General features: G+C 39.1%; 1 protein-coding gene across 6 annotated transcripts; it reads left to right on the top strand.

Annotated features, from left to right (window-relative positions):
* Positions 1 to 74,516: 74,516 nt before the first annotated feature.
* LOC102217803 (leucine-rich repeat and immunoglobulin-like domain-containing nogo receptor-interacting protein 2) lies at positions 74,517 to 266,442 on the top strand. 6 transcript variants are annotated; one of them, XM_023328108.1, is made up of 6 exons: positions 74,517 to 75,009; positions 75,089 to 75,144; positions 113,587 to 113,663; positions 140,766 to 140,870; positions 188,412 to 188,498; positions 263,571 to 266,442. In XM_023328108.1, exon 6 carries the CDS (start codon positions 263,607 to 263,609, stop codon positions 265,422 to 265,424), a length of 1,818 nt encoding a protein of 605 aa, XP_023183876.1. In that variant the 5' UTR covers positions 74,517 to 75,009; positions 75,089 to 75,144; positions 113,587 to 113,663; positions 140,766 to 140,870; positions 188,412 to 188,498; positions 263,571 to 263,606; the 3' UTR covers positions 265,425 to 266,442. The 6 variants fall into 6 exon arrangements, 5 of the variants coding, with proteins under 5 accessions (XP_023183876.1, XP_023183877.1, XP_023183875.1 ...); XM_023328109.1 differs by lacking the exon at positions 75,089 to 75,144; XM_023328107.1 differs by having other exon boundaries at positions 74,517 to 75,144.
* The last annotated feature ends 21,916 nt before the right edge of the window (positions 266,443 to 288,358 follow it).

Here is a 288,358-nt window from a genome sequence, read left to right as displayed (position 1 = left end):
AAACACATAGCCGGAATAACAGATGGCGTAACAGATGGAGTGGGGGAGGGGTGGATATTATTAGCAATTAATGATTAGGGTCATAAATCAAACTCAGTTCTTTAATTGTACTATTTTTAAAACACATAGCCGGAATAACAGATGGCGTAACAGATGGAGTGGGGGATGGGTGGGGTGGGGGGGGGGGGGGGGGGGGGGGGGGGGGGGGTGGGGGGGGGGGGGGGGATTAATAGCAATCAATTAATTAGGGTCTTTAATTACTCATCCATCAAACTCCGATTAAATTTTGACAGAAGGGTGCCTATAGAGTCTCTCTGTTGTGAATGTTGTGGATGTTGTGGATGTGGTGGATGTTGTGGATCTTGTGGATCTTGTGGATGTGGTGGATGTTGTGGATGTGGTGGATGTTGTGGATGTGGTGGATGTTGTGGATGTTGTGGATGTGGTGGATGTTGTGGATGTGGTGGATGTTGTGGATGTTGTAGATGTTGTGGATGTTGTGGATGTGGTGGATGTTGTGGATGTTGTGGATGTGGTGGATGTGGTGGATGTTGTGGATGTGGTGGATGTTGTGGATGTGGTGGATGTTGTGGATGTTGTGGATGTGGTGGATGTGGTGGATGTGGTGGATGTGGTGGATGTGGTGGATGTTGTGGATGTGGTGGATGTTGTGGATCTTGTGGATGTTGTGGATGTGGTGGATGTGGTGGATGTTGTGGATGTGGTGGATGTTGTGGATGTTGTGGATGTGGTGGATGTGGTGGATGTTGTGGATGTGGTGGATGTTGTGGATGTTGTGGATGTGGTGGATGTTGTGGATGTGGTGGATGTTGTGGATGTTGTAGATGTTGTGGATGTTGTGGATGTTGTGGATGTTGTGGATGTTGTGGATGTTGTGGATGTTGTGGATGTTGTGGATGTTGTGAATGTTGTAGATGTTGTGGATGTTGTGGATGTGGTGGATGTTGTGAATGTTGTGGATGTTGTGGATGTTGTGGATGTGGTGGATGTTGTGGATGTGGTGGATGTGGTGGATGTGGTGGATGTTGTGGATGTGGTGGATGTGGTGGATGTTGTGGATGTGGTGGATGTTGTGGATGTTGTGGATGTTGTGGATGTGGTGGATGTGGTGGATGTTGTGAATGTGGTGGATGTTGTGGATGTGGTGTTTACGCAACTGTTTTACCAGGAATTATGAATAATTAAATTTATGCTTAATCCTGTCTGCAATAGAAGCAACTAAACTATAGCAGAGGAAGTTAATCCAACCTCCTGAAACATCATTTAGAGTGTTCTTAAACCATTCCTTCTATGAAGCAGAACTTTTTCTCAATTAATGTCAGTTTAAGCACCATAACCGTTGAGCCTGTGCATCAGTGTGTCGGTTTCCACACAGTGAGGTCCAAACTTCCTCTCATTAGGTCTGTTAGATCTACATTACTGCACACAAGAAGGCTTTTAAGGAAGTAATAGCAAAAATGAGACCTTTCACCTTGGACTGATGGAATAAATGAATCTTAACTTGAAGGAAACTGTGTTTGACTGACAGGTTAATTGAACGCCACTTAGTACTGTGTGTGTGTGTGTGTGTGTGTGTGTGTGCGTGCGTGCGTGCGTGCGTGCGTGCGTGCGCGTGTGTGTGTGTGTGTGTGTGTGTGTGTGTGTGTGCGTGCGTGTGTGGACGTGTGTGTGTGTGTGGGCGTGCGTGGGGGTGTGCAGGTGTGTATGCACTGACAGGAGGGAGTAGGTTTTTGTATTTCTGCACTTTATACTCAAAGAAAGAGAGTACCTCACAAATATAACAATGAAAATATTAATGTTAATCATAAGTTCATTTTAATAATCATAAGGATTAACCCATTAAGCGACTTGAGTTTTTTCTGCTGAAGCGGTTCAGGTGTTTCTATGTGTGAGGATCTGTTATTGAAGATCTATGTCTCTTCCATTGCTCTAAACGTCACTGTAACTTCCTCTGTGCTCTGACCAGCAGAGAAACAGAAATGAACTCACAGTTTAAGACATTTTGTCACTTCTAACTTTGTTCTCTGTCATCCAGGGAGTTGAGTTAAGCCCCCAGCCTTTGTCTTTAAATTACATAAGTGAAGATTTTTAACAGTCAGGATTTCAGTGAAGACTCATGTTTCTTCATTCTATTAACATTTTCCAATTGCTTTTCTTTCTGAAAATATAAATAAAGAATAAAACTGAAAACAGACTAAATAAAAGCTGAGCAACACAAAATACAGTTTTTGTGAGTGAGAATAAGAGCTTGAAAAGTTGTCGTTAAGTTAGCAATAATGAAGGTTTAAATGCTAAGTTATGGCATATCAGTTATGGCGTGCTGTGGTGGCGCAGGGGGTTAACACGCCCCACATTTGGAGGCCTTAGACCCGCGGACGTTGCGGGTTTGACTCCCGGTCCCGACGACCTTTGCCGCATGTCCTCCTTCAAAAAAAAATGGTGCTGGCTGCCTGCAGAAGCAGCTCCTGTCATGTGTGTTAATCTGTGCATAAAAAATTCTTGCTGTAACTGCGAAATAATTTCCCTTCTGGGATGAATAAAGTAATTCTTCTTCTTCTATCCAATTTGTTTATTAGTCTCATGATTTATATATTTTTAAATATTACATGTCATAAAAGCTACTTCAGTCTGGGACTGTGAACTAAGTTTATAATACTGAGAGGTTGAAAATGATCTGAAATGAACTTAAAATCAGATTCATTTCATCAATCCTATAAGAAATGTTGTTTTTGTTGATCATAGATTAGCTGATCTGGACTGCAGATGTATTTACTAATGCAAAGACTTTAAAACAACACAAATGTAGTCAGCTGGAGATATTCACATATCTGTTTGCATTGATAATTCATGACATTATGTGAGTAAGGTAAACAAACCTTCCTCCTTTCAACAAAAAGTTTAAAGTTTGCATTCTTAATAACGGGACACCTTGGTGAATACTGAGCCGATAAAAAAACAAACCAGTAGTATTTAATTTTGTAGAACAAATTAGACAGTAGCTCTGGTGATCATCATGAAGCTTTAAGAAATGCATACACCGACTAATAAGATTACTTCATTCTACGTGATTTTCCCATCAACATGACGGGTTTCCTAACGGGAAGCAACCCAAAGTGAAAGCCTCCTTCTGGACCTGAATTTGCTCTGACTGATGCATGCAGTGAATGACTGATGGGGCCCGACCCTGAGCGATACGATCATTACCCTGCAGGGAACAAGTCAGGAAAGAAAGTCACTAAATCACAAGCTCATTCACAGAAAATGTTACAGAATTAGAAACATAAGTATGAGAACTGCCTTGAGTCTGCTGAGACAGAAATAAAGACACATTCTGTTTTCCACAAAATGAAAGACTAAAGTTTAATAGTATTCCTCATTTTAGCAACATCTTAGCAAAACATGGTTTGACATTCAAGCTGCCTTAATTTCAAAGAAATGAAGATAAAGTGAGTTTAAGTTGCCTTTCTGCACCAGATAAAAGAATATATACTTTCTAAGACTAGTAAAGAGAAGGAATAAAACTTCCAGGGCAGAAATGTGTACCTGCTGTGGAAGAAAAGCTCAGTGATGCTCACGGAGGAAAACAATGTTTGCCTCAACAGCTGGAGAGAATAATGGGAAAGACCATTGTTAGGTTAGGTAACTGACAGCTGAATTGGAGCGCTTGTCCTCTCTGCAGAGTCCAGTCTGGCCAAGGAGTCTTCAGTTGCTCTCCTTCCTTTGTGTGAAGAGTGAGGTCAAGATTTTAAAGCTTTTTGGACCCTCCCATCATCACCCTCTCACTGAAAAGTGAAAACACCCAGAGGTAAAACTGAAAAGGATCTCTGGGAACAGAAAAAAACATATAAAGGAAACAGACACTTCATTTTCCTCTTTTCTCTGAAGAGCAGTCAGAGGAGAGACATGAGCCAGTGACCTTCACAGAGGATCATCCTTCTAGCTCTCACTGCCAGTTAGCTCTTTGCATCTGATCTCAAATGACGCAGACAAGACTGGGTGCAGAGGAGCTCTGCGTTCCTGCCTGCTGCACAGACACACAAAAGGAAAACCTTGAGAGTCCTGTGGGCATTCACCAGGTACTACAGCAACGAGGCTGCTGGGAAATGTCTGTTTGTGAGGTAGAGACTGCTGTTTACGAACAACAAGCATCCACTCTTCAACAGAACTTAATTAATTTCAGTGAACTTCAGAATACAATAACACTCATCGTCAGGCGGGTATTCCTCCTTCAACCAGGGAACCAAAAGCTCCACGTGAGCCAGGAGTCATTTCCATAGAAACTCACTGAATGTGGTCAGTTTTCCACCTGGATGTCATTTTATTTTATCACTTTACTCAACCACTGCACTTCTGCCTCACACTAAATAATGCTCCACCATTATCTTTCTAACCAAACTTTATTTGATCATAAAGCCGATGTGAGCATTTCCTTGATGTTCACACCTGCTGTATATCATGAAGTTATGGAAAATTATACACATCTACAGTTTTTTGAGTAATGCAAAATGTTCTGAGAATGTGGTTCATAACAGTTTTTAGCAACAATATTGCAGTTAAACTGTCTTGATGCTGTCAGAGAAATAAAAGAGGAAAGAAAGACAGGAAGAAACTTAGAGAATATAATTTTTTAGTAGCTTGTTGTCAGCACATAAATAAAGAACAGAGTGATTAAAATTTTCTCAGCTATTCCTTATTCAAGTTTTAGTCAAAGGACTAAAAGCTTTTTTAGCTTTTTGGCTCCAAACAGTTGATTCAGGACTTCAGGTTGTCTTGGCACAATACACTCCTAGTTTCAATACTTTTGGATGGCTGTGCAATAAAACAGCTTATTTTCTGTCATTTTAAAAGTGAATAATTGTTTTGTGCTTATTACTTAAAGTGTTTCTTTCTAAAAAGGAGATTTTTCTGGCAGACATGAAGCGAGAAACACAAGCAAAGAGCTACAATCTATTATTTAACTTAAAAGAGAGCTGCAGCAAGCTTCTACATAGTTTTTTACTTTATGAATTTTGATGTTTTGTTTTCTTGTTTCTTTTCTACTGTTTGCATTTTTGTTAAGCATCAACTTTAATCTCAGTTTTCCTTGCAAGAGTCAAACTTGTTAAGCAACAGTGTGTGTTTTTCCCCTGTTATCTTCCTTCTGTTGTTCATCCAGATCATTGTCCTGTGTGTCTTGTTCCCATTTCTTCTGCTTATGTTACACCAGGTTTAAAGTTGAGAATCTATTTCTCGCTGTTGCCTTACAGCTCTTTCACCTGAAAGTTTAATTGAACTCTTTTGTTTGTTTCATCTTTGGCCTCCTGGTGTCCTGATTTCTCCACCTCCCATTCGTTATGACACAGATATAATTCAGCTTTCTGGGGGTGCGCTGAGGTTACAGTTGGAGAAGCCTCTTTATAGAGGGAGTAAACATGAGCTGCGTTCATTTCTCTGTGGACTGACTGCTACTTCCTCAGTATCCATGCAGGACCTAAAACTCATTTATAATGGGAACAAAAGGACATGGACATTTCCCACTGAACAAAGCAGGACGTTTCCATAAAAGGTAACACCTGCTTTCAGGCCTTGCATTGACATTTTCAGTGATATGAAGCTCTAATAAATCTTGTTGCACTTGTTTTTTTGTGTGATTATTTTCAGCCACCAGTAAATAAGCTATGAAATAAATCTGATAGAGGGGAACAAAAACAAGATTTTTTAGATGTGAAAGCACAGCTGTTGTCTTAGTTGGGGTCCAATTCCACAACAATCAATATCCTATTTAATAAAATTACAGTTATTTATCTAAACTGAAGATCGTTATAAACTCAGCAGTGGGGACTAAATGGAGATGAAGGAAAATAAAATACTTCAGCTCAGAATTTTGTGGTTTTGGTTCCTTTTAATCTCTATTAAAGACGTCTGATAAAGGTCACCTCAAAACCCAATGTGTAACATCACACAAACAGGTTGAAATAAGAAAAGTTTTACAAATTATTGAAAGAAAATTGAGGTAAAATTCCATGGCATTACTTCATGTTTCTGGCTGTTAGCTGGTAATTAAAGCAACACCAATACTTACAATCTCAGTAGCTAAAACCTTCTCCTTCACTCTTCTTCTCCCTCAGCAGACCCGTCTGAGAAACTCCTGAAGTTTTCCTCTAATCATCCGTTATTCAGTCTGTCGCTTGTTCATCCATCACTGTTTGCTTTGACTCATCCACCGAACAGGACCGGTCCAAACGGCAGGAACCATCAGGTCTGCAGAGAGGATCATCAGGGGTAACTTCCCCTCTATTCATCACGTAAACAGGTCAGGAAAAAGGCTGCTACTACATCTGCAGACCCCACACATCTTGGACACAAAGTGTTTAGAATTTTACCTTCAGAGTGGTGCTTTCTGATAAAAAAAAAAGAAACCCTAAAGTTTCTTCCCACAGGCTCATGAACACAATGAAAACTTCATTGCCTATATAGTCAGTTACTTTGCTGGGAAACAAATAAGCATATTTGCACTGTCACAACAAGTCTTCTCTTTTCTTTCTTTATTAAAATGGCTCCAAATACATGTACATATTGATCCTTCATCTTTATTTTATTTCCCCTAAGGTTTAATGTTTAGACTTTATGTCTGTATGCTGTGAGCGCTTGAAAGCCAAAGTCAACTTCCAAGTTTGTTCCCACAATCATAACTAAAGGTGGCTCTGATGCATCATTTCTTAGCTGATGGGCCTACATCCATGTTATATTTTATCCCTTTACACTTTTCTCATATATGAACATCTATAAATATATTAGAAACATGTTTGTGTCCAGAGCTCACATGGTTTCAGACAAACACTGTAATAATGTCCAGCAGAGTCTCAGCTCTATAAAAGCCAGCGGTTCCTCCAGATGGCTCTCCATGTGCATCTCTCAGCACGGCTGCAGGAGTTATTTAAAAAGCCACAGCTCCATATTTTGTTGTAAAGGTCAAGTCTGAAAACTACAAACACATCACTTTACCCAAAATCGGAAAAGGACAAAGTTGCTTCATTTCAGTTAAAGGCAATAAACGACTCAATGTTAAATGGGAAGTTCATGATTATAATTGGCTGTGTTTAGCTGAGAAAATGAAAGAGATCAGTCTTACATCTCTCTCCTGCTGCATAATGCCAAAACAATCAGCAGTGTCATTGGCCGTCCTTCAGGTAATTGTACTTTCCTGTTTATTAGGTTAAGATGTGCAGAAATAATATTGTTGGTGTTCCACTAGAGAAAGTGCTTACATTTCTAAACAGACAGATAAAGAAATAGCAGATAAGTACAAAAATAGTTAAATAAGTATTTATGCCATAATTAATGGAGATGTATGTCTAGAGGAGTGAAAACAACCCTACCCCAAAAACACTAAGTAAAAAAATAACATTATTTTTCTTTTTCTGTCTTTAATTTCTCTTTGTAATAAGCAATCAGTGTTATTTCAGTTATTTAGTGCGATTCCACATACAACCGCTGGGGGCGCCTGGCACATTGGTGGAACAGAAAAGGTTGGGCACACAGAAGAAGAATAAACCTTCCTGTTAGATGCTAAAGGAAGCTCGACGTGTGTCTCATCTTTTATATATCACAGGTCAGTACAAACGTATTTTGATGCATATATATTAGTTTCCTTTTATAGTTGAAGAAGTTGTAGAAGCGAGTCACATTGTGCAGTTTGTGATCAATATTGTGTAGAAAACGACATATTTCTGGAGGCTCATTTATGCTAATGCTAGCGGACTTTGTGTTTGTATCCAGCTAGCTGAAGGACTGCTGAGTTCACTTTCAACTTATAATTGTGTTTTGCACGTTTTGAAACGGTTCTCACACAAACGACTTTGTTTTGTGTCTTTATTTGTAAAATAAACATTTCTTTATGGGTTATTGCAAAAACCACCATATTGTTATGACATTCGCTGATCTTAGAGACACAGCATTAAAAGTACTATACCTTTTTCAGTTTTGTAGTTATAGTTTTTGTGTAAGAGATAAAATATTGTTTTTCTGTGAAAACAATGGATGCAGTTGAAAGCTAAAATACTTAAATATTAAAGTATATTTTATTTGTGCAGAATAAAAATAGTTAAAGCTATTAGAACAGTTAATAGCTCCCCAGTCTTTGCTCAGCAGACTGAGCTCACTAAGTGTCTAAATAGTTCTGACTTCATGTGTCCTTCTGGTCTTCAGCTCACATCAAGCTTTTACAGATTAGGTTTTTGTGGTGGGCAAAGTGTTGATTAATAAATGGCATGTTTGTTTTCAAGCTCAATATCCAATCAGTACACACTTGCATCAGACACAAATATAAAGTGCCATCCATCCACTGAGCCAGTTAAGTGTGTCTTGCTGAAACCCTTGGACTGGAAAGTCCAACTCCTCCCCCATCCAAGTAGGCCAGCAATCCACCAACCTCATCTAGGCTGGATATGTAAAGTTCAGGGTGAGACGGCTGACTTAGATGTAGGCGGAGTTGGAGGGGACGACTGTTGAAGTGGCAAAGTGTTCAAACTAAGCCTGCCATCTGCTGTGTCTGACTGAGAGCTTCATCTGCAACTTCCACACTTGGACTTGCAAAGCCTATGGATTTTAGCAGTATATGCATCTTTCACACTTTATTTTATTTTTAGCTAAAGTGTTAAGAGTTTGCATTAAAGAGATGATGAGATATGGTATGCTAAAATGAATAACACTTTCCTTTATGTACTTTCTTAGCAAATAAAAACTGCATCAGTATGAATGCAACATGGGAGAATCTAAACCTCCATGTCTTAAGTTGTCAACGACTCAGAGAACATGAGATTTAGCACAGCCTCATGTCTCTCACACTAATTTATGGATTCTTAAATAAGTTTTAAAAACATCAACAGTGAGGCCTGTCTGATGTGTAGGAGCAGTTTATTCCACAGTTTAGGGGCTGCAACCTTAAACACTCAATCACCTCCATGAGTCTGTCTAGACCTTGGAACTGCTGAAAGCAAGTGATCATTAGATCTAAGGGATCTGGGGGGCGCAAAAGGCTGCAGGAGGTCAGGCAGATACCCAGGAGCCTGTCCGTTCTCTGCCTTCTAAGTTACCAATAAAGCTTTGAAATCAATTCTGAAATGAACAGGGAGGAGAAGTACTGCAGTCAGGAGAGGCTCCACTGATAAACACCAGCATGGGCTGTCCGTTCAAAGTTTTCAAAAGATAAAAATGATTTTAATTTATTTAAATAAAAACCTCAGTTTAATAAACAGTAGTTGAACAAATCTGTTTTTCACAGGGAAACTTAGAGTCAAATATAACCCATACATTTTTAAGGGGCAAATTAAAGCTGCAGATGGTAAATTTTTTAAGAGTGTATTTTTTTATACATATTTGTTAAAACTACATCCTGACAGTAGAATAACAGAGACAATCTGTGACAAAAATCAGTCCCACTACCATTTGCAGAAATACATGGCTCCTGGTCAGAAACAACCAATCAGAGATAGTGTTAGTGTCTTAGCGCTGCCAGTCATGCTTGTGTATGTGCTGCTCAAGTTTAAGATTGTTGAGCTGCAGCTGAACTAATGGCAAAGAAACATCGTAATGTCTGTGGAAAACCGCAGGTTTCGTGAGTTCTCTGGAGGCGGCGCTGTGGGGGGGGCAGAGGTCAAGGGAATGAGTCGGTAAGGTGTCTTCAGGCCAAGTCGACGGTTTTCTCAAAACTCCCTTCTGCAGCTTTAATAAAAGGCTCCAGACTATGCAGATCCACATGAGAAGTACTGTGGTTACCATTTTACCCAAACATAATTGCCTCCATCTTTTCTCATTGAAATTTAGGAATGTTGTGTAATATTTACCTAGTTCCATTTTTGTAGATTAATTTTGAGGCTATCCAGGATTGTGACTTCATTGAGACACTGAATCAAGATGAAGGTAAAGCTGAGTGATTTCAGCATTTCAGTGAAAAGAAATATATTTTCTGGACATTAAATATAAAACTAAAATATAAATAGAAAATAATATTGGCCTCAGAATAGATTCTTGAGGAGCTTTACAAGTAAATGCAGCTGAAGAAGAAACCAATCCAGAGCCTCTGATGCTTCAGGTTGAGAGCAGAGTCTCCTCAATCAGTGGCCATTAAAAGATCATTAAATGTGATTTTAATAGAATAAATTTGCAGTTTCAGTACTATGAAGAATATTACAACCAGACGGAAACCTTTCAAGGATGTTTGCTTTTTAAAAAAACTGCAGGACATTTTGTAAGAAAGGCGATTTTAAAAAGGGTCAAGAATTTTTAAGGACAGATGAATCAAGGTTAGCTTTTTTATGTAGGCATCACAACTGAACTGAGACTGCTGTAAAAAAACATTAAAATATCAGATCAAACAACATACACTGAAGACACAAAAGATATCACATAAATATCATTAAAACTATTTTTATCTATGCCACTGAACTACTGCTGACATGACCTGCTGCTGGCTCAGTGCTTTTCTCTGGACGTTTCTTCTTGTTAAGAGAGTTTTTCCTCTCCACTGCTGCCACATGCTTAATGAGGATGAAGAATTGCAATAAAGTTAATAACCAGATGCAGTCAGTTGGGCTGCATTAGATAGAATCCTTCAGCTGTTTGGCATTATACCATCAGTTGACTTTATATTAGCTGTACAGTGTGTTGTTGTATTAAATTAAACAGGATTCATCTGAATTGATTTAGACCTGACTAGATACTGGATAACTGTACATGTAGCTGGTGGTTGGATATTTTTAGAATGTGTATGTTATTGCTGATAGAACATGAATACACTATAAATAAGAACCTTGTTGTATTAAAAATGTAAAGGATTACCTTCAGCTGTGGAGTTCCCCCTTGTTTGTTTTCTCTCTCCTAGTTTCTGAGAAACCGGATTATGTAAAAATCAACTGCTAAATTTGGCTCAGCTGCCAGCTAATTTCAAATTATTTCGAAGGAGACGCATTTCAGTCTCTGGAGGTTTTCCTGACACCAAAATATCAGGATCAGTTTATTGCCCTGATTTCTGACAGTTGCCAGAACATTTCAGTTTTTAGTATCAACACTCTTATTTCCTTAAATCACAGGAATCCCACCTGCTCAGCAGAATGTAACAGTATGCCCAATTATGCACACAATGTGCGACCTAAGAAGATAAGGGTTAAAAGCTTCACTGACTGTTTTTCAGCTGCCTCTCTGTCAATGAGCTCCATGAGCCTGTTAATAATTTATATGAAGTTCTTTTACTTCTGATGTTGTGGCGCTTACGTAACTAAACATTTTGAACTATAAGTAAATAATTCTGCAATAAGTGCAGCTCTAGCACATCAGGCACATGTTTGTCTCTGAATAACGTTTCAGTTGACATCCCTGAATATATCTGGTGCTGAAACTTATTTGGATTTGACCTGGACCAGAGGCTTCATTTGTGTGCTGAGAGTACAACTTGGAACATGATCGTATAGTCATTAAAGATTTTCTGGTTTTAATGATGTGCTTGAACAATGTTTCTGCCAGAGAGGAGTAAATACTTGGTCACATTAATAAACAATACCCCAAATAATATTTGGATGAATGTCTTGGAGAAAACACTTTTTGTAGCTATTAACAAGGCTCCAGCATAATACTAGCAAAATGTTTGACCAGCTTTCTCATCAGTCTTTGTAGTCTATTTAAATGGGACTACAAAGACTGTTGTCCACTTTAAAGTTGCAAACCCAAATCTGTCCAGATTTCAGCCATCTCAACCAAGCTGCCACCTTTAGATCCAGTTAAATTGTTTCAGAGGTTTGAGACAAACCCAGGAACCAACAGAGAATGAGCCTTTCATCGGTGTAAGCGAACCAGACTTTGCCTTTTTGGTCCGCATCACAGTTTGATTCTGCATTCACACCTCCTAAATGAAACAGAGTTTCTAGGCAAATTAATTAGAGTTTGATAAAGTGGATTAAAGAGAGCTGGTGTGACTGTGCCGTAAGCCACGCTGCGTTGGTTCTGCCTTTGACAAAGAACATTTTGTCTACTTCTGAACTGAGCAGGAAGCTGAGGAATTTGAACTCTGTGGTCTTGACCAGCTCCTGTCCATCCATCTTGATTGCCCTGTCAGTCTGGGGACCGCACTTGAGTTATTCAGTTTCGTTGATGTTCAATGTTTTTTTCTTTCAATCAGTTGCTCTATGTTTGCATTTAATTTTGACATCCTGTTTGCTCTGGGTTGGCAGCACATCATCATCAGCGTAGAGGAGGTTCCTCTGCCGTCGCTGTGTTCATGCATCAGATGAAGAGCAAAGGTGAGGTGGGTGGATTCCTGGTGGACGTCAACCATGATGTCAAGAAACGCTGACAGTCCTGCTGGGGATCGGATTATGCTTCTGCTCAACAATACATTTATACAAGCACCAAGGTATTGTTTTTGAAACACAGTGCTTTTATACCATCATCAGTCCACCTTGAAAAGTTAAAATGTTCAAACATTTTAACTTTACACATAAATGTATTTTATTTATCTGTAAATTACATAAATAAAAAGCCAAGACTTGTATCATATGACCTGTGTGTGTAAGCTGTCGTCCTATGATCAGATCAGCCCAGAAGGATTTCCATTCCAATATGATCACTGTTAGCTGGTGTAGTTCAACACAGCACATGTTTTTTAACTGAAAAATGGCCCCTGTGCCAGAACACAAAACAAGCTGCTTACCCAGACTCCCACACACTCATCATCCTGCTAGAAACAGCAATTATCATTGCTGAAATAAACTCTGAAACATTTTTTTTCTTTGTGGAGATTTAAACCAACAAGCAGCAGGATGCAGCACCAGCAATTAGTCTCAACTTTTAACACTTATATTTTCAAAGCATGAGTTTTATGACTGTTACTGACTTTGTAATTGAAGATTCTTATACTTATTAATTATTCATTTTTTTAGCATCTTCTCCTCAACATCAGACCTGATTTGAATTTTACATTTTTGTAAGTTTGCAAGCAGAAGATTGTAATATCTACTAATAATCTTAAGTGAGACAATCAAGTTTTTCAAGATGCTGTTTATGTTTATTTGTTATGTAAAATAAATTACTAAATCGTCTCTACAAATGATCTTGATGGTAAATAAATATAGGGATCATTTAATAGCTGGTCATAATTGCTGGAATGGTTTTTGCCCTTTTTACACATATTCACAATTCATCACATTGAAACCAATCATTTTGATATCAGTAATAATGATGATGCCCAGAAGATCATGATGGATATAATTATGATCCTGGTTGTACTGAAAGCCATGATAATGCTGGCAGTGGCAGTGGAGATGAAGACAAAGACAACGTGTGATACTTAGGATGAAAGAAGTGCTGCAGGAGACGCTGGAGAGTTTGAATGTTTCTAGAGAAACAGGATGCTGCCACTCTGGAGATGTTGCTTTCTTTGTCTTTGAAGGATGAGTTGCATGCTGAGAAATGTAATTCTGAAGCTCTTGAGTTGGCAGCATTGGGACTCATGATGCTTTGGTATAGAGGTCGTGACCTTTATACCAGGCCTGCTGCTGATAACACCCATGTCCGTGATGACACTAGCTGTATTGTTTACTGTATCTCTAGATGAAGCTGCTGGTTTGGTGAAAAGTTGCTACTGAATGCTGCTGGGAGGAAGAGGTTGATGAGGCGTCAACCAGACCCATGGAGCCAGAACGCGCCTGGAGAGGCGACGCTGGCTGGAGTTAGGGCGCTAATTAAATGATCTGCTAGGGCAGCCTGGTGTGTGATCTCATACCTGTTGCAGAAGAATCAATTAACTGCTTCTAAAGGCTCAAGGATCACCTAAATACTGTGATTAAGGGCGGATCGTGGGGTAATGGAGGAGAAATGGTGGCTGGTTCTGACCTTTGAACCTTTACCACATTATTCTCTTCTTTTCTCCCTATTTCCTATGAGATTACTGTGAAGAACAAACGGCACAAAAAATCTTTAAAATGTTAATATTTTATCTGAAACTATCAGGTCACACTGAACAAAGTTTATGTGCTTTTAAATAAATCAGGGTTTTTTTTATTAGAAATATAAACTAAATCTAAGAAATACTCTTGCCCACCAGTTTAATTTTCTCATTGCCGCAGTGTCCCAAACAAGAACTATTTTCTTTAAAAGCCCCTGAGTCTCATCAACAAGATTTATAAGTGAAAATGAACACCAGTAGTTAATCTAAGCAAACACCTTGTTCACACATGAGTCTGGGCTACACCTAGCGCTCACCCCACGGGCGCTTTGTAATTGCTTTTATGCTTATACGTCTGCCAATAAAAATACCCAGCAGTGAGTTTGGAGAGGCTGCAAATGAAAGTCCTCTCAGAAGCTTTTGTTTCACATTAGTGTCCTGGAAATGTGCCACGCCTTCCTCTGTGCATCTAGTGTTGATGCTCACGCTGAGGAGGGACATGGACTCTAATTTGAAAACCTGCCACCATTACTCAGACCTTCAACAGTGCCTTGTCTATTTTATGGCAGTTAAAGCTATAAAAATACATTGCAGGGGGGATTAATCATTGAGATGTTGAAAGAAAATTAGCTGTCCATCATTGGGAATGAATCAGACGTTTATTACTCTGCCTGTCAACCCTCCAGATTAGATCTTGTTGTCCAGAATGTCTGCCACTTTCTCCCTGTTTCAGGCTCTTTGCCATGTTTCCAAATGTGGTACCCAGTGCGGACCTGCTCTGCTATATAATTTCTGTTTATTTATTGCTTATTTCGCAACATTCAGGGTACAAATAAGATTCTGTGCTACACTGCTCATGAATTATTAAATAAAATCTACAATTTGAATGTGTCATCATTCAACAAGTGTGCCTTGAAATCCTGGAGAAACCCAACTCTGAATGAATAATTGGGCTAAAAACAGAGTCAAATGAGCTAATTTACAATAAACTATAATGCAGTTATTTTTTTCCATGATGATCTTTAGTTTTGAAACACAAATGCTTGAGATAATCACCAACCAGGTGCTAGAAATTGTTGTCATTAAGCCCAGATTCCTGTGATGAAATGTTTTTTTAGTGATTTAATATTTTATGTATTTTCATCAGCTGTGAGCAGAAAATAATCATAATTAAAGAAAGCTTCAGGTTTAATTGAGACAGCTTTAATGTGCTGTAGTTGTCATGCCAGGCACACATGCACTTTTAACCTTTAGCTTCCACCTTATTTAGAAAACCGGAAACTGTCTATGGTAATGTATGCATTCTTAAAATAAGTTGTATTATATATGCAAAACATGCAATAGTAAACTAATAAAGTTATTAGAAAAAAAAAGTTTCGGTATTTATCCTAATTTACTGAATATGAGTGAAAACAAACATTTATCATTCTGTTTATGGACCCAGTTTGTCTGAACCTCAACAGAGAAGCAGAAATGTAATAGTTTTTGGGCTCTTGCTGTTTATCCCCAGCTGAGAGATGAGTCACGAAGAGTAATTGTGTGAGCAGAGTCCCCACAGCGTGATTACACAAACACCAAGAACACATGGAAAAAGTTTTGCTCTACTTGTTCTTACTGTAGGCTTTTAGCACAGTGAGGAATGATTTAGACTGTTTCATAAACACAGAGAATAAAACAGACCCCAGAGACCCCGCTCCCCTAAAGGGTCATGTCTCACACTCAGGGTCAAAGGTCACACAGTCCTGGGCTGCAGGACACAACCAGAGGGAGTTTTCACGTTTTGGGCTCCAGTAACAGTTTCACAGGTTACTGATGTCGACCCTAACTGACCTTAAACCGCCATCAGCTGGTTACGGTCTAACGCTGCCTCACCTGGGATGGAGAAGAGATGAAATCATTTTCAGTGCAAAAAGATTCACCCCCCTGTTTATTAATAAGATTTCATGTTAGACCATCATAAAACTGTTTTATACATTAGGAAAACTAGAAGCTTTTCACGATTTATTAAAACGTTGATGTTGTCAGATGTTCTGCTTGAACAGAAAGAAAATGGATAAACATTTTCATCTGTAGTCGCATCAGCAAACTGACTCAGAGAGGCTAGCTACAAATGCACAATGCACTTTTCTGATTTTCATCTGTAAAAATGGCAAATCTGTTATTTTACTTCCAATTATTCATCATATTATGTTTATTAGAATAAAAACTATAAAAATACTGAAGGTTGTAGTTCTAATGTGATGTGATAAAATCCAAAAAAGTGACAAGGGATAATTTTCCCATGCAGGATGTGATTCATTTGATATATGTTCTCTGAGAAATATAAAGGTTTTCTAAACTATTGACACAAAAATTAAAAATATGAAAATATGGGAATAATTTTAAAATGTAACAGAACTGAATAAAGAGAAATACACTTTTAGATACACTGAATATTTGAATTTCAATAAAAATATGGGTTGTCAAATGTTTCAGAAGAGTAATAAATCATTTGAACTAATAGTTGCTTTATTGCTGCTTTGGTCAATACACTACATCTGAATAAGGGGAGGTTACTCTGGCAAAGACTGAAAGGAACCTCTGCTCCTGAATGAAAATGACATTATGCGCTGGCCTTGATTTATGGCGAAAATCCAAACATTTACAACTGCTTCCCAAACCAGCAATGCACCAAACTCTGATTCTCAGAATGAGAAAGGAAGGAGAAAGAAGGTCTCCATGTTAGCAGGGATTCAAAATGAAATCCAGTCTGATGTGCAAAAACTCTGAAAAGAATGCAGTTTCCTCAGTTTTGACATTTGCAATAAGCAGCATGACAGATCACCTTGAGGGGACACAGCGCTGCTTAGAACGCTTTGCATTTTAATGCATCAGGTTTTGTGTTCATTCATAGGAATATTTTCCTTTGCATTAGAAAAAAAATCAGAGATGAAAACTGGTTTTTATTTTCTGTGATATATTGGAACATAATTCAAACAGATGCTGCTAAAACACGTTTCACTGATGATTTTTAAAGGCAGAAAATAGTCAGCAAAACTAAAAATCACTTTTGTTGTTTTCTTTTATTGGAAAGCTTGAAGAAATATTCTGTTCTCTGGCACAAAATTTGCCACATAAATTCCTTGATTCCACTCTTGTTCCTGTTTTATAATGTTCTCACTGTTCCAGATTCTCCAGTCCAAGTGATGCTTGATATGTTAAGCAGTGATCCTAAATTAACTGTTGTTATGGGTGTGCTTTAGCATCATGCTTTGTGTCAGTTTTGCATTCTTTGTCTTTCAGCTGTCACTTCCTGTATACATATTCCCTGTTTAAGTCACCAACCTGCCTGGATTGCTGAACAAACAGGAAGCTCGTCTGTCAGGCGTCTGTCTCAGTAGAGTCAGTCAGTTTGTAGGAGCTGCAATCCAAACTAAAATCTTTGTTTCATGCTCTGCAGCTGCAGACTGCTTCCTCTCTGGGATGTTTTCTGCCTCCATGGTGCTTAATTGCTCATCTCCTTTAGCATTTAGGCTTACAGATGGGATAAAACTAGGAAGTATGTTTTGTGAATGTAACCTTGTTGAGGATTTTCTATGGCTGCAGTTCTGCCTGCTTCGTAAGTGAAGCCTGATGCTGTTAAAATTTTAATGGAACAGTGTTTGTGGAGCTTCATTTTTCTTGCATGAAATTTGGTAGTTCTTCTACATCAGTCCAGGTTGCATGGCTTTCAAAGCAGTTCACGATTTAGCCTAAAAGCAAACACGAACAATACACAGACACACAAGCTCAATGTTATGATAATACTGCCATAAATGTAAACAAGAAAAACTGCAAACTCATCATTCAGCTACCAGAAAAAACACAAATATGTGATTGAAGGAAGAGGATACGGCCGCCTGAATGAGAGCTGTTCTCAGCAGTTTACCAGTTCAAAAAATTCCCCCAAAAACTGATTTTACTTTTTTCTGTCTGTTTGAACTGAAGTTCACAGCAAACCAGCAGATTTGTTAAAGCTGGAAAAGCAAAGGCGGAAACTAATGATGGCTCGGTGCCATTTGCAGCCCACTGAGTGACCTTGCTCGATAACAAAGGCCATGAAACCAGTGCAGTTCAAACTACTGAAGCTATTTATTGGTTAACACCTGCACTCCTCTTCTACAATATTCCTGAAAAAAGCATGGCAAATGGAGAATATGAATTCTGTAAAAATGGAAAAAATTATGATTGTTTGGTAAAATGTACCACCAGATCTCATAAGGACAATACTTTGTTTTGTTTTTAACCGAGTTTCTGTGTCTTATTATATAGTCGATCACTTACTGGTAGAGGACAAGTCTCTTACAGCCATTAGTTTGTAGGAAAGTGAAGAAATCCTCATTGGGATGGAATCCTCTGATTATAAATACCGCATTTTCCGCATTATAAGGCGCACCTTCAATGAATGGCCTATTTTAAAACTTTTTTCATATATAAGGCGCACCGCATTATAAGGCGCATAGAATAGGCGCTACAGTAGAGGCTGGGGTTACGTTATGCATCCATTAGATGGAGCTGCGCTAAAGGGAATGTCAACAAAACAGTCAGATAGGTCAGTCAAACTTTATTAATAGATTACAAACCAGCGTTCTGACAACTCCGTTCATTCCCAAAATGAATAAACGGCTGTTTTATTATTTTCCTGAGGTAAAGTCAGTGACATGGTATTAGTTCGTGTGCGGATGGAGAGATTACATCTTTTCATAAACCGAAAGCACCAAGAAGGACCGCCTCTAAATTCATTGATAAGTTCGCGTGCTAGCTCTGTTGCCTTCATTCGAATAGTGATTGTACTGACACTTCTACTTGCTGCTCTCTGTTCAACAACCCACTGTTCGAGTTTGTCCTCCAACTGTAGCCATCTCGCTTTGGTTCCCTCGGAAACTGTTTAGTCTTCTTTACTTGGCGCAGGTCATCTTGTTGCTTCCTCCACTTCTGCACCTTTGATTCGTTCATGTTAAATTCTCTCGCTGCTGCTCTGTTCCCGTGTTCTACTGCATGACTGATTGCCTTGAGTTTAAACTCTGCGTAGTAAGCGTGTCTCTTAATAGGAGCCATTTTGGCTCTTTACACAAACACAAATGGAAATGAAGCGGCACGCTTCATGCAGCCATATATCTCAGCATGCACCGCACGCTTCTTCTTCTACGGGGGAAAATGAAGTCGGCGGCTGCTTACCGTAGTTGCGAGATCTGCTGTGGCTCAATATTGGACCATATCTAAGGCGCACTGTCGGCTTTTGAGAAAATTGAAGCGTTTTAGGTGCGCCTTATAGTCCGGAAAATACGGTAGTCTGCATTAAAAACTCATTTAAACATCGATGTCTCCAGAGCAGACTGTAAGATGCTCTGGAGGTTGTCAAGAAGTCAGAAAGCACTAAAATACCTTCACTGCTCCTACAGTTTGCTCTCGCTATCTTTATATATCAGGACATTCCTCCACAGACAGACCGATTACAAGTTCTAACTTCCATGGAAGTAGTCCAAGGTGGAAACATCTGCTCTCGAACATCAACGTGAAGACCAGACTTCATGTTTACAAGTTTGCTTTTGAGAATTTAGACGAGAAAAAATCCTGAAGCAATGTTCTTTGGACAGATAAGTTTGAACCTGAATTATTTCAACATTAAACTCCTAAAAGAAACTCACAGCTGAAAGAGAAACTTTTCTGAGACTGGGGTCAGGGACTGCTAGCAGCTTCTCACTGAAGTTATTTCAATCCTAGTAGAGTAGTTATTGGTGTCCTAACTTTTTTATTATTTTTCTTTATCATTTCTTGATTTAGTAAATTAAGGTAAGAAAAATTTTATTACATTTTCCAGGAATTAAACAATTAAAGTAGACATAGAAATGTCACAGTTTTCTGGTAGAAAATTGAATTGTTAATGGTGTTTCTTAAATTTTTTATTTACCATAAATTACTAAAAATATGAATGTCTAAAACTGTATCTAGAAACAAGAAAATGTATATCCCAGTTGAATTTATTAGTAGTAATAAACAAAACCCTTATATCATTTGAATGAATCTGCTCTTCATATTAAATCTCCTGCTCTGCACAATTGTGACAGTGCAGAAAACTGTCACCTAGTGCACAGCGCTACAAGCAGGTGTTTTCTATATCCACATGCACAAATCCAGGTGCACTGCCTCACACCAAATCTTATGATGACACATTATCAGCCGAGGGCAAACTGCCAACCTTCTCACACTCGACTTGTCTTGGAGAAAAGCTGTGGATTTGTTGAGGTGCGCTGGGGTGGATGTCACTATCAAACAGCCACAACAGCAGAGCAGATTCATTCTGGCATCTCCAGCTCCACCAGCCTCCCGCCTCAGCTCCACAGTCCAAAACATCATCTATCATTAGTCATTCTATGGAGATAAATGTTACTTTATTCTATGTAGTTGCTCTCTTATTTTGTTTTTGTTTTCAACCTTACAAGAATTTTGAAGAAAATGCATAACATTTGCATTCTATGATAAATTATTAAAGGTAACAGGATATTCTGACGCATTGACTCTTCTTTAAAACCAAAAATAGCAAAAAAATCTTTGAAAGAAAAAAAGTGACTTATTTAAGAAACTCTGCTGAAATGTGCCTGAGCGGTGTAAACACCAGCCCCTTTGTTAAATATGACAATCTGCTCCTGTTGAAACAGCAATTCTATTTGTGTCTGACAGATGAACGCTGGCTTCGATCTGCTTAGTCTGGTTTTGGTGTCAGTCAATAAAAGTAAAAATTATTCAGGAGAAAAGTCAATATAATTTGTGTTGATAACTTGTAACTTTTTAGTTGTATTGCATTTAGTTTTGTTAAAAGATCTTCAAAAAGGGGATCCACAAGGCTCTAATCTTGAATTCATTGAGTTTGATTCTCATTAGTTTTTTTAAACCACCATGTTGCATTCTGAGGTCTTTCTGGAGGGTAGGGAGTTAATTTCAGTATCCATGTCTTTCTTTCAAAAATCATTTTAAAAAGTAAATACAATTGTGTCTTTATTTTTTTTTTAAAGAAAAAAAATTTACTCAAATGTGTTTAAACTGCATGGAGATGGATGCAAGAGAAACCAAAAACAGCCCCATGCCTTTAAAAGTAAATATTTTCTCATTTTCTACTCTGACACGTTACATGAGCCTAAGAGAGAGATGAGAACGTACATATTGTAAAGCATCAAGTTCTGCATGTAGTAAGTGTGCATGTCACCTCTGCTGCATCCTGGTTTTTAAAGTGCATGTTTATTAGGATCCAAGTTGTCAGTGTGCTGCTGCATTATTTGAATGAGGTACACTACTTTTACATTTTGCATATTTAGGGACCAACTTACCATCTAGAAATTTCATTTCAAACCAAATAATTATTAGTCAAATTATTTGCACAGTAGGTCAATTTCACAGTTTCACTTTCAGTTTCAAGCGTCTGGCATCCTGAGGTGAGGGAATCTTTCACAGACAATAGTATAGGGTAGCATGAAATTAGGTCATGGTATTGGTGGGTCTTAAGATTCAACCAGAATTTTGTACACTGTAATCTCAAATCTTAAGTTAGAAGACACATTGTATCTTTCTATCAGACTGAAATAAAAGGCTTTTCTGCAGCAGATATAAATGAGGTCTAGATAAAAACGTAAGACATGAAGAAATCATCTTAGTTTTTTAAAACCTAAGATGAAAAGCCTGTCAGATTTAAGTGTTTTTGAAATAAACTGATGTTTTGTAGGAAGCAGATCTGATCCGACAGGTGATAACCTCGGAGCAGGAAGACTCCACCAACAGACATAAAGATTTAAATCAACAAGAATACTTTGGAGATGGTATAAAAACACTTATGTTGGAATAATCTGATAAAGAAATATTCTAAGTTCACAACAGGATGTTTTACATACTAGCTAGTTGATAAGAGGAAGACCTAAAGGTGAGCAAATTACTAAGCTGACCCCAGAAATACATAGGAGAAGGAGAGATAAAAGCTGAGATCATAAAACAATATTCACAGAAAAACAACGGTATCATGATGAGTCATGTTACTGATGTGGAACATGTAGAGGCAACACTGATTGTTTTTCCAGATAATACTGTGGACCAGTTCATAAAAAAGTGATTCATCCATTTGCTCCCAAGAGTTACAGCATCATGAAATCAGAGAGCGCTATGCATCTTAATAAACCAGCTCCGGAATGGCAAACAGTCACTGTAATCAACACAATAAGAGCTGATGCTGGCTTGATGCTCGTGTCTCCATCCCATATTTAAACCCTTTCTTCTCCCCTCATTAGAAGCTGACATTTGGATTTGATATGTTACTGAATGCGTTAAACCGAGCAAGTGAAATAAGAGACTTAATGAGATCGGCTGCCTGGAGCTGACACTTGAAGCTTCGCAACTCATCGCCAGAATCTGCACATTAAAACGTTGCAACAGTCAGAGCTCTTCCCTTGCAACCAAACCACTGGGATTGTGTGTGACAGACCAACACAGACTAGTGCATAAATATAAAGTGGGATATGAAACATGATTTGCAACATGTTTTACCTATGAACAGCCATGCATTTGGAATAAGCCCCCTGAGTGAATATGTTGTATTTTTAGTTACAGTTACATCTGCGTGTGTTTTGGGTTATATCTCTACTAGCTTTGCATCTAATCAGTGACGTTTTTGCTCATTCCTACTTGCAGAATAAATGAAGTTCAGTCAGAGGGGAGGGTTAGCGTACCGTCCGGCTGCGTTCTGGTTGGTTGTCTTGTTGGACGTGAACTTTCACCCCAGTCTCAAGTCTTCTGCAGCCTCCACCAGGTTTTCTTCCAACACTGCCATCATTTATCTCCACCACTCTTCCCAACAGCTCTGTCCCTCCTGAAAAACGAGCATTTCCACATCATGACGGTGCCACCGCTGTGCTCACCATGAAAAGGTTAGGAATATTTTGGGGAATTGTAGTTGATTTATTTGAATGAGAATGTGTTTTGCTTGGTGTCTGTTTTTAAAAGTGCCAAAACCAATTTAAGATCTGTGTAGGGAATGAACACTTAAAAGCTGTAGGCCAGTCACAAAGTGAGCAAGTGGCTTTCAAAATATAAAGAAATTCTTCAAACTAAACATGTCTCCAGGAAGAATCTTGTTGAAACTGCATCCCAGTGATCTTTTTAACCCGTTTTAGCAGGGTAGACATTTCAAGAGAGTCCTTTTTACTCCAGCCTTAATTACAGTGCTGCTGAATACTCTGCCAACACGTTTAAAGTGTGTAATTGAGAGTCTCTGTCATTTCCTATGCCAGTAAATGACAATCACAGAGAAGGAAACCATGTTGCAGTTTTCAGTTTAAGACAGGAATGTTTTAATTTCTAGTGAAACTTGCATTTCTCAAGAGGCTTCATACCAGGATCCAATGTGTGACTCCATCATTGAATTAATGTATATACATAATAATACTGCTCTAGTTGTCTAACATTCGAAAGTTTAAAGCTTCGCCTGTTGACATCCACTTCCTTCCTGTCTTTGTGTTTCTGATGGAAAGTTACAAGGAAGCTAGGATGTATTTTTTTATAACAGCTTTTGAAAGTTTTCTTTACATTTATGTTCTTGTGTCTAACAATGTCAAGACCTATAGATTAAGTTGGCATCATTTTTAACTTCGTTTTATCTCGTTTCAAAAAAATTCTCCTTTTCTGCTAGTTTACTCATCCACATGGTTCTTTTTATCTCAGCTGCTGTTTTGGTGTGCAGCTAGAAACCTGTTGGTTTTTGGTCATTGGCTGAACATGGACGCCTGAAGATGCTAGAAGTGGTGCAATGAGCAGAAAGCGTCAGCAGAGTGCAGCTGCATAGATGGGCGATTCTTTAAAGATTTGCCAGTAGGAGTCACTCTTTCTGTACGAATAGCCTTTTTTCATTCTAGCAACCGAGACCCTGCCAGGAATAAAAATCAATCAATACCATCATGTCCAGTTGTTTCATAACTCAGGCCAAAGCTTTGGATCACCTTTTAACTCTGAGCACGAAGAACCTTTTCAAGAAATGTATCAAAAACAGACACAGAGAGGTAGCTAACTATCCTGACTCACTGCATTTAAACAAATCCCCTAAAAATAACTCATGTCAAATTTAGCTCTGAGTTTAATTGCATTGATTAGTATTTATAGACCTACACAAGATAAATCCAGTGACAACAGCAGCTAAATTACGGAGCAGGCTCAGCAGGAAAGAAGGCGCCATATGAGTCTCGACTGGAGATCCCAGCTGGGAATTTCCAAATTTTCTCCATGTCAGTGTTTTCTTTTACTTCCAGGAGCTGATTTTCCCCAACAGTCCAAAACGTTTAGTTTAACTGGGAATTCAGAAATGAGCAGAGGATTGTGTTTCTCTGAGTGCATGGCTGTTTACCTGGTGTCTCCTTGTGTTGGCCCGGTAATGGACTGCTGGCCTGTCTTTGGCTGGTGACAGCTGGGATCGGCTGCAGCCCCCCACTGACCCTCTGATTGAACTTCTCACATCTAGCAAAACAACAAAATCAAGTACATTTCAAAATAGACTAAATTTGAACTTAAACAGAAAATACCTCTGAAACAAAGAAGGTTGAAATCTGCCAGAATATCACCACCAAGTTAAATAATTTTAGTAATATGAAACCAATGCAGTAAATAGATGAGCTGCGCCTCTGTCCAGTCCTCCAGAGCTACTATCATGCGATTTCTCCAACACATCTGATTCTAACGAGCCTTCCCTCATCAGCATTCAGTCACCCAGCTCTGCACAGACCTGGAAACGACACATTCATGGGATGCATCTGAAAGTTGCAGGACATAGGCTCCCCTCATGTAGACGCATTAAAAAGCAGTGGGTTACATTTAGATTTTAAAGTTGATGCTTAAAGTGAATAAAATTATTTACTGAAATAAATATGACTTTAGGTGTTTTTATAGAGCCTTTTTCCACATTTCTTACCCGCGGCAGCAGCTGAGCAGCACCAGGCTGCATCATTTAAAGAGCCTAAAAAAGAGCGGACAGCCTGGAGCCTGCAGCCAAATATGACTCTGCTTTCCTGCTCACTCAATGTCTTCTTCTTTTATTATTCTTACTCACCTTTTACTCATTATGGAGACTTTAAATGTCACTGATTTCTATCACCTGAAATTCCCTCAGCTCTCATAGGAACACTACAAATCTAAAAATCGTCTCACACGTTAAGAGACACAGAACTTCACAAAACACACCCCTGGGCAAACTGCATGCCATTTATGATCTGTATCACAATTAGAAATCAAATGTCTCCCTCCTTCTGTGAAAAATGTCAGCTGAGTTTAAAGGAGTTCAAGTCTTGGTTGGGGAATAGCTGGAGAAAGGGCAGATGGTAACGATTCTCTCAAACACTTCTTGATGTCTTTCTAGACCTCTGGAGAGCCGGTGGTGAGTTAGCCCTGATGCATGTGATGTTTCATTTGTGTTATGGACAACTGAGCTAGAAAATACAGGCTACCAAATACTAATGATGTCTTGTTTTTATTAGGATATTATATAGTATCTGGATATCAAACATTCTCTATAAAAAGTGTTTTGAATTAAACAACATACCATTAACTCTTTCATGCATGGTGATTAATACAGTGTAATGGTATTTTATAAGTTACTTCTTCTGCTTGTATGAGGACATTTCTATGTAAGTTGCTCCACTGCACACAGTGCCACCTACAGGTCAACCAACGAAACATCACAAAATCTATAACATTCACGACTGGCAGTAAGACTCAAAGAGCAAAGCTTTCAAAAACCCAACTTCAGAGACTAAAGCACTTAAAACATAACAATATTCAAAAAGATCCCAGAAAAGTAAGTTTCAAAAAGCAACATGTTAAAAAGATCTGGATCCACCAAAACCAACAAAACCTCGAGGTCCCTGGCGTTTTGGGCTAAAAGCTGACTGGATGAAATCAAGGAACTGCCATCACACAAATACCTAAAGGGTCAGAAAAACTAGGAGGTGCCAACAGTAAATGTTTAAAATCAATTCTTAAATGAACAGAGTAAAGACCTGAGTTAGGTGGACATGTTGGGAGGTGTTAGTTAAAGGACAGATGGCTGAATTTTAGATGAGCTGAAGGCAATTTAGCAACAAATAAATAAATAGATGAAACAAAATGAGGATGAATGGCCTTTATTTTTTAAAAAGGCTTAATTTTGGCCAAAAGTTCCTGAAGGAAGGTTTTCCTGCACAACAGAATCAATCTGACTTTCAAATGTAAAACTCTTATCTGTCATGTTCTGAGTTTTTCTGTGTATTTATTTATTGTTTTCTGTGTCCTTGAGTCTCTTCGTTGTCCTGTCCTCCCCTTGACTGTGCCCTGGTGTCTCTCGTTTCCTTGATTACCCTCTGTGTATTTAACTCCACCTGTGTTCCTTGTTCCTCGTCGGGTCCTTGTCTATGTGTCTTGTCCATGCATGTAGCCTGTTGCTACCAGTGCTGAGCCCTAGCATTCTGCTCAACTGTGCTGCCAGGTTTTGTGGACTTTGGATATTGTTTGAGCCTATTTTCACCATTAAATCACCATAATCACCTCATGCTGCGTCTGCCTCACTGCCCTTCACCACACCAGTTCATGACATTATCAAATTTCAACCCCAAACGTTTTGACCCATTTTGTCAGAATAAAAGCTAAAGCAGTGATATCTGTAGTATTAAGGAAGATTAATTAACATTAACTTTGGACAAAAAGTTTGGCTCCTTCTTCCTTAAAGTCCACGGATCTCTGGCAGGCGGACTGCGGCTGGAGGAAGTGAAACCACGACACTGCGCGTTGACGGCACAGATCACAGAGTTTAATTCCACACAAAATAACGCATGAATCAATTAACAAAGCTGCAGAGATATAGAGATATATTCATTACCTGTAACAGGAAAAAATAGAAAAAGAAACACAAAGAAACAAGGGGGGGGCAAAGACGCGTCTTTGGAGAAAGCTTTATGCTCAAAAGCAAAACAGTGGTAGCATTCTGAATTTCTGAGGCTTGCATGAAATTTTATACTCAGTGGGTGTTTCTCCAATTTAATATATTCAATTAAGGCGTTCCGCTCTTTAACCAATTCGAAACTCCCGTAAGGACTCAGGAAACTTGAGAAGTCTCCTAATTTTACAACGAAGTTCCAAAGGCGTCTGGTTTCCGTCAAGAGACAAGGGCGGACCAGTTAATCTTAGAGGATACCAGGTACGAATGTCCCCGGCGCCGAGAGTCTTAAGATAAGATTTCGCAGACACCCTCGGAATCTGACGTCTCTTCCATTATCTCTCCTAACGTTCTCGAAGAGACTTCAAGAAATGTTATCTTTGCAAACCCTTTTTTTTTTGCTTTTGCACAATCAGCCCCCCAAAAGATTGAGTTCTGCCAAAATAATACATAAAATCCACAGGACAAAATAAAGTATAATTCCTGAGCCATTTTCTAATAGTAAAGAAAACATTTTCATTCAAACAATTTCCATTTGCTTCTAAAATCGTCACAGATAATACAGTTTTCAGATACCTTCATCATTTAGTAGTTTTAAAATGAGATAATACAATCTTCAGTAAAAACATAGTATTAATACTTAGAAATTAAATGTTAAGGGGTTTCAATCTTCTATTTTGCATTAGTTTCACACCATCGCAGATGCTGGCCTCCAGCAGGTCTCCCCCGACTGCCTGCAAGAATGCGAATTTATGACTCTGTGTTCTAGCCAGGCAGCAAAAGGCCCCATTTAGTGATCTGCATTCTAACCCCTGTCTGTCCGATTCAAAACAAGAGTATCCAACCTAACCTTTTTACACATGCGTAAAATTAACTGCATTAAGCACCAAAATAATCATTTTCCTTAACAGTAGTAATAAATTAATCAAATTAATTCTGTCTTTGTCTAAAAACAACTAATTCTGGTTTTTAACCAGAGACGGGTAGATCTGTAGATCGTCTGCATAGCGGTGGATGGATAACTGGATAACTGTTGAGTTTTAATAACTCCAAGTGGCAACATATAAACTGAAAATAAATGAGGGCCAAGAATGGAGCCCTGCTGTACGCCATGTCTTAGTTTAAAGTCAAAAGCCAAATTATTAATAATAACAGAGGAAATTCTTTCTGACAGATGAAATATTTCAGTTCTGATGAGACGTTGTGGTTCAATCAGGACAGAAAAACTAAACTAAAACTGTCAGAGGATGTGAGGTCCAACAAAACCAGTGTTGTTTTGTTCTCTTTAGTTATTTATTTCTTTTCCTCTTCTGGTTAATTCATCCTTTACTGCTTTGGTTCAGATCATACAGCCTCCTTTCTGTGTTAAATTGGTTTAGTTTCCCCTGATCTGCTTCTTCCCCAGCTGCACCATATTGCCCTGATTAATTACACCTGGTTCTCATGCCCCTCATTTATTCTCTGAACAGTTAAAGCCTTCACAGTTTCCTTACCGGTTCATGTGCTTCACTTCACCTTGCCTGTTTCTCCTGAGTGAACTCTCCTCCATCTCCGTTTGTCTAACTTGGTTTTTGTTGGTCGTTTTTAATATTACATTTTCTGCAGCCTCCACTCAGCCTGTCAACTCTTCATTTGGCTTCAACGTGACGCATCCATCCGTTAGAGTGGATGTCATGTATCACTGGCTACATTTTAAGATTTTAACCAACAGTTGCAACAGCAGTTTTTTAGTATTATGTTGGTAACAGATTAGTTCAGTTGGTTGATGTTTATTTTGTAAGACTGTGCTACAGGACATGACTTAAGGAAAACCTGCAGGTCGTGGAGCTGATGTCTAAATCAGATTTGGATGATGGTGGAGGGAGGGCTGATAGATGTCTCTCAGAAAAGGACAAAGCTGGAGCCAAAAATAACTAAACATCAGATTTCTGGAAGCTCAAATAAACCCTGTGTGTGCATGGGCCTCTAACAGACACAATATTGCAGTGAGGTTTGCGAATCAATCACTTTACTGATGATTGACATTTCTTTTTTTTAGTGCTGTGAATAATATTTCTGTTGTTTTGTGTAAATTGTTGATGTAATAAAAGAGGAAGTATCAAAGGTCTGAAGAGGATGAGGCAGGAGCAAGAAAGCCCTGAAATCAGAGGAAAGGTTTCATTTATTTAGCTAAAATGTTGCCACATTATTTAGTACATTTATGTGTTCATGTTATAATTTCCACTCAACTTAAAAATTAGTTTTAAACTATAAACTTTCCTTGTGATTTTAAATGTGTTGGTACTAAGATATTTGAAACAAATGTTGATCTTTAATTAGTAAAACTGTTTTATTATTATTAAATATTTTTATGCATAAGGATGACTGGAAAAAGAGGATTAAACGCTGGGTGAGGTTAACACAATTCATGCATGAACGGGTTAATAAATTCCACACCCGAAGCTTGAGTCACATTTCCTTCTGGTCAGAAAGGGTTGATTACAACCAGGCTGCAGCCGGGGAACTCCTGATTAGCTGTGATGCTTCTGGAGCAGAACAGCAGCGTCTTCCTCTTATCGCTGCTGAGGGGAGTAAAGACGTGTTGGGATGACAATAAGAGTGATGAGGACTCATGTAAGTCTAATGAAAAGCACACAATGATGAACGTGATCATCTCTATCAGGACTGGGATCTTGGTTCTGCTCCTGACATGGCTCCGAGGGACTTTTCATTTTTCTAATCTCTTCTCATTTTCATCTCTGCTGTTTCCACTATAGAACGGCAAACATGACGAAGGATAAACGCTGCTCTTGCAGAATCCCCCTTCGCTCGTTTTGAGATCCATATGTGAACCTGAAACAACTTTCATGATGCAGAGGTTGTAAAGTTGATCCAGTTCCTTTTACTGAATGTGTTTAAGTCTATATCTAAACAGACTTTTTCCCTCCATATTTGGATCGATGTTAGGAACAAGTTATTGACAGTTTAATGAAACAGCAATTGAAGCAGGCAAATTGACATATTACAAAATAGAACAATTTAAAACTAGTACATAATATCTATAAAATAATGTGGTCTTTCCGTATTTTTAAAAATCTATTTAATCGTGGAATAGAAAACCAAGTGATATTTTGTTTTAACGCCTTACAGACTGAGCAAAGTTGAATAAAGTTTTTAAAATTAAACCTCTAAAATGATGGAAATATTTAAAATTAGAGAAACATTTAAACACTAACAGCAAAAAGTAAAAATATATATTAAAAAGCCTCTGACCAGTGGAAGCTGTTTAAGTTGTCTGGTTTAAGCTGCAGCAGGTAACTTTTCAAAAAATGTGTTTTGCATATTTGCTGCAACTGTCACTACGTCCTGGCAGAGCAGCATGTACCTGAGCATGTTTGACAGCGCTAAGCTCCTCCTGGCTCTGATTGGATGTTTCTCACCGGGAGCGATGCGTTTCTGCAGATGGCAGTTGGACCACAGAGGAGCTTGGTTTATCTGCTTCATGTTCTATTGTTGGGACAGAGTTTCAGTTTTAACAAATATGTAGAAACATATTTTTTTATAAAAGTTACAAACTGCAGCTTTAAGATGATCTTCATCCCAGATGTAAGAAGAGTGAAACATTTTCAGATCTTTTATTCCTGCTGGCAAATTCTTCCAAATTTGTTGACCTTTAATTGAAAAGGAGAATTTTCCAGACGTATTTAGCACATCTTACTGGATTACAGTTTCTGTTAATATCTACAGTGGTTTGAGTTTATTGGGTTTTGATCCAAAACTTCCAGTACTTGTTTGGACATGAACATCACTGGGTTAACTAGTTGACTTGGACCCAAACAATTAAAAAACAGGAGCATCCAGCAAACAAACCAAATCCTATCAGACCAACGCAATGAGAAAACATTTAAGTTTCAACGTTTTCTCCATTTGATCACAATCTAAAACACTTGTATATTTGAACTCATGTCCTTTTGGATCAACAGTAAAATGATCACCTTTATTTCACTCATCTTTATCTAATTCCCAAATATTGCAGTAAACATAATGCCTGCATGTCACATGATGACTTTAAGCTAATGACAATATAATTGTTGCATCTGCAAAATGAAAGACAACGTAGGTTTTCAGAAATGTCCAACACAACAGAACTGAGAAAGCATAAAGCAAAAAACAAGAAAAATGGAAACACTTGAGTCTGAACTGACAACTAAACACAATTGATTTAATGAATTTAATATTAAATTTTATTAGTTTATTTTAGCTCGCAGTGATAAGTATGAAATGTTAATGCTATTTTGTTCTTTAAACAATACTGCAATTCTCTGAAGTTGAAGGATTCAGTTTAATTAAAATGTATTCTAAAGGGAGGCTTTCAAAAATTAGACAGCTTTCAGGAGCTTATTGTATGTTTGATTTCTGCCTGAGAGAAAATAATAAGCTCCCGGAATGATTCATATTATTTCTTTGGTTAGTTATTTTATGTTCCACTAATTATTTTTGGAAATTTTCAATGATGATTAGGATCAAGTATATTCCTTAAAAGTTTTCATTTTGTCTACATAACAATCATGGATTTGATCTGAAGTACAGAGGCTTATCTGTCCCGTCTGAGTCGATCAGACAGCAGAACATTTTCAGCTTTCATTTCAGTGAGATAGACACAAAATGACTTTTGAATTAACATTTCTGTTTGTCAAATCTAGACGTTAACGGCTACAAATTAGGCTGAAAATCAGTAAAATACGTATTGAACGCATCAATAAGTTCAATTTAATTATTCTCTTTTGGGCCCTCTCTTACTGTTGTTCTGGTTTATCACTGCAGTTTATCACATGTGGAATAAACCATGAATAAATTACTGGTTCCTCCCAAAAAAGCATCAGACAACAGACCATACATTCTCACTCTACCTCAGGATAAATAAACTGTCATCAGTCAACCTAACATTTATATCAACGCTTCTTGAATCAGCATCGTAAAAGGTAAACACTGGTTTTATTTGAATGCCACGTTGTGAAAAACATGTCCTAGAAAGCAATAGTTTTGTTTAATACCCAACATCTCCATCCGTCTATAGCTTTAAAGCTAAGAGGGGGCATTTATAAACTGATTTCAGCCTAAGGGGCATCTACCGAGAGCATATATTTAAATGTAGTCATTATCTTTATGCAGAACTTAACAAGAAGGCTAGTAAAAAGACATGGCTAACGGGGAAACGCCAGCACATAAAAAGCATTAAGTAATAGCAGAGCTGTGTCTTGACAGACGATTTGAAAGATCCTATTATTTGAGCCAGTGCAGCACAGCCAGCAACAGACGCAGACAGCTTGAGGCCCTGGGGCTGAACAATGGCTCACAGACGGTTAAAGGTCCAAAATATGGCTGAGAGCAAAGCCTTTGACAAGCACTAAAAGTTATCAATCACATTCAAAAATCAATCATTAAGCTGACAGGCAACCAATGTAAAGATGCCAGAGTGAGAATAATGCGGCGCCGTCTCTGAGCTGATTAACAGTCCGGCTCAGTGCTGCTTGTTGGTACATAAAGTGTCACAGTATTGTTAGAAAATGCAAAAGCAGGCTTGGCTCTTGTGTCCTGTTTTTGACAGATATTACCCATGTGGTTTAAACATTAAGATAAAGTGACCCAAGCCTCAGCTGCTTTAATATGGGTCAGCGATTGATCGAGCGCCTGGCTGTTTAGTTGAAGCCTTTAGGATAAATGTCATATGGTTAGGAGATGGCAGAGTTTGTCAAGTTGCTCTATCCTTGACGCTCAGCGAGAGTCGGCCTCTTCATGGCTGCCAGAATTACAATATGTCCTCTGAAAGCTGTGCATCATCTGGATGTTTTACTGGGAATTAAGACGGAGTCTTCAGGGTTGGAGACGTTGCTGTTTTCAGTGTCAGCAGTGATTTTTATTGGCTGACTGCCTGGCTCAAGGGTGTTCTTGGGTCACTGTCACTAAATGTTGAAGAAAAATTACGATCTAGGCCTTTTTTATTTTATTAGAAAAACCTCTGGAGCGTTTCTGGATCCATGGCAGTGTTACTGCTCCTCCCTGTCTGCTTTCTGCTGCAGTGCATGACTTGGTGTTGGATACTGACTTTGCCAAGGTTCTCCATTAATCAACTCTACTTGGGAAGATGCCTTATAAAACTGACAGAGTTAACATTTTCTCATATAATAGGAGCAAAAGTTACAATCTTTAGTCAGAAGGTGATTCATCTGTTGTCTGTGCTGACTCATTTATTACTGTCTCAATAACTTGTGTCAAAGTTGGCAGTGGAGAATAACACTGAGCCACAGTTCAATGTTTCAGTCACTGCCCTGATTATTAAATCACAGAATGAGGGCTAAACTGAGAATGTGAAGGTTCATTTTTTAAAGAATGATTAGAGAATAAATTAATAATGCAGAATTCTGCTGTGGTTGATACATTTATGGCACATATGTTGCTACACCTTGTTCAGCAACATATTCCTCATATCAGCGAGGCTAGCTCCATCCTAGCATGTTCCCCAGACCCAGTGCAGCTGGGAACTCTGACACTGTTGAACAATGTCTCCCACACAATTCATGAAGCTGCTGCATCCTGTCTGCACAAAGGAGCGTCATCACAGGTCCTTCCTCCCAGCAGCTGTAAGACTCAGAAAACATTTATCCTTGCAGGGATTTGCGCATATTTTTCTAGCTTTTGCAGTTTCTGCTTTTTATGCTCAGTTACATTCAATAAATTAGAATATGCAATCTGATGAGGCGTGTTTGTCAGATTAAAAGTGCCATCAACCTTTAAAAACATTTTCATTTCACACATTTCTCTATTAACATGTTTTTATTGGTCTGATGTAATATTCTAATCTTAAAAGTTGTATTTTGTGGGCTAGTGGTTACAAAATTACATCTGCTGGTTATGAAAACTGAGTTATCAGCCTTGACTTCAAACAAAGCACAGTGAAGTTCTCAGCTTTTTACGTTTCCTCTTGTATAAAGAGCTCAGGATCAAATCTCTTAATTTGCTCAAGAAAGACTTAAAGAAGCCATCTGTTACAGCACTGTGCACATTAAACCCTGGAGGCACACATAAGTTATACGCTCTGACTCAGTAGTTTCACTGCTCCGCTGAGGCTGTTTCTATTAAAAGCAGAGATTTGTATTCAAAATAAGCTTGTTTTTTACATCACACACTACAGGGCAGCGCAGTGGCTGTGCTCCTCCAGATTCTCCTTTTAATCACCAATAACTTATCAGACAAAGATAATCTGAGTAAATAGAAATACCTGATTTCAAATGTTGATGTCATTTATTAAAGTTTTGAAAAGGTAATGAAAATCTTGTTGAATGAAGTGTGATTAGCCACCGTTTGGATCACTGCTGCTAGCCACACCCAGTGGAGATTACTGTCAGACCTGGACCTTTTCATAAATCACACCAGCTTTTGACAACGGTGCTTTTTTATTCAGTCAGGATTTCTCTGGATGATAGAAAGATTTGTTTAATGATCGGAAACGTTTAATGTGACTATATCCAGCTCAGCACCTCAGACTGCATCAGTATTGACAAACCAATGTATTATTTTTAGAGCAGCATGAGTATGAGGACGCAGCACCAACGAGTAAGTTATCACATCTGCAGCACATTTGAACTTAATGAAGTCTTCAGCATCTTTAGAAACGCTCAGTGGTATTTTCCATTACAACAAGCAGTTTGAAAACTTGTTTTGAATCTTTAAAAAACTGAATTGATGCTGTGAATTTAGGACACGCCACACAAGGCTAAAGATAGAATCAAGTCTGCACTTCTTTGAAAGTGCTGTATCTTTTTCACAAGGTAACAATTAAACTGCAGCTGTCAGCAGAGGAAATGTTAAACTCTCTCGTGGTTCTCTCTCCCTCGCCGCTGACGGTGACCTTGATGGAAGATGGAGGCCTCACGCTGAAGCCTCACGCTGGTGTGTGTGCTGCGTCTCATGGAGAGCCAGCCATCTGGGGTAGGGATATTCATCAGGCAGCTCCTGCACACACAGCCACCATCAAACCTATCATCATCACCATCAACACTTGCAAGCAACATCACATGTTCTCTGGCCTTGTGAAAATCCTGATTTGCTCCTCTTACCGTCTCTCCAAATGATGTCATGCAAAATGATCTCATCATGCAAGGTGACTGTCTGAGCTAACTGCAGGAATTATCGTCTCCAAGTGTCATTACTTTGCCTCAAGTATGCAGAGAATAATTGCTTATGTCAAACAACAAACCATGGATCCATTTCCACTCTACACATATGCACTATTTTATCTTTTAAAAACATGAAAGTTTCTAGTTGTGACAAAATGAGCCAAAGCCCAAATACAACCTTATACTAATAAAGGTACTGTGTACAAGTAAACGGCAAACATCTAAACTTTTGCATCATAGTTTTTCTTTTTGTGGGTTCATCATGTTTTTTCTTTTTAATATGGAAAATAAAATATTGTCTTGTCGAGCAGGTTGGCTAAAAATGACAGCGATGACCATTGGCCCATGTGTCTAATCTCTTGCGTTTGATTGGTGGATCAGACGACATGAAGCGGTTTGCTGCTAACGGTGGCAGGGCTTCCTGCATCGTGTCTCCTGACGTTGAAACATCAGCAGCCCTGATGTTCTCAGTTATTTAAAAGTTCTGCTGCTGTTTGGGCTGTTCTGGTCTCAGTTCTGTTTATCTTGAGGTGAATGTAATCTTTTAAACAAGACTAGATTCTCAGAAAGGAAAATAAGTAGCTCCTGCAATTTTCATCTGTCAGAATTGAACATCTTTTCCATGTTTTTACCTTTGCGAGTATCACTATGAGTAATTTTGTTTTAGTTTGACATATTGAGCTCAAAAGCTTTTGCATTCTGTGATTCACACAAGGCATCAGCAGCTGCAGTGGTAAACATATTTTTATACATATGACCAAAGGTTCTCTATTATTCTTTGGTGATATTTTTCTATTTCATAACAATCCGCTGATGCCTCTGACTTTTATAATCTCTTCAGTTCAGACATCTCAAAGTGTTTTAAGGTGGATCCTAACTCTCTTCTGTTGTAATTCTCTGGGTTTTATGTAATGAGTAATGATTCCTGTATAACTGCTGATAATTAAAATTTTCACATTAAAAGCAAATGTCAGTAAAATCTCCGTTTAGCCTTTGTGACTGGTTGGTGTGAAGAGTTTACTGATGGGAAACAGTGACTCCATCATATTACCAACTGAATTTGCATGTATTATTAAAAAGTAGCCCCCCGTCTGGGTGTTTCCGTCGCCATTTTTTTTTTATGATCATGAACTGGTTATGAAATTACCAGATGAAAGAGCTAAGAAATAAAAAAATGTTATCAAGAGCCTGGAGAAATCTGAAGCAGATGCAGAGAGAATATATTCTCTGTCATTGCTCTTCTCTTTCCCAGTATAAACAGATAATGCAGCTCTCCACATCACTTCATGTATTACCCAGTCATCTCAAGTTCTAGTTTTTCTGTTTTCTGATTTGAACCACATGAATATGTTTTGCTGTTTCTAAGCCATAGAAACTTACATAACATTGTGTTTTTTGCTGTACAACGTGAGGGGAGCGGCAGTAAGAGAAGCATGACTGTATTTACACATGCAGATACCTGGGATGTGCTGAGGTCACATCTCTCTTTTTGTGCTTCATTATGGAATCTTTAACAGCATGCTTTGTCCCAGAGGACCGCATTGACATCGTTCAAGGATGAAATCAGTGGGAGGAAGGCTCATGAACATGATTGCTGTTGGGTTTCTTCTAATTAGGGGTTCTTGCAAGTTCGTTGCATCATTGTTACCAGTGTAGATTATGGAGAAATCCTGTAATTAGTGAAAATGTGAAGTTTTCATGCAGAAAGTCTTCTCTCAGGGTTTGGAAATCTTTGATGCAAGTAACTAAACTGGGATTGTTTCTTTTTATTTAAATTGCTGTATTCACATAATGTGATAAATTTTACAGTGTTGAACTTAATTTGATCATTTTAATGCTGCTGCGTCTTGAAGGCATATATTTCTTTGGTTTTTTACTGAAATAAAAATGAAATAAGCAAAGACTTGTGCACCAAATCACTTTCAGAAGCTTTCCACCTGTTTGTGCTGTGAGAACAAGTAAAGAAAAGATGAAAATATAGAAACTAGAGCAGACACTTTGAAATCCATCAGCTACATATCAGATTTAGTTTCTTTCAGACTGCCATCAAAAAATCTAATATGTCACACAATTGGGTTTGGATCATGTTGTCCTGCTGTGTGAACATCTTAGAGAATTACCTCCAAATTCTTCTGCTTCTTCAGCCAGTAAATGGTTGTTAAAGCAGCTGTGAACAACCAGTTGTTCTCACTGGGATATTATCCCAAACATAAATCAGAACCAGTTCTGGAATGGGTAAGATCAGCAAACTGATCAGAGGCGCTGGAAGCAGAACGACTCCAGAAGATTCTTTCTGGCTCTGAAAAGCTTAACATCTCATATGGTTTATGTTTATCTTTGTTGATTCCAGGAAATTTACAATAAATTCAGATCTTTATTATTTATTGTGAACATTTCTGAATAATAACATTTACAATATAATTTCATCTGTTTTCTCTCATGATTAAGAAACCAAAACAATCTTAAATTTAAAACATAATTTTATCATGGCAACTGAGATATTCTTCCTCAGTGATATTTTGTCTTTGATATTGATAAAGGATGTATGTTCATCGTTCCTCCATATGTTATTTATTTCCTTTAGAAATGGAGTATTAGCAACACAAACACACCTAACAACAGGCTCCTCACAGGCTCTTCAGTAAAAATGTTCTCGTTGAGAGCCCACACTCAGGCTGCTCTCACATCTGGAGGAGCGACTCCGTCCTCACCCTCCGCCCTCCACCCATCTCTATTCCTGCCTCCATCACCAGCACTTTCTGGCCCATTCTCTTTCCATTTCCTGTGTCACTGTGCTTTTCCCTCTCACACTCCTTCCTCTCTCCTCTGTCCTTTTCTCCCAGTCTGTGTCCGGACTTTGTCCTTGGCTCACTGCAATAAGGACACTTTGAACCCGCATTGTGTGTGGGTGAGCAACCCCTAAAAGGAAAGAGCTCCTCTCGCCACAGGTGAATCACTTTGCTTTGCTTTTATCCGGAGTCCCTCAAAGCCAGACATTTGTGCATGAGCAGGAGCGCAGCGTTTCAGATGTCCGTGTTGTAAAGCCAAACAGCCATGAATAATGAAACAGAGGTGAGACGTAGCAGGAGACAGTCACAGAACATTTTACACGACTTCTTATCAGAAAACTCTTGAATTGAGTTTCTGTTCCACAAAGTTGTTTGAAATCATGATCAATAATTTTATCACTGAATATTCCTAATTAACTGTCTTTTCTGTTGAATTCTCAAAGGTGGCCTAGTTAAAAATCATATCTGAAGTTTATTCACTTCTCATAATTCTGATTCATCTCATTGACTTTTTCTGAGAAACTCTGAGTAGATCAGAAAAATCCAGAGTTCTCGCTGGCTTCCCAAAGTGTAATACTTGCTTTTGACATGATGGGAGACATCTCAAGGTCTTCCAGAGCAGCTCTCCAGGGTTGCCTAGCTACCAGGCAATTGCTTGTCTCACAGCTCCCACTCTTTTCTTGTGAGCCTTGTTCAACATGAACTGAATGTTTGCATCTCCACAGAGAGAGAAGCTGGCTGCCAAACACTACAATGGGAGCCACATCAACACATGTTAATCATCCTGAGTAAAAATCTCTATTTCTTATGGCACAAAGGAGCTTTTTCATTTAATAATTAAAGGCTGACTGGGATGATGGACTCAGTACATTGTCAGGGAAGCCTTTAATAAACTCTCTTTTTCATATTATGCACTGAGTGGTACAGCAGCACATGTCAGCCAGTCATGGCTGATACTGGATAGGAACGCTGACTTTAATATCTTGCTGTCAGTGGGAGTGTTATGTTTTATCGTTTTATTTTGTCTATCTAACAAGAAATATTCTGGTGGCAGTTTGAGGATTAAATGAAAGTCATTTAGGCCCAATTTTAAGAAAGAGTTATTGGTTTTTTGTCAAATTTATACAAATATCCTGAAGTGTACGATTTTTTCTTCAATCTTCATAATTTACAAGAAGCTGATGTAAAACCTGTAAGCAGGTTGTTGACAGAAGGGATTTGTAGGTTTTTACTGCTGATTCACAGCCGTTACAAACACAAAGTTTCACTCTTAAAGTGGACATGTCATACTTTTAATTCATTCTTTTCCACATTTAATTTATTCAGTTGTGGTCTGTATAAAGTGGAACTGCAATTTTTTAATTTCTGAATTTCTGGTTATTTCAGCTCCAATCAAAAACATTTTGTGAAAGGCATCATTGGAGCGGCTCTGCCTGGCATTCCCAGCCTCTTCAAGCTTTTTACTCTGAACCATTTTGGAAGGAAAATGATGTCTCTTTGTTAAGCAGTGTGCATTATCAACTCAATAAGTGATAGGATTGCAAATTAAAACATGTAAATCAGCCACTCAGAGTACGGGTCTGAAGTTTTAAAGCGTTAAAAACAGACACTTCTGGCAGTGAGAGCAGTTATATATATGTGCTTATAATATATATATATAGTCATCTGTATTTGTTCTATATTTCTGTTTCTTTCAGAGTGTGTTCTGCCATCCAAACACAGATTTTTTTTCTTTTGAAGCATTAAAAACACATTTTTTCTGGTGTTTCATGTTTTCCACTGAAGGCTTTGCTGCACTCCTAATTAGTGCAGCCTTCTCAGTTTTCTTCATGTTTGCTGCTTCAGCTCTGAAGAAGCATCACTGCTGGTGGTTGACAATAAGAAGAGGTTCTGACTGCAGGAATATCACCACAGACACTCCTTAAAAACAAACTGTGCTGTATAATAAAGGAAACATTTCCTGGAGCTAAACATGGAGAAATATTTAAATATTTTTATTCGAGCTTATGGACTCCTTTACCTTTTATGCCACATTAAAATGTGTCTAATTTATGGGGCTTCAGCATAAGTTTACATCCCAAAGGACTGACATGAACATATTTAAAGGCTAATTGGTTTATACCAAACAACAAATATGTTAAAAGAAAACTAAACCATTACTGTTGGGAATTCTCCAGTTTGACCAGTGGGAGATTTCTCCCTCCTGGGGAAGAGAGCTTAGGGCTTTAATTTCTTCTGCATGATTTATTTTATCTTTAGATCTAAGGTTTCTCTTAACAGCTTAAAACAAAACCCAAAGTAATGAAATTACTTTTCCTGAAGTTTTGTCCTTTCGATGCAAACATCAAACCGCCGAACTCTCAGATTTCATCTTGATGTTTTTTCTCAGCTCCGTCTGAAATGTTTTGGGCTTTTTCAGTGTTTTCTTAAAATTGGCCCTCTCTTTGGGAGCTCTTGTGTCTGGTCAGGTTGTTTGCTCTTCTGAAAACTGTACACTCTTCTGAAAGAGCCGAGAGGATCGACGGTTCTGTGGAGGAACTGGGATCAGATGCAGAACGTTTGTTCACCACTGAGACGTTCACTTTGTGTGACCCAGAGGAAATCCATTTGTCCTGTTTCTGTCCTACTGTTATCCACATGTAATCACAGTTGTATTAATTAAATCCCAGCCTTAGCACTTAATAACAAGTAGTTGTTTTGTAACAGACAATCAAGGCAACGATAATTGGTAATAATTAATTAATCAGTCAAATGAAATACTTTGTCTCAGATCTATCAAAGGTCAAATTATTTTCAATGCTAACTGATTACATCTTTTAAATCAGCAGTGGTAAAATTCATACACACATAAGAATCCCAGTATTCACACTTCAACTCTAACAAAATGTTTAATTGAGATAATCACTGACAGATTCAACAACCAGCATAATAATGATCACAATAAGACGTTTTAATGATCTGATCACCAAACAGCAAAACAAACCTAAAACCTCCAACTAAAAATGTCTAAAGTCACACTTTAAAACATTATTTAAATTGAATAAATTTCAGGTTTTTGTGCCAAATTTAGAGTTTTTTTCGTGGCTTCAGAGGGCCATCCTTCTGAGTGACAGTTTAAAACAAGAAGTCATTATTTAAAGTATAATTACTCGTAAATAAGCTTTAGACGCTGTTAGTAGATTACTGAGTCCTCAGCCAGCAGAATAAGTTGATTTGGGGTTGCCATACTTCTAGTGTTTAATGAAACCTGAAGGAGAATGACCAACTATCAGGTTTTGACTTTCAGTTTCACATAATTCAGCAAATCCACCACAAAACAGTTTTAGAGAAAACCTTTTTCAGAGACAGAAGTCTGGATTTCACTCCAAATGACGCTGCTGGTATTATCTGAACTCTGCCATTCATGCTTGGCAGAAGCAGCTATTAGGTGGAGTCAACATGGCTTGGATAACTTTTATCCCTTTTTTTAATTAACTCCATTTGAAAACTGCATTTTGTATTCGCTCAGGTTACCGTTGTCTAACGGCTGAATTACAGGTCTGACGGTTTTTGGCTCAGTAATGTGAATAATGAGTAATTATTCCTTCAAAACATTTCAGAAGAAATTAGTTTTGGGGTTTATGTGGCTCACAGTGTTGCTTTCCATAAAGAGACATAGAAATGTTGTATTAATGGTACTAAAGAAATGGCAGGTTTGTTTTCCATGGCTGAAAAATGAGCTGCAGTGTTGAATTTTGATGAACTTGGATTAGATTTTAAAGGCTCAAATAAGTTTGGACCTGAAAACACCTCAGGTGTCTTTAGCTTGGACAGACTGTTTGTTCTGACTTGTGCATTAAATTAGATCCATTTTACGCCTTATGCAAGCATTTGGAGAACACACACAGATGACTCACATTGTGGCTTTGAGTGGTTTTGAAAGCTACATCAAAAGAGTGAATCCAAATTCCTAAAACATGACAAACGAGGAGCTGATTTAAAGGTGGCTTTGATGTGAGATTTCTTGATGTTCTTTTCTCAGACGATATAAAATGTCTGCAAGCCGTGAGAGACATCCAAATGTGTTGCACTGTGACTTTTAAACACGCCGTTCTGTTCAAACCTTTGTTCTCTTCTAATAATCCAGATTGAAAGTAGAAAAAATATTAATTTAATAAAACAACACAGAAGGTTTCTAAAAGATTGTTTTAGAATAAAAAAAAATCGTCAGTAACTTAATACTGTAACTACTTATTACCAATTAATAAATAAATACATAAGAATTAAAGTACAATTGGGCCTTTATGTAAAAAGAAAAAGCTGAGGTGGTGAAGATATCATAATCCAATAATTATAGGCTCATGAACTGCTAATAGAGCAGGCTAGTTTTCCTCTGAAGATTTTCTCGTTTTCAGTAAAGCAGGGAAATGACCTTCATCACACACTCAACAATTATCTCCTGAAATCAATGCTGGGCTCTTTGACAAATGAGATCGTCAAGACAACTCTGCATGCTTCTGCTCCATTTCCTCTTTCAGTCACATCTTTTTCAACCTCGTTTTAATACAAAGCCAATTGTGATGTACTAACTTATTTATTAAAGACATAATAAGGAAAAGATTAAAGTCCCTTTTTAAACCTTGGTGCAGATAATTAGTGTCTTAACTCACAGAACACCGAGGAAGAACATCATTTCTGACTGGGGCTTTTTTTCTTTCTTTGAAAATATTTCAACTTTGATTATTAGTAAACATTTACACTGTTATTGGTGGCTATATATAAAGATTCATGTTGTAAATTTATGTATGTAATTGGTCTACAGTTGTTCTGTTACATTAGTTCTGATTTGCTCTGTCTGCAGACTTTGGTCCAGACATGTTTAGGTTGGGACCATCATTTATTCTGGTTTTGGATTTTAGCTGGAAGGAGTTTTGGTCATGCTTTTTTAATTTTGGACAATTGTTTTAATGCATAACTATGACAGAAAGATTTTGTTTTTACAACGGTGAGCTGCTGATTAGCATCTCGAAAGCTCAAATCACACCTGAACTTTGACCCCAAACCACAGGCAGGTCAGCCCACAACATCATAAACAGACCTGTGAAATGTGTCAGCTGTTCTCTGAACAGCCAATCAGATACAAGATTAGATTTATCCAGATGATTCAAGAGAGAGAACAAGTGGATAAACGCTGGCTGTAAAGCAGGTGAAAACGTTCCGATCAAGGAAGTTGGTCCTTTAGCAGAGTTCAGGCCCAGTTGTCTCGACTCAAACTATAGATGACTGAAATATTTCAGCCTGAGATTACTGGTTGAGAGATCACATTTATGTTTGCTGGTGCGAGGCTCTCAGACTCTCTCAGATTGTAATAAAGTGCTTGAAGGGTTGTCGAGTGCCAGCAATGTTTCAAGCAGCTGACCCTGCAGATCAGATGGGCTGATTGGAGTTGAGTTGCTTAGTCCACATCCTCAAACTGCATTTTTATCAAACATAAGGCTGACTCGCTGAAAACTCTGCCTCAGACCTCTGGGAAAAAAAGGTGATTATATTATCTATGTAAAGGACGTTTTAATGATGAACTGCAGTCATTAGAATAGAAAGTTAATATATATTTTGTTTTCCTGTCACCTGTTTTCAACACGTTCTGTAAATGAAAGTGTTTTGTCTTGGTGGAGCTGAGACGTAGCTGTAGCATTTAGCAGCACCATGAAGTGACCACAGCAAGAACAACCAACGACGACGACAAATCAGAAACCACAGGATGTTATTTAGGAAATAATCTAGTTTTAATCAGTTTATATTAAAACAAGGAGCAGTAAATAAAACGATGAGATCATGTCAGACGCCAGAGCAGATAAAAGAGAATCAGCTGGTCTGAACCTCATCTAAAGATTTATAATTCAGTTTTAGACAACAGTCTGAGGGGACGAAAACCGAAGCAAAGATTAGATGTTTTATAATTAATATTATTGATGAAGGATGCAGGAAGAAATGATTAAAGTGCATGGAGTAATGTGATGAGGTGATGCAGCCCCAACATGAATATTTGTCATAAACTCACCTCCTCATCAATATGACCAGTTCTAATGCAGCTGTAGAAATGAACCAGAATGATATTTTTCTTTTTTACAGAAAGCAGAAGAGTGAATTACAGAAAGAGGATGGATTAGAAAGTATTTGGTAGAAACCCAACAGTAATGAGATGTAATATGAGCCCTTGGCTTGACAACATAATCAGCTTGTAACATGATGTCGGCTGAATTTCTTTATCAAGTTTCAGAAATGTTATTGCTCACATTTTCAACAGCCTTCAGATAATAATACATCTTAACGCTCCTGTTATGTTCCAGGTCAAATTGACCCGTTTTAAAGTTGAAAGCATTTTTTAAAATAGTTGGAAGTATTTTTTGCATGAAACTTTTTCTATTTGTCTTAATATTTCTAGCTGTTTACTTTCCCCCTTTGGCAGGCTTATTGTTGTAAATTTTATCTGCCATTATTTATCTTGTACTATATTATATACAGTACATATACGTATAATCCATTCCCTAACATTCTTGTATATTCTGTATAATCTGTGCATATAGCTCCCATATTTATATTTATACACAATATCTATATCTCTTGCTATAACCCCTTATAGTCCATACATACATAGTCTTGTACATCTGTAAATAAATATCTATATCTCGTAGAGCACTTCTGGATAGATGCAAACTACGTCTCGTTGCTTGTACTTGTGACAGTGCAATGACAATAAAGTTGAATTCTATTCTATTCTATTCTAATAGGTGCACTCTGCATATAAATGGAAAATTTCTTCATTTTACACATTTGCAAATGTTCGGGTCATTTTGACCCGAACATTATCTATGTAAAATATATATGTTTCCTTGCAGCTATGAACCATATTTTACCACACACACACACACAACACACCCCGATATACACAAGTCCACTTTCTCACTACTCTCTTTACTTCACTAGGAAACTGCGAGAAAGCAGAAAGTGTTCACACAACTTTTGACGGGAATCTTTTCTGTTCCTGTGGACAAACTCCACCCACTCTGAGTGACACTCAGCAGAAGTGGAGGAAAACATAAAAACTCTCTGCATCACTCATTTATCTTGATTTTAATCAGCGGGTCAATTTGACCCTGAACAGTGTGTTCAGGGTCAACAGTTACAGGTAACTGTGTTACAGTTACAGTTAGTGTTACAGTTAGTGTAACTTTACAGTTAGTGTTACAGTTAGTGTAACAGTTACAGTTAGTGTTACAGTTACAGGTCACAAGTTCAATTATAAAAATCACCCATTGAAAAAAAAAAGTGTAATATAGAGAAATTGACCAAAGATCAATTTCAAGGAAATTATAGTTTTTTTGTGTCTAAGTTTTTTTCAGTGGACATAAAAAATGTAATGAAATATGTGTAACTTACATTTTTTATGTCCAAATGAGTAAATGAGTAAGTTGTCGCTATTGATCCTTTATTTACGAGAAATTAAAAAAAAAAACATAATTGCACAGATATTGATTGAAATTGTTAGTATTGGAGTTAATAATCAGATTAAAAAAATGTTTTGGTTTCTGATATTATTGCATGATTAAACACTCCCCGGGTCAAATTGACCCACAAACATTATTGCTGTACCTCAGAAACGAACATAACAGGAGGGTTAACTCTCCGGATTTTAACCTTTTTCAGCTGGACTTGGTCAGAGGTTATGAGGCGGATAATGTGACTCACTGAGTGTGCAGAGCAGGAGGACGGCTGCCAAAAATATATAGAAAACAATTCTGCTGGTTTTAATTCTGTATCTTTAAAACATAAAGATGTAAAAACTGAAGATTTTTTAATCTTCAGGGATCTATACTACGAAGCTTTTTCTTTTGACTTGATTTAACATGGAAAATGTATAAATTATAATTTAACTCATGTAGAAACTTATTTTGCCTTGATTTGATCATTTTTAGTTTTTATATTTTATGTCTGTTTTTACTTTTCATGGCCCTGAATTTAATATGTTTTTCACTTAATTTTATTTATTTTAATCAGAAGGCAAATATATTTTCCAAAAATATTGTCCAAAAGTGTCTTGTATGAAATTCCTCTTTAGGTTTCGGATTAGTAACAGAGTATAAATATTCATGTGACAGCACATTTAAAAAAGTTTAATATCTATTTATAATAAAAAGTATGATCACTCTGAGGGCAGTCTCTCATTGAGAATAATCTGTATGACATGTTACTGTTTAGAAGCTAAAACATGTTTGGATTATAAATACAGTCACAATGAAATATGTGTTGAATCTATCAGAATCCTGCTGTGTTTCTGCACCGGAGGCTGAAATCAGTAACTGGACTCAATCTGTGTCTTTAGGCTTTTTCTGGATGTCAGCATGAGCATCAGTCCAGAAATGTTACTGTGACTGCAGAAGACACACTGCATGAGCACAACATGCCAGGGCTGCACTCACATACAGTTATTACAGAAAGCCACCAATAAATAATAATATTTTTAAAACATATTAACAGAAGGAGAACAAGATGTTTCTGGTCCTGGACGTTAAAAGCTTTCTTCATTAAGCAGAACTGAGCCTGCTCACAGTAACAACGATACAATTACTTCAACCCAAATAACGACTCGGGTTCTGTAAGTTCTGCACCTTTAACAGTCCATCTGCCATGCAACAGGTCACAGTTTGAGTCCTGACACTGGGATTTATCCCACAGCAGCAGAACGAGTCCTGAGCTCCAACCATCTCAGCCTCACAGCTGGTGTCTGCATGTCTTTACACATTATGAAGAATCTAATGCATTAATGACAGTTTATCATCAAAATATGCAGGAATTATCCCAAGATAGAATAATCTTCAAAAAATCCACCAGTAACAGTAAAATAACACCCTGCAGTGTCTTCCATATTTAAGACCCTTGAAGTTTTTAATATTTATTTATTGTATAACAAACGTCAGTTCAGTTCATTCAGGTAGTTTTCATTTAACGGCGACTTTCTTCTTGTTGCTCTTCCGTAAATTAAATTCATAAATACTTTATTAATCCCAACACTAAAGTAAAAGTCGTATCTAAGATCCTGCAGGAAGTTGTAGGAGCTGATGGCTGTGGCAGGAGGAATCTCCTGTAGAGGCCAGTGTTACAGTGCACTGAGGAAGCTTCTGACTGAAGGCACTCTGTAACAGTCTGAAGAAGAGGATGCTCTGGGTCGTCCTTTATGTTTTCAGCTTTATGAAGAAACCATTTCTCTATGTTGTTCATCACCTGGTCAGACTCCCAACCCTTCATGGTTCTGGGCCTGACGCCTTCTGGACCTGCAGCCTTGGTCCGGTTCAGCCTCTCCAGCTGCAGTAAGAGCATCTTACTCCCCTCCTTTCTGTCGTTGTTTTGTGATCACTTCCCTCATCTCTCCAGAGGCTCTGGGTCTCTCAGCTCTTTCAGGTCTCTGGTGATCCATGGTTTGTTTTGAGGAGGATCTCTCTGTTCTGGTGGAGACGAAGTTCTGAACACAAAGTTATAGTCAGTCACACACTCAGTTATGGCCTAGTCCTCTTCACGTGGCTGTGTGTCCACAGACCCAGAGATCATCATCATCATCTCAGTTTGATTCATCAAAGGTTTCCTCTGAATAACCAGTTTATACAATAAGATCTGAAGATTAAAACAGTGGTCTCTGTTTACACACTTCTTTAACTTTGTGTATTCTTTCAGCTTGAGTAAATGCAATCAGCAGACTGATCATTATTTTGATGAATTAAAGGCAGTCCTGTGCTACGTGTCGTATTCCAGCTGAGTCAGGGGTCATTTGCTGCTTAATTGACTTGACAGAAAACAGAAATGCACATGGCCGAAGGGTTTTCTAGCTGTTTACTTTCCCCCTGTGACAGGCTTATTGTTGATCCTTGCAGCAGGTGCACATTGCAAGATTAGCCTTCTCATGTTAGCCACTGAATCGGAAAGACTTGGTGGGAAAAAAGGAGAGGAGATGGAAGGTCTAAGAGTGGGCACTCATGAACCTTGTGCACTTTAGAGTTCAGAAGAAATGCTGAAATGCCTTGACAGAATTATAATTTAGTTTTAGCTGCAAATATGGAGTATTTTACGGGAAATGTTGGGCTGCAGGAAATGATAAAGGACGGTAAAATAAATCCACAATTTAAATGAACCGTGACTCGACCTCAGAGTAATGACTTCGGTCAAGTCACAGTCTGACCAGCAGCAAAGAGGCTTTAAGGCTGAAAAAGCTGCAGAAAAGATGCTTTTTCTGAGAATATTAGAAAAGCTCCATTTTATCCAAACAGAAAAAGTCAAACTTACCTTGTGAAACATTTGAAAAGCAAATAAATCCACTCAGTTCACGACTGCAACATAACACAGAATGTTGATCAAATTAATAATTTCTCCCCACACAGTGTAATTCTCACCATAATCGTTGCATAATGTGTCTTAGGGTATCTGCACACAATCTGATATGGTGTGTCATGAGAGAGAAATTAATTATAAAGAGGATGAGTTATCAACCAGTGGGATTCTTCATATGAACTCTGAAGCCTAATCACATCGTTTAAAACATCTTCAGATAAGATTTTTATGAACTTGTGAGAACCACTTCACAAAGCCCAGTTGGCTCCACATTATGATGTTCTGTCAAGTATCACTTATGGCTGCGTGACGTGGAGGAAATGAAAGCAGAGCTTCCTGGACCTGAGCGTCAAGCCGAATACTGATGTCCTTCCTGATGGCTATACTGTATGAAATAAAAAATTTACTCAGCTGCAAGATGTTTACATCATAAAAGCTTAAAACAAGTGCAGCACTAAACTACCTCATGTACAGCAGTGATCCAGCTGGCTTTCTGTTGCTATTACATCCTAATATCTTCTCAACATGCAGATCTGCTGTGAGTGAATGAACTGTGAACTGAATGTGTTGTTCGACGCCACAGAAGAACACATTGACTTCTTCTGTGGTGTAGACCAGACGGGCAGAAGAGTCAAACACCTTGATTATCATTTTTTTTTTTAGAAGTGCTTTGAAAACATAACTACTAATCTTCATGCAAAGCAAGAAGCTGAAATCAAAAGCAACGTGTGAATAATAAATGCCCACAGCTGGAGAAGAAAAGTCGGGGAGAAGACTGCATCAGCAGATCTGGGACAAACAAGTAGGACAAGCAGCTTGGCACAAGCTAAACGTTTTGACTAGTCTCTCTGTTTTCCTACTGGCGATGTGAGCAACTGGAAAATAAAGCATCAGCAGCTGACTTGTATCATATGACCCCCCAACGCCTCCCCAAAGTAATTTTCCCATTGCTTACTGCAAGGCGTTCATGAGCGTTTCCTCCTCGCTCCTCCCGTGTCTTTACCTCTCTCCCTCTCTCCGGCGTTAAGCCCCTCGGAGCGGCTCACTGTCCACCGTTCTGTCCTACTTGTCACAGATAAACATGACTGGAGCTCATAAATCTTCGCCTGCTTGTCGACGGATGTTGTTTACGGCTGCCTCCATGTTGCGTTTTGGAAAGGTGCATGAGAAACGACAGCGCATCGTTATGTAAAGTAGAAAAACATTCATCACTAAATAATGCTTAATTGCATTTTTTTTTTACTTCCTTGGACATTCAGATTGATGACATTGTACAATTTAAAGGGTCTTTAATGGTACAAAGCAGTTAGACGGAGATGCAGAGTGACAATTATTTTACACTGTCTATAAAATAATTCCCCCCACTGGATGTTTTACCATTTTTATTGCTTTTAGAAATTCTCTTCCTGCTAAGCTAACCAGTCAGGCTGGAGGGGATCAGCTGTAACCTGCCCTTTTCAAATCCTGCCACAGATTCTCTTCTGGGTTGAGGTCTGGACTTTGACTGGGCCACTCCAGAGCTTCTAGCCTGTTGTCGCCAAACCTTTGCTGTGGAGCTTCATGTAAATGATTTGGAAGCTGGAACGTCCCATGATGCACCTGTGGTCCTGCTGCAGCTGCTGTCTGTTCTTTGGATCATTACAGGAAGTTTAAATCATTCCTGTTTATGGCGGTTCGGGGTTTTTGTTACCTGTAAAGGTTATTAAGCATCCAACTAAATATGCATCTTGCTAACTACATTTTTAGAATGGAGTTCAATTTTTAGTTGGTAAATTAATTAGTTTGCTAAGTTTGAAACTGTGACATATATAAATGAATGAATCATATTGTGAACATTTGACTTTGAAAAGCATTTTTTTCTCTAATTTCAGGCAAAATTACCCAAATTATTTGTAGGTTTTTGGCTGTGTGGCCTACAAACGACATCCCATAAGTGGCAGTATCATGCTGTTGGAAATTTTCTTCAGCACAAAATTAAGAATCATTTATGGTGAAAACAGATTTTCACAGATGTTCATTTTACTTTGAAGGTCCGCAGCCTGACGCTGCTTCTCCTGTAAAAACCACCACCAGTTTTACCAACACAACACAACACTCCATAATCTGCTTCTTTTTCTTTTGTTGTTACTTTTTTAACTAATTCTTTGGTGTTAGGTCTCTGTCTGATCACTGAGTGTTTTAATTACTCAGTAATCAAGCAACAAAGACTGCATAACTTTGTCCTATAAAATAATGAATGCTATCAAATGCAAAAACTCTTCACATTTTTTTCTGCCCTGCAAGAGAGATGAAGATTAGCAGCATAATTCATAGCAATCTATCAGATTCCAGTTTTAAAATTTTACTCCAAAATGTTTTGAATTAAGAAGTTTAGAGATTTTTACCAATAATTGTAGAAATATAATCAATGCAGTAGCAGGCAGTCGGTCCAATCAGAAGCCATTTTGTTTGAAAGCCTTAAAAACAAATCGGACTGCTCTGATGTATAATCATGTGTTGTTTAAGTAATTTAAAAATCAGCTCTTCTCCAATAACTGACAATCATAAAGGCCACTTGCTTATTATCATTACCTAAATTACAAGGCAGAATCCTGCGAACGCACCTGCAGCAACTCTTTCTGTGAAAATATTTGTGTAAAATTCACATTTTCATGGATATTTTTTATCAAGCATACAAAAGAAAATGCAGGTTAAGAAGTTGAAATACATATGATCAATAATCAATGATCAATAATACCTGAGACGCTATTGGCTGGCTTTTGCAAAGTAGCCAATCCAGGAGCAGCATTAATTTTCCCTGGCACTGATTGGCTGTGTCTGCAGGTGGGATATAAAGACTGTAGATTCTGTTGAAGAGTTTCTACATTTTGTCTTTGAACTTTTAAAATAGTCAATCATAAACATTTGTAGAGGCTGCCGAATGTATTTGCAGGTTTTTCTCTCACTCCCATGAATAATTGGAATAATTGTTTTAGTGAAGCGTTTCTTTAAACACCTCATAATGTAAGAAATGCTCAGGATCAACCATTTTCATCTTAAACTCTTAAAATATAGAGATTTATTTTCTCAGAATCTCCTGCTCCTTTACATTGTAGATATATTCATTTCATTTAAACAGTTTGTCTGAAAACTAAGATAGTTTTATTTAGAGGGTTGTCGTTTTCTCTCTTTATATTTATTATGGTCATTATACAAGCAGCAGCATGCTAAGATAAGGCCTGATTGAGAGACCGAGAAATGCTGATAACAGGAGAATTAGGAGCTTCGTTCTCTCTCTCACCAGGAGAATCGATGGCACCAAGCTGGGAGACACAACAGACCCATAACAAAGAGAAGCTGCTAAATGAAACATCTTTCTCATGCAGTTTTTCACTGAAAACTAGCACCAGGGAACGCATTGAGATTTTACACTGCAGATCAAAAAAACCTTCTCCCACTAAAAATACTAAATAAACCCAGAAACAGTGAAACGGGAGATGGATCTCAGGCTGCTGTATTTGCACTTTAGAAAAATCTGCCGTACAATGTGTAGTCTATTAGCCATCTGGCTGTAATTTCAATCCTAATAGTTTACAGGCCTTGGTGAGAGTTGAAGACCAAAAAGGAAAATAAATATTTCCTGGCTTCTCCAACAGCAAGCTGGCTGCTGTTTGCTGTGACTCATTAAACTCAAGATTTTATGGTCACCATATTCATATCTGAATTTTCTCAACATTATTGAATGCATTTATTATAATTATGTTCAATATTTAAACTTCTGTTTTGGTTGTGAATGTGTTCTCTGTCCAGTTACTTGGTTTTCTAAACAGTAGTGAAGAAATTAAGACACTTCATCAAATATTTTGTTCTTCATCAAAAAAAATTCACATTTTTGAAAATGTATTTTGTATATACATCTATTAAAATGGTATTTGAATACATTTAAACAGTAAAGCAACTTTGTTTTACTTGCTAAACTAATGTTTTCAACAGAGATAGATTTTAAAACTGAGGAAACGTTGGCACATCCAACCTTGTAGCTAATCTAATCTTTGCTTTGGGTGGAAGCTTCTTGTGGCTGTTTAGTCTCAGACAATAATCTGAGGAAACTTTTCCTCACTGCTCAGCTGTGGAAGCTGTTCTTGGTGTATGAGAGTCTAGTAAATTGTGAAGAAGTCAGTAGGTAGACAGCATCTGCAGACATTTTCAGTTTCTTCTTGGTGGATTTTATTTACAGACGGGTTCATTTCTTCCAGTTGTCAAAATCTCCCTGGATTTTTTTCTGGACTGAAACACCTGAAACTCCATCAACATGCACCATAACAAAAGTTCAAACAATATGCAACCTAAGTAAGAATAGGAATGAGATTGTTAATCCAATAATTCCTCTGCAAAACTGAAAATACAAAACAAATGTTACAGATTAATAACTACAGAAAGAAAACCCTTCATTTGGTTTGACCCAGTGATGTAATCAGTGATGTCATGAGCCTATACAAACAGGAAGTGCTTGGCTGGTTCCTCCCACACACACACACACACACACACACACACACACACACACACACACACACACACACACCTCGTGGATGTTGGATCTGAACAAAGGAACAAGCAGTGGTGAGTTTAACAGAAATAATTTACCAGAAATTTTAACAGAATGATTCGATGGTGTTTACTCTAAAAACACAAACTGTGACTTAATGCTAACAGAGACTAGCCTAGCATGTTAAACTGAAGCAATAACTATAAATTAAGATGCAATATGTAGTTATGTATCTGTTTTTTAAACAGAACTACACACAATAACTGATCCAGAGGAACTTTTTGCTCCATCATTTATCCCTCCTGTTTCAGGCTCAGTTTGTTTATTGACTGATTGATTAATTGCTCTGTTACAGAAAAAAACAAACATAATTATTGATAATGTTGAAATGAAAACTGAGATGAAATTTTGGGTAAAACAGAAATGTAAAAAAAACAGAATAATTAGAGGAAAAGTTGCTTGCATTAATGTTTCATTCAGAATCAGACATAATTTCATTGAACCAATGAGGTTGTTTCCAGAAAGGCAGTTAAAAACAGATACCTGACAGTAATCTCTTCATTTATAATAAAACCTTGTAATAGGATTATTAATTTGGGGAAAAATAGCTTATTGAAAAAAATATTTTTACCCTTTTTAGTATTCTGTGGGAAAATCTTTAATAATTTTAAAGCTGAGCAGCTTTTTGCATGTTTCCTTTGGACAATTTATTAATGATCATATCTGACATATTTGTCAGATTATGCTCTTTATGTGAAATTCCATTTGTATTTTAATTCAAAAAAACAAATTTCAGTCACAGTAACTGTATATTTGTTGTTTGAACCACTGTTTGTAAAAAAGCTTAAAACAGTTGAAGTGTGCGTGGGAACTTGTGACTCATTTCCATATCTGTCACTCGACGCTCGGATCAGTCAAAGCACATTTTGGTGCTTAGAGGCAGTGGGTGTTTGGTTCCTGAATGGAAAATAATGCAGGGCTTTTATTAACCACTCTATATAGTAAAGTAGTGTAGTTTTGTTCTGGATGTCAGAGCCATCAGTCGTACAGAAAAACAGCTTTAAACTTTTAAATTAAACCAATTTCTGTCTGTAATATTGAAATGTGAATGAAACGACACTCTGCAATAATTTGGTCATATTAAGTTTTGCAAATCCCTGAGAAAGCTCCTGTTTCCCTCACGCTTACTGACCACCATTACCATCATTATGTTTTATGTGCAGGACTTTACGTTAACACAACTGTAAACATACAATTATAAACCTGTAAAGTAGTTTGAATTCATATTTTTAATGTTTGCTGACCAGTGCTGATGAAAAGTGGGCCGAGGAAGTTCCAGATTTAAAATTCAACTGTGATGCTTTTCTCCATCCTGTCAAAGAGAAGGTGACCTTTCAGCTGGCAGATACTGAAAGACAGCCAACAAATGAAGATGCCCCACACAAAGGTCAAGCTCTGCTTTAGAAAGGACATCAGAGAAACACATCTGACTCCAGTCATGAAGTCAGTGGTTTGGGACAGTTTTTCTTTAGGAAACAGGTTGCACAAGGGTTCTACATTTATTTAGGGCTAAATGCCAGACAGACGCTGACCATAAATCTGGTGACGCCTGAATCTTTCCACAGAGGAACATCAAGATAAATCCTCATGCAGCTTGTCAATGGAAAATGACAGAGCCTGAATAATACACTTTGTATATTCATGGAGGGAATTTTTGGAAGAATAACATGTTTTGCATTTTTCTCTTGAAAATATGATTCTGCACATTAGAACAAAAACCATGAAATTCATTTTTACATCTCACAGGTCTCCTACTCTGGTCCTCAGGAGCCTCAGCTCATGTTTCTGCTGCACACCTGAAGTAAATGAATTATTTAATAACAGAGTTATGCAGCTGATGCAACCGCTTGAGTCAGTGGTTCTGCATGAAGCTCATCTAAAATGGCCGCTGAGGTCCCGGGTTTGGACCTTGGTCCTGTTTGTATTCCATGATCTGAATCTGGGAGAATAGAAAACTCATCTGAATCATCTTGGAGTGAGTTCACAATAACAATTATTTAAAATTATAACATACGGAGCATTGTTACATTTAGTTCCTCTGCGTTGGTTTTAAGTATTTTTGGGGTTAGTGAGCTTTGTTGAGCAGTAAGAAATGGATTGAGATGAGGAATCAGACAGCAGCCTCCTGCTCCTGCTGCACCAGCAGAAGTTCAGGTTAACCAACAAAAGTTGATTCACAGAAATTGAATTCAGTATTGTGGAGAAGACCTCCGTACTGAAATACTGAGATCAAGACCAGACTAAAACTCTGAGGGAGTAAAAATGAACCCAGAGCAGGAACATTTTTAATCATAATAATGTCGTTTTTGCCTCAAATGTTTAAAGAAAATCTCCTGTGGTAGTAAATCAGGAAGCTAACCAGCAAGACTTCTGAATATCTGGTTAAGCTGCTTCTCCTCACTAATCAGTTTGTTTCACAACCAGAGCTGTTAGGTGATCCAAACCAGATCCTCAACTACAGACCAATAAGTCTGGCGTTAAACAGATTAATCAGACAGCTTTAAAACATCCAGCTGAACAAGAAGAACCTGCAGACTGGGTGAGTGGAGGTAGAGGAATAAACTCTGTTCTTCCTTTCTGAGGGTTTCACAGTCAGAAAACATTGTTTGAGAAACAGTCCTGAGTCCAGCACATCCTGGAGCGAGACGAGATTTAGAAAGAGGAGAAAGTAAAGTTTCCTAAATGCTTAGAGCCAATTTTAAACAAGGAAACATCTTGAGTTGCTTAGTTGATCAATTTCAGTTCAGTTATATTTTTTGCTGAAAAATTTAATCTAGTTTAGTATGGTAGCAAATTAATTTTCCTTATTTGCATCCAATGTCTCAGGCATTCTTGAGGTTAAAATGTAGCTTTGATTGGTCTCAAAATGTAAAAAAACAAAGTGATTCAGATGGAAAAACAGCTTCTCACATGTTGACTTTGAAAGTTGTTAATTTGCTACATTTAGGGTAAAACCAACACAGCATTACAGAAAAAGAAGGTCAAACTGAATCATGAAACAAGGCGGTGGTCATGTAACGGTCTGGTCTGATCCACGACCCGAGAAATGCTGCTCCTGCCTCACATTCCTGCTCACACAGCATTTTGTGACCTTAAGCTACAGCCAGACAAGCAACTCAACCTCTGAATTATGTTTCATTATGGGGTGGCCTAGTCAAAGTCTGGACTTCAGTCTGATTAAGATTCTGCGTCGTGACCTTACTCAGGTCATTCATGCTCGAAAAGCCTCTGATTAAGAACGTATCCAACCAAAACTAAAATGTTTTTGGTATTTATTGCTTCACCTGAAATGTTTTAATGGGACATAAAAAGCTGAAGCAGCAGAAATCATTGCATGTAAACATTCAAATATCATTAACAGAAACAGAATCCATCAATCCAAAATGAAACCCATGTTGAATAAGAAACTGTGGTTGGAAACCAATACTTATGGTGATGATGAAAAGTTTGTTTCTCAGTTGTTAAATAAATAACCAGCCTTTTGTACTCGGAGATTAGTTTTTATAATCTGCCTTGCAGCACACTTGTAAATGTGTGCTTAGCTTACGCTGTTAGTGCCGAGTTTCTGGGTGACTTTGGCCTAGTTTTTCATGTAATCTGTGTCTCTCCTTGCACCCTACACAACATTCCTGACCTCTTTCAGACTGCCAGTCCAATGATGAGGCCTCATTAAAACCGGTTCTGTGGAAAGGTTACATACAACCTCCCCATGTTTGACTATCAGAGCATCTCATCAAACACGGCCCAGTCCAGACGCCTTCCCTTCACCAGGAACTTCATCACCTCTGTCTAATTTGAGTATTTTAATTTACTGCGTTGCTTTTTCTAAAGCTGTAATATCGCTCAGAAAGTGCTAATCTATCATAACTTATGTATTATTCCGTTTTTTGGTTACTTCCAAAAAATAGACAAGAATTAATAATCCTTATGTTTAATAAATTTATCTAGTTTCACACAACAGTATTTGATAACCATCCAGGAAACATTTTGTACTAGAGAGTTAATGCAGATATTTTCTGTAAACATTTTTTGAATAAACTTAAAATAAATCCTGTTTTGGAGACCATACATTATTTTCCACTCTGTTCAGACATTCACCTTAAATTCAATTTCATAAAACGAAGAAGAAACTAAGAAATAATGAAAAACTCATACAAGACAGAAAAATGTTTTCTGTAGAGATGGGATTTGGAGTCGGATCTCTTTCTCTCAGGAGAAAAAGGTTTTCTGACACTAACCTCAACTTTCATCTCTCTATTTTAATATAACTGATCATCCAGCTGATAAAATACTTTTATTGTGTTTCCAATTAATCATCTGTGGACAAACATTCGAAAACTAAACACTTTAATTTGAAAATTTACTGAGCAATGTTAATGTCGAAAATAATATTTTGAACTTTCAGAGAAATGTAGAGCATAAATATTTCCATCTCAATTAGGTATCAAAGACAAATCAGTTATTAATACAGTATTTTAAGTCAGAAATAAATATTTATTACATATACAGAACAAACAAAATTTATTTCTAATCTATAAAAATCTACAATTCTTATTGACCAACCCTGATCACATCAAGATTGCTGCATTTTGTAAAAACTGCCTCCATGATTGGAGCTAAACCTTCATCTGAATCTTTTAAATTTCCCACTTCTAGCACATTTATCAGAAAGAGAATTATATAAACACACACACACACACACGCCATCTGAAGTTGGTTTCGGAGTAAAAACTTTGTTCAGTGTAATCCCTGCTTTATGTGCCACTTCCAAAGTCTGTTCCAGTAGAAATCCCAAGTTTAGCAATAATCTCCCTCCTTGGAGACGTGGCGCCTCTGTGGCGGCTGCATCATGTCTGCTTGTTGTTTGTTTTAAATACCTTTGATGCAAAGACAGCCTGCAATTTGAAAAGGAGCCACAGACAGGAGCGAGCGTACCCTGCTGACTCGTGGCAGCGTCTGCGTTAATGGATGCTCGTCCTATCAAACATTTGGAAACAAAACAGTAATCAAGGACATTTGTAGTGGGGATTCAACTTTCATTATAGCACAAACCAGCATAAAGCCCCCAAAGCTTTGTGCATGTTCAGCCAACAAACTCATAAAGCAATATGGCTGCCGTATGCTCCGCAGTGACAAGACCAAATGACTCTCTTGCTAGAGATAATCAGCTTTGTATGTCATGTTGACATGAAGTGAGTGCTAAGGCATATTGCACTTTGATGCTGGCAGCACTGGAACAAAGCTGATTTTGAAAAATGCAATTGGAGAACACAAAGAGAGACAGCAGCACAGAGCCTAAGTGGCATGTGAATTAGACAACAAACAGGGAGCAGGAACTGGCTGGGAGTGGCTTGGCAAATTAGAGCTGAAAAAGTGAAGCACTTTGTGTCCCACTCACACAGTGCAGGGGTGAAGGATAATCTCTTCATGGGGTCTTTCTTGGGCTCAAAGCTGTGGGAAAGTTAAAACAAGAGTTACCCAAATGAAAAGCAGCAGTATGATGAACGCAGACTAAAATCAATCGTTTTAACATAAACTGCATGTAAAAAGACATATTTGAGGCCTTTCTGCATCATGACAAACAAGTACTCAGTAGAAACATCTGAGCCATGGCACAGAGAGAGAAAAATCACATGCAGGAAAGGTTTCAGAGTTTTTTTCTGCTCTTCATAAGCACATTACATCTCAGTATTCTCCGCCTGCTGTGCCACAACAATCTCAGCAGGACCTGAAAATTGCTTTGGTGGCAATGATAATGAGATACAAACCTTAACATCATCTACAGTCTCAAGAAAAATTACAAAGCCACCTTCTGTAGCAGCATTGGCTAATCTATTCCGCCCCCAGAGTAGTGAGGAATGCATTATAAGTCTTTTAGCCGACTACTTTCTCTGCAAGGGTTTTAAAAAATTGCCCGAACCACCCTTCACTACTTCTTTTATTTAGAGGCTGTCAGTGAAAGCAACACTTTAAATATTCTGTATGTACAGTAATAAATCCTTATTGTCATGCATAAAGAACTGCAATAGGATCAGTTATTACAGTCCAGTTTAATAATCTGACATCACAATGGCAAACAGGATTTCTAAAATCCAGTTCTGTCATGTCAGTCGCCCAGAGAACTGCAGTGCTTTGCAGAAATATCTCAGTGCATGATGTGGAAGTTTTTGTGATGGATCTGAACAAGGAGTTGGTCAGGAAGAAAGGAGGCTGCTTGGATTTCAAGCTATTTTCTGAAAACCAACCTGAAACTCATTGTTGCATTTCTGTCCATCCTCTTTAATCTGATAGCTTTAGATAAAGAACATTAATCAGAGGAACAGTTCAGAGATGACCCATGGTAACTCTAGTTTCACTGAGCCGCTGCTGAGGTGGAAGAATCTGATGTCAGGCCAGCCTTTAGTCACGTTCTTCACAGAAAATCAGAAAAAGGACCAGAGGAACTGGACAGAGCTGATTGGAGGATTCATGTGAATGGAGATAAACAGAATAAAATCTGATTCTTATCTATTCCTGCTTCTGATTCACGGATAAATCCAGGAAGAAAACCTGAGACTGGGGTCCAGGGTCAACTTCCAGCAGATAAATGGTGGCTTAGGTCAAAGCTTCACAATGGCCTACTCAAAGTCCAGAACTAACTGTTAAATCTGTAACAACATGTTTGTGTTGCTCTTCTATGTTCAACCTTCAAATGTAAATATGTAATGTAAAAAAATCTCCAAACAGAATAAATAGTTTTGTGGAGTTGTTTAAAATGTAACACTGAATCATAAAACCATCAGAGAATGTGATGTATTAAATTTATTCCACCATGTTTTTTTATTGATGTCTTCACTGCCTGCTGCAGTCTAAGTCTTATTTATTTAGTTCATCATTTAAATCTCATGCATTTGTTTTTCCTCCATAAACCAATATCAAAAACAAGAAGATCATCCACATTATGACTCTACATGTTAAAACCAACCCTTAACAGGATTTCACAAATAACTGAAAACCTTCCCATGATCCACAAACAGAAGGGATTTACAAATGTCTGATAGGCGACATTTAATTTCCGAGCATTATTAAGGGCAGGGAGGCCTCAGTGTACGAGTCTGAAGCACAGCAGCCCACACTTTGTATTCAAAAACATTTTCTGGCCCCTTGCAGTTGTATTACTTCCAGTTACAGCTCATGAATAACATCAAACAGACCATGAAGTGCATAGAAATAGAAAATGTGATAACTATGAGGGTGGAACCAGCCTCTGTTTGAAGTACCTTTGAGCCTCTGGATCTTGAAATGTGGGTAAAAGGAAATACTTATCTGTAGTGCTGTGTAATAAAAATCACTAGATAAATTTGTCGATTAGCAGATTATGGACATAGTATGAAAAAGAAAATTGCCAAAGGCATCACAGTAATATACTCAGAGACTGCAGCTTGTTAATGTTGGCTTTGAACCTATATTTATTCAAAACTCACATCAGCTTGCTTTAAATATTAGAGACATCCTAAAGTAGACATTAAATATTTCTTTTATTTGAAGTTCAAAACGCTAATGAGTCTGATTGCTATTTCCAATATTTGGAGGGAATTTTCTTCTGCTGGCTGATGACTGAGGAAGATGAAATAGTTGTGCACATCTTATTCAAAACCAACGTCAGAAAATTAACAAGTCCTTTAATGCATCTGTGAACGCCTGTCTGTCTGTCTGTCTGTCTGTGTGCCTGCCTGTCTGTCTGCCTGCCTGCCTGCCTGCCTGCCTGCCTGTCTGCCTGCCTGCCTGTCTGCCTGCCTGCCTGCCTGTCTGTCTGTGGTCGGCTCTGCTAATCTTAAAGCGCTTATAAACACAGTTATTAGCGGAAGCTAATGCTAAAGCGCTAACTTGAATTCAAATTATAACCGTCCTTGAAGACAATACCATCAAGCCCCAATTTAATGTTTACATTACAATTTGCATAATATTTTATAATGCCCTTGTAAATTGTGTTTGTTTATATCTTGTCCTCTATTGTCCATGTTTTTTGTTTCTGTTTCTTGTTTGTAATAAAGTTATTGGAGAGAACATGAGGGAAGGAACCTGAACTTATCCCACTTCAAAATAAGAGCATGAATATAAACATCGAACTACTTGAAACATTTTTAACAGTCGATAAATAAAACTTCAACATAAAGTCACATTTTATTCAACAAGGAAATTGGAGATTTAGAATTTGTCCAGAAAAATGTATTTAGGGAAAGAAGAGTACTTTAAAGGCTAAAAACTATTAGCACATTAAAATACTGATGGTGACATCTTTTCCTCAGATGTGATCTTACATCATGATGATTTATTTGTTAATTTGTTCTATGAAGAGGAGAAAATCAGGAGTATCTCAGATTAATGGATGAGATTAACGATTCAGGGACTTTAAGATCAGGGAGCTTGTATAGAAATTGTAGAGTCATCATTATCTTTTAAAGTGATGAGCTGTCCTAACCTGATTTTTGACCAGCAGCTATAGTGGTACGAGTCTGGGTGACCTTTGACCAGAATGGGCATCAGAACTGGTTTTTGTTCGTCTGAAGGTTCCTGCAGTCTGACCTGATTCTTGGCTGTTTGTTTTCTGTCGCAGCAGGAGGCGACGCCACATTGATTCAGCAGAAATGGCTTTACTGCTGACAATATGATCAGATTTCTATTATTAACACTTTATGACACTTTGCAGTTCCAGACTGTTTCTACTAACAACAGAGTGGAGCAGATTGTGTTTAAGGTCTTCCTGAAACGGCTGTCATGGTGTCAGAAATGTGTCTCCAACTTAATTATCTGCTTGAAAACCTAAAAATGCCAGCAATGATTTATGCATACTTGTTATCAAGGATATGCCCTTTAAAGAAGCAACTTCCTCTTTTGCATAATTTCCATGTTCTTAAAACGCAGCTCCAGTTAATGCAGTTAATGCAGACGCTGCCTTTTGTGTTTCACAACAATAACAATATTAAAGGTGCATTATAATCTCATTAAATCTATAGATGATACATCATGGGTTGATCAGATCATCAGGCAGCAAAAGAAACCTAGAAACACATAAACATAAATATAAGATAAGATCATTTATTATTATTATATTTAGATTATGTTTATTATTGATTTAATTAAATGATCATACAGTTTCCTATAAGAGGCAAAATGTTGTGATTACAAAACTTTATAAATGTTTTGTTGCAGGACAATGATGGCGCATCACATTTTATAATTTATTGTGGGAACAAACTTATTCAGATGTGATTTTAATTGCGTTTCTTATTCAATAGAAACACCAAATGTTTTGACCTGAGTGAAATATGAACAAAGTTTTGTTTGTTTGTAATGGAGATGCAGCTACTGCGGTTCTCTGGTTTTGGTTAAATTGACACTAATAACTGCAGCATGCACACAGAGAAGAAGAGACTAAAGTTCTTTATTCCTAATCTACTCAGAGAAATTCAAAAACACACCTTGACTTTTTTATTCATACTCTTTGTAAACATGGAGGTTATAAGATACATAGAGGCCAAAACGTGCATAATGTTCGTCTTACAACTTAATTTATTTTCTTCTGCATCTTTGTTATTTCATTCCTCTTGTGTCAAGCCCAGACTTGTATTGCCTGTAGGCCCCTTCACTTTGCAGAAATCCGTTCTCACTTTGTTGGTTCCGATCCAAGCAAAATAAGTTTCTGACTAAACACTACAACTGAACTCTAATGCATGTCAAATAAGGCTTGAGTGTGAACCTTATACAAATGCAGTTTTTCTTCACTTCCCAGAGCGGCGAGGCACACTCTATTTTCAACAACCACTGACACATTTAATACGAAGCGCTTTCACAGCCACTTCTTCTTATTGACCACTTTCCAACTTGGCAGGCATGCAGTTATTAAGACATAATAAATAACAGCAGGCATCTCCTGTAGGCTGACCGTAGTGCCAGTGGTGATGTGAAAGCACCAGAATGAAGAATGCATGTGGGAAATAATGGGAAATCACATTAAAGAACCCCTCATGTTGCTGTTCTTTTGTTTTCCAGCATACATGTTGTTTGTCCCCATCAGACAGAGACTCAAAGAAAAGTCACAAAGGTGAAGTGAGAACACACGGTGCCCCTGAGCGCCACAGATACATTGCCTTACAGATATAATTTTTCATTATATAAGCTTACTTTGACAAATGAGGCCAGATGATATCTGGGAATATGTACATGGCAATAGATCATCCCGCAGAGCTGTGCTGAAGCTGCAAACTGTGCTCTGCTGGCTCAAGTGATGTGAGGAGAGGAGTTTGTTAAAGGTCCTAATTGGTTATCTAAATCTTCATTATTCACTTGTTTAGCAGACAGCAGTTTAAGGCACCACTTGATACTGTTTGTAAAATGAAAGGCATGAACACAAACAGCAAGATGGCTTCTCATTCATTTAGCCACTCAGAGTAAATAAAAGAAATGAGCAATAGAGACACCTTTGTGTGCCACACCACTTTAGCCTCCATAATTGTGGCCATAACTTATTTCAGGCATTTCATCCCACGCAGCCACCTACTACCTGATGTTCCCTGAGAGCGCTGCTTCTTCCTCACAAGTATAACGCTTTCTGAGTGGCCATAGTGGAAAAATGTTTGTATTCCAGACTTATGTACAGAGTCAGCAGTGGAGTACATGCAGCAGTGTCACCTTGTCCTCTATACAATGTGTGGCTTCCTTCCCTGGTGCTATATTTTCCTTCCTTCTCTGGGGGCAACTGGATGTGTTTTCTTGCTTTTGCACAGAAAAAAGCCACAATAAAAATGCTGATGCAAATTCTGACTCAGAATGTATCAATTTATGAGGACGACTAGATAGACAGATAGATAGATGGGTTTATTTTATTCATTAAATTATGAAATGTGTCCTATGGGTCTCATTTGTCAGATTAGGTTCCTTTTGAAAATAACAACCTTAAGCAGGTATTAGCCTCCTTTGCTTTTGTTTCCTTAGCTGTTAGCAAAAGATTAACCATGATTAGGAGAAATAAAGGTGTTAAAACATCAGTCTTTGTCTAATTAATCAATGTAACTCATGTGGTGATGGAGCAGCTGAAATAAATCCACTTTTCATTAATATTCTGCTTCATCGAATAGGTCTGTATGTACAAACAACACTAGAAACAGCTGGTAGCCGTGTTGCCTTACAGCAAGGTAACGTTTGATTAATGTAGGTTAAATGCCCAGATTTTGTGTGTGTGTGTGTGTGTGTGTGCGTGTGTGTGTGTGTGTGTGTGTGTGTGTGTGTGTGTGTGTGTGTGTGTGTGTGTGTGTGTGTGTAGGCGTGTGGGGGGGTGCACTCGCGCGTGTGTGCGTGTTTGTGCGTGGGGGTGTGTGTGTGCGTGCGGGGGTGGGGGTGGGGGTGGGGGTATGTGTCCCTTTACCCTTTGTGCTTCCTGTGATCTCGATTCAATTCAAAAACACTTTATTTGTCCCAAACTGATGTGAAATGTTGTAACTCTAACCAGTGAAGAGATGAAACTGCTACCAGCAGACTACAGTAGCAGTCAGTGTGGCTGTAATTCTGAAGAGGCCTCTGACTGAAGACTCTTACTGTCATGACATGCTAGCAGCTCAGTTTCCGGGCAGCAGACATGATGCTCCACACTAACATGTCCCCGATGACGCCATCCGTTTTGGGCAAGCCCTGCTAATCCTCCTCATTTGCTTTTGCTGCTCCTTTAAATCTATCTGGCCGTTGGAGTTGGATATGATCATTTCCCGTTATGACCAACAGAGATGGTTTGACCTTCCTCCTCCTCTCTCTGCTCTCTCGTCCTGCTCTGCATCCAGGAAGTCTTCTTATCAGCTCCTCTGGGATTTGAGGTCACAGATCAGGTGTTATTTCAGCTTTTTAAATGCTAAGCAGCGGCTCGCAGTTGGAATAACAACACACTGTTGCCATGGTGGCACATCAAAACTATTCAAATGCGAAAAAGAAAGAATAAAATAGTCCTTTCAGCTGCACAGCGTCCAGAGCAGAGAAAATAATTGTCCAAACCTGCAAATCCTCAACCAACAAAACGACAAACAAAAGTCCAGAAAAAGTCAAATGTACAACCGAAGCTCTGCCACTTTCTGCAAAGATAAGCAGGTGTAGAAAACGGATGTACAGTCCCAAATTATTCATAACCCATGTACGTTTACCGAAACATGTTTGACCAGCCTGACTCTTCTGACTGAAAATAATTTTAATGTTTCAGCTGCTCAGAGTCCAGACTTTAATCTGACAGGGAGCTAAAGATTGGGGTGATGGCAAAGAGTGCTTCCAGCCATTGCTCAGTAACTATAAAAGAAGTCTGACTTTAACGTAGAAAAAAGATTTATCCACTAATGTTTCAAAAAGGCATAAATCATTTTTAAAATACCATCTTTTCATAAAATGTCAATGAAAATTGATTTTATTCCTTTGTTTTGTTTTTCTTCATAGATAACTCATAACTTAGTTAAATGAAAATATATATTATGTTGAATTAATGTATTGTTCTATTTAGTTGTTGTTTTTGAAATATCTTACATTTTCTGAATTGTTCTCCATAACTCTGACATGCCGTCATTATCATAATCATTTGCATACAATGTTAATACATTGTTTGTCCCACAGTGCAGCAGGTGCAACAGTAACAGAGAACAAGCATCATTTTACAATGAAACATTTCCTCCAGAGGTAAAATGGATATTAAATGGACCAACATTAATGATGCACACACACAACGACACAATCAGAGCCACAAGTAGAGCTGAGACAGAAATAGACCTGGGATGTGTAAATTTGTTCAAGAGCCAATTAGATTCTGGGCCAAACATATCTGAGCAGTAATGAAGTATCTGTAAGTCCTGAGTTAATTATAAAAGAACCAGATTCAACTTGTTTTAATGGAGGTACAATAAAATATAAATGAATAAATAAATAAATTCATGGAGTTTTTAGGGTTAAGGTCAGTGGACTTTATAAACTAAAACAGATTAAATGTAAAGATCAAAGCCTTGGGTGAACAAGTGAAATCATGAATTAATTGAGGAAAGAAAATGAAAAACTATTAATGATAGAGGGAAAACAATCTCACATTTCTTCTCTGGTTTGTGAGTTTATGAATAACAATCCTCTGAATGTAAATGAGGTGGATAAAGACGGGGGTCAGAAGCCTTTCTGTGTTCTGTAAGATTTTTCATAATTAACAGTGATGCAAGGCTTTGAGCAATTAAATGCATAAAATATGATGTTAGCTAAAGGATGAAGTATTTCTTCTACACAAAAACACAATATTATCTCACAGCAGCTTCAGAGGTCAGGCAGGTAATAGTTTTAATTCGATGAGTAAAAGGACTTTTACCGTTTGGGAGAAAACTGATCCTGACTCCAACACAGTGAATCTATGAAACTGCAGAAAGTCAAATGGATTATTACATTGTTAATATGTAGCCATTAGCACACAGCAGGCAGCGGCGAAGGACAGCACAGTCTGCAGGGCTTACTTGTAATTTTAAATGTTTCATTCTTAATGGTGAACATATTATATTTGCTTTACTGTCTATGGAGCTGCGGGTGGATCTTGGCTAGAGAAGCAGAGCTCTGTCATGGAGGAACCGGAGTTTTCTGGTTGACAGCTGAACATGAGGAGACTGGATCTGAAGAACAGAACAACCTCTGTCAAGGTTTAAGTGATAATTATAGATTATTATACATACATCAGTGTTCAGGTGGCATCCAGGCTGTGCCAGGTGGTTATTATGGGGTCGATGCCGGGTCATGTTGACTGGCAGCCAGAACAATGGGATTAGATCACTTTAAATTTCACCCTTGGAATATTTATTCCACAGCCAGACTGACGGCTAAAGTCATCAACACAGTGAGTCAGAATGACCTAACCTGCTGAGTAACTGTATGGACTATGGGTCAGTGTAAATCACTTCCATACCAGAAAATATTGCTATAAATCATTTCATTGAATCTTGTTGCTATTGTTGTGAGTCGAAGCCAAACTCCAGCTTATGAACTTTGGCTTTTTGTTTTTGGTCAGCTCGGCTCAAAGGACCCAGCCAGAGTTAAAGTTTTCTCAAAAGACCTAAAAATGCGAATTGCAAGAAGCAAAATGAGGTTTTGACCTCAGTAGTTAGGCCTGGAATTTAGAAAAATGTCCATTTCTGAAATAAATGAACAAAATGTTTATAGATATCATTTTAGTTTTTGTTTGGATGTCATAATTTTTTAAAAATTTGTCTGTTTTGTTTTTTGTAGCTAGCTACACTTAACCTTTTGTGTCCCTGTACATGAAGCATCCTTCCTGTGCTGTATTTGAAATATTTACATTACTTTTCCACTATCATAGTTTGTATTTGAACTTGGACTCAGTCAGTGAAGTATTCCATGCATTCTGATTACTACGTGTGTGTACAGTATTTGTACTTTATAAACATGCCTTTGTCCCACTAAAATGTGGTATGGATGTTCTATGATGCTCTTAGATTTTGTGTTTATGTTTCTTTCTTCTTCTCTACTTTGTGGGTTTTATTTTTTCCTGTATGTTTCTTATTTAAAATAAAATTGTTGGCAAAAAGAGGAAGAGGGAGGAAATATCAGGACAGGAAACGGAACTGCTGCATAGCATCTTAAGCCACTTCAAAATAAGAGCATGAATATAAACAACTACTTGAATAATTCTTACCATAACCAGAAATGTATTCAACTGAAAGCTTATAAAGCAGCCAAGTCAATTCACTCTTCAGAATTTCTCCAGAAAAATTAAATTATCTAAGTGCGCTAAATGTTTTAAAAGTTAGCAAAAATGAGCTCCACTGTTGATGCATTAGTGCATTAGCACATTAACGGATAACCAGATGTGTTCCCACTACTGGCTGTACTGTATCCATTTTCATAAATATGTGTACCAGATGCTTCTGCATCGTTTTATTTATGAAAATTACATTATCCCCCAAAACTGCTGATTTTAGAGCGCTGGCATGAGTGGAAATAATCAGAATTGAGCAAAGCATTGAATGTCTGCATGGTTTCTGTGTTGTGATTTGCAGCATACAGTAACTCTGAAATGTTTAGTGCAAAAACTTGAGAGTGTGATTGTGACTGCACTGTTTATGATCTATAAACAGATTTTCACTGACTTTGAAAATCAGCATTTCTTAAGAAATAACTTTTACATCTTAAATATGGAACCATTTTATGCTGTATATGGAGAATTATAGTTGAACTCTGAGTCATTTCTAATTGCAGCAGCGGCGTATAATGTTTCAAGCTCTGCTCCTAAGATCGCCTCCTTTGCTGCATTAAGCACAATATTCTGTTCTCAGAGTGGTCTGTCATTTTGCAGTTTAAAGGTTAGGAACCCTTAAATTATAGCAACATGATTCATAATTTTGTTGGGAGACCTGTACAAAAGAATCTAATAGGCAGGTTATAGGAGGAAAATAAACTATGAGATCTGTAAAAGTCAAAGGAAAAAAGAACAACACACTCGAAGCAATTTCTAAGGAACAGCAACTACTGACTTAATGGTTCGTTTCTGTTTTCCATTGATCAGTGTCATGTTTGAGTCCAAGTAATTTATATATTAACAAGCTTCTGGTATAATTCTACCTGTAGATTGGAAATTTTTATCACTATTGTTATCAGAAATGGGTCAAATGGGAGAGCTGGTCTAAACTGGTTGGTTTCCTGGAACATGTTCAGGTTTTAAAGCTCAATCATTTTCAACATGACGGTACCAGCACCATCTTTTTCAGTTTTTATGATGGTTTTAGGATTGAAAGCCTCTATTAGCCACTATGTTTGTTTAATTGTGGCCAAATAACATAATTGTGTTGATGAAGAATTTGCTTTTCTCTTTTTGTTGAGGCTGGAGATCCAGCGTCTTCAGGTTTACCAAAGGATTGAACCTTTGTGCGTCCTGAATGGTTCTTAAAGTTTGGATCCAATTTACTTTCTTCTGAAGACACAGTTTGGGTCAGTTGTTTCAAGCCCACTCTGTACTGGTTTCCCACCAGTACAATGATCCCAAACTATCATCAAAACTGGATTTGTGATGAAATAACACAACATGAAGTTTTTAGAACGGCCAGACCTCAACCCTGTGAGTGAACAAAAACCAAACCAGAATGATGCAGGAAGCTTGTTAGTGTGAACTGACTGGACATGTAACCAAATATTACTGAGGCTGTTTTTCATTATCTATGTGTAATTTAGAATCTTTGGAACATCAGGATTCAGTGAAGTTATTTATTTTAACACTGCAACTTCCAGGAAAAATAACAAGTTAAATAAATTATAAAAAGCCCAAATTAGCATGATATTCATGTCGATGACGAGTGGCTACAAATGTCTGATTCCACTGTTATTGTGGTGTGATTCCACTTATATTGTCAGGCATCAGTAGCCTTTAAAACCAAGGAAAACATGTCACCTATATCATAATTGCATTATGCAAATGATATGCTTTAGAGAATCATTTAAATATTAAAGTAAAAATAGATCAAATCGTTGTTTCTGTTGCAGATGAATAGTTGACTCTTTATATTCCTAACAGATTTTATTGAATCCATTCTAGTGTGAGGATGCAGAGTATCATCATATGACTCACTGCTACATACCTTGTAGTCATCTTCAGCTGCCTACACATGCATTTCTGACCTTTTGAGATGCAAAGATGTAGCAGAAAAGAGAAATGCTGTTCCTGGTTTTATGCTTTACTTAAAGCAACATTTAACAAATCTGCCATTATGTTATTCTTATTTAATTAGCCTTTCACATTATGTCTAATGGTGTTTGTATTAGACATCTGATTCAACATGTTTTCACATGGAGTTTATTAAAATCACCATGTTTAGGTTTGGATGGCAGGTTTCAGGGTCAAAATGAAAGTTTGATAGTGTGACATGTTTAATTTTAGACCTTTTCCACATATTTTATGGATATCAACTAGAGTTGAGGGTGTGTGTTTTACCTGCTCGATCAAAAGCAAAGCAGACTGCTGAGCCCTATAAAGAACTGCTTGCCAACACACGTGCAGACACAATGGAGAGCAAGGTCACGTATCTTAGTGGGTTTTCGTCAGAGCTGTCACAGCTGGTTGAAAGCAAGCCAATCCAAACACCTGCTAGAAGTTTTGTATTAATTACAAAAAGAGTTTTTGACACTTTTTTACTTTGATTTTTTAGCAATTTCCAGGAAATGTTGTTTTTTTTCTCACATTTGATTTACATTTTATTCTAACTGTGCAAAGTGGATCATAAGAAATTCAAGTCATATTTTGATTGTACCGTTCGACATGTATGTGTTTTTATATCTGATGCATTTGATTTATCACAATCTTTACAACAGCAAATGAAACTATGATGGGATACCAGCCTGTAAATCAAGATATAACCTTGAAGTAATGAACACTAGACCTTAAATATCTAGAATGGTTGAGAACTCAATAAGAAGATGTTAACACAGTCGATGTTATGGCAGCCATAGAATTAATAAGAAAATCCTTGAAAATAAAACTCAAGGCTAGCGTAATTGTTTTCTCTGAAGACCTGAAACATAATGTGCATCTTTTCACACAGTTCAGAGAGACAATAGCAGGTATGTGTACAGTTTGATCAGCGATGTGAATCTGTGTAGGAGGATATGTGGGACAGGCGCAACAGTGTTTCTGAAGTGGTTAGTCACTCCCTTTCTCTACCACATGAAAGACAAACACAGCTAATTGTGCAATCTCAGCTGCTTTTGAAAAACAGCTCTGTAGTTTATTTTGTAAAGAAACTAGTGAGAACCAGCTTTATGTTGGCTTACATCTTACTTTTTGTCAACCATCATTGAATAAATGCCTTTGTCACACTTAGAATAGAAAACTTTACTGATATTTATTGGGATGGTATTTGAAAGAGCAACACAAAGTATGAGGAGAAATAACAATGATGGATGGTTTTCAGCATTGTTTCCAGGAAAAATAAAAGTATGACACACATTTATATCCAGCCTCTAATAACTCACACAATTCCCTGTGATTCTCATCTACCTTTAGTGCTTTGTTTGGCATTTCTCTTATTGAGCTTGATTTCTCAGGATGAGTTTCATCTGGCTCATTGTCTGCTTAAGGTTGTAGTTTTGAAATGACAGCAGAGGAAATGAACGAAGCCTTCAGTTCATGCTGATTACGCTTTCAAACACTGAGCATTTAAAGTCGGGTCAAGAGGAAAGTTTGTCACGTTGTTTCTGGTGAAGACGTTGTGGCCCAATGGGTTAACATCCCCATGGGGTTGGTTAGAGAGCAGCATGTCTTCCTTTACATTCCTGGTGCTTTTCATACGTCACAGTCAAAAGTTAGTGATTGGGGAAAATCACATTCAATCATTTCAAACTTCAACACACTCCAGCAAGCAATAGGAAATGGCCCAGAGTTTAAAACAAAGGCTTGTTTTTACAAGGCTCTGGTGAAATTATTGTTGACATTTTTCAATTCAACTTTCACACATTTGCTTTAAAAAGAAACATTTACAGGAATCCATTCATTATGTTTTCTCTTGTATTCTTTAACTGCTCCAATAACCTCAGGTTTGTTTTCTCTGGACATCACAATCGGAATTTTACTTAAGGTTGAATTATATTAAATTACAGTTATTACAAGCATGCTATGTACATAAATGCATTTTTGCTTTTACAACTAAATATTTGAGTTTCTTTTTGTAGGAACTCTTCTACCCATAGCAAATATTTTCCTTCCACTTTGATAAAGTTACCAGAGGAAGCAGACGTAAATATGCGTTCAGGCTGCATATTTATTATCATGAATCGAGGGAATGTTCTGGAGTTTTTTCTGATCTTTATCCTCTTTATCCTAATGAGGTTTAATGAGGCTTAATGAGATATGCTCCCCGCCCCCAATTAGTTCTCCCTTAACATGTCTGCCTTTAGATTTGCTGTTGATCAATGGGGTGGAGATGAGCCGTTTCATTTTCCTCAAGGCTAAAGGTATTGGACAACATTTGGTTCTGAAATGAGTCCAGATCCTGAAAACGCCCCGTTCAGTAAAAGCAGCAAGACATGCGAGGTCAACAAAGCAAAGAGTTGAACTGAACACAACACTTCCACAACCGACATAAATGAGTCATAATCAAGTTCACACAGACGTCTTCCTGCTGCCAATAAAGATGTAAGAGAGTTTCCCTCCTCATTGGGATGGAAATAATGTCACCTTCACTTACATTCAACTACTAAAGGAGATAAATTTGGTCTTCATCTCCTATATAAACAGTTAGTTGATTAAATATTTAGACGGGGTTATAAAATGTCTCACGAAGATTGGAAAATTTAGACTGTATGCACCAAGATCATAAGCAGGTAAAGGTGGTTAATATTCAGAACTCTTAATAAAGTTTGACAGGACAGAGTAAATATGTCTGAGCTGAGTCACAGTAAACGTCTGGTCTGATGATGAGCTTTGTTGCAGGAAGCGCTTCAACATGCTAAGCTAAACGGCTTTTAAATTCCCACTGAGCTGCATTAGAACCGTCAGATTCAGACAATCATCAGCCATCATGTACCACATAAACTGCATTGTAAGTTGAAAAGTGTTTTAAAAATGTATTATTTATGAACATGTAGTTGAAAGTGCCTTATTTAATTTAATAAAGCGCGACTATCATGATATAAAAATAAAATAAATCATTTATTGTTAGTGAAACATAATACAAAATGCTCCATTCTTCATTTTCCTCTGACTGCTAGGGAGCATTAGGAACGCCCTTGCATTGGTTGGTGGCGTTGCCTCAGCCAGGGGATTATCTCCACCGCGTTTCAGAGTCTGGTCAAAAGAAACAGCAATGTTTCTGTAAAGACACATGCATTTGCTGAATGCTGTCTCCAGTTTTAGAACATTTGTCACATTTTTAAGTTGACTCACAGATATTGTGAACCACACTGCGCCATCTGGCAGCACTGGTGAAAAACCACCAATAAGAAGGTCTGTTAGTTACTAGCAGAACATGGAAAACAGAACATAATCTCTCCATAATTTCAGCATCCATATCTGCTTAATACTCGCCTCACAATATTTCATTTTCACAACACAGGAAGACATGATGATATTGGAAAATAAGATTTCTGTCAATTTATTATACATTTGATGAACAAATTGATTAACCCATAAGAGCAACAAGTCACCCAGATGAACACTCTTCTGTTGGCTGAAGTACTGAAAGGACACTGTGCAGGCAGAGCTCCATGATTCTTTAAATATACTAAATATATTTAAATATATATCAAAGTATGTTGAATACCTTAAAGCAGGTATTCAACATACTTTTCATTAATACATTTTGTATTGGTTTGATGTAATATTTTAATATTAAATGTTGTCATCTTGGTTATAGTAATGATGTAAAAAAAACAGAAGTTTTCAATACTCTGTTTGCATCTATATCATGAGTTTTTTCTCTACTAAATATATTTGCTCAAATTGAAGGATTGATGTGAGAATGATCTGCAAACTACTGCCTTTTCCACATCACTATCTGAATTAGAGTATGAAACCATTTTTTATTTATTTATTAACTAAAGCTTGCAGTAGCCAAAAAATCAGTAGGCAAAATATTGGGGGAACAAAGTTAACCATTTTGAAGGAGTCAGCAGTTCAACATTTAGTCCTGATACGTTTCCTCGGCTTTAGGGCGTCAGGGCTGCAGTGCTCTCATCAAGACAATGCGAAAACTGGAAAAATATACATCCTAACATGTACTTCCTATACCTCCTGCTTTATGCATAGCTGAGAGGTGAAATTGTTATTCTGCATTTCATATAAACAGATGAAGGTGTCAGGGGTTACACAAAACAAACACCCAGACTTACTGGGAAGCACAAGTTTAGCAAAATAATTGCCTTCCTTTAGTATCATTACTTATTCGCAGTAGGTGTGTAGTGAGAGCAGAATCTTTCACTGTCATGCACCTTTAAGGACAAAACAAATGGTTTATGCCAGTAACGGCCTTGCGGGTTTCTGCAGGACCATATGTGAGATTCAGGTTCAGTGGGAGACGTTCACGTTACAGATTCTTTTTGTTTACATTATTTATGGCGGCGTGCTGCAGGTTGTCAGCTGATTACTGAGTATGCACATGCAGCGGCTACAGCTTACTCTTCTGAAGCAGCTAATTATATAACTTTGCACCTGCTACTGCACATGCATTGTCCTTGTTTCCATGCAGTGTGTTGCTCTTGCTTGCTATTTTCGTCCTCCTCTTCAGTCACTCTTGACAGTTGGCCAGCATCAAGCCGACTCCTCTGAACAGAGAAGTTATGACAAAGAGATGAGATGCAAAGCAGCATCAGCCCCAGGGATATTTAGCAATCAGGTTAGGAGGATGAGGAAGGGAGATTCGATTGCCTCTCTGCTCGATGCTGTTGCTCCTTCTCTTCATATCTGTTTGATTTTACATATTTATCAAACCTTATTTGTTTCTCTAAGGAGCATGGGCGGTGAACCTTTCTGTCTGACACGGCTGGAAATGGCACAGCAGTAATTGTCAAGAGCCAGAGCAAGAGAAGTGCATAACTGTGTGTGTGTGTGTGTGTGTGTGTGTGCGTGTGTGTGTGTGTGTGTGTGTGTGTGCAGGGGGAAGGAGAGGTGGGGAGGTGCAGTGTGAAGCAGGGAGGGAGCATGTAGGAGGGAGGGAGGGAGGGTGAAGGAAAGAGAGGGAGAGAGAAAGAGCCCCACAGCGGGAGAACGAGCAGCTCATCTCATTCCGCCGCTTCCTCAGCATCGCAGAGGAGCGAGCCGCAGAAAACACAAACTGGAGAGAAAGAAAGGATCAAATCCACTGATGAAGGAGGATACTATGGAAAAGAAGATATAATCCAGGCTCACTGACATCCACTGTCACATGTCACAGCTTTGGTGGAGGTGCGTGAAAGTTTCCATCCTTAAAAGAGAGGAGGGGGGACACCCTCCTCTTGATGTGGGGATGAAGAGCAGATGCTGAATTTCCCTCTGAAGGCAGGAGAAGAGCTGCTGAACAGAGGATTCGCTGCACTGGAGCTGCTAGTTTCTCCTGTTTTCCTCCTGCTCAGTTTTTCCCTTCACCATTCTTTCAGAAGAATACATGACATTACTTCACCGTGTCAGGCTGGAATATCACAGTGGAAATCGTCTCCAACCAGGAAAGTATAAGGGAGTGGATTATACACAGGTTGAGTGAAGGACATGTTTCCCAGTAAAAGTAAGTTGTGATCAGAAGAAGTTCTAAATGTGGTTCTGATTCTGAGACTCTGAGGATTTTCACCTTTTCTGTGGAGCAGCACTGAGCTCTCCGACGGCTTATCTTGGACTATTGGAGTTTGGATAATATTGGAAGGTAAATAAATATCTCATCATCATTCATGACTTAAATTACAGAAATCATAAGCTGTGGATGACCAAATCAGCCCCATGAGAAGGAAAGAATCTTTCCTATTTTCTGATCAGTTATGCTGAAGCGTCAAACTTAGGATGTCCATCTCCTCCATGCAGCCTCCCTGCATGGCTCACAGAGAACATGATTGCTTTTTCTGATGGCTGCTGGCAGGCTACTCCCCTCTGCAGAGAAGAATGTATCTGTGTCTATCTGCATACTTGTGCCTGTTTGCTGAGAAAGGAGATGCCTGTCTATGAAGCGATTCATTCCCACCTCCGGTGCCACATCGTATCACCAGGGGAGGCTGCTGCTGCTGGAGGGGAGGGGAAGAGCGGAGGGGGGCATAATTGCGGCAGTTGTGTTCTCCCGGCTTTTTGCGATGTCTTGAATTTGCGTGAGGAGAATTAGTTTTGGGCAGCAGCTACTTTTCAGTGAGTGGCGGCATTTTAAAGGATGCCTTGTTCTTTTTATCGCGGTGGACAGAGAGCTGATTGTGTCCAGCGCTGCACTATCTTCGACGCCCTACATTATACCTTCACCCTCCTGCTTCAGCAGTCTATTTCTCTTACAAAATAATTCCTTAGCTTCTTTTTAAATGTTCATTTGAGTCTTTAATGATTTTTAAAAAACATTCCTCAGTTTCTAGATGAAATGAAGCCTTTCTGGAGGCTGTCTCCATGCCTACATGTTCTTTTCATGAGGAGCAAATCCACTGCCCTCTTAATCAATATGAGACAAGTGTAAGGCTACCTCCTTTTGTAACGCAGTGTTTGAAATATTTATTTCATGAGCTTCCTGTCGCTCCCCTGAAATATTTAAAATCCCTGAATAATGAATGAGCTGTCTGTCACAGCTTGCTTTTTGGCATTGGCACATGCTCATAATGCCACCTCCTCATGTAACACGCAAACAGTGACCATTAAATGCCTTTGCCTCTGGATATAAAATTTCAAAAGGAGTCTTTCTCCTCTTTCAAATCATCCACTGGGGGGAAGTGGAGCCTGATGGGAAGTTGATGACAGCTCCTGTGTACCTGTCATTGACTCGTCCATCCTGGCTTCCAGATTGTCAATTGTTCCAGTGGATATAAGACTTGATTGCAAGAAGCTTCGGCACACAAACGCTCCATTGAAATTGAAATTTAGCATTCAGTTGACATAGTCTCTTTGCTTTCCCTTGAAAGGGATGCAAACCAGTTATCTGTTCTGGCTGTTCATTTCACCCACACCACGCAGCTGTTAAATATGCACACAGGGGTGTATGTACGTGTGTGAGAAGGGAAAGACTTTCTGGATCTGGTGTGTGTGTGGGTGTGTATTTGTCCAGACCTCTGAGCTTCATCCCTTTTGATGTTTTATTGAGTGTTAACCATGGTAGAGCTGACGCATTCCCTCTGATATGGAGCAGCATGGTTGAAGGAAAGCACTAATACGGACTTTGCTCTTCTTGTATGTGCTTTAACTCTGAATTAGCGATGCTGCGTCTGCCTATTTCAGCCCTTTGGATTTGGTAAATGATGAGGATTAGGCCCGTATGTGTAAGTGCGAGTCCTCGTACACATCTGCGTTGTGACGTCTAACATTTGTATACATAAGCGGCGTGTGTGTGAGTGTGTGTGTGCCCAGGTGAGAGTGCCTGCGTGCGAATCCATAATCCTGCTCTCTCTGTGTTGCAGCACGCGGCCCGTTTTCTCTCCACATTTTTGACATTAATAAAGGAGGCAAAGACAAGGCCCTCCATTTTCAGAGCGGCTGTGCTGCTCTGAATCACAGAACGGCAGGGAAGAGAGAAGCAGCTTTTTTCTGTTTGGTGGTTATCCGGCCTGCCTGACAGGATGTTTACATTGCTCTGAAATCAACAGAAACAACAATAGGAGAATAAACACCAGGGTTTTAATTGAATACTTTCAGAAAGAATGAGCAAGAATATGAGCTAATGACTGGCCAAAATACTGACATCTTTAAAATAAGATAAATCAAGTAATTAGATACACCATTTAGGTTTGCTACTAACATGGTGCATGTGTTATGTCATAAATCAGACTTATGATCTTAATATTAGGTGCAGACATGTACAATAAGCCTCATTAATATGAATTAAGAGATGTGTAAAGATCATCTTCTTTGCATTTTCATCTTCATTTGTAAAGACAGATTATTATTTCATCCTATTTAAAATAGGAAAACATGAGTTTGAATAGTAAATGTTTCCATGTTAATTCCTGATTCACATATTAACTGTAGTATATCTGGATAACAGAAATCTGGCTAAAATATTTATCAGCGCAAACATTTGTATACATTTATAATCCTGTAGATTATTATGGCATCCCATTCGCTCAATAATTCATACTGTTATGTTACAACTAGAAACCTGTGTGCATTTTATTGGAACACATAATGGAAATGAAAGTCAAATAATTTATGGTTTTTGAAATGATTTAAATATCAGAATAGCGTGGCATGCATGTGTGCTACAATACCTGCAGATAAAATCTAATTGACTCAAAATGTGAACCCATCCTGTGTAATTTAATCTCAGTATAAATCCAGCTGCTCTGTGGAGTCCTTTGGAGGAGCTGCAGAGATCTGCAGCTCAGATAGGAGAAATATTATCTAGGTACTCCACAAACCCGGCCCGTATGGAAGAAAAGACTCAAGACGTTCTCTTTTCAGTTTGCTACAGACCAGAGAAACACAGCAAACATGAGGAGCAAGTTGTTATGTTTGAAAGTGAGAACAATTACATTTTCACTCCATCCTCACAGGGAAACAAGGTGGTGACAGCATCATGCATGGGGTGCTCCACTACAGCATGGAGCTAAATACATTCTTAGAAGAAAACCTGCAAGACTTTAAACTGGGATCAGATTTTACTTTCCAGAACAGCCAGAGCTAACATGGCATAGTTCAGATCAAAGCATATTCTAGTGTTTGAATGACCTAGTCAAAGTCCACACCTAAATTCCATATACAATCTGTGATGAAACCGGTCCTATTCAGAAAAATGGGTCAAACTTGCAGTCTAGATGCCCAAAGCTGTTGAGTCTGGAAGATGTGCAGCTCTGAATGTCCATCACATAAAACTCCAATAAAATGAAAAGTTTGTCGTTGTAAAGAGACAAATGTGGAAAAGCTTTTATGATGTTTGCATAGTTTTGTAATTCTGCAGTGTGATATTCATGAAGCAGTGACTACCATGTGTAGGTGAGCTAGCAATAAATGCAATGTTTGATTTTATTTTAATCTGAGCAGTTCTTCCTTAAGTCTGAAAACAGTTTTTACTTCAACTTTATAGAATCCAGTGTTTTCTCCTGAAATTGGTTAATATAGTCATGTGTGGGTTATTTTCAGACAACATTATCCAGCTATATGAAAGGAAAAGCACATTTACATCTTGACAGGAAAACTACTCTGCTCAGACTGGAAGATAATTATGGTTTGAACTAAAATACATTATCTTTAAAATGAGTCCATGGTGTTAATGGAGAATAAAGTCCATTATTCTGCAGGACTTGTCAGAGGTTCATACTGGGCTTGTCAAAGCAGGCATAAATAAATGAGGCTCTGTATTTTTCTGCTTGGGTCAATAAAAACTGAACAGATCATATTTATTAAAACATCACATATTAATGTTTTATAACGATAACATTAATGTGCAAAGATGTGGTAGTTATTTCTGTATTTTGTTTCGTTGTCCATTCCTGTTTCATTTCAGAGAAAAAGCTGACATGTCTGCACACAGAGCAGCAAACTGCTGAACATGTGCGATATTTGATACGAGCATTTACAGCAGCAGCTAAGCTTCTGCTTGTTTTAAGGATCACCTGGATTGCACTTATCTCTTTATACAGACATTTAAACACATATCAGGTTCTTGAAAATATCACTAAACATGAATTCAGCAAAGCTTGTTTTTAAAATGCTTCTTGGATTCTGGATTTGTTCTTAGAGAGGAGATGTACAGGAACCTCTGTCAAAATAAAACCTGCACCCAGAAGCTGCATATTTTTATCCTGTCCATTAAGGACCTGGGAGAAAAATCAATGATCGCAGAATGAAACTCAGGGTTTCAGATTTAACTTCTGTTTTTCTCTTTCTGACCTTTGCATACAGTTAGCATTAAGTTTGCATTTAATCTTGTTCAGCTACAAAAGTGTGTTTGAAGTCAGGCTTCTGTCAAGTTATTCCAATCTATTCAAATAGATCAGGAGATGAAGCTACACAAAGATTCAAGTTTTAATCATCAGTGTGTCAGAAATTCCTAACTATGTGCAGTTAAGTATTTCTCTCATTTAATATCACATTCCAGACTAATGTTTTCATTTACTAAGACAAATGCTGTCTAACTCCTGCTGTAATGAGGCGTACATCTGGGCAGCGTCCCCAGCAGCACCTGGCTGCAGCAGACAGGAGGCCGTTTGAGGCGCAGGCCGTTCGGCCGGTGGCTCGGCTGGAGACGGAGCCCTGAGCGACTGCAGCTGATCTGCCATCAGTCCCTCTGAATCCCTGATGAGGCGAAACACAATATGCTCCAACAGCTGGGTCATTTATGGAATATGCTTACTCATCATCACAGAGAGCCCCATGAGGAGGATAGGATTCAGGTTTAATTGTGTATGCCAAACAGGAAGTGGAATTCTCACTCAAAATCTTATTAGAGCTGACATGAATAAAAGCACGGGCCAAGTCTGTTTAGCACATTACCGGAGTCATCTTTGTGAGCTCTGCTGCGGGGTTTTAGCGTCTTAGAGAGGTTAACGTCCCTTTTTCAGCGTCACAGGAAGTAAGGACGACTGGACCAGGAAGCTGGGAATCAGTGCCACGGTTCTGCAGAGGAGAAGGAACATCAGCTGGTATTTTTCTGGAGACATGACGTGCTAAGTGACTGCTGGTGGCACTGGAGCCCTACAGGGATACAGTAACAGGGGAGAGACGGACCTGGACGAGACAACTGATCTGCCGACAGCATTCGCTGACGGTGACCTTGCTGTCTGTGTCACTTTGAAGGATGACCTTCCTGGGCAAGCAGCCGAGGGCAGTGTGTGTCGAACAAGAAGCATTAACAGAGGTCAGGGGGCAGCCGGCTGGCTAAGAATACGGGGCAGAGGTTGCTGCACCATGGCAACCAACATGGAACTGGGAAAATGAAAAGTATCTTAGACAGCCTCCCCAAAAGGTGGCAAACATCTTCCAACAGCGTCCACAGCTTAAATGTAAAGATTTTGTTTTCTCCACCTCATCTGCACCTTTTTGCTCTGCAGAAAATGTAACTGTATTCAGTCTTTGACTCGCTGTGTATCATCAGAGTCCCTCCATATTTATTTTAAAAAACACCTATATTTCCAGACCTGGATGTCTAGATTTTTTCCCCAAAATTTTTATTCTGAAAATTTAAAGAAAGAGTACAAAACACAGACCTTGAGAGTGCTTCAGCAGTAGTCAGGTTTTTGTACATTTTAGGTGTTTTGTCTTCTGTAAGGCTGTCTTACAAACTTTTAGGCATCTGGACTAAGTTTGATCAGCTCAGTTTCAAAATCTACGTTTCCTGGACATGTAAAACCTGGTATGTAATGACTGGAGTTTTCTGCACTGCAAAAAAGACTTCAGGCTTTTAGATCTTGTTTTCTGTGTTCCAAGACTACCATGCTTTTAGCTTCAATCCATCTTTCCAATAACTGTCAAGCTTCCTTTACTCTACATATATATATCATTTTCTCTAATACAGCATAGTTTTTTCATGGGTAGTAAAAACTACAAACAGTGCATATTATTGCTATATGTCAACAACAGCTTTCTATCTGCCATTCTTCCACCAAGACAAGAAACATAAAATTGTAATTGTTACTCAGTTACCAGATTCTCCTGCCCAAACTGCAGATCGCTGCAGATTCTTGTCTGTTTACTTAATTAATGCTCCTCATCCAGCCTGTCAGTCTGAATTTTGTGTTTGTAGTTTTAGGAAAATGCCCACTGTGTGTCAACTTTGACAAGCAACAGCAAAGAAGAAAAAATAATTTTATTTTTGATGGTATCATACAGACAGCAGTTTAAATTTTATTCGCCATGAGCAACCAGGTTTTTGCCCGGAAAGGTTAGGTCACTGCCTCCTTCACAATATCCCCACTAATGCCTCTCAAGTAGATCTGGATGCGTCGTCTTTTCACTGTAACAATAGTGGAAATGTCAGGACATGGACTCGTCCTCAGCCTCTGTGGGGACTGTTGCAGTGTTCTCTCCACCAGCCTGTAAAACGCTCTCAGCAGGACAGCCGACCCACATGTTGCTGATCTTCTTCTCTTTTGGACTGAACCCTGATGTGTACTAAGGTCAGAGATGACAACTTGGGTTTGAGACTCTGATGTGAGTCACCTTTAAATTGAACAACTAAAACATTTTAGGCTCGACTCAGACTTGACTCTAACAACCAGTTTTTATGTACATGATGTAATGAAGAGTGAAAGGAAGCCGGTATGTGGCCTACTTAGTTAATATTAAATATTTAGTTAGCTAACTAAATATTTACCTTCAAACTAAATAATTAGTCAACAAATAAATGGGATCTAAATATTTAATTGGTAAACAAAATATTTAGCTTGATAAATATATGTTTGAAACTTTGCCATTTAGATATGAGTGAATGAATGTTTTTGACAACTGAACTCCCCATTGTCTTTTCTTATGATAAGGTAAATAACCCAAATTATTGCTGTTAATTTTTGACTGTTATTTTACAAACTGCACCTCATTGTAACTTCATAATATTGGCCACATAAAGGTATTTGGCCAATACATAAATGTCTGTCTAGGTTAAATAACTTTGGTTCATTTCAGGACAAAATAAATGAAACTTACTTCCAACGTTCTCTTGCTGCTAAGCTAGCTGCAATGTTACAGCTGGAAACATCCAGATAGAAAAACTTCCTGTTCTATTCCTTCAGAGGTTTAGCACTTATTTATCTAAACCTTGTCCTATTCGTTATATGCATATTTATGATACAGAATGGAGAACGAAGGTTTTAAATGTGAATTTCTAAAATAATTTTCTGTTAAAATCGTCTGCTCAGTGAGGAGAAATCTCCCTCCAAACCAGATTTAGTGTAAAATATAATAAAGAAAAGGACAATATGGGATAAACAGCTGGTAACTCAGTCATTACAAACACTAAAAAGCAGAAATTCAACATCAGCAGCTTTTAATCTCTTTACATTATTTTTCTTAGAGAATTAATGTCCATTTACATCCCAAATGGGGTAAATATTACATTAGATACATTGTCAACACAGCTAGCAATAACTACTAGATTTAAATGAATATTATCTGATATGAAGCTATTAATCAATGTGTATTATTAATAGTGTCTTGTCCATGTGGCCTAAGGAGACGATCTGGATGTTGTGAAGATGTTTATGTCAGACTCTGGAGACTTGACTTTGATTTGTGAACATCTCTGACTGAAACGTGTCGTGGACTCTTGATTGTTTTTTTGTATTTGAAGGAGTTTGTGGGAACAAGTTAAAACTTAAAATCCCTGATGGTTTGGAAAGTGGTTTGCCTGCAGGTGGTGCAGCTTAAAATAATGTTTCACTTTGTTTTCTGTTTGTGTTTTCACCTCCTGCTAATAAAACAGCTTCCTTGATGAAAGTAACATTTTAAAGAAACATGAGTTGAAAAGTGTAGAAATGGATAATAGTGGTTATTTTTACTGCTCTGTATTTCATTTTGCGCCTAGTTCAGTGTTCTTTGGAGCTCACAGTGTTTTCCTCTCAGGGAGCTGAAATTTACGAGTGAAGGAAAAATACTTGGGATTAATTCCTGTGCAGGCACTACGCTGTGCTTTAAACCTCTGTCCTCTGTTTCTTTTCTATTAAGATAGCGACAGTTGGCCTCCATCCAGCCGGTGCTACCAGGCAACCAACCCAATTTCATAACAATGTTCTCCCGTTCTCCTATAGACTGCAGTCACCCTTCGCTCTATTTCAGGCTGTTACATAAACTCAGTAAAGGATTTAGTATGATTCAGTGTTTCTATTTTAATGTAAAGCTTCCTTCTTGGATTTGTAAAATGTCAGACAAAAGATTTATTAGGAGCCTTGTGAGTGAATGGATCTGTCTTCTGGTCGGCTGTCTTTATCTCTCCTGCTGCATCCTTTCCTCCTCCCTTCCTGCTCAGCGTGTTACAAGAGGCTTTATTGTGAAGCCGAAACCCTAAACCTTCCCGAGTCTTTCAGGGGGGTGATCGAGATTCTGATGCTGTCACGTAATCTTCTGCCTGCTGTGGTCGCACTCTTGTTCGCCTTTCGGTTACACAGTGATGCTTTGAAGATTCGGTTACTTGTCTGAAGAAAAGCTATTGTGTGTGTTGTTCCCTGGTTTACTTACAGTAGATGGAAAATAAGAAAGACGTTTTAAGGCTGACTGCCAAAACTGTCCAAACAGTTCAAATTAAATACAGTGCAGTTCAAATATATTTGTTAATAAATATTTTTCACTGGTTTAAATAATAATTGAACAATAACATAGTTATTTTGTGATCAGGTCAGTAAAAAATGTTAGCTTTCTCATTGATTAATATTCTAATTAACTCATCCATTTAAATAGTTTAATGAATGCCGAAGCCTTTTGTAAATAGCATTATGTGGATAATTATTTAGTTATGAAGGTTAGCAAGAAACTGACGAAATAATTTCCTATTTAGATTGTCAGTTTATTAGATATGAATGTACTATTTCATATTGTGTCAAGTTGCTCATAGTTGCAGCAAGTCTTATTGGAATATGTTTTGTTTTCTATAATTTTTTGTTGCACTGAATACTTCTGTCTCAGAACACTATGGAGTCCCTCAAGGCTCAATTTTAGGTCCTGTCCTTTAGAACTCCATATGCCCCATAAAACAACATCAGCTTTTCCAGGAAGAACAATCAAACTCCGTGCAGAAAGACCCAGGCTGGGATTCAAACCCAGGACCTTCCTGCTGCAAGGCAGCAGTTCCAACTGTGCATATGTACAGCCATACTTTGTGAACAATTATTTTAACATATTTTATTTTTGCCTTTGATTCTATTTATTCATAGACACATTTTAATGTTCATGTTTTTAATATTTCTATTATATTTGTTTTAAATGAGTTCTCATTATGATTTTGCTGGAAGCTAATTTTAATTGCCTTTATTATTATTATTATTAGACTAATGATAATACTCTTTTAAAAAAGGGATAATTTTCAGAACTTATGCAATTCTGTCTTATACACCAAGTCCTGTGAATGACACACTCATGCTCATTAACCGGAGCCTAAATAAATAAACCTAAAATGCCCTTAAGAATAAAATTGTAGATGACAGCAGCATGACACCAAGCTCTATCCCGCCAGGCTCATAATGTGTGCAACTCATGGCAGAGATTAAATGCACATGTCTTGAGAAATCCTCGTCACCCACAGAGTGCATTCAGTCAGGCTGCCACATTAGATATCACACAGAGTGCAGTTTGAAGAGCTGGGAATTAAACCTCCAAATTCAAGCGCTGACCTTTACTTCCAAGTCTACAAGAGCAACTGTTATTGTCAACATGTGTAATTCCTCGCTTTGGGTGCCAGCGTTCTGGCTGTGATTTCCAAATCAATGAGCATATATTAGTGTAAAATCCCCCAGCACTCGGGGCTTTGCTCATGATGGAAGAATGAATAGGGAGGAAACAAGGACACCTCATGGGGCCCCACACTGCCCAACTGGTCTCACTGGTTGCAACCTGGAGCACAGCCATACATGTACACAGAGGATTATGTTGCAGTGGCTCTAATAAAAGAAAAACAAATTATGTTTTACTGGCTGCTATTGTTTTATTTACATTTCTCTAAATAAAAATATACATTTCAGATCGTGCGTTTAATATCCTCTGTTGGCTGTGGCTTTAAATGATGTTGAAACTGAATAATCTTAATGATATTAATTTGTTTGACCCAACGATCGTGTTACCAGAACCAATAATGCAGATGATCTCAGGCTATTGTACAACAGGTCCTGAAGCTCGATTCCCAGTTTTTCCTGAAACAGAATTTTATTTTCCACGACTAATTAAATGCGACTGCATTCAGATTTCAGTGTGAACGGTTTACGACCCCAGAGTGACCCCGATGTGCAGAAGAAGAGCTTCACACAGCAGAGCTCCGTTTACACAGGCAACTATGGATGGACTTTAAAGGGAAAATATTAAGCAAATTCCTCTTTTTTAGCCCTTAAATACGTGGTTTGTTTACTGTACAGGTCTAGGAATGGAAAAATAGATTTATTCTCTCCCGCTGCTGCGTATATCTGTATATTGTTTTGGGTTATATTTTTCAGTCTGTTCATTTTTCTCTATTCGACATAACGTTTTTTCTTGTCTATGACGTCACCGCATTTGCTAATCAAGGTCCTAATTTCCGGCTCATCGGTTTTGTGTGTCCGCCATTTTTGTTTTCCTTTCAGCGATTTTGTAGTAGAAGTTCAGTTATGCAGAAGTTGTTCGGTTGTAGCGTGTTGACGCCCAGGACTCCTTACATCGCCCCTCTTCGAAGTTTCTGGTTAAACTTAATTTTTTCTCAGGACGGTTCCCACATCAGCGGGGAAAGTCCGTTTTTTGGACCACTGCTTCTGATATGTCCGCCAGTATCAAGAGGGATTTTCCGAAAGACTTCGCCTGATTGAGGCGTCAGTTTCTTCTCTCTGTGGAAAGGAAGAAGACAGCAAATCGGTGAGCTGCTAATAGCTAAAATGACCACAAAGCTAAGTTCAGACATGAATGTTGTGTTGTTAATAATGACACCTGGCCATTGGTTTGATAGCATCGAGCCATCTGCTTCTGTTAGCTAGCTGTTAGCTTCCTCATTGATGATACAACTACTGCAGGTTTTGAATATAATCATGTGGTTTTTCTTTTTGCCATTCTTTTGTCTTGGGGAACACGACGAAGCTGAAGTTGGTTTCTGATTGCAGCTTCCGATTCGGGAAATGGCTAAAGGGCGATTCCACCCAATTTTTGCTACCATTAGTACCTTTAAGCTACTCTAGTTTAAAAGAAACTACAAGACCAAGTCCTAGACTCTTCAAACCTGGACTAGATTATTGCCAACTAATAACAGAATATTTCAGACCCAGTTTGTGATTTGTGAAACATATATTTGACTTGTGAAACTTTAATAAAGGGCAATTTCACCTAATTTTTCAACTACCTTCAGTATATTTTATGAGAGAAAACAAAAAACTAAAACTGGATATAACAGCAAAATAATGGAAATTTCAGAGGAGTTCAGTTCTTATGTGGTCCAGATCAAAAGGAGAACTGAAATCGTCCTTATTGAGGTTTCACCATTCAAATAAAGGTTTCACAAATCACAAATTTGGTTTAAAATATTCTGCTATTATTTAACAATAATCTGGTCCAGGTTTGAAGGTGTTGTAGTTTTTTAAACTAGAGTAGATTAAAGATGCTGAAGGTAGCAAAGATTTTAATGGAATCGCCCTTTAGCCATTTCAGAAGCTGCAATCGGAAACCAACTTCAGTTTCGTGGAAACGCATGACCCAAATGCATTCTGTGATGTTGTTGAAGCTCCTGCTAACTCCTTAATTATGTTGAGGCTTTGTTTACTTCATTCATATTGTGGTAGCATTAATATTTCATTGGGTATCTCACATGCATGTGCTCTGGGTCAGACTCTGGCTCCTACATGGAAGGTTAATGGACTAGTCTTCTGTTGTTGACATCTTTAATAAACTTGGGAATAAAAAGTTTTTCTGCCGGTAGACAATCGAATCGCTGTTATCAAACTAGAAAAATGGCTGGTGGGAGTGGAGTAGAACCCTGGGTCACCTGGAGGGGGCGCAGCGGGAAATGTCTGTTCACATTTAAGAAGATCGCAGCAAAACAAACTAGAACAGATGGATCTGTGGAGCTACAATAACCAGGAAACCAGACCAAAGCACTGCTGTTCTACTTCATATCAACCATAAGTGAATGCTTTGCATGTGAAAATGAAAGATTTAAAAGCATGATATATCAGCTTTAAGGTTTTGGATTGAAAATATTGGAATTGGGCTGTTGAGACTGCTGTGGAAAATTAGGATGTAGGTTGCTTGTGTGCAGAAAACTGAATCTGGGTTGTGTTTACCCACTGAGTAAACATACAGAAAATATAAAACATTTGTCTTATTTTGGGTTTTCACTAGCCAAAAGCCATAATCATCTCAAGTAAAAGAAAAAACTTACCCTAAGATATAATTCATTTTATAAGTTTTACCTCTTTTTATGTTATGGAAATCAAAAACTTTCCTATATTTGATATATTTTAGAAAAAACCCCATTTTCTTAGGACAAATGACTGCAGTAATGGAGGTTGTTAGTATGTTCTGTTACACAAGTATTTGAAATTAATCACAATATAATGCAGTGGTCATATTTTCATATAATGCATATTTGTACCCCATGGACTTTACAGAAACAGAGAAATGTAACAAACAGGAACATGAATGAATAAAACTTAGGACTGACAGACATTTGAATAATTCAGATGCTGAACATGGCAGGATGCTTTTTCTAAAAGCACTCAGCAGAGCACAGTGGAGTCCCAGTATATGACCGCATCAGGAAGTCGGCTCAACGTGTTTATGTAAAGAGAAAAACACAGTTAATTGGCAACGTAATGACCCCTGAGACGACAAATGCAAAAGCAGAGTTGCCAAAGTTATCTTTTCTACTGTTTCCCATTAAAGACGTACATATTTAAAGCACCAACACAAGAACGTTCCGCATGAGGCAAACTAAGCAGATTGCACAGCTGATAATAACACAGTTACTTGTCTGCCCTGCGGGAGAGAAAATTTGATGGTTTTAGTAGTTTACTGCAGGGACATGTGATTAAGTCATCAAAGTTTGAGAAGTTGGTACAATAACTTTGTGTTCCCATAGATATGTTAGCACAGAACCTCATGAACAGTAGTTAGGAGCACATTATCCTACCAATTTCCCTTCTGTTGGGAGATGAAAGCCCTCTATCACTATTTTGTGGCCACTGCCTTTGGTCCTCAGGGCTGGTCGTGTACTCGGCAGCCTCGGTTTCCCCTTGTCCAGTGTGACACCCATCTTATCCCATTACTGTTTGTGACTCCCTACAGTCGGGAGGGAAAAAAGTGTGCATAAATAATGTATTCCTCGGGTGTATCCACCCCCAGATCAATGGCAATACAAAGACCATCTACAAAGACGGTTGGCTCAAGGCCATATTTGATCACTTCCACTGTGCACCATCACTGCTCCCTTTTTTGTCAGTCCGCTGAGACTCAATTATTTCCAAGTGTTTGTAAGCTATTGTTGAAAGAACATGAAGTGAATATTTAAAGTTGGTGAGGGGGAGAAAATCTTTGATGAGACAAGCAGATGGAGGGTAATGTGAACACAGAGAGAGGAGAAAAATGAGGAACATTTATTATCTTCTGCTGCATTCCGTTCCTTTGGAGTTTAATGCAACATTGTAAAATATTCCACTGGAAAGAAGAATTTGAAGTGAACTGGATCAGTTCACAATGTAGAAGTTTGGCAAATAATTTATTTACCAGAAACCGTTTGTCATTCTGCAGCGTAGCAACAACAACAGAAGTCACCTCATTAATAAACAGATTCCTCCTGAGTGTAATTTAACCTGAGTATTCTGCAACTGGTCTGTGAAGCAACAGAGGTTTGTTAGACAAAATTAGAGAAGAAACGACATTAAGAAGACCAAGGAACACAACAATACATAACTATTGTCTCATCCACCATTATTACTGGAGAAAAACACGACTTTAGCACGATTTGTGACTTATTACAATTATAGTATTAAGCAGTAAGTTCATTATAAAGCGCTGTTCACAGAAATGTCAGAAAGCTCTGTATTGCATAAAGGACCGTTAAGCAGTACAATATTATGACTATATACAAAGTATAAAGTCAAGCATAAGAAGCACAGTTAAATCCTGACACAAAAGTTTGAGAAATCAAGAGTTTTCAGTTGGTTTCTAAAAACCTCCACAGTCAGCAAAACGAAGCTGCAGTTAGAGCCTAAAGCTGCACTTCCATTAAAGATATCTGCAAAAATATGTCCATATTCTGCTGATGTAAAACACAATTTCATAATTTTGCTGTTTCCATTAAATAAGGTATGAAATGAAAAAAATATATATACAAATAATAATAGGAAAACAGCTGGATATCATCAGCATAGATATGATGTGGTAAATGTTAAACTCTGGTGATTGGCCTGTTTTAAATGCATAAAAGCACCAATAAATTAATTTATTTAAATATGACTGAATGCAGGTGAATGCACTGCCAGTTGTGCTTTCAGGTATAAAGTTCCCTTTTATGAGAAGGTTAACCAGATCAATGCAGTTGTTTATATGGTGAAATAGAAGTGAGTGCAGCTCACCATGACATCAATTAAAACTGCTTTATTCTTGACCTTGACATTAATGACTTTCCTCTGAATGTAAGCACATTGGATAAAGGCTCATGTCCATTAAAATGATTAGGTGCTTTTATTTTATTTTTCACAAGGCTGGAAAATTATAGCACATTTTAAAGCATAACTTTAGCATCTCAGATAATCTGGAATATTCAGAGTATCTGATAAGTTGGAGACCACCCAGTTGCAAAAATATAGCAGATTTACAGATGCCTGAGACTTTTCACACTGCATCTTGCCAAATATTACATCCAAAAATTCCCTTGAAACTGTGATATTGTGACTTAGACTGGGATTTGGGATTTTATGCAACTTCAGGTGAAAATGAGCAGAGAAGCTTCAACTGCAATCTGTTGCACACCTTACTTTTCTCGCAGATGATAAGAAATGTAACTAGCTGAAAGAACAGCACAGATTTTAATTGAAATGGTTTTTTTTAGATTTGTGTTTGAAAAAACGCTCTGAAACCATAAAATCCTTTTCATAAAACGTTAAAAATAATTCCATCCTCATAAAGTTTAAGAGCATTCCAACAGTATGTTAGTTGTGAAGGAGGTTCCTTGAAGGGTGTGAACTGGTTCTGTCCTACATCCAGAGGAAATCACCAGAATGGTCTTTTTAATCACAGAAGAACATTTTCTTCACATATTCCTAACCCGGATGGATGGGCTCACAATCCAATATGTCTGCTGTGGAATTCCATTCAATTAATCCCTTCATTTATTTATTGCTCTATTTCCAACAGACTAATAATTGATGATGCATCCAACGGGCAAGGCACCTTCTCTGAGTCTGCCACAGGTAATGAGTATTTGTGTGAAGGGCAAAGCACTAAAATTAGATCAAAGGTCTGCACTCCATAGGCATCAAACGATGGGCAGAAGTCATGCTCGAGCGAGGGTATAGCAATGCCTGCACAGTTACTCAGATGTCAAAGCACTGGTAATGACTGGATCTGCTTAAGGAGAAGTCTTTGATGTGCAGATCCCAGCTGAGAAAATCTTGGTTTTATCAGTCTAATTTGTATTCCTGTCAATATTGGAGGGATTAAAGCTGTGTAGCTGATTAGCAAACAGTCGTGTGTTTTCAGAATCATTGTTAAATCCTTACCCAGTAGCTCTACACAGAGATGCCGTCTTCAACAGGTATTCTGTAGGCTTAGGTCTTGGGTTTTACCTGGAGAAGCTAAACATCACAGTCTTACTGGGTTAATAGGATACAAGCAGGGTAGTAGAAATAGTAATTGTGCTTCTTGAACTTTCAGCTGAAATGAAAAGCACTTTAATCCTTGTGGAAAGAACACAGAGTGATAAATGCTTGATAGGAAGGAAAGTGAGCAATTTTTATTTTGCCAAGTAGGAACTTAGGAAACATGTTACTGTGATACTGCTGCTGAATGTTGTGATGATAGTGTTACTTTTAACTGCTGTGCAATGTTAGGTTTCTCTACCACTGTCAGTAATAGTGCCTCTGTGAGCGTGCACAGGAGTGTGTGTAAATAGTGTGTACACAGCGGCAGTGTGTGTGTGACCAAACAGTATAGTTGAGTTCTGCTTCATGTCATTTTCCACAGCCAACACTCTGCTGCTGGTGGACATGCAGGGAACAACAATCAACCCGTCTGGTTCACTAAGGTTTTTCTATGGAACATAACTCCAAATTATTCACATAAAATTTGCCTAATTAGTGATTTTTCCATAGAGAACATCTAAAAAACATTTCAGCTTGGGAAGCTGAAATGTTCCCAAGCTGCGTGTTGGGAACATTTGAAAGCCAAGACTCCTTCTTGGCTTTCATTGCGTCTTGAAATGCCAAGACACAATGCTATTGGCTGAGAGTCGTCCATTCTTTCCTTCTTGCAAGACAGTCGATAAGGCAGTCTGCAGAGGTTAGCTTCTGCAGTGGTGCTAAGATGGTTTCCACTCTGCATATTAAGGTATTTTTGATGTTTGAGCTATTAAATCATGTAGTTCTAAGCATTTTAGAGGGGGTGTCATGTCTTCATGTATTGTAGATATTTCCGGGTGACTGTAGTTGCTGTAAACACAGGGATCCACTGTACACACGGTGCAGCTCACATCATGTGTTTTTATTATGGATAACATGTGGCTCCATGTCAGCTCGGCTGTATTTACGCAGCGGGACAGAGCAATAGTTAAACGTGAACACTCTTCTTCTTTACCCGCCGTTAAAACGTGGTTCTTTAAGTCAGCCATGGTTCGGTTTTTAATGTTTTAGTTCTGGAACCAGAGGCCAGATGGAAGCCTGAGATAATGCTTACTATATATTTAACAAAATAAATCACTAGTAATTAAGATGTTTGTTTTTTCCAGAAATTAACATTATATATTCTAAGATATTCAGTGCTATACCCACGGAAACAAATGACATAAAGAAATGAAACAATTCACAGTTTCTGGTTCATTGAAGTGAAGACTAATTATTCTTAACCTTGAATGATATCTGACATCCAGATGTTGTTTGCAATACTGTAACATGATAATAGGGAGCAAATGAATAATTTTGTCCTCTAACAGTATGCATTTGCTGAATATATATTACAGACAGCTAGATTTGAAAATGTGATGATTACACATTGACAAACAATCCAGACAATTATTGAAAATTTGTCAGGTGATGAGGATGATTCTGTCTCCTATAAATAGGAAACTTAATTAGAAAAGTCTTTGAGGCAGTAGGAAGTGTTTACTCCTGTCACTGCCGTCTCATGAGGTGGAGTAAATGTCTCAGTAATGAACCGAACCTCTCAACACTGAGATCTAGAAATGTGTCATATGATCCACAAACTCCCTGAACACAACACTCATTCACCATCTTTAACGCTCCGAAAAAGGAAACTCCAGATTGATTATAAATAAAATGTGAATCTATCAGCAAGTCTTCAAAACATTTATGAATATAAAGCATGAAAGTTATTGTGAAAGTAATTTTGAAAGCTTATGATTCCTTATTGATGCTGAGCTCAGATAACCTTGTGTGTTCTACTTTGAAGAGGAAGGGGCTTTACTTCATTAGACGTAAAGTAGGTCAGAGTCACTGCAGGAACAAGATGCAGTAGATGCTGTGTACTCATGCCTCAATATTCTACCATATCTGAGCCTAATACAGCCGGCATCGTTAATGATTTTGATCAGACATTGATCCTGACATTTTAAATGTTTTAATTTTTATGTCGACAGTCTATATTGCAATAAAATGTTTACGACGTCAGTTTCTCATCATGTTTACCACTGCAGTTTTCGTTGTTTGTTCCCTTATAGTAGAAATCAGATTTTTACTGACCAATACTAATTTCCATTTTTACTTTGAGGTCTTACTTTCAGTTGGGAATATTCAGTTTTCCTTCTATGAAAAAACGTAAAAGCATTTGTGTACATTTTTAACAGTTAAAGTAACAAACATTGACAGCTGAATAAAAAAGATGTTTCAGGTTCTTAAATAGAAACAGCAGTTTTGAATATTTTATGCATCAAAGCATTTGTCCCAAGCATTGACCTGATTTTCACTAATCTTAAAATAAAAACATGCTGTTTGGTTTTGTGATTAAAACCAAACAAAAACTAAAACATGGTAGTTTTAGTTTTTGATGCACTTAATGTCAGGTAAAGAAGTCAGATATTTTATTATTTAGATCGCAGGTCAGGTCTCATCAAGCTCTTCGTCATCTTATATTCTTGTTCATATGTGCTTTTTTTCTTGAATTTCATTGAGTTTAGTATGTAGACAGAGTGGATGTGTTAATATTTCTTTGCTTTGTTTTATGCTTTTGGTGTTTTTCAGTCAACAGCAGTAATTAGAAATGCAAAGCAAACAAATATCACCTGCTGTTTTTACTGGCAAAGCATTCAGTTGAAAGGTAATTACAGTATCTGCATTTATTTAGATGTTTAAGGTCATTTTTATTTCAGGACATGATATTCATTTTTAGAGCTCCAGTTTAGGTCTTTAGGCTTCCTGAAGATTTTCTGTTTTAGTTTTTCAGCCTTTTAATGAGACCTGAAAACCCATGCTGATATGTTTGGAGCTGAATGTTCTTGTTTCGTTGTGTGGTGGTGGGAGTTATACCAGCTGTGGAACTAACAACACAGGGAGCTCACGTAATGCAGCAGGATGGGAGTGAAAGCGCAGGATGCTCCTGCAGACAGGTCCAATATGTATGCTCTACAGCGGAGCTCTGAGTGGATACCCTTGGGTTTCAAGGGCTTATTCCAAAGATCCTCTGTGGGTTGTATTAGACTGTCTGTCTGACCCTCTAAAGGAGGAACTTTGATCTCACTGCCACCCTGGGAGGTGGCGACATTTTGCTCACTGCAATCTTTTGAAGCGTTTTTTCCCCTTCTTTCCAGCCTTCTGAAATTAGTTTGGAGAACAGTAACAAATATGATGAAAAAGTTCATGGCATAAGTTCAGTTTGAGGAAAAGGTGTTTTCATATCATTGGTAGTTTCCCTTTGAGTCTGAGTTCTACATAAAATCTGCATCCCTGGAACAGTGTTGCTGAAGGAAAGGACCTGCAGAACACAACTGACCCATGAAACAGTGAAACCAGTTGGGGTGAGGACAGGGTAATGATTTTTCAATAAGATAGCTCTTAGCACCAGTCTGCCCTGCTGAATTGGAATATAATGTAGTGCAATTACGATCAGATAAACAACTATAAATCCAACTGACAAAGTTATAATCAGGACAATATTCTGTGCTGGCTGTAAGATTATCCATATTTAATTAAAGAAAGTATTTTCTCAGTTGATTATGAATTAAACAATAAGACGATAATGCGACGTTCTGATAATCAAGACAACATCTGAAATGGAGATGGCGCAGACCCCCTTGTGATTGGTCATCTGAGCTGCATTCTTGCGGTTATTTACAGGAAATTAAATAGCTAATGCAGCCAATATCCATTTCTGCAGAAGCAACCTCACATTAAGAAGCTACTGAGTGCTCATTGAGGCTGTTATGATGGGAGAGATATAATACAGGAAGTCCGTTCTAACAGGACCAGTTTAAATGCGGTATAAATGTTTCAGAGGGTGTGTAAAGCAGCTTGGCATGAGAATAAATGTTTAAGCATCGACATAAGAACAACAGCCTTCTCCAGCAGGAAGCAGATCATTTCCATTATGTTTCCTAATTTGTATTGAAAGTGGCGCAGACAGAGGTAGGTGGCCGTAGGAAGGCAATGCATTGTGACCAAGCAAACTGAGCAGAAGGAGCAGCTTACTGGAGAACAGAAAAACATATTTAGACAGTGCTAATTGAGATGCCACTTACATTCTAGTGGACATATTGTTTCTAATGGGCAATGAAGGCTTGTTAGCTAAACCAAGCATATTAGCTCATGTAAGCATAAAACCCAAATGGAGAATAATAATTTGTGTTTTCTATCAATACTAAAATGGCATTGTGAGCACAGAGCTTGTTTCCTTGTTGGATTCTGCAGAGATATTGGAAAAGACTTTGTGTGAAAGGACTGAGCCTTGAAAAAGACCAATAAGTTGTCAGCTTTAGTTAAAAGTACTAAAAGTAATTATTTTTAATTGACACATTTCTGTATTTTAAGGAATTCCCAGCAGTAACAAAAGTTCTTCATAATTCAGAGCAATAAATGTTCTTTGATAATGATTGGATTTGATCTGATTAGTTTGAGCAGACTTTCACAAACATCTCAAATAACAGAAAAATTGAGGGAATTTCCAATGCAAATATGGCTGTTACATTATTCCCAATTCTTTTATTAATATCCTAATTTACTTTGTGGACTAATTTGCATAGAAGGATAGATAAATGGATAATATGTTAGCGGATGCTTTCACACACCAGAACACTTTAATGATCATGGATTTGGATGATGAAGAGAACGAATTCCTAATTCTTCACATCTTTGTTTTTGATCTGATTTTATGTTTGACTCACAATTTTATTTATTCATAAATAAATAATACTTTAAACTTTTGAAAACTAGCTTTGTGGTGCTGTGCATGCCTTTCCCAGGTGCTCACATGAATTGTCCTGTGAAGTGAGCAATTAAAAATCAGTGCGTGGGCATGAGTTTCTATGCCAGGCCAGATTGACTGAACCATGCTTATAATTACATGCATTTTTTAAATTATTTTTATGCCTCGGCTCATTTCATGATTTATTACCTAAACACAGCTGTCAGAATTTAGGCTTCAGTGATTTGGTCCTAAATGGTATTGCTATTAAAATGCAAGTGCAATGCCACAGAACAGCCTAGTTGTTGAACTGGAGCTCGTGTTTTTAGCAGAAACCAGCGTTACAATGAACAGCTGTTTGTTTGTCGGGTCATAACGCTGCGATCGGTTTCTTAGCCTGAGATCACCATGCATTATCTTTAAAAAGTGACTGCTCAATCCAAACATGAATAAGTTATTAATATATTACAATCTGATGTTTACACAGGCATGTCCGCTCTTGTTGGATCAGCATATGTTCATGGCTCAGTATTGCTCAGAAGTGCACTTATGTAACCTTGTGTTTGACTTACATAAATCAGGATATTTCTAAAGCTGAAACAAATTCTGATCGTATAGTAAAGAGATCCAAAACGATGCAGACTAATGGTTACTGTTAAGACTCTTTATCAAACTCGAGAGGCTTTTCCTGTAGATGTTTGTGTCTGAATCAATGTAGAAAGTGTTCAGTAAGCCTGTTAGGAAAACGCATCACAGGACCTTTAAAGCTACAGTGCACCATGTTTTCATTTCAGATGTTAGTCTGAAAGATATCTCTCCTGGGCTCATAAAAACAAGGAAAGATTTTAGCCGATTTTTGGGGGGAAATCTAAGAATCCTTATTTCTTGTTTTCATAAACGGTTCCCTGAATCAGAAACTGTTTTTAAGGAAATTGTTACCAATGCAAAGTATTCCACTCCAAGACTGACTTATCCACATTGCAATGCTTTGCTTCTATTATACACTGCTCAAAAAAATAAAGGGAACACTCAAATAACACATCCTAGATCTGAATGAAAGAAATATTCTCATTGAATACTTTGTTCTGTACAAAGTTCCATTTGCACAACAGCAGGTGAAATTGATAGTCAATCAGTGTTGCTTCCTAAGTGGACAGTTGGATTTCACAGAAGTTTGATTTACTTGGAGTTATATTGTGTTGTTTAAGTGTTCCCTTTATTTTTTTGAGCAGTGTATTTGTCATTACTTAGTTTAATTGCATGGAAAAATGTACTTATGACATTGCAAGTGCTGGTAATTCAGTTAAAAATTTGTTGCTGAATGTTGATTTGTGTTGCTAATGAAGTTTATGTAGAGGTATACAGTAATGAAAAGAGTAATGAGAAACATTAATGCAGCTGGGTGTAACTTATAGAAGATGGTTAGGGTTAGCAGCATAAAGTATCTCATAAAGCAGCACTTTATGAGACAAACTTCACCTGCACAAGACCTTTTGCATCAGTCAATCAATCTTAACATCTGGTTGAAAACAGAGCTTAAGTTTTAGGCATATTCATCCACAGTTGGCATGATATCCTGCAAAGTTTAGCTTTGTTATGGCTTGCTACCCAGGGAGGCATCTTGTCAAGGGTTGCATGAGCATTTGGGAAACAGGTAATCGGTCATTCATTCCCTGCATGAGCATTCTGTTTAGGGCTGAAACGATTCCTCGAGTGTTTTGAGTACCTTGATTATTAAAATTCCTCGAGGAAAATGTATCTACCTTGAATCTTCGTTAAATTATATTTTATTATTTAGCGCACCGTGTTCCGGCTGGGTTATTACTTAGTAATTAGCTCTCACTTCCTCCTGAGTTGTTGATGGAAGCTAAGTGTTAGCATCTTAACGTTTTCAAGTTTGGCCTGGGAGGATTTTATTGATTCATGATCATGTCTGGGTCTTTGTCGTTTTTCAGGGACCAATAAGCATCCTTAAACTAACTGGCGCGATGTCTGGAGTACGGCAGCTTTTCTCCTCACAGAGCTGCTGCCTGGTGGCGGTTCAGAGCCAACAGCGGGGAAGAGCGCTGCAGGTGTATTTATACAGGTGAGCGGATAGACTGTACACTGCGGGCGACTGCGGATTAGAAGATTAACATAAGTGTAGCTTTACGGACGAACCGGAAAATGTATTTCATATCATCCTGGTCTCAACAAATGGGTGGCGGAGAACGTCGTGGCGGCACGTAGATGGTAGATGAGTTTCTGTGTGTGACGAACGAAGGAGTCAAATCCCGTCAATAACATAAACACAGAAGCTATAAATGTCTGGTCAAGGTGAGAGTTAATCTATTAAATTGACTGAAGATGAATACAGAAACCAAAAGCTGGAGTATAGACATTTTTTATAAGCGTATTTCTGAGCCTGCCTCTTTATTATTGAATTGAATAATAATTCAATTCAATAAGTTATACAAAAATACTTTCAGATTTTTGTGTAACTTTTCTTCAGATTAACTTGGAAAGTGAGCTATTATTGTTACGAGTTAATTTTCTTAACTACAGAAAAGTTATTGTTGGGGAAGCTCAACTATGAAAAATTGGACTAATGTTGATATGCGACAGAAATACTGCTGTTATGTTAGATTTACCAATGTTATATTTTATCTTTTTTTTTATCTGATTACTCGATTAATCGTAAGAATAATCAATAGATTACTCGATTACTAAAATATTAGTTTACAACAGCCCTAATTCTGTTGTCTCTTAGCATGTTTGAGCATTAAGGCGTAATCCCCTTTATGTGTTGTGCAAACTGTAAGAGAACAGAACTATGTGCAATGGCTGGCTAACGATGCTAAGGCTAGCATCCAACTCAACAGTTGTCATTCTTTTGCTAAATTAGAGATTGATCTACTGTATTTTAAGAAAGGCAACATTTACCATCTCTAGTCAAAATCTAAAGTCGAACTAGTTATATGGTTCAAAATGTAAGCGTGCATTCACACCAGCTGCTTTAATTGAACTTTAGTTTGTTTGCCTAAAAAGAACAGTTCGTTTGGGGAGGTGTGAAGTCAGATGCAAACCAGAAAGACAACTCTGGTCCACCTGAATACTTAGCTTCTCGGATTGTTGAAGTGAACTCTGCTGCAGTTCAAATGCATGTTTGATGCAAGTGGAGTGGAAAACACTCGAAAAGGAAGACTAGATAAATATTGTCCTTTCCCCAAATCTAACCCATTCTGGGTAAACGCAGCCTAAACAAACATGAGTCCCAAGTGGGAGAAACGGCTTGTGGGTTTTTTTTTACCAAAGACAAAAGAGAAATCATCCAACCACTAAGTCTGACGCCACTCCATTTTTATTTACATGCCATGAGTTGTGATCAGTGTCTTCTTCAGAGGTTTTTGTGTTGTTTCCTTCAGTGGTTCGTGGTGCAGCGCCCCCACAGGTGAGCAGGGAACAGGTTAGTCAAAGAGTTTTTTCATTTAAAACAAATCCTTTAACATGTTTGTACTGAACTCTACAGAAATGTATTTATTTTTAGAATGCACATACGTCTGTTTGAAGAAGTTTGTGTCTTTGCAGCAGTTATGCTGCGTTATGAAACTGCAGTATGGCACAGAAATGTTGGAGCAGCTGATCAACACCTTGGGCATCTTGTCTCTTGTGTCCTGTTTTGCTGGTATACATGCAAGTAGTGACCATGTGAAAAGGTGGCTGGTGTGCACTCGGTCGGATAAACAAGCTAATACATGTTAGGAGTACAGAAACAACAAGGTCTGCCTAATTAGCTGTACAACAAAGCAGCGGCTCAATAAATGTCTTCTGTGAGACCAGACTGCCGTTACGGCCAAAAACCTAATGGTTCAGAGAGAGTGAGTGATTATTGGTGCCTGAGCCTTTGACAATGGAAACTTCAGAGCGGAGGCATCTAAAAGCCCTCTGCTTAGAGCACAGCTCCCAACAGTATGCATTAACTCCAGCAGCCTGTGGTTTAATATTTCTGTGTGACCTGCTCACCCAGGACCATGCATGCCATGGGTGAAAATGGAAAAGACATGCCATGTGGTTTCTAAATTGGTTCATGCGTTGCTAGAGCTGCTCTATTAGCTGATACAGGGAGCAGAAGTCATCCTGTAGACGTTTTAAACCTGCAGGAAAAGAGATTTATGTTGAATGTAAGCAGATTTGTCCCAGACTTTATTGTGGTTGCCTTTGATTTTCATTCACAAGCCTTTTATCCCACGTTGGTTTATCTTTGAGACGCTGAAAACACAAGGACTGTTATTTCCAAAGCTCTTCAGTCATTAAGCCCAGACCTTTTCTGCTGCTGAACGCTGCACCATGTTCTAATCTTCTAAATGAAACCCCTGAGTTGATTTTCATGTTAATTAGTTTTAACATCAGAAAAGCGTGGAGTTTAAGAGGGTTCCTGTGATTTTCACCACACGTGGAGAACAGGCCCTACCTTCAGCTCCGCCCATCTCGCCGGCTCATCAGCAGCGCTCTTGTTGTTCCAGCTGAGATTCCTTTTGTGACTAAAACATGCTGACTGCGTTTAACTTTCTTTTTTTTTCTCAGTTTTTTGGTGGATTTAGTTGCTTTCTGTTAACGTTTTGGCTGCAGATGCATTAGTGGTGTTTTGTTTGTGTAAATGAACAGTTTGGATCACGTTCAAATCTTGAAAAAAAAACTTTAAAACCAAAATAGTTTTACATGCACAGTGAAAATTAGGGGAAAAGAAACAATGTGATTCAACAGAAACATTTTTCCACATGGCTTGTTTTGATTTGACGTAGGTTTTTTCTTTATCGTTATTAATTATTTAATCATCTTAATTCATATCCATCCGTTATCCAACACTTCTGCTGGTTCCTGTCTCCAGCAGCCATCAGGTCAGAGGCGGGGTCACCTGGACAGGTCACCAGTCCATCACAGGACAGCACACCGACTGACAGGACAAACCACCATACACACACACGCCACACACACACTCGTATGAAATGAGAATTTAGAGACCAATCAACCTAACAGTCATGCTTTTGGAGCAGCCTCTGCTTTCCATGTTTCATCCTGAATTTTCCTCATTTGAAATAAAGTTATTTTGGAAAAAGAAAGGGAACATGAGGGGAGGAAGCTAAAATAAGAGCCTGAATATAAACATTTCACCCCGGGTTCTTCTGGAGGCCCGGTGTCCTGCAGCTTTTAGACGTGTCCCTGGTCCAACACCTGAATCAAATGACTGGGGTTGAAGCAGAAAACACAGCTAAAGGTTTCAGCTGGAGGCCTAATTTCTGTGTTAAAATAATGTTATTGTTCTGATATGTTTTATTTAAGAAAGTGAATTTATTTTATTTATTATTTCCTTTGCTGTGAGCCAGAATAATGTAAACTATGAATGAATGGTTGAAATAAACTACTTTGTATGGATTGAATCTGTGTACTGTTCCAATGTTTGAATTATTTTAAATACGTTATTTCGTATTATTTAGGAAGCCCTGTACTCATCCAGAGGTCAGTTTGCTCTTTCGTTCCCTAAAATGTTTCAGATGGAGACAGGAGGTCAGAGGACCACAATAAGCTACAGATAATTCCCCAAAAACATTAATTTAAAATATTATTTAAACCTCAAATATATCCTTTGATCCTCACATGAAAATGTTGAACACGTTGGATTTCCGTACAGGACGCTGTGGTGAGGCAGGAGGCCAGAAGCTCCTGGGAGGTTCTGCTGTGGCGTAGCGTCGATCCAGGCCCGCTCGGCCCAACCACAGTTTGGGTCTCCATAAATAACAAGAGGCAGACGGTGACAAACACAATGAGAAACTGAGGACAATATGGCAAGGAGGTTGAGAGCCTGAATAAGAAAGCGACAGTTGGTTAGGCCTGCAGACAAAAAGAGCCAAACACTGATTTGTTGTTGGGAACAGAGGCAGATTGGGTTTGAATAGTTGCACAACAATGAGAGCACAAAAAACCAAAGCACTGCAGTTGAGAGATAAGCCTCTGTGTATAAAAGGTAAAGAAGAAAAAAAGCCAAGACGCTCCAAGGACCCAAAACTAAAACACATGCATCAGGATTTCCTATTTTTGTGCTTGCTCTGCAGGAATTGACTCAGTAATCTTATAAGTTGCACACATAAAGAAGTAAAAGATCGAAAATGTATAACTTTAGAACACATTAGTTATAAAATACTGTTTCAATGTGATAAGTAGACTCTATTACAGTATATTCAGTATTATATTCTCATTAATTTGCCCTATTAAATGTTCGAGCTTTGACTATATTCCATCGACTTCAATAGAAACAGAATGCTTTCCCACCAGGGCAATGTGTATTTAACTAAACTGCACTGTGCATTTCTGCAGGCTACAGAAGTGTGGTAATATTTAGCATATTTTATATTCTGTTGACATTTAAATTATAAATGAGTATGTGGGTAAAGCTGATTCTAAAACAGACTAGAATTCAGCTGTCAGATGAGAGGAATATAGATTTACATCTGTAGGTTTCCAGTGGTGTAAAAATGTCATAAACACAGAGCAGGTAATAAATCTGTTCCTCAGTTTTGGTGGCTGCAGTTTGTCTTTGGAAGTTTGCATTTAGTGTTAAGTGTTTTTAGTTTTATCTTCATTAATATTTCAGCTCTGAATACTGCTCCAGGTCTTTTCTGCCCTGGTCAGCCATGTTAGCTGTCTGTTGCTTTCAGTTTTCCACAGAATGAACCAAACATCCAACTCAGCCAATAGAGACTTTGTTGTTTTTATTTATTTACGTTCTGTGAAAACCCCAATGACTCTGAGCCAGTGTCGGAGGAAAGACAAATAATTTTCATGGGAGCAAAAGAGATGCACATTTAGTTTCCAGAGCTTTCTCATGACATGTTTTATTTATTCTGCTATACGTACCAGGAAACGCTAAGAGCACGCATGCAGAGAACTGCTGCTTCAGCGCAGACAACACTTGGACGGTGTGAGCTTTGTTTGGGTCAGTGAACAAACTGTGCGTTAGTTTGCAGTCCCAGTGATATTTTAAAAAGTCACCAGATCAACAGCAGCATTTTACTTTTTTAAAAAGGTACAATCCTAATGTTATGAATTTATTTGACTCAACACGCAATTAACCTATAAGAGCAAGTAATTTTCAAGATACTTTCTATCTTGAAAATAGATAGCAAGTATGATGTGATAAAAAATAATAATTCAGAAGATTGACATTCATAAATGGGTGATATTAAAATAAATCTTTAAACCTTGTTCTTCTTGCTGCAGAAAATCAGATTTATGGCTCCGGTTTGTCATTTTCAAATAAGTGCTGCACAGTAATTGGTAGACAGAGGGAGTCTGGAGTGACATTTAAATGCCTTTTGCAAGGTTTTATAAGGTTGTGCACACAGGTGTCAGAGTGATGAGAAGAAAGCTGGAAGGTGAAACATGCTAACATCACTGGGCAGAAAGTCAATGACACAATTTAACATCCGTTATAATATCCAAAGGGAAATTAGACATTATTGTACTATTATTATCCAAGTTTCTTCAAAGAGTATCTGTAGATGCTTATTACTGTGCAGAAAGGATCTCCTGTAGCAGTCTGTGTTATAACGACTCTGAAAAAGCCTCTGACTGAAGACATTTTGTTATTGTATAACAGTCTCGTATATTTAGTTAAATAGTTAACTTTAGCGAAAAATGTAACATTTATTGGTCCAGGTGTGATGTCATTTACAGTATTTAAGTTATTTTTGACCAAGACAATTGGAATAGAAGTTTATGTAGAGATTCAGAATTGTGGATCTTTCCATCAGGTTTGTAGTTACATCACACTGAGTCTGTATCTGATTTTAAATGATCATTCTTTTTAATATTACTAGAAAAACTTTTATCTTTATATTTTTGGATGTCAGTTCTGGGTTGAAATAGCTGAATTTAACACACTGACAGACCGACTGGAAATGTGAGTGAGATTTGGTTCTGTGGGTTGGTCCAGTTCTTGGCTGGTCGGGACTCCGTCTGTCATTTGGAAGTCATAAAATTAATAAATCCCATATGGAGGTTCCTCCAGGCTCCATTCTTGTACCGTTTGTTGGATTCAACATGAATTTTTCATTTTTAGATTGTGATTTTTACTACCTATACATTTTGTTCAATATGACTGTAAATTATCGAGTTAGTGGAAATAAGAGAACATTTTTAAGTTTTGAGTGAGACATTTATATAAACCAACTTCTATAGCATTATTAAGACTGAGCTGTTTAAGTTTGAAAGCATTCCTGTAATCTGCAGTCGATCATTTAGCTTCCACTTCTCTTCCTTTGAATGAACTGAACCAGATAAGGCCAGAGTCTCATGCTGAATGACTGTTATTTAGTCTTTTGGTGTTTTTCCTGTGACTGTCTGTGCTGACCTGTGATGGACTGGTTTCCTGTCCAGGGTTTCCTGTCCAGGGTGTTTTCTGCCTCACTCCCAATAATCACTGGAGACAGGAATCTGCCCCCCTCTACCCTAACGGGTTGTGCCGGTGTTTAGAGATGATGGATTTAATTTTTATTGTTTGTATTCTTAGTCCATAAAAGCTGATAATAACGTACTGAACATAATTGTTTTGAGTAGGTATTTTACACGGTTAAATTCACATGGTCCTGCTGAAACGGTTTCTCTTCCAGCCGATGGTTTTCTGTGGGTTTGCTTGTTACAGTTGCTGCTTTGAGATTCGCTCTGCTCCTGCAGCCCACAAGATGCTTCATTTTCTACCGAGAAAACAGCAGAACAGTACCAAATGTTTCCTTTGTGTGTTGTGTGTAATTAAGGATTCTCATATTGGAGATGGCACATACAGAAGAAAAATCGTCCTATTTTTTAACATTCTCTGTTCCACTGCGGTGCTACAGAAACCCAGTCAGTGGCACAAAGATCTGGCATTGTCTGTCTTAATTTATCCTCTCCCTGCTTCACATTGTCTTTTCATCCTGTAGGAACAGAGTGATGACACGCAGAGTGTTTTATTGATTGATGAGGGACTTGGCAGTGGAAGAAGTTTTTGAAACATTATACTGTAAATCCAAGGAGTTTATCTGTGTTTTCTCTTTTGGCATTTAATTTCCAGATGATTTAACTGGTTAGTATTTTTCCAATCCAACTGCATATAAATTTGTAGATGTACATTTCTTTAAAATGTAGATTTTAGTGGATGAATGTGAAATTAAATTTCAATGTGTGCAAAAGGTATTGCTTTGCTGAAGGAACAGAGGTTTAGGAGCGTAATAAAGACTCACTTTGTCTGGGCACATTTTATTCAGATTGGATAAACACAGACAGTTATTCAAAAATAAAACACAGCAATCAGATAAAACATGTTCAGGGACCCAGATGGGTTTAACCTGTAAGTTCAACAAGAGCTTCCAGCTGAATAAACGTGATCGTGCAGTTATTATACAATTCACATTCCCTTCAGCTGCACTGAACACAGGATACGTCTAAAATGTTGAAACCTGATTATTTCATATCAAACCCTTGTCTAAATGTGAATTAAAAATTATAAATGCATTTCTTTTTGTGTTTTTAAAGCTAAAATTAGATTGAACAGAAAAAAAATCTTTCACTGTGAGAAAAACAGCATTTCTCCTAGTACTCCTAGTGTTAATGAAATATTGTCAGCGCAATGTACATATACACATACCTTTTCTCAGAGTAACTTGTACACATTTAAAACCTGTTTAAAATGGTTAAAGTAGTAAGGTAGAGATAGATTGGCTGCTTTTCGAAACTAATCTATTTTTTCTCAATAGATTAATTAAATGTGTCAGAAGTGAGAACTCCTATTTTGCTGTGACTGTAAACACATCACAGCAACACATTTCAGTTTCATAAAAATCAGATAAAAGTTATGGATATAAGCTGTGATACATCATCTTGTTATTCCTTCATTTTCTGTTAAATTAAAAACTTTTTCATAAGCCTATAAACATCCAGTGCATTTCTTTGCTGCTTGTTGTAAGTTTTTGTTACATTTAGTTGCTGAATTAAGACAAAACTTACCCTAATTATTTTGAGCCTTGATTATTCTGTTAAAAAATCAACCGAATCAGGAGCCTCTAATAGAAACAGAGGCCTTTTCCAATAGAAGTCCTAAATGGTGAATTTCTGATGTCAACAGGACAGAATGTTGGTGCTTCATGCAGATGGAGTTACCAGTACATCTGACCAACTGTACAAGTAAAAATACTGATTGAACTTGCTGAACATGTGATATATGCATAGAGCATGTAGTAAAGGTAGATGTGAATATATGAATGTTTGTGTTGCTCTTTCAACAAGGTTCTCTGTTGCTAAGTTTCATTTATTTTGTTCTTTATGCAACTGAACTCCAATGAGAGGGAAGGAAGAATTCTTCTGAGATGATTAATACTGATATTATGTTTTAAATTTGGATAACTTTACAAATATTCTCGCTGCTGACACAATAATTTCCTGGGGGGCCATAAATAACATCCAAGAAAATGTATTACCTTGTCAAAGAGGAAAGGGGAACAGAATCGTTTATTTCGCGTTCGACTGCCACAGCACAAGACAATTCTGATTAGACTTTCTGCTCTGATGGCCGTGCAGTCGTCTTTCTGTTCATAATGCAAAGGATGCATTTTCTAATAACTTGGCTCATATAAAGGTTGAACAATCTTCTTCTGTCATGCAGCTGATTCATAGACAATAAAAACTGATTGAAAAGGCAAATATCCATATTTTAGACTAATTTCGTCAGTTTGTTGCACACAGAGAACATCAATATTACAGTAAAATGGACGGACTGCACCAGTTTTGTTTCTGCCAAATTAACACAAGGAAAAATTAAAATATTAAATACAATAAAAACACATTTCATTTTTTTAGCCTACTCTTTTTCAATCTGTTATCTGAAATTTTAATATAAAAAATATTTATTTCACTAAACTTTCTTTTAGCAGACTTGTTTAGTTGCTCTTTTGTAACCCTGCACAGACTTCCCTAAAGACAAAGCATTTGAACAGAGGATGACAAATCTGTATGAGTTATATAAAGTATATTTTACTTTGAGGTGCACATTGTATTATGTGATTAATTCAGCCCCTTGTTCCATGCTCATGTTCTCTTTGAAACTGCTCTTATCTGCATCTCTCTCTTGGTAAACCTAAAGCCGAGTCAAATTGGTTCTTTGATGTTTCTGCCTGCGAGGCCTTGACATTGTAATGAAAACTGTATTCCATTGTTTCAGCTCCGAATGCTTGGCATGACGGAACACAGCTGTAATTTTAGGCAAAGCTTGCTGACTTTCACTTGTTTCAAAGCTTTTGGAGTTTCTTTTCTTTTTCCTACAGGAGTTGCAGGGACCAAACAGCTTTCAGGCCCCATCAATTATTTAGCCCCAATTGCCTTCAGAAAACTCCTAAGAAATTATGATGATAAATGCAAACACAAGACAGGAAATGCAGAAGTATGAAAATATATTTCCATCACAACTTTAATATTGCTTCAAATGGAATTAGGTGGAAAAAGGAATGTTTGAAATGGAGGGAGAGGAATCTAAAAAAAAAGAAAAAATTGCAAAAAGCACTCTGGTGGTTAAGACTTGCCCTGGAAGGATCGGAAAATGCTCTCTGTTTATAAGGGACTTAAATATCCTTGTTATGCAGGAATACTTCTCTTGTTCTCCCTGTCACAACTGACTCTTTTATAATGAATAAGCATGAATGTTTTAAGACTGATAACTGCTTTAACATGCATCCAAGAACATTGTTTTGGTTTTTTCTTTCCTAAATTTTGAAAGAGAACTAAAGCATGATTATTTAATGTGCTAAAAGGGCTATGATAAAACATTAAACAACCTTTTATAGCACTGTTAGGCCACTTGTTCTCTGTGTTAACAACAATGATAGATATTAAATTAATTGTGGTAAGTCAGATATTCATATTGTTGAAATGGTTTAAAACAACCACACTGAGAAAGTATCAGTCAGATCAGAGTGGCTCTTTCCTAAGTACTGTACGACTCCCAGAGCCTTGACTATGATTCAAGTGATAAGCTGGGAAACTCAATGTACACCAACAAACCCTGATTATTAATATTTCTGACATATAAGAATGCAGAACCTTGAATCAGTCCAAGCTAATTATGCTGTTGAAATGTGAAAAATCATCTAAAGTGACTGCTTTGGACATTTGTTGACCATGGAGGACATAGCAACAGTAGACTGTACAGCAATCCCTCATATACAGCCTGCATGTAGCGACAGTGGAGAGGAAAAAATCTCCTTTAACAGGAAGAAACCTCCAGCAGAACCAGAGACTCGCTCAGTAGCAGAAAGAGAAGATCCATAAAAATGAACCAATATAGGTCTAGTTTCTATGTTAGTGGTTGGTAAAGCATTAATAGCAGGAGAACGTTTAGTTCTTGGCAGCATTGTTACACCCAACCAGAACGCCACACCAGGTGTAGTTTCTACAGAGAGAAAAAACTATAAAATTAACAGTTAAAATAACAGCAAGCAATCAAAATAGGAGAGTAGTAAAAGAACAGAGTTCCAGACTAAGGGAAAGTGGTCAGTTTGTCCTCCTGCAGCCTGAACCAACAGCAGGAACTACAGAGATGAATCAGAATGATGTAACCCCTTAGAATGAGCAGCAGAGCCTGGAGGCCTGGAGTCCTGAAGTCCTGGAGTCCTGGAGGCCTGGAGTCCTGGAGGCCTGGAGTCCTGGAGGCCTGGCGTTCTGAATGCCTGGAGGCCTGGAGTCTTCCCAAATGCTGCTAGAATGTAGCAGGAGATGGATACACACACCAGGGTCTGGTCTGTAGCAAACCAAGTGCTGCTGTTGTCTGCAGCTGTGAGGGAATAACCAAAGCTGTTGGTACACCGGCGCATTATCATCCCAAATTTACAAGGAGCAAAAAACCACATGCAAGAGGATAACATGAACTTCCTTCATTTGATGACTAGACTAGAATCACAAACTGTTCTCATCCCCCAGTTGATCACATGACTTATATGATGTGAAAAGTGTTTCCATTGCAGTTTTGCAAAATACAACAATTTCTATACAGCCAAAAAAAACCACATCATCCAAGCTCAAAAATGTTTTATCAAAAAACGTGATTCTTTTTTTCTTTCAAAATTGATCCATTTGGCAAATTTATTTTTGTAACTCCAATTTGAGCCATTTTATGGTTCAAGGAAAATAACCTGCAGACGGAGTGAGCTGCTCCAAAATCACTGGAAGCTCAGAGCACAACCACAGTTCCTGATGCCTCACATTACCTTCAATCCCAGTAAACCGTTTTCAGAAGATGACGGCAAACAATCATGAAGTTATGAGTAAATGGAGGATTTAGTTTACCAACAAGGTCAGAAGTCATGAGGAGCACCTTGGCAAACAGTAGACAAACGCCAGCTGTCAGGACTCAGGACAGCTGGCCCTCACCTTAGTGCAGAAAAGACAAAGGTCAAAGGTGGGGAACTCAAAATGAGCAGAGACTAATTTATTGACACAACGGAGAAAGCAAGCAGTCTGTGTGTTTGTGTGTGGGGGTGTACAGACCTATATAGCCAAGTGTGAGCTCAGTGGTAATTTAGCAATTCTCAGCAGGTTGTGTTCAGGGCAGAGCTAATATGGGCAGCAAGATGCTGCATGTATGTGTGTGTTTGCCTGCTGGTCTGTGTGTGTTTGGCAGACTTTCATTTCATAGAGAGTGTTATGCTGACCTTGGCAAACTCAAAATTTCATCCCTATGGTACTTTGGTCCTCCCTTCTCCTTCTGTCTCTCCGTGTCCTCTCACTCTTACTCCACACAAATCCCCTCCCAGGACAGGCAATCCACCCCTTTGGTGAAAAAGAGGCTGAATGAGCTAATGGATCCAGAAAGTGCTGCCAAAATCCTTTTCACCTGGATGCTTTGAAACGATGTGATTAAAACAGACAAAACTGGGCTTGGATTTTTAGATCAGGAAGAAAACGGTCAGTAATTTGGTGTGAACCAGGAGGCTATTTGACTTTTCTAGTTCTATACTGTTTGGAATAAACTATAGCTACTGTAGTAAAAACATAAAAGTTAGTGAATGACCATTTGGTGGTTTTATGCTGTCTGGTATGTTTCTGGTAAAAGCATAATTTGCACAAATTATTCACAAATTAAAGCACCTTAAATGCTTGGTAATCCAGAAATCAACTGAAAATGTTCAAGATTACTCAGTGAGAACTTTGAACTTTCATTATGTTGAGAAATGCTGACAGGAAGTCAACTAAAAGGACTGAAAGCATCAAGGAAATGTGGGATTGAGTTAAAGATCAGGATTAAAGGTCTCATGGCTTTGGTTGACATACTGTGGTTATCCCTCTGCTCCAAGGTTCATTTCATTAAAATCTGTAGATTGGTCACCAGGCAGGTCATTTACTGAAGCAGTATTAAGGCCCTTAACCCAGGATTAAGACGCTGCCTGACCTGTGCTGCCTGTCAGACGCTGCTCTGCATCTTCTGTTTATTAGCAGAATGTTTTCACCGTAGCTCTGGAAGACCTCAGTCTGTACACTGAAGGTTTCTTGGCTCCCATTATGAGCTTATCAGCAGCAGGAGGAGGAATGCGCTGCTGCGTGCGCCATCTCTCATGATGCTACAGCTTGAATGAAGACCCACATGACAACACCTGTGGGAGCAATCAGGCTATCATCAACATTAAATCCAACTTATCTTTGCATTTGTGCACAGATTGCTGTCAGATGATCCACGGTGACCTCTGAAGTGCTACAATATTATCATTTTTACATATTGATGAAGTTGTGCTGTCATATTATAATTTACACATCAGAACACAGTCATGTGGATTAGCTGGAATCTTGATGAATATATCCCCAGTGAGCTGCAGCTTGCACTTCCTCCGTCTTTTTTTCCTCCTCTTCCTTCTTCTTTAGAAAAAACAATCCCAGGATTTTCATTGACAGCCTGTCAGGTACACACTGCCTTCAACCTGCATCCAGTAACACACTCAACCTGCTTCAGTCGACCCTGGGCCACAGCAGCAGCTTCTGCAGCTCATTCCTCCAGCTACATGGAGCATGGCTTGGGAACTTTTCTGAGTGCTTGGATTGGTAGTTGCAGCCACATGTTGAGAATAATTTTTTAAGCGCTAATAAGCATGAGCCGAGCTCCACCACTTTAAGTTATTAATGACCTGAAGCTTTTTCTGGTCTCTACTGGCGCATTTACCTTTTGTATTTGTCCTCAGATGACTGATATTATTTATACTGATATTTTTGCTGACAAATATTCTCTAATTAAGAAGTAAGTTAGAAGCCATCTCCTCTAATCCCAAACCAGATCAGTTCTAAAAAGTTTTTGCAATAATTATCTTTATCAGGGGATCAGAAAAAACAGTGGAGTCTCACACTCTTTCCAATTAAACTCAGTTTATGCAACAATGCCATATTATTTTAGTGATCTTTAACTGCAGTTTGCCACTGTAGGAAAATGAAGACATTCATCACTAGTCAGCAGTTTTATATAAGATTCAGTGCTTCCCACTCATGCTCCTGAAATACAGTTAACTATATGTGGCTGGTGTCTCTAATGCCACATTTCTGACTGTGGGGCTGCCAATTACTGAGCTCTGTTTCTAAGTGTGTGTGTTGCTGAAATGTAAAAACCACCTGGAAGCTGTGAGTGGTTGGTGCTAACACTAGCTCTTCTTGCGCTCAGTTCCTCCCGGCTGGCCCTGTCCTTATGCGATCTGTAGGGAGGCTGTTAATAGGACGAGTCGAGCTGCTTCGCTATGCCAGAGCTAACCGCCTGACTACCAACCGGGTTAGTTTTATTAGTGCGGCACTCTGCTTCCAATGCAGACAAGCTTTGCTTTAGAGCTATAAAAAGACGCCATTTTAAAGTCCCATTATCAGTAACAGATACTGAGGAGAAACTGAACGTCTGACACGCCGAACAAGTGCAAACTGGCGAAGGGAGCTGACCCAGAAGTCCCAAAATGCTGCAGTACATCCAACAGGCCTTAAATAAACCTAAAGATAGTAAAGGCCTGAATGAGAGAAAATATGATGCATTTGTTAAAGTTGGAAATAAGCCTCTATTAAAAGGGTTCTAATAGCATTTAGACAAGCAGAAAAGTGGTGAACAGTGTAAGTCCAGTTTATACTGAGACGTTTACAAGGTGCCATTTTTCCTACATTATGAAGCTGAAAACAGGTCTGAGCCACAAATTATATTATCATCATTACAATTAACAGTTTTCCTCCATTCCTGGTAGATCTAAATATTTTAGAGCACTTCTAGAAAAAATTAATGTTTAATGTTTTTTTCTGTGAAACTATCAAACTAACTTCATTTTTATATTATTCCCTGAAAGAACATTTGTAAAAGCATAAAATAAGTTGGAAAAGTTTCCATTTTGTATCTTAACTTTTTTTTACAGTTTAAAATAAAGTATTTATTTATAATACACCACGGTGCAAGAAAACAGTAAATGAGTGAAAAGGGAAAAAAAGTAAAATAAATGAATTATTAATGACTATGACTCTTAATCACTATAATGTGTGTTGGTCTGCTGTAAGATTTTATATTGTCAGGATCTATTATTGTGGTCTTAAATATTTAACCCCACAAAGACTTTAGGAAATAATCAGTTGGTTTTCTATCATGCTTTCAGTGACTTCTTTTAAAATTTAAGTGATGCAAAAAGGCAACAGAAGAATCATAAAGTTCTGTGTAATCCCATATTTCATTCAAATCGCCATATCGTTGTTATTCAACATTATTATTAAACACTGTTTCTAAAGCTGAGTGGCTTAAAGCTGGAACATAATTAGTCTGTCAGAAAGACGATAACGAGACTTCATTTAGCTCAGCTGTGATGCAGGAACGACCTCCACCTCATCCAGGTCCACAGAGGCATCAACAAACCTTTCAGGTGTTAAAAGATTTACAAAAAGTAAACAAAAAAAGACACAGTTGGAAAGGTTAGAAGGAAACCTGAATATATGGATCAACAGCAAACCTGCCTGGCAGTAAAAAAAAGAACCAAATGTCACCAAGGGCTCTGAGAATCCTGGTTATGTGAAACTTCTGCAGGAGACTGATGAAGGCTGGTACAACGATCCAGTGGTAATTAGAAGACCCACACTGAAGAAACAAGGACCTGATGGATGAACTTCATTCACAACTGACACCAAAAACCACCTGGACCATGCCAGGAGAAATCTGGAAAACACTTCAGAGGCAGCCTTATGGACCGGTGAAAGCAAATTGGAAGTATCAGGACTGGTTGACCAGAAATCTGGTGAAACATGGAAATAGGTCATTACTGATGTGGAGCCTTTTTTCCACCAGACTTGGTGTTTTTGGAGTCGTTGATTCTCTGTAATTCCAGGTCTGTTTAAAAGGGATGTGATGCCTTCTGTTGACGGGTTAAACCTGTGGATTAGCGGACTGTGATCTCGGTCCCATTCCAAAGTCAGCCAAGGCTTGATTGAGAAAAAGATCCCGACTGGACCCCCGAGAGGCTTTTATAGTCGCCACGTTTAAATGTTTGATGGGATTTAAGGAAGGCTGTTGCAGCACAAACCCCAGCAAACATCACTGAGACGGCGGCTTCTGTGTGTCAAGAATGGCCAAACGTTCAGACTCACAGGAGCAGGAGGCTCGTCTGCAAGTAAATAACGCTAAAAGATGCTCAGAGTCCTGAAACTGGGTAAAGAGCCAAACTTTTATGTGAACTTGCAGTTAAATCTACCTCAAAATAGTTTTCTATAATAATTTTACTGGATCATTAGCTTTAGAAATCAATGTTTAGAGGGAGTATTGAAGTGAGCGTGTTGGGATTATTTTTGGATTGCAGCTGTAAAACAAAATTTAACATTTTTTGGTTGTGATGTAGAGATCTACAAAAAGGACAGTAATATTCCTGTAATGTTTTATCATGCTTATCTTATGTACTTAATGATTTTTATGCTCCTTGTCTTTCAGAGTAACTCTGCACGTGGAGCTGTCGACTCTTTCTCCTGGAAAGAAGCAGAAATGTTCTTCACCTTCATACGTGAGATGTAAGTTAATCATTTTTATTAACAGAATTAAAATAAAAAATGAGCCTTGTTGGAAATAAAGCTGGATTTCATGCATGACTGTAGCAGATGTTAGTCATGAATATTGGTGATACCTCGGCTGCAGTAAAGGCAAAGTGTGCTAGATGCTACATGTAAGGGAAAAAAAGGTGCTGTAGAGAAAATAAACTTCCAACATCAAACTTTCCTCTTTTCAAATCCCCGTCCTGCTTATCTTTACGTGTTTTGGAAGCAGAAGTAATTTGGCCTCTAAGGAAGCTGTGACACAATGGGAAAAGAATCTTGTACCTTTCCAGTGTTCGGTTCGCTGTAGAGGTATAAATATACACTCCAGCACACCTGCAGGTGCACTGATAGCAGCTGAATACGTGGGTGGCTTTTTAAACTAGGCCACCAGAACGTGCTGTTCTCTGTGACTACTACTTTTTAATGTGATGATGATGATGAGAGAGGAAGATTGAATAAATATCCCTGATTCTGAACGTTTTCGTCAACTCGGCCCATAAAGGGCCTGATGAGGCTCCGATATGTTGCTGTTCTATTTTAAAGCCTCCAGTCGACTTTACATGAGCGAGACTTTTTCTACTCTGTACTAAACTATTCTGAGGCTTTGAAAACAGAGAACTCTGTGCAAAAGTTTTCCCATCTCTTCAACATTTGGAACATTATTGGCCTTTTATTGACAGACAGACAGACAGACAGACAGACAGACACAAAATTAGCTTACAACTGCAAAGTGGAAAAAATATGATGTATTGTTCAAAAAGTGTTTGTTCCACATGGCTGTAGCGTGAGTTAGAGTTTAACTTTAGAGACTGACTTTGGATTTGGAGTTTTGGAGTGGATGGAGACGGTAAATAATAAGCAAATCTCAATTCTAACAACAGATTTTCAGCTGGATTTTAGTCTGAACTTTAACTAGGCCATCCAAACAGATGAATACACTTTGATGTAAGCTGTTCATTGTATCTCTGGCTGGATGTTCACCTGTCCTGCTGAAAGGTGAACTCCAGTCTCAGGTCTGCAGTCCTGATTTAGATGCACACTGTTTAGTCGGCAGGAACACAATCCCTACATATTTGCTGCTCCTGCTAACAGTTAGTTACAAACTTCTCAATAAAACATTCAAGTTTGTGGCTATAATGTGACAAAATGTGGAAGAAAATCAAGAGGCATTAATGCTTTTTCAGAACAATGTAATGTTCTGTGATGATTTAGAGAATGTTCTGCTCGACTTTCAATTCCCTAGTGACACAATTTTTAAATATTAGTCATCTCTGTATTTATCTATAAGCAATCTGACAAATAAAATAGAAACATTATAGATGCCAAGTCCTGAACCACAACTTTAAACTGCTGAGGTTGTCCACTCGCTGCTCACCACTGGAGCCGCTCAGGAGTCCCAGATCGCAGCGCCTGGTTGGAGGAGCAGACATCCTGCTGTGGAACTGAAAGCAACCAAACGCTGCAGAATCTCATGTTAACTGTTTACATTTCCCTGTAACAGTATAACTGCATTTTACTGTTAATGGAACAGTAAATGCATGTTGCTTTAATTGCCATTGCAGATGTTCTCTGAGGTTTAGTGGGATCCAGTAAAACCCTTTCATGCTTTTACTTTGCTGGACTTACTGGTTCTGTGATGGCAGAAACTCTGACCTTCACTGACTGGTTCGTCAGACATCTTTATGATTCCACTGAGGGACAATAAATGCCGTGTAAAACGCACAGAATGAGGATGCAGGCAACAATTTGTCCCTGTCTGGGCAACACAAAGGGGTGTCATTGAGTCAAAACAAGGTAATGAATTTATTTATCTATCAACAAATCCGTGACTCGGAAAACTTAGACTTTAAAAAAAAATAAAATTCTGTAACTAATGATCTTTCCATGTTTTGATGTGGTTATTGTAAACACAGAGGGGATAGAAAACACAGACATGTTCAAACACAGTATGACAGGTAGAAAGTGACAAAAACTGATTAGTAGACATCTTGCCCTGGCTCTGTGATAAATAGTTTGGATCCATGTTTTTTCTCAAGGCGGCTGCTGGGAGTTATGGAACAGAAAGGAACGTTTATTGCTTTTGTTCAAATTCAGCCAAATTGTTTCATTCCCTTTCAGTGGACAGAAATAACATTTATCATTTACACAATAAAACATTTTCTGTATGATTTCATAATCCTTTGTTGGCTCTGCAAAGAAATAAAATGCTTTTTGTTGTTTGTTTTTTCTTGTCCTGTAAATGCTACTTTTCAATTTTCCTGTTACTTTTAATTTCTTTTTTGGAGATTAAAACAAAATATTATCAGCATTTTGGGCACTCCACATCCTGACAGCCAGCCTGGTTAGCTGAGGATCAGACCACCATGACCCCACTCTGGGGGTCATGGTGCTTTCTTCATCAGGGTCTTTAGGCAGAACTTTGTCCTGGCAAAGTGGAGCTGGAGAGCGATGGGCTGGTTGTTGTGGCGTCTGCAGTGATGGAAGCGCCGTACCATCTGTTGTGATGAAGATGAGCTGAGCTGAAAGATGAAGCTCTAGATTTACTGGTAGATCTCCGCCCCTGCCCTCATCTCTGGTCATTAGCTTTGGATTGTGACCAAAACAACGAGATCGCAGGTTTAGGTTTCCTCATTAAGACGTGGAGTGAGAAGGTCGGTCATCCAAGTCTGGTCATTTATTTTCTGTTCAATTCTGCTTGATTCTCATCTCCCTTCAGTGCTCCTTCTGGGATTTCTCCCATTCACCTATTTATCTCAATCAGTGAACAGGATGTGTTGTAAATGATGATATAGATTCAGTTCAGTTTATTTTTATTTAATCAAGAGCAGCACAGTAAACAATGTCACGATAAAAACAAGCAACTTCTGTTTTTATGAAGGTTTTCTAGCCACTAGCTAATTTGCAAATCCAGTTCATGGCTGGAACTTTTAAAAAAGAAACTGCAAAATTAGAAATGAAGGCTTGCTATCGCACACACACCCACACACGCTTGCTGAAATACTGTATTAATAAAAAATACATGAAAATGCACATTAGACACATTCTCCACAATGCATCAGTGTTCACATATTTGTTTTTGTTTCAGGCATTAGAATGAAAAATTCTACAATCTGTTAAGATTTTTTATTGCTGATGGTTTCATATATGAGAACCTCTGAAAGAGAAGGAAGCCTGACCAAATTATGTTTTATATTTTTCTGGCAACGGAGGAAGTAAATGAAACAATTCAGTTCATTTTGGCAACATTTCCAAATATCTTGTGATTAAAGTCGGTGGAAAATAAATGCTTAAGGTATTTTATTGCTGGCGAAGATGTGGTGGCCGTATTCACCATGAGGTTGTTTACAGCGCACACGGCTGTAAACCAGCTTCATCGGTCTGGTGCATTACATACATGATGGCCAAACGTTAACGATCAGGTACAATCAGACCCAATCATTTCAAACTTCAACAGAGTCCACACCTCCAGGAAGCAACGCATGCAGAGATTAAAAGAAATGTGAAAGTGTGTGGTGAAGCGTTTAGAATGGCTTTTTGTGTCCTTTCCCTGTTTGTTTGGCCTGAGTCAGTAAAACCACTTAGGGATGCATAGAAGGAGAATGTGTTGGTTATGCAGTGCATTACACAGAGAGGACAGAATAAAATTTTAATAGTGGAGGTGGTGAAGTACTTGAGAAGCCACAACGAAAGAAGATTCCTCTATAAATGTAGGTAAAAGCTGATTGTCTCTCTATTATTCGGAGTGAAAAAAGCTGCTTCCTGCTTGTTTTACCTCCTTAACCCTTTGGAGTCTTGGGTCTAAATGGCCGTTTTGGTCTAATTTTGAATTTACCCTTATATTTTCACCATAAAAACTATTTACCTTACCTTGTTTGGTATCATTCTTTTCAGAACATCCTAAACTTTGTGATTTTACAGTGTTTGTTTCATTTTGACAAAATTTATTATCACATTGGAGCAAAAAACACACACAGAAACAAAATCCGAGTAGAAAAAATATTGATATTTTTACTATAATATTCACAAAAATGTTGAACAAACCATTTTTACAGCCTAACATGAAAAGTTTTTGGGTAAATTTTAAGAACTTTTGTACAAACTTAGTAAAAAACAAATTACTAGTCATATTTTCACCATATTGTGGGTAATTTCCCAGGCGTTTTTTTTACAACTATTTACAATATTTGCAAAATGGGTGCCACAAGACAAAACAAATTACTTGTGCCATTGTGCAAAGCAGTTTCTGTCAATCAGAAGGCACAATGGCACATCACAGCCCTCACATTTCCATTGCATGTCCTTCCTGACTTTGTTCACCCGGAGGCAGTGTCTGCACTGCAGTCTGCCGTTTCTGGCATTTTGCTGAGCACTAATGGGCACAGGAATGTGTTCAGCTGCCTTTCTCCTTGGAACACCTGCCATGTCCACACTACAAAGCTGACTGGCCATCTCCACATTGAAGTCTTTGTGTGTCATGGGCTTCACTCCTTTGGCTTTGCACAACTCTTGGTGTAGGATGTAGGCATTTGCTGTGGCAATGTCAACCAAATGCATAAGCACAGTCTTGTACCAACGATAAGTTTTCCGTTGTGCAGAATAATACTGGATGAGTTGATCAGACAGGTCAACCCCACCCATGTATTTATTGTACGCCAATAAATGTTCCTCCTCCTCCTCCTCCTCCCTGAATAGAATGGAGGGATCACCAAGCTGGAGATGGAAATTAGCATATAATGTGTTTCAGTGTGCATCTACTCCGATTATAATAATTTACTGTACATATCCCATGCCAAACAAAGAAATGAAACAAGAAAAAAAAACTCATCGTCAAGCTCAAACTCCGAGTCCGAACCTTCTGGCAGCGCGCCTTCGTCCTCTTCACATTCGTACATGTACTTCAGGGCTTGCTGCGCAGTCATGTAGCGACTCATTTTGACACACACTAAACACTAAAAACCGTCTACAAACACTAATGCACACTAACTAACACACGTATGATCTAAAAATCTAATACAAAACACTACTTCCAAAAAATCTAATACAAAACACTACTAGTAAAATCCGAAATCTCAACAGCGCACCGTTCTCTTCCGCCACAAAACTCTCTCCCCGCGCTGCTGTTCCGATCTCAAGTCAAAATGCCCGAAAATGCTTTCTGATTGGTTGCTTCGGAAATGTGGTGCACTTGGAGGAACTCGGAAAAATGGCTTTCATGTTGCATTCGTTCACTTTTTGGTCATAAAACAACTACTGATTGCACTCAACATGCGTAAAATGCGCACTACGCTATGGCTAAAATGATCGATCATATTCCTGGTTTTATTTGGAAGTAAATATAAAACAAAATCAATATAAAAACACTACTTTTACAAAGTTTGAAGTCTCTACTGTCCAACAGAAATGAAGTGCACACTTCTCATGGCGTCTTGTTTTTATACAGAAGTCTTTTAAATGCATGACGTCATGCCCGCCACAGGGCGGGCGTCGACCTCTGAAACCTTTAGTTTCTTTTAGCTTCTGATCAGGGTCTGTATTTCACTCAGTGACCAAGACCAAGATCTGACACGTCTCTTTGAAGTTAGTTTAATAAGCTCTTGGCACATGCAAAGACGTCGGAGCAAGACACCAACAGGCTGCCTGGTGTTGTAATCCTCATGAACACAACATGTTATTGAAGGAGCTTATAGGACACACTATGGTGAGACAATACAAAACTTTACAAGCATCATCAGAGTTTCATTAGAAGATCAAAGCGACTGTTATTTTTTGCTCTGGTTTGTACGCTTTAGCCGCCGTATGAGACGGAGAAGAAAAAGGCGCCGCCGATGAGATGTTTTGATAGCTCTCAAAGCCGCCATCCAAATCCGTTTGATGCCACCTGTTTGAAACCCTTCCATGTGAGCTGCAATGTGTGTTAGAATGTCGTTCCCTCTATAAACACATCATCACTTCCCAACCTCAGTCCTGCCAGGGGCCCAGCAGTAGCTGGAGAGCAAAGGCTGCCACATCAGAGGCTCCTCCAGAGAAATCGCAGGCAGCAGCATCATCCTAAGAGGTGAGGAGGTGGCAGAGCATGAAAGGATCCATCAGGAATTATGTAGATCAACACAAAACCAGGCTTCAGACTTTATATTGCCACCTAGCTGTGAAGCAGATAAAGACACTGGAGGAATGAACATGTGAAGCATTGTGAGGATGAAGACGTCAGAAAGGAACCCAGCAAACGAGGATGTCTAAAGGTTTAGCTTCAGAAATATTCCAATTATGATCAACTTCATGAGGGAATTAAAAAACATGTTGCACTGTATCTTTTAAAATTTATACCCCTTTAAGTTTTGCAACAAAATATCTCCTAAACTCTAATTATCCAGCTTAAGAAAAGACATACACAGTTTTTAAATAATCTTTCACCAATAAAACTCCTAAGAAGTGTGGATTTGTAATCAGGCATTCTACTCTGACACCCCTGAATAAAATCCAGTGCAACCAGCTGCATTTAGGAGTCACACAGTCAGTCAATGTGTGACTATTTTAATCCCAGTATAAATTCAGTGGTTCTCTAGAGCAGTGGTTCTCAAATGGGGGTACGCGTACCCCTGGGGGTACGTGGAGGTACTGCAGGGGGTACGTGAAGCTTTTCAAAATATCTTTAAAAAATCAGTAGGCTCCTCATAATAAGTCTTGGAAAAAATTATTTTGTAAAAAGTTCGATAAAATATAAATGTGTGTTCATGCACTGAATTTTATATTCAGTATTTAGTTTCAATATCCTTTAAAATAAAAAGGTTTGACTGGTTTTATACCTTCCTGTTGGTCACCGTCTTCTGTTTTTCTTTTTTGTTTAACCATGCAATGTTTGCAATATGGATGTATTTGTCAGGTTCACTGATATAAGTTGTTTGGCTTTAATAAATCAGACAGTGATTTTACAGCACTGTACCTCTTTTTAATTCCAAAAATGTTTTGCTCGTGTCAGGGGGTACTTGACTAAAAATATATTTTTAAGGGGGTACATCACTGAAAAAAGTTTGAGAACCACTGCTCTAGAGAACAACCAGCATCATAAGGCTGAGGAAGCTACAGTCTTATTGATATTTCAGCAGCTGAACTTCTTCATGTAAAACGTTGAAGCCAGTGATCCTCTGTGTTCACCTTCATTGCCATAACAGAATCACTGCGCAGATCAAGGAATTCCCCTCAGTAAAGTAGATCTGATCTTAGTTTGCTTCTCTAGACATGAATAAATAGGAAGTGGTGAGTGGAAGTGATGAGGAGTCGCATGAAGACAGAACTGGGAGGTGTTGATCACACATCCAGTCATTCATGGGAGGAGCAGCAGATTTAGAGATGCTGCAGTTTGACTGCTCTGAAATTTGGCATTGAGACACATTTCTGTTGTTTTTGTGTCATCCATCTGAAAAAGAGACATCCATTCATTAGACTGTAGCTGAACATTTACTTCCCAATGCTTTCACATTGCATCACTTGCTAAAAGAGGAAGCTGATGGATTGCAGGCTATTTGTCATTAGTAATATTTCATATTTTTATCACTGACTTGTTGAGCTATTGTCAAATCCCTCCTCTGTCATTCTTGAGTCAGCTGATTTGTATTCCCGCAACATTTGTCTTTCTTAGTTGCAGGCGCAGTAAGGAGGTATGACAGCGACTGCTAAGAAGCTGCTGTGTGACTGACAGGGTAACCTTCCAGAGGAGCGGCAGCAAACTTATCTGAATATTTGCAACAGGAGTTAATCCTCTTTATGTGCTCCTAAATATCTGCAGCTGTGAACAGAGTTATGAAGAGGTGCTGGAACATAACAGAAATTTGAGTTAATTGAAGCTCTTTGTTGTGAACAAGGCTGACAGTTTGTTGATGGTAAATCCAGTATTGTTTGAAAACTGAAGACAATTAAAAGGATTTGTGACTTACAATTGGTTAGACTCAAATTAAACTCATGTTTCTTTGCAAAGGCTGGCCAACGTATTGCAGCTTTCATCCACGTTAAAACTGATCATCGCTTACAATGTGCAACTTTTATGGAAGAGAATTGTCTCCTGTTTGCAGAAACAAACCAAGATGATGGGATAAATCACTGAATGTTTGGATCTGGGCATCAAAAAAGGAAGATTAGGCTGTTGTGTTCATGTGTTCATACCTCAAGTAAAAAGTCAAGCAGGGAGTGAGCAGGCAGACCATCAATGTCACTCCAAGTGCTGCATTAATATTCTAATAGTTTAATATTACCTGTCCTTTGTAAGTATTCAGGTTGTTTTAATGGATTAGATCAGTTATTGCTCTCTCTGTCATTGTTCTTATCAAAGATATTTAACTCAGGCTGCAACTTATTGTCTGAAGCAACTAAAACACAGATTGTATAATCATCTGTTGACTCTTTCCATCAACCAAATGTGTAGTTAGTTTGAGGTGACTTTTATGACCAAATATGTGGTGAAGAAACTAATTGCAGATGTGAAGAATTATAGTATTACAGATAATCCTCAGAATAATTAGACCACTACATTACAGTAACACATGCAAACCCTAACAAGTGAGAGAAACTGTTTGTGTGTAAATGTGAGACCTGCAGCTGCTTCTGATCACAACTGCAATGTTTTATAGTGTATGGTCGCTGCACAGTTCACTGACGTTAAGAAGGCATTTCTAGTGTGGTCACATAAAAGAAACATCACAGTAACAATGCTAGTCAGAACTGGAGCATAAATTATAATTTGTACCTGAAAGCTGACAGAATTTTAGGAGTTTTTTTACTACCCACAAGCCACCTCTGCCCATTGTGGGGAATTACAGGGAGACTGGGGTTGGCACTGAGTTCATTTAATTCCAGGGAAGAATGTCCGTCTGTTCAGTCGACAAGCTTTTGCTTTCAGACAGCCTTTCTCCTGACTTTATTGGATAAATCACTGTATAAATTGTTACCTTATGAGCTCATTTTTCAGATATGGGCCTTTGGTATAACTACTTTCCTCTTGAATTCCCATGGTGTTGCAGATTAATGCACAAGTTGACTGTACTGGACTTAAAGTCATCACTCTCAGGCTCGTTTCGGCTGAGCTGCTTTGTGCTTGATTTGTTGTCGTGTTTTATTTCTTTTTCTTTTTATTGCAACTTTTTGAGAGTAAATGGATCAGACTAGGGCGAGCTTGGTTTAGGAAACTGTTTTTTTCTGTTACCCATTCACTGAATTATAGAACTGAAATGTTCCTACATTAAAAAAATAACTTTTATGCAACATTTTTGTTTATTGGAGATTTTTAAACTTATAGCACTAAGAATATTTCAGAAGCCGACCACATCTGCTGATACAGATAAGATTTTTACTCAGCAGCTTTTAGTCTGATGTTCTGTTTTAAATGCGCACAGAAACATATTTATGCAGAACATAGGCTTGTCATTAATATTCTGTTTGTGTTTATGCTTTTGGTGGAAATATAGTGTCACTTTAAGAATAATACTAAACTACTGAACATCTTTTTGGTGGTAGTTATTTGAGATGTTAAATATGAAGATAAACTATTTTAGACAAAATAAAATGATTGAAATCTAAATCTGCCACTGGTATGAACAATTTCAGTCTTAGCTCAGGCTTTTCTTATCAGATACAGTTTTTATAAGATGGGAAGTCTGTGCAAGTTGATATCTTAACAAGAGAATCAACAGTTTTCTCAGTGAACTTTCCTGCATTGAGCAGCGACACCTTAAACAAGATGTAAGGATATCCCAGTCAGCCGTCTGACTTCTAAGTCTTTGAAGCCATTGCTCTGTGTCTCATTTCCTGGAGTATTGATGTCTTTAAGTGAGCTTCCCAAGTGTCTGGAGGGAGTGAATGCTGTATAGATTGCTTTTAGGTGGCTGGGGCGCAGCTGGCTGCTGCAGCTTAACAGCAGACCATAGATAATCTTTTAGAGACCACATCTATGAATTTGTAACAAGGCAGCATTCATGCAAGTGTTATCTAATAATAGGAATATTAGAAGTAGATATGCTACAATATGCATATGTCACAATAGAGGTTAGGTTTATTTTTCAAAGCTAAAAAAGATTTGCTAAAGCAGCTTATGAGAAATAAAGGAATGATGTTCAGATTACAATGTTCTACAAAAGTAAAAAGTTTATTTTTCTTAAAAAGAGAAGAAATGGAGCAGGATAAATTGGCTTCTATGAGCAAAGTTAAAAAAGTGGAAACAAAAGAAAAAAAATCAATACAATAGTTCTGCAATATGGCCATGCAGGGATATGAATTGGATGGCAAGCCGGGATGGATTGGAGCAAAGAGCGTCTGCAGCAAGAAACGATTGGATGAAAGCAGGGCAGCTTTCAGCAGCCAAAGCGGACTTCTTCTCATCACTGTTTCTTTTCATGAAAACAAAAACCAGTATTTTTGACTTATGTTTCTTTTGATTATCACTGAAAATGAAGATGGAATACATGTTTTATTGGACCTGCTGTGATGAAAGAAAACTTTATAGATGTAATGTGTAAACTGAAGTCAACTAAACCGTCTTACAAGTGAACAAAAAATATTACTCAGTTATCTTCTGTATGAAAGGGTGTACAGCATGCATTCCATCAAACAACTGAATTACTTTTCATGCCTCAAATAATAAAATGTCTTTTTTTATACACAAGAATGAACACAATAAAGTACAACGAGGCACTCGGACATCCAAACAAATATTTTAATCTAAAACAAATCAACTCACAATGTAAATCAATGCATGACATTTAAAAAGTTCAGCAGAAAAATTAAAAAAATTTGAGATCAGCTTCATATTTTTTATAGTTTTTGAAAGTTTAACTGCCAGTTATCTGGTGGCAGCTGGTGGAAAGAGAACATGACCTGTAATTACATTACATCTCTAGTCTGGAATATGCAGTCAACAATAAGATTTTCAAAATGAAATCCAATAAACTTTTTTTCCTTAATTTGAATTTTTTGTGGTTGATTCCTTAGCATTAACTTAACTCAGATATGTTTTTGATCTAACAATAAATATGCAAGGGACAAGAGTTCCAGATGAAGTGTTAGACTTACCCAGCTGCATAAGGACTGATGGTAATTACAGAAGAGACTGGAGGAAAAGCTGCCTGAGTGCTTGTAGAGTGTAGGCAGCTGGACTGCAGTAATTAGTCGGTGAAGCTTTTTGTGGTTAAGGGGCAGCTGACCACTGGCACTGCTGGATCAGAAGACTGCGTCTGACGAACAGCAGAGATATCCAACATGTTACTTTTTTTTACGGAAAGAGAATTAAAACCCCTGGAAATTCATTACAGTGAGCATTTTAAAATATATCCTCATTATTCATATTCACATTTTGTTGCTTCAATTGGTTGGTTTTTCACAGCTACTCCATTCATGTTTGAATGTCACGTTTTTGACTATTGATGATTAATTTGGTGAGATTTTAGTCCTGCTGGATGGATAAAACAACATAAAATAATATTTTATAAGCACAAGTCAGAAGTTACTGTGGATGTTCTATGATTCAAAAAAGGTAAAAATTACAAATACAGACTGTAATATTTATACTCTTCCTCCAGAATTTGGAAGTAATATGTTTTCATTAATCCATCGATTATGTATTATCCTGAAGGTTGGCACAATGTTAGAATGGATCAACCAGGTTAACAGGCGCTGTCATTAACTCATTTCAACTGCATTGAAATGTTATGGACTATACAGTCTGTGCATTCAAACCAACCAATTTAAATTAATAATAAGACCATTAGTTGAATATTTACCCATAATTATTCCAGAAGGCTTTGGAGAGCTACAAAATAATGTATTTTCAACTTCCTATAGGCTATTTAACAAAATACTACTGTAAGTGTATGTATAAATTTGAGCCTTACAGAAAATCCACATACAGTCAGAACCTCTGCAAACAATTCTTGCTTTCACAAAGTTACTGAATTGTTTTTATTTTGTGCTTTCTCACTTTGAGAAAAGGTTACTTGCATCATTAAAATCCAAACATTAATATGAAATTCACGCCTGGGATGTATGTAAACTTCTGACCAGAACTGCACATCCAGCAACGTCTTAATGATTTCAGGGTAATGAATTCTGTCTGATAAAACGTTAGCTCTCTGATCTAACATTCGTCTTTGCAGTCATTTGTGGTCGAGCTAATGAGCTTCACCTTGTGACACCTCCTGAGTTTGTTGATGTTTACCTCCTCGCTACTGGAAAAGACGTGGGACAAGCCTGTAAAATGCAATTTAATGAGTATGTCACCCATGCGGCGCCTAATGACAAAGATGCATTTGGAGCCTCATTTGGTGAGTGGGTCAGCATTAACAGCCTCTTGTGCCTTTGTTTTTCTCACTTACCAAGAAAGCTCCCCACATTTCCACCTCCTGTTTCTGTCAGAGAATGGAAGAATAAAAGGCTTCATTTTGCTGTCTTTAACTTTGTTTTGGAAAAAGTTCAAAAAGCCTTTTGATGCGAAGACTGTTATCAGCTCCTGTTGGTTGCGACCTTGGATTTCTGAGATCCAGTCTGTGTGTTAAGATGAAATCGACAGCCATTGTTCCCTGGGTTTGATTGTTCAGTGACGGTTCCAGCCGCCAACAGTCTTGGTGATTACAGGGACATCATGTAGTTTCATTGACTGGGAAAGAGAGATTGGATTAAAGCTACACATTCACCAGTAGTCATGCTTATTTAGCTACAACCATATGCATCTCACTGCAAGGTCACTATAGTTACCTACTATTGTGTTTTTACACACACACTGCACAACTGAGTAAAACGTTACTGAGGAGCACCACAGACAAATAAGCTAGGAGTAACAATTCATCCACCAGCATATGGGTCATTTGAAGAAAACACATGCTAACATCTAAAAGGCTTCTTTGTCCTGCATTGAGCTGTTTTCTAAAGGGATGAGAGAGCGTTGCATATCCACAAAAATAGATTTTACACAACAGCACTGGATACTCTGCAGTGCACATGCCAGGCCTGTAGGTGGCACCTTGTGAACTTTGATCCAGAAGCCGCTTGTCCTAATATTTTGCTTGTACTGAGGTGTAAATAATGGCGCACGCGCTGTGTGTGTTTGCTGACATGATAAATGTTCAACATTGGAGCAGATTTGGCCTTAACATGAGATGCAGCAGAACAAACAGAACACAGAGGTCCGCCGTTGTTGTTGTGCTTTGCAAGAGTAAAACTGGACCTGAACATGCATGGAAATCATTTCCAGTTGTTGTTGGTTTGTGTTTACATGGACGTGATTCACACTGCATTTCTAAAAAGTTTCTCTCCGGAGCTTGCCGTCAAGTCTGTTGCATTCTTGTGCAACTAAGACCTTGTTACCGTGTAAATGACAGGCCAGAACATAACGAGACGTTTGTGATTTACAGTCTGGGAGCTGTTGGGTGAGCAGGGCTGTAGTTAATGAGCTTTTTGTGGACACATTTCCCCTCCAGGGGGTTGAAGGTGGAGCTTCCTGAAAAGGAGGTGGCTCAATAAACGGTGCAGAAGTGTATTTTTATAAATTAAACTCAGAGTTTGTCCATCTGAATGCCTCTCTAGTGGCCAGTGGAAACTTTTCAAAGATAAATTTAGTTAAATATAGTCTACAAACTATCGCCATTGTTTCTTACCAGTCGGCCATGTTGGATTACCCTGAACTCACCATTAAACTGCAGAGTTTTTGTTGTGGTGTTTCGTTTATTTGTTCTTCTGTGTTTTGCTGTATGACTGAAGAACCATTAAAGCCGAAAGAATCAATAATGTCAGCAGCTAAAATCAAACTTCTTAAAAAGGAAAAATCCATAACTTTCCCAAAAAGCCAATGAAGAAAAGCCTCATTGGCTTACTTATCATTATCGATTCTGAGAGCTATAATTTACTTTTGTCCTAAAGCAAGCTCCTCACCCCATTACACACGGCTTGTGGCTCTTTGGTCAGAGCCAGGTCTAGTCTCCATCATCACTAATACCTTCACAGTCATTACACTGAGCAGCCAGATAAAGGAACAAAGTTGCAGTTTCCATCATTTTCTGCACATCAGCCATGCCATTGAGGTGTGTGAAGGTCTGCGGTCGCCATGGCGAACAGCCAAACAGATCCTGAGTGGGAAAACCTCACCGTGAAAAACACTGGGAAAGGAGTGATGGATTGCAGTGCACCTCCACTCTCTGTGACTTTACAGAGTGGATGGCATCCTTCTCAATGAAGCCTGAAGTTCATTTATAGAAAGAGTCAATGTGAAGAGATACAATATGTGTTTCCCAGGCAGCGTGGCTTTAAATGCTCCATGTGAAACATCAGGCTTTCATTTACAGGCTGAGTTCTGTTGGAGTGTACTTCTGTCTAAATTCACCAAATTCCTGAATATATATAAAATATATATATTATTATACTGTCCCTGATCTTTAAATGCTCTGGCATTTCTCTGAACCAGGAGGGATACTCTGGCTGTTTTGCTTTTTTGAGTAAAACGGTGGAATTACAGTTTAAATTGATGATTTGTACTACAGTAGCTGTTTAGTATTTTAGGATGCAGAGGTGTTTGTTGAATGTAGGTCGTCCTTATGTATACTAGCAGGTTGAGTTGTTTTTCTTTTTGTCACATGATGAACTCAGACTTTGGTGTACTTTAGTGGGATTTAATGTGATCAACGCAGAGGAGTGAAAAATAAAATGATTTTTCACTCTGGGCCCTGAACCCTGGACAGATCGCCAACCCATCCCAGCAAAAATGATAAATGATCGATATTTATGTACAAGTGAAAATCTGAAAAGTGTGGTGTGCATTTCAGTTGGGCCTCCCAGAGCCAGTACTTTACTGAACCACATGTCTTTTGACAGCTTCACAGGTTTAGACACTGGATAGTTTTCCAGATTATTTTTCACTAAACAGCTCAAGCTTTGTCCGAATGGATGGTGAGCATCTGTGAACATCACTTTTCCTGTCTCGCTGTAGATTTTCAGTTGGATCTTTGACTGGACTTTGACTAGGCCTGCAGTTGACTCTGCTTTGATGGAAGCCATCAGTTGTATCTCTGGCTGTACGTTCAGCGTCGTCCTGCTGGAAGGTTGCCGTTCACCACCGCCTCAGGTTTTCTTCCAGGACGGCATGTTCTTTAGCTCCACCCATCAACTCAGCCTTCCTGACCCTGCATCCCCACAGCATGATTCAACCACCACCGTGTTTGATCCAGAGAATGGATATGAAGTTAGTTTTCCCTCCCATGTTGTATTTACATGTAGACATAAAATTCAGTTTGATCTTTCTTTTTCAATAACGTATTTACATATTTACTGCTGAAATGAAAACTTCTTATGGTTTTATTTATTAATGATGCAACATCTGAAGACAACAGATTTCACTAGATTTAATTTAGCCGTATCAGATCAAATGATGCACCAAATGTTTCAGATTTTTTTCATGACAGATTTAGAAAAGCATGCATCACTTTAAAATGTGTTGAAGCTTTTTATTTATGTTGAGAAAATGTCAAAAGTTGAGAATACATTAAAAACCTACAGAGTTCATAAAACAGATTCAAAACATTTTGCTAGACTGTGTAAAATCCTGCGAGTGTAATCTTTAGGCTTGTAGGATGTCAGAACCAAAAAGTGAAGCAAACATACAAAACATACACAGTCAACATTTTTAAACTGTCAGATATTAATGATAGAAAACAAACTCATCACAGAAACAGAAAGCATCAGGACTTCACTTCTTGGAGGTTGAGAGTAAATCTTGTACAAAAGTGTTTCTCCTTGACTAAAGAATTCATATGTAAAGAGTGTGAAATACAAAAACTAAAACATTCTTCCATTAAGTTAGTGAAAGCTGCTCATTGATTTAAGTTGTAGCCTTACGTTTGTTGCAACAAAAAGTCAATCTGGTATTGATTGAAACGTTTCAATCTGTTGTCATGGGGACCTGCAGTTCTGCAGAGCTATGAAAAGATATAAACGTCTTAAAGAAATCCGAAACAGAAAGGGAAGAATGAGTTTAGTGGATGTGTGAGGTTGGAGTTTTATCAGTAACAGAACAAACGAACAATCAGAGCAGCAGAGCTGATTTTCTGCCTTATTCTGCTCAGGTTAACGTGTCTGCTGCTGCAAAACCTGAAGTCTACGCCGGGAAAAGAGAAGGAGAAAATGTTGCTTTTAACGCCTTCGGTTATTGTAGTTAAACTGTCAAATATCTGGAAACAGATCACCAGGATGCCTCACCATGCAGCTGGTGTGCAGCATGGCTAAAATGTTGATGCCAGGAACCCAAAAATAAAAAAAATATTAAATAAAAGAAAAAAAAAGAAAACACAAACACACATTTGAAAACAAATATTTAACTATAATAGATGCATTTTCCAAACTAGTTCCACCAGACAAGAGCCGTGAAGTTAAGTGATCTGCAGTGAGCGTGAATAGGAAAGTAAATATTTCCTGGTTTTTGGGATTTTTAAAAATCTTTTTAAATTTGTTAGCAGAAAAAAGTTTGTAAAGTATTAAAAAAAACAGGCAGTTTGGTCACAGTCCATGTTCCTAACCATAATCTATGCAGTGATTTTACCCAAGGAAAGTGACAACTGAGAAATATATAAAAAATCATGCTAGACAATAGACATGAACTAATGGATTTATTTTGCATCTTGTTAACCTGCCGGGCGCCTCTGTGAGTCACTGCTGCAGCTGATTGATGGCAAGAAGTACGGTGAGCGGGAACTGAAACCAGGAAGTACCTGTCAATGGAAGACATTGAGAAATTAATTGTCCCGGATGCTGATAATGTCTGACATTTCTGCTAACGCCACATTGATCTTTATCTTTGAGATGAATGTTTGAGCTGGGATTGTTTCTGTGCTCCTCATGCAGAGGCTTGAGGCAGGAAAGGTTGTAATGTCGCATCGCATCACATACCAAATACCACTTATGTTCACCAAAAAGCTACTTTTATATAAAAGAATCAAACTGTTCAATTTTGCTTTAATCTCTTAAATTAATTTGATCTGTGGTCATATTTACACGTAATACTACTTTAGAGTCATTTCACCTAAATGTCACATCTTAACTCCTAAGATAACAGAAAAAAATAAATAAATATACTGTATATATATATATATATACAGTATATTTGTATATATATATACAAATATATATATATATATATAGAGAGAGAGAGAGACAGAGATTTATATACTGTATATCATATAATTGTCAGCTAATTTATTAAGTCATTAATCATTAACTGGAGTATACAGACTCAACACTCAGAAATAGTTAAGCTTAAAATGTACAAAAATATAAACATTTTATATTTAAATTGAAAAAAATAGTCTGTGAATCTGTTCAAAATTCCTCAAGTGGCAGTTTTAGCTTCAGCTGGATCAGATTCTGTAAAAAAACATACGAAAAAAAGAAAAACAGTCTCCTCAGCACTTTTCTCCATCCATTTCTTAATTCGTACATCAAAACAGTCAACAAGATTCGCCCTGCATTGTATTGATATTGAACCAAACAGGAAGTGCTGAGATTTTCACATGTTGACGTTAGAAGTTGCTTTTCCTTGGCAGGACCAGGGAAACTGTTAAAATTGAGATTAAAGCAGATTCATTCATTAGAATGGTCTAGTCAAAGTCCAGACCTAAATCTAGAGCTAGAGTATCTAGTTGTACAAAGATGGTAGAATTATAACCCAAAAGATTATAGCTGTAAATGCAATGCAGATGTTATTGGGAACTACTATAAGCAAAAGGCATGCCACACTTTTCAGATATTTAAAAACGTACCTAATTTAGGTCCATCCCATCATCGACATGTTGTGTTCGGTGTTGGAGTGCGTCTTTGTGGATCCACAGATTATGACAGGAAGCCCCCATTAATGTTGGCATCCAGGTCAGAATATTAACACAAAATGACTCATAACTGTGGAAAATGAGGAAAGAGAACGGTTCTCAGAGGAAAGAGGTGAATCTGGGTGTCACTTCCAGACTGATTAGGCAGCGTAATTCTGATTGTCCAGAAACCAATCATCTACTTCATCTTCACCCATGAAATTACATTTTCACAAGGCTGGCTCTGAGCTGATGGAAAACGGAGCAGGTAGAAAAGAGAGAGGAAGAAAAGAAGCGAGTTGTTTTCACAGCGGTCACTCAGCCGGTAGCTGGACCTACTGACGGTTTAATATCCATTCTGGACCTGTTGGTGTTTGTGGTGTGTGTGGTGTGTGTCATATTAATCTGTACTTTAGCAAAGACATTGCAGATGTTATGATTGACTAGGCTCATGATGTTCATGGGAACTTTCAGAGAAATACCAAAGTAACAAGAATTTGTCCATGGATGCAGGATTTTTTTCTATAAGCACATTTCTAATGTAATCATTTTAAAACCACAGATATTTTACACGGTGTTTGTGATACTGGAATTTCAAATGCACAATGTTCCATGAACGAGGTAAGAAGATATGAGCTCATTATGAGTTCATCATGTTCAGTAATATTTCAAACTAAAGCTCTTCAGTAAAATCTTTGCATTTATCCACTTATGCAAACTTAAAAAGGAAACAAAATAAAGGAAGAAAATATTATCCAGTAGTGCTGCAAGATGGGTTAAGGTGGTTGATTTGTCTCACTTTTATTCAGAAGTTGTTGTTTTTTTTAATAAAATGAACAGAGTGGTGTCCATAGAGCTCCAATTCTAAGTGGGAATGTAAACGAATTCATTGAATCTGAAATTCAAATCCAATATGGCTGCCCTCCATCTAAACTTAGCGACAGCTGCAGTAAAAATCGTTTTTCAGTGTTTGAAAGTAGAAAATGCAGTGAATGGATATCAGTTAGCTAGTAGTGAGTAAAGTAGAGATGTTGGGTTTGGATCAGATTTGTAACCTGAACCTGGAACGAGGTTCAGGTTCCTGCAGGTCCCTGCAGGGTCACAGGCCTCCTCTCTCTCTCTCTCTCTCTCTCTCTCTCTCTCTCTCTCTCTCTCTCTCTCTCTCTCTCTCTGTCTCTCTCTCTCTCTCTCTCTCAGCACGCCCTCGATTAACCACCATGTACTTAAATCATGGAGATTTCTCTTTAAAGACACAACCATAAAATAAACATTAAGAAAGAAAGAAATTTGTGTTGCTGGGTTTTCATCTCCAAACCATTGATCGTTGATTTCTAAACCTGTCAGAGCAGAATTAACCCGTCGTTTGGTTGTTGCACTTTGTCTCTGACTTTAAAAGTCGACATTTGGACATGATGTTGATGATGATATCAATCTGTCATGATATAAAGAGGAACACACTCCTCCCCAGCGGTGCTGTGAGAGATGACAGTGTTGGGTCAAAGGTGAGGCGGTGCAGATGAAGCAGATGGAGGAACCCTCGGGGGTCAGGGACGTGAACCGGTTGGTTTGCATTCAGAACCCGTCAGTCGGACCAGCAGAGGAGAGCAGCGACCTCAGCTTGTGACACTTCCAGTTTATCAGAGCCGAAGGCGTCGAGGGATTGGACCGGCTCCTCCTGCAACATGTGGGGCCTCATAGAGCCACAGATACGAACAGTCAGTGCTCAGCTTCCAGATTTTATCAGCAGATTTTATCAGAACAAATGAGATTTTTTTCCTTTTGCATAAAGTTGAGCCTCCAGAAACGGGTTGTTTAAACCTAAAAAGCCTGAAGCAAAAAAATTTGTTTGTTAAAAAACTTTTTATTAAAATATTAGTTGGATGCTTTTAGCAAAATGAAACATTATTTTCTTAATTATTTGGACAAATTAAAAAATGTGGTCATATTGGTAGATTATGAAATATTTAGTAACATATTAATCAAATGCAGCAGCTTTTACAGTCTAAACGTTATTGAAGAGGAGAAGGTGGAGGTGTTGCTGGTATAAAAAATAATACGTTTAGTTTTACAGGGTTGATGCACCGTGGACTAACAGTCTGAGTCATATATGGATCATGCAATTAGCAGCATGATGAATGTTAAATAGGAAAATCTGTCATTCTTAAGCCAGACTTTGCTTTGGGCCTCTAATAATCCGACTAGAAGCGACTTCAGGTGAAACTAATGTTGGAATGTGGGAACAATGTGGAGGCTTTCTGTTGGGTCTGCAGAGGATTTGACTGTATACATTATATATTAACTTGTGTTGGAGCTACGTTTATTGACAGTTTCTGCTCGGCGTCGTTCTAAATCCTCTCATCTGCTTGCAATCAAACAGCCTCTTGTGGACCGGATTATGAAAACTGAGACATCCAGCACAATCACACTTCTGTTTCTCATGTCGCTTTCTTCAATCTGCAGCCACAAAATCCTTTCTGATCATGTGCAATCCTCCCATAGTACCTGGCTGCTCAACATTTTCTGCATAAAATGTCCACTTGGCATAAAGATCGCAGTAGTCGTGGACCTGCTTAACATTTCAAAGACGGAAATGGGCAGAGAAAGCAGCTGTTGAGCACAGGAAGGCTAATCAGCAGAGCAGGACTCTCAGGCTTAAGCTTAAAAAAAGAATTTGTTCTGTGCAGGAATACATCGCAGAAGAGCGTGCATCTGCAGTAGGTTTATTATCGGAGCTCTTTCCTTTTGTTGGTTGTCGTGAGCTTGTTATTTGCTTGCTGCTGTTTACCACAGGCCTGCTGTGAAAGAAGTGTCCAATTAGCTGTGGATTTGGTGGCGTGTACGATCACATCAGGGCTCCTGGAGTCACATCAGCAGCATGTGTGTTGCAGGGCAGCAGGGCTTTAGGCTAGCACTTCTGAATCAACATTAAATTCACACATGCATAGAAACAAAGAGACAGAGAGGAAGCATGGAGGAGTCCAGCAGGACTAAGGTTTGTCTTCAGTTAAAATAAGACACCAAAGCAAAACTAAAACTCTAAACTAAAACCTTTTTGTTGAAGATACAGTTGGTAAATGAATAATTGCAGAATTACTGAGCTAGAAGTTGGTATTAAGTGACATTTGTACTATAAAGTTATAGGGATGATGTGGAAGGAGAGGGAGACTTGTTTTGTGTTGAAATTCAACCTGATTTGCTGTCAGGTTTTAAACTCTTAGGAATGAGCTCCTCCCTCCACGGTGTTCACCGCTGACCCTTACAAAAGGTCTGAAGGTTGAAGCACAACAGGAGTCTCACTCAGCCACAATGTTTTACAGCTAATGAAGCATTAAACACTTGTTTTGGACCTCACTGCTGCAGCAACCACTGCGCTCAGCATGGGGAAGCAGATGATCCTGACCCAGGCTTTGTGTAAAGGGGGAGGATCTTTTAGTGCGTTTTGACCTATTGGGGATTCTTCAGAATAAATGCAGAGCACTTCATTCTGATCCTGACTGTGCTTCTGTTTTATACAAGCCGTTTCTGAACAGAAAAGCTTCCAGAGGTGGAATTCTTCTCAGCAAGTTTCTGCAATTTATTTGTGACATTTAAATGACCTTCTGAACCAATATTTTCCTGTTTCCATGTCTGTTTTAATTGTATTTCCTTTGTGTTTAAGAAAGTAAGACAGCTGAATTAGCTTTTCTTGTGTTCAGTTTATTTATTCTCTTTGAAGAAATGCAGATAAAAGGAAGGAGCGGGAGACTGTAGAGGCGTTTAAAAACCACTTTAGGCATTATGCATGGCAGGGTAGCTGTATTTTTACATAAGCATTCAGTTCGTTTATAATGTCTTATTAACTCAAAGTATGTTGACGTTTCCACCGTCTAGCATTCAAGTTTCTTTCAAATAGTGCCATGATGTTATAAAAACCTTTTTATTTAACTCAACACAGAAGGTGAATCTCAATGAATTACTACATAATTTATTTTTTTATTTAAATAAAGTGAAGAAAAATAAAACTTTTATTAAGTTGAAGGATTATGGCTTACAGCTAATAAAAACTTCTAAATTAAATTAGGTCTTTTAAACTTCCAGTAATACATAAACAATAAAAAACCCAATAAAAGTCATTTTTAAAGTGACTCTTCACAATACATCTAGAGCACTCGTCTTGTTCAGCATCACTCACTGGATGAATGCAGCCTGACAGATGAATGTTTCTGTTGGATGAGCATGCCTCCACAGAAATATAGAAAATTATTATGCTAAATTCTGACATGAAAACTATTGGTAACCGGCTACAAAGCAGGAGCAGAAATTAATGCCGTTCGTGTTGCTTATGCAACTGAATTGATCTGTGGATCAATGCAGAGATCTTAAAGCTTCCTTTGGCAAGTTTGTGTCATTGCTGGATTTTAAGGCACAAACAGCTCTGTTGGGTTTCCTTCATAGGAAATGTTCTTCTCAGGCTGAATAATCATGACCTGCATCCAAACATTATCAACTGTTAAAATAAATAAGATCTGTGGGATTAATCCAAAATAAATAAGCAGCCGAGATCTACTGAGTCGACTAAAAAATAACAACCTGATTGATTTTATTTCTTACAGCACAGAGAAATGAAGTAATGTGTGATTAGTTTTAAACATGAGGACATTCCCAGTTTGCCATGTTTGGACAGAAAGACGTGGAATGAGCAGCGAAGTGAGTGGAGGCTTGTTGACAGCATGGCCTTTTGTTCCTGCTGAAGACAGTTGCTGGATTGAATTGATCTGACTTTAGAGCCTAACCATTTATCTTGGTCAGTCATATCTGATCTGTGGCTGTCAAGTGCAAACAGGCTCCTTGGAGAAATAAACAGTTTGGAGAGACGGTGGAGAGTCACTTGAGTTCTGAAGCAGCGCCGCTCACACGCTGCTGGCTTTTCATTAGGAGCTGCTTGTTTGATCAATAATCCAGTTTAAAGCAACAATTACAAGATTTTATAGGATCAACAAACACAAAGTAGCACATAATTGCTGATAATGGAGATATGTAAACATGTTTTGCTTCCATATTCAGCCCCTCTGACTTAAAACATCTAGCATCACCTTTCCCTGAAATAAGAGCTGCAGATCTTTTACGTCTCCATCAGCTTTTCACATCTAGAGTAGAAATCTCTACCTCCACAGGAGCCACTGACCTCTGACCTTTAGATCCCTGCAGCCCCCAGAGGGCTGAACCTCCTCCTCAAAACCTCACCAACTCCTGCAAGTGTCCATATTAAAGTCTTACAACAAAATCTAAATTGCACTTAAGTCTGGACTTTGACTAGGCCATTTTAACACATGACTATGCTGTAAACATCTAAACCATCCCAGTGTAGCTCTTGCTTCACTGGGATGTAGCAAGAGCTACATGGGATTATTGATCATTTATGCAGGTTTGATAAAAATCTTGCTTACTTGTGCTTTTTTAAGAAAAAAAAAGATATAATAATGTAATGTGATGGTGAATTATACACAAGCATCCGACATCCAATGGATGTGAATCTCTGATATTATAATTTGTTTGACATTTATAACATACAGTATAAAATCAAACATGGTGAAACTGAAAAATCAGAAACTTTGATCTATTTGAGCTGCAGATCACTAATCTCACTTTACAAAGTATTTAAAGCATTTAAGAGAATATTAAGTTTGTTTTTTATTAAATATTTTACTCTGCTTGAAGAAAGAAAAAACAATAAGAGGCCAGAATATTTATAAAAAGACTAATAATCTCACAGTAAATTAAATGTCACCATTGTGTTCATTACAGTGCAGTTAGTCTCTTTTAATTAAAAAAGTTTCTGCAAATTGCTGTTCAGATGCATAACAATTTATCTGTTGTCCATACGCAACTAAAATATAACATAATAAAAGTTAATATTGAAAGGATGCGTGTCGGTTTACACAGAGAAAATAATTATTTTTTCCCATGGCTGCATCAGAATGCTGCTGCACCTGCAGCCGAATCCTCAGTAATATTTATATTAACTGACTTATCTCCAGTCTGAATGTAAATTAAAACAGAAATTTGCATGTTTCCCGAGCCGCGGCTGTTTTCTGTCTCTTTGGTTTGGATTGATCCGGCCTGATCGTTTTGACCGGGTCTCCCTTTACCTGGGCCTTTTCTAAGCCACACATGATAATCCTCATTGGTCCCTCATTAAGTCTTTGCTCCAATTAGGCCACACTCATTTTGCTGCAGCACAATTACTTTGTGCTGTGGCTCACAAATCCTCCAGCAGTGGATTAGCCTGTTGGCTGGGTGGGATGGAAATAGCAGCATTTTTAGTCAGAGGAGAAGGTGAGCCACTGTCCTCACCTCTGCTGATGTGGCACTGCTAACTAGCTCCATGGGAGTTTCTGTGTTTGTGAAAATAACCCCGAAGTGACTTTCTGCGACCTCTTTAAATATGTCTAGTTTGGTTCAGTGAGAGAAATTATTAGGAAACACAAAAGGCTTCAGCTTCAATAGGATTATGTCTAGACTTTCTCTGTTACACATTCTTGGGAGAAAAATAAGAAAAATGTAAAAGGCATAACCAACAGCAAATGAAGGTTATAATGTCAATGTTTTTTACAGCAATGCTACTTTTGTATTTAGCATACACATTAAGATGATTGTTTGAGTTAAAGGTTTTATTAACTGTTGTGATTTGTTGTTTTTTGCAGCGTAGTTTTACAGTTTTGCTGGTTTGTGCAGTGCTGCAGTAACCGCAGCGTTTCTGTGTGGAGTTAACATGATCCCACTGTGCATGACAGAGTTCTCTCAGAATCTCCAGTTTCCTCCAGACGTCCAGAGACAGGCGTGTTGGGTTAATCTGTGGTGGACAGCAGAGCGGTTCAAGGTGTTCCCTGCCTTTACCACTTTAATCCCTTTCAGGTACAACCCCTGCAACCAGAACAGGATTAAGCTGCTATGGAAAATTGATGTATGGTTGGAGCTTGTTGCTTAACGCCAGTGTCCTGTTGGCTGGCTCCTCGGCTGATTTCAGTCAACTTTTCCTTCCTTTGTGTTGCTCTCAGGAAACCATGATGCTCCTCTCTACCTGCTAATCACTGAGTGCAGAACTAGAGATGGTTTTCCCAGGAGGCCTTCTGTGTTTTGGGATCTGTAAAATATGCCACTAGACAAACAGCAGATCTGTGCTGATGATGCTTTACTTACAGCCTTCTTGGTTGCCACTCCATGACCAGCAGCCTGATAACTCTGGAAATATTTCTGTTATGTCTCCTGATCAACATAATCAGAGGAAATGATAATGTTCTGGTTCCACGGGCTTAAAGGAAGCCAGCATTCAGGTTCTGCCAGTTAAACGTTGATGAAGTGAAATGAGCTGGAAAAACATTTGGAGGTTTAAGGTTCTGGAGCCGATGAAGTCAGTCAGTCTGGGAAGGTTCAGATTGTCATTTTGAAATGATTAACATCCTGTTACTGTTAGGAAGATTATATAAAAAGATCAACTATTATTAGAACACATAAGAAAACACAGATCTCCTCTGGAATAGATTCCCAGAAGACCGACTGTTATGACTGGCGTCGTTAACTTAATTATGCAAATATGAGTGTGCAGCTGCCTGTCTCTGATTGGTTCCCAGAAGAAGACGTAGACGCCCAATTGGTGGCCTCCCGGAGGTGATGGATATAAAAGCTGTGGACTCGACTTCCTGCCATCCATCCTCAGCTCATCCCAACCAGCCACAGTTTGTCTGTCCTTGTAAAAGTCCTGGAGTTTGTCAGAGTGAGCTGCCGTTTATGTTTGCTTAGTTTTCTCATGTTTTTCTTAATTAGGAAGGAAAGTTTTTGTCATTTGGTTTATTTACTTTCAATTAGGTAAGTTTCGGTTAATATTCAGATAGTTTCCTTTTGTTTGTTGTTTTCAGCATCATAGCTCTCTCTGAAGCCGTATGCTCCACTTGTTGGAACATCTCAATCAAAAATACATCTTTTTAAAATAACATTATGTTTAACTGTGTTGGCTGCTTGAGGTCTGAAGAGGATGGATCCTTCATGTTATGATCTGGTTCCCCTAGACGGGTCGTAACAACGACCAACGTGACAAAATGCATGAAAGCTGTAGATGGCGCGCCTAACATTTTAGTGGTGAAGTTTGTGAAAGACTGAACAAGTACAGCTTGTTGTTAGAGATTCCCAGGGAAACAAAGATGTCAGAGCTTCATCCGAATGATTGAAAGTTTTGGTCATAAACAGAAACAAAACAAGGACATCTTACCCTGCAGTGAGCACGGTGGTGGCAGGCGGGTGGTTTGGGATTGTTTCTGTCTGGCTCAATCAGCTGCTCTTTAGCTCGTCTGACGCATTTCAGAGTCAAACATGAAGCATCTGTTGCACAGCTTGGTCCAATCTGGGTCAGCCACTAAACCCTGCAGCAAATCTACAACAGAATGGCCCAGTCAAAGTCTGGAGGGCTAACAAATTAGATATCTGGAAAATCCATGAAACTCAAGCAGCAGTGTGAAGCAGAGTGAGGCAGAGTCAAGAGGATGTGAGGAGCTGATAGTGAAGTGATGCTGCTGCTGCTGAAGGTTATATGATTTATTAAATGATGAGGTGAAAGCTTTGACATGATTGTAGCCTCAGCTCAGCAATGTTTTTATAATAAAATCATCTTTTCCTCTTGGCTGAGCTGGTTTTACCTGACTTCACACTGCATTCGCCGTGTTACTTCTGACAAATGGAAAAATCAGCAAGAATATTTTCCACATAGCCGGTTACTGGTGTGTTAGCTGCTGTGGGTAAATTAGCGCCGGTCGGGTCTGATGTTGGCACATGACCAGCAGAAGCCTGAAGAAGAAAGACACTTTCTCTTTTCATTACAGCAGGCTGGCTAAACTCTCCAGTCCTTTAGTGCCTTACCTTAAACTGCTGCTGATGCTTTCGAGCACCATGAGTCTAAAACCCGGCCGCTGGCTGAGGGGACGGCACTCATCCCGTCCTGTCGCTCTGCAGCTGGATGATGGAGTAATGAGCCGTTCAGCTGCAGCTGTTTAGCCGGGGAAATGATAAAGTTGACCAGGCAAGGAGAAAGATACTGTACATATGTCAACCGGAGTTTTTTCTTCGCGGCTGCCCTGGTGTGGGTTAGCTAATGCGCTTTCCTGGACTGACATTTCTTCAAGGATGTTTATCCTGGATGGCTGGGCTTCTGCTGGCTGAGTCAGTTAAAGCTGTGAGCTCACTCTCCATGTCTTCTCTGATTTCTCTTTCTCTCAATTTCTTTCAGGCCTGGCAGTAAGTGACCTGTGAATAGAGTCACTCTGGGGATTTTCTAAAGGACTTCTTCATTCTGTAACATTGTTGGAACATCGGACGTTACAAAGACCAGGAGGTATGTGAGAGTGAAATTTGATTTTCTGAAAGTTGTTATTCTTTCAACTCAAGGTTACTTCTGAACCCTTTAGAACTTTAGTTCAGGTAGTTGTTTGGGTATTCCATATTAAAGCAAAGTTAAAAGCAGGAATAAATGCCTTTTATGTAAGTAAAAATCAAACTTAAAAGTTTTTTTGAACACACTCGGCCTGCAGCTCAGAGCTCCTTCTGTTCCACGTTTTAGGAAACCCAGCAGATATAAGAAATATATTTCTTATCCAGAAATCAATGCTAGATTTTTTTTACATTTATTACACCACAATTGTTAATTCTTATATAGCTTTATAATAATTAGTGATGGGAAGATTTAAAAACTTCATTAATTTGATCAGAAGGTTTTGTTGAAAGGTGTGACTGATAATGTCAAAGCAGTGTTTGTGTATTAATCCATATTAGGGAATACTTTGTGTTTGAGATATTAAAGTGTTTTATTAATAGGTGACTGATAGGTGACACTAATACCAGGATATCCACAGATACAGATTCATTTCACCCAAACTGATGTTTTCCAGCCTTTATTTCTGTTAAATGTGACAATTGCCTAATAAAAATGACACTGGTGGTTATGATATTACATCAGACCAATGAAACGACACTTTAAAACAAAATGTGGGTTTAAACCTGTCTGAGTTTTTAATGTATTGAATAGGATTCAATCTGAATACGACTTTGTTTAGCTTCCATGTTGCTTTAAAGCTATAAAATTTTATTTTTTTCCCCAAGGACAAAGATGACACACAATGAGCCAAAAGGTGTCGGATTCATCCAGACAACATGCTTAAATGCATCACACACACACACACACACACACACGCACACACACACACACACACACACTGAATGCCACAGCTATGTGGTTCTGCTCATAACCCATAACTCCAGCCATGTTTTCCACCATTTGCTTTTCATGCCCTTTTTTCAATAAATGCATCAAAAGTGAGAAAAAAACACAAAAAAGCTGGAAATGAATGTGATCATGGTGGGGAAGGGACTGTGCTGAACAACGTGTAGAAAGAAAATGTCTCTCTGCTCCCTCGCTGCCTTGAGGCATAACACAATTAGACTTGAGATTGTTTTTCCTCTCCCTCTGCCCATCTGATTTCTGCTCCTGCCAGACTATTCTCTTTCATCCGCTTTATTCCTCTGTATTGTCATAATGTAGCAGACCCTGAGTGCTCTCACAGATCACTGGTACAGCTTATCAGTGAAGTGGTGCCGCTTCAAATTGGGTCCTTTAATTTGGTCTCTCTACATTCATTCTCAGCATTACACTTTGAGGGGAAAAGGTTGCAGCGGTGGAGGGAAAGATAAACACACTGCAGGTGGAACAGATGAGAGGACGACCTGGAAATCTCACACAGGAAGTTTGGAAATGACCAGAGGAAGGAAAGAGTGAGTCTGTTCAGCATCTGATCAGAAACTTCAAGTTAAAGTTTAAAAATGTAAATCTATGATGAATGCATGTTTTTATTTTATATTTCATTACATAAACACTGAAATAGAATAAAAACATATTTAAAGTTGTATTTCAAATGAATCCAGAATGGATCCAGAGCACTGAATGTATGAACATTATATTAATTTGTTTCTTTATTATTCTGCATCATATTTAATGTTCAACAGAAACATGCACCATATGCAAATAGCTGTAAATATATTTGGCTTCACTTCATTATCTTCACTTCCATGATTGACAGATTGACAGAATAACATTTATTTTAATGAGATGTTCTGCAGATTATTATATATTATGGGGGAAAGTATGAAAATAATCCTTTCATGTCTCATTATGAGTTTTGAACGGTTTGGTGGCTGGGCCGGCGTCCAGCTCCGGTTCTGTTTGCTGTTTGAATCGGGTTTAGGAAGATTGTAACATTTCTTCAGCTTCATTCTGGTTTAAAAAAGTATTTACACCCGTCAGACTTCAGCTTTTTACGTTACAACAACGTTTGATGCATCTTATTGTGATTTTATCTGGTAGAATCATGCAGGTTAGGCAATGATATTAAAGCAGAAGCAAAACTGATTTTTAAAAGTTTTTTTAACCAAAGCATATAAAAATATGAAAAAAATCAATTAATTTTTGCAAAACCATCCAACTTCCATCAGACTGGATGTGGAGCCCCAAGTTCTCATGTTGCTTCTCATCCTCAGTTAGATTTCAGTCTGGATTCTTTATAAAACCTGGGATTCATTTCACAAGGTCCTGTGTGGTAGAAATATGTGATATGAATTAGTTTAATATGCTTTTATTACAGTAGCAGAGCTGAATTACTGTGCTAACATAAAGCACTGCAAAAACACAAAATTATTTCCAGTGCAAATATCTTCTTACATTTGAAATAAACTAACTGAAAGACATAGACATCATAAATATACAGGAGCTTGTTTTAGGTTAATAATTATTGAATATTGATTACTAATCGTACCAGATTTAATTTCTAGCATGAGGAAGATGTAAAAAGTGAAAAAACTGCTGGTGGACGTCGTCCTGTGTGATGTTGTGTTCTGATCTTTTACTGTAAATCACGTAAAGGTCAGAGTTCATGACCTTTATTTACATGGGAAGACGTGGCACCATGTAAAGAAGGGGAAGGTGAGTCAGCGCAACGCTTCAGGCAACTTTCTGCTTGAAAACGTTGCTTCCTACCATTGTGGCATTTCCCTCCTCTGTATTTCTGTTTTTCGCTGTAAAAAGGCGCATCATGATGGAAGCAGTATTCCCTCATGAACATGGACCCTTAAGCTGTCAGAGTGCTGCATGCTAACATGAACAAAATGGTTAAAGATGTTTTAAGAACCGCAATAATAACTCTGAACAGCTGGAACAGATAAACAAATCTGATTTTAAAATGTGTTTCCTGCTGATGCCTTTCTTCAGTTTTTGACCATTGAACTAATAATTGAACTGTCTGGTTTGAACTGGAAGGCCTTGATGACTTCCCAGTAGAAAGTATATCAACTTTTTACTGTCAACCTTTTCTGATCTGCTGTTTGTGGTTGAAAGTTGAAAAGAAATGCTTCATGTGTCTTCAAGTGTAAGTTTTCATTTTCCTATCACTTTTGCTGTAATCATGGATGTGATATTTCCAAAACTATTCCTCTGCGTCAACTCTTTACTAGGAAAAATGTAAAGTGATGATTAGGCCATTAGGGCCACATCTGCCAGCCTAATTCTCTTTTAATTTGCAGAGATCTGTGCTGTATATCGCTACAGTGGATGTGACATTTTAATTAAGGCAGGGCTGTAAAAATGATTACTGCGAGGTTACAGAGGGCTTCTGTTCATACCACTGTGGAGAATAGTTTCCATACCGCCAAACCAACATGGCCACAGCGTCTCTCTGACCTCCTCCTCAGTCATTAGAGCCATCACACAGATTGGTAACAAGATATAAATTACACTTTTATTTTTGCACAAGTTGAATATTGAATTCTCATACCTGGAAATGTGTTTTATTATTCGATTATCTTTATGTTGCTCTGCTAATGCATGAGTGTGCCTGAACATGTTTTTAAGATTCTTTCTTTTCTTAGAAAATCCTTGTGATTTCCTCGTTTGCCTTGGGCATAAACACCAGCACTGGAAATAGAAGTGGATTAATTTGACACATGGAGTGCCAACTTGGACTTGAGCACCAGCAGAACCAATGAATCATGATACTTTATGTTTCACCGCATGATCTGTGGTTGCATGGCTGATTCTTTAGAGCAGAGGCGATTAAGGAGGAAGTTAATCTAAGAGGAAGTAGACATCTGTTTGGCTTGGTTTCCTGTCCAGGGCTAAGACATAAGCTAGTTGAGATTTATTTTGTTGTAATCGTTTTTGTCAGAAATACAAAGGACAACTGGATTTGTGTTTTCTTCTTCTCTGAATTTAATTTGTATCTAGAAGCAGTGGCTGCTACTTTATAAATATTATGTTTCAAGTTCTTTTATTGGAAGGCCGTCCTAATGTCTAAAAAAGGCATGGAAATATTATTTACTAATTCTATTTAGTAAGATAAAAAAAACATGTCTTTAATGTAGATTGAGTTCAGGATTGATTACTTTAAGTATTTTATAAAAACCTATTTTTAAAACAATCCAATAAGAAGCTGTTAAATGTGATTAAACATTTTTCTTCCTCATCTGAGAATGTCAGACAAAATGATGCCCTGAGAGGAGAGCCATGTGGCTCATTTCAATACTTTACATATATATATGTATTTTTATCATGGATAAATCTATAAACAATGTAGGCGTTATAATTGTCACCACAACCCTAAAAGAAACCAAAACTCTGGTTAGATTTTTTAGTCCTGGATGTAATAAAAGTTTTTTGTGATTTCCTGTCGGCCTTCAACATGCAGGATCTGCAGTAAAGCTCTTCAATAATCCAGGGAGGAGCCGTGCGACTGCGCCGAGCCGCATGTACTCTGGATGTGTGACAGAAGGCTTTTTAAGCACAGTGTTGCTGCAAGACATTTCACTATATACCTCCCTCCCCTTATGTAATGTTAACAGCCAGTGGGCGAGTGTATAGAAGGTACCTGAGCTTCACAGGGGTCAATAATAAGAAGCATATTGAGCACATTTACTGCTTCTTATTGAGCTCTTCAGGTTTAGTGGTTTTCCTCTGACACTGCAGGGTTTATCAAAGCGCCGTTTCCTTCCTTCACTAACCGTTTCCTCTCCACTCAGCTTCCATCCTGAGCATCCCTGTAATACATGCCTTGACAAGATAATAATACATTATTGAAATGTCATCGCAACGATACAAATTTTTCACTGACATTCAACAAAACATTGGGAATGGTTTTGCTCGAAAATTTGGTGTGCTAGACTGACAGACATGCAAAACACAGTTCAGTCAGGAAATGCTCAGAGCGTCGCTAGCATGCAATTAGAAAGGCCTGGGGATTTGTGAATATTGCAAAGCTTTCTGCGCTCGTCAAAGCCGTTTGACTGACATAGTGAGTAGGATGTGGCAGACAAACAAGAGGGTGAGGACGATCGCAAAGCGCTGATGTGCCAGCAGAGTTGTCTGTTCTGACTAATGTAGCAAAACAGCAGCAGAGAAACGGATTCAGCTGCGCGGCAGCTTCTCTTTGTGCTGCAGCGTTTCAGGACCTTGGACAGCTCAGTCAATCGCGATGCGTTCACAGTAACTTTGGACAAAAAACGTTGAGTTTCATGGATTTTTTCTGCTCACATGTTTTATGATCCGTCTCATTTCAGAAAAACACAGACTGAAAGTCCAAAGAAACAATTTACTGAGTCATTTAGATAATTTTGACCTTGTTCAGACTCAAGTTCATTCAAAGTAACTATAACAACTCATTTTCTAAACTGGTTAAAAATGTATGAATTTTATGAAATGCATACATTTATTTTTACAAAGTTGCCAAATAACAAAGTTGATTTTATTTTTCTGCTGAGGCATGAATGCTTCATTTAAATAAATCAAATTTATGATGGGTTATAGATGAGCTTATTAAAACAGAAGAATACTTGTTGAGATTTCTACATCAAGTTATAAATTTGTTGCAGCCAAAAATTTGAGATGTTACTTTTGTTTGGTTAATCGTCGACCTTGAGACGATTAACAGAGGCTGTTTTCTTCGCTTGGTCATGTTGATGTTGATTTAAACTGGACTTTAAATCAGTTTAAATCTAATATTTTTATTCAGCTGGACGTCAACATGAAGAACCAACTAAATGTAAATGAACTTCTGAAACTGATATGGCGTTACTAGACCTGCAGCAGCATCGGTGTTATCAGGAAAAACAACGATTTGACAGCCGCTGTGTGACAGCACAATGTTTGACAGCGCCCTCTTCAGGCTGACAGAGCGCTGCATGCTGGTGTTTTCCACACAGTTCATCTGCTTCCTGAACTCGGCCACACACTGCGAACTTTAAAACTTATCAGTTCGTTTCTCCTGTTTGGAAACTGGGATTAAAATTAAACTTTCTCTGAAAAGTGGATTTAGATGTGCATTTTTAATTAATTTCATATTTTTTTCTTTTATACAGTTCAGCACATTGAGCTCTTTGTTTTTTCCCTTCTTTTGTCTTTGATAGCCTGTAAAACCTTTTGGCTCTCATAGATAAACCTGCTCTGCCTCTATAGTTTACTTTCAGTGGTTTTTTGAATCGTTTCATTAGATTTTTTTCTGACTTGAAAACTTTTTCTATCTCAGTAATTTATTTTTCAGAAAAATATTGTTTGTACCTCGGTCTCTTGTTGTATAAAAGCAGCTTTTATCTCTCTAGTGAAAATAATCTGCTGGAAAAGACAGTCTGGTTTGGTCTCACTTTTCCTTTGCCTATGTAGTCAGTCAGACTTTTAAGAATGGTGCTTTTATTGCTATGATTATGATAAAGCAATAATTTTAATGTATGGTGATCTGTAAAAGCTCCTCTGCTTATGTTTGATGCTTTTGCTTTAACTTCCCCTTCGGACTTTTCAAAGTTAAAGTGAAGGCGCTGAGGCTTTTTCATCGTCTTTTATCCGTCTCTGTGTCTCTGAGGACTTCTGTCATCACTGAGTCGGAGATGTTGCAGCTCTCAGCACCAGACGTGTCACACACAGTTCTGAATACCAGATTCCTGTCCACACGGCCGTGGATCAGATCGGACCAGCAGGTTAATCTGACCTGCTGGTCAGTCCAGGGGAGGAAATATCCAAACTCTTCTATTACAAGTTCATTTGTACATTCAGGGCATGAATGTACAAATGGCTGCCTGGTTCTTCATATGGCTCCAGCATTTTGTTTAGTTTTATTTTCACTGAGTGAATAAATGCACACCTGGATACTGCAGGTTGGTTTTCCACAAACTGCTGTGACATCATGGATGCCTCATTCATTTATTTCCTCTGGTTTCATTTTCTTCACACCTTCCTTTGATTTTCATCCAATCAATCCAGCAAGTTTCCAACTTAGAATTTTATTCTGCTTTTAGCTGTTTTTACTAGATAGTTGGTTCAATAAATGAACTTTTTATTATTGCTAATAGCTTTTGCACCAAAGATTTTTACAGGTTCCAGTAAAACTAGGATGTAAGATTAAGAAAACAGTCAAATATATTTGACTAAAACACATAAAAATAACAATAGATATTAGAAAAATAAATTGAGCTGAAGCTGAGCTGTAAAAATGATTTTTAAAAACATCTTAAAGGTTTTTAATGTCCATGCATTTCTCATATGGCAGGTCAATACGGATAAAATTGTTTCCTACTTAAAATCAGACATTCCACCTGGAGCTGGAGCGATGCAGCAGAAAATAATGTGCGATCTCACCGGTGCAGGATTATGTGTATATTCTGAAGTCAGGCCTTGTGATTTTGTTCCCACTTTTACCTTTGAGCCTTTTGCAGCTGCTGCTTGCATGTCAGGCTGTCGGCCGTTTCTGGGAACCAGTGAGAGCAAAGTCCTGTTAAACAGTGAAAAGCTTTGTGGTGATTATGACAATTAGCCTTAAAACAAACTTGCTCCTCCTCTTCAGTTTATTCTGTAATTGTCATGAAGGTTTGAACATAAAGTGTTGACATCATCCATTGGCCACCTGCATACCTCAGCCAGAGCAGCTAATACAGCTTAGTACCAGCTGGTGGGCAATCTGAGAATAAGTAAGATGTTTAATATGTGGCTGAAATCCAACATCATAAATTCATTTTAGCTTTCCAGTAACACAGAGCATTATTTAGTCTCATTATGTGGGGTTAATCAGAGTGCTGCAGCAGTCAAACGGGTAAAAACTCCCATCCAGGCTCTTCTGATTGTGACTGTGCTGAGAGGCCCTTTAGCAGGAGCTTATATCTTAAACTGTCTGCTCAATAACTCAATTCCACTCTTATCTTGGGCACAAGAAGAGATTTAAAGTGAAGTGGGAGAGCTCAGTCTTCTTCTCTGTAGGATGCATCCCACGGGCCAGACTGTAAAAGAATTATGGAGGGCCCCATCAATGATGTCTTTGAGAGATTACCATGAAGATGGCCGTTAATAACGTGGCACAGCGTGTGACAATGAATGCTTTATTGACGGCTGCTTCTGAGGCGTCTGCAGCACAAGGTGCAGCTGACATATGTGTCCACAAATACAGAAATATGGAGAGCTTGTAAGTGAAAGAGATGATTCAATTTACAGCATTATTATAAAACCAGGCGTCCATGCATGGCTGCTTTGAGCACTTGCTGGCTTAAATTACCGCATTAGAGAAACACTGTAATATTTGACAACATTGTAAAATCAAAGTGTTTTCCTGTGGGTCTGCAGCTGGTCCATCTGAAGCCTCTATGAACCAAAGGGTTCATTTCCAGTGTTTTTCTTTTTCAACAAAATCAAAACATTTTTCTTTTTCTAATGTGAAGCTTTCAGTGGTCAAAGTAACATCTAAATCAGAATTCAATTAATTTATATTCATAAGCTTGATAGAAGTTATAATTACTAACTTTTTTCTTTCAAGTGATCACTGATTATATAACAGTTCCTTTTGTGACCGGTAAAAGCTGAAGCTTCAGGTTTTGTACAAAGTTTTTTTCACCACATGAACATGTGAATCTGTTCCCATAAAAAACAAAAAACCGTGTTTACACTAATCCATCCTGACGTCTCTTTCATGCTTTCCAATTTTCCCCAGTTCATCCTTCATTTGAGTTTTTTCCCCATCCTGCCTTGCCCAGTTCTAAATTTATTCTTTCATTTATTTATTTATTTGATCTCTCATTCTCCTGTTTGTATATGTGGGATTTGTATGAGGCGCATTATTTGCATTAGTCACTGAGCAAAATGAAAAAGTGGGGTTGCGTTTTGCGGCTGGTGGCTGTTTGTTCCTGGGCTTTTCTTTCTGTGATTCCCTGTTTTCATGGTTTGGCCAACCTGTTTGTTGTCACATTCAGTTTGTTTTACTCGGTTTTGTCTCCTGCTCTGTTTGTGTTCATGTTTACATGAAGCATGTTTGTTGTCTGCTCTGCAGGTTCGCTGGTTTTCGTATATTGAACGATGCACAGAGTTGAGGTTTGCAATATCTTTAATGTTCTCCTTCTCCTGTGCATGTGGTTTATTATATAGACCCCAGAGCAGAAAACACATTTCTAGAGGAAATACAGAAACTTATTGCTGTTCCACAGAATCCCATCTAAGAAATAATAAATCATGCAGTAAAATGCACTCCAAATAAAAAGCTGTTGATCTTAATAAGGAGGCTCAGTGCAGCTGAGATGTAAAAGTTTTGTTGGTAAAAGTGCTGAATTGTTGCAGGCAGGTGTAAACACCAGGTTCAGCAGCTCCAGTCTGAAAATGGAAGTCGGTTGTAATTTTCCCAGTTTTGTAGTGATATGTTTCTCCACCTGCTGTGTCTAAAGCTGCTGTCACTCTGCTCCTGTTTTCATACCCTACATGTCATTTTGAAAATGTGTCACAAGCCTGAATGTGAGGAAGAGGAGTTTGTGCCAGACGAGGTTCTGTGTGAGTTTGAAGAGTGTGTGTTTTTGATGCTGCCCCTGTTTGAATAGTGCAGAGGTGAGGGATTCGGTTTGCTCCGTCAGGAACGGCTACGCTGCTCCTGCTATGATGTCACAATCTTTTCTGTGTTTCTAGTAGAGGATTGGATGATCACCTTGTAATGTTTCCATGCTGTGAATGAAAGCCAAACACATCAATAAAAACTCTTTGAGGAAATGAGAAAGTTACGTTAATGTTTGTCATTTCCACCAATATTTTGTTGGCGATGCATCAAAATGAACATTAAATGGAAACACGGTTAATTATCTGAATTGTTAGTGAAAGACTGTTGGAAGGTTTCTGCAGCTTTATTTGCTTCATAATGTTTTTCTTTTGTTTATTGTTGGTAAATCATAAATTCTCTGCATTTGGTTTAAAATGTCCCTCAAAACCAAAAGGCTCATTTTTCTCCTCACCTCTAGTACTGCAAATATTAATAATCAATATGTAGACAGCTGATCCTGCGTCGTTATTTACTTCTGTCAGAAAATGATGCTACACAAAATAAAAAGCTTAAAATAATTGTTTTGAGTGGCCTTAGGGTCATATTGTAATTGTTGTGTAATTCCTCTCAAATTAAACTATGTTTTGTGAATTTAGGTAAAATTAGGCTTTTAAATAAATAACGTTGAGGCCTTTTGAGTTGCATGGCTTTTATTTGGTTTAGCAAAATTAAGGAATAAAAAGATAAGATAATACTTTATTGATAACATAAGGCAGTATGCCTGAATTAATTTGAACACTATCTATTCAGGACTGAGGTGTAAGTTCTGCTGCAGCATATGAAAACCACTTTATGCCACCATGGATCCTAAACGAGTTCTTGTAGCGACTGGAAGAGTCGGAAATCCTGCAGCAGATGGGGAGGCGTCAGCAGAAGCTTGATCTTCAAATTGTCAACCAGTCTGGATCCAGATGACGAGTCAGAAACTACAAACATGACTTGGATCCACAGAGTTGGCGGCAAACAGGCGAGATTTCAGCCCACATGTCACCTGTTCATGGAGCTGTGCTGGTAGCGAAGGAAATGCAGGGATTCCTGCGTTTTACCAAAGGCTCTTTATCTAACTATGTATCTAATTACTAATACTTTCTACATTGATGGATCTTTTTCTGATCCATCGCACATGGAGGTCAGAGGAGGAATGAGGAAACATGGCGGCTCTGTCCTCATGCAAACTGAATGTGAGACGATTCCTGCATTCAGCAGACAGAGGTTTCTCCTGAGCCCTGTGATAACAGAAAGATCTGAAATCTATCACATGTCCTCGACCTTTGACCTTTTACTATCTCTGTGTGTGTGTAGGCCAATGCTACCTGTGCTGCTGATATAGAAATGCCAGGTATTCCAGCAGATAGAACAGTTTGGATAGAGACAAACTGCAACTAATTGTAACGTCTTCTCCACCTGTTTCTGTCCTTTTTCTGTCCTTTTCTAATTTCTGTTATGAATCTGTGGTTTCTTCCTCTTGCTCCTCTCCGTTTCAGCTCCTCCTCTTCGTCCATGCGCTGTCCACTCCTCTGTGGAGGCCAGCGGCGGTAATCCGCCACGGCAGTCGCTGAGAACAATGGCCACTGGGTGTTTGGTGATGTAATGATCTCTGCCATCACCTTTCAAGTCCTTCTGGTCACTTGAAGGAAAGCAGAACGGACAGTAAAAGGCCGAGTATCAACATGCATGAGGAGGAGCAGCGGATGCAAATGGAGCCCAGTTTGGAGCGGTTCCTGCCTCTCCTGTCTTATGGGCTAAATTACTGAGACATTGTGACCGTCCTGTGGTTGCAGGGTGTTTGGACGGCGCTCGGCGCCGCGTCCCACGCCGCTCGACTGTGATTCTGTCTGAGCAATGGGCTGTGAAACATGGCTGCACCAGAAAAGGGCATGCATGCTTACCAAATGTTTTGCTGTTAATTAAATGTCACATTGGCTTTTCAACAGCACAGTAGAGAATAGAGTTCATTAAGGCGCCGCTGCATGCCACGTACAGACTCCTGTTAGATATACGGAGGTAGAGCAGCGGGACGTGCTCCGCCTTCCTGATTGGTGGCATCACTTGCATCTGCGTGTTTCTGCAGCAGGTCACAGAGAAAAACCAAAATGCCGGGGTCCCTCTGAATGCAGCCCTCTGCTACTTTCACCAGGTAATTTCCACCTGATTGATGTCAAACCAGGATTTTAGTGCAGCTGCTCTGTGGGTTCTGTCTGGATGCTTCTCCTTACAACCAAAAGGCCTGCATGGTGGCTTAATTAGCCTAAACTACCGATAGGGTGTGTGTGTGTGTGTGTGTGTGTGTGTGCGTGTGTGTGTGTGTGTGTCTCTGTTGACCTGCTGACCTGCTCCTGTTGCTGATGTTCAGTTAATGCTTTCAAATAAATGATCTAAAACTTTCTCCCATGCTGCGGCAGACAGGAACCCAGGAACCCCCCCATGGTCCTAACACTCTGCAGGGATTAAGCAGGCATGGAAAATGAATGTAAAGTCTAAACATTTCTCAGAGCAGATTTGTCTTATTTTCAGCTTTAACTGTCATTTATTTTGTACATTCAAAGCAAAGTAGCAGAAAGAAAATCAAAGTAAAAGCAACACGTCAGGCCAGTTTGTTGTGTAATTATTAAATGTCTCATTTGGAAAAGCAGAAGAGAAACTTTAGTTGAAGATTTTAAAATGGTTTCTCATTTATTTTTTGGATAATCAGTTAAGTGAAAAGCTAGAAGACAAACGTTTCTTGGTTGGAGCCGTGTTGGTCCTCCCACCGCGCTGCAGCCTTCACTTTGAGCTGAGTGGACTCGCTGTTAATGAGAACCACAGTAAACAACAGAGAGCAGTGAAGTCTGACAGGCTGACTGGAAAAACAAACCGACCTGCAGAGAGAGAGGAGCTTCAGACGCTCCCACTGTCTGTGGTCACAGCTTTTAATGGCTCCCAGTTGGCTGCAGTTAGAAAACCAGCGCTAACGAATCAAGGTGAGATTCACTTTATGCTCTAGTATTTAGAAACATATGTTATTAAATGCTTCAGATGAAGCTGGTAGAACTAGAACTGGACCTGATTGGTTTCTTAAGGTTTATTGTAACTTCCAACATGATTGGGTCATTAAACTCCACAAGAAGACAAAAAAACTATTGAAATATTGCAAGATATTTAATGTCGCAAATGACCAGGAAATAGCTTCAGTGCATTGTTTTTTACAACTTTAATATACTTTATTATGATTTTATGGAATAAACAACAATAATTTGAACCAGAATGAAAAAAGATATTTTTTAAAACAAAATTCTGAATAAAAAACTGAAAACTCGTATTTGTGTTCACATTTTAGCCGCTGAGTCAGTTGTATATCCAGAAGATCTTTTTCCTTTTTCCACTTGAGGAAAACAACTCAAACCTGATTGGATGAAAGTTCTTGTGAACAGATTTTATTTAGGGGTAACAGACTAAAGGAGATAAGTAAAGGCACTGCACATTTTCCAGATTGTTAAAATGTGAAACCCATATGTCATTTTTATTCCACCTTGTAATCATCCACTACTTTGTATTGATCTCTGATAAAATTGCAGTAAAATGTAAAAGTTTGAGGTTGTAAGTTGACGAAACGCTGAAACGTTCCAGAGTTCTCCAACGTGAACTCGTAATTTGCGAAGCGACGTGATTTGCTGAGTTAACAGATGAGTTTCAGGATGCATGTTTGCATAAACAGTACATTAAAAATGTTTCAGTGACTTCAGATTTAAATCAGCTGATTATACTAATGAGTGGATAAAGGTCAGATCCTTTTAAGAGCTGAAGGAAGGCAACTTTCTGTGGCGTCTCCTATTTTTTTAACCAAAGTTTTATATAAAAGGAAAAATCCACAGAAATGTTGCTTTTGCTGCCCACATGAAACACACAGTTGACAGAGCAGTTATTCCCAAATCGCCAAGTTGACCAAGAAACAAGCAGAAATAGGATTTTCTGAAAAGCCTTCCAGCTAAAGAGCGCCGCTGCGTTACATAACATCTGAGGACGAGTCTTTTTCAGTCTCCTCATGGGGACTCAGAGACCTACACAGTCCAATCAAAATCTGTTCAGACTGAAAACACGTCTAATAGGAGAGAAATTGTCAGTAATTAAAATTTACATCAGAAGTTCTTGTAGGAAATACACCACAGGCTGCTGCTCCATCTGGTAATTACTCTTTGAGTGGCTTGTTAAGTGAGTGCAAAGGCTCTCTGCTCATTTCAGATACATCTGGATGATGAGGATAACTTCAGTAATGAGGTGTTGATTTGAGTTTTTTAAAAAAGCTCAATGTGTTCTGTTCCTTAAAGGGAGTCCTGTCGTTTACTGAGGAAAATCTTTTTATTTCTCTTGGTTCTGTTAGCAGATTTTAATTTTGTCTTTTCATAAAGACCAACACAACAGATTCTGATTGTTGGGATTAAAAATCTAAATGAGTCTGCTTGTATAAATTTTTTTTATTTGCATCGGGACTCGCTCCCTGGAACAAAAGCATGTCTGTGCGCTTTCATCTGGCCATCTCTTGCTAAAGTGGGATCGCCCACATATTCCCCTCTCCACTGGAACAGGATTTGATCGCTGCTGCCAGGCCGAGTTAACACACGACTTCGGAGATGTATTGGAAGGAGTGGGAGAGTCTGAGCCGGCTGACCGCGCTTATGATGTCTTTATCAGAACTATGCAAATACATTCCAGCAAGGAGCGGTTTACACACACTGCAGCGTTCTGGTGCAGCGTCAGGACCTTAAAATCCCCACATGTTGCTTGGTATGTCATAAAATCGCTGTAAAGGTTCTGCTCTTTACATAATGTTCCTACTGAACGTCGTTTCCAGGCTCATGTTTTTAAAATCCTGTTTCTTTTGTTTTCTTTGTGCTCTGTGTTGATTATGCAGAACAAATGGGATCCCAGTCATCTGGAAGACTTATGGAAATATACAACGTGTGGAAATGATAACATTTTTTGACAGTCAAACATTATCTTTGGGTTTTTTTATCTCTTTTTATCCAGAGTCAACTTTGGGTCAACTAGTTCCTTTGCTTTCTTCTTCCCTGAGGCTTTTTGTGCCTTTTCAGTGGTTGGACGGATTTCTTTCTTTATTTTTTATCTTCAGAGCTTAAAGAAGATGAGAATTGTATCCTCCTATAAGATCTCCATCTTTTTGGAACATTTAAATAATTTAACGAGGTAAAGAAACTGTCATTGTGAAAATTTCAATAGGTCTTCACACCTTTGCTGTGGCTTTTCTCACTCCTCTCCTCATCTCTCACATATTCTGCCAGTCATCTGAGTTTTGCATACAAACAGATAAATCACTGCCACGCATGAAGCCAGGCCCTAACTTGCATTTCAATTCCTTTTTGATGAATTATGGCTCATGAAAAACATTGAAAATATGTAAAACAAATATTTGTCCTGTTAGAAATGTCTTTTTTGCTCTAGAATGTTTATAATCAAACAATTTGTAACATAATACAAAGACAACCCAGGAAAATTAAGCAAATTGTTCTTTAAATTATGAATTAGTTTCATCCTGACATGAAAATGGAACAGTAACTCATGATGAACTGCTCTCCCGTCTGTTATCTTCCATGTTTTGGAGATCTTGACTCCCTCCAGTTCACTCTGGGGATCCCAAGGCCTTCCCAGCTCCTCCAGTAAGTTCTTGGTCTTTACTGGAGTCTCTTCCAGTGGAAAGTGACCCAGAAAACCTGAGAGGAATTATTCTGAAGGCGTTCGGATCAGAGACCCGAACCACCTCCTCTGACTGCTTACGATGTAGAGAAGCAGCAACTCTGCTCCGATTCCTCCTCATCCTAACACTTCACTAACCATTTAAATCGACTCTGGTTTTAAAACCAACCGTCTCAGTCTGGGACAGTCAGAACCTGAACAACTTTCTGATGAACCCATGAATTTAGATCTCCAGATGGTTGATCCATCAGTTTGTGACCTTCAGCAGGACGATGATCCAAAACACACCAGCTGGTTCGTCTGTAAATGGCTCAAAAATAACCAACCATAGCTGAAGGTTATACACTGTCCTAGTCAAAGTCTGGTTCTGACGAGATTTTGTCACCTTAAACAGGCTGGAAAAACTTTCTAATGTGGTAAAGCAGAGCTTCAAAAGATTTGCTGCCAATTATTACTAATATTCAGTGGAACAATCATTTAAAAGTTTCAGAGAGAACAAACCTTTTCTTGTCAGGTCAGGCTGACGTTTCCCTTCGATTAAAATCATTTAGGATTTACTCAGGTTATTTTGTCCATTGCATTTTAATTTATCTAAAACATTTGTGACAAAATACAAAAACAGAAGGAATCTTTAAGGAGCTGATTCTTTTACCAGACTGCAGATCTTCGGTTTCAGTTTAACTCAAAGAAAATTCATGCAAAAGGATAAAAGGCCAGAAAACCTCCACTGCCTTCGTCATCACATCCCACATCTGACCATTTTCTGCTTTATTGTTTAACACACAAACAAATCAAAATCCAAATATTTGAATCAACAACATGTCCTATTCCACCATATTTTGTGTCAAAGTTCATTTTCTTTATGAATTTTTCTTATCCCTCTGCTGTCTTTATCTCTTCTTCGTGTCGGGCTTTCGTCCAATCAGCTGCGCTTCTTTACTGCATCTGGAGCGGCGCGCTAAGTAGCGGCTGTAAATAGAACAGATTTACTCTGCTGCTGATTGGAGATCAATGGGAACCAGTTCAGTTTAGCAGATTTCTCTGTCATCTGGATATTTACAGCGGGAGGGAGGAGGGGAGGTCTTCAGACCAGCAGCAGCGCTCGGCTCCAGCTGTCAGCCGGACGGAGCGGCTGCAGCCCGGAGCGTGACTTTACGCAGCGAAGCAGAAGAGGGTAGAGACCTGTGTCATGTGAGCTGTGGCGCTGTTATCCACCCCATGAATAAAAGAAAGTCTAAAGCGTTTGGCTTGAAGTGAATCTAAATGTGCGCCGCTCTGAAATGGAAATAGCAGACCACTACGGGTTTTCTCCTAAATCGTGAGGTTTACATGTTTCTGAACAGGAAGCTGGTGGAGAACAGCTTCCTGTTTGGCGTGACCGCTGCGGCCCAGAATCAGTTCCTCCTCACTCTGCCTGAAACATCTTTAAATGAAGAGAAATTTGCTTTTTGTCTCAGTTTTTGGACCATTTCTCATTTAGTGTAAATTCTCCAATATAAATATCCGTTCATCATTGGATGAAGAAAAATCTTCATTTTATCAAAACACAAAACATTAAGGACTCTACGAACATTTTGGTGATTTTCAAAAATAAGTCATTATTTTGCATATATTTGTTTTATGTCAATATTAAAAAAATGTTTATGCTCAGAAAGGAAGAAAAAAACATTCAAATTTATGTTTTCTATAGTCTCAGAACCTTGAAACAGTTTTATTTTTATAATGGCCACTGCACTAAAATAGTTCAATTATTGTATTATTATTATTATTATTATCATCATTGTATTTTGTATTTTATTATACAATAGAAAATGAAAAAATGTGAGGTCTGTGCCTGTTCAGAATTTAAAAAAATCTGGACCATATAAAAGGAATAATGTTTATTTATATACCAAGATTTTCTGCTTTGAAACATTTAACCAGAAACAAAGTTCAACCTTATAGATGTTATGTTTTATTATTATTTTGGAGTACTTCATAAGTGAAAATAGGATGTTTTGACAGTAATTGTTTGGGTTAATTTAAGTTTGTATAAAAATGTAATTAAAGTCTAAAAGTTTTTGCATTTTGGAAAGTGTTGCACTAAAATGATTTGCACACATTTTCCAGACATTGTAATGACGAGACTAAAATTTAGAAAATACCTTTAGCTTGTTTTTTGAATCATCTGGTGCAGAGAATCAGGTTAGGAACTTTTATAGTATTCCAATACTGAACGACACAGTTCAGTTTCTACATCTGAGTAGAGAAACAGAAGAAAAGTTGGCATTTGTACATATTTTTGCTTGAAACAGAGATAATATAATATCATAACACTGTGTCTTACAGAACAACTAACATTATTCACATATTACCTCATTTCAGACAAACTGTTGCATTCAGCAATGAAACTTTCAGTGAAGGAGGAATAACTAAAACTAGATATGTTGGGATCAATCAGTAACACTGAATATGGAACCGGCGTTCAGTAAAACATATTTATATCCCGTCATTTTCCAGCTGAATTAATATGTACTGGTTGTTCACCAGTACAGCAGTGGAGCTGACTGTTAAAATGAGTGATAATAATGTAATAATAATTAGGTCAATGGAGAAAGTAAAGAGGAAAAAGTTTTTTTTATAAAGAATGATGCCTTATGAGGGACGATGAGGTCATCTTCTGCTCCACTGCTGTTCGTTCTTAATTACCCTCATTGAATTCATTATTTATTTGCTCTGTTGAACCTACTTAACCCTGCTGCCCTTCAGAAAAAAATGATTTAGAAAGCAATAGTCTGTAGAGACCTCTACCAGTGGGAGGACAGCCAAGTTCACTTCACCTTTTTCCAAAGTCATCAAGTGGAATTAATCACGTTTTGAGAGATGAGCTGAAAGATATGAATGATGTCTCAGTTTCCTAATGATTCAAGTGTCTAATGCGTCCAGAGGTCGTCCAGTGGGAACCAAACCATGCTGCTGATCACCAAATATGGATGTATTTCTATTTTTAGAAAATGAAATCTCTGTTTCCAGGCATATTTTCTATAATATTTATGTTTAAACCTTGGTAGTCTGATAATAAATTATTATATTTCATGTCGAAATAACCACAGTTCATCCAGAAAATGTATTCAACTGAGTTTCTCATTACATTCTGATTAGAAACATTTTTCTCTCATTAGCTCAAGATTTTTCATCACTGAATAAAAAATATCTGATTCTAGGTCTTACCTTGATAAACAGGTTTACAGTTTTTCCTCTTATTCTGTCTAAAAGCTGCAAAACCACTGAAAAATGTAGCCAAGTGCCGTGTAGTTCATTAAAGGGTAAAATACCGAAAGGTTTAGAAAGTTTTTATGTGCTTTATTTTTTCCATCCCACATGAATAACAACTAAATGTGTCACTAAATTCTCCTTTGGTCTCAGATGATTGTTGTTTCCTAGGACAGGTTTAAGTTTACCGTCCAGATATGATGACCTACATTTTTCTTTCACTTTCACATTAAAAAAAATCCAAATGTTTTTTTAACTCTAATGTTGCAGACTTAGCTTCCTCTGCCTCTCCGCTGAGTGGGATTTATGGATTGATAGTTGTGTGTGGGAAACGTGTTGAACTTCCAGGACTCACCAGTCTGAGCAGTGACCACTGTGAACGTGTCTGTTCACTCCCAGTCCTTACTGGTGTGGGTTTTATCTTCCCAGTGACTGGAGCTCATCTTATGGTTGCATTTGTTTCCCGTTGCCATGGTGTTGTAGGCAGATTTCAGCAGGTAGTAATGATCATTTCACACCTTCAGCATCCAAACACCTCTTTGGAAAATGCACCAAAACAGAGAGCGAGAAACTGCATGCATCAATTTGTGTTTCAGCTCTTTGTCTGTGACTGAAGTGGCTCAGTCCAGCGTTTCTACGATACGGAGACAAAAACACCAGAGAAAAGTAAACAATAAGCTCATCTGTGTAGATTCCTCTATCCGCAGGCTTGTAATAAAGAGAATATTTATTTCTGTATTGGTTCTGCCCCTTCATAGACATTTAGTTAATGATTCATGACTTCATTCATACAGTAAATAACAAAAGATAAAGCAGTCCATCTATAAAACCAGAGCTTGAACCTCTGCTTGCTGGACATGTATATAAATCTTTAAAGGATGCAGATAAGAGTACTTCAGCAGACGGATGCTTTCTCATACCACAGTTTCAGTTTGTGCCAAATATTTTTCACTAGTGTGAAAAAGCTACATTTATGTTTTGGATGACGAGCCTTAAAACGGTTTCAGTCTTTCCCTTCTCATTAGTGGTGACTGTGATTCTGCAGCAAATCAGTGGGGCTTGCCTTGAAAAGCAAGAAAATGTATTCAGATCAAACCGAATTATGAAGTAGCCCCAGAAAATTGAGGTCAGTGATGGATCTCTTTGATTTGTTTCCCCTTTTCTCAACCATTTGCATTTCCTTATATTTGAGTCTCATTTGAAATCCAAATGAAGTGAGAGCTGAACCGCTCAGAACAATGTGGCGATGTGAAATATCTATATGAAGAATTAGCCCGGCAGGATTATGGCTTTATCAAACCAGCCCTGCATTCAAAAGAGAAAAAATCTGAAATATTAGAGGAGGGGTATTAGGTAAAATCACCTTGTTTGAGTTGATTTTACTCATCGACTGAAGGTTTGTTCAGGATCCTGCATCCTGCTCTGACTGTTAGCTTTAGCTACCAGCTTCCTATCCATCATGGATGGATGGAGTGGCTTTCACCACAATAGACAATCAATAAAGCCTCATACTTATAAAACAAACTTCAACCTCCTTTGAAAATATATATCAACATATTTCCAACTATCATTAAATCCATTATTTTTCCAATGTTCAAGCTAATTTCAGATCACATAGTTTGTTCAAAAGGAAAATGACTGTAATCATGTACCTGCCATTTTCAAAGTCACCCCAATAATCATGAAGCTGGAGAAGTGTAATTGGTCCAGAAACGCCTTTCAGCTGGTGTTTCAGTTTCAGCTCAGGAGCTTTTTTCTTTGTGGCGCTCCGTGTGGATCCAGGCGGGAGGCCTGGAACCATCCGGGCCCGTGACCGGCTCGTTCAGAACACCTCTGGTGTGTAAAACAACAGCACAGCCATACCAACACTCATCTGCATGTTTTCTCATTTTAACTGGAAATCGTGGTTTTATTAGGAGCCTCTTTTTATGCCTGTTTTTTTTACAGCATAAAAATCATCAAAGATCCAAGAAAAAGAAAAATCTTTCCTTGTTTTGTTTACTACAGTCAATTAACTAGGAGGCAATGTGTTGTTGTTCATTTAGGACCATAATGTGTATTTACATGAGTAATGAGAGAACAGCATAATAGGTGTGACTCTTTCTGGCAGATGATAAAGTTGAAGCTCGACTCGTCTGATTAGTGGCCATTAGGCAGAGATTGAGGCAGTCTGCGGCCGGCCGCATCAATCACTGCATGAAGGAACTATACGCTGCATTATGCAGGCGCAGATCAATAAAAAGAAATCTACAGCTAAGATTGTTTATATATGAGCTCTCAAGAAAAATCAGAAAATAAATGTTTTAAATACCAAAATGAGGTAAAATCTGTACATAACGTGTAACAACCATACGCTAAGTCATAAAAATGTTTTTCTTATTAATGTACATACTAACAAAATGTTGACTATAGAGCTGATGTACACATTAACATAAGACAAATAATAAAGCTGAAATCAAATGTCCATTCATTTTTCCTTTTTAAGTGGTGTTGCAGCAGAGCTAGCCACTGCAGGAGGATAGAAAAGTCTTAACTTAAGCCATAAGTGTGAAAGTGCAGCTCAGATGCCCCTGGAGAGATTTTATCTCTAATAACTAGACAAAATAAAATAGAAAATGTTAGGTACAACAAAATGTATGTGAGTTTTACTTTACTGTGATCATTGTTTCTCATTTTTAGTGTCAGTATATTTGCACTGTTTCCTTCTGGTAGCATAACTGCAGAGCATACTGTGTGTGACATGAGTGTAGCTGTAATTATATCTTTAGTTGCAGCTGTGATTGCATGTTTGTACCTACAAATACATATTTAAATACTGGTGTTTATATGAGAGTGTGCAGGTGTGTGTGTGTGTGTGTGTGTGTGTGTGTGTGTGTGTGTGTGTGTGTGTGTGTGTGTGTGTGTGTGTGTGTGTGTGTGTGTGCGTGTGCGTGTGTGTGTGTGTTTGTTTGTTACACCTTTGATCCAGCAGAACAATATTTTCTTTTCTACATGTAAACAGCTGAGATGACTATGAGGCTTAAAATAGAGATGATTTTTCTTTTAATCACCATGTATTAAGATAAAACACGGTGATTTTTTGCTTTTCCATTTCCTGGTAAATGGATCCGTGAGCTGAAGTTTATCCAGCCATTAGTTTGCTTTGGATAAACCAAAAACTATCATTTGATTTCTTCTGGTCTGCTGGTAGTTTTGATTTAATAATTTCATCCAGTGATAAAAAGTTTGAATACCTGAGCTCTAAGCCAACCCTTCTCCTGTAAAGCAATGAGTTATGGGAAGATTTATTTACCTTTTGCTGCTTAGCAACCATCTAATTATTGTAATCAAGGTGGTCAGAAGTTTTCAGTACAGGTTTTGTTGGGAACTTTGGTTTTATATTTTTACCTGACAACCTTTCTGATAAAATTTCCTCCACCTGTAATTAATAAACTGTGTACATTTACAGCCACCTTTAAAATTGGCACCAATAAATGACTTTAATTTTAGCACATTAAAAATATATATTTTAAATAATATCTTATAATAATAGTTGGTGTAAAAAGTGTGTTTATTGGTGAGATTTAAGGTCTGTAGAGTAAATACATGAAATGTGTACATTTTCTTACCATTGTTTCAGTTCACCTTAAGTGAATATTGCTGAGATTTAAATGTTTGTGAATTTTCAGTCAGATATTGAGCGGCTGCAGAGGTTGACCACGTCGGAGCAGCAGAACCTCCAGGATTTGTAAATGAACCCGTCTTCCTGTCAGAGGCCATATGCGCTGCAGCAGCCGTTCTGCAGCCAACATGCAGAGCAGCGTTGGCAACTTCTGTTTTTCTGACCACTAAATGGAGCACTTTGTTAATTCAGGTGAAAATATTCAATGTTTGCTGCCTAATTTCAGCTAAACCGCATCCAGATGTTTGTGACCAGATGTACTGGCACGTGTGTCTGCAGCAGACATCTTTTTAACAAAAGCACAAAGCTGCAAACATGCTCTAAAGTTTTTACAGTAGCCACTGTGCAGCATAGGAAAACTACAGTATGTAACAATATGGATTTATGCTGGATTTTATTTTCCCATTTAGTGGTAAGAATATAAGTGGTAAAGTCTTGGAACAAGACAATTCCTTTCTGGATCTTGGAAACCTTTCCCACTCACCGTTGGAGTAACCTTTTATGCATCAAATGCCTCTGATTAATGGCAGAGGGGCAGCAGGTTTGTTTTGCTCAGCTGAACAGTCTCCTGATTGAGATTTCATGGTTCTCTGTCATGCAGAATAAAGCCGTTTCTGCTGAAACACCCTTGAGCAGAAGATTGAATCATCAGCGGCTGCAGGTGCACAGCATCTCTGACTGCGTGTTTCTCCTTCAAACCTTACATTATTGTCTTCAAGGAAAAACACAACATTTAATTTCCTCTGAGGAAATGTTTGACAGACAAACTGCTTTACAAAAACTCATCTGGCTCGGCGCCTGAAGTAGTAAATGAAGAAACATGAATTGTTGTATAAATATAAATACTGATGAGGCCTGCTGCTGCGTTGGATCAAAACCAGCCCCGCCCCGCTGAGGCGTGACCTCTGACCTCTGGAGATGTGCTGTGGCCTCCATGGGGAGTTTCTGCTGAGTTGCTGCTTCTGCTGCAGAATCTGTTCTGCAAAGCTTGTTGGAGTTTGTGATGTCGTCTCTGGCACGGTGTTCGTTGCACTCTAACTTTCCTGCAGTCTAAACTTTGTTTTTCTGTTTTTCACCTGGTTACAGGAACATTTCCATCAGAGAGAAACATTTTGATGTCTTGTTTGTCCAGAGAATCTCAGTTTATTGATTAAAGTAAAGTTAGGGAGATCTGGAGGCCAAACTAACTGGAGCCATTATTTTAGTAATCGATCATTCTATTGATTATTTGAAAAAAACTTGGCACATTCTCCAGAAGCATTTTTTAAACATTACATGTACATTAAAAGATGCAAATAAATAATCAAATTCCTTTTTTAAATAAGAATGAAAGCATTTTATTGTATTCAGTAGTGAACATTTTTCTGGAGTTTCTGGTTCATCTGCAGCTAAAAAAAAGTCTCAGATTTCTGAACATCAATCAGCGAGCGGCTAGTGATTATTTTTTTAATTCTCCGTTTAATAATTTCATAACAAAAGGTGCTTAATTTGAGATTTTTTTACAGAATGTGAACCATTGACATCTGTGCGTTTTTTTATTCTAAATACAAAATATGTATATTTTTGTAGAGTTTTGGTTTAATTCCCATTATGACTGTTGTTCTGTCAGCAAAAGGGTTTTTCCAGAGTCAGTAAACTCCAGTTAGTGATGTGATTACTAAAGCAGTTAAAGATTATTTTAATAATCAATTAACCTGATTAATCTTTTCAGCCTCAGGTGGATACGCTGGTTTTCCTGCTGATATCTTTGTATCACTGTGAGAGACGGCGGTGTGTGTTTGGGCGGTGTGTGTGTTTGGGTGGTGTGTGTGTTTGGGTGGTGTGTGTGTTTGGGCGGTGTGTGTGTTTGGGTGGTGTGTGTGTATGGGTGGTGTGTGTATGGGTGGTGTGTGTGTTTGGGCAGTGTGTGTTTGGGTGGTGTGTGTGTTTGGGCGGTGTGTGTATGGGTGGTGTGTGTTTGGGCGGTGTGTGTGTTTGGGTGTTGTGTGTATGGGCAGTGTGTGTCTGGGTGGTGTGTGTGTGTGTGGGTGGTGTGTGTGGGCGGTGTGTGGGTGGTGTGTGTGTGGGCAGTGTGTGTCTGGGTGGTGTGTGTGTGTGTGGGTGGTGTGTGTGGGCGGTGTGTGGGTGGTGTGTGTGTGGGCGGTGTGTGTGTTTGGGTGGTGTGTGTCTGGGCGGTGTGTGTCTGTGTGGTGTGTGTGTGTGTGTGGGCGGTGTGTGTGTTTGGGTGGTGTGTGTGTGTGTGTGTGTGTGTGTGTGTGTGTGTGTGTGTGTGTGTGTGTGTGTGGGTGGTGTGTGTATGGGCGGTGTGTGTCTGGGTGGTGTGTGTGTGTGTGTGTGTGTGGGCGGTGTGTGTGTATGGGCGGTGTGTGTGTGGGTGGTGTGCGTGTGTGGGTGGTGTGTGTGTGTGTATGGGTGGTGTGTGTATGGGTGGTGTGTGTGTGGGTGGTGTGCGTGTGTGGGTGGTGTGTGTGTGGGTGGGCGGTGTGCCGGGTTCATTCAGATTTATTTCAGTTTGGTTCTGGAGGTTCTGGTTCAAATGGTCGGATCTACATCCTCCTTTGGGATGTTTGGTGGAGCGTGGTCCACCGATCCGGGTCCGATTGGTTCTGTCCTTCTGGGTCATCAGGTCTATTGTATGTTTGAGTGGAGGAACCAAATTTTGACCCGTTTTATTCTAGGTCTGTGTGGGATTAATCTCCAATAAATTGATAAGGTCATAATCAATCCACTCCAGTGTGGAATAATTTCATTTATGTCAAAATCTTTTAACTGTCAAAATTTAACTGCAAATAATTTCAGACCATAATTTACCCAAACTGAATATTTTTACTTTCTCAGGTTTAAGTTTGTCCTCATGAGAAAAGAAATGTTAGGGACTCTTCACCCATTAACACTTCGAGGCGTAAAGAATTGAAAAGCACAAAGCGCTCGGCGGTAAGAGTCTGTTCAGCCTGGCGGTGTCAGAAAAATGAGCTCTGAGCGAGAAAGAAGATAACTCAACAAGAGCCCTGAGCAGGGGCAGGGGCAGAAACAGGGGGGCAGAACCAGGGGCAGAAACAGGGGCTGGGGCAGAAACAGGGGCAGAACCAGAGAGGGCAGAAACAGGGGCAGAACCAGAGGGGGCAGAAACAGGGGCTGGGGCAGAAACAGGGGGGCAGAACCAGGGGCAGAAACAGGGGCTGGGGCAGAAACAGGGGCAGAACCAGAGAGGGCAGAAACAGGGGCTGGGGCAGAACCTGGGGCAGAACCAGAGGGGGCAGAAACAGGGGCTGGGGCAGAAACAGGGGCAGAACCAGAGGGGGCAGAAACAGGGGCAGGGGCAGAACCAGAGGGGGCAGAAACAGGGGCTGGGGCAGAAACAGGGGCAGAACCAGAGGGGGTAGAAACAGGGGCAGAACCAGAGGGGGGTGTAGTTTTAAATGAATAAATAAAGTTGATTTATTTTTCATAATGTTACCAAAATGTAAAATAGTGAGGTTGTGTTGTGTATGTATGGTGAATAAATCCACATCCTTATCGGTTCTGCTTCCAGAGCATCATAATAAATCAGAACGTGAGAATTTAAAGGATATCTGTTCTGAGGTTTTGACTCGAATTGTTACTGTACATCCAGAGAGCTTCAGGCAGCCAGAGAACAGGGAGCTAATCTCAGAGATGCAGGCTGTGATTACACACACACACGCACACACACACGCCCACACACACCTGCACACACACACACCCACACACACCCGCACACACATACACACGCCCACACACACCCGCACACACACACGCCCACACACACCCTCACACACACACACATGCACACACACACACACACACAAGATGAGAGAAGAGTTTTGTCCAAGTATAGAGACACAAAAAAGACATTAAACAGAGTGTATCCATTTTTCAATACCTAATGGAGGAACATCATCGAATAAATTCAGAATCAAATGAACTCATAAAGCATCGCCTGATCTTTATGGATATTTATATTTCTGTCACCTATATTTACAGTGTCTAATTTTGTATTTCTTATTTGTTGTTGGTTTTAACGGCAGCGTCGAAACATTTTAATGCTTCTTTACGCTGCTTGTGAATCTTCAGGGCAGGATTCAGACCTCTGCCATGAAATATTCATAATGTGAGCACACTCTACAAATTATGGATAATGTAATCATTCTGAGGTCAAAGCTGTAAGTAAACAAGTATAAATAGTTAAAATATGAGCTTTCCAGTGCACTTTTAATGAATATTGAATGATGTGAAAGAAATAAAAAATTGATAGTCTTTTGATAACAAGCATAAGGAGATTTTCCAAATTTCTAAAGAAGACATATTTTTGGTTCTTTATGAGATCTTTACGAAATGCCTGTAGCATATTTTATCTGTATATTTCAGCGTAGCGGCTCAGCTCTAACCTTGTCTTTGCCTCTTTGCTGAAAGCTGCCGTTCTTGGGGGTAAAGTGAGCCGCTGGTGCCCACTCCACCTCTGGTTTCTGCAAATTAGGCCTCTCAGGAGTTTTGTTCCACTATGCAAAATTCAAAATTGGACAAAAGCTACACTCTATAACCTTCAAACAATGTTGTTACTGTATGAAAATGCATACAGTACAGCACTAATATACATAAAGCAGAGGTTGTTTTACACATTAGAGTTAACATCAGCACACCCCAAGCTGGAGTAAAAAAACACGAGTGGCAATTTTGTTCTCAAATACTTTCATTTCTGCCACCTGGAATCGAACTCTGAGAGGAAGTGACACTGAAGTGATCAAACAGCCAATCAGCTTTTAAAATCAGTAAATCTGAAGTCTGTCTGTCCACACTGATGGGACTTTGTAAAAGTTTCCTGTTCACAGGCGTGATGCACGCTGCTGTTCTGCTGTGCATGACGAGCCGGTCACCTTCAAACTGTCGATGTGACGATTCTCCAGGACAAACAGAGAACGGTTTCCACGTCACAAAGTTCAGAACTGTTCACCGATCTTCAGGAATCCTAGCTGGATTTATAAAAATTTATAAACTGCTCATTTTTGTAAACATTTCAGACGATACCTACGCCTCCTGCTGAGGTCGAAATGACCTCAAAGATGGAGCGTTATCACAAAGAAGCATGTCCTCCAGGTGTGTTCAGAGCTCCGCCCCTCAGTTATAGCTCCGCCCCTCTCAGACTAACGTCATGATTAACTAAATGAGGGCTGAATAAATGATCATTTATCTGAACTGGAAACGATTGACTACAGCAGACTTGCTGTCCAGACTTAATAAGCTTAATAATGTTTTGTCCTCTATGGAACAAAACATTCTGATCATTTTGTTATCTATTGTGTTGCATTTATAAATCATCCTGACAATAAAACATCTTCAGAGTTGAGTGTGTTTCAGTTGGAAGGATCCCTGCTGCTGTTTCTGAAAGGAGCTGCTTTAGCCTGTTACTGTTTTCCACTGTTTTACTCTCATTTGTTCTACTTGTTTTCTAAACGGCTGCAATGAAACCCGAGTCTTTTAGTAGAACCATTTGGAGGTTCTGGATAATCTGGCAACAAAAACCCGTAGAAGTGGGTCAGACTCTTGCGGTCAGGTTAGATTTCCAGCTGCCAAACGGAGATCTTAGCAGGACCTGAAACCTGCTGCATCATCTGTGATCAGTCAGAGCGGCGGCTCATGATGGAGGGGGCTAAACCAGTTAGCCGCACCGCGCCTCGTAAAGAGCCCAGTGTGTTGGAGCAATGCAAGAAGGCATGTCTTCGAACGCCTCGGCTGATTCAGTTACAGTAAAGTCCTCCATTCTGTTAACAGAGTTAGACCCACAAACCTGATCAAATGTCAACCTTATGGAAAAAGATCATCCTGAAATTTCTAACATAAATCAAAATGTGTCACAAATCTATAAAGAAACTTTCTGATTCTACATTAGAAAACCTTTGTAAGGGCCAATAAAGATGTTATTTCCTTTTACACTAACAGGTGAAACTGAAAACTACCGATTAAAAGTTGAGTGTTTCACTCTGTTCTATATTTTATGAGTTGAATTTTAGTCGTTCCTCGTTCATTTTTAACAACCAACCAAAGGAAAGATGACCAGTTTGAAACTGAACTGTAAATATATCACTGCTGAGATAATTCCCTCATCCAGTCACAATATGCTCAGCATGAACTGCATAATATAAAAATATTCCAATGCAAGTTCTTAAGATTAATATTTATATTATGAATCTCAAAAAATGATGTGTTTCTTTAACCTCCATTTGAAGGTGGTTTCTCTCCCAGTAGCTGATGGTGAATGATTTACCTGGAACAAAAAGACTTGAGTCAGGAGGATTATTTAATGCAGGATAATAACGTTTAAATGATTCACTCAGTAATATTATCTGATTCAGTTCTGCCCTTTATCATCTTATTTTCTGCAACAAAGATTCAGCGTTGAGTATTTGTGCTTTTGAACCCATCTAATTTTATCTGCCACCATGGACCATGTTTGTGTTGTGTTCCAGATAATCAAATGTTGGAGAATTATGATTCACCGAAGCTCATGGATGGATGCCCATTTGCTTGGTGCGAGTGTGAGCCTAGTTGGTGTGAGTGATGCTATTAACCGCATGATAATGAGGTGCAGAGGCGATCCGGACGCGGCGTTCTTGTGAGCGAGTCTCACCCATTAGGAGATGGATCTCTGCCCAAGCAGAAGTGCTCTGCTTAATTGGTTCATTTCATCACGGGCAAAAAGCTTTAATTGGGTGACACTCGGAAAGACGGATGGAACAGTTGTTCTGGGAAAACATAGGTGGTATCTGCGGTGGATGGTTATGTGTGAACCATGTGTGTCTTTTAAAGATAGCAGGAGAACGAGAAGGATTATATTAATACGACTCATTAGATCAACAAAGACACGTCCTGCATGAAAACGTCTGGAATATGGAAGAAAGTGTCGGCATTTGTAAAGGTAGAGGAGACTTAAAACCCTGACTGTGGCTGTAGGAGACGTTGTGGGGATGCAGAGGTGCAGCATCAGCCCACACACACCGTGGATCCGGCCCACTTCAACATAAACCTGCTGATGGGATCTTTTGATGTGTTTTCATTTCTAAGTGCATAAAGATGACCATCTGCTTCGCACTGGAATTCATGATGACGAATAATGACTTGCAAATTTATACAAACATAACCAGGCCTTTGTGTTGAGTGGAAGCAGCATATGGCCTAAAACTAACGGAGATTAAGAATACAAGAAAAGGTCTCTAAACATCAGACTATAAATCAGTTTGTTTGTGTTTTCAGTTTGAGAACGTTCTGGAGCCGTTCAGACAAACATGGTAACTCTGGGTGGACTGCAGAGATCCACCGCTCAGGAGGAAAAATTTGACAGCAGGGTAACTGTTAGTGGTGCACTTCATAAACTTGACTGTTTGCAAAAAGTGAGAAATTAAAAATCCCGATTGAAGAATCTGATAAGACCCATTTAAATTTCACCACAAGCCACAGAAGCAGACATGTAGCAAAGGCGCTTCGCTCAGATGACAGGAAAACTGGCTGTTCATGCAAAACGTTGTCCACACATCGCCCTAATATCCCCACAGTGAAACATGGTGGTGGCAGCAGCATCCTGAGGGGACAGGGAAGACTAACCCGGCTAACGTTTAGCAGTGACGTATGGGATATACCAGAGATCCTCCTCCTGATCACCGATTGGTTAAAATTCAACCAGAAAAATGTAGCCCAATGGGAGGAATCCGAGATGGAGCAGTGAAGGGAGATGAGAATCAAAGGCGGTGGCCTGGTGAAGGGAAGATGGATGGAGGTAAATTCAGGGTGAAGCTGAAAAGCTGTTGGAGCCTGGTGGGGTGAAAGGTCACCTTCCAGAAGGAACCCGACCATAAACATGCAGCCAGAGAGTCGATGGATGGTTTAGATGAAGCAGATTCAGGTGTCAGAACGGCCTACTCAAAGTCCAGACTTTAATCCCACTGAAAATGCAAAATTAGGTAAAAATGCTTTGCAAGCGGCTCCATAAATAAAAAAACTGGCCGATGGAAGAAAATTTCAGGTTTGTGTTTATTCTAATGTTTTACTGAGGAACAAAGCAAATAAAGGACAAAAGAAAATGAAGAACATGAACGTCTTGGTTTATCCGATAAACGGATTCTGTGTTCTGAGCAGCATTACAGAGTCTAATTCCTCAATACGCTTCACTTTTCAGGCTAAATCTGACACCTGCTTCGCTCAAATTGGCAGAAAGGAAAAAGACCCAGGTGCTCTCTGCGTCTGTTTCACCTTAGTACCCAGCTCTCTGCGTGCTTGTGGGTGTTCATGAGTAGGAAGCGTTTAAGTGTGCCCCAGCTAGCCCAGTGGTGCCTTGGACCGGTTTTGCCCACGAGCTAGCGACCTATTTTCACGGCGCTGAGGCAAAAACAGACTTAAATACAAGCAGAAGAAGAGACGGGCTGCAGATCAGTTCCTGTGCTTTTATTCAGGCCGGAGGATTAATTACCCTGAACCCAAACCTGATCCCGTACTGTGAGCGAGACACTTCTGCATCACCCTGATCAATAATGCATTTTTCTGTCTCTCCATTTAATTTGCCCACAAGCCCCACATGCTGGCATTACCATCTCTCTTGAAAAGTGCAGGAGACACCTGATACCAGAAGTGAACCCTCCACTCACCTCCATCACTCCTCCTCCCTCCACCACCTAACAAATAGATCCTCAGTGTGCTGCGTGGAAAAATCTCCTCTGTCTTCTGATCTTATAACATAGAAAACTTTTGGATCCGGTTTGGATTCACTTCTTGTGTCTGTTTCATTGTGGGGAAAAATATTCAACATTTTTTGGGAGACTTGAGATGGAAGATAAAGTTCAGGACTTAAAATAGCTCCGGTGGTTGTTGCCTCAGCTTGTCCGGTTCTGGTTGCGTAGTGGTGGATTAGCGTTGCTGCTGTCGGTAAACCGTCGGACGCTCCAGGTAGGAAACGTAATCCAATCTGATTTATTTACTACTGTTTGTGTGGCTGGACTCTACTTTGAAAGAAGAGCTGTTTGACGGCGTCCTGGTAAACTGTGTGGTTTTGGTGAATGCCTAATGGAGTAGTCACTCTCTCATGTTGACCAACAGTCTCCAGACTCTGTGACCTCCAGGCCACAGCTCCACTTTCCTCTGACTTTGGGTTTTACTCGTAACAGAATCGGATGGTTTGGTCTCACTGGAGAATCTGTCAGCGGCTCAAAACTCAAAACTTTATTTAGTTGATGGTTGTTGATATTTGTGCAACTTTTAAAGCTTAGATCGGGTTGTTTTTGGAAGACTGCGATGTGTTTGTACTTAAATGTGTAACGAATGTGGATCCATGTTAAGAGTTTAATGCTTGTATGATTCATAAAGACAGAAAAATTACAGAAACCTCCTAAATCTATCATTATGTGGACGGATGGAAGTTCAGAAACCTTCGACCTTTATAAATTTAACATGCTTCAACCACAGACCTTAATATTTTTTCTTCCATGTTATATTTGAAACAAGACAGTGGTGCCAAAAATGTGAAATGAACGGAAAGTGAAAAAAATATACATGTAATATGTTTTTTTTGTTTTTAGATTTTGTGTTTAATTTTTTACAAATATTTCTTTATCAATATCTAGAGGCTGAAGTTTTGCTCATTTTTATACAACAACTTGTTTCTTGACTTGCCAGAGACACACAGCTAGATTTATTTCTGGGCTTTGACTAGGCCATCCTAACTCATAAACATTCTGTTGCCTTTCTGGTTGGATATTCAGGCTGCTGTCCTGCTGGAGGGAGAAGCTCCAGTCTCAGGTCTCCTATCAGGTTTTCTGAAGGCATTCTGTTTGTCAGAGTAAACATGGCAGCCGACTAAACCACCCAAATGTTTTTGCTTTTACTGGACACAATGCAACTCTGACCTCTTTATGATTTTAATGAATTAGTTGGATTCTCTGAAGTGGGATCTACTAAAACTACAAAAGGAAATCTGCATCTAACAAGCCTCTCTAGAGTAGAAGAAGTCATTTTAACGATTGCTTTGGTTTAATTTTCCTTTTAAATGCTGAGAGTTGCTCCGGTTCTTTATTCCATGCAGTCAGAGTAATAAATCCCTGTAAATGTGGCGTTGGGATGCGTTCTGTGGGACTCTCCTCCTATCGACAGTCGTCAGGCTAAGTGATGCAGCGGGCCACTCGGCAGCATGCATGTAGAATCTCGTGGGGAAGGAGTGAAGAATAGCTGTCTCTGACATTCATTGTTAGGATCTATCTATAAATAATAAATGAGCGTGTTGTGCTGCCTGTGAACAGTCCTGTAATTGGTTCGCTCACATCGCTGACAAATGACAACGCATCCATGAGCAAAGAACTGTCCACTGGGGAATCGATACGTCCAGAGCAGCAACAAACCGCCTGCATGGAGCCTGAACTCTCCCAGAACCAGGCCAGTGCACAGAACCAGGTTCTGGATGGAACCACTTAAACAGCACCTGACTGACAGCATGAAGGAGGCTGAGAGATTTTAAAGTCTTCCCTCCATTCACATCGTAGCTGGGATACAGAATCAAACGGATGACGTTTCTCCAGAATATTTCAAAATAAAACTGTCAAAATCATCTGTTGAAAAACAATTTTTTAAATGTATTTAATCAGGTTCTTTTAGTTTTATATTGACAGTTCTGTCATGATCTGAAATGTTTACCTGTAGCGAAACAATAAAAACTGAATCAAACTGTAAGGGCGTGAATACTTTCTTTAATCAGTAAAAGTCCAGCCTGATAAAATGTTTTTTAATGTTTATGGAGTTGATTATAGCTGCCTGATTTCAGGCGCCGCTGTGAACAAATAAACTCCTTCAACTACCGTCCTGCTTTCCGGATGCTTTATCTCACTTAAGGACAATAGAATATGATTTTAATTTCAGAATGCTTTTCATTTTTATAAGATAGGAGCTTAAAATGAATTGCTCATTAAATGATCATTAACTCAGCAACACAGTTTGCTTCCAAATAATATCACTGCAGCATCAACTTCTGTCTGTAGTTAAACATAATCAATCTTTAGTAAATCCTTGTACTTTTTAAAATCATGCTTATTAGAAGCAAATGTTATGTTTTTCAATATTTGGAGAGTAATATATATATACATATATAAGCTCTGAGTGTGTTTGCAGTTTCCAGTAGGTGAAGTGTGGAGATTGTAACTCCATGAGTGAGCAGCTGACGGGCAGCAGAGCGCCTCCTACTGGCAGCGTTTCCTCCTGCATTCCCCTCCACCTGGCGACCGCACCGATCGCAGCAACCAGAGCGCAGAAATATCTGCAGAACATTTTTATTTACAGTCAGCTTATTAAAAAGGTTTCAGGAATCAGCTGCTTATTAAACATTCAGCATCAAACTTAGCATAAAGATACACGTTTATTGAAAATCTCATTAAGTTTCATAAACCTCAAGCTCTGGAACAAACCTCACAATAATAGTTTTTTTTAAGCTTCTTCTCATTCTGAGGTTCTGTGTGAATAAGGCTGTTTCTCCTCACATAACTTTTCTCAGTTAACTCACCTAAATTAAATCAAATCTGAGAAACGTCGCTAAAGAACCGCTGAGAATAATTCAAAATGTCAACACTGTTTGTAAAATTGTTGCATCCAATGAAAAGTAGGAAAACGCAGCAGGTTGTCCACTCAGGGTTTTACCCTGAGAAAAACGGATCAATGAAATCAAACAGCAACAAATCAGAACACATTTAAAATGGATTCTTATAAATAATTGGTTAGAATGAATCTCTTAGCTGGCAAATGACAATTTCTGGTTATCAAGCTGTTTAATTTACATTAACAGATGGGTGCAAAATTAAAACTAACTGAACTAGAAATGCATTGATGTCCCAACATGGTTGATCGAATGGAAAAGCTAAATTTCACTTTCAGAATACTCCAACTAATTTTGACCTGCAGGGCAAAAAATCTAATGTTTGTATTTTATAGGTTAAATAAAAGCTAAAACTTCCATCTTCACATTTTATTTTCCATTTATTCTGGATCGAATCGCGGCAGCCGCTTCGTCCGAGTCCACAAAGCTCAGGTTCCTTCTCCAAAATAAATATCACATGACTGCAGAGGCTGGTCTCTACTTCTGACTCCACTCGTCAGTCTGAAGTGGATCAGTGTGTGCGTTGTCTGGGTGTGTGTGCGTTGTCTGGGTGTGTGTGCGTTGTCTGGATGTGTGTGCGTTGTCTCGGTGTGTGTGTGTGTTGTCTGGGTGTGTGTGCGTTGTCTCGGTGTGTGTGTGTTGTCTGGGTGTGTGTGCGTTGTCTGGGTGTGTGTGCGTTGTCTGGGTGTGTGTGCGTTGTCTGGGTGTGTGTGTGTTGTCTCGGTGTGTGTGTGTGTGTGTGATGGGAGTCTTCACACTCCGGTTCTGACCGAGTTCCTTCTTTTTTCCAATTAATAACTGTTGCAACATATTGTCAACTGCATGTTAATTGGAATTATATTATTATAATTATTAACTTTAATTTCTTCTTGAGTTTTGGAAGCAAAAATGAACAAAAGCTTTGAAGGTGTTTTAAATAGAAACATGTATCTATAAATGATACTACAGAATCCCTGCAGTAACCTTTTCTTTTCAGATGTTTTCAGTTTTAACTAAATTCTTACTTGTATTCACAAAACGTGTCTCTTTGTCTGCTTAACATTCACCTTCACTGTTTAACTCTTGTTTTGCATAATATTCAATTTTTTAAGAGTAACTGCTTGAGAAAGTCTTGCACACAGAACCATAGAAATGTTTTTGTTGTAATCATTTGCGTCTGGCCTCCGTAACAAGCCTGCCGACTCAACAAACGGCACGTTTGTGGGTGGAAATGTGTTAAAACGACAAAGTGATGGGAGTCTGTTTGTGCTGCGGTGTGTGCAGCACACATAAAACAAATGAAGCATTTCTATTGATTGTCACTTCCTTGGTTTCCAGTGTTTGGAATGAGGAGTGGGGGGTCTCCCTCTGTCAGCTGACACGGCTCATTGTTCACCACAGACTAATAAAGATCTTTACGGAGGCCGTTCTGCTGCAGACAGACTGACTGACGGCGAGCCGCAAACATGGAGGTCGTTTTATGTTTGAACAATAACAGACGGAGGAGCTGAATTCCTTCAGTAAGCAAAAATCTGCATGTTAAATTATTATAAATATATTAATACAATAACAGGCCTGCCACAAATATTTATTTGCTAGTTGATTCTGATGCAATATAATTAATTGACTCCTGTCTATGAAAGTTGGACATTTTGATTAAAATAGATTTATAAACTGTAACGCTGGTAAAAACTGTTGAGCTTCCAGTTGATATTTCTGGCAGATTGAGATGAATTTAAACCTGAACCGTCGTGTGACGAAAAGACGGTTCTGCCTAAACAGACTCTGTGATGATTTTAGGCAAAATATTGCAGAACTAAACAAATTTACACAAAATTGTCAAAATTTACACAGGAAACTATAAGCTACGTTCACACAGCAGGAAAATGTGATATCAGCTTCTTCACCGCCGACTGAACGGCCCAATTCTGATTTGTTCAGCCAAACATCAGATCTGAGCCACTTCCATATGTGCTCATATTTTGGAAATGTGTCTGATTGTTTTTAAAGTGTCTGCAGTCTGAACGCTCATATTGTAATTTATCTGATACGACCAAACTGCACAGCCGGTCAGCGTGTCCTCAATGTGAGACGTGTCTCATAATTCTGCACCAGAAGAAGCCAGACGCAGTAAATTTGGACATAAACAGTGAATGAAAATTATAACCATAAAATTATGAAAGAAGTCTGTATCAGTGAAGCTCATCGCTTCACATTCAGACTCCTGGCTTTTCATCCAGACACCAGAAGCCATTGCTGTTGGCTGTTTTCTTTTTATTCGCTTACTTTGTGCTGTTGTGACCTTGTGGTTTGGCTGTTTCAGTTCTAAATAAACGTTAAAATCGATCCATAAACGACTCCATAAACAATGCGCTGCTGTGTGACGTCAACGTTCTTTTTCTGCACAGAAACTGTTCATTACGTCTGATTGCTACATAACTTATTCACACACTTTTATCAACCAAAAAGTTTATTTCCATGTTAAGTTACACTTTGTAGCAAAGATGTTTTGTAATCTTTCAGACTTTGCGCTGCTGTGGAAAGTCGGCTGAGCTTTAGCTGTGGTGAAACAAACTGAGGTCAGCAGATGAGAGCAACAATTACCAGCAGCTTTCATATTTCCTCCATCATCAGAGAAGGAAAGCATCAGGTGAGGGAGCAGGGCCCCAGCCAGGGGGCCCCATGTTTAATGCTGTGTGTGTCAGAAGGACACACTACTCCAGCAGCTCTATTATTGACAGATTTTCAGCCTAATGGCCGGTAATGAGAATGCTCAGCCTCATTTTGACCCACTGCACAGCCGCTGGAAACCAAACCTGCAGATAAAACCTTGACCTTTGTGCCCCGGCGCTCTGAAGATAATTAGCCAATTCCTTCCTCTTAATCATGAACGCCTCAGAGCACCAACAGAGGAAACCAGAGTCTGTTTTCCTGGCTTCTGCCGTTTTAAAGTGATAATCTGTCTTTGTTGTTACATGTAGCCGGAATACGGTTTCACATTTTTATTTGGTTTTATTTTGCATGGAAACATTAAATAATTCCAAATATTGGAGTTTCTGCAGATGATTATCGACCGTTTAACAAAACATGAGACATTAAGGAAATCATTTTCAGTACCAGCCTTTGGTTTTCCAGGGTTAAGAGTTTTTATGCAGCTTCCATTTACAGAAAATAAAAGCCAGGATTATTAATCTGTTCTGTTTGACAAATGGCTCAATAATGAGAGAAATAATATGCTGAATTTATTTATTAATGTCTTTGAAATCAGACATTTCCATCCATTTCCTCAGCATTTGGTGGCGTTGCGTTTGAACTCTCTGTTGGGTCAGACCTTCTCGCTCCAGTTTTCTGGAGTTCTGGTCCAGTCCTGCTGACAGAACCGGTCAGCAGGACTGAGCTTTTACTTCCTGCTGATGTTTTTAGATGTTGCTTCAATATTTCCACATAATATTCTTTCCTTGTTATACCATCTGTGTTATGAAGTTTACCAGTTCCTCCTGCAGCAAAGCAGCCCCACATGTTTAAACTTTGTCTGAAATTCATGTTGTACTTGTATATGAACACATCCATAATAAACGTGCACATCTATATTTAGCACTATCATTAACTGGTTTAGCTGGAATGGATGTTAGAAACAGCAAACTTATGAAATCTAAGACTCAGTGTGGCTTCAGGCTGAAAACTCTTGTGAACGTAATTCATCTGAGAATCAAACAGCCTTTCTGTTTGCCGGCCAGGCCTCTTCTTACACCAATTCACCCATAGATATAGAATAAGAAGGAGCTGCAGCAGATCACCAGGCAAATACACTGAGAGATAAACAGAGATTTTTTTACCCACTACATACAATTTCAGAGCACTTAAGTGATTCTCAATCCCAGCATGCCTCTGCCTGCCACCGCCATGACAGATGCTCTAAAATTGAATATAGATTTCAGTGAGCAAGGCAGGCGTGCCTGATGAATCTCAATTTTCTGCTGTCCATATTTCATAGTCCCCACTATGGATAGCTGAAGGGGAGGCAGCGCCTGCCAAGCCTGTCAGTTTGGTGTCCAGTGATCATGGAAGCCGTATTTGTCCCCATGACGTCATCACCTGATCCATTTGGTGATTAACACACACACTGTCCAACAGTTAGAGATAAACAGTCAGAGGGACTCGTCCAGCGGTCAGTTAAATCAAAAGAACACATGATACCAGTTCCTGTGAAGCAAGAAACTGTAATGGTGCTGTATAGTGCCTGGAGGGTGAAATGCAGAGAGCAGTGAAAGTAACTTGGCTCTTATATACCTGCAGACTATTTATGGCTGTGAAACAGTCATAAAATGAAACTGGAGGCTATTGTTTGAATGTGCAGCTTTTCTGGAGACTTTCTGGAAGCTGTCGCTAATTTAAACCTCAGAACTGAACACAGACACGACTTGGATGAACCTAGAAATCTAGTTTGCAAAATTAAAAAATTCAGAAATTGACTTTTATAATATCTCCCTGAACATTTCTGTTTCATTCAGTATGAAAATTGACCTTCTGAGATCCACATTTAGAGGCCTTTAGCACCAGCCAGCGCCTTTGAGGGCTCGCAGAAAGCCGACCCACCAGGATAGAACTAATAACAGCAATCAGTCACTTGGAGCTGCTGCAGCGACGTACAACCCTGGAAGTGAACTGGTATGGAAATAAAACACACCAGGGGACCCAACATGCTACTATGGGAAAGCAATACATTGGGGCTAAAATTAATAGCCTTTTATTAAAATTGTTTACCAAATATTTCCTCAGCCCCTCCATCTACAGTAAATCTCAATCTTAGCCTGCCACCTTCTTAATGAGGAGATAAAACAGGAATAGAAGCAAATAACAGAAAACCTGTTTAAAACGGTTTGTTAGCAGAAAACATCTGCAGTTTGCAGAGAAACGTCGTGTAGCTAAGAACTGCAAACTGTTCTTCATTTCACTCTGACAACCTCTGGAAGACGTTTGGTAACTTTTAAAAAGCCAAAACTGTGAAATCAAATGAAAAAACAAACTGCAGCTTTAATAAATATTGTTGAATTATTTCATAACCACCTTAATTTTTCTAAATGAGCTTAATTTCCATATAAATTATTTTTGTGCTTCTGTAATTTAACAAACAGTAATTAAACCTTAAGCGTATCCGTAGTAATTAATCAGGAATAACAGAAACACCCGACAACCTCAGTTCTCAAACTGAATTATGGTCGGTCAACACTCCAGAAAAACTCACTCAGACAATAAATTTCTTTATATAGATTTGTAATGAGTTGATGCATAAGTAGCATAAAATGCAGTTTCTGTCATTCCCCCTTCAAGGGCATTAATTTCATAATAACTTTAGAGTTTTAATTATACATTCAGACCTTTCTCTAACCAGGGTAGAAAAATAATGCAGGGAATACAATCAATAAATGTTAAAAACAAGAAATTGGTGAAAAAGTTTTAATTAAATTTTAACACAGATTTAAAAAAAATACACATTTAGGCTCAGATACTGTATATAGATCCATTCCACTGGTACTTGGTTTAATGTCATTTAGAGAGAACCAGGGAAAACACAGAAAACAACAAAAAACAAAGTAAATGAGGTTTAGATGTCATAAACTTAGGCCAATAAAAACAAGCCTCCAGCCACTAGGTGGCAGCAGTGTGCAAATACTCAACAATCCCGCCTGGTTATCCCAGTAGAAGAAGTGGCCTATTCAGGCACACCAGTGTGCAGAGCTGATGGAGGAGAGCAGCAGAAAAAGGACGTCCAGATTTCTAAATAAATGTAGTCAATATTAAGTCATGTGTTGCAAAATGGTTCCACCCTGAAAAAACAACATCCAAGAAAACAATAAAATTTCTTTCATGTCACTGATGAGCACTGTAAATACAGTAGGATCATACTGAACTGTGGTTTCTATTGAACCAATAACACGTTATGACAAGAAACTTCCGTTTACAGCTGATAGTGAAAATGAATCTGATCTTCTGCTGTGAATTACCTGAAATATCCATGTAAGATCAGCACAAAGAGAAGAAAGAAGCTTCATATATTTGTTCTGAGTCTAATCATCATCCTTAGCATAAACATGACACTCTTTGCTTTCTGCTGCCAGGCTGGAGCTGTCTCTGCTCATCACACTATTTTCTTTTCTTTTAGAGATGAAAGAGATGGAAATAAGAAAAAAAACCATTTGGAGTGAATTTCATGATGCCAGAACGGATTGCAGGAGACAATAAAGCTTTCTTGTGTAATTAGATCAGACGTGCTACATGTGTCTGAGTGTTGCTGCATCTCATTAAGGTTCAGGCCAGTGAGTCGGCTAACAGGAACGGATCGGGAGCGAGTGGTGCAGCTTACAATGTGACCGCTTTGCTCATTTCTTCCTCTCTGGAGTCACGCTGCGGCCCCCTGAGTCAGGACCAGTCAAAATGGTTCCACTTGATGCAGAGGCCCCTGGAGGGGCCCACTGTCAGGATCAGTGGCTGGAAACCCAAAATCTGAGAGGGGAACACATCCACACAGAGGATCCGTCCGCTCCGACGGCGGGAAACGTCTCTGGATTTACAGGAAACATCAAACCTTCAGAATGATCAACATGTGAGGTTATTTTAGTATTTTATTATATCTTTATTGAATATTTGCTGCAGATGGTGAAGAGCGGCTCCAAAGCTGAGACATGAATGTTTATTCACCTCAGTTTTTTATCTATGCACACATTAATAAGTCATAAAACGTGCAGAGCAGACCTGTTACATGCCTTAAGTAACTTCACCTCCAGGTTTGTAGCACCTTGAATTTGTGCTTGTGTCGACACGTTGCTACAACTTACGGTAGCAGGTGGTGGATTCATTAAAACCCAGAGGACTGCAGTCTGCAAAACCTCCCAAAAATCCTGAAACTACCCATCAAACAGAGACGTGAAGAGATTTTTTTTATTTCTTTTTCCCCAGAGGGCGGCTGCTTCACAGAATATCCAGCTGGAAGATGAAGTTCTTCAGTCTGTTTCTTGTTTAAGCACAAATATATCATCGCAGCCTGGATGTTAAGAAGTTCAGCTGGAATCAGAGATGAACAGCAACACAACTTTTTCAACTCTGACATTATAAGAGAATAAATGTTTTCCTTCTAGTTTTATTTGCAAAACACAAGAATGAGAGATCAAATATTTTTGGAGAATTTTTAAAGCTTTTTTTTAATTCATAAGTTTAGATACATTAACTTAATATTTGGCAGAATTGCCTTTAAACTGTGCAACACACTAACTCTGATTTTTGTTCAAATTTCTCACCAAACCAGTTGTTTAGTTTCCAACGTGTCGCTGCAGTAAGCAGTGGGTTTGATGTGTTGCCTTAAAATGAATCTACAGATGTTCCCACAAAATAATGGCTTCATCATCCAGGAATTACTGAAAGGCTTTTTGAGCTTCAGTTGTTTAATAAAGTAACCAAAAAATCTCATTATTCACTATTCAGACATACATGTTCTCTGTAGAGGTTGTCATGATGTAGTGTTTGGGTTTAGATATAATCATTAATTCTCTGGAGGGTCAACACACACCCAGCACACACTGGGACCAGCACACACTGGGACCAGCACACACACCCAGCACACACTGGGACCAGCACACACACCCAGCACACACTGGGACCAGCACACACACCCAGCAAACACTGGGACCAGCACACACACCCAGCACACACTGGGACCAGCACACACACCCAGCACACACTGGGTCCAGCACACACTGGGACCAGCACACACTCCCAGCTCTCCCACAGCTCTGTCTGTATATAATGAAGTATTACGGCCATTTTAGGTAAAAGTGACCAAAGTCTAGTGAATTTCAGCCAAAAAAAACTCAGAAACATTTTCATTAATTTCACTTTTATGACTTTGTAAAAATTCATACATTTACAAAATTTGTGATTTTTTTTCACATCAGAAAACAATTTTATTTTTTGTAAATAAAATAAGAGTTATTCTAGAAATTTCAGTGTTTTTTGCAGAACTTCAATCGTTTTTATGCACAGTGGCTCCAGTTCTGCGTGATGAGCGTGAAGTGATTTATGACATCATTGTCATCTTAACTCTCACATCTCTTCAGGATAACAAATAAAACTCAAGATTTCCAGAGGATCTGCAATAGTTAAAAAGTTTTTTGTTTCCATCCATCCATTTTCTGGTCACCCTTTGTCCCTAATGGGGTCGGGAGGGTTGCTGGTGCCCATCTCCAGCTACGTTCCGGGCGAGAGGCGGGGTACACCCTGGACAGGTCGCCAGTCTGTCGCAGTAGACTGACAAGTTTTTTGTTTCTTGTTTTTATTTGTTTTTCACTTTAAAATCACTTTAAATTGCTGCCATGTTTGATCTGATAGAAATAACTGACACAGATCCTTCAAACCAAATGATAGGTTGTTTTTAACCACATCTATAAAATGGATCTGGAGAAAACGTAAATGGTTTGAACAAACGTGATTGTGTAGATTTGTTTTCCTCCAAACATTTGCCGATGTTTAAGTCGAACTCGTCTTTTCTTTAGAAAGCAGAAAGTGAGTGGCCGTCTGCTTTTGGGCCTCTGGGGTCTCCAGCATGTCTCCCTCCAACCGGCTGGTTGAGCTGCTTGTTTTCTGCAGGATGAAAATCTTTATGGGCTCAGAGTTTATCTTGACTGTCGTCTATTTATTAGTCATGCATCTGCTGTCTAAACATCTCACTCTGAGGTCACTCTTATTGGCAGACAGGTTTTCTGTTTTCTCATCATGGAAGTCATGAAAGGTAAAAATAAATTCCTTAGAAAAGATGCAAATCTTGGACTATAAAGTGGAAATTTTAAAAGCACAATCACATTTATCCTTAACTGATTAACCTGACATGAATGTCTATCAGGAAGTATTCATACGTATTAAACTTTATCACATTACAACCACATATTTCTATGTATCTCACATGATGGTAAACAAGAGGAAAAACACACAAATGCTCTTTAATAATCTATATCCAGACAATATTTCCCCAGTTTTTCCCAACTATATATATTTAGTATTTTTATGTAAGTTTGTATGAATGTCTGTATTTTGTGCAGTTTGTTTTTATGGATGGAAATGAGTATTTTGCTAGATCTGGTGTATTTATGGCAACATTGCATGTTCATTAATGTGCATTATCACTAAATCTAAATAAAATCTGTCAGTTGGTTTGGAACCAGATTTTTCTGTAGTAACATCTGCAGGTGTTTTGAGATATTCCTCTTCATAACTTTTCATATCTAAATATGAACATTTCACCCATTCTCCTCCAACTGAAGCTCAGTCAGATTGGATGGATAAACACAGAATGTAAGGTTTTGTTTTAATTAGTTACACTTATATTTAGTTCATGAATTATCTAGAGGATACATACTTCAGTGTTTAATCTGCAAATCACCGATCGGAGTGATAGATAAGACCTAATGGTTTAAACGTACTTCCTGAAGTACCTCAATGTCACATCACATCTTCCTTCCTCTTGCTGGCTCTCTACCTTCAGTGGAGCAGACCGAGTTTTAATTGGCATGATAATGTGATTAATTGCTTTCTTGTCAGCAGCTCCGCTGACTTTCAGACTGTAAAGAAGTCTAAATCAGGCATGTATTTACAAGCAGTCAAATGCTTGAGATGTGAAGGCACATATAAAAGATGTCCAGCTGTGCAGAGTAATTGGTTTTGCTTTATTAGTGGTGTATCATTAGTAAAAAGCACAAACTTAGAAAACAGGGGGATGAATTATTTTAATGTTTTGGTAATTTTGCCTGTTACTGATTTCCTGAAAAACACCCACAGAAAACAGTCGAATCATCTCTAAAAACACAACACAATAGATTTATCTTCATACTTTTCTTGCAGTTTTTCCCCCCACAGAGATGCGTCTGCCCTCTCTCACTGTTAGCCTCTCAGTAAATTGGGGTAGAAAAAGGAGTGGCCCATTTCCCAATCTGTCCCTCACCATTCCACATAACATAAAGCTCAGTTTATACGGGCTGGAGCTGCTTCTGAAGAGCAAATGCTGATGAAGCCTCAATCTCTCTAACAGCATCCAGGTGCTCTTGCATATTAAACATTTTTTGTGGCCAGATAATTAAGGATAGCAGCCATAATCATGATTGATATTCATCTTGATTCCAGGTGGCAAATGGTGTCTTAATGCATCCCTGTGAGTTAAGGCCATGTTTGGCAGGTGAACTGATGCCATTATTTCTGAGGAGAAAGAATGATTGTCAGTATATGGTTATTATTCCCCATTATATGTAATGATATTTTGTAGGCGTGAGTGTGAACCACAATTACTTGATTTGAAGGAGAAACTGAGAGTGGCATGCACATGGTGATGACCTTAATGTAGCACGGCTTCAAGCTCTGTGACCTTGGAAGAGTTGAAGTAACAGTGAAGGTCTGATCGGGGGTCAGGGCAGATCCCAGTCTTGATATTTGACATGTCAGATGTACAACGAGTAGCTAAAAAACAGAGCAGAGAAATGGATGTGAAGTGTTGCAGTGGATGGGAATCTCAAACCAGAGACCAACTTCAGTGTCTTTGGTGAGTCGTGGAGGTAATCCATGTTTTCTGGTGTTAACAACCTGAACGGCTCTGTTCAGGTCAATGAGTAACCTTTGATCTGTGGGGTTCCCCCAGGCCTCCTCCTGGGAAGCCTCTTCTTTAATATATATATATATATATAAAATTATCTATGGACACGATTGGAACGATCTGGAGTCGGCAGATCAGGCTGAACTCTGACCTGAACCTTCAGAGCCACATAAAGACAGTTACGAAGTCGGCCTTCTACCACCTGAAGATCATTTCCAGGATTAAAGGACTAATGTCTCAGCAAGATCCAGAGAAACTCATTATCTTCAGTCTCATACAAATCTGTTATTGTTTATGATATGTTTATTTTCTCATTTATGGTTCTCCCCTAACATGATGCCTCCCTTGGTGGCGACCCAAATAGCTGATGTGAAGAACCGGCTCTGCTGTGCATTTAATATGTTGTTTGTGACTAAAACATGCCTCTAAAATAAAAGTGAGGATCAAATTAAAATGATCGTTTCCCCCGATGCGTCTTCCTGCAGGATTTAACTCTTCATTTTCATCTTTTCTTGTCCTTCCTGTGTCCGGCCTCGGCGTTACAGGTATGTCATATGAAGCAGTTGGCTGTCTGTATGTTCCACTGCAGTTTCTGCTCTGCAGAAATAAAATGATACCTGCAGACGGTTTCCTAGCTGTGACTGACTTTCTGAAATCAGAGCTGCCTCTGGCATCAAGGTAGACGGGTCTCATGATGAAATATGAACTTACTTCATTTCAAATCCAAAAATATCTGCACCAGCGAAGCAACAAGCAGTCAGTTGTAAATGTTTTAACCCTTACGTTTGTTTGGAAGATACGTTAGTTTCATTTCAATTATGTAAACTTTCAAGTCTTTGTGAACATGATGAAGAAGGAATTTCCAATACATAAAATGTGAACATTTTAGATGAAGTATTGAGCGGCTGGCTTGGCTCAGCGTTGCAGTTTTCAATTAATCATCAGTGATATCAAGTGCAGTCCATAAGGGTATAATTAGAAATGCGGTAAAATGACCCTTTTAAAGTTCATTAGTAATCTGTGGGAATCACAGGGAACACTGCTCTGGTAATTAACGGGACGCACATTATCAAAAAATAAATGGAAAGGTGTCTTTTGTAGTTAAACTCTATGGCATTCAAGGTGTCAAAGTTAATTAATTTGAAGTGTCCTGAGCCAAACTTTTTCACGTTTCATTTCTCTGTCTTTACACTGAAAGGAAACATTTCTCTGCTGCTCTCTTTCTCATTAAATCACCAAGTCAGCTGAGCCTTTAGCATAATCACCTCCTTCTACAGTTTGGTTGGGGAACTCATTACAGAGAGTCGCAATAATGCAGTGAAGAAGACTCCTCATAACGCTGGCTCTGCTTTTTCTAGACAAAAGAACAAGCTAGCATTATCTTGTAGCTGTGTAAGAATCAGAGGGAAGCAGAAGCCGCAGCGTTTAGTTCCCGGCATCCTTCAGATCCTGTGAAGGAGCTCCTAAACCCCTCTGCCTGTCCGAGTGTCTGACGCTTCTGACAGCAGCATTTTGGTTGCTTCTCCGGTTGTTAGCGGCTTCGTCTTGTTTTCTAAATCCCCTAGCAGAGATTTGTTGAAGCAACAAGTCAAGAAATTGTCACACACCTGTCCTGGAGCAGCGCTTCTTATCCTTCATGTCCTCTGGCCACCAGCAACAAAACAAACATGCACTTGTTTCTTCCTTTATACAACAGAGGGAGTCAAAACCACAGAACAACAGTTTATCTCAAAATGAACGTTACGTACGGCCACTAACAAAGAATAATGTGTAATTAGCCTGTTATGGAGTAAATAATCATGGCTGACCGGCCAGGTGTCCTGCAGACACTGATGACGTCCACAATGAAGATAAACTGGGAGCCATTGTTACTAGAGACGCTTTCAGTTCAGAGTGTTGTGTCCAGGCATTCTGATGGAAAGTTGAGTGGAAGGAAGAAGTGTACAGAAGAGGATTAGGGCCACTGAAAGAAAATAATCAGGACTTTAATCTCAGAATTCTGCTGTAAAGTGTGAATGTTTCACATGTTAAACTGAATAACTAATGAAATGAACTTTTCAATGGTGTGCTCAGTAACTGACTTGTATTTTATGCACCAATGTATGAACAAAATGACTTCAATGACCTTAGATAAACATGTTCATAAATAGCATGAGGGAATGTGTTTTGCTGTATTCATTAGTTGCACCTGTTGAACGTAAAGTTTAAATTCTGTGGTTAAAATTGAAACATCTGGATCCTGAAGGGGATTTTCTATCAGCTCTGATTAATCTGCTCAGTTTAAACTCTTGATGTTTAATTTCCAATTAGTGTTTGTGCTGAGAAGCAATTTGAACCAGAAGATGTGAAACATTGTCAATTAGTGAGAAATACTATTAATTTATTGTTTCTATATAAAATGGGAGATAAACTTGTTTCTGTTCCCTGTGCATGCAGAGGGTTGTGTGTTAATTTAGCAGGTGATTAAATTATAGTAAACATAGCAGCTGATGTGTGAAAAGGCAGAGAGATCTGCCTGCGCCTCCTAACAGATTCATCAACATATCAGTGACGCTGCCTGTGGATAGAGAGAACATCCTCATAACTCCAGACGGAAACGTCACGTTCACACAGAGTTTGATGATTTCTGTATGCAGATTTACTGATGGGGAATCAATTATGGACTTTAAGATCTTTTTAAAGTAATTTATATTTCTGTCCCACTAAAACTGCTGATTTCTGTTCCGTCCTTTGAATTGTTGGTATTTATCGTTTCTCAGTGTCAGTAGATCATCTGCTTGAGCAAACGTAAAGTTCGACTCATTCTTAAGTCTGACTGGAGTTCCTGCTTCTCTGGTTATGGGTCTGTTTCTTTCCCTGTTTGCTTCCTTATTTCACACAGCAATGAAACAACATTATGTCTCCAAGACCCAATGACATAACATATATACATAACTATATCATTATCACTAGTCGTCTGTGTTTAGCTGCCTGTATTTCAGTTTTCTCTTCTTTAGTCCCCAATTTAGTACAAAACTATAGCTGCAGTAAACACACAGCAATTCCATGAGCCGAGTAAATTAAGAAACATTTTCACAGCATTTCAATAGCTCCAGTGATTGTGGCTGCTGCTAGCCGGAGTGTGACTTTTTGTCTGCTTCCTCCCGTTTCTTGCTCTGCAGATAAAAGAGCAAAAGTGGAAGCAGAAACAGCAGAAGAAGAGAGAGAAGAACAGAGCATGGCTGAGAGGATGATTGCTTCTGAAAGTGGTAAGCAGCCAACATTTACAGTCTCTTAGCTGACTTGTGTAGTTACTGTGGGATGTCGGATAAAGGCCAGCACTCAAGCTATTTCTCTCCTTTTCAGCCATTTTGTTTCCAGGCTCTTTCTCTCTTTCAGCTGCAGCCGTTCCATGTCTTCTGTTTCTTCAGCCGTTTTCTCAGATATGTCTGTCAGTTATTCAAAGGAGATGAAGAAACTACCGACCCTCAGCTGAGGTAGTTACTATGACAACCATGAACTGGTTGTTACAGTAACTTTTGGAGTTAAATCTGGACTTTGACTAGACCAACTTAATATATGAACATGTTTTTGATGTAAACCATTTCATTGAGACAAAAGTTGTTTTTAACTCGTGATCCGATCACTTTCTTCACCTTGTTTTCTGTCTTTGATTTGTGGCGAACTGCGTCCATCCTGACGCTCTTCTCACAGCTCCTCTATAAAAGTCAGATTTATAAAGTTCACCACTAATTGTTATTAACAATTAATGGTCTCTTTGGCCAGCCAAGCACATTTTGTTTGAGTTCTGGAGGGGAGCTCACATGGTGAGAACGCTGAACGTGAATTGAACTCGGCTCGTCGTGAGGTTATCTACCGGTTCTCTGTTTGGGCTCAACGGGAGATTTAAGCTGTTTTTTGGGGAAAAGTTTGAGTGTTTTGTGCAGAAAGAACATCAACATTTTCCCACCGGTCGAGAGCTGAGCTGCTGCCGTTTTTGTGTTTGGAAACCTGGATCACCAACAGCACACAGACAAACCAGGATTTCAGAGTTTTATTAACACAAAATAGTTCAAATCCTGAATTATTTCTTTTGCATTTTTTTGTGTTGGTTTCTCTCATAAAGTGTTACTGAAGACTTTGGTGTTTTATGTAAAAGTTTGATCCAGTTCGGGGCTCTGATTGTCCTCCCACTGTCCTTTCTGAATGTCTCTGTGGTCGTCATGGTTTCCTGATTGTGGTTTTGTGTTCGATCAAAAGGTTCAGTTGATGCCAACAGCAAATCAAAGCTCAAATCAAACACCTGCTTTTGATCCTATTGTCATCTGAAGAGCCCTGCTAATTCAGATGAATATATTTTTGTGATTTTTCTGATTAAACAGCCAGCTCTCTGTCAAACTTTTCCACTCGCGATATTTACACCTCAAAGCTCCTCAGCTGTAATTATCTTTGCTCATATGTTCTGTTTTGATTTTCCATCAGTTTTATTGTTAATTTAACTCCAGAGAAAATGCAACATGTGCTGCAGCATTATCCTGGCAGTTGTGGTGAAATGTCAAGTTTCTTGTGAACAGCAGTGCATGCTGGGTAGCCTGGCGCTCGGTGGACTTTGTTTTTGCTCAGTTGGTTCTCCATGGATCTCACATTGAGGTGAAGCTTAGCTGCTTCGTTGTACAACCTCTACATCTGAGCCTTAAAATGCCACTTTCATGCATCTTTCTCTGAAATTTTATGGATTTTTTTAGATTAAGAAAGGAAGCTTTGCGGACATCAAACCTGCGGCCTTCTTCCTGTTCTGTGTTCGGTCGCCGTGACATGACTCTGTGTTCCTTACATCTACTTTATATTTCAGTTTGGGGCTTCCTTGCTAACATTTCAGTCCATCCCTCCTTTATCTGAGGCAGCAGCCTGAGCAGAGAGACGCCCTTTTCTTCGAGAGAATCCCCAGACGTTCCCAGATCAGAACCATAGTTCCTCCAGCGAGTCCCGGTTCTTCCTCTGGGTCTCTGCTGCTCACCATGGAGGCGTCCCAACCTGATAACCCGCTGTCCGGGCCCCTGGCTCCTCTTGGTGTGGAGAAGCAGGGAGTCTCATCCCCTCCCAGATGACACTACCCAGAGGTCATGACCCTAGATGAGGATGGAGACGTAGATCAGTGGATGGAAGGATTTGTCTTGTGGCTCAGCTCTCTGTTCACCATGACAGACCAGAAGTTAGCAGCAGGTCTGTCTTCGTCCTGACCACGCCCCCTCATCGCCACTCTTAGCCACGCCTCTCAGCGTTTCTTGGCTCCACCCATTTTGCAGAGACTTTCTACATTTATGAGGGGCGGGGCCATGTCTTCACATAGAGGTTAGTTATATTTGAAACTTTGTTCGTCAGATTAAATATTAAATATTTTCCTGAGCATGGTGCTGAGATCTGCAGTTTTATGATCATGTCAGTCTGTTTTGTATCAGAAATCAGAACTTTGTCTGATCTCAGACCTGCAGCTCGGTGGCCCTGGACTCATTGATCTCCTGCAGTGTCTTTGGCTCTATGTGCTCCAGCTCACTGCAGCAGTGTTGAGTCAGATTCTCCCCCATCTACCACTCTGTGACCTTTGACCTTTTATTTAAAGTTTGCAGCAGTACATCCAGGAAAAAAGTGTTTTAAAACTGCAGGAAATGTGGCCGCATCATAAACAAATGGCTCTGGACACACGGTCACACAAAAAGGTGCTGCTAAGTTTGCAGTGATTCCATGAACTGCTGGGAGCTTCTAAAGAAAGCTTCATAAATAATTCACAGTCATGGATTTCAGATACTGTGTGTTTCCCGTTGAGTTGTGGAGAGAACGTCGTTCGCAGGGTGTCTGTACATCGCTGCAGAGTTTCATATAACAATCAATTCAAGGAGAGAGTTTCAGGGACACATTTCAGTTTTTATTGTGTATTTAAGTCAAGTTTGAGGTGAAAGAAAAGCATGTTTTTATTCAAAAAGTTTCTGAAATCATCTTTTTCTTAATTTTTTATAACTCTGACTTCCATCCAAATACAGCAGGAGGTCACCAGTTCTTTCATTAGTTGGCTTGACCCCTGGAATCCAAGTCAGATCTGATCCCTCATTAATTCTGCCTCTTAGTGCTTCCTGAAATATCAGGGGATACGTTGGTTTAAGGAAGGAAGCCATTACAGATACATTCACAATTTGACACTAATAAGACATGACTGAGGCAAAGGTGGTTGCAACTGAATATCCTAAGGCCTGGTCGTCATAAATGAGTAATGCAATTTGTTTGAGTGGATGTTATGTTGACTTACTGTGAGTTTTGTAGTAATAAAATCTGATTTGTTGAATTCATTATTACTCCACAGAACAATGTTGGACATATTACTTTACTGCGCATCATATGATATTATAATAAATTAGAATACCACAAAAATGTAATTCATTATAGTAATCCAATGAAAATACCTCATGTATTATTTAAATTCATTAGAGCTGCAGAGGAAAGAGAACAGGCGACACATATAATTTGCAGCCTTGTGAAGCAAAGAGGAACATGAGACCAGAGCTAACAATGCTAACCAGCTAATCACCTCCATGCGCTCCACGCGCCATATTCATGTCGTCTGCAGATACTAAAACAGGACAGTGGAAGTGGACCAGTTGAAACGAAATATCAACATTTCTGTATAAAACATGGCCACAACCTTCTGACCAATCACAGAGCTCTGTATTGGAGGGAACGGCATAGCTTAGCGTCGCTGTAGCTTAGCGTCGCTGTAGCGTAGCGTCGTTATATCACAGTGCCGCTATTGCTTAGCGCCGTGCATTAGCGTTGTTCCCAAAGTTATCAAGCTTAATTTTGTGAACCTTGATCGTAGTGAAGCTCATGTCCAGCTCCATCTTCTCTCGGTAAAATCCAAAATGAGTTCAAATATTTTCTGTCGGGACTAGATTCTTTTTCATCTTGTAGTTTCCTCTTTATTGTGGTGATTTCTGCGCTTGCCTATGTTCCATTACCGGCGTCAGAACGCTTCACATTGTTATAAAATGGATTTTATGACGTTTTAAGCTGATTTTGAATTGCAGTAAATGACAGTGATGATTCTTTGTTGAATCAGATTTTTGGCACATCCCTCATGATTTCCTCTGGAGAGGAAGGGAAATCTAATCAAGGCTTTGGGTCTAAGCCTTGTTGTCTGGAGAAATCCACAGATCAGAGAGTTGATCTGAGAAAAGAGGTGGTTTGGATGGAAGCACAGAGGTTGGACTCTGGAGCAGTGGTACCGGTGATGGAGGAGGAAAGGGTTGTGTGAAGTGATCCATCCATCATGCTGGTGTCCACTGCACCAGGCTGTGGAGGAGGAGCATAATGCTACGATTCTTATGGTTCGAAGTGTGCAGGAGCGTTAAAGTTTAGAGCGTGACACAGAGTTTTCACACTTGGTCTGGCCAAGTCCAAACTGATCCATACTGGGAATGTTTCACATGAATTTCCAAAGCCGTCCAAATCGTCTCCTCAAGATCTAATGAGAGAAATGATTTCTCTACAGAAATTTATAGAAGTACCGGTAATATGTGCCATGATCAAAGCAAAGGCCCATCCAGCAGAATATTAGCTTTTATTTTGAAAAGAGAGCATGTTACTGATGAAAACCAGTCCTGATGGAAGCAGAACCCAGAACAGCTGAACCCTCCTGTGATACGTTTACGTTTCATGCCTGACATCTGAGAGCAAATCCTTCATTTCTGAAGTCAGTTCCAGAATTCAAGCAACAAAAAGATTCTCCTGACAGGAGGTTTTATTCACAAGTCAAACTTTGCCTTCCGGTTCCAAAGCTTTTGTCAGATTTTAGATTGCATGCATCACTTTATGATTTTGTGTCCGTGTGGGGGCGCAGACATTTGCACTCGTTGGTGTGTGTGTGTGTGTGTGTGTGTGTGCGTGTGTGTGCGTGTGTGTGTTTGAATGCTCAGAATGAAATGAAAGTGGCATGGCTGTGGAGAAGGATGCATCTCATTTTAAGGGTAGAAAGATAAAGAAAAGCAGCAGAGGTGAAGCTGTGTTAAGAGTCTGCAGACAGATAATGTCATTTCTTCCGTCTCAACATTTAATCTGAACATCGCGGCGACTCGTGGGAGGAGCTATCCAAGGTTGGCGTTTTGTTTTGCATCCTAATCAGAAAGCGTTTCATTCCAGTTAAAATCTGATGTTATTTTGATGCTTTGCGACGTCGGATGAACCTGCTGATCGTTCAGCTGCTGCTTCTACTAACTTCTTTCTAAACTCTAACATCAGTTCAGAAGATCTAAGCAGAGATTAAAATAAACATCCAAAGCAGCAAAGGTATTATTGTGTAAAGCTGGAGCCAGTTGCATTATGGGTGTTGAGTTTTTTTGTAGTCAGTTCAACTGTAAGCAGACTGAATATTAAATAACATAAATGTCAGTTTTCCACTGAATGAAACGACCAGGACATTTTTGTGATTCACTGCTGACTTTTCCTGAATGCTAACTCTGAGGCTAATCTGTAACTTTACCAGTGATTGAATAAATACTGATTTTATTAACTGACTCAGTGACAGCTACAGTTCTTCAAACTTTCCTATAAACATATTTATGACTCTGGAAAGAATCTCTGAGGATGTTAAATAAAAAAACTACCTAAAATAAGATCAAAAGGAGGCTATAAAAATTATGAATATTGGTCTTCATATTTTCCCCTAAAACCGACATTTAGAAAGTCACGCCTGGAAACCTTCACTGTAACTTGATGAGTAATACTCAAAACTGTTCAAAATTCCTGGGTTAGCTGACAAATTACTTTATGGTTTCCTGTAGATCATAGCAGCATGTTTATAAATATTAATCATTCAAAGTGGCATTTTGTATCAAATTTAGTTGTTTAAATAGTTTTTGGTTCTCACAAACATCTGCCAATAAATCTAATATTTAACTGAGGCAGAATCGTGTTGATCGTGACCAGGGGCGGAGCCAGAGGGGGGCGGACATCTGACTGGGCCCCCAAATTTAAAAGTCTAGCTCCGCCACTGATCGTGACTCTAGTTGAGAAAATAATCCTGTTTGAACAAACTGAGGAAAATGTTGAGCTGGTTTGTGTTAACAGGTTTTCTGTATTGTTCTGTCCCTGTACTGGTTGTACTGGTCCTAATGGCATTAGGCCCGGTTCTGAATGTCTTTGTTCAGGACAGAGAACATTCTCCTACCATCACTCCCCAGGTAAAAGGGATTAATTCACTTAGCACGCTGCATAAGTCAAAGCTGCTGCATCCTATTAACTTAATTATGTTTGGGCCAAACATTACTTGTACTCTAACGTTCTTAATCAGCCCTTATCGTTTAATGTCAAGCAAACATTTAATTCTAATTAAAAAGCGGACAGATCAAATTGTGGCCTTTATTCTAACAGAGCAGTCTTCATATTCCTCTGTTCATTTCTGCAGACAGAAGGTTGCTAGTCATCATGCATGTTTTCATGTTTTCCCATGAAAATTCTCATCTGCCGTCTTTTCATGCAGCTGCATGAAGGTTCCACTGCTGACATTTGCTGATGGAGAACATGGTTTGTATTTTTAACTCTTGTTGTGTTTTTTTCCTCTCCCCAATGAAGTGGTACATTTCCCCGGCATCAATTGGCCATGGTATTATTAGATCTGGCTGCTCACTCTGAGGTATGAAAGTGAAAAATAATCTATGTGAATGAGGAAGGTAGTGACAGAGCAGCGAGGCGCAGTAGGAAGCACGGCCGCCGTTTCATACACAGAAAACCGAGCCGGAGCAGGAAGCCTGCAAACAGCTGATAAACAAACAGCCAGACTCGGTTCAAACCTCATTAGGATTTATGATGAATGGGATTCAACTGGTAGGAGGATTCTGCCTCTTTATTCTTAGACAACTGAAAATCCCTGAAGCACATAGTGGGGTTAAAGCTACTGCTTTTCTATTTGATATAATTTGATGAAATATTTGTTTTTGCTGGGTTGCATTGTTGCCTTACAGACTGGAAGGTCCTGAGTTCGGATCCCAGCCTGCGGTCTTTCTGCAGACAGTCTGCACGGTTTCCTGGGCTCTCATGGCTTCTCTCTGGGTACTCTGGCTTCCTCCCACAAACCGAACTACTAACTGCACTCTCTTAAAATTAGCTTGATGATCTGTCAGGTTTTTTACTCTTAAGCCTCTTCAGCTTCACGTTGTTTCATTCATCTTTTTTTTTGAAGTGAATCTCACCAGCAGTGCAACTTGAGAAGGTTGATAACCTACAAACAGATGAGACGAACATTAAGCATCACAAATAACAAGAAACTCATTTCAGATTTAAATATTTATCTAGTTTCTTAAATAATTTACTTTTAACTTAACAGTGAAAGAAATAGGCTAGCTATGTATTCCAACACGTAAGAAAAATTGAATTAAATGATCAGAAAATCTTTTTTTTTCTGAATTAAACATAAATCATGAAAACTTTGAATAATGAGTCTTTGTGGAAGATTTCAGCTGAAGTCTGAACAGAGATCACAATGTGAGCAGGTTTACCTTAGAGATCTGACTGCAGCGACTGGATGGGGCGCTTGATTCTCTGTAAGGCGCACAGCAGTTGGGTGGAGATAGTGGAAATTGTCATCTGAAACCTTTAAATATTAAAAAACTCATTAATTTATCATCATGTAATCAATAAAAGAAAGTTTGCCTGACTAATCTTTTAGAGGTTTTGTCAGATTTTGCAGCTCAGACGAATCGTTTCTTATCTCCTGGTTTTATTGAAAAACTCTGATTCCTTCCTGACTCTGTGGTCATGAAGCTGCTGACAGGCCAGCAGGGAAACAGCAGGAATGAGATGTTTGGGCCTTGATGAGAGAATATTCACCCAGCATGTCAAGAATGATCAAGCAGAAGCAGGATTTGGTGAGTGGCTCAAAGTGACTGGGAGCATCATCATCATCATCATCCTCATCAGTTCAAACCTCCTACCCACACATCACTGAGTGGCACATCAACATGCTGCTCGGCCCACCGGAGAGCCTTATCAGATATTTAGTAATGAAGAAACATCATGAGATCTTAAAAGTCAGATTCAACATTTCTACCGTCGTGGTGAAGAACCAGTCAGTGGAGCGGCGTTAGCTTTGTGTGCTAATTAGGATGAACTGGTTTAACTTCAGCAGGCAGAGGTCAAGCTAAAAGTCAAGATGCAGATCGTAGCGCAGTGAGTCCATCATTACGATAACGGGTCGGGAGTTAAATACCCGTCTTCACTCTGAGCTGCTCCTCAGTTTATCGTTTATTTTACAAATAAGTGGAAATGCAGAGCATTAACTCCACAATGTGAACTCTGCTACAGAAAGAATTAGCTTTATGGTTGGAAACGCAACAGAGGGATGCTTTGGGAAATAAGGATGAATAAATATCTTTGGCTAAGAGGAACATCAGAAGAAACACAAACACATCAATTGAATTTGATCCAAAATCAAATCACTTTGCATTGGACAGTTTGACCAACATTTCCTGGGTTTGTTTGTATTACAAATTGGTTTAAATCCTAAACATAAAATAAAAAATCAGAAAAAAACGACAAAGGATAATATCAGGCAGAGATAATCAGACCAAAAACAAAAAGCAGAATTTCTTTATTGTCAGAATAAAACCATAATTTATCACTGAGCTGCTGCTGACAGACAGACTTTCCTCACTGACGGACAATAAAGAGCATTTCTGATCAACCAAAACAGAATCAAAAACTGAACAATGAGCTCCAGACAGGTTAATATTCCATGTTTAGTTTCAGTTTTTATTAATGTAAACAAGAATTTCTCAGTTTAATCCAGATTAAACTCAACAATGATGCTTTCACCTCCGCCTGCTCAGCACTTAACGCTGGTTAAGGTTGCCGGTTTCCCCGCCGTCAGCGGTGGTCAAGCTAACTGGTCTTAGCATTCTCGGCTGGCTCTGCTGTGGGGGAGGACCTGTAATGCAGCAGAATTAAGTAATTGGCTGCACTAAGCCCCTCCCCCCGGCTCTGATTGGTTGGTTTTTACTGGATGTAGTGTATTTCTGCAGGTGGCAGTAGGACCTCAAACAGGAGGCAGAGGCGTTTTGTTTCTGTCACAGATTATCCGTCTCATGTGATTCTGTCAGGACATAGTGACAGTTTGAACAAAAATGTAGGAACATATTTGTATAAATGACCTGCTGAAACTTTAATCTGCGTTCCCGTTTTGATGCCGAGTTCAGACGTTCTTCCCGTCCTCCGCTGATCCGCCATGTTGCCACTACCCGTGTCTCCACCACCGTTTGTGATGCATCTGCCGTCTTGTTAAATGCAAACCGATACACATGAAAGCATCTGGGGCCTTGAAGGAAACGGAGTTCTGACCTTTCACGAAGGCAGCGCTGAATAAAAGAGGCCAGAGTGTTTATTAGATGTTACTGTTGGAAGCTTTGTCCTCTCAGACAACCAGCAATTACAGCAGCCTGTAATAACAGGGTGCATTATGGGAAGCAGGAGGGCCCACTCCCTGTGGCTCTCTGTTATGTTTGTTAGATTTTTTGTTGGTTGTTTGTAGTTTCTGTTGTTGTTTCTTCTCACAGGAAATTTGAAGTTTCTAATTAAATCTTAGAAGGGGAAGCAGGGATAAATCATCTCAGTCCTCCAACTGTGAGCGACTATCACAAACCCATGTTTAATTTATGTGTGCTGTATTATTTATGGATTCCATGATGCGTCTCCGTACTTTTTTCCTGCAGGCGTTTGGTCTGTAAAGTATTTCTGAAATTGGGGACAAGAAATTGAGCCTGGTCATGACTGCAGAGAGAGCCTCACCTGAACTGATGGTCTGTGTGTTCGGGCTGCTAACATGGAATATTCTGACATTTTTAAAAGTTATGTAGAAACATTAACACACATCAGAAGACTTCATCTTGTTTCAGGATCAGGTGATGTTATGAAATAGTGGAAACTGTTGCCAACTCTTCCAGGTGTTATTTTGCCGACAGAACAAACTTTTCCTCCCGGACGTTCAGTTTTCTCCAGACGTTCTGGCTTCTTCCTGTCTGAGGAGCTTTGCAGCTCGTGTCTCTCTGTCCAGCTTCAGCAGCTTCTTCACGAGGCGTTTTGCTTTTCTACTGGATTAAAATAATTATTTTGGACCATCTGCGTATGTAAACGTCTGAATTTTGGGACATTCAGAAGTTTTGCCACATTAAAGTAATTGTGGCATCTGGTGAATAAAGATAGTATTTCTGAACAGCATCTGTAAATATTTAACATTATCTAGTCCAGACGCTTCAGCTATTCATTTTTTCTGCTTCATAAACTTTCTTTTAAATATTAAGAGTCAAATTTACAAAAATAATTTCCCTTTAAATTTAAAACACTTTTAGATGTTAACTGTATTTAAACATAAGTTAGGAATATTTCACAAACATGTTATTCTGCTTTAAAATGTTCTTAGGGACTGAATGATAATAGTTGTTTTTTTGCAAGTGGAAAATTTGATCAATTATTATTGATCCCTAATTTTACCATCTAACATTTATTAATTTTACCTGCAGAAGTTCCCATCACGTTCCTTCTCAAATAAACTTCACCCTGTTGATTCTGGGTGAGAAACCAAAGCAGAGGCCTAAATGTAAAAAAATAATAATAATGATAATCTGAAAAGTGTGGTGTGCCTCTGGCTGCAGATTCTTTGGGATTTCCCTTTATCAGTTTGAACTTCTACTGACTGGAGATTTTGTTCACTTTTGCAAAGTGATTCAACTCAATCAGATTGGACAGAATGCCTTTAGAAATCATCATCCTTTCAAAGGTATGTTCTTTGACTGGACCATTTAATAGATGGTCGTTCATTTGCAGCTCTGGATGTGTTCGGTTTGATTCCAACTGGATCCGGTTACACACCAGTGGTTTCTGCTTCACAGTTAAACAGCATCAGAAGGGAACTGGCGGCATTGGATTTTATTCAGTGGAATTAATCTAAAATAGGCCGAAAACATAAAACACAACATATGCAGGCTGTTTACTAGACTATTTAAGAAAAAGTTAGAAAATTATGCAGCTTTTTCTTTCCACTTCACAATCACGTCTATTATTTGTATTCAGATAGAAATGCTTTGAAGTTTGTGTTAATGAGATCAAACATGAAAACTTAACTGGAGATAAATCTTTTCTCATTGTTAACTGACTGAATAATCTCTTATGAACGTTTCTTTAGGTTTCCTCCTCAGTCTGAGCAGAAACAGACGATAAACTCTGAGGGTAGATGGGAGAAATATCCGCATGTCGGTGCTGCTGACAGGCAGGACTGGATCTTTCTTCCTCTCCAGCCTTTAATGTGCAGCCATGCATCTCCAACCTGCTGAACGTTACAGAACCTGAACCTTCTGAACGCTAAAGCCGTGCCTGAAAATACGGCATGGATCAGCAGGTGTGACTGGAAGGGAAACTCCAGATTTGAAGGAAGAAATACGGAGAAAAATAAATATTTCATGCAAGATTTTCCTCACAACTCAGATGAAAGTAGGGTGGGAAATAGATGAGTGGCTGTGTGAGATCTGGAAGAGGCTGGTGCAGCGTGAAGTGGCAGGGGAGTTTCCTCCTGCGGGGGGTTACTGTATGGAGATTAAAGGCAAATTCTTTCAAATCAAACTGTAAACCAGCTGTGGAGGAAGCGGCCGGCTGAGCTGTCAGCGTTAGAGGAAAGCTTCGGCATCAGACTGAAACATGAAATACATCAAATAATATCCGTAAGATAAACCATCATATCAGAGCTGCTTCAATCTATAAAAGCTGGACTTTCTCTATCCCACACAAAAAACCAAAACTGAAATCAAATGAAATAAAATTAAAATGATTAATTTTGATGACCTTGGGTGGACCAGCCTCTCGCCGATGTTTATAAATTATTGGGATAAAATTCATAAAGAGCAGGACTAGGATGATCATTTCTACAAGCTACTCCTGACAAAATCCAACAGATCACCGATTTTATCAATGTGATTTTATAGGAATATGAACTGACTGAATCCATCCGTCCATGGTGTAGATCTGCTGATCCAGAGACACACACGCGCCCCCCCCCCCACACACACACACAGACAACTACAAACAGTTTAACAGTCAGAGAGAAACACAGGCTGGGATTTGAACCCAGAACCTCCATTTTACAGTCAACTGGCAACTTATGTCCCAAATTAAATATACAAATATTGTCATTCTGAGCAGAAAATTACATTTTTTTTAAATAAATAAAACCCGTGTGTTCAGTCCATGGATTACGCAGCATTCAGCTTCTGTGCACCACAAATCTAGAACAAACTTCCAGGAAACTGTCAAACAGCCGAAACACTGAGTGTCTTTAAAGCCAGACTGAAAGCTTCGAGCTGCTTATGAAACATAATCATTGAAAATGAACGATAGCACTTCACTAAGCGTAATGTTTCAGTTATTGACTCTCATCTCATCTCTCTACAGTGGAATGATGTCATTCTGCTGCTGCTCAACTTTTGCAGTTTGGTGCAATTAATTAATTGCTTAATTAATTCAGCATAATGATTTTGAAGGAAACCACACTGCATTGTGGGATTGTGTTGGTTGAAATAAACTGCCTCCACCATCAGCTCCTCTTCCTGAAACGCTTTCCGCTGTGGACAACTCATCAATTCACTGGGAAATTTATGATGCAGGTAGCGCATAAGAGTACATTTTATGTGTTCATTTGGGAGTGGAAATGGCCGTGAGTGATAGGCTGTGTGAGGGAGAGTTATTTTAATGCCTGACTGAAGGTGATCCTGACCTCTCATGTGGGCTGCAGAGACGGTTAAACGCCTTCCAGTGCAGCATAAGTATACACAGAAGGTTCAGTGGCTCTGAGGGGTCATTACCCCAAGGAAATGAGCAAGAGCACTGCCAGGCCATTATCGCTTTGTTGGTACAGGTGATTATGCCTGGCTCATACCGTAAAAATAATGCAGTCCGCCCGTCCTTAACTATATTTACACAGTTCCACAACAAGGTGTCTGCTCTATTTCAAGGTATGATGCTCGATTAATTTGAGTATAAAATCCAAAAGGCAAACAAGCCCAGAGAAACGCACATTAAATCTATTTCTGTCTTGGGTTTGATAGACAAACACAACAAAAGTTTAAATGCAACGCAGTGAAAAGTAGAAATGAAAGAGAGGCGACCCTCTACGCAGCAACACATGAGCAAATGTGGCATTTAGAAAGAAGCAATAAATAAGAAAAGGCGACACATACTCGGATGCAAAGGGGTGTGAAGAAATTGGCCATTTGTCAGCCTGGATAAGGTCACTATCTAACTCACCAAAACCCGGGTAATTGACTGCAGCCGGGCGTTGGAGCTAATATTAGCTCAAATGAAAAGCTGCAGAATAATAATGGTGTCCAAAGCTTTTTATTTAATTTACAAACAACAAAATTCAGCTGAGCAATCATAATAAGGCATTAAACGTCAAAGAGCAGCACATTAAAAAGGAAATGACTTCTGCTGCTTTTAGTCCAGGCTACCAAGGGAAGCTAACCTGTTAGCATGCTCACCTACATTTACAGATTACCTGTTTATGTTTCTGTTAATCTGATGTTGGTTTTTAGACTAATTTAAATTGAAATTACATGTTCTGTTTTTGCAAAAAAAATAATAATCATTTTTTTAAAAAACAAGATTTTCATCTGTCAAAAAATATTGAATTTTTGTGAGACTGTAAGAAAAAAAGGCCTTCTATAAATGTTTAATCTTAATCTCTGCAGGTGAGATAAAGTCTGGGTTTAAATAGTTTCTGATATTTTAATAAAACAATTAGAGTTTTACCAAAAGTTATAACCTTCATGTAGAGCAAGAAAAGTTCAGGTCAGAGTTTAGTGATGCTCGTTTTGTTGCTGCTTAAAGTGTGAAGGTTCTTATCACTTATTTTACAAACAGACAGAACTGAAATGTTCTGTCACTGAAATGAAGAAATCTCTTCATATGAACACTGAATATTACTAAATATTCACTGAATATTTACTAATATTCTGTGAATATTACTAAACCTGGAGCCAGTTTGACCTCGGTTCCAAACCGGACCTCCATAAAACAAATGGAAACTTTGGTTCTGGAAGAAATCGTGAACCAAATGAGCAGGAAGTGATCTGAGAGTCACATGAAGAGCTGAGGTGAAAAGCTGTGAACGGAGATTCTTCATTAGGAAAATCCTCAAACTGAGTTCCTCTGTGCAGAAGAAATCCCGGCTCAGCAGACCAGAACTGCTCTGCAGCCGGGTCGCAGATTGAACCGTCTGCCTGAAGAGCAGAAATAAACCCTGACCCCTAGTGGCGGGGTTGTCACATCAACTCTATGTTTGAATTATCTCTGTAAAGGATAAATGCTGAAACAGGAAACCTGTCAGTGAAGGCGGCTGGTTCCTCTGGTGACTCTTCCTGGTAGTTTGGGGTCTCCGGGTCGGTCCCCCCCTCCCCCCGACACAGAACCAACTTCCTGTCTGTTGATTCTGCAGGTTCCTGCTGGAAGTTGCTGCTGCTGCTTATAGACTGAATTAAATGGATGTGTCAACACTTTCTTTCAGTCAGAAGGAGTAAAGCTTGTTTCCTGCATGTTTCCCTGCTGAATGCAGAGCCCAGTTTTCTGTGCTGATCCTGCAGCTGCAGCAGTTTGTCTCTGTTTTAAATAAAAGAGAGAATCAACGCAGAGAAAATTACATTTTTATAAATAAAATAATTCTGAAAGAGGTGAGTCTCATAAAACATCCTGGTTCTATTTTCACTTAATCTACAAAGAAACATCCAGGCTGTATTTTAAAGCTTTTGGTCGGTTTCTTGGCGTTTTGGATGTTAAACATTGACTTTATTTCATTCAACATTTACATTGTAAGATCCGTTCCAAGCTGCTGGGTTATCTGCTGCCGGTGCATTAGCAGTGGAGGGTTGGGTGGCTTTTTGTGACACATTAAGGTCATTTGACAGAGCAGAGAAAAGAAAAAGACGTCCTGTCATTTTTCAGGGCACCAAAATGCCAAGTGAGTATTCCCTGTTGATCAGAGTCTTTATAGGAAAGATTCAGTTTGGATAAAAACGTCAGATGATGGAGTCACTGATGACAGGAACAAACTCAGCCAGAGGGAAATCATTTTAAGTTCAACTGGATTTTCTCAACCAGTTTGGATTCATCGTAAATTTCTGAGATAATTAAAATCCAGTGTAACCAGTTTCCATCAGAATTCACCTCATTGGAGAATCAAATCGTTTAGTCTGAGTCTAACTGCAGAAGGTTGTGAATCAAAGCATGTTCATATGTGAGAGTGGCCTAGTCAAAGGCCAGGTCTATCCAACTGAGACTCTGGCTGTTTCTGAGTTGATGTTCCTGGATGGTGGACATCCACTCTGACTGCAGCTCAACAAATTAAATCTTCTGTAAATCCAGGTTTTATCTGTAAAGTTTACACAAAATCTCAACAAAATAAATGAAAGTTTGTTGGTTATAAAGGGAGAAAAGTCACTTTTTATTCCTGTTATTTGTTGTCAGTATTTTGTCATAATTACAGCAGGAAAACATTTTCTGTTTGGTTTATGTGGTTGGATTATCCACCACTGTTGTCACGTCCAGCCTGTGCAGTAAATGAGCTTCCAGGTTCTCCTGCAGAACCTCGGCTCTGCGGTTGATTGTGTTGTCGGGTTCAGTTCTGCTGCGGCTGTCAGACTCTGTCGTTTCTCTAACCACTCCCGGCTGCACCGTGTCGCCCTGCAGGACTTCAAAACATGAGCGTTCGTCCGTTCTCAGGAGGATGATCTGCCATGACGCCAGACATCAAGCTCTTCATGGCACCTTTTATCTCCAAACTGTCGGTTTTAGTTCTGTTTTAATTATTTTAGAAGCTCGCTGTCTTTCCTGGGAGGAAAATAAAGGCTGCCAACATTTTTCTGTCTTCCTGCTGAGCTGCTCTGAATGTTCAAACTGTTCTCAGGTCAAACATCATGCAGACTGCAAGAACATTTTGAGGTGATTCTAAATTATGTCTCCTTAAAACAGAAACTTTCATGTTTTTTTTGTCGACCATAAGTTCACATGAAGGTTTCTATTATTGTGTCTTTTGATACAGAAATCTTTTTTCCGTTCCCACTCTTATGTCAGCTCAAATGATGAATGGCCTGATTAAACATGGACATTAAACTCCATTAGTGAGCTTGAGTAGGTTTAAACTCTAAAAAAGCATGTATGACACATCGCTGTGTGTGCCTGTCATGGAGGATCTGGCTCAGATCAGTGGATTTGGCTGTTTGATTGCTGAACAGATGGCTGATGTAAGAGAAGCATCTTGAGGCTACATATAAAGAAGGAGAAATTCACAAACTCACATGAACTCAGAGAGCCGATGTCTTCCTGTCCAGCAGTCGCAGCGCCGCCGCCGCCGCCACCGCCTCGTTTACATACGTTGGTGAACAATTAGACGAGTTATCAGGACTTCAGTCCACAATGTCCCTTTAAATATAACAACTTTTTTTAATAAGCAAAATAAGTCTGATAAGAAATCTTTTCTAAAAACTGGAAATGTGAGTCAGTGGTTTTTCCCTGCAGGCACATCACTGGCCTACTAAATGTCACTTTGGTTAAAGCTGATTGGCTCTTTTGGCCTTTTGTCAATATCTGCAGATCATTGCCTGTTCACTAAAATTAATTTTAATTGAAAGGTTGTAGCTATTTATAGATGTTACAGATTCCTGATTTCAGTTTTTATCACCAACACAAATGCGTGCTAAAAGTACCGGTTCTGACCGAGTCTGGACGTCGCCATGGAAACAGACTCATACCATTTGGACTTTTTCACATATTGTTAAAGTTCATCCACAAAATTCAACAAGTTTTACAGAGATGATTTTTGATCGATCAACAGAATTAGTGTGGTTTTAAGTTTTATGTTCAAATAAAATCTGAAGGTGAGGCGTTTAAGTTTCATGTCTCTTTCTGAGTCTTTGATGCTTTAGAACCAACTTCCTCTGCAGGTTCTGCACAAAGACCCGATTTCAAGGCTTGAAAAGGCAATGTCACATTTCTTTTAGGTCATGTTTAATAAGTACAGCATTTCTATAACAACCAGAAAAGCAGATTAAGCGCCTCACTATATTGAAATGACTTGTAATTTAAACCATAAGAATTCCCATAATTTCCTTGGAAGGATCCCAGTTGGGAATTCCCAACATAACGTCACAAAAAGATTCTGGACTTTTACTGGAACTTGAACAAAACCAAAAGTGGGTTTAATTATCTGGTAAACTCTTATTTTGGAGTAATGAATGAATATTTTAATGTGAGCTGATGAAGTGATCTGGGTGCTAACAGCTTTAGCTTTCATTCTGTCTCCTAACCAACCGGAGCGGTGGTCCACCTCAGAAGGAGATGTGAAATAATAAAAACGATCCTGACGTTTTGATTTATTTAGTTTGGATAAAAGCAGCTGGTAGGAAAGCGACGTCCTCTTCGTGTCAGCTCAGCGCTCCGGTGAGGCGTGTTTCATTCTGTGACTCTGGCGTAATAAAGAAAGATAATGTTGATGGCATGGCAATGTGCTTTGCTGGATTTCACGTAATTGGACACAGGAGGGGCTGACAGGCAATTACATGGGATGAAAAGTGATAATAAAACTAATACAAAGAGGATCTTCAGATATGCATTGACGTGTCCGGAGATTTCTAACAGCCCAGCATTCCTGAATAGAGATTGAGGGCTTCCAGCCGGCGTTAGCATCCAACCCCATGATTAATATCTTGATAATGCGGCGAGGTCGCTCGGCTCTAACAGATATTGTGCTGACAGCGGGAAGACGTGTGTGCCAGTTAAAGTAGTTTGAACGAATCCGGTGACAAAGCAATATTTTATTTTATTTATCTTATTCCTCCTGCTTTTCATTGCTGCTATTCATTACGGCTATGACAGCTCACGCCGCGGTGTGTGTTGATATGTGGGGAAACGGGCCGTAAAGTGTGGGGGAACGTTCCCCGCTCGACATTTCCATTCATTGTAAAGAGGAATCCTATCGCATCAGCGCTGATGGAGAGGAGAGGAAAACACAGCGAGCCAAACATGTTTCATGTCCTCCTGTATTGATTCAGGAATAATTAGTTGTAGCCGAGCCTATCTCCATCCAGGCAGGACGCTATCTGACACGTGACATTTCTAGTGAATTAAATGATTCAAGTCTACAGTAATCTATAATGAAGCAGACAAGCTGCTTCTTTAAAAGCGTTTCCTCGCAGATCGTCATCTGGTCAGAGCAGGATTCATATTCAGCAGAGCTGCTAGCTGAACGGCCTCCTGGCTGCTAGCATGTTCAGGTTTATCCTTCTGAACGCAGGAACACCTGCATGTATTTTACAGGGATAGGTCTGCAACCTTTACAACCCAGAGAGCCTTTTCATCCTCCGTCCAGCGACATAAAACTCTTTCAGAGCTGCAAATCTTACCTGACCTTTCAAAAAAGACAACTTGTAACTTTTAAGAAATGTCTGTGTGCAGAAAAAAAATAAATCTGCTTTTAGGTCTAAAAAAATTTATAAAACATTGCATTTTTGTAAAATAAATATATTTTCATCTATGTGATGTTGAAATTTGTGGAAAATGATATTCGTCTGCTGCATTTGTGTTTTTAGGGTAAAAATATGAATAATATTAAAGTTTTGTTAATCGGTCGGATACATTTTCTTCTACAAGACGTTTAAATTTAAGAAAAATAATTTCCAGCAACACAACCAATACAGCCAGAGATATTATGAATGGTTTAGATCAAACAGAGACTCATGTTAGAATGGCCTAGTCAAAGTCCAGACGTCAATCTGGCCGACGGCTGATGATCACGTTCACTTTTTTCCAGACTGACTGAATTTGAGATGTTTTGAAAAGCACCATGGGTAAAACTTTCATCCTGTGGATGAGATGAACTCCAAGAGACTTTCAGGTAGAAATGGATTCCAGGTGCAGGCCACACTTTTCAGATTGTTTTTATTTTGTTTTTGTTTTTTTTTTGAGAAATTAACCCAAACTAAAAAAAAAAACGTAAATATTTTTGGTTGTATCATGTAAAAACATGCTAAAGGGGGAGGATTGCTGTGTTTCTGTAATTAACGCGCTCGGCCGATTTAAAACTAACAGCCGTTTGTCTCTTGTTTCTTATGGTGCGGCTGATTAAAGTGTGACCCTCACACTGTCTCATTTAACAGTGATTTATTATGAAATACTCTGAGCTGTTTGTGAAGCTCGACCTCCAGTCTGAGAGGAAACAACACGGAGAAATGGGGCTTTCTGCTTCTTCTAACAATGAGAAGAAGATAATGAGTTCTGGGGGAAAAGCTTGACACAAATCCGCCACCTGAAGATGAAGACTGTCAGCAGCCATGCGTCTTTCTGGGAGAGGAAATGGATGAGCAAGCGGGCCCAGCTTGACCCGGTCCTGGTGTCGTTGTGACCGGTTGTTGTTGATCCGTCTGTTTCCAGCAGGGTTGAACTCATTGTCTGCAGGATTATCAGGAATCCTCATGAACTGGCTGCAAATGCAAACTCTGAGAATGTTCCCCTGCAGCCCAAGAGGAAACGTTAAACCCTGAAACATGTCGGACTGACGGTCGGCCCGCAGTGAGAAACTCATGCTGTTTTTTAGAAGCTTTCTTTAGTCTTTATTGGCAAACTGTTCCATCTTTAACTTCTTAACTTTCTTCAGTAACGTTATTGTTGCCTTATGTGGAGCACATATTACCAATAAATTATCGTTTGCCAATTTGAGAAAATATGAACGAGATTGTTGATATTTTCTGACTTGAGCATCTCAACAGGCTTCAAACTGTAGAATATGGGAAAAATATTAATATATCTCCTAGTTTCAGTTCTTAAATAAGAATTAAGATAAATGGTCATTTTAGCAGATAATTTCAAACTAATCCAGCTGGAGGAGATTTCCATTGGAAACAAAGTATTTGTCTTGGTTGTCTTAATTTTAATTTCAGAGGAAATAATCCAAACCAGGCTTGTTAGTTTGGTACTTTTTAAAAAGTCAATCAAATTATTGCATGTTTAGTTTATTGTTGTGACAATCAAATAATTTATATGTATTAATTGAGAGAAATGTAATTCTCGTCTCCCACATGTACTTTTAGCTTCACGTTTTTGGCCAAATCCTTGGACGGCACCAGTTTACGTTCACTAACAGAACATTGGGTCCCAGAACTGAAGCAGAACTTCCTGTGATTTTGTGCAGCCTGGTGATCGAGCAGCTGATCAGGAGCTATGAGATCTGTTGATCGTATGTTTATGCCTCTTTCTCTCAGGAGAAATGTGTCTGGGTTCTGATAGGTGAACAACATTTGGATCCATTCTCCTGGTTTCATTCTGTCTCTGTCAAAATAAAAGCCTGTTTCTCAGAGGCAGAGCGAATCTTAGTCAGAGGATTTCTCTCAGAGAGCAGAGGAGCTGAGCCTGCGCTCATTCTGCATGTCTGCAGTTTAACCATATGAATGAGCCTGAGAGGAGGATGAGGAGGAGAGCGCTGATGAAGATGGTGAATGCTACCGTGGGTTTGACAGAGACCAGGCCTTTTTGCAGGAAAGCTTGTTAGAGCTGCAGAGATGAGTCAGAAAGCAGAGGTCCTTGTTGTTCTGAGTCCAGTCCGTTTTCATCTCGTCACTTTTCCTCCAGGCAACTTTATTTCAAATCAAAAGAAGAAACATGTGCAGCACTGGAAGTCTGGCTGACATTTTCCTCTCCATGAAATGCTCAGAATGCTCTGTCATGATGTCACTGTCCAAGTTTCCCAATCAGCCACTGTTACCAATATTCAGCAGATTTATGGTCAGATGTCTGCGGAGAGGGAAACCGGCATCATGCATCACTGATCTGTCGCTTTCTGAATATCTGCATTGATTATTCAAGGAAAACGTCCTGATTCCTTATGAAACAGGAAAACCTTCCTCTGTTTCCCAGAGCCTGAAGTCCTGAAGCAGAGACAGACGCTCCATTGCAGACAGGAAGTCCCGCCTCTTTCCTCCTACAGATAAAATCCCAACATGATGTAAACATATTCAGCAGACTCTTCACCAACTTTAATCTGAAACATTATTTCCCTCATGCAGATTAAAGAAACGCTTGAATCAAAAATCCTGTTCAGAGCTGTGAGACAAACTCCAGGCCTCCAGTCTCTGTCCTGCAGGTTTCAGATGAGCCACAGGTACAAAACGCTGGAATCAAATGGCTTCATCACCTCCTTGTGTAGATCAGGTCTCAGAGCCTTAATGACCTAATTATTCTGTTCAGGTGGTGCAGCAGAGGCTCATCTGAAAGTTGCAGGGCACTGGCCCTCCAGGTGTGGAGTTAGAATATTATAGCATAAATAACAGTTCAACTGACAAGAACGACAAACACAGAAACTCTAAAAACTCCCACACGGAGTTTTAAACTACAAAATCAGCAGGAAATGGCACAAAGCTGCAACCCAGAGTGATTAATCAGAGATCATCAGAGCTGTGGACAAACCGGAAAGCCGCAGCCGTTCAGCGGCTGCATGTGTTACAGATTGCAGGCGGTTAATATTTCAGTGCTGGGAAGCTGCGTTTGGCGACAGGCAGAGCTGGGTCAGGTTAACACTGATGCTGCCTGCTGCTGCCCAGGAGAGGCTTTAATATTTCATCTCCTTTCTTTTCCAACTTCCCTTTATTTTAATGCACTTTGAAAAGAGTTCTACTTTAAAACATAATCCTACAGAGACCCGGAGAGACGTTTCATTTAATCTTCTCTGCAAAGAGATTATTGCTGAAATTCTTTATTGTCGTTACTTAGATAAATCACAAAAATTATATGGAAATTCTGTTGTGACAGTTATAAATTTAGGTGGTTTTAATATTCATAGCTTGATTTGGCTGTGGAATAAAACAAATATTTAGGATGTCAGAGAGATGGCAGAAGTTGATGAAATGTCAGTCTGTTTCCTCTGCAGTGGCCACGGAGGAAGAAATATTAAAATATTGTGAAATTGTTTTCAAACTGGTCAAATGCTCTGAAAACCAGCTGACTTGATAACCTTCATCTAACACAGGGGTCTCAAACTCCAGGCCTCGAGGGCTGCAGTCCTGCAGTTTTTAGATGTGCCACAGGTAGAAAACACTGGAATGAAATGACTTAATGACCTCCTCCTTGTGTAGCTCAGTTCTCCCAGCCTTGCTAATGACCTAATTATTCTGTTCAGGTGTGGTGCAGCAGAGGCTCATCTAAAAGTTGCAGGACTGCGGCCCTTCAGGACTCGAGTTTGAGACCCCTGATCTAACAGGACCAGAGTTTAACGTCTGATTGTAACTGTTTGACTTGGACAGCTGATTTTTGAGCAACTGTTGAAACAAAATGAACCAAAATATTGATTTTAAAAAACAGAAGACTGATCTGCTAATGAATGTGTCAGCAGTGAAAATATTTAGCACATTTAGCTTCCGCTAAATAATTTTTCCAGATAAATTTCTAAAGCACTAATTTACTTGGCTGATTTGGAAACTTTTATTTGAATAAAGTTTGACATCCATTAAAGTTTTGTGTTATAATGAGGGCAGTAATGCTGTTATGTTGCGTCATGATGTTTAAACGTGGCTGGAGTTGGTGCTTTAGCGTTAGCTTCCCCTAAATAGCATGTTTGTACTTTACAGCTAGTGGTGCCCATTACTGCTGGTGACTAATTAGACCAAATGCCATGAGAAGAGAAATTAAAAATAAATTTACGTTTTGGAACTTAAAGTAATAATCTCTGCTGTGAGACGCCGGGCGTGACCACAGAACCAGGAACAAACAGAACTATTCATCCGTTGCTCACTGAGCAGCCTGGACTCAAACAGAACCAGATACTAGAAAAACAAACTGTGAAGATGTTGAATCTTTGACTTCCTGTCACAGAGACTCTCAGTTGTTCCTGCTTTAGTTTAAACTTGTTGCCACAGAAACATTTCCCCTGCAGCCTGGTCACATTTTCTTACATTTCTCACAAACTCAATGTAAGTTGAGCTCAGCAGCTCTGTTGGTTTAATGTGACCAACACAGTAAGTTGGAATGAAAGAACAGTGATGCATCATTTTCAACATTTCTTGCCAATAAAATCAGTTTTCTGTCAGGTTAGCATTTCTCTGGATAACTGAGCTCAATGACCAATAACAGCTGTTAGCTGCTGTGACACGCCCACTATTTATGATTACATTTAAAAAGCATAACAACACTTCATCAGCCTGGCCCAAATCCTGCCGTCATAATTCAGATTCTTTACGATCGTTTTTATTCTACACTGATTTACTTTGCAGTTATTTTTCTAAGAAACTCATTACTGAAAGTTTAACGTGTGAAATGAATAAATCACTGTGTGGAGAGAATCTATTAGTTTCACTTTCAAACAGATGAAATATATTTTTAGATTAGATGCTAATGGACCCGTATTAAAGCAGAACAACTGGAGTTCTGCCTTTTTGTTCTTGCATTGGTTCCTTCCCTCTGTGTCCAAACTTACATTGATGTTTTTGATAGAAACTGTCAGGCGTCGCTATTGATCTGAGCTCATAATCCATTACAGGCCATTTGCTATTGTGAGCCGTCTGCATGGAGAGCAGAGGTCCACTTGCTTTTGCAGTCGATAACTTTTATAACCGGTGGTGAAAATCAAGTCAGATTTGTGTCAATATTTGTAGAAAATATTTCACAGTACATTGTTTCCAGATCAATAGCTTTAAATCTTTATCCTGACCCAATCACTCCGACTGGAGCCGTTTCCAGAAGCCAAAGCAGAAATAGATCACAAACTGAAGGAGGTTTTAAATATTCAGCTGCAACAAACAGAAGATGATTTATGATTTGAATTGCTGTTTAATAGACAGAGCTGGACTGATGAAAGCACCTCTTCCTCTGCTCCTCCTTGACTTTTAACCTTTGTGAGAAAAACGTTCAAACAGCTGAATCGATAACAATTTAAGTCAACAGTCGTGTCACTTCCTTCTTCTTCATCTCCCCACTCAGCCTGCAAGCTGGGTGGCAATTTTCTGTGTGACATTGCTCTGATGGGACAACAATGGAGGCTGAGGACAAATGGCTTCTGGGGGAAGAACTGATGGAGTTTGATCAGACGGCTCCTCCGATAGCATCTTTATTTCACTCAGGCTTCATCTGTCATTTACAACCGTCTCCATGGTTTCATAGCAAATCTGTGGACAAACACCAACAGGTTTACAAACTCATTATGATCATTTTGGATTCATTTGCTTTTTTTCCCAGGTTTCATCATCATACAGAAAATTACTGTAGTTCTGATGAAAATAAAATCTGATTATTATAATTATGATCTGATATGACATCACATAAATAAGGATGACATTTTTACCAGAATGTCAGGCTTCTGAATATTACGTTTGTGTCTGTGCACCAGGTCTGGGCTCCTTTTGCATGAATTACTGCATTCATGCAGCGTGCCATGGAGGGCAGCAGTGTGAGGTTCTGCTGAAGAGTAACGGAGGTCCAGTTTGCTTCAGTAACTCCCAGCTCATCTGCATGTTGGTTCTGGTCTCTCATGTTGATTTCCATTTGAACTGCAGAAGGATTTGGACGTCTGAGCGTAACGCAGCTGTTTTCTCTTCTGTCCATGAAAGCTCCTGTTCAGGGAGCAGACAGTCACATCCTGGATGCAGGTGGGCTGCTTGTTCAGACTCTGATGGGCTTTAAGATCCTCTAAAGGCTTTGGTTATCCCTGTTGCTTTTGCCACATTTTTCCTTCCGCTCAACTTTCCACATGTAGTTGGATGTAGCACTGAGTGAACATAAAGCACATCGACCATCTTCTCTATGATTTGTGTGGACATAGCATAATATCTACATGAAATTAATCTTATGCTAATTTATTAGCCTGTTCTGTTTTTAGTATCTGCACAATAATAATTCCAACGTTAAATCAGAAATGTTTTAAAAACATTCATTTCTAGAAAAGGAACATTTTTAATTCTGCTTGGCATTTAGTTTGACAACCTTCTTCCAGAAGACATGAGAACGGCGCCCAGCGTGAAGAACACATTATTCTGCAAAATGGCCTCTTTGAGCTCATTTAGAAAGCTGCTTATGGTGCTTCTCCATCTTTCATCCCTTGTTTAATAACAGCAGGAAAGAAAGTCGGTAACAGCTGGCGTCCTTTTCCACATGACGGGACTTTGAAGGCGTTCCTCCCGTTCGGTCCTACGTCTCTACATTCCTCGTTCCTCCGTTTGCTTTCGCCACATCAATAACATTTGAGGATTCACAAATATTTCATGGTCATGTCTGTGGAAGGATTCCATCAACTTGATTGGATTCCATCAACTTGAGGTGATTTGCATTTCTTAAACTAGGCGAGCGAAATGCATAATGCAACACTGGCAGTGCACTCTGCATAAATCCAGTAGCTGGGTGCATATTTGAGAACCTAACATTTCACGGAAGCCTTTATGTGAGCGTTTGGCTCAGAACAGAGCTAACGGGCTCTTCCTCCACTGATTCACACTGAAAGCTTGAAATTAGAGCATGCATTTTTTTTACACTACTTTTTATTATCTGCGTGTAGCACATGGCAGTTTCTAAAAGCACCTGCTCCAATAGATTGTCATGGCTTCTCTCTAAGCCATGTATGTTATTCTGAGTTGGTAAAGCAGATTGAACTCGGTGGGCTGAATGTGTTCGCTGCCCTTTCACTGGCCCTATCTTCACTTTCTGAATCAGTTTTTCTAGAGAGCCGCATGGATTTGACCATTTCAGTGGAGAAGGTTACAAATACTTGTTTGTTGTTGCAAATAAGTCAAAGCTGTGCAGTTCTCCGATACATTACAGATGTAAAAATGCTTTTCTGTGGATTTAACTGGAAGTGCAGTTTAGTGAACATAATTAATAACTGCTGAGTTTAAAGTTAGACTGTTTTGTCCTGCATGATGTTTGTACAATGAATAACAATTAATTAATCTAACATTTCCTGAGGTAAATAATGACGAGATCTGAAGGATTTTTACTCCTTGTGGATCTAAAATAGAATCAGGAGCTTTTATTAATCAGAATTTTGTTCAGTCTGATAAATCTGATTATTTACCATAAAAAAAACCATTTTGGTAATAAATAAATAAATTTTAATATCCTTAGATTTATGTCTAACCCTGTAAAACAAATCATGTGTTAAATGATGTTTGACTAAATCTTTGCTCCATCACTGATGGTCAAACTCCTGCAGTTTCAGCAGAATATTTTCTTTTCTCCCAAATGTTTGAATTCTACATCAGCTGGAGGGATGATCCTCCTCAGGAGCTCTGCAGGATTTTGTGGCTTAGCGTGGAACTGCGGTCCGAACCGCGGTCCGAACCGCGGTCCGAACGGCCGAACATGGAGATCCTCCTGTCGTTTCCACACATCCTCAGATCAGGGATTTTTACCTCCAGGCTTCATTTCAGATACTCTGCCTGACTTTCCCCATAAGACGGTTCAGAGAATCAGGTGGAGTCATATTTGGTATCATCTTCAAACTTCTCCAGAATCACATGAAAAATCTTTAATTTGGGTTGATGAATGTGATGTGAAAGGTGGAAGGATAGTTTTCTCTCATTCTTTTTTGGTTCATTCATTCATTTGTTCTTTCTGTCAAGGATTGTGGTTTACAAGTGAAAAATCAATAATAAAGTTACAATCTTAACTTTATCTTCTCCATCTCTGGTTCAAATGTTCCTCTCAGTTTCCAGGTATAAAACATAATTTAGAGACTTTGACTTGTTTTTGTGAATTAGCGTTTTAGATCAAGGTTTGAAAGATTGAAAAGCATTTTTTGAATTTAATGAAATTATTTTCCATATAAACTTTTACTAGATGTTACTTTCTTGGGGAAAGTGTCCAGATCTGATGATGAAACGTTTTTGGGATGAGTAAAGAGCAACTTGTTATTTTGAAATGCTTCTAATGATGCTGAAGAAAAGTTTCTAGTTTTATCTGGATGATCATGACGATAACATGCAGATTATTTCAGAAATGCTGCTGTTTTTGTTTTTGCCACCATCCGAGTTGTTTTTCCTGTTATTTTACGGCTGAATTTAAAGTTGGAAAAATGAAATTTCATCAACATCAACATGATGTTTAAACTTCCAGCAGCAGCAGCTTGTTTTTCACCGTTCCCTGAATGACACCCATAGAAGTGTCATTGTTTGTCCTCCTCTATGTTAATCATGTATAGGTGGAGGAGAAACACAAAGACACATTTGCATGCTGGCTTTGTCTGTATTTTGGAGCAGCAACCAGTTGATTCCTTTTGATAATGTTTGCTGTTTGAAGTTTCTCCTCCAACCGGCAGCAGCCACTGGTCTGGTTCAGTTTGAAGACACTCCGCCTTTCTACCCTCCATCCTGCTTTAAGGACAAAAGAGACTCTTTTTGCTTCCCAAGGGCTTGCTCTCCTGCCAATCAACAATCAGTGATTGAATTAGTGCCAGGTCTGCTAGCTGGCACTTCCGCCGAATGACAGACGGATCCGAACTCGAGATTAGGCGAGTGTGAAGTTCACCCTACTTCAGAACTCCTCGCATGCATCTCTTTCTGCCGAGCTCTCAAAGGCACCTCAGAGGAGCGAGCTCCTCCCTGACAGGCCCTGAATCGTTCATCCTGTGCAGAATGCAAACGAGGCGGATGCCCATCTCTTCCCTCCCAGCGCTCTAGGAAGGTAGAAAAATGCATAGATCCTGCATTTAGGATGCAGGAGCAAATCTCTTTAGGCTACAATGAGTTAGCATGACAACGCTGCACACAAAACGCAGCTTAGAGCAAAAATATGATGCAACCTAAAAATGTGACTGAATTCAATATGCCTTCTGCTTTTCTGTTTAGTCTCCACTGTTGGATCTGATCTTTGCATTACTTCAGTTTAAAGTTAAGGTTAATAAGAAGGGAAATTTTTATTAACAAAGTAGTAACAAATAAAATATTTTACAAGAACTAAGGAAGCTCACAGCCAAGTGTGTTATAAATATTATAACACACTTGGCAAACTAACAAAGCAGCCTCTGGTTTAAAGGCCTTCGGTTTGTCATCTTCATTCCTGAAGAAAAACAGGTTTGTCTTAAAGGTCAAATGATCCTGCAGTGATTTAAGACGGAGCAGGAAGCCGGACCAGCAGGCGTCTCTGAACTGGAGGACTTTCATGTTTCCAGGAAAAGTTCTGCGTTTTATTATTTAATCTGCAGAAATATCCAATAATCTTTTACATATGCAATAACTTTTTCTGCATAAGTCTCTAGATCATGCTCATAAAAATCAAGACGTATGAACTTATATTTGTAAATTACGTGCAGTTTGGTCTCTCATCTGTTCAGTCTTATTGTCTGATGTTGTTTTAATGTGTGCAGCTTTAGGCCATAAACTGGCATTAAACATTTTATAGTTTCTCTGTTGCTATACAATGTCTCCATTCTAAAGGAAAATATCTGACTCAAATCTTTTGCCATTTTAAACAAAACAGTTCATAACATTTTCTGCCATTATCAACAAAGTGATACTTGCAAAAATGCCATTATGATCAGAATCATTACTGACCGCGCTGGAAAAACAATCTGGGTGACTGGAGGAGAAATCTTCTGAGCTAATGGAAGAGACAAAAAACAAAAAGCAGCCAGAAGATTAGCTGCAGAGAGCTTTCATGTAAGTTGTCGAGTGCTATGTGTTAGGTCACAGTGAGACTCTTCAAATAAAGAACGAGGGGAAAGTATTAAACTGGGAACAAAAGACTTTATTAGATCATTTTAGTGTCTGGAAAACGAAACAAATGCCACGAAACAAATGCCCCTTATCACATTTTATGTGATAAGGGGGCTTCAGCCGTCAGCTACATTGAAGAAAGAATCATTTATTTCAATATTTCTTATGTCTTACCACATTATGTGTCAGAATATTATCACACTTTGAGGCTTCATTTCTTCTTTTAGTCAAAAAACAGAGATACGCATGTGACATGTGAAGCAGGATGTTCTGGAAGCTGCTTGAGCCTGAACATTCGAAGCCTTTTCATGAGACACTTTGGAGGAATTAATCTATTTAAAGCCATTTGGTGACAGGACCACAGTAATAACTGAGAGCTGTTCATTACGCACTAAACCTCATCTGACCTTCAGTCATCTGCATGCGGAGGAGCCGGGCTCTGGATGTTTGAGATCAGGAGAAGTAAAACCTCCGGTGGCGCAGTCTGTTGTAATCATTGCTTACTATGATTATAGGGCACCTGCTCAAAGGAGGCAAATAATCTGCTGAACTAATCCATTCCTGTAGCTGATACGGCCAAGTCGAACTCAACAAGAGGTTTACGGAGCAGCTGATGTGAAATCTGAGCAGATATCAACCAGTTAGGGGTCTGACTGGAGGTCTGCTCACAAAACTGGATTTTAATCTCTGAGGAAATTTAGATTTAAGATCTTGTAGAACAGCAGCGATTTCTGTTTTCTCATGTTTAATAGAAATTCCTAATAAGTAAATCCCTCAATTTGGATCTTTATATATATAGAATCACAGCGTTTGAAGACCTACAAGCATCAACGAGACAGAAATCCTCTGGCAGAATCACTGAGCTGAAAGAAACGGTTTTACTTTGAGATAGATGTATACTTTTCTACGTGTGCAGTATTCTACTTCTATCCTCCAACAATCAATTTCTTGGAGTGCTGGATGCACTTGAGCGATGGGAGCGCAAAAGTAGTGACACTCAGCCATCACAGGATGAGAGCATCAAATGATTGCCTCCGAGAAATTGCTGTATCTTCAAATGTCTTTGAGAATAGCTTCCATCCCCGTCTGCTTTTCCTCCACTTGCTACACTCCACGAGTTAAAGTTTCCCTTTGACTTATGTTATCAGTTTGTGGTTCATTGTGGTGCACAGGCTTGTGAAATGGCACTTTGGTCCTGCAGGAAGCTCGAAGTGGAAATTTCATTACCTTTCTTGGAGATCCTCTGCTCAGATGTGCAGTTAGCAGAAAACTCTGGAGAGCTCAAAGCACAAACTAAACTTCTGCGGTTCTGCAGCTGCCAGGAAAATGGACACGTGGTTAATGGGCTCTGCTGCTCCAGATCTGCAAAGATTACCATTTAAACTTTAGTTCTCCAACTCTGGCACAAGTCCTGCATTCTGTATTTGGACTGCCAGTTATTGCTAGTGTTAATTATTTTTATATTAAATATGATCGAACAATGCAAACTGAAGAAAGATACAAATGTGCTTATTGTTGCTAACACTGGACCTGGGACAGACGTCAAAACCCAAAGAACTGAAACCCAAAGATCAGAGTTTGAAAATCAGAGGAATTTGCTGATTAAAATCCAGTATTAACAATAAAAGCAAAGGATCATTTTATTCTCTGCACTGCAACATGTTTAGTGAGGAGGTTGTTTAGTAACGTGTGAGAAGCAATTACTAACAAACAAATGTCAGTTTTAATTCATACTTTTACAGTTTTCCAGGTACAAAGTTTTGCTGTTGAGTGAAAAGTCATTCATAGCTGATCGATTCACCAAAACACAGAGATGATTAAACCGATTTTCTGTCATTTACATGGAGATTATTGTTAGAGAATCTGGTTTTATGATTCTATTTCAAAATATCTGACAGCAGGAGGTCCAGAAACAGCTACACACACACACACACACACACACACACACACACACACACACACACACACACACACACACACACACACACACACTCAAAGCCAAGTGCAATAAGTAAGACCAGTGAGACTAAAAGTGTTTTTGAGGTTTTGTGTGAGGAAGCCGGAGTCACAGGAGAGAATCTGTTCACGCACACGGAGAACATGCAGACTGATCCAGCCGGGATTTGAACCCCTGACCTTCTTGCTGCAAGGCATCACTGATACCAGCTGTTAAGGGTTGTCATGACGATTTATCTCCATAAGTCACGAAAACAATACAACAGCAAAAAAACCTTGTACTTCATTTTGAAGTGGATGGTTATGAAATGGTTTGTTTGCGTCATGAAATGAAGGGATGAAATGGAAAGGTGTAGCTGACACCAGGAAAAGGTAAAGGGATAAATAATACTGACACAAATAATTTGACATGTTAGTAAACTTTTTCATTTCTGGCAGCAGTCACTTTTTTTTCTAAGTTAAAGACATCGAGGCATTTTCCTTCAGTCATTGTTTGTCATTTTGAGGTGTGGGAGTCCTCTTGTCTTCCTGTTTTAAAAAACGATTGTGACGTTTAGTGAATCTGATATTTGCTGAGGTTGAGTTGGTTTTTAAAGGATTTGAGGACCGGAGCTCCAGAGAAAATGAAATCTAGGTTGTTCGTCAACTTTTAATTGACGCAGCGGAGGAAGTGCAGCGTCTGGCTGACAACCAAGTGCTTCTCTTTTGGGAAGTTTGTCTTCTCTGTCTCTCATTTCTCACACCAAGTAAATCAGCCTGGGTGTCCTTCATCAAAGGACAGAACACAAAGGCTTCATTTCCCTGCAATAATAGTTTCTAAACTCCCTTCTGTCATGTGAGCGATAGTAATTAGCAATAACAGAGACCAGTCACGGAAAGAACTGGAGTCCTTGAGATCACTGCAGAGGATGGCGAAGCTGAAAGACTCAAATTGGAACCTTATTAGTATTTCATTAACACGCCTTTTACCTTGTTCTTAAGTGTTGGCTGAGTAATTAACGCTGCGCGGCGCGCTCTGTCGGAACGCAGGAGGCTTTGTGTGGAAGACGCTCTCTGTGGAAATCACTGCAGCCTCTGTGATCCTCAGCTGCTCTAAGCTTCAGCATTTTGCTTCCACAGCTAAACACAGACTTTATGTTTCAGTTATTCACAAAGCACTTTTACACGTTCTTAAAGACAGCGAACCACTTGGCATTATTTTACTGTTGCTGCTCTCCTCGTAGTGCAGTAATAAATTGTGCATTGCATATCTGAGTAGCATGCTGCGTTTTACTGCCATTGTTGTAATGGAGAGGACCAGCAAAGTCAACCGCATCAGCAGGAAGCAATTTGAAAGAGCATCTGAAGTAAAAGCATTTATTAATTTGAGAGAAAATGTACTTGTAAGTATGATCATAAAGTCAGGTCTTGGGGGTATGTTGTGGGATCAGTGAAATTGATCTAATTTAAATGCTAAAAATGTGCAAATATCCCAGGGCAGTGCGAAGTGAATGGGCTGGATAAAAGAGATGGTAAGCAGCCGCACCGAGGGAACATCCACTTCTCACTATACTATTTATTTTATTTGTTTATCATGCAGATGTTTACTGAATTAGACCCAGAGCTATTTATTCTTTTAGCATGCAGGCTAACACATTCACCACTTCAACACCAAGCATACCAAACATTTCTGCTAATTAATTGTTGGTATTGTCATCCTGTCATCAGCGATTGGTTTGATTGAATTCACTTGAGATGCCTGCCAGGTGCTTATCACCGATAAACCACGAAATAATTACTCAGGCTTATCTTAATGACCTTTAAGAGGAAGATTGTGCCGCCGGGCCTTCAGCTCCAGGAGGATGAGTGAATGAACATCAGAGCTAACATCAAGTCTCCTTCCAGTAGGATGAGTGTTATCATGTTAGCTAACATAAAATCCCAGTTCCTCCCAGTAGTTATAGTGCAGCATCACTCCAGCTGGAACATCTCAGCTGGTTTGGAAACTTGGCCTGATGAATACATTTTGCATTTATTTCACAAAAATATTGACTTATACAAAGAGCAATGATAAAAGATGCAAATTTTCACCTAATTCCCTCCGTTCTGCTTTCTAGAATCTGAAAATACTTCAAACTCCCCCTAAAAATACTTATATCTGCCTAATTTAATAGTTCAGAGACTAAATATATCTCAACATTATTACTATGATCAGTGGAAACCACTTTAGCGCTAGCACTTAGCTAACATCTATCTACCCTGTTCCTTATTACTTCCTTATTTCTTCTGGACACAGCCAATCAGCACCAAGGAAACTGAATGCTGCTCCTGGATTGGCTGCTTTATGAATAACAAGTAGCATTGTATTTTCTTTTGAATATTTTAGATGTGCTCTATGAAAAAATCTGCAAAAGATTTCTTCTTCTTCATCTTTATGTTGCTCTAACTTTATGAAATGTTACAAAGGAAGACAATTTATGTCCTGTTGGTTAAAGGAGACCTTAAAATTAGGGGAAAATAATAAATATATATTTCTAGCTCAGATTAAATGAAAGGTTGACTGGAGGTCATATTTTCTGATGAATGTTTAAGTCTCCTTAGATTTTATTTAGTATTTTCTAACCTGAAATGACTGATGGGAATAATAATGATTTGACTTTCTGGTACTTCAGAGAAAACAGTTTTAGATGATTTACTCTTTGTTGTTGTTTTGTACAGTTTTACTGATTCCAGTCAGTGCTTAATTCTGGGTAAACTACCATAAAATGTGGTTAATTCATGCTTTAAATCAAAATGTCAGGTAAAGTGGAGCTGAGTGGCGGCACTAACAGAGTCTCAAAGCTCACTTTATTTGTTTGAGTTGCTCAGCGAGGCGTTGGCGTGTGCCGCTGCAAACCTTTGTGTATGTGTGCCTTTCCTTTTATTTGTAATGCTAAAAGTATTTCCTGAGGTGCCTGGCATGAATTAAGCACGGCAAGTGATACGCTTTGTTGCATAAGAGAAACAATAATATATATGTTTGTTATGTTTTTAGTATTTTCCCAGAGGCTTTAATATTATTCTCCTGTCTTCTTTCTTCTCTGCTTCCCTTGATGTAGGTAAGTAATTTCGTGTGTGTGTGTGTGTGTGGGGGGGGGTGTGCGTGTGTGTGTGTGTGTGTGTGTGTGTGTGTGTGTGTGTGTGTGCGTGCGTGCGTGTGCGTGTGCGTGTGTGTGTGTGTGTGTGTGTGTGTGTGTGTGTGTGTGTGTGTGTAGGTGTTTTGTGCAGCAGTGTGTTGTCACAGGAGCGTGTTAGTCAGTGGCATCACAGTTAGACCTCTATGAAATAATGCACTCCTTCTGGTTCATAACCGTATGGCAAAGAACAAGTTGGTCTTTTGTTGCCATGGAGACTGTTGTTCGATCCATGTGCAGCGGTGGTAGGTGTTAAATCCTGAACAACTCTGTTGCAGCGGTACATTTGTTCTGTGTACCTTTGAAGGCATCAAGGCCAGGAATGTATTTGATAAAAGAAAGATGAAATGATTTGCAGAGTCTGGTTTCCATCATATAACATGGAGGACGGTAATAACATTAATGTTTAGTATCTGGTCTGATCCACAGGATATAAATTATTCAGCTGGGGCAGAGTCAGTTTGCTCTGAAAATCCTAGACTTGTTCGTTCCTTTATCCTGGAGTTCCAGAAACTCCTTTCTGCTGTGGAGAGACTCCAACCTGCTGAGGGATGGAGGTAAAGAGGAAGCGCAGAGTTAGAAAAAGATGAACTGGCGTGTGCCTCAGACGAGCGCTGCGGTGTGTAATTTCAGCGGGATTCAGTTAAGAACTGATCAAAGAGGTCATAAAGATTCTTTACGGTTCTGATCTTGAGAGCTTCTGCATGTTTTCAGGAAGGAGGTGGATCTTTTTGCTTCCTAAGCCCGGGCTGAGATCGGCTTTACACGGATAGATGTATATATCTGAGTGCCTTTGTTCTCACCTGGTCTCCTTCGCTCTGCAGATCCTTTACATCGACTTCTGATCATTCAAAGAAGCACATAAGTATTTTATATATCATTTCTGAATTGCTTATCAAACATGGTTAGAAAATGGCTGCACATCCTTTCTCTCTAGAAGCAGTTTATTTTTATTTTTTAAGTGCATTGATTTTTTTTTTTAAGAGATTAAGAGAAGGAGATCAAGTTTACAGTTTACTGGCATTGGTGCTTACACCCGCAGTGAGAGTAACACTAACACAGAGCTTTTGTTAGCCAGTAATCAATTCAAACTCTTACCTCAGCTGTCGGCTCTTCTCAGCCAGGAATCTGCTACCAGGACTTATTTGCTTCACCTGAATTTTTGTGGATTTCTCTAAAGTGTCTCCTGAAGCTCATATAATCCAGGAGGCTGACCTGTTCTGCCCCGGGGCAGATCAAACTCCGAGCCGAAGCCACAGCTCTCCCACAGTTCCTGCCACAGTGTGCCACACTTTGATAGTTGAAGGCCCAAATCCTTTAAATGTCGAGTAGACTCGGAGAGACGCCACAGCTCAGGAAAAGAGGCGGACACTTGCTAGGAGCTTAAAGTCTCTGGGGAAAAGCAGCGTCCCACTTTCAGAAAAAACAGAAAGAGAGAGAGACCCTTACATCGCGGCTGCCACCTTTCAGGGACCTTTCAGGTCTGAGGACGTTTCTATTCCCAAAGGTTTGCTGGATGTGCAGAGTAAAGCTCCGTCCTTCTGAAGTGATGGAGGCCGAGGTTCGATCTGGAGGGAGATCGGTCCGGTCACAGTGCAGGAACCCGACTCACATCTTCTCACACTCAGTTTAAAGATTCAGATTCAAGCAAATCTTTCAAAAGAAAGTAGAATTTTATTTTTGCAATAATATTTTGCCGTCTTGATATTTATGAAAGTTTTATTCCAACTGGGAAAACCATGAAGATTTTCTGAGCAGACATTTCTACATCGCCTGTTGATAATTTACACATGTAAGGTAAAAATAAAATGAATCTACTCAGTAAATTATGCGTAATAAAGCAAAAATAACTCTGGGAATAAGTGTTGCAAACATGAAGAAAATAAATAACAAAAAGCATAAACAGACTTTATGTAAATGAGTAAGAATGAATAGAGAAATTTATCAGGATATTCTTGATAAAAATCTGGGGTGAATAAAGGCAGAAATTTAAGCAAGTCGTTGATCTCAAACACAGCCAGGAAACTTTCCGTTAGTTTCAGAGAAAGAAAGTGAAGCTGCTAGAAAGTTCCAGACGATTGTCTGACATGAATCTGTTTGAAAATCTGTGAACAGACCTGAAGGTCAGAGTTCACAGCGAGGCCTGCTGGAACATGAAGATTAGAAGACAGTTGTGTGAAGAGCGGGTCAGAAATCACAACTGGCATGATTTAGTTTGAGCACACAGCAGATCGATCCATAACGCCAATCCATCAGAACTCAAAGGATTTATGTGGTTTCAGGACTGAACTGGTTTCTAATATAAACACTAATTTGGGACAGAAAACAAAACCAGATTTGTTAGATTTTCCAGTAATTTTAACCTTCAGCAACCATGGCTGGTTCCACTGTTAGGTCCTTAATTCTCTCTGGGAATTCTGTGTTCAAATTAGGAATAAACTGTGTTTATTTTTTAATTTGCATCCGTTCTCGTTCTAGTTCTGGTCTTCAGGGAACACTAGAAAGCAAGTGTGGAAACCTTTTGAAGGACGATTTCAAGGGGAGCAGAAGGGGAGGGACGTCTCAGAAGTGGATAAATGTTTGACTTCTGTGAGCAACAGGAAGAGAGGCTTTCCCTGAGTGTCAGGCAGAAAAGGCGATGGATCATTGAAAGAGAATAGTTAGAAAATCCCAAAACAAAGACGATTACGCTGAGATATTGTAGGAATGAGAAGCATGAATGATGAAACAGACGGGAAAGCAGGAGGCTACAGAAACGATCACCTGTTTCACTTTTTATTCTCAGAGCTGTTGTAGAAGACAGTTAAGTTACTGGAGAGGCTCCATTAATCTGATTGTGGATTGGTTTTAATTGATCTGATCATGTGCTAATGAGGGTAGAACTCTGTTATCTTTTCAGGGCAATAAAACTGACTTAAAGAATTAATAATAAATTACAATTGAGCTCCTGAGGGTAACAAATGAGCATCAGTGTCGAAACATTTTAGCAATAAGCTGACATCAGGCAAAATACCCACTTGTCTTCTGTAAGTGGCTGTAAGACCTTGTGTCTGTCAGGGGATCAGTTCCTGCAGCCAGTCTTCATCACATACACTCACCCAGCCATACGTCCCTTTCATGATTTCTTCTGGTTTTGCTTTTTCATGCTCTAATGATTCAGGTCATATTACAGTTTTAATACCAGACATAGACACCCTGAGTAAACAAAAGATGCAGCTCTAAATGATCATTGATGAAGGGAAAATCTGTCCAAACCAACCGAGGCCGAAGTGAAAATGTTAGAATAGAAACAACCTTTATTGTCCCAAACAGGGGAAATTCAGTTTGTGTCAAATCGATTTAATGTCAGAGCTACTACCAGGTCTGATTACTACCATCACTCAATAGAACCTGCATAGAGTCATAAAGTAACCTAAAAGAGCTTAAAAAATAAAATATGAGGTCACAATATAGAGAAAATCAAGATTAGAAAGTCAAGACGCCCGTCAGATCAGAATAATTACCAAACTAATTCTGAGAGAAACCAGTATCTATAGATACTGGTTTCTGAGAGAAACCAGTATCTACAGAGGGAGAAAACCTTCCCAGGAGTCACCAACCTACCAAAGTTATAGAGACCAAACATTTGTTCCATTTCCAGCTGCTGTGGTTTGTTTTCATACAGAGTCGCCCTTTAAACCTGTTCCCCTCCTCGCCTGAGGGGGCGCTGCACCAAGAACTACTGAAGGAAATTACATGAAATCTTCTGAAGAAAACAATGAGTGCAACTTCCTGCTTCACCAAATGGAAACAGAAATGGAATAGCGTCAGATTTTAACGGTTGTATTATTTCTTTTTTCTTTAGAAAAAGACAAGTTGGACTCGCTTTTACTTTGGTTGTATTTTCCCAGAAGGCCCTGTGCTGTAATCCACTTCCTGCTTTCAGATCAGTCTCCGGTCCGCTTATCGTTCACATTCGAACTGAGCCAGAATTCACCTCAACCGAATTCAGACTGAGGTTTGTTGGGAGACCAGAGTTCACGTTCTGGTCCTGATTAGAGTTCGATTAGCATTCACATCTCCACAAATGAACCGGACTTTCTATCAATGAGTTCAATTAAAGTAGAATAAATAGGGCAGCTGTGAATGTACCCTAAGGCTCTGCAATACCCCAAAGGTCAGAGGTCATTATCCAACAATAAAAAAGAGAGACTAGACAAACAAAGCTTCTGTGAACTTCCATATCCAGATGTACATCCTGTAACGTAGATCTGGATGTTCTGGGAGCGTTCAGGTGTTTGGCTGTTTCAGGAACTAGATGTCTTGAATTTTACTCTCTAGCAGAAAATCCTGAAGCTGAATGTCCAGCCATCAGTTTGTGACCTTAAACCTAAACACACCAAGACAAAGACACCAGCCAATCCACCCACGAATCACTGAAAAGATAAATTGAAGATTTCAGAGTGGTGTAGTCAAAGTATGAGCATAAATCTGATTGAACTGCAGCCGTGTGACTGTGAACACTTTGATTATGCTGAGAAACTTCCCAATGTGGCTGGATGAGAACAATTTTGTAATGAAAAGTGGGCCAAAGTTTATTCACAGAGGTATAAATTTCCCACAGTTCTTGTCGCCAACGATGTCACAAGCAACTATTAGGTTTGGGGAAATTTCACATTGGGCCAGGTTGGCTTGGACTGATTTCCCACTAATGGATGAATTCAGAATTTGAAAACTCGGTTATATCTGTTCAGGTTTTCTTTATCCAACATGAACATTTGTTTAGAGAAGAGAGGAAGTTGTTCCTCAGCCCTGCAGCGTGGCAGCTGCTCTCATTCATACAGCATCAACAGTTTTCACAGAGAAAACATCCGTTAATGTAACAGGAACTGATTCCAACCAGAAGCCTGTCCACTGGGAAGACGTTTTTCTGGGTTTTAAGGTTGTCTCCTACCTGTCTCCTTCAGATGTAGTTTTAACTGAGAGTCTGAAAGCAGCAGTGATTTCACACAGCCTCAGTTAAAGATGCATTACCGCTCATGAAGGACGTCTTCTGGCAACAAGGAAATGTGTAGTTTATGAGGCATGCTTCTGAAAAACATCACCTTCCAGCATTTCTTGTTTTGAACCAGAAGAGTGACCAGACTAACATCCTTGTAGTTCCCACTCTCCCTCCTTTCTTGTCTGAGAGAAAGGCTGAAGTAGGTTAGTACTCAGTTCCTACACTGGGGAGGAAATTGAAATGCTGAAATAAGGAGTAGCTTGGGAGAAGATAGAGGAGCTATAACCAGGACAAAATTGCCCCGCCATGTTGAGAAGCAAAGACGTATCTACTGAGACACAGGGGAGTTCCTCCTCTGGCCAATCACTGAGGCATGTTGCCTTCCCTTTTTCTTCATTCCAGTCTTTGTTTAGTGTCAACACTAGCCTTATGAATACTTTTTTTTCTTTACTCGTATTCACATCGCCTTCAAAATTGCATTGCCTCAGTGGGGTGTACCGTTTGTGGGTACAGGGATTTAATACTCTTGGATGAAACGGCCATCCTCTCGCCTGTTCCAACTGTGTTCTTATGAGCGATTACTCCAGGGGCTTTGATTGAGCAGCAAGTCTTCTCGCTGCATCTCTGTTGGCTCAAGCGCTGTGAGCAGGACACATGCAAGAGCCCGCACTCGGCTCACCCTCACAAGAAGAATCACGCCACCATTGTCTGGTAAAATACCCGAGCCAAACCGCATTCTGCCTCTCTTCTCAGCTGTTCTTTCATTACAGTGCTCCCTGGTGGCGCATCTTCTGTATTTGTTTTGTCACACTACATCAGTCTCACCCTACTCTTATTCAAACGCTGAATCTATAGCACAAAATGAGATTTTTTTTCTCTTCCTGTTGCTGCTGATAATTCCAATTTTATGCTGAGGTGTAGTACACCCACTGCTCAAATTGGATAACCAAAACAATGCACACTTCCTGGGGAATCCACATCTCAGAAGCCATTTGATCAGCGTTTGAAAGACACATGCTGAGATCTGCTGACAATGAAGTTTACGCTCTGGCTGCGTAGCAAATAGCTTGTTGTTTTATGAGAAAGTGGAAAAGACATGGGAGACTGACAGACACAGTCCCAATTCAAAAACAAGAAACATATGGCAGATCTAACAATTACCATGATGGTTCTCAGCGGCTGTCGCTGTGGTGAACATTTGTGACAGAAAACGCCGGAGATCTCAGGAGATAACCTCTGCTGAAACCAGACTCTTAGAGATTTATAGATTTAAACACAGACAATACCCTTTATTTGGTATTTGATCATATTTTAGAACATGTTTTAAGTTAAATAGAACTAATTTACTCCCAGTCTGGCGTCTGTCTGATTGGAGTTTGTGATTCTTCTTTGTGTTTTGGCTCCATCTTCCCAAACCTGCAGTCGGTCGTGGCAGATGGCCACTGGTACCAAACCAGGCTCTGGTTCTGGTTCTGGTTCTGCTGGAGGTTTCTTCCTGTTAAAGGGAAGTTTATTCTCTCCACTGTCGCTATATGCATGCTTGGTATGAATGGAGTGATGTAAAGTGAATGACTCGATGCAACCTGCTGGATTTATATTCCTTTATTTAATCAGGTAAACCACGTTGAGATCTAGATCTCATTTTCAAGAGGGACCTGAGCAGAAGTCTGCAATACATAGCAACCTGGTTACAAGATAAAAACAATTAACACATGTGCACAAGTATAAAACAATAAAAACAATTTAAAAACAATGACACTGTTTCATAGAATCTTGTTGCCTATCTTTAAGAACTGATCGAAATAAGTCCAGTGAAATCATTTTTGGATCATTTGGATAATTTTCCATTTTTCAGACATTTACAGCCAAACTCTGGTGTGAAGTTCAGCAGGCCCTCACTTACACAGCATAATGCTGCCACTCCTGTGCTTCACAGGGACAAATCTTTTTTCACTGCCACTTCATACACCGCCACCTACTGGGGAGCCGGTGTAAGTTCATTCTGTAATCCCACATGGCCACAGCCAAAACCTTCTGTCTTATCGTGTCCACTTGTTTTAGTTTGGATCATCCAGCAGAATTGACTAAGTGAATAAAATAGCTTAGAGTATTGCAGGGAAAGCTGAGCATTGCAGATGTTCAGGAGTTTCTCTACAGAGAGACACCTGTCTGTTTCTATACAGACAGGTAGCATCGCTGCTATCTTCTCCTCCTGAACACCAAATCATACATTCGGACATGAGTGGTTCCCTGGGTCTCCGTCAGCCTCTGGCCCAGCCTGAAATCCAGCGGGTTCAGTCAGGCCACAGGACATTCAAAATCTCCAGGGCGATCTGTCAAAGAAAAGGAGCAGGACAGAGGTGCTGCTGCTGCGTCACAACCTGTTAGAAACGTACCAGACTAATCACTGCACCAAGAAAAGAGACCGGCTCATCTCTCTCTAATTATCTTCTCTGTTGCTGAAAATCATTTTTTAGAGGACAGACTTGCCAGTCCCAACATGTTTGCAAATAATTAGAAGAAGAGATCCCTGTTGTCGTCCATGAAAGACGAGTTCCAGCAGCACACGCTACGAATATACAAAACTAAAGAATAATCCCAGCTTTGACCTTCTTTCAGTAGCAGACATGGATCAATCTTGACAATAAATATGTAAAGAATGTGATTAGTTTTAATACAACATTTCATATTTGTAGATTTTTTTGAAAGAGCACATAGTTTGTGACCTAACTCAAATAAAACTGTCTTTGTACCATTGCTGTGATTCTGCTCTGAAAACTCAATACAGACGCTGCATGAAAACAGAAAAACTGCTTAACCCTGTCATCTGTTAGTTTGCTGTATATATGACAAAGTTATTTATTTCTGTAACAATTTGTCTAGCAAAACCAATAAAGTGCACAGTGGAAACTGACTGCAGCTCTGGAGCCGCTGGCTGCAATCACAAAGTTTCATCTGCAGATTTCTGTTTCCTGATCATCTGGAGCCATTTTACAGTTCTGGGTTTAAAAACTGAATGCACTCAGTAAACAGGCTGCAGCGTATTTCTCTACAGCCGTCCGTCCGTCCGTCCCTTACCCTTATCTGAGTTCAGGTTGCCAGGGCAACAGGTTCTAGGAATGAACCCCAGACGTCGTCCAGTTTAATCTGGATATGTTGTCCCTCCGGTGAGTTCTGGCCGTCCCGGGTCTCCTCCCAGTTAGACATGCCTGGAAACGTCCAGAGGGAGGCGCTAAAGAGCAGAGAGGGAGCCAATCACTGGCCACCCCTGCCGACTGATTCTTTGTTCCCATTGGTCAGTAAGTCACCAGGCGAGCTCGCCTCTGGAACACGCAGTTCCCCTCCAAAACAGGCGGTGGCAGCAGCGATACTCTTGAGTGGTTGAGATCCTACTAGCAAATAAAAGGTGACATCAGATTTCATTGTATAAATACTTCTGGAAATAATTTAATTAATCAGGTTTATATAATAACAGTAAAGATGATCAAAACTAAAAAGTAACAAAAATATGACTCAACCCTTTTACTGTATCATATGAGTAAATATAAATGATTGTATTTATCCACAAACATAGAAGTGTATTTACTAACACGGCAAGACCTGCAGGAAAAGAGTTTTTGTCTTTGGTGAATTTTCTTCTTTGAAAATAGAGATGTTGAGATACAAAGTGGCCCTGGGGCCCAGTCAGTTGTTGGCCCTCAACATGAGGTTCATAAAATAAGAGAAGAAGATCCACTGGAGAGGAAACATTTCTGTTACTGAGAGGTCCGGCTGCATTCACGTTTATCTGCTGCAGTAAAAAATGCTGTTCACTGGAGCTGAAATCTACAAACATGCGTCATGTTGGAAACACATTTAAGTGCAAATGGGGCATCTGTTGCTATGTGGTGAGAAAAGGCAGCTGCACTCATTAAAGCGGAGGTGAAACGTGTCCGTCACACACACCGATGACAAAGCAGTGAACAGCTGAGAGAAAAGGCTGCAGATGTGGACTGGTTGATAACGCTGCTGCTTCTGAAGTGACAGAGGGGAGATGAAGGCTGGAGGTGGTCAGACTGTCCCTGCTGTAGAGTCAGAAATGACCGTGGGCTGCAGCTCTGCTGACGCAACAACAGGAACGGACAGATTGTGCTTGAATCGTCTTCAGCGCTCCCTGGAGTTTATTAAATTCAGGATGTAGTTGCTGCTGTTTGATTCAGCTTCCTTCTCAGCTCCACTGTTGTGAAAGTTAAAGCATCCCTTATTATCAGAACATAAAATCCACATGGAGGCACTGCTGCAGCAGCAGGACTGTTTTCAGAAAGGATTCCTGGGTTCCTGCACAAGGAGCCGCTGGATTCAGGAATGAAATGGCGGTTCTGATGTGAATCTACTCCATCTCTGTTTGCACTTCAACTAAACATGTAAAGAAGCAAAATAAAGGAACTCATGAGCTTTGGACGCACTGCAGATAAAGGTTAACAAGACAAACATTAAATCCACTGCCAGCTCCACTTGTTCCTCACTCACTCTCACAAGTCTCAGTCACTCTTACAGATATGCAATGCTTCTCAAAAAACTCCCACACACACAATTATTGGCCATAGTTAAGCAGTTTAAGACCTTTTATTACATGTAAGACAGACTGAGTGACACAGGCAGCCAGTGTTCAACCTCCTCTCTCTGGCAATCCATTCTTTCCTAATTATTTAGAGGGGCTTGGCTTGAGATCTACCTTAATTTGCCACTGTGCAGCGTGCAATTAATCAAGGCCTGCGCTAACTGACAGCCTTAATGGATGCTCTCAGCTCGGCCGTGATTGTCTGTTTGGTGTCTGTTCCTTCGCTGCTCAGCCTCACAACTCCGAGAAGCGTATCCTTCAAGAGCAGCTACACACACAAGGACACTTCCACTGAATTGAATGCTGGGGTGGAGTGTGGAATGAGTACATTCATCTTTGCTTACACACACCCACCTCTCAGCTGCACCTTGGTAATAACTGTGTTAGAAATATCAACCCTTGATTCTTTATGATACCGAGAGGCTGATATTGAAGAGAAGCTGTCCTGTTATTTTTCCTCGTGTCTGAGCTGAGAAAGGAAGCTTTTCTGATTATTTAAGAGGAGAGGAGAGCCAGCGGCACGGAGACAAATGGAAACATGGGTGCTTTTAAGGTTTTTAAAAAGTCATCTGGCACTTATCATTTCTCCTGCAGATGGGGAGAGAGGACGATGCAGTGACAGAGATATGGCTTCATTCAGACTTTCAGAGATCGTCTGGATCCTCCAGACTCTCTGGCCTCCGTGAGAATGTGATGGAGTGTTTTATAAAATATTCATTCTGAAGCTGAACGTCTATTTGGAGAAGAGACCACCTTTAGACACCTCTTTTATGTCACATCGGAGTATCCGGCTCACCCTAGCACTTAAAATCACAGCCACTTACGCTAAAGTACTGCTTACTTTGCAGTTTTGCAGTGTGTTACTCTGGGTCTCATTTCAACACAAAATGATCAGAAGATTTAGAGTTTTTTCAGGAACTCGTTCTTCATTCTGCTCTTCATGCTCAACACGTGGCTCTGTGGAATAAGAATGGGCCGTTTGTCAGCCTGCAGGTGTCGGTGTTGATGCAGTTGGTGCCTGTAAGCCACGTCGCTCCACACAGCGCCACCCACTGGAAGGTCACAAACTTCTCTGTAAAAACACTTTTAGAGAAATGCCAGACAGATCTGCCTTCCTGTCCAATGAAACCCTGACAGGTAGAAATCAGTGATGGGACTCTGTTAATTTGATTAATTGAGTTAATTGATCATTCATGGAACTGATGTAAATGTAGATTGTGGACGCTGACATTAGCATTAGCATCTGCTCTGATGCTACATGTTTAGATGCTTTTTCAAGCACAACTTGAACCTGCGCCCAATCAGATCGGTCTAGAAGCAGAAATGACCCCAGTGGACCAAGAGACGCAGCGTCATCGTCCATCGTGTTGCTCACCGTTGTGCGTCAGATTTTTGGCCGTACCAGAAACACCATGCAGAGGTTCCGGCTCGGGATTTTTGGCTAAATAATCATTAAAAAAAGATCATTTGCATAAAATGTTGAAAGCTGTTTAAAAGTTGAAACCATTTCACTGAGTTGAGTGAAGTTATAAGAAATCATCCAAGATATGAATCAAAACCTTGATAAAGCATTTGAGCCTTTTGTCCTCCTTTTTTAAATACTGTGGTTTGATTTCCCATTATCATACTAGAAACATGATTTGATGCTGAGGAGACACTTATTCCCCACTTCATCTCATATTTAAAAGAGAAACAAAGAAACTGTAGAAAGTAAAGATTCATGAACATATCGCTCTTTAGCACTGAGCAGAGTGGATTTCAAATCTGTTCCCTTAAGATTTATCCCCTCATTTTGAAACGCAGCTGCAGTCAAAATGACTTTAAGGTACAAACACATAGTTCATGTGGCTTTCTGCTGCGGACCAAGATGGAGCCCCAGCCTCACTTATCATTGTCTTTTTCCATCATTGTTTCCGTTTTAAGGCCCCATAGGCGACCACAAATGGCAAATTACAGAGAGTACATGAAGATGAGTTGTTATAATGAAAAGGCAGAACAATGCTGAAAAATAAAACTGGGTGGAGAATGAGCTGAGAATGTGATGATGCCCTGCAGAGCCTGGTACAAAAAAATGTAAATTTCCCAAAAGCAGCACTGCTGTTTCTCTTTTTCTGACAGGAACGTTGCGAGCGTCTCAACTCGCCGTGGAGAACGAGCGAGTTGAGACAAAATGGCAGGAAGCCTGACTGAATCTGCCACGCTTTGTGCCAACTTCTTGTTCCTGCACTTCGTCTCCATCAATGGCTTCCAGAGCTGAGGCTTTGGATCCGTTTGCAGCATTTTGAAATAATATAAAAGCATAACTATCTTACAGCTAGAATATGATTATTCTATCACATTCAGAATCAGAACAAATTTAAAACATTTTTAAACTGATAGTTATATTTGTTGTAAAAGGTTATTCTAGAACTGAATTTTGCCAGAAGGGAAAAATGAAAAAAGCTAATCAGCAGTTAATTTCCTCCAGAAATTCAGCCAGGAGTCAGTTATTAATTCATATGCTGCACAGAGTTTCATTGATAAAAATGATTTAAAAGCTGCGTTCTCCAGGCAGTGTAAATATGGGACTCACTGTTTCCTGTTTACCAGGATTCCCACTGATAAACACACAGTGATAGTTCAGCCCAAGAGTTATGATGCACCACATTGTTTGACCAAAGGAATAAATATGATTGCATGATATGAAGGCTTTTCATGTTTACTCTAATGACGGTGGATGCTATTTTTAAAGATTCTATCATTTTGATTCATTTTCACCGAGGTCTGGCTTTTCTGCTTGTTTATTTCAGTTAGTTTTTGAATAAATCATGAACCATTAAAAAATGCACATAGAAATGATTTTCCATATGTTAAGCCCAAAAATAACAAGCGACTATAATCTGAACTATGTGTGGTTTATTTTAAAATGTTACATATAAAGATGGTTGGAGGCATAGATAGTTCTGAAATACTTTGGATGAATTAATGAATAATAATAAATTAGATTCAACTGAATTTACCCAAACTTGAACTGGACCACAGATTATAATAAGAACAGGAAGATTTGTAGCTTTTTCTCAGAGACAGATTGGAGTTTGTTTTTTGTTTAGTTTTGTTTTTAGTTGTTTCCACATTAGTTGTTGAGTAAAGTCACTGTAATCATCTGAAGCCGTCATGATTTAGACCCTGATTGAAATGTGATAAGAATATTATTATCCAACAAAATCTGTTTTTTTCAGCCACTTGTAAAAGTTTAAATTGCTTTGCTTGCAGAATTAGTCTGAAACCGTGGAGCAGTAATTTAAATCTTCGGGGATCTCACACCCGGAGAGCAAGAGCTCATTTCCTGGCACTGCAGGTTAAAAATAGACGGGAACTGAATCAGCTCAAAATACCTACAATAAGAAAAAGTCTGGTTAATATCAGCTGAACAGGAATATTTTTAATCCTATTTTGATTTATTTTTGTCAACATAAACTTGAATGAAGGAGAACCAGCAGAACGTTGTTAAAACTCTGTTTCTCTTTACCAGCATTTTTTCTAAACAGTGTGAAAGATTATGACTGAAGAATAAATCACAACAAAACTAGAACTGAGAAACTACAATAAAAACAATACAATAACATTTCAAGAGGGAATCTCAAACAAAAGTACTGATCTTATCATTCTGGTATCGATCTGATATTGATAGGGATATTTTGGATTAATCCTCCTGCCTCTAGTGGAGCTTCACCCTCCGGCAGAACAACCACATGTACACAGACGCAGTACACTGCTTTTACAAATGAAACTTTGTCACATAAATTCCCAGTAAAACACATTGAAGTGATGATTGTAATGTGATAAAATGTGAAAATGTTCAGGGAGTTGGATGTATTTGTACAGGAAGTGCTATTTTCACTTCAAGTCATTGCCTTTAATTAGTGCATCAGCTGGTAACCATCGTTTCTCGTAAACTGGGAATGTTGGACAGGAATGTGAAGGAAGTCATTTAAAGTGAAAGCTGCTGATCAACAGATTCTGTTGAAGGTAAAACTCAGAGCCAAACGTTGGCGCTACGTTTCCATTAGCGCTTCAGGACACCAGTCACTTTCCACGCAGCGCTAATGGTGCTTTTCCATTACACTGGTGGACTAAGGTGTAGCATAGCATACTTACACTTAGCATGAGTCTCCACTTTGTTTGGTTTGAGGAGGAGCAGCTCGTTATCATTCCTCCTAGAGTGGAAACACAATCACTCCACTGCAACGTCTGTATTATTACAGTGAACTGAGGAAATGTTGCTGTTGTTGAGGAGAGGTTAGATTCCTTTTTGGGAATAATTATGATCTTATGAGAGAAAACCAGGATGATTACAGTTGCTTCTACATTAATCGACACTAAATAAAAATAAAAAAACTAATATTATTAGTTGTAGTTATGATGTTTGTCTCTGTAAAAATGAGTTTTCAGCTACACTCAAACCAACTAAATCAATAAATACTGATGTGTTTTTATGAATTAGTAAGTTTATAGCTGCGCTGCTTTAACTATTCTTATTGCTCTTTCTTGAATTTTGCTGCATGAAAATTAGATTTGAGATTTTGCTGCATGTTTTCCCCAAACCTCGAAGCAATAAGTTATAATGTAGAAGAGAAGAGGCCCCCTGCCAGCCGGTGGGTTCACATGTATCTGGAAGTACATGTGAAGTCGCAGCATAGCGGGGAGGCTCTTCATCCGGAGTAACATCACACATCATCTGTCAGCTGAAAGCTTTTCTAACCGTTTTATAGCTTCTGCTCCGTCCGGCTCTCTACACCACGACTGAACTGATTTTCAGTTTGTTTCTTTTGATCGCAGCAGATTCATTTTTATCTCTCCTCAATAACTCATCCATCTCTTCACAGGATCTTCCATTATGCATAGCTGTTTCCCATTCTGTGTCCAAGAATAAACACACACACACACACACACACACACACTTACCTGGTTTTTGGAAATCCTTGCTGCTCTTTAATAGTGTGGCTCTTTAATAAACTTTTAGAAAAGGAGAAGTATGCTGTGGCTTGGAAGATCCAATCAGGGATTCCAACACTTGCTATTACTAAAACCCACACATCGTCTCTTCAAATGAAAATCTGCAGCAGATTAGATTGAGGTCAGATGAGGCAATCAGTTTCAGTCTCAGCTCTACACAGTAAATAATTATGTGGTAACTTTGCAGAGACTGGAGAATTAGAGAAACAAATTAACTTCCTGTGACTTGATTTAGCAGAGTCTCTCTATCACGGACGTGCCGAGACCTTTAAAGGGCCGGGAGCTCAAAACTCAAAGGCGACGACACAGAACCAAATGTTAAAGGTCAGGTCGCTGCCGTCACTTCTACAGTGTCTTAGAAAACCTGCAGTTCAAACTGATGAGCGAAGAGCCACTGTCAGCCAGAGAAAACAGAAAAACTAGCAGACATTGTTTTAACTTCATCTACCGCTTATGATTCTGCATATTTTGGTATTGGTCCAATATCAAGTAAATACATCACCAGTATTAATACTGATATGGATACTTTTTATTTAAGTTTGATGTGTCGTCAAACTTCTGACCTTTAGGTGCTTTTGTGGTTTATCCTTTCAATTATTTTGTTTACTATCATATTAATATGATTTGTGTACATTTTGCCAAAATAAACAAAGTTCAGTTATTTGACTTAATATCAAAATTATGGTGTTATATATGTACTGTAACTATAATACATAATATTATTATACTAAATAATAATACATGTTATATATGTACTGTAACTATAATATATCATATTATTATACTAAATAATAATAAATGTTATATATGTACTGTAACTATAATATATCATACTGTCTCAGATCAGATTTTATCTAAGTATTGTTGAAAACAACATCAATCATTTTCCTTCCTACGCCCATGTTTGGTCTTCCGCTGTGACCTCTGTTGACCCCGCTGCAGTGGGCGGAGCTAACCGCTCAGCTTCTAGCTGTTTTATTAAACTCAGGAAACCTTAAAAAAAATGTCAGTTTAAAGGAAGTTCTGATGTTTTCAGGTCAAAACGCTCCTTCAGAGACATGTTTGGTTTGTTCATCTGTATATTTTCATTTTACTTACAGTAAAATCATAGCAAACTTAGGAAAAGCAACATTTTAAGGAAACCAACCGAACATGTAGAGAAAAACAAGTTTTTAAATTGTGTATTTTTGGAATTGGAGGCAAAAAGTCAAGCTCTTTCTCACCTTGATGTTTATTCTTCCAAAGGATTTCAAACTTAAATTAGACGTTTAAAACAATCTAAACGTGTCTGAAGAGCTCACCTTGAACAAAATCTATTTATATCAAGAAGCATCGACCTTTTTAAATATAGCATGAAGGAATCTGCCTGTAAACATTAAATCCCTGTGTTAGAATAAAGAAAATCTAATATTTTTGTGCTCTTATTGCGTCCAGTTACAGAACTTCATACGACATCTTGAAGAAGAGAAGATTTGTTTTTATGGCTGATCAGGTCGGAGAAGTTGATCCAGGAGAAAATCTTTTCTCTGAGCACATCACAATTACTCCACTGAAATGTGAATAACTGGGAGGAAACCAAGCGGATATTAAGCATGAAATAATTTTAGTGTGAAAAGAGCCATTTTCACTTCTCCTCCACCATCTATCATGTCCAAATGTCTGCCAGTTATTGTCAGGTTTGATTCCAGACGAAATGGCTGTGGTTGATATGCTTTCATATTCTGATAAATCTTCCAGCAGGAAGATAAATAGTCCAGATATGTTTGTGCTTGAACAAGCATTTTACAAGGCTAGCACATTTGTCAAGTGCTGCTGAGCCGCTGTGGAGGAGTCCGGGCGGATTGTTCTGGATTCAGGAGGAACAGAGGCTGGAGCAGCTGGACACGCTGCTTTTAAATAGATCTGCCACTTTGCATGTCTTTAAATATAGAATCAATCCAGCCGCCATGTTGAACTCGCATTATCAATCCCATGTGTCTGCATGTTGTCGGCTGGTTTCCTCCCACAGCGGGAGAGCTGGAGGTGAGTTATAGCATGTCAGGCTTTTTCCTCCTAGAGTTTTATGTAAGTTGAGTGAGAAACCCCCTCATGTCTCTGTTTCTCTCTTCCTCCTGCTGGAAAAGTGAGGCTGATAGCATTGTGTAACTGTGGGGCCTAATTAAGCAGAGCTACAACAACAGAGGAAGCTGGAAGGAGTGAAGTTTGGGAAATCAGTGCAATAAAGAGCTGGGTGAGCAGGGAGACATGGTAGCCCAAAGCACACAACTTAAGCTTTGTGTTGTCTTCCATGCATTTCACTAACTGCGCCCAAATCACCAGCATGTCTCTTTGAGGTTCTAGTTTGTAATTTTGCTCCTTTCCTGGTGTGGAGCCGGCGCTGCTGCTTGGAGTTAATTAAATCTGAGCTAAGTGAAGCAGCAGAGTCTGGGTGAGAGGTTACGGTCACCCAGACTCTGGCTGGGACTGTAGCGCGTCCTGTCCAATCAGAGAGCAGAAGTGATGCACTGTGTTGGAACGGCGCAGGCAAATAGCTAAGGAGGACAAGGGCAACATGGCGTTAAATTGAACGGGAAGGATCTTTAAGGCCGGCTGCGAGAAGAGAGTCGCTAATTTCAACCTCAACTAATCACATAAATGCCACTGAGTGCCGAGCGCGCCTGAACAGGATGTTTGGGAAATACTCTGTTATCTCAGTCAGTGATATTTTGCATTGTTTTGCTTCTGCAGTCAGTCAGAACAATTAATGAACAGCGTCGCTGATTTAATGGGAAAACAGTCGCTGGCTTCAAACTGTTCACTCTGGTTTTCTAACCTGATGTCAGATTGAAAAATAAAGTCATATAAGATTCAAAAATTTCACTAATAGCGTATTTCAAAACCGATCTAATAATTTAAACTACAATACTTTATCCACCAAAAGAAAAACAACCCCAGACGTCCTCTCTGGATGCACCAGCAGCACAAACACTAAAGGAGACACATTTGATGAATGTTTCTGAGAATAAATGCAACTCAGCTTTTGCCCCTTTTGGTCATATTGACTGAAAAAGATATGTATCCATTTCTAGCTGCGGTTCTGTTTTACCCTGACCCAGGTTGGCCAGGCAGCAACATGCAAACATCCATCTTCTGCTGTCATCTGCAGCAACACATATTTACTGAGAATTAAAGATTAAGAAGAAAATAATAAGGTTCAAATAATATTACAACGTTGATCTGAAGTCCCTCCAGTTTTACACAAATCAACACATCCCTGATTTTTCAGACACGTTTTGTTGTTCTGGTTAAATTTTCTCTGTTGTGTTTAGAGGAGCTGCAGTTTAATCCCAGCTTAGCTGTTGAGACTGAGCAGTAAAATTCTGAAAACCAATATTAAATCTCATCTTTACAATCATTTCATGTAAACGTGTAAAATATATTTCAGTCCAACTTGACAATCAACAGTTTTTCTGCATCTGTGTGCTGTTGACACGGCAGAATAGATGTTTCATGACGCATTTGCATATTACTGTGATTATCTAAGAATATTGGTGAGTAATAGTGTTTTTTTGTTTGTTTTGTGTTATTTGTGAAAGACAAAAGGCTGTATTGTCTGTCCATGCAGAGGCTGGGAACGAGTGGGCCAGTTGTAATATTCTGCCGGTCTGGGCGCGAATCCATTTGGTGATTCACCATCTCACATCTCATCGACTCGTATCAATGAAAATCTGCCTCATGTTACTTTTCATTCCTGTCCACGCGATGAATTAACCACTTTAAAGGCTTCGACTTGTTTTAGAGACTTGAGCCGAAACAGAAAACTCAACATTCAGACAGGTTTTCACATCCTGGGTTTGCTTTTTCTGCTGATGCTCAACTAAATCTCATTGAGTGTTAAATTCAAAGTTGGTGGGGAAATTCATGGGTGTCATAATGGTCAGAAAATCAGTAAAATCAGAGAGAGGTTTGAGAGCTGAGCCAGCCAGCGTCAGTCACTGAAAGCCCTGAACTTCAGCTGCTGTCGGTGGCTGAAAAAACTTAGCAGATAAAAAATGGTTGTGTATTATAAAAGGGACAGAATGTGACAGAGAAGAAGAAAGTCTTTCTAGCTGCAGCTCCTGTGAAGCATCGGTCTGGAAACGACAGGCAGCCATGCAGAAATTCATTCTCAGAGCTGACTGTGTGAGACATGATAACTAAAACATAACGCAATAATATCCTCACCTGAGGCTGGGGGAGGAAAGACGGCACACTCTCACACTAAACTACATTTCTATATTTATTTACACATATTTCTTAGAGCAGACAGATGGGAGTTTTATTCCTTCATGCGCATTTTGAAGCGTCTCATAGTTGGTACAGCCTGACCTTTGTCTTGTCCGTTTATTTAGCTTCAGAACGTTTTATTAAAACGGCAGTAATTTCCTGATCTCTGCTTTATGTTTTATGTTTTCTAAGATCCTTAAAAATTGCTCTCAGATATTTGATCTTAATTAAATCTAATCTCAAACATATATTTGCATAAAACAAATCTAAGTTAAACTCTCTAGTTGTTTTGGGATTTGGATAAATTCTCTAATTCGACAGACGCAGTGACAGATGGAAGGTTAAACAGAGTTATGTTTGTTCTTATAATAATGATGAACAGTAGAAAATCTAACATAATAAAAATGTGTAAGAAATAAGATGGGAGGTTATGAAGAGACTGGAAATGAATGACTTAAAGTTGATTTTGGATTAAAGTAATATTTTCAAAGGACGACATTTCAATAACGACACAAGAAAATGTATTTTCTATAAGTTGAATTTAATCAGAAGCTCATGAAGCAGTTTGGTTATGGGAGGTTACATAATTAAATAATGTTTTATAATACTTTAAATCTGCTTTAGGAAGTTTAAAGGGCCAAAATAAAATCTGCTAAATTTGGAAGAAAACAAGTGCAGAGCATTTTATCAAAATTATTTTCTAGACTTAATCAAAACAGATTTAAGTCCTGCCTATATACCTATCTATTTATCTATAAATTTTATCTATTTATAGATAAACCTATCTATTTACCTATAAATAGATAGGTATATCTACGTATATCTATATACTGTATATCTCTATATATCTACAGTATATATATACATTAATGTTGTTACAAATTAAACAATCTGCCAATGGAACTAAAACTTTTTCGTCAATAATAAGGAATTATTGATTAAAAACAAGCTTCTATATCTTGTTTAATATTTACTGAGTTTTGTCTTATTTTTAAGATATTTGCACTAGAAACTGGACTGAAATCAGGTTGTTTATGATTTTGATCATATCTATCCCTGTAGGTTCAGTCTGTTCAGTTTTATTCAAGATTTTTTTTTATTTTTAGCCACAAATGATTTTAGTGAAGAGGGAGAGCAGCAGCTGTTAGAAGAGGTAAAGATATGAAGGTCAAAGGTCACTTTCAGCTGGAAGGAAGGAAGGAAGGAAACCCACCAGCCTGTCTGTCACGTAGCTTTACCTGAATCCTTGAAGGATCCGCCGTCAGCGCGTTTACAGCCTGAACTTTCAACATTTTCCAGCTGTTATTATTTTTTGAATAAATTGAAGAAATCGTTTATTTCCTCTGTCTCACCAGCAGGCTGCTCCGGCCCTCAAAAACAGATAACTAATGTAATATCTGCTATGATTCAACTGTCACATAAAACATTGGATGGTCTGATAAACAGTCTGCCCAGGCTTTCACGTCCAATTCACGTTGCCTCCGCTGAATAACGCCTCAACTGATACAGAGTAAACACAGCGACACTCAGCAGGTAGCATTTATTGTCGGGAAGGAAAATTGTTTTTCTCCTGCTTTAAGAAATATTCTGAGAAGGGACAGAAATGCTCCGACTTAAATGGCAAAGACAGGCTGCTAAGTGGATGGTGTAAATAAAGTTGACATGTTTTTCAGGCAGACTCTCCACTTGGAAACAGGCATGTAGACTAAAACTTGTCAATTATTGTTTATCAGGAAACCCAGAGAGAAGCAAACGTGCCAGAAACATGTTGCTGTGGTTATCATTCACTCCACAGCCTGGCAGCTTCATCAACCCATATTTTGTCTCTGCCCTTAAAAAATATTTTAAAAACCACCTCATCTTGTGAAAATGACTGGAAGTGACGTGTTTGGATTCATCTGCCAGAACCAGATTCATGCTTAAGGAGAAAGCAGAAAAAAGTGATGTGATTAGAAATTCAGCACAAATAAAAGCAGGAGGAGAGGAAGCTTAACTGTTGAAGAAATCATCCCTTTGATTAAAGCTCCATTTTCCTTTTGTTCTGCTGCCAAGAGGAGTTTTCTTTGGGACTTTGGGGGAAATTTGAGCAATTTTTGCTTAAAAAAAAGAAAGAAACTGGTCAGTTTGGTTTTTAAAGTCTGTCCAAAACACAAAATCCTAAATTATTCCAAACCAGCCAGAAATCAATCAGTGCTGTTGACACACATTAGTAATTTGTGCACTGTCTCTAGTGAACTAATAAGACAAAATTAAGGAAAAATAAGCAAAACACAAATAGCTGATTTGAGTGAGATGAGGACAATTTCCACAAAAGTGATAAATAACCATGATACATGTCAGAAAAGGTCAAATCTCTGAGTTACTGTTGAGCTTTTCAGATTTACAGACACCAGATCTTTTCTCCTTTCTCTATTAAACTGACCTGATGTTTCTTCTTATGAATCGTTTAAATTTATGCTTTTTTATTTAATAACTGGAACCTTCTCCAGCATCAGACGGTAAAGTCATGCTCGTCTCTGTTTGTTCAGAGAATAAAACCCAGTAACATAATAAATAATGCATCCACTCAGCTTAAAGCAGAGCTGCTGCTCTTAGCTGCGTCCTGTTGTTCAAAAAGTTCAAACTCTTTGTTGAGAGTTTTTCAGAGTAAGTAGGCGACCTGCGACAGAAAGCAAAACCGTTGAAATCACTGTGATTCATCTGGAAAAATAACCATTATTAACCCTCTTAAAGCCAAAACTGATCCCGTCCACATGGAGTGGTTTGGACTTTTATGCCTCTTCTATTGTAAAAACATAAACTCAAAATGTTTCATCCCATTTTTAAAGATGACTTCATGTTTTAGCAGATTCTGAGTTTTAATGTTTGTTTCTGATGCAGAGCCTCATCAGCAGGTTCAATGTTTGAAATGTAATTACAACATTTAAAATGAACTCAGTGAGGTCAAAGTCATCAGATCTGGACTGAGGAGGTTTTACTATGAAATGTTCAGATTTTTACTGCCACTCATATCAATGTGATTAATGTTGACAATCAGTCAGGAAGTAAAAACTAAATACCAGGTGAAGAACGAGGACACTAGTTTGATTTTATGATTTCATTCATTTATTCAGAGCAAAAAGGATCAAATGTTTTCATACACCCCCACTAAACGTTAAAGTCTTCAGGAACCTCATTTATACGTCCATCAACCACCTTCCAGAAGGAGTTAATATAATTTAGTATATTTTAGTATTTTTTAGTATGTTTTAGTATATTTTAGTATTTTTTAGTATGTTTTAGTATATTTTAGTATATTTTAGTATATTTTAGTATATTTTCGTATTTTTTAGTATATTTTAGTATTTTTTAGTATATTTTAGTATATTTTTAGTATATTTTAGTATATTTTAGTATTTTTTAGTATATTTTTAGTATTTTTTAGTATATTTTTAGTATATTTTAGTATATTTTAGTATTTTTTAGTATATTTTTAGTATATTTTAGTATTTTTTAGTATATTTTAGTATATTTTAGTATTTTTTAGTATATTTTAGTATTTTTTTAGTATATTTTTAGTATATTTTAGTATATGTTATCGCTCTCCTTGGCAGGACTGGCAGTTTTCTGTTCTTAAGACTTTTTGCTTCTTTCATTCATTTCAGAACCGGTTCTGTTCAGGTTTTACCGTCTGAAACTAACAGTACATTTGAAGCAGTTCTGGTCTGTTTCTTGTTCCATAATCCCACAGCATGATGCAGCCACCGCTGGACATCCCAGTGGATCTTAAAGGGATCCATGCTGAATCAGGGGTTTCATTCTGGTCCATAAAAATGTGCATCTGGCCAGGATCCTTCTTGGATATTATAACCAACATGCCTTCACATGACGGGCCAGTTTCAGGTTTTGACTGGATTCAAGAGGCTAACTTTAGGTTTGGACTTCAGCCCAATGGAGCATTTATAGACACTAAAATAAGTAACTTAGATGAATCATCCAAGGTTGAGCAGGAGTGATGGCAGATTCTTGTTGGTAGAAAAAGTCTTTCATTTCTCTGCAGCTTGCTAAGGAACATTTAACCAGAGATTATGGGTGCATGAACAGCTTTAATCTGTTTTATCATTTTCACCCTGTGAAGATTAGAGAAAAGGCCCAATAAGTTTAAACTTGTGCACCGACGTATAATTATTAAACATAATTAAAGATGTGACGCGTGTAATTATTAAAGAAGGGTTTAAATAAATCACTGAAGAGCCTGAAACCAGAGCAGCAGCGTTCAGAGTTCTGGCCCTGAAACATAGTTTTCATCATTTTCTTTATATTTGCATTCATAGATTGATATGTTAGTAAGTTTGAGTAGATTTCTGCGTCTTGTTGAGAAAGCGTTACACAGATGTTGTCCACCAGTTTCAGCAGGAGAATAAAAGGTCAGCAGGTGACCCGCAGCATCACACATCACTCCTGCCCCGTCGTCCCTCTGTTCCTCCATCGCCTGAACTCTGCTCCTCAAACCTGCAGCCAGAGCCTCATCATTCATCATTCAGGCGACTCGCGGGGAAAAAATTGGCTTTTAATTATTTATTTTCTGCCCGTGTTCTGGGAAATTTGGGGGCAAGACCCTGTCGTCGTTTACAGGAAGACCTGGACGGATGATAAATGTTCTGACCCGCTGATTTCATTTGAAACTTTGCTGTTTTCCTCTGTTTCAGTCCAGGTGGAGTTTAATAAGGAAACGAATCGCTCTGGTGTTTTACTTTGTTTTTCTTTACACTATATGTGTTTGGAAAAGGTTAAATCCATCATTACTTAATAAGTAGAAATAAAAGTGTTGTATCGTTTTCTGTTCATATTTAGGACACTTTATTGATGGCTCAGAAGCCATTAGAACAGCCTGATGATGGTATGAAGCACGTGGAGTTTGAACAGAATGAGCTTTTTGTTCATTTGGTTGAGAATTAATAAGACAAAGAGATTTCAGTGGCACAACAATAGCAGAGAGACGCCGGCGCTGGGTTAAACTAGGCTTATCATTTTTGGAACAAAAGACAAAAACAGGAGCTCAGTTAATCAACAACAGCCTGCTAATGATCGCTGCCTGTGCTGAATGATTAAACAAAGATCAATGAAATTGCCCTAATTGCACCATGCTAACTCTTTGTGAACAAAACCACGCAAGGTGAAGCACGTAATTACAGACAAAGCAGAACTCCAGCAATAAACCACAATTTCTTCCCATCATTGGAGAGAAAACAATCCGGACAGGGAGCGGCGGAGCCGAAAAGTCCCGGGGGTTTGGAGTAAAGGGCCAGGGGCCTCCCGGTTCAGAGTTTCATCTTTTCTCTCCTTCCTGCTCTTCATTTGGTGGATGGGTACCGTTGTGTGCGGCTCTGCGGTTTGATTAGTCGCTCCCCAGAGCTTCCACAGGGAAGAGAATGTGTTTACTACAACACTTTTATGCCATATACAGTGTTCAGTTCGCGGCCTTGATTGAGCCCAGTAGGCCTATTGAGATCACAGCCTCCTCTCGCTCCAAACCTCTGCGGGTTAATTAACCAGACTAGGTAACTAGCTAGCCTCCTCTGATTGCATTAGCAGACAAACAGACCAAACCATCCGAGCTGCTCTGTATTCCTGCGTTCTGCGATCTTTGTGAACTTGAACAGATTTGCTCCCTGGACCTGGAGGGGATCTGAATGACAAACGCGGCTCGTTTTTCCGGCCGGTCAGCGATGCCGCGGCTTCCTGCCGCTGCGAGGCTCAGAGGTACGAAATCAGGACTGCAGAGTTAGAAGGCTGTTGGGTTTGGTAAGACGTATTCATTTCAGACTTCTGATTAAAAATGGATTAATTATTACACAGTAAATATTTCCCATCAATCAGCAGAATCATGGAAGTTAATTTGGTTATAATAATGTATTTTTATTCAGCAAGAATTTCTCACTGGTGATGAAGGAAAGTGCTTTAAATGGAAAAAGTCCCACCAGCGCCTGATTCAGCAGAATCTTTCATTCACAAGAGTTCATTCAATCACTAATTAATATTCTGTAAAATTGTTGGAGCCTCCATCTCTGCTCAGGAAGTTGATGCTAATGTTTCTTTGTGTAGTGAAAGTGTTTGGGGTAACTCTGTAGCAGCTGAGCTGCGTAGCGGCTCGGTTAGCGTGAGCCGCTCCTGGATCGTCTGCTGACGTCCTGCTGCTGCACAGATGGAGCAGACCCAGTCGGATCCTCCCCACGTCCTCCAGAACCACACTGATCCCCACGCCAGCTGCCCCTTGTGAGGCCGCCAACGGCTCACATATGTCTCTGCTGCTTTACCGAGCCGCATCCGCCCGGCAACAGAACCTCAGCGTGTCCCGGCCCGTTAACTCATCTGCTCCTGTGGAGCCGCAGAGTGACGGACGCTGCAGCGGACAGCTCAGCGCTGACGGACCACTTCAGCTTGTCTGACTGAACACAATGTTGCTTTAAACATCATGGGAGTGTAAATTACTGCCAGTCGGTGTTGAGGTTCTGTGAAAAACCGTTTGACCGCGGATGGGGTCAAACTGTAGATATGCTGTTTTCATGCAGCATATCTGAAATATTTGAACGAAAATGCAGCTGGACATGCTGAAATACTTTTGCGAAGCAGCCAATCCAGGGGCAGCGTTTACCATCCTTGCTGCTGATTGGCTGAACCTCCAAGCGCAGAAATAAGGAAATCTGTAGGAATCAGCTGCTGTGGTGGAGATAAGACGTTTCCACCGGCCGTATTAATGCATATTTATGTATTTTTGGTGTTTAAACTAAAGTAGTCAGATATACAGTAAGCCTGTTCAAGTATTTGCTGATTGCAGCTGGTTGCAGATGAATATCAGGAATTCACTCTTTAATGAGCCAGTATTTGGTTTTAATGAACATCTGAAGCCATTACAGAAAAATATTATAAATCTTGAGATTGACTGGATTTCTTTAGGACTGTCAGAGTATCATGTATGCTTTGCTTTCAGTTGGTCCCATTTCAATAAATAAATTAAAGTGTGTTTGTAATTTAACAAAATGTGAAAAGTTGGAAGGGTTTGAATAGTTTTGCAGTTAGAGCATCAAGGCCTTTGTGTGTCGTCAGCCTGAGCTTTAATCTCCTTAGTGGTGAAAAGGTGAGGAACTGTGAGCCGTTTTGTCCTGAGATGTAATGAGCATTCAGGTTTCAGTGAAGTGCTGAGGCTTAAGAAAAGCAGCAGCATAATTCATCCTGTTTGCAAGGCAAGCCCTCATTACGGACAGAGGAAGAAAAGGCCCAGCTTAGGACTCTTCCTCGCTTTAATCACTTTTGGTGGCACTTTGTGACTCAAGTTCAGGCTTTGGTTTGACTGACGGAGCAAAAAGTGAGCAGTTAGAGGGAGTGAATTATCACAGCATCACAGAGGAAGCAGAAACACGAAGGCCGACGGCTGAGCACCGGCTTTTATGCATTAGACATCAGGAATCCTTAATTTAGTTGCCATAATTGCTTTCATATGCAGTAATGATAGAAAAAGTGCCACAGCCTGCAGATGATTTATGGTGCTTGAATTTTTAAAAAGCAATAAGCAACCAGCTCAGTCTGAAACAGCTGGATTGGACAGATGAAGCAACATTTGAAAATAATTGTTTCTTTCTCTGTCTCTTTCTGAGTTAATGGATCATATTAACGTTGTGTTTTATTGTTACATTGTGATTTCTGGATGTGCTGGTAGAAACCCAGAGTTTATTGGTCCAGCGCTGATTGTAGTGGGCAGTTTAAATGCTCCTTCATACAGGAATGATATTGAATTTCTAAGCTAACACAACATTGAAATGATGAACGGCACTTAAACGCATCATCTTAACAGCAGATCCATTGAGGAAATATAATAGGCTCATCTGTGTGCAGCTAAATGTTGGCTGCAGCCATCAGTGGATAAAAGCAGACGCTGGCTAATACATCGAACCATGTGTGAGTATGCATTCTGATGCATTTTATTTATTTATTCCTCTGTGATTATAACTGATGTCAATAAAACATCTATTTTCCCTGATACTGAACTCCTTCCAGAGGACCAGTCACTTTCTGCAGCTTCAGGAATCCTGCCTGCTGTTTGAAAACACAGATTTCACTTTTTCTGCTATTAATGGAGCAGAACTAAATGTTCTGTATCCTGGATTCTGTAATGGAGCCCATGGGCTTTATGATGAAGGATATGCAGTAAATCAAAATAACTGCAGGACAGAGACAAACAAATGCCACTTGCCAAGAGAAAACTAACATTTTCTAGCTGTTTGGAAAGAAATGTGTTCATCTCTGCTAAGAGGAAGCAAAGCTTTCAGGTCTGTTGGAGATTTTGAGAATCTGTTGGGGGAAAACAGCAAACTTAGTAGAAACCTGGGACCATTGATTTATTGTAAATCACAGTCCAGTAAGGTTTACTGAAGTTATGGTGACAAAGGAACAAAGGTCAACGTTTCTCCACAGAAGATGAGCTCTTCAGACAAAAGCCAGATATCTGCAGGACTGTTTGGATTCCTGACTGTTGCAGGCGCTCAGGTAAGAGGCGCGCTGTTGGCTCAGACTTCCTGAGGAACGCTGACCGTGCTCGGCTCACTCCGTAATTAATTGTTGGAAGTCCTGCTTACCCTGACCATCTGGACAAAGAATTAGGCCACAGCAGTAGCCTCCAGTTTATTCCCTCCTCTTCCATGTGAGACAAACTGGAACCAGTGGCTGATTATTTCCTGTCACAGTAACACAGCATCCTCCAAAGCCTTTCAAACAGACACAGATGTTTGTGGCAGTCATGATAACACAGAAAATAGTTCAATAATGGATGTAAATTTGGTTCATCTGCTCCTAAAGGTATTTTATGGTTAACTGGCTGAGAGATGCATGAAATGGTTATGAAGTTTAAAGTTTAGATGAAACTAGTGGTGGGATTTTATTTGAGTTAATGGTAGGGTCTGTAAATGATCACATTTTAACTGAAAGCAATATATTAATAAAATAAGTAACATTTTCAATTCAGAAAATGGCCACAAAGCCTTTTTACTGCTAAATTATGATGACATTTACAGTTTCTAACCTTCAACCATCAGACTGGAGTAAATTCAGCTCTCCAGAGTTTCAGGAGCTTCTTTAGAAATGTGGACTGTGGTTGTTGACATTAGCATTAGCTACATGTTTAGCACTGAGATGCTGTTTTAGGCTTAAATAGCTTCACTGACTCCTTTTAGCACAACTTGAACACAACAATAGTCTTTCTCAGCGTCCAATCAGATCGTTTAGAAGCAGAAATTAACCGAGAGAAGCGACTTTGTCCATCACTGCTGCTGGCGGACGCCGCGTCAGATTTACAGAAACGAGCCAAAGCAAAGATTCCAGATGTTATAAGGTTTCAGAAAAATTTAATCAATTGCATTTACATCTTTGACATATTAAAATTAACACGCTACAGCCTTGGCCCTAGCTAAAATTGTAAATTTATAAAAGTTACATTTGTCTTGAGCATTTCCACTGAAGTCACAGTGAAGCTGTTGGGTCCAAACAAGACGGGAAGATGAAGGTCAATCCTTTACTGACGGCTTTGAGTGTCGAGTAAATTGCTCAAATGATACTTATTATTAAAACTGTTAATGTGACTTAAAATATGTATTAAAGGGTAAATAATTTAGAAAGTCAGACTGACTTTAGAGTCATAAGTTGTGACTCAAGTTGACATTAACAGAAAAACTGAGATTCATTTCTCAACAAAATCCTTTTTATTTACTTTTTGGACTTTATGTTTTGCATCGTCTTCCAGATATTTTCTTTTCAAACAGTAACAGATGAGTCATTTCTTCAAAATGCAGACAAATTATGATCCAGAGATTGGTGTAGAAGGAGATTGTTTGTATGTTGCTGAAATCTCTGGGTGTGTAAACAGGTGAAAAGTATTTTAAAAGCAGAAGCTGTGGGCAGATTAGCGGCGCCGCGGCAGATGGACTCTGATGGCGTCAGGCTGGCCAGAAACAGGCTGAAAGGTGCAGTTGCTTTATGAAACGGCTGCTGCAGATGATAAGCTCAGAGCTGAGGATTCATGTCCTACTGCAGGAGTTCAGCTCCAATATGGCAACCTTTAGCTTTTAGCCCATCTGAGAAATCAAACACTGATTACACTGCATTAAAAACCAGAAATAATCAGTATACTTTGTGTGGAGAATGAAACATAAACAGTGCATTGGGGAAAGAAAAAAATCATTTTATTAAAACTGCGGTGATGTGGAGGAAGGTCCATGGAGTAACTGATAAATCCAAAGATTATTTAAATGTGTTTTTATAATAAAGCATCCGGAGCTCCGCATTACCTTTCAGCTTCCTTCAAAGATTAAAGCTGCACTTCGAACTTCCTCACTTCTGAAAAGTCAAGAAAGTCACTAAGTAACCAGACACTGTCAGCGTGGAAATGATGGGAGAAAATCAGAGAAGAGCCATGAGAAATGGCCTAGTTAATGATTTCTGTGCAGAGGGGTCTGTCTGCAGCGGCGCTGGCTGCTGCTTATCTGCAGCTAACAGAACCGTGATGAAACCCGCCCAGAGGCTCCAGGTGGCAACAAACTTCTACTGACAGGTTAGCAGAGGTGGAGCCTCAACAATCTGCTGAGCGTCATTACACGGAGCGCTGCATCAGCAAAACTCAACCCATGAATAGATGCTGCTGGGATATCAGGACCGTCCCTGAATCTGTCTCATCATCTGAACATCCTCAGATCCACCAGATGTCTGCAGGCCGACAGAACTGAACAGAACTGAGCCAAACTGACTGCTTGCTGCTCAGCAGGCTGGGCCCGACGTCGGCTTTAATCCTGACTGAGTGATCAGAACCTGCTGGACCGGCGCCGTCTTCATCTGATCGATTATAAAAACACGTTCTGCCTCGCTGGCGTTGGTTTGAAACGTCGGTTTGTTTCCTATCAGGTCCGATTCGTTGTCACACGGTTCCCTCATAATGTTTGAGAAATTTCAAATGAAGCTGATTCCACTTTTGATTTCACATCAGGAAGTGATAAAAAAAATCTTTTTATTGGGTCATTTGGTGTCAACTGTAAATATATTTAATCATGGAAAACATGGCCAGCTAGTTAGCTTGATTTGGCTAACTGTGCTAATGTGTCGCTGTTGATTTCTACAAAACAACAAACGAAACAAATCTTCCAACAGCTCAATGTTTTATTTCCAACCTCTGACTAAATTACAAAGAGGAGATTTGACTTTGTTCTCAGTTTTATTTGACTTTTTTTTAAAGTTATTTTGTAGAAATGTGTGAAAATGTTACTGTGACTCAGATGAGATCAGATCAGGAAGGTTTTACATCAGACCAGATTAATCATTTCTCTGCTTTGACAGATTATCTCTGGTTATGAAATAATAATGCAGTAACTTTTAATCAGCTTCAGCTGCAGATCTTCACTCATTACGATCAGCTTCAGACTCACTTTAAACCTGAACACACAGATCTACAGTCAGACGCCACAGTGGCCACATATTCTACTAACATAGTAAAATATCTCTCTGCTGCTCTGAGCTAAAACCTTTGAGCCAATCAGAACATTTTCATTGGCTCTGGAAGTTGAAAAGGTTTTGGCAGATATCGGATCTCATTTGGACTTATTTATACTGAGCATGCATGTAGCGACAGTGGAGAGAAAAAAACTCCTCTTTAACAGGAAGAAACCTCCACCAGAACCAGAACCTGGTTCTGGACAAACGACCATCTGCTACGACCGACTGGAGGTTTGAGAAGACAGAACAGAAACAGAATCACTGATCCAGTAGTAAAAAGTTGATATGAGGAGAGAGAGAACGAGTTTCTGAGCCGACGGCTCCCATCAGGAAGGAACCGCAGCCAATCAGAACCAGGCGGAGCGTCTAGGGAGGAACAAACATGAACAGGTAGAATAACAGCAAATAATGCAGGTTGGAGAACAGAGGAAGAAGAAAGTGAGGAAAAGTGGTCAGTTTGTCTTCCAGCAGCATAACTGCAGAGAAACGTCAGGAAAAGCCAACAGCTTAATCCTGGAGAAAAAGCTGTTGGAGGCGTCAGAAGACCTGAGCCTGGGGTCAAAGTTCAGCTTCCAGCAGGACAACCAGCCTGAACATCCGGGTTAGAAAAGTTTTTCACTGTTTGGTCACCACTATCAGGAAAGTCGGTCTTCCTTGAAGGAGTGTGTTTGTTCAGAAACTGCGTTCAGATGCATGATTTTTGTCAGAAATCAACCCATCATGAACTTCCTGCTGCGTGTTCTGCCACTTCCTGTTGATGTGACCTTTCTGTGCACTCAGACGTGACTTCTCCTCTCCATCAGACGACTCCAGCCAACTTCTCTCCCAGCAGGCCTTAATAATCTGTCCGTGACCCTGTCACAGCTTCATCAGTTCTCCTCTTTTGGATGGCTTCTGATTCCAAGCAGAAATCCCAGAAGATGCCGTGACTCAGCCATCTACCCGCCAAAAATCAAAGTTCCTCAAATCCCTCCGCTTGCCCATTTTTTCTGCTTCCAAAACCAAATTCAGACCCAAAATGAATCAGCTGCTCATTGTCAGGTAGATGTTACATAGGATGATCACTGCTGGTCTTATTTGTTTCAACTGAACAGCTTCACAGAAAACACACTTTAGATTTTTCATCTTTGCAGAAATAAAACTAGATTATTGCTATAGTTTTATGCAGAGCCTTGCAAAGGTTTGCATGTCCTGAAATTTTTCAGATATTGATACATTTCAATGTATTCTGTGTACTTCTGTGTATTTTATGCTGATTTATGTGACTAGTGCATCATTGTGAAGTGAGAAGTTTCAAATGTATTTTAATAACTCAGTCTGTTCTATGAAGCCTTCAGTGAAACAGGAATCCAGTTGTTCCAGTTGTAATTTCCTGTTTGCTTTGAGAAACAAGTCCAAAAAACCCAGTTCAGAAGCTCAACGTTGCTCTGAACACATCGCCTTGACAGACTGACAGTTAAAACACAAACTCTTCTCCGATGCTTGAAGTGATCACTCAGGGCTCCGTTACCTAAAGCGCCACAGTGAATCCAGATGCCGTCACTTTTCAAAGGAAGCAAATAGAGCAAAAAGACGTCAAACATGAATGAAATTAATAAACACAACTCAAAAAGTTAAATGTTAGGAAAATAAAAGGCAGCAATAGAGAATGTTGTTTTATATTATGACAAAAAATTGGTGCTTTTCATATACTTGCACTGAAAAAAGCAGAGAACATTCATTTATTGAGTTTTCTGTTTGTAAAATCATAAAACAATGTTTGAATACTTAACTTTCTCCATTTTGCAGAAATGCTGTTAATCTCCTTCCTTCTCCTTCGTCACAATGTGGGGCTTGAAAAGTGGGACATGTTTCATTTCATCAAACTGAAATCTGATGGGAACCTTTGGCACAAACAGCAGATGGTTTGATTATGAAAGCATTTTCTTTACGATACGTCACTTTACCAAAGTTGAATGGTTGTAAAGTTGCTCCAAGTGTCTGCTTATCTCACTTCTGTGTTTGTACTTGAGGCGAAGAAAGTGTAATTAAACTCGCTGCATTGTTTTGCAGTGTTTCACAAGTCAACAGTGTTTATGCTGTGACATTACCTGGAGCAGCCAGTGGCAATGCAAACACAAACCTACTCACACTCGTTTGACTGAGTGCAGCCTGTGGCTGTTGCCGTTGACAAGCCGCCCGACAGATCCGGATTCAAATTTAATGATCTGTTGTTTTTCCTCTTTTCATTTCACTCCCACTGCTTCCCTTCCCAGCATTATTCCAAGTAAAAAGTTTGTGGATCCAGCAGTGAGACCACCTGGGACTTCCTCATGAGTTATTCAGCGTAGATGGGAAAGTTTAATGGTGGGATAATTAATCATATACTAAACATAGATGAGGAATTATATTCTTCTTGTGTGAGAACACACCGACCTGACGCTGGATTTTATACTGATGCTTTAAACTCAGCTGGTTCATCTAGACAGGTTTATTTTTTCATATCAGCTCTAGTTTTTAGACCGAAGCCGAGTCAGCAGTTTTTTACAAACATCAAAATGAACCAAATATTAAAAAATAGCAGATTTATGAAAAGTATCAGTATCTGCTTTCAGATGTAAATTAAATTTCTTTTGCATTCTTTAAGATAATATAGCGTAAAGTTCTGGTTGCAATACTAGTGGAAGAATGACCTTCTTGTCATTTAAGACTTTTATAGTCTATGTAATAAAAAGAAGACAATAATTACTCCAATCAAATAAATGTTTGTAATATTGAGGTTCAGGTTTTGTTTCCATTAGAGGCTGAAGGGAATTTCTGCTGCTCTTAAGGAAGATGGAGAATATTCTAACCATGATGAAAACTGTGAGACTTTCCTCTGGAAAAAGATCCGCAGGATGAGCCATAAAACGTTTTATCGACTGAAACATTCCAGTCAGAATCAGAACCACCATCATGGTGGAATAACCTGCAGTTTCTCCTCCTTCCTTCGTTTTTTCCTTTTGTTTTACGGGGCTGAAACGGAACCTGATCAATAACCAATAAGGCTTTGTGATGCTCATATGCACCGCAGCGGATAGACGCTAACAGCTAGCTATAAATCGGTTGAATCACCTAAACGGCTCCTTGATTCGCACTCTGTTAGTTTATTGACCTTTTCTCTCACTGAGTTCAAAGGTCACGGCAGATTGTGATTTTTCTAAATGGTGTTTATAATTCTGGAGTGAATTTAAATGATGCAAAAATTATTTAGTACTTTAATAATGTCTTTACTGCAGTCCAGACCTCCCATAAGTGCTGTTGTAGGATTCATAAATACTTTGTGAAATATTTTATTTTATTTAATTACTTATAATTATTGTGATGTGGAATTAGTCCAGTTTTTATCGTCTGTTGAACTTTCAGAAATTTCAGTGGCTGCATGTTTAGGAACAAATGAACATTATTTTTCTGCTTTCTCGCTTTCTGTTGGCTTTCGCACCACACGCACTCCGGTTGCCGTGGTAACTGACTGATAACAGCTCCACTAGCTGCCAGAGCAGAGTTTACGTTAAAGTACATCAGAAAAAACACCAAAGGACACAGAAACATTTCCTGAGAAGAATTGATGTTTTCAGGCTGGATGTTTGTTTTTAGTCACAATCAGAGGTCATGTGAGGTCAGCTGATAAAACAGAGGTCATGTGAGGTCAGCTGATCAGACAGAGGTCATGTGAGGTCAGCTGATCAAACAGAGGTCATGTGAGGTCAGCTGATCAGACAGAGGTCATGTGAGGTCAGCTGATCAGACAGAGGTCATGTGAGGTCAGCTGATCAAACAGAGGTCATGTGAGGTCAGCTGATCAAACAGAGGTCATGTGAGGTCAGCTGATAAAACAGAGGTCATGTGAGGTCAGCTGATCAGACAGAGGTCATGTGAGGTCAACTGATCAATCAGCAGCTGCCCTGAAGACGCCTTATGTTAGAATTTACTGAACCGAAACATTTACATCTAACTGACCAGCTTCACAGTTTCTCTACATTTTTTAAATTAGAACTTTTTATGAGCCTGTGAAATGTTCTGCCTTCTCCTCCTCCAGCTGCTGAGGATTAATAGCCAAACATTTTGTCCTTTTCCAGATTCTGTGTGTGATTGTCTTATTTTCTGATCTTCCTGACTGAATCTTCGTCTGTCTGCAGAGACGCTAAAGAAGCAGCATTGATACCGACCTTGAACTCTGACTTTGACCGTCCTGTATTATTTTTTTGGATATAAGAAGTTTTAAACAATGAATGTAAATATTTTTACATTTTTTAGCAAATCGTTTTAGATTTAATCTCTGTTTGTCCTCGGAAAATGTCAGCTTAGATAAGAGAACATTTTAAACGTTCTGTAAATCTTTGCATCATCACACTGCAAACAGATAAACTTGGATTGCTTCACTGTAAACTGCGTTGGCAACAGGAACTGATTTTCTCCTTCACTCGTACAGTTTTGTAAGTTTTTGCTGCAGGCGTGTGGAGAGTCATGCATGTCTTCTCGTATTACAGCTGATATGTTGCTGCATTGTTTCTCTGATGTGGCTCAGACCTTCCTTTGGTCTGAAGTTGTGCAGGCTGCTTGGTATATTTAGTTTTTATTAGACCATTTAGATGGAAGTATTGGCCTGGAAGAGCTGTGTGGGTGGCGGTTTAAAGGGGTTTGCCATCACTTTTAACTCTCCCTGTGGTTTAGTCAGAGCGCAGATGAAACGCCCCCTGACTCAGAGCTGATGCAGGCTGACCAGACAGGGAGGGGGGCAGAGGAGACCAAGGGCTCTCAGGAGCCCACACACTGTTAATGCTGGCTCCATATGCATTGTAATCAGGCCATCCATTTACCTAACCGGGCTTTTCAGCGTGAAGTGAGGGTTACCCTTTGAAAAATGTTTAAAAGGTTTAAACAGACAACAACCTGGTCAAGACAATCAGCGAGTTGAAGCTGGTGCTGCAGTTTGTTACTGAATGTATGGAAGAAAAGGCGTTTTGTTGTTGGTTCCTGCCGTTTATCCGTCTGTCTCAGCCTGCTGGCGGTAATCTGACATGATTCGTGGAGTAGGTCTTTGTCCCCAGCAGCTCTCGGGTTTCAGGCTTTTTGTTGACACACTGATGTTTGCACCTCTGGACAGGAAGCGGTGCAGCTCTCAGCCGCTGTGGGTTAATCTCTGTACGGGGGAAAATCCCTTTAGGCATCCGTGATCTATGACGGCAGGATTACCGTCAGCGTGGAAATAAAAATGTAAAACAAAAAATATTGTTTGTTCGCTGCACATTGCATAATCATCTCACCACATTTTATTCAATATAAATAAATGAATTAATGCTGATTATAGCTGCAGCAGGAAAACTCATGTTTCCCAGTACATGAGTTTCTAATGAGGCTGAAGGCATAAAATTCACATCAAATATGAGCAACAAGCCTCAGAGAAATCCAAACCAATTAGTCCATAAATTAGTGAAATAAAGTTAAACGATACCAGAAAGTTTTATTAACTTGCTGAGTGAAATGTGTTCAGTGGAGAAGCTTCAGGACGTCTGGAGAAACCAGACTCCTGTTGGGCTTTCACCAGTTCCTCCCGCAAACTGACTTTAAGTTCTGGAGGTTCTGGAGGTTCTGGATCCTTTTCAGTATCTTGTGTGTTAACAGCAATGGCTGGTATCCACATGTCTCTCAAACGTTGAGGCAGATTCTTGTTTTTTAAGGATTAAATGTGAAACCTTGTTGAATGGTTTTGGGTTTTGGGTCGTTGCGGCGCTGCAGTGAGGTCGGGACCATCATTGAATGGTTTTGGGTTTTGGGTCGTTGCGGCGCTGCAGTGAGGTCGGGACCAGCTGTGAAGCTCTAGCTGAGAACTCTTTGACTTTCCTGGTAATTCCTTTAACTCCTGTTAGAAACGAGCAGCACCGGGTCACATCTGATTTACGCTGAATCCTGTTTGTGATGATGATTGAAGCCACATAGAGCTAGAACATCCAGCATAGAGCTAGAACATCCAGCATAGAGCTAGAACATCCAGCATAGAGCTAGAACATCCAGCATAGAGCTAGAACATCCAGCATAGAGCTAGAACATCCAGCATAGAGCTAGAGCATCCAGAGCTTTAGGAATACATCTGTGACCAAAAAGCTTTTAGCTCTGATCATGACAAACCTGGACTAAACAAACTGACACATTTCAGATGTTTTTTTCTTTCTGCTGGTTTGAAATAATTATTCTTCGTGTCGCTTCGCTTTAATCCACATATCTGAATTTACTGATGTATTGATTTTCTTTGTATATGTGAGTATGTCTGCTATAAATACTAATAAAGGAATATGGCATCTATTCTTCAGTATCAATATTCTAGTGCAACAGTGTTCATATTATATGCATATTTACCACATCTGTTGCACATACTGCTGTGTAATAAATGACAATAGATGTTTTTCCCTCATTTATGATCTAATAGGTCAGCTGTCCTCCGTGTTGCCATGTTGCTTTTGTTTTTTACATGTAGCTGTTAACTTTTGCAACCTCTTAGCGTTAGCTTATCTCCAGAAATGTTGTATTTCTGTAGCCACTAAACGCAGGATTAGCTCTCAGCCGAACAGCTTTCCCTCTGGGATGAATTCAGATCGTTTTGTCTGATGCCGCACTTTGACTCATTCCCAAACCAAGCGTTATCAGGCTGAAAAGGAGAAACAGACTCAATCTACCAAGTTTATCTCTAATTAACACGGATTAACTGAGCTTTAACTTCGCTCTGCAAGCCAAGCAGAAGGATCATTTGTGCATGGAAGGCCATTATTACCCTGAGGCTGTTGCTCTTCTCTTTTAAGGGCTCAGGGTTCCAAAACCCTAAATCATGCCACTATGATGGTGTTGATTTTTTCATGTGGTTGTGTTAATGAATTATGGAGTTTGCCTGCTGAAGCTCAGTTTATGACGAGCGTTCTTTTCATCTGCAGTAACTGTGAAGCTCTGGCTGTTTTAGTTTGAATCCTGATGCGTTCGGCTGCTTATTGTTTTGACTCGTATCCGGGTCACATTGTGTTGCCTGACACTGGATGGGTTTATTAAAGGCGTCCATGTTGTTTCACATGTGCTGAACGTCTCCATAACAGCAGCGCCGCCTCGTCCCTCTCATTAGGACCCACCTGATTACTCACTGATGCTGTTTTCAAAAGGTGGGCTAATTGCACTCTCACATCCTGAGCTAACATGCATGTTAATGTTTTTCTTTTAGAGCAGCAGTTGCACAAATAAACATATTCATTATTTATCATTTTACTGTTTTAATAACCCATATAAGGTTTAACTGTTAAATAGACCAATCTGAACGTTTTATTGCCTTGTTTTGTTTTTGAAATTCATTGTTGACCTGTTGAGATGATAAATGATTTTGTTGCTGTTGCCTCTAATCTAAGCAGTCAGATGAACGTCTGTAGATCCGTGTCTCCTTCATGGTCACAGAAAGTACGAATAATCTTGGCTGCAAAAATGTTTAAACCTCTTAAACTTTTGTTACATTACAACCACAAACTGAAGTCTTCGTGGTTGTGAAGTGGAGAGGGAATAAAATATGATTTTTAAAGATTATTACTGTTAAAAATCTGAAAACAATCTTGTGTTTGTGTTTTTATGCCTGTGAGTGAATCTTTGTTCTGCTGCAGGGGAACAAATCTTCACTTCAGACACCATGTCACCAAATAAACATCCAAATCAAATCATAAATGTTTTTCATGTGAGGATGAAGTCAAAAATACAAATAAAACATTGATGTATTTTTTTAATCTCATGTGAAAATGAATAATGACAAAAGTCGTTTTTAAATTTTTCTATTTTCGATCATCAATTAAAAAGCAGCTGAGCGAACTGGACAGTAAAGATGAATCTTTTAACTCAAAGCATCAACATCCACGACTGTGAAGAAACTTGTATGTTATGAGTTACAACATTCAATTCCCCTTTGGGGTAAATAACTTTTAAATTGAACGTTTTCACTTTCTGGAACTGATTTTTTTTAGTTACCTTCTTTCAATATTCTCTGCTATCTCCTGAGTTAATATTTATTACTGCAAGTTCAGCTGTAAAGAAATTGACTCTCTAAAGTTGGAACAGACGCCGAACCAAGCATGCAGAAAATTCACACCCTGAATCAATACTCATAACGATGCGTTTATTATTTTCCTGCTTATGGTTTTCCCTCATTTCCCATTTTATGCATCCATTATCCAAGTAAAAACACCTAAATTTGCCACTAATTACTTTCCTAAAGGTTGCTGCTGATTGGCTGGTAAAGAAAGCATGATGAGCAGAGCGAGGAGGAGGAACTGGGTTCTGTGCAGCGATCAGAACCGGAGGCCATCAAACGGTGTGAAAACCTTCCAGATGAACGAAGTCGGACGTTTTCAGAGGCTTTTTATTGGCTGATTGCACAAAGACCAGCTTTTTATCTGCATCCTCATCAACACGTAGAAATGAGAATCCAGGGTGTTCAACCTCAGATCAACGCCTTTGTGAAATGTTTACACTTAGTGACCATTTATTTTACACACTAAAGGTGAACAAACTGCAGAACTTACAAAGTCACCCGTAGAAATGAAATGCTTTTGTTTCCAAGTTATTTTAGGTTGTTACTCATTTTCTGTTGCACTTTTATCAGCTTGACCAGTTAACATGCTGTAAGTTTCCACAGCACATATTCAGAAATATACAAATATTCTTAGATTATTCCTAATCATGTAGGTTTAGTAAATATTATCATTTTAAATACAGCAGCATTGCCAAGATGAAGTGAAACAAGCTGACCTCCACCAGAGCAATGCCCACGATTTAGTCAGATATTATATAGATATACTTTAATTGCATAACAATATTTACTCCATTTTTGAGCTGTGGGGATAATTAGTTGGTGAATAATTTGAGGTCTGCGGGTGACCACTCTGCATGGCGGGCAGACAGACGCTGATGGATAATCGGAGCCCTGATTGCTCGGCTCTAATTAAAACCGAATCATTTCTGGGTTCTGCAGAAGTTCTGCTTCGTGGACCAGAGAGGTTCTGCTCAGGATCTCTACCTGCTCCAGAAAACGCTCCTTGATCCTGTCTGGACTCGGAGGGAGGAATTCACAGCAGAACCAGAGATCCTTATTTCTGGTCCTACCAGGAAGTAAAACAACAAATTAATGGAGATAAATGTCAGACATTCCTTCTGGAACAGCTTCATTCTCACAGTAATTTAACTAATGAACCCCTGAACTTTCACTGTGAAATAATAATTGTTTTCCATGTTTTGAACTCACAACATAATTTGATCTGTTTGTAGTTATTATCAGCAGACCTTTAAAAAGAAAGAAGAGATGCATATTTTAAATAAATGGTGTTTACATCAATATTATAACTAAAATGAGGCATTTTTTTTGCAGAAATCATAAACCATGAAATAAATCTGAAGACTATTCAATTAGCATGCATATTCATCATGATGGCACTGTTAAAGTTTTCTTAGACATCTATCTTTAATTATCTTCGTCACATATTTTCATTTGTACAACCCAGAATATCCAAGGCAGGGAATTCAGAAACATCCAGAAGTTTTCTTTTGTTTGGAGGCTGAACCAAAAATACCACAAGAAAAAACTAAAGTAGCTCCAAATGAAGCAAAACGAGACAAGAGGAATATTTCTAGATCCTGTTCTAGCTCATGTGAGGACGCTGTAAAAATCTTTTGTCACATTAAAATAAAAACAAAAACTTCAGCGTATGATCTGGAGACTTTATGTGAAAGACAAACCAAAGTAGAGAATATTTACCAAATGTTTCAGGTGAAGACCTGAGGCTGAGGCAGGACGATTATCCTCAACATGCAGCCAAAGATCAGAGGCATGGGTTAGAATGGCCTAGTCAAAGTAGAGTTAAAACTAACTGAGAGTCTATGGGAGAACTAGAAAATGTATGTTTCCAGAAGCTCCTCATGTAATCTGAATTTAGTTGTGGTTGTTTGATTTTGGGGCAGAATTGAAAAAGAAAGTTCAGGAAAAAAAGAACGACTCCAAAAAACCAGCTGGTGAATTTGTAGCGTTTTGCTGACTAGAACTGCACACCACACTTTTCAGATTTGTATTTGTAATCATGTAACATCCATGAATCATTGTCTTTCATCTTCACAGTTGCTCACTACTTCCTGATGAAATGTTTGAAACGCTGCAGAACTTCTTTCTGTTCTGAAGTGACTGTTGCATGATGGGAGTTTTTTATTTTAAAATAACCGAGATCATTTCCAGCCTGAGACCCAAACATGAAAAAATATTTAGATCTAACTATTTCTGATCGCCCACCTGAGGAGTTTCTCTCCAGGTCAAAGTATTTAAGGAAAAGAACAAACAGTTGGAGATTTCTTCATAACTTTCACTAACGGAGTCAACAGGTCAGAGCTTCGCTCTGCTGGATTCGTCTGACTACAAACGTCGGAAACAAACTTTTCAAACTCAATGATCCTTTAGCTGACCAATAAAAACATATCAGCTGTTTAGAATCTGGAAAACAGCAATAAATGTAAAACGGCCGTTAATGATTTATACAAAAATATTTGTAATGTGAAAATAAAAAAATGAGTGTTTATAAACTGAGGATGTGCAAAGATGTTGTGACTGAGACGTTTCCAGTGCAGCTGGCTGTGCTAACGCAGTCAGCTGACTGACTGCGTTAGCAGGATGACGGCGTTGCACCGATGACCTCAGTCGCTGTTTCTGGTTCTGCTGAACTGGACATGAAGGACGACAGAAACCCAGATGTGACTCTGCAGCCTTTTCTCACTGCGCCTCATATCTGCCTCTTTTTATTAAACCATGAATGTTTGAGGAATTTGTATTGTGGTCTGAATCAAAGCTTTTTACATTTCTCATACCTTGAAAAGCTCCTGAATTTACGCAGGAAGAACCTCGTCATGTTGGAGGTCTAATCGAGTTGGAAAAGCTTTGGGAAAAAGTTCCAGTAGTTTAGTTTAGTTTGAATTATTTAGCAGCTCAAAACCAAAAGCCAGAAGTTAGAAATGAGTCTAGAGAATCAGACTGAGTCTTATTCTGTGTCATTTACGTTGTTTTTGCAGGAAGTTCCAACTTGATTTGGTATTTAAGAACCTTTTTCTGGTCTTTGTGTTTTTTGCAGAACCGTGACAGAACGGTGGACTGTCTGAACAAAGTCATGCTGCACGCGGTCGTCTCCTGCTGGCAGCCATTCCTTGGACTGGTACTAGTGGCTGCCTTTGTGGGCTCTTCTTTAGGATGTCCCTCACGCTGCGAGTGCTCGGCCCAGACCAAGGCCGTCGTCTGTCACCGCAAGCGAATGCCCACCATCCCAGACGGCATCCCGACCGAGACCAGGATCCTGGACCTGAGTAAAAACAAGCTGACAATGATCAACCCTGATGACTTTATTAACTTCCCTGGTCTGGAGGAACTGGACCTCAGTGGGAATCTGATCAGCTACGTCGAGCCTGGAGCTTTTAACGCCTTGTTTAACATGCACTCACTCAGCCTAAAGAGCAACCGCATCAAGCTCATCCCTCTGGGGGTTTTCACAGCCCTGACAAATCTAACCCAACTGGATATCAGTGACAACAAGATCGTCATTCTTTTGGATTATATGTTCCAGGATTTACATAATCTGAGGTCTTTGGAAGTGGGAGACAATGACCTGGTTTATATTTCTCACCGTGCGTTCAGTGGACTCCTGAGCCTGGAGGAATTAACTTTAGAACGATGCAACCTTACAGTTGTACCCACCGAGGCGCTCTCTCACCTGCACAACCTGGTCAGCCTTCATCTCCGTTACCTCAGCATTAGCACTTTGCATCCGTACTCCTTCAAAAAGCTGTTCCGGTTGCGGCATTTAGAAATCGATAACTGGCCTTCACTGGACCACGTGCCAGTGAATACCCTGCATGGCCTGAACCTGACCACATTGTTCATAACCAACACCAACTTATCCTCCTTCCCTTACCAAGCCCTGAAGCACCTGCCCTACCTGACCCACCTCAACCTGTCCTTCAACCGGATCCGCCACATCGAAGGAGGGATGCTGATGGAGCTGGTTCGGTTGCGAGAGTTGCATCTAGTGGGAGCTCAGCTGACCACCATCGATCTGTACGCCTTTCAAGGCCTACGGGGTCTCAAGGTGCTCAACGTCTCCCACAACCGCCTGGACACCCTGGAAAAGGGCGTGTTCCAGTCCCCCGAGGCTCTGGAGGTCCTTCTGATCAACAACAACCCCTTGGTGTGTGACTGTCGTCTCATGTGGATCCTGCAGAAAAAGCACTCCATTTTGTTTGGAGACTCGCAGCCAGAATGCAGCACACCCGAGGGGATCCGTGGTCGGCCTTTCAAGGAGTTCAAGGAGGCGCTCCTGTCTTACTACGTAACGTGCACCAAGCCAAAAATCCGCGAGAATAAAACCCAAACAATTACTGTGGACGAGGGCCAGCAGGCAATGCTGCGCTGCAGCGCCGAAGGGACGCCGAGGCCGAGCCTGTCGTGGCTGTCCCCACGTCGACGAGTACTGACGAGTCGGAACCACGGACGACTGACGGTGCACAACAATGGCACATTAGAGATCAAGTCTGCAGAGATACAAGACAGTGGCGTGTACCTCTGCCTGGCCTCCAACACTGCTGGAAATGACACCCTGATGGCTTCATTAGCGGTGAAAAGTCTGGGGTCGCTGTACGCCAACAGGACCCAGCATTACACAGACCCTAACAACGGCACTGCCAACGAAACGGCCAACATTTCCCTTGGTCTGGACCTGAAGACTATTTTAGTGTCCACCGCTATGGGCTGCTTCACCTTCCTGGGAGTGGTCTTGTTTTGCTTCCTGCTCCTTTTCGTGTGGAGCAGAGGAAAAGGAAAACATAAAAACAACATCGATGTGGAATATGTACCTCGGTCAAAGTCCAACGGTACTAATGTCGATTCAGCAGAGGGACAGGCTGGTCCGCGGCGTTTTAACATGAAAATGATGTAAGTTATAAATACATATATAGAAGCAAGACGGAAGAGGACGGGATTGTGGACACAGCTGGAGTATAAAGTATTTTTTTGAAAATAGAATGACAGAATGAAAGTGGTTGTGAAACTTTTTAGACTATCTAGCATAAAGGGACATTCTGTAAATCACTGGATTGATGCCGAGATTCAGCAGCGAAAAGCACATTACACGTCTTACATAACTGCCAGCTGGCGACTTCTCAGAAGAGGCATGGAAACAGTTGTTGCCATGGGGACCTAAAGGCAAAAGGTGTCATGTATTAACTTTTTGAAATTTGTATGTACAAAAAGAAGCCCTTAGTTTTGGGTTGACTACAGACTCGTCTACACAATGTACAGTATGAATTTGTATCTAAGCTATTAACCTACTTTGTTTAGTCCTGCGCCATGCTTATTCACTGAACAATGAAAGACACCATGAGTTCTTCTGTTCAGTATGTTTACTGAATGCTTCATTATGTACCTGTGTGGATATTCATTCAACAGAACTATTCATAGCAATATTCATGGGATACATTAGCCAAAACTGTAACCCCAATGTTCTGCAAGAACGAGTTTCCATTGATTTAGGAAGGGCTTCTCCTCTATGGCTGAGTTTCTGTCCCTGTCCCCCGATTGCCACCTGGATAATATGAAACATATAGAATTTACTAATAATAAATATTTATGGAAAATGTTGATAATTTTGCAAAAGCCAACGCTCTAACACTGTTCAGGACCTAACACGAACCTCTGATCATCCTGAAAACGGCCTAGTCCAGGTCACAAACCACCTTTTTGTCCTATTTTTGTCTTTTTTTACTTTAACTGTATCTTTGCTGGTTGGCTAACTACATGTGTCAATTTTACAAAAGTGACATCTGCATCATTTTCCCCTGTAGAAAATTTGGACTTTGTTGTGGTAGTTCTTCATTTTGTTGTTGAATCATATAGATTGTAAAAACTACAAAAAGTAAAAGTTGAAAAAATGTATGTGAAATAAATGAATATGTATTTGTACCTATGTGTCCAATTATTCCTAATGTTATATTTCTAACATTATGCTGCCTCCAGTTTACGGTTTGTCGTTGCATCATATAGATATCAGATACAGGGTGTGCAATTCTACACAGATTTCAGCCCCAGATTCTCTGTTTTCCTTTGCAGGTTTAATGTATAATAATACTGTTAATGTATAAAGTACTATAAAATGACTTTAAGGTTGTTGGCTGTTTTCCCACCTGATAGTCCAGCAGAGACGGTTTGATTGGGCAACCTGTTCCCCTCCTCACCTGTGGGGGTGCTGCACCAGCAACCACTAAATTAAACCACATGGAAATCTCTGAAGAAGACACAGAGCGCAACTTCCTTCTTTACCAAATGGAAACAGAGGTTGGAGGATTTCTCTTTAGTCTTTGGTAAAAACCTTGAATTCCCCATTAGACTCACGCGTTTGTTTTGGTTGTATTTACCCAGAATGCTCTGCGCTGTAGTCCACTTCCTGCTTTTGGAGCGTTCTCCAGTCCACTTGGTGTTCACATATGCATTTGAGTTGCATCAGGGTTCACTTGAACTGAGCCCAGACCAGAGTTTGATTGGTTCACACGTCCCCAAACGAACTGCGGTTTGATTACAGCGGAATAAAGAGAGCTGGTATGAACTCACCCTTAGAGACCAGAGATCTGCATCAGGCCCTAAATTAACCAGAATAAGATGTATAAACACATTAAAACTGTAATCTACTACAAGTATGAGAGGAGTAGTCGCATAAAAATAGCATCGTTCTTAAAATCCAACATGGCGGTGTGATGATCTGGAACTGCACGACCTGAACGGTTTGCAGAACCAAGAATTTTGTTCTTTAACAGAAACATTACAGTCCAGTGATCAGTCTGCAGCATTAAGTGTCGTGACCTGTGTTTTTCTGTGTATTTATTTCGAGTTCTCTGTGTCTGAGTCGCCGTGTTGTCCTGTCTCCCCTTGATTACTCCCAGGTGTGTCTCATTCCCTGATCACCTCCTGTGTATTTAGTGTCACCTGTGTGTCTGTGTCTTTGTCGGGTCCTCGTCTCATTTGGCGTCTGTTCTGCCGTGTGTCAGGTTTGTCCATTCGTGTTCTCCATTGCTACCTGTATTGAGCCTCAGCTTCCGCTCAGCAGTGCTGCTAGAGATTTGGACTGTGCAATTCTGGATTATTTACATTAAATCATCATTATTCACCTCTACCTGGCTCTCCAAGCGTTCTGCCTCACCATCTGCACCGCAACTCTTGACATTAAGCACAAAGAATGTTGATGAGGACAAAAAAATCTCTGAAATTATGTCACATAACCATCCCACTCAGGAAAATGAACAATTTAAATGCTTCATTAAACACTTCAAAATAATTAATTCTGACATTCAGGTGTAAACATCTTACCAGAACTGCATATTCTAAAGATATATTTTTATTAAATGTAAACAAAAATACTGACTTCCACCTATTATTATTAAATTTAATTGTTTTCATTTCCTCCAAATATTAAGTGATTCACATCACTGGATGAGAGGTCGGTATGTGTAGCCTGGATACATTTCAGAGGGTTAAATGTGAATTACATTTCCATGGAGATATTGGTTTTATGCAGATCTCTTTGTGCTAATTGTGTTTTGATCAGATCTGTGTGTTTCTGTTGCATGTTTAAAGGTGTGACCACAGTGAAGCTGCTGCTCCTCTCATCACCTATTGACTCGTTTGACCATCTCTGTTCTTCTAATTAGGGAGACGATTTTCCAAAGCAGATGGGCGTCTCAGCCTAAAGCGACTAATGCAGTTCCTGTTCAGACTGGACAGTCGTTGGCACAAGCTGCACAGGAAAAACCTCACCAACAGACTTATCACTGTAATTATTCACAACCAATCAAAGGGGTCATTTACTTCAGTCATCAAGATGGAAATTATGCCGTTTCTGAAAGGTCAGACACCCTTCAGAACTTTTAATCACATGAATAATCAAGCATAGAGCTGGGAAACTGGAAATCTGCACTTGTTTTTCTCCTTTGCAGTTATCACCAATGGAAACCATCAGTGAGTAAACATCGTAAAGTATGAAGCTGTGTCACATCTGCAGTTTAATCCGGCGGACTGCTGCTGAGTTCCTAACTGAGAAAGAAAAAAAGCATCAATAAGAAATAATAAGTTCCTGTATGTGTAATATCACCCGCAGCAGGCTGCGCATTAAATGAAGGTTGAATGGAGAGTTTGATCAAATTGAGACGGCATATTATTCTATAAATCCAAACAATGTACAGACGCAAAAATATGCAGCAGCATCACTGAGTCGACACAAATACTAAAGAAAAAACCTGAACTCAGCGGTGATGGTGAATCTACTGGGCCTTTAAACATATTCACTGATCTGGACCTTTTTCACAGACAGAAACATCACAGAAAACCAACAAAATAACTATTTAAAAAGGTAACATAAAATAAAAATCCATAATGAAAGTAAACATATTTTTGTTTGGCCTCAGAGGAAATAACTGAACTGCTGCATCTGCATTTTCCTCCGCCTCCTCCACACTTTTAAACCACCAACACTGAAATCATTTCATCCTCAATTTAAAGTTAGTTTATGATTCTATGTTTTATCATCGTTTTCACCGGTGGTGTTGCATGTTCAGAACTTCAGCATTAAGAGAACGATGAAGAAACATCCAGCTTCAAAGCCAGAGACTTCCTCAGAACCGTCTCACCTGAGAACCAGAACCGAAACCAGTCATGTTTTCAGAGTAAAGGAAAGTTTTCATTTCCTCTGCAGATCAAGGTCTGAAAGTCTGGAGAAAGAGCAGAGTGGGCCAGGATCCAGAGTGAAGTTTCCACGGTCTGTGATGATTTGGTACTATCGCCATGGCAACACCAGCAACCTTATCTGACCTGAGCCCAAATTGAGAATCTATTGGAAGATGAGAGACACCAGAACCAACAAAGACATCAAACCTCAGCAGAACCACAGGCTGACCTCCGTGTCACGCCGCACTGATGCAGTAATTCGTGCAACAGGAAACCCAGTGCAGGACATGGATGGAAAATCCTATTTTATTGGTCTGATTTAATGTTTGTGTTAGTGACAAACTACTGCAACCAAAATAAAGGCCCTAATTCTGTGTGAAATAAATCCATGTCATCTGTGAAATTGCAGCTGTTTCAGTTTTTCCATTCTGTGCAAAAACTGACCGGATTTCAGCAGGAAGCTGAAGCTGCTGTGAATTCTCAGAGCGCCATGTTTTAACGGAGTGAAGGATATGAGGCGATGTGTCCCACTGAAGCTCTTGAACACGGAGCTCTGGGTGGATGAACGCGTCAATAAGCTGTTTCTTGTGAGAAAAAAGGTCAGCTGAGGATGAGGAGGGCTTATGTTGACCACTGCAGTCGGTGTGAATACACATATCTGCAAAACAACTCCAAGGAATCCGGAAAAAAACATGCGCTTGTTAGAACTGATGTAGTTCTGAAATTACACGCTACGCTTTTGAATAGATTTTCAAGCCCTTCAGGCTACAGACTGTAGCACACAGAATATAGAATATGGTAAAAACCTGCAAATCATCTGAGAGGAAGAGGGAGAGCCGGTGGTTTGACTGGTCCCAGTTCCAGCCCAGCTCTGTGCTTTCATTAGGCTCCCCAGTGGCTCTCCCTCTGCCAAATGAGCTCCCATGTGAACCGACTCCACTTCCAACCTGACATCCAAAAGCTGCGTCTGTCTGCAGGACGAGCACATGCATGTGCTGCTGTGCACCTCCGCTAACCTGCTCTGGAGAACGCTAACTCTGTTAGCGAGTTAGCAGAACGCTAACTCTGTTTAACTCTGTTTAACTCTGTTTAACTCTGTTTAGCGTTCTGCCTTCCTTTGTCTTTCCTCACTGTAAAGATGAAGCTGTGGGCCTGAAAGTTGTTTCCTTCCTTTTAGATGTAAACCTCTCTAATGCTCCAGCCTGCAGTGAAAAATGTCTCCAGGATAATAGAGGGTGAAGCGATATTAGCAACAGAAACCGCCGCATGCTTCACACCCAGCGCTCTCCTGGAAGCCAACAGTCAATATTTCTTTGTTAGTGTGTTGCTGCATTCTGTAATTATGTTTTTGCCCTTTCTCGAATACGCAGTCATGAAAAAACAAAATGAGGAGGAAAAATTGAATTCTTTGCCTATGTAACTGTTTAATGATAAATGGGGCTGAAGAGACAGAAAGTTTCATATTCCACCTCAATGTTTCCTCCTGATAGAAAAAAGTCATCATTTATTTCTGCTTTTGCTGTTGAGGAGGCATCATTCTACATTTGTATAAATTTCTTCTGGGATATTTCATCACTGCAGGTGTATTTTTGGAAGTGTTGCCGCGGCTGAACTCCACACATGAGAGGAAGCGGAGTGGAAACTCTTCCCTCCCACATTGTGAAACCAAGAGTGATTTAAACTCCATCAAGGTTAAGCCCTCAAGAAGAAGACTTACATTTGTACTCATAAATGCTTAAATGTCACCTAAGCTTTCTTCTTCTGGGATTTTCAAAGCGAGGTGTTGAATAGCTAAGCGGTGGTGTTTTCAGCAGCTCCATGCTGGGAGGCGAATCATGTTCTGAAAACGGCTTCATGCAGGAATTAAAGGGACGGATTCAGACAGAACACGGGTCACTCAAAATGCCCTTATCTCATCTCATGCAAAAACTGGTTTAAATTAATTATCATTTTAGGTCACTGTTCTTACCCTGAGGCGACTTACAGCCAGCGCCCCTAAAGGCTGGAGGTGGTACTGCAGTTTTGAACCAGCTCTACTAGATTGAATTAAATCTGGTTATAAAACATCTATAATTAAAAATATAACACCTTTACAGCATGATGTTATTAATCCTTGCTATTAAAAAGAGACTTTGGTTTCCTGATGGTTGTTTTCAGGGAAAGACAAACAACAACGGCGCACCACAGGGATGTGTACTGTCACCCCTCCTCTTCACATCACAGAAATGAAACGGCAACAGATGAATTTTAGATTAGACATGTAAAGCAAGTTAAACTTTATCTATAAAGCACCTTTCACAGGATAAAACTCCAAGATGCGTCACAGCAGAAGTTGGATCTTGGAGCTGGGTTTGACGTCAGACCAGAGGAAACAACGTTCCAGTTAACAAGTCGGGATTTCACCATGGCAACGCCCATAAATACTGTTTGCAGTTCCTCTGACAAACGTCATCTATTCTCCAAAAGGTAATTCCACTTTGAGTTAATTCAGTTTAGAGTTTCAGGCGCTACATGCAGCTTTGACTTTAGACTCTTGCATGTGTGTCTTGTAAAATAATCATGTTTCCACCAGAACTCACTGCCGGTGAAACAGAGCAGTGAGTTCTGTTTCAATATGGAGCGGCCATATTGAAACAAGAAGTTGGTCTGACATGTTGTAACTGGGGGTAGTGGGAGCTGCTTCCAGTTTCCCAGCTGAAAATCCTACTTTGGAGGGCAAACCAGTTTATTTTTCAAACTGGGAAGTTGGAATTTCCAGTTCCGAGTACAACTGATGCAGCAAAAGTCGAGATAGATGGAATATTCATCATATTGTGTTTTTTATTGGTGTGCAAGTAAACCTGAACCTTATGGATTTTCCTCAGGGACAATAAGGTATATCTTATCTTATCTCATTTCAGTTTTTGATTTATTTTCACAAGGTTAAAATTATTCTAAGTAAACATACAAAGTGAGGTCTGGTGCAGGACTGGCAGCCGTGTACTTGAGTTGCAGGTTGTTTATGTATGTGTTGTTATTCTGCACATTTTTAACCTTTTATTTTCTCCTCTGGTTGTTTTCCGTGTCCCAGCCTGGAGATAGAAGATGTTTTTATTCAGCCGAGGCCTTGAGTTCAGCTGTGGAGATGTTTCTATTATCCTCACACAGAAACTGCATGTGTGGAGAAAGATAGACAGCACTACTTCTCAAACTGTAATAGTAATGATTGTGCCCTACTTTAAGCGAACATGCTATTTCTGAATGATTATGCAGTTTATGCTTGGGGTGGCTTTAATAAATGATATTCCTTCACTGATATTTTTCCCTTTTTATGGTATTTAAACTGGAGTTTTGGCTTATAAAGACTTTGAGGTTTTCCTGAGGTTCTGGTTGTAAATATCTCCATCCTTTGTGGGTTGAGCTGATGGTTGAACACGGTGCTGCGTTCAGGTCCCATCACTGTTTGAGGATCAACAAGCAGCCATAGAAATAATATCCAGGAGATGCAGAGGCCTGTAGAAGTCGGTCACTTCAACATCAGCTTCTAAGTTAAGGTGAGCTGGAAATATATGCAAAAATGATACGTGTTTATGCAATATGTTAGTTAAAACAGATGTCATGCAAGATAACCAATAAGCATTAAACAGAAACGTGGAGCACAGGATCAGTGCTTTTCTGCATTTCAGACTAAATGCTGGAATTGAAAAAATAATCAAACCTTGTTGGTTTTGAGCCTCATATAACGTAAAGGATGAAGCCGTTCAGGTTCGCTCCTGACATGCCATGCGCTGCAATCTATTGTTTTCCCAAGTGGGGAAAATGCAGAAAGGCCCTGGGAGTGTCAGACAGAAACACGGTGTTGGAGGAGAAGTGGGAGCAGAGCAGCCAGACAACAGGGCCTCGCTAAGTTCCCCTTACAACTGCTGAGCGGGAAAGCATGTCAGATCGCACGTGTCAAACCTCAAATTGGATCCGTTTTTACCAGCAGCTGACCATGTCAGGTTTCACTCCTGACAGCTGAGAACAGAAATCAGGAGCTGCAGAGAGAACAGGCTCACCAGAGCCGGACAGCTGAAGCTTTCTGTTTCTGCTCAGAGCGCAGAGGACGGATGCAGGATTAATTGACCCAACCTGTCCAGAGCCATGCAGGTGAAGCTCAAACTCTTTGGGTTATGGTTCTTTTATTTTAGGTCTGGTTCTACCAATCAATATTTGTACCAGGTTGTCAGTGTTGCTGACCAAAGTGACTTTCACAGGACGACGTCTCACTCTGAAGGCAGCTTGGATTCTTTAAAACGTCCACAGACGCTTTTTAGATTTGACCTGAGTCTGATCACAAAACCCGTAAAGACAGGAACATGATCTGTGTCTGTGTACCGAACACAAAACAAAAAATATATTTTCAAAGCCCTAATCTTCATTTATATGCTTTTAATTCTTTCAATAAAATTTGAGACTGTTTCAGATACATATATTAATAATTAGCATAGTGATATTTCTATTTGCCAGAGTTACTGTTTTCAAATGATCCTAACCTGAAATACAGATCATGCAGAAAATCCCATGGCACGATTTTTAAATAATTAGTTTGTCTTTTATTGCATGGAATAAAATGCAATAAGAAGAGTTGATAATAATTAGGTTGCATGTTGTGTTGTAGCTCACAAAAACGACAGGAACATGATTTTAAAGGTGACCTTGAACAGGTCAGGATATGCCTGTGGGCAACAGAAAAATGTTTGTTACGTTTTTGCACTAAATAATTTTTAATGAAGAAATTTGAATTGATCTATAAATCCAGTTCTAACTCTTTTCAGCTGTTTTAGGGCCTCTGTCACTTTAAAACCAAATGAGTTGCTGTGAAAATGGCTACAAACAGATTCTACAACCGTACATCTTTGAAAAGCAGAAATGGAGCCTCCTGCAAAACCATCAAGAAAGCTGGAAGCAGTTTCTGGATGCTAAGTCAACAACAAGACTCTTGTCTTTTCCAGCAGCCATTGTACAGCGGGAAGACCAGCTGACTAAACATGCTGGAGCTCAGCTTGGGTTGCTAGGTAACGGGAAGTCCCCAATGAATGAGATTTTACAACCAGGTTTTTAAAACGGCTAATTTTCCAGACACCAAAAAGTATGAAGTTATTGCCACTAAATTTGTTGGGTTGTTTTTTTAAGTGCTTGGACTGTTTATAGAAGCAGTAGAGTCAAAAAACACAAAAAGTGAATTTTGAAAATTATTTCCTGTTTAAGCTTCGCTTTCAGATCTTGTTATATTCCTCTAAACCTGAACACCATGGAGTAACCTTTAAATAAATAAATAAGATTTACTGAGTCACAACCACAAAGGACCATGAAGCAGCTCTTGGTGTCGTAGTGAGGAACTCCATCATCTGGAGCTGGGAGTCGCTTCTCTGTAAGGTGGTGGTCAGGTGGTGGGGTCAGGTGGTGGGGTCAGGTGATGAGGCGATGGGGTCATGTGGTGGTCAGGCGATGGGGTCATGTGGTGGTCAGGCGATGGGGTCATGTGGTGGTCAGGCGATGGGGTCATGTGGTGGGGTCGGGTGTTGGGGTCTTATCAGGCCGACAGTGTGGGTTTCCTATTGGATCTGCTCCAGACGCGCTCCATGAAGCCTGGATCTGGATCTGTTACCTTCCCCTCCTGATCTCAGATATGGATGGATTGGTAAACGGCTCTCAACTATCAGTTTTTATCTGAATTACCCAGGAACCTTATAGGGGGAAAATGGGACAAACGGTTCTCTGAGGAATCAAATGTACATTCAGGACGGCATCCTGAGGCTCTGAACCAGCAACATAAATAAACACATGGATAGCAGAGGACTTCAGAATCATGACCAGGTTTGAAGCTTCGCAATCAGCGCCTCTCTGTTCTGCCTCCTTTTATTTTCACTCAGTGGGAAAATCTCCGCTGAGGTTTTGCAGCTATAAAACAAGCAGGCTGAGTGTGAGGCTGAGTGTGAGGCTCCGTGCTGCGCCGGTCTGCTCTGCTTTCTGCTGCCCCTCCTGACCAGAGCTGGTGAAGCTGCATCAGTCCAGATCATGATTACATGCTGCAGCTGCACTGGAAACGTTTTCTCTTAATGGGAACAAAATGTAATTTAATATATAATTTTAAAAAATTTAAATAATTTTTGTTTCTCATAATAATCAGTAGCGCTCCCTACATAGGATATGCTAATATGAGCTACATGCTAGCTAAATAATATTTAGCTCACTGTAGAGCGCTGCGTTCTGTTTACTTTAACTAGGTCATTTTTGGAGCATCTGTCCAATCAGCTACCTGACAGAAAGGGGGCGGGATCTTTAATGGGGGAGAGAGAAAAACGTTGGTGCGATTTGTGAATATCAGTTTCATATTTCAACCTGTTTAGAGACGGAAACGTTGCTTCATTGCCTTTTCAAAAAACAACTTATGATTTTTATCAATTTCTATTATGTAAAAATTATTGCCATTTCACAAGATGAGCCATTTTATTTAGATATTGTTTTATTTTTTCTTCTGTGTGACGTTGATATTTTTGGAAATGTTTTCAAAAAGCACCAATAAAATCCACTGGTGTTTTTAGTTTAGTGTTATTCTGATGCAATAACTCCTTGAAAACTGCATTTTCTTTATGTGTATTTATTTTCTCCTGATATAAGAGAGAAAAGCCGTTGTTGAAAAAAACTCCTATAAGTCATGTTTACAAGAGATATTAGGATCATGTCAGAGCAGCTTCATGGGTAAAACTGGCCTAATCAAAGTCCTGGACTGGAGTATTGCTCTCCATCCAACCTGACTGAGTTTGCGCTTTTTACCAAAAATTGGCAAAAATTTCTGACCCTAAATCTTTTAATCTGGTCGAGACAAAACCCTGAAAATTATTTCTAAAAACTATAAAAAGAATTAACATGAAAACATGTGACAAACAATTTTAGATGTTTAAGTTTCATTTTCCTTCCTCTTCAAAATGATGCACCTCTTCCTGTTAGCCAGTTAACATAACATCCCAATAAAATCTGTACTTAATTCTTTTTATTCATTTAAACATTCAGTGTTTCTTTCCGTTTAGCCGCCTGCTGACGGCCTGCGTGTTTTAAATCAATGTTATGGCTCTGAGTCCACTGAGCTAAAGTGGATCCAGTATTGTAACATCATTATAGAGCATTATTCCTCTTCCTGTGTCATCCAGGAGAAAAATCCTTCAGACTTTATTGACTCATCAGCCTTACTTACGCACTCCTTCTCCTATATTAGAGCCATTATTCTCTTCATAATGGTTTACATGCTTAACATGATGTTGAATACTTCACTATGAGGGGTAGTTAGGAATAAAAGTCCATTAAATTTGATCTGTAACAGACACTTATCTCCGCAGAACTCTCTGGATTTTGGATGTTTTTAAGGAAACAGGGTGTCAGTATCTGCCACGGTGTGTGGGTGGAGTTTCTGCCTGCAGCAGCAGGTTGACAGCTGTGTTATTTTGACTCCAGTGCAGAGTTCATCTAAGTGTTGTGAGGCCAGAGCAGAGAGGAGCTTCACCCAAACTGAGCTACCATGAGGTCTCCGAAGAGCCAGGCAGCGCCGTGGAGGAGCTGGACCAGAGGGGTTCTGGGAGAGATCGCTCCTTCAAGCCTGGACCGCTTTTTCTGATACAAACTGCAACAGGAAGCAGATTCAGAGGGAATAGTTAAGAATATGTGGACAAGCGTCAGGGTTTAACCACAGATGGCAACACAGGCTGCCTCTGGGTGTGGAAGAGCCAAATTCTGTGAAAAGTTTGGTGAGAGCGTGCTGCAGAGCTGTAGCAGCCCAGATTGTAGCGTTATCAGTCCTGCTTCTGCTGAAACTGCATCTCCCAGTGCCAGGTTGCACACTTTGAGTTTCTTCTGCATCCAATCAGAGCCTCGTTACAACCTGCTGCTGAAACACAGAGCCTGCAAAAGCATCCATATCTATTGCAAGCTTAGATTATTTTACATCAAACGTTTCATGTGTTTTTGGAGGATTTTATGAGATACTGAGATAAAATAATGCATAATTAGGAATAGGGAGACAAGTTTTGTGACATAAAAGTCAAATATTCTGACCTGTTTTTTAGTTAATTGTTGAATAATCTGAACATAAATGCAGTTTTTCTGTTTCTGCCCTCAGATTCTCGCTGCTGAACATTAGTGAACATCAGGGTGGTGGCAGCATCATGCTGTGGGAGGATGGATGGAGCTAAATCCAGGACAATAATGGAGGAACAACCAGCCTGAACATCCAGCCAGAGATATTATGGGATGGTTTGGATCCAAGCAGATTCATTTGTTAGAGTGGCCTAGTCAAAGTCCAGACCTTAATCCAACTGAGAATCTGTAGCAGGACTAGAATGTTGCTCTCCATCCATTTTCTGCAAAAGAAATCTGCAAAGAATTTGTGAACTGGTTTCCTTCTTACTGAGGCCAACGCTGAGTCGACATCACTTCCTCACAAAAACAGATTTACTTTGTTTCATTAAAATGTTCCTGATCTGGTAAAAGACATTGAAAATTATTTTTTATAGTATTATCTCATCATGTGAGATAATACATGAAAATAATCTCTTTCCTTGTGAAGGAAAGAGATTATTTTTTAATATAATTTGGAATAGTGTTGCCGGTCAGCAGCAGTGTGTTTGGGGCTGGTTACTGGTTAACTGGTTAATTGGGTCCCGAGTTAGTTTACTGGGAGTTTAACCGGAAGCTGCTCGGTCGGCCGGTCAGTTTGTGCTTTCCAGGCCGGAAACAGTTTGGAGCTAACAGGCTAATGTTAGCATGCAGGGAGCTAACTTGCTGAAAAGGAAGGGGGCGGAGCCTTGGATCTGCCAGCAGAAGCGGGTGTGTTTGGAGGCGGAGCTCCAGATAGAGTATCCAATGGAAATGTCCCATGGTGTGCCTGTGACCAATCAGCAGCAGGAGCAGCAGGTCCGATTGACCAGGACCGGATCTCAGCGCCGCTGCCCCTGCTGTCTGGGAGGAGAACCGGGTCACATCAGCCACATGCTGGGTCAGTGAGAGGAAGAGGAGGAGGAGGAGGACCTCAGAAACCGTCCAATGACATGCCTGTCCATCCAGTAGAAGAACCAATCAGGTGCCTTTCTGTCGGTTTCCCAGGATGTTTTATCTGGAAACTCGACGTTCCCTCAAAGACTCAGTGAGCATCACCCAGCGTCGCCATGGAGACGGGTCAGTCAGCACCATGTGACGGTGTGTTCAGGGACTCTGATCTAACGTGTCTTTGAACACACCTGATTCCTGATCCCACAGCGCGGAATCAGCTGCAGTCTGAACTTAAGATGTCGGAAATGATTTCACTGGACTTATTTCGATCAGTTCTTAAAGATGGACAACAAGATTCTATGACACAGTGTCATTGTTTTTAAATTGTTTTTATTGTTTTATACTTGTGCACATGTATTAATTGTTTTTATCTTGTAACCAGGTTGCTATGTATTGCAAATTTTTGCTCAGGTCCCTCTTGAAAATGAGATCTAGATCTCAACGTGGCCTACCTGGTTAAATAAAGGAATATGAAAAATGTTGTAGCATAAGAAAATGTAAAAAAAAGAAAAGAAGTGAAATGTGTGATTATTTTCCAGATGCTCTGCACTTTACTGCCAGTAAATTACTTCACATTTGAACATATAAATACATTTCCGGGGTGAGTTTCAGAAACATGAGGTCAGTGTTTGGTTCTGACTCAGGTCAGCAGAACCAACAGAACTCCACAGGAAGGAGGGTTTTTTACTTTCCAGGGTGACAAGAATCTCGGCTCAAAATAAATCTTTCCGACCTGCTGACAAATAAATCACACTGAATTTCCCAACTGCGGATAATAAAATAGATTTTCTGCTGATATTTGAACTGATTGTGCTGAAAATAAGCCGACCCCACCTGTGCCTGCAGAGATAAGAGAATTATAATCCACGCAGGTATCAGTCTGCAGCGCAGCTCTTCTCCTCTGTGAAGGGAAACAACTTTGGAGAAGAATAATACAATTTCATCTGGTTGTTGCATCTTTTTCCTCTGTAGATCCTAGCAGGACTTGAAGAGCTTCTTATTTAGTCTGGGAGATGAAGTTATTTTCTCTGGCTATTGTGTGAAGGGCCACCTGAGTTCAGGAAGAGTGGAACGGCTCTGTCACAACTCTTCACAAGGAAAGATCAAAGCGACACCTTTGGGCTTTGTAATATATTGAGTTAAGTTCCAGGTGATGCATCTCTCTTCCTTTGCTCTTTCCACTTTTGGCAAAAGAGCAAATTAAACCTGACTTGTGTCATCATATGCAATCCGTCTTCATTTGTCCATGCATCAGCGCCTGTTGGTGTGGGAAACCGCGCCACGCAGTGAGCCGGCCTGATTGTTTGGACCCCCTGAACCGGCCCGTAGTTTAAAGCAACCAGGAAACATCACATGATTTACAGAACCAGTAGGAGAAAAACAACATCTTACCAAATATTTCTGTCTGAAATACCAAGTGTTTCTCATGCAGACGTCCATTTGAAATAAGACAAAAATTACCTCCAATGAACTTTTCAGTAAGAAAAAATCCTTAATATTGACTTTAAAAAATGTTTTAATTCTGCTGCCATAACATTGAAAAAATGTCTTGTTATAAATGGAAAAATGATTTATGACATTTTTATATATATATAAATAAATATTGAGGAATCATTGATTTAAACAAGTTTCTACATTTTTCTGAAAAGTTTCTTGTAAGTTAGTTTTGTCTTATTTCCAGTGTAATATGTCTGAACTAGAAACAAGAGAGGAATACTGAGTAAAGTTTTGTGTTTTGCAGTGTAAATGCTGGTTTCTTCTATCAGGTTTGTTGTTTTGGTGACTTTGATGTTGGATGGAGTCCAGACTTTTACTTTCTGTTTGTTACTGTTGTTCTGTAAATCTGTCTGAGTCGCTCAATGACAGCAGAGTCTTAAACTGATCTTCTGAAAAAACACTTTTCCAAGCGAACATCGATAACGAACTGCTTTTCCCCAAACCAATCGTCAGTATTGACTGCAGCTCCATCAGTTAATGTTTTATGTATTTTATGACGCTGCTACAGTCGACGAAAAGAGCATCCAGTGAAAATCAGCATTAAAGGAAAGCTTTAGATGATTAGTGCTGGAATCCTGCTTCACTCAGTGGAGTCAGTCAGCTTGGTGCCGATCACCGCTTCCATTGACTTCTGTTACCAAAACAACCTGAATGTTTGTTATTATAATTACTAAACCTTTAAACTATTTGGGAGCCAATATGAATCCATGTCTCAGTATCAGTTCTGCTTCTGCATGAGCTGAAATGCCACTTACAGAGGAAGAAGCCAAAGCTCCTAAAGCAACAGAAAACCTTTCAGCATAATGACCTCAGTTACATTTTAAGGAAACTGGAGGAAACATGCTGGTCTGAAAACATGCTGCTAACACTGAGGTAAAGGAGTGGCAGCATCATGGTGTGTGAATGCTTTACTGCAGCTGATGCTGTCAGATTATGGGGGATTAAAAGACGAAATGTTTGACCCAGAGAATGGATGTAAACTGTTGAATCTGATTAAAAATAATCTGCAAAAAATCTCTTGCTCAGTATTCTCACAATTTAAAAATAAAAACAATTTTGATATTTCTACCTGACTTTGATCAGATTTAATGTGAAACAGTAAAAAAAATAACAATATAGTTTATGTAGAAATATGTTTACAGTTGTATTGTTGTTTTATAAGGTTTGCATGTTAAAACTAAAATTAGTTCAAACTGCTTAAAAAAATATATTAATCTGCTGAATGTAGAAAAATCCTGAACTTGAACTAAACCTTGAGATGAACTTTGCTTTATGTAAACCAGTAGGAAACTAACACATGAACTAGATCTGATTATTTAGCTCTAGTGATCAGGTGAAACACATTCAGGTTTAGGGTTAAAGATACACAGTTGTTTTAGCAATCAAAGCTTTTTCAAAATAAAAGTTTCTGCCTGTTTAAATGATGTCCAGCTGGTTGCAGATGGTTAATGGGTTCAGGATTAATGCCGGCGTGGAGCTGCATGCCAGCGCCTCGCATGGAGGAGTTTTCTCCTGTTTGACTGGAGATTTGAAAACGCCTGCAGACATGAGGGAGCAGGCAGGAATTATTTCCCTGCAGCCGTTCCAGGCCCTGCCCTTTCCGAGGATTAAGGTATATACGTCTCAGTGTTTGTGGACTAATGCATATGATGTTACGGTGAATAATCCTAGGGGTAAAATTTGCTTTAGAACTGGATTTAAATGGTTTTAGCTGCCAGGAATCTCAACATGACAGGAGCAAATAACCAGTAAAGACTTGGGAAGGCAGGTGGAGAGTTTGGGAAGAGATCTTTCCAGGTCCAAGTTAATCCTCAGTCTGATGAGTTTAATGTTGTCTCAGGAGATTAATGCTATTTTATGTAGAACATGACAACACTCCGCTGGTGGTTATAAACTTTTACTTTTTATTTTAATTTTGAGTGACTCAAACAGGAAGTATTTTGAAGAATTATAGGTGTGTTTGTGATAACATAGTTAACACATGCTCCTTTTTTAAACAGACGCTCCTTTACTTTATTAGGCACTCTGCAGAGTTTCAAAATGTTGAATTTTTGAGTTATTGTAATAGTTATAATCAGATTATAATCAGATTATAATCAGGCAGATTAAGGTTATAATCATAGTGGTTTCATGAGTTGGTTCTGGAGTATTTATAAATTCTGACGTTAATGTATTCTCATCCTCAAACAAATGTAAAAATGTTCTGAGGTTTGTGTTAAAATTCAAGCTTTGCTGGCATTTTGCCCTGATCCGGCTCTGGTCGCCACAGGGTTCTTCCAATCATTTCTACGCAGTTCAGAACATATCAAGTTTTTTATAACCTGAAAAGAAAGCATAATACATTCCATTAAAATGCCTTACTTATTAACTGTATGTATTTTTAGTTTCTTAATTTTATCGACTTTCAACTTTATCTTATTGTACCAAATCTATGTAATCATTTTGAGAAAGTTTAGTTTATGTATTTTATTTTTGCGTAACATGCGACGTAAATCCGGTAGGTGGCGGTAAATGCACCTTAAGTTGGTTTGACATCCGCCAATAAAATACAAAAGAAGAAGAAGAAGAAGTGACGTCACTTCCTCTTTCACCAGCGCGTTCATGGTTGTTTTATTGCGGAAGGTGAGTTTCTGACGGAGTTTTGTTGACCGACTAGTTTCTGTAAAGGTCAAAATGGTTTAGAATCTTTTAGCGAACGTGTTTGTAAGATGCTCGTTTCAGTTTTATACATATTTCAGGGGAAGGTGAATGTTTTTGTTCGTTAGGCCTTACTGCTGCAGCACATGTGTGAACAACTGACTGGTTTTATGCGGTTCCTTTGTCCCGGACAGGTGAACTGATGTCACGTGGATGTTGTTGAACTGTTCAGTTCCATTCTGTGCAGGTGTGTTGTTACTCTTCTGTATGTTTTATTGAACTTTCTCGTTCATTTTTGAAGTTTTATTTATTTAAATGTACAATATTCAAAGTGTTATGCGTTTCAACTGTTAATCACAAAGATCAGCTGATGGTGTGCGTTTTCTTAAGTTTTCTTTATTTTGTTTTCATTTAAAATATGTAAAATGACTGCTGCGATAAAACACCAGAGCTGCTGACTTCACACCAGAATGGCTGTGAAGTCTCAGATTTGAAATGTCTAGTTCTAGTTCTGTGTTACGTCCAACAGGCTCGTTTGGTGGGGAAACATTACAGGAGACCACACAAAGACTTTGATTAAATGAAAGTCTCTCATTTCAAGAAATAAAACCTGAAATGAGAAACCAAAATAGATTAATGCAAAAACCCATAGATAACCAGAAATAAATAATATCTTCTGGTTGGGTTTCAAACCCAACCAGAAGATACAAACCCAACCAAATGTGTTTCTGAGGAGGGAGAGGGAAAAGCCTCCTGTCTGCTGCAGCTTTAAAGCAGCAGAGCATCAATCAGGGCAGAACATGAGACCTGCAGAAGGCCTGGATCCAGAACCCTAGTAGGAAAAAGGGCAGAGACCCACTGCAGCCGTAAAACTGAATAACAAGAAATGCAGTGAGCATTACTCAAAACTAATTCCCAAGTTATAATTATATATTAGGGAGTTTTTCTTTTCTTTTTTAACTGTGTGTATTATTCTCTCTATTGTATATCTACAGTAACTGTTTCATAAAAATTGTTTCAATGTTCTGTTGTAAAACTGTTTCCTAATGAATACATTGTCGATAAAAAGGCCAATTAAAGCAACAGAAAACAAAACATCAGAAGTTTATTTTTTCCCGATAGAGGATTAGATTTTCTAATAAATGTAACAACATTCTTCAGATTATTACGGTGAAGTTTTGCTGGCTTTGAATCTCCAGAATATTATCTGACAACAAGGCTACACTTTTATTTCTCCACTATAACTGCAGTCAGTTCATTTCTGTCCTTTGTGCATTTTCAATTTCCTGCAGCCTAATAAAACCTCGTGTATCTCACAGTTCATGACTTTTCCTAATAGAATGTCTGGTGTACAAAATAAAGTAATTATAATAATTAGAACCAAGCCCACCCAGGGAGCCATTTTTACCCCTATAGAAAATCATGTTGCACATTATATTGGTGTAACAGCCACAGCGTTGCCGGGTAACCAAGTGTGTACATCTTTACAGATTTCTTCTGCTTTTGTTTAGATCATCAAACACGTCTTAATATTCCACAAAGAAAACCTGAATAAATAGAAAAGGCTGTTTTCAAAGGTGATATTGTCTTGTCTTTTATTGTTTTTGGAAATTCAAAATTTGACCCTTGACTTATTTATGTTGCTGCTATCTCTTGTTTATATATATATATATATATATATATATATATATATATATATATATATAAAAAGCTTTCTGGATAAATGTCATGTATTTGTCAGACTGCTGGTTTTAGTGTTTGCCGTTATCTTGGCTCTGTATTGGTTCTAATCCAGTTTTTATAATCCATAATCTTCACAGATTTCATGTTTTTCATTTTGCATTTTCAGGTCAGATCAGCATAAAGTCGCCGAACCAAGAAACTTTCACACCGTTGTGTAGTTTGTTTTTTTCACATAACCTGCCATTGGTCAGTGGGAGGTTACCACGGCGACAGAGAGCGGACACGAGACCAGCAGACCGTGAGGTAACGAAGCTAATCTTGGGCTTATCCAATGAAATCCCTCAGTCCTCCTTGGCCCCGCCCCTTTCCACCGAGGTTATAAATGGCACCATTTCAGTGAGCGGATATGAGACCAGAAAAACTTCAACAACTAAATCTAAAAAGTGCGTAAGTCCATTCAGAAAAATGTGTCAAACTAACCGATATGTTAATTACCACACAGTAACGTCACGAAGGTATTACCACTGTAAAGGCGGGAGGGAGAGACGCTAACATGGGAGGGGGGCAAAGAGGGGATATAAAATACAGCAGTGTCCCAGAAAAAACGGAAGACTTGACAGGATAACACAGGAATGAAGAATAATTGTAAATTTCAATAGAAAACGGAGGAACAACAAATGGCTGTTAGAAAACAGCTACTGATACCATTTAAAAATGTTTTTAAAATAACTAGACATCTTCAGTAAATACGGTCTGGGGAAGTTGTAGCCAAAATGTTCAACATATTAAATGATTGCAAGAATATTTGGGTTGTGTAGTTAAATTTGAAGTTGGTAATTACTACAGGTGAACTTATTGCACGACGCCTCTGTTAAGGTGTCCAGGCTTTATGTTAAATTAGTTAGTATCTGTTCATATGTACAGATACTACAGACAATAAGTTTACAATGGTAAACATATTGTCAGTAAATTGGGTTTCATAGAGTTAAGAATAAATCATGTATTTTATGTCATTTGCTTGTACTGGTGGGGTTTGTAATTGAAAGCAAAAATAACATTTTCTCCAGCAGCCTCAGCCTCAGTGGCTGGTGGAGAAAATGTTTAATTCCCCCCCTGGGCCCTGAGGCTCCACACCACATTACGCTGCAGCATTAAACCGTCAGAATGCAGCCAGACCCATTTTTAAATGACTTCTCATCCTCTCTGGGGTAGAAAACACTCTTTCTCATTTATTTCTTAAGTGTTGTGGTATTGTTGTAAAATATTCTCACTGCTCTCCATCCCTAAGTTTGACCTCTACTTCTGGTTGGAATCAAGAAGAAGAAAGATGGACTGAAAGCTTCACCTTTGACCTTCATCACTGCAGGTCAGTACTGTTTGTCTTCGGGCCTGAAATATTACAGAGACTTTTAATAGTTATCTTTTAATATTAATCAACATTTAATTCTCCATCTAAAGGCTGCTTTAGATCATTTTGAAAAATTACCAAATGAAACATTAATGCTCTGAGAAAAGTAAGAGATTAAAAGCTGTTGAGTTTCTGCTGTCTTGTGTTTGTAATAACTTCTGTTTTCATTCCCACCATAAAACATGCAGCGTTTTCAAAATGTTCCGTTTTTTTCTGATCTGATCACAGCAACGTTTCCATGTTTTTATGTCTCCTATGCAGCTTGTTGTGAGAATTAATTAAAACTGCTTGTGGTTTTAATATTTACATTTATTTCAATAACCTCTTGGGGAAAAATACTTTTCAGAGTATTTCTACTAAGCTGTACTTTCTATTTTTATTTGAATAATTTTATTAAGTATTATGACTTTAGCTTGAGTAAAATTTCTGGATTGTCTGCCCACTCACCAAACACACCTGTAGTTTTATTACCATTTCATAAACTTTATATTGAAAGAAATTTAAAAAAATTTAAATTCCAAATAATTTTATATTTTAGTCCATCTGATGATTCTTAAATATTAAATGGTTTGATCAACTACTTCTTAACTTTTACCTTTTGAATGTTTTACTCGAGTAAAAACATGTTAAAATAACACTTTTCTTACTTGAGTAAAATTTTTGGGTTATTGTTTTCATCTTTTATTGATATTCTGTGTTTTATGGTGAACTGTTTGATACAATGTCTCCAGAAACGTCTGTTGTTCCCTTTGACTCGTTCTTGATTTCTCTCTACAGACTGACGTCACGTATTTGATCCTTTCATCAGTTCTCCACTAAGCTGATGCTGTTTTGGCTGTTTTGTCTTGTTGGTTTTTGTTTTGGTTGTTTGTTTTTTTTTCTTATGTCTTGGCTGTTTAGCTCTGAAAAATCATAGATAATTTATTTTATTTTTTTAAATTGGGGGTAATCTAACCACCATTTGGATTGTGGAGGGGTGTGTGTGTGCGTGTGCGTGTGCGTGTGCGTGTGTGTGTGTGTGTGTGTGTGTGTGTGTGTGTGTGTGTGTGTAAAGCAATGCATACTTTTCATTCACTTCAAAATTAAGCTCCACTTTGTCAGATAAAATCCCATTAAAATTCTCTATGTTCTGGTTATAATTACACTGTAACTAATTAGAAAGCTGGTTTCAGGAAACATATGGTCCAAGCCTCTTAGTGTGCTAAAATATGCACAAACATGCAGAAAGTCTGCAGGAACTCGTCTGGTCCAGTCAGACCGAACAGACGACCTTCAGGAAGGCAGAGAGGTCAAACGACCCAGGACAACTTTCTTCCAGTCATCAGTCTGATTTAACCGAATGAACAGAAATAATGACTGTGAGCTGATAGAAAGGTGCATTTCTGGTTTTGCTCTGAACAGCTTCTTCTCCGTTGCAGATCAATGTGGGCGGGACCAGCTGTTCATCATCTGAAGCTGCAGGAACTCCAAACACACAACTTCCTGTCTGTGTCTGTCAGGCTGACTGACAGTGAATGAAGAGGATTGTAGAGTTTGTACTAACAGAGAGGTGAGGATGTCTTTTAGCTGTAATCAAACAGGGCGACTGAACTTTGCACCAATCACAGGATAAGATCCATCCTGCTGTTCTGCATGTGTTACTGTACCTGATAACGTATTTAAAACTTCAGCTTTAGTGGCATCAGATACAGTTTATGGTGAGTTATGTTTTCTAAAAACGTATTTCCCTCTGACTAAATGTGCCTGAATCATAAAACCGTCTGAGCAGCAGCAGATATTTGATTGATATAACAGATTTTGTGACGCGTCATTTTTATTTGAATCAATTAGCTGCTGGAAAATCATTTTGTCCAGATAAATATCAGACAAGCAGATGCTTTATGAAGTTACTGGTGTTTGGAAATGATTTGAATTTAATGGACTCATGACCGCAGTGACCCGTGATCATGATGTTTCTCTAAACTCCTTCACATCCCACTCCTCCTGTTACACCAGGTGTGCCTCAGGGCTCCGTCCTCATCATCAGTTATTTCCTTCCCTGGCAGAATTTCTTCAAATTCAATATCCTCCTTGCAGAAGACATTCAGCTCTATTTTTCTGATTTGAAATCTTGATTTACATTTAATTTACTTAATTATAAACAGTTTTTTAAATTCACATTAGTAATATCAGTTATTATGCATATCTTCACTTTACGCTACATAAACCACCTCCACCCTCCTTAACCCCTGATATAACAGACGTAGCAGATTTTGACCTTGGTCATCGCCTCGTTACAGACATTGATTTATATATTTCTCTTTTATTTTCCTCAAATGGTTTAAAACTACAGTTTCCAAATCACTTGTGTCCTTCAGCAGCTGCTTCTGGTTAAATCTAAATTCTTCTGTACATTTTCAAAGCCATCCAGAACCTCGCTCCTCTTGCCAGATCTCCTCTTCCCTTCGGTCATCCGGCTGTCTGCAGCTTCCTCCTGCCAGGAAGCCGCAATATTGACTATTTTAATCAAAATGCAAAAATTACTTGTTGAAGAAACCAAGATTGTGCAGCTTAAACAAAGTATTAGCTTATGGGTTTTCTACCTGATCAAAAACACATTTTCACCCTGACATATTTGCTTTTGTCTGGTTGAATTGCACAAGAAAACATGCATATAAATAACAGCGGTGAAAAGATTTCTCATGTCCTACCATTTTGTATTGATCTAAAAAATGCTGCATTTTTAACTTTGATGATCAGTTTTTATATCCAATATCTGATATAAAGTAGAATAAAATTCATCTGTTTCGTTCAGATATGAAACAATAACCAGAAGAAAAACTGATTTAAAAAAAAAAAGGAAAACAGAAAAACTCAGAGGAAAAAGTAAAGGT

Source organism: Xiphophorus maculatus, chromosome 23 (assembly GCF_002775205.1).
Source record: "Xiphophorus maculatus strain JP 163 A chromosome 23, X_maculatus-5.0-male, whole genome shotgun sequence".
Taxonomy (NCBI): domain Eukaryota; kingdom Metazoa; phylum Chordata; class Actinopteri; order Cyprinodontiformes; family Poeciliidae; genus Xiphophorus; species Xiphophorus maculatus.
This window is presented reverse-complemented; position numbering and strand designations above follow the sequence as displayed.

Coding starts and splice junctions, on each gene's coding strand:
- LOC102217803 (XM_023328109.1), top strand. CDS start 263,607: ATGCTGCACGCGGTCGTCTCCTGCTGGCAGCCATTCCTTGGACTGGTA.